The sequence below is a fragment of the Vulpes vulpes genome, chromosome 5 (genome assembly GCF_048418805.1).
Source record: "Vulpes vulpes isolate BD-2025 chromosome 5, VulVul3, whole genome shotgun sequence".
In the NCBI taxonomy this organism is placed as follows: domain Eukaryota; kingdom Metazoa; phylum Chordata; class Mammalia; order Carnivora; family Canidae; genus Vulpes; species Vulpes vulpes.
The window spans coordinates 126,573,100-126,816,892 of NC_132784.1; the positions used below are offsets into that span (position 1 = coordinate 126,573,100).

The 243,793-nt window shown below is 38.5% G+C and overlaps 1 long non-coding RNA gene and 1 pseudogene across 1 annotated transcript; one reads left to right on the forward strand and one right to left on the reverse strand.

Annotated features, from left to right (window-relative positions):
- Positions 1 to 66,343: 66,343 nt before the first annotated feature.
- LOC140599106 (uncharacterized) lies at positions 66,344 to 238,351 on the reverse strand. Its single transcript, XR_012001844.1, has 3 exons — positions 238,220 to 238,351; positions 73,112 to 73,182; positions 66,344 to 66,451 (listed from the first exon to the last, which is right to left on the reverse strand). It is a non-coding gene; the product is annotated as an uncharacterized lncRNA (long non-coding RNA).
- LOC112908581 (ADP/ATP translocase 2 pseudogene) lies at positions 128,973 to 130,378 on the forward strand (annotated as a pseudogene).
- Positions 238,352 to 243,793: the final 5,442 nt, after the last annotated feature.

Consider the following 243,793-nt stretch of genomic DNA (forward strand, 5'->3'; position numbering starts at 1 on the left):
AGAGCCCAGGTAGTTTGCCTCTCTAGTCCATAGTCTGCCATAATGTTCATCAAAGATCTCCCTTTTTACAGGTGGGCTTCATCCAGATACAATCTTCAATAGATTCTAGGCTAACTCTCTCTGATCTTGGACTCTGCACCGCACAACTTGGAGCTGCATTATGTACTGTTTCATGTCTTCCCTGTTTTATCCTGTGTGAGTTTCTCTCCCTTCTCTCAATAGGTTAATCCCATTGGGAACAAGGACTGTGTTTTAGGCTTTAATAACAGCTAGCATTATTAAATACTTCAAGAACTTTACATGTATCTACCCATTTAATATTCACAACATCACAAGGCAGCTACCTTTATTCTCCCCATTTTACAGATGAGAAGACTAGACCCTGGATACTGATCCACCTACATAGGGCTACAGGATAACCCAGGCAATTTGGTCCCAGACCTTGTGTTCTTAAATCTTCTCTACCATGCTTCCTGTGTCTCTCCCAGTTGGCCCCCACTCTCAGGATCCATCTCAGTGGGTGGCGCACACATAGGCACCTAGGGACTCTCTTTAGGAGTTGGTTTCAGGGAACAAGAGCTCTTTGAGGGTGCTGAATGGCTTTGAAGTTGGCTGACCATGTGTGGGGGGTGGAATCCACTCTGCAGGGTACACCTGGCTTGAAGTTGGGCCAGTGTTGCTCTCTGGGGTTCCCCTGCTCCTCTGCTGGCCTCAGCTAAAGAACATACTTCCTGGGGGGACACCTGGGTGACTCAGCAGTTGAGCGTCTGCCTTTGGCCCAGGGCGTGGTCCTGGAGTCCCAGGATCAAGTTCCACATCGGGCTCCCTGCATGGAGCCTGCTTCTCCCTCTGCCCGTGTCTCTGCTTCTCTCTCTGTCTCTGTGTCTCTCATGAATAAATAAATACAATCTTAAAAAAAAGAACATGCTTCCTGGGAAGCCATGGTTGAGCGTGCCCTGAAACACGTCCTCTAGAGAGGCTCTCAGGCTAGTCTCACCTGCCTGCATCCCGGTGCCAAAACTAGGCCTTGAAAAATTCAATGTCACCCTGCCAGGCATCAGCTGGCTCCTGCTGTAGGAAATTCTGTCCAACCAGGAGCAGTATGAACAGGCTTTTTGCAGAGGAGAATGTACAGGTGCATCCTGAGGCTGGCACAGTGCCTGGGTGCTGGTCACCAGGGGTGGATATACTTAATCCTCTCTCAGGTTGCTGGAACAAATGCTAGCCCAGCACTCCAGGGGGTCAGAGCAGAGGATCCATCCCCCAACTCCTCACACAAGCACAGCACATCCACATTACCTAAACAAGCAGGTGACACTTTCCAACTCCCCTAAAGCTGAATAATTCCTTAAGTATTCCAGGAAGGCTTAAATTACCTGAATAGAGTAAAAATCAGAATGAGTGTATAGTTTTCAAAGGAAAGTACCTCTTCGTGGTGCCTCTAAAGTACCTGGATGTCCTGTCCTAGCTCTTTCATCACTGAGTCATTATCTTCTCTTTCAAAGGCTAGACCAGGAACTCTTTAAGAGAAGAACCATATTTTATGGATCTTTGTGTTCCCAGCACCAAATACAGGGCCTGCAACATAAAGGTCACTTAGGAACATCTTTCTGAATGGTAAGATTTGTAGGATTTCCCCCCGATTACAAGAAGGCAGGAGGTTGTGGTTAGGTCTCAGCTCAGGATAAAAAAGCTGTGTAACCTTAGCAACCTAAGTTTACTTTTGGATCTCGTTTATTTATCTGAATGAACGATAAGGTTAAATCTGAGAAATTCTAAGGTCCCTTCTAGTTTAATCCTAAGACTCTGCATGTGAAATGCTTGGCATAGAGACGGTGTTATAGGAATGTGGTTCCTGCTGTACATGAATTTGTAGCCCAAGAGTGATAACATTGGCACAGACACACTGACCTGCCCCTCCTCCTCCTGCTCTGAAGCTAGCATTTACAGGAAATGATAGGAAAAGGGGCGGATTTTATTTGGGGGTGACAGCTTTCCAGAGCCCTTGAGGAGATGGGCCTGCAGTGGGGACCCTGCTTCATGGTCATGGCACCTGCTGCCAGAATGCCCACATTAGAGACCTTCCCTAAAGCTCCCCATGCCTCTCACATTGCTAATCTCTGTAACCCTGCTGTCAGAATCTGATGCAGGCTCTCCACCTTAGGCCATATGCTTGGGAAAAACATCCTTCTTGCAGAGACTCCTGAGGGAAAGGAAGGACATAACTCTTTGATCTTGATCCCTAACAAAGAATTTGTCTTGGGGGATCTTTGAAATCTTGGGGAAAAAAAAAAGACCTGTACTTTCAAAGCTTTCCTTATTTGATATATTTTAAAACCGAAGTATAAACAGAACCCTGAGGCAAAAAATTCCTTTGTTCTGGGAGACATTACAGTGGATATTTGGTTATGAAAAGGGAAAGCAAGTATTCTAGAATGTTGAAACTTAGACCAGGCCCTTTCAAGGGGCCCTTGTGTCATAACATAAGTTGTTTTCATCATGAGTAGAATTGCACTCTGCAAATTGTTTTCTATAAGGAATTGTTTCATTTTTAAAGATTTAGTCTTCAGAGTCTGTGAAAGCTGTTCCCTGCTCTTGGAAAATACGTGGTCGTTCTTGTGGGAATGAAGGCTGGAATCTTGGGTGCGGATGCAGGTGGGGGCATTGGAAACTTACCCTCACTCAGGCAGATGGAGGGATCACCGACAGCACCAGACTGGGCAGCTCAAGGCCCATCTGGCTCACGTGTTTGAAGCCTAACACTTTGCAATATTCTAGACTAATTAATCCCGACGTTGGAAAAAGACTAATGTTTAATTTATTGCCTTCCAGTTCATTGTCCAGTTAGGGACCCTGAGGCAAGACCAACCATTCTTGAGTTGTAAGGACATTTCGACTGTTAATCATGCTGAGACATGACAGAAGGGGACAGAACATGAGAGAGTCTTTGGTAACACTGAAGCAGGGACTACCGGGTAAGGGCCCCATGGAAAGAAGAACCATCTCTCTGATGGAAGGAAATGCACAGAGTCTAGAGCTGGTAAAGCAGGCCATGATGGGTGGTGGCCAGCAGAGCTTGTCCAGGGAGAGGCTTGACCTGTGAACTTTATGAGTCCTCAATTCTAGTACCAGTTTGAACTCTCTCGGAGCTGTCATTCCTGTCTATTATCTCCAAATGCATATTAATGCCTTGTTACTCACTAAAGCTTGGGATTAGCTGTTGGGAATTGAAGGCCTGACTGATCACAACACTAGCTCACCTGACGGGCCTAGGAGGACTGGCAGCAAAGTGAGTGGGGTCCGTGGAGGAACAGAAGCTAGAGACAGGGTGGGACTGAATGTTGGAGGCACAACTATGGTTTCAGATTAATGAGGCAGCTGCTGTGAGATACCCACTCCTCAAATATACTGGAAGAAAAGGGTCTTCAAAGAGGGAGACCGGGACCTACTATTTATGCTGGTGGCGCTTAGCACTTTGCAAAAAATTGAGTTCTACTTAGTAAGGTTCTCCTTTGCCTAGAATAACAAAGGGCAAAGGCTTTGGCCTTTATTCTGAGGGCAGTGATCAGCACACAGATGGCAAGATGGGACAGCAATAATGATACGAATGAGTGTGTGGAGAGAAGGTTTTGTTTTGGAAGCAGCAAATTGTAGCAGAGAGACCATCAGAGACTGGTGTTGTCCTAATTTTGCCACAAATGAGGTGCAGTCACTTTTCTTTCTCTAGACCCCAATTTCCTCACAGCCAGTGACTTGTTTACTTAGGATGCTTCCGGTGTCTCCTGCTGTGTTCCCTCTCTAAGCAAATCAGCCACCATCATGCAGCAGTTGGAGATCCCTCCTTTGTAGTCTTTTTCCTTTTTAGAGACTTTCAGGGACTGTATCTGGAGCAGCTCTGATTACAGGACCTACCGGTCACAGTAGGAAGTACCTCCATGGAGCTGTGCTCCTCGGTCTGGTTACTCAAATCCAGATATGACGGTTTAGGGAAAAAGTTGTTGTAAGGGCTTCATCAGAATGACATACCTCAACAGTGCTAGTGGTAAGGGTGGACTTTGTCACTTCAGATGCCTGTTTCAATTCTGGAAGAAAGTCATTAGTGTCCTAGAACCTGAGTTAAATACTACAGACATATGAGTAATTACAGAATTACTCCTCTGTGAACTCCAGGCTCTCTTCTGCTTGTATCCTCAGTGACAGCATTATCCTGGCACACGTGGGAACTTAACATATGTGTATTGGATAAATGAGTTAATAACATCTACAAATAGTTATGAGAATCATGTTTCCCAAGCCAACCATTAGGTCATATTGTCTGCAAAGATTTTTTTTTTTTTTCACCTTGGGAATCAGACCCTTTATTTTATTTATTTATTTATTTTTTAATTAATTTTTATTGGTGTTCAATTTACCAACATACAGAAAAACACCCAGTGCTCATCCCGTCAAGTGTCCACCTCAGTGCCCGTCACCCATTCCCCTCCAACACCTGCCCTCCTCCCCTTCCACCACCCCTAGTTCGTTTCCCCGAGTTAGGAGTCTTTATGTTCTGTCTCCCTTCCTGATATTTCCCAACATTTCTTCTCCCTTCCTTTATATTCCCTTTCACTATTATTCATATTCCCCAAATGAATGAGAACATACACTGTTTGTCCTTCTCCGATTGACTTATTTCACTCAGCATAATACCCTCCAGTTCCATCCACGTTGAAGCAAATGGTGGGTATTTGTCGTTTCTAATGGCTGAGTAATATTCCAGTGTATACATAAACCACATCTTCTTTATCCATTCATCTTTCGATGGACACCGAGGCTCCTTCCACAGTTTGGCTATTGTGGCCATTCTGCAAAGATTTTTATGCTGCTTCCAGATGTGGGAAGGAGTTCGAGCGATGTCACTAGATGCTGAAACTGGAATTTGGAGACCTTTTTGGAAATTTCTGGGGACTGGCAAATCATTAGCTCCTAAAAAACCAGGCATATAATTACCATATAGTATTTCAATGTTCTCCTTGCCTGTAAGCAGCTTATTATCATCCTCAAAGCAGGATTCTAGGTAAAAGCCTGACACAAGTCGGGGTTATCCTCATGCAGCCTTTTCAGTTCTCCTTCTGAATTCTCCTTCCCAAGAGGCTGGTGACCTTACTCCCTTCCAGGCCATCTAGGACTCCTCTGCTGGCCACTTTACTTTCCTAACACTGACATCCTTCCTTGCTTTTTTCCCTCAACTGATCTGAAGAGCATTCACCATGTTCTTATTCTGCTTATGGTTCCCTTTAAATTTCTATGGTTTTTGGATGAGAAGGAGGATAGAGAAGCCCTCGTGCCTCATCAAACCAATGTGGAGCCCTATCGATATCCTCTGGAGACCTTAGGACGGCTACATGCTTCGATCCACCCAGGAATTGAAACATGTGCATAAATAACCTAGCATAAATCCCAAGCTTACTTTGTCACTTCATTATTCTTTATTTTGTGGGATGTATGCATTTTTTTCCCCAAAGAAGCCCAGAGAATCTGTTGAAGACAAATATTTGCTTCCTGAATCTAGTAATAAGGGGAGCTTGGGAGAATATTCCAGGTGTGAGTGTAGAGTGGCAAACGTTTGGGCCCTGGTGAATAGAACCTGCAGGTTTGGGGTTGTTTTTGTTCCTACTCTGATCAAAACATCATGTGTCCCACCTTTCCATTACATACCTTGATGGATCAGTTGACATTGGATTGCTACAGTAAGGTTTTTGGGTAAATGTAAGCAGGTCTGGTGGGGCGACAGCTAGAAAGGCAGAGTCATGGTTAAAACTATGACTTGGGAAATGATTGCCTGGCTTCAAATCCTGGCCCAGCCATGCAGAAGCCAAGTGTCCTTAGGCAGGTTTCTTAACCTCCTTAAACTTGCTTTTCTCATTTGTAAATACCTACCTCACACAGCTATAGTTACTGTAAGAAAAAAATACTTAAAATAGTATAGCAGGTATGATATATAAGTACCTGCTATTATCATCCTAGGAAATCCTTGGTCCTGTGTTTTTCCAGAATATTTACATGATTCCAGAACACAAGAACCGCCCCGCCCCCCGCCCCTGGGCTTCCAGTCAATGCCTAAGGCTTGTGAGGAGAAAAGGAAATCAATTGCTATTTATTGGGCATCAGAGAAGTAGGCCTTGTTCTCAAAATCATGTGCCTCACCAAGAAGTTCAGTCAGATAAGCATCTACCAGCATCCAAAGTATTGCTGTGTGGGGCCTGGAGACTGGTGCACAGTAAGTGGGCTTTGGTGTTGCCCCCAACTTGATCTGCTCCATTCCCACCGAGAGTCCTGTATCTGAGTAGTTAGAATCGTGCTTGGAGTCAGGGCCTTTTCCAGATTCAAGGCTACACTTTTCTTGCCTTATGATGAGAATGAACAGCCTATAGACCTTTACACGGTGAAGGCCCTGATCTTAAACAGGTGAGCCCAATGCATGCAGTTTGATGGATGCTTCTAATTATGAAGGTTGAGCTGAACAAAGTCACTAAGAACTCCAAATTGTTTTGATATCATGTCCTCCAAAAGCCCCTGAAATTCTTAGAGAGAGAACAACACTTCTCTTGTAAACTGGGCATCAGAGATGAGTCATGAAAAATTTGAGCTGAAATCCTCTCAAGTCTTACACATTTAAAGACCGAAAAGCAATTTCCTTCAAATAATGATTAGCTCACCCACTTATGGGTCGTATTTCAATATCTTCTTTTATGAGGCTTATTCCATTATCTCAGGGAGGAAAAAAGCAATAGGAACTACTGAAAGTAAAAGGCAAAATTTCCTATTAAATCCATCCCTAATGTAGAAGGTGATGTTTTATCAAAGAATTGTCTAATAATAAGAGTTACTAAGAATGTCTTTGGTTAAGCAAACAAAGCTATACACATCAAAATGCTTGACATCAGGTTAAAAGGGAATGGTAAGTGCTAGAAAAATCAGGTAGCATGGCCTGGGCATGTCTGCGAAGGAGCAGCTCAGGGCACCCTTGTCCACCGGATCACAGCTCTCCACACAGGCAGCCCAACCACCACTGTGGCCAAGAGGGCGGAGGGAAGGGCCCTGAGTTCTGCAAGAGCCTGAGGCAGGGTGAACTAGAAGAGCTTACACTGATTTAGAAATTCTGATTTTCCAAAGAACACTCAGGAAAGACAAAGGCAAATCTCCTTCCTCTGATAGGCTCATTCTGCAACCTTCTACCTCCCACATCTCAGATTACACAAACAGGAACTGAATCATATGACTTTAAAAAATGTGGCATTTGGAAGTGGACAGGCAACCTTCAGCAGATCCAATGTAGTTTTCAGCTATTTTATCCTTCTACCAATGCTAGGGAGTGATGCTGTGAGCAAACCATGTCATTTACTAGTTGGCATGGGCTTGCCTTGCCTTACCCTCGATCTTCACTGATGGAGAAAAATCAGTTCCTTTAACAAACTTTCATTGTTCACCCATTATCTGTTAGGCATGGGGCAAGGCGTGACTAAGTCAGATCTGATCTCTGCCTCATAGTAGTCTCATGGTGAAGGAAGAGAAGCAGCAAAACACATTGTAATGAGTCCCATGATAAATTCATGATGATTGAGACACATAATAGTGTGGGCTGTGAGGATGGGCAGGTAAAGAAGGATGAGGAGCAGGAAGTGGGAGGTGAACTCCAGGCACAGAAAGTAGCACCTGCTCAGGCATTGGAAACAAGAAAGTGGCCCTTTGGAGGAGAGAGGTGACCAGGTGAATGTCACACAGTTGGATAGTTGCGGAGCTGTCCTGTCAAGGCCTGAGGCCCTGATTGTATTTAGACTTAACACTTGTAAAAAAAGCAGTTTTATTTGATTGAGGTTTACTGTAAACTATGATGGCAGGGAGATACAATTAGGAAGTGCCATATAAGCATCTGAAGTTGCAGGAATTTTTTTTTTTTATAATTCGTATAAAATAAATGAATGGAGGAAAGAACTGCCCAACTCTTTAATAAATTATAAAAATTGAAAATTAGTGATAAACCTCTGTGATTTCATTGAAAATTCCTTTGTTTCTGAATTAACAGGTACACCATATGATATTTCACTATCTCCTTCACTTGACTTTTTTACTTTTCACAATGATCTAAAATACATTTCTCAACGTCTTTAAGTCCAGATGGGTGTACGTTTTAGGTAGGTTAAAATACGCTCTATAATAAGACTTTGTAAGAATTTCCTTCTATTTATACTGAATGTCAAGTATTCAACAAGTGTTTTTTGAGTGTGCATTGTGTAGCAGGCAGTGTTCTAGGTACTGGGGACACAGAAATGCCCAAAACATATGCAGTAGCTGCTCTCAAGGAGCCTGCATTCTAGTTGGAGGACACGTTAGACACCAACCAATTGATAACATGGCAGGAGGGACTGACGTTATGAAGCAAAATAAAGGAGGGTGGGGGAATATAGGGAGAAAGTGAGGTATTATTTGTAGGAAGGTCAGGAAACTCTCTGAAAATGGTTCAGATTCGAGTGGGTGGTAGTAGAATACTGTGAGAGGTGGGAGATTCTTGATAGATTTCAAATGTAAAACCAGTAGATTTATGGAGGATGGGAAAAGGGCTGTAACAGAGAAGACTCTTAGATCAGGCAGGAAGGAGAGGATTTGGAGGATTTTGCTAATGATAGACTTAGACCAGGAGTCAAAGGTCTGGTGGGTTGGGGTGGGCTGTGACCATGGGTCATATATGCTGACAGACAGGATGATAGTGAGAGCCCAGATACTTGGGCTTTTGAAGTGATGCAGGTAGGCAGGGATGTAGGACATGCCAGTGTTGCTCCTGGTGAGCTCCAGAGCAGGTTGTGATGATGAGGTAGTGAAGTGATGGAAGAGGATAAGGTGACACTCCCAAGAGTACACAGAGCTTGGTGAGACCTCACCTCATGCCACCAAGGTGGTGTCAACTTTGGCAGAGGGGTGGTGGCTGGAGCAAGTCAAGCTCTGTCGTTGCTTTCTAGTACCAGGGCTACTGCCCCCACGATACGTAGGGCCCCAGGCAAACTTGTTTTGTTGGGCCCCTAATCTATATAAACAGCTTGATTAAAAAATGTTTGACAAAATTCATGGGTCCATGGGAGATACAGGATTATATTATAGATACAAGTATAGGATTCATTCATGAAAATTTAGAATAATCAGCAAGGAAGTGGTAATTAATTATTTTAAAATTTTCTAATGAGAGCTTATGATGATTTGTTATAATATCTCTATGACAGGAGGACCATAGGAGCTATCTCTTCCTATTTAGGTCCAGAAACCATAGTATTCATCTCCTTCCTTATGAAATGTGCTCTTCTTGATGAATTTCATGTCTCCCACCACAAGGAAACAGTGGTAATGCATTAATTACTCATAATGCCATTGTCCTTCAGATCCTCAAAACAATGTGGAACTTCTTGGCCCTGCAGTTCTTTAATATCATCTGTTTAACGCTGGATATGTCATAACTCACGCTGTGGCATCATTTATCATGCCACTCATGAAAGCTGGCTTCCAATGACTCACTATGTTTCATTGATGGTGACCACAAATGTAAGCCTTAACTGGAACATTCAGAAAAATGAATGATACTTTGCTCTTTTGTCATGCCCTTTTGTCTTTTTTTGGATTTTTATAATACAAACATAGGAAAACACATCTTGCATAAATTCTCTTGAACTCTGTAGGCCACGATTACTGCATTCTTAGAATATGATCTCTTTTAATATTGACTGTATTCTGACCTTCATATGGTCATCAGTGAGGGGGACAGGAAAGTGGCTCATGGGCAGAGCCATTACAGTAGTTCCATTAGCCAGTGTGTGGAATCTCTGATCCTTTCCTCTGAGGGTGTAGGTAGATCTGAGAGATCTTGAGGTCATGATATCAATCAGAAGCAAAGGAAGACTTCAATTAGAAATGCCTGTTGGCATTTACTGAGCAGTGGTTTCAAAAGCTCTTGGGAGATAGTTGTGGCCAGCTACAGAGTGTGCAGCCAGATGTGAAGGGTAGAGCCTTGAGACTGTGGGGGTGATCCTGGGTACTAGTGACAGAGGCAGTACAGGTAAAGGATCCTGGTTGCCACCCCTGCTGCCTTCAGATACTGTAGAATGGATGCAGCATCATGGCCTGAACATAAATAGGAAGATTTGACTGGTGGGCTCACATGGAGAGTTAGTAGCCCAGAGTTCTGAGCTTGTCGTCTAACATGAATGAAAATCATTCCAAATCAGTGTGTCAGTACCAGTCAGGTGGTCCAACCTCAAAAGAAATCCTCTCTAGCCAACAGGATTGATCAGCTCACCTGGTTCCTTCCTTGGGGACAGACCCAGGTAATGGGACCCCAGATAGCCCTACAGGCCCAAGTCCTGGAGCTACTCCAGGCATCTCATCAACCCCAAACAGGAAGCACTTTAGAGGGTTGGAGAGCAACTGAAGCAAAACAAAAACCAGGCCTATTCCACATGGTTCTCAAGTGGAGCTCAGCGACTCCACCTGGTTGGCAGCCGTAGGTGGGACACTTGTACTCCCAAGTATGTGCTCCCATCCCTCCTCCTTCCTCCTCTATACTGCCCAGGTCTAGTGGTGATATTGTCTGGCACCACAGAATAGACCCTAGCAAAATCAAGTGTAATTTAGCTTTAGACCTTTGCCTCAAACTTCTTAGCAAATCAGACCTTTGATTTGTCCCTGAGTTATAAATGATCCTTATCTTTCTACAGTTTTATCAGCACATAAAAGGTATTTACAACATTTACCTGGCTAACAAAGTGCTTTTCAAATCCAAGTGATTTACTCCTCAGTTTCCTTTTCATTAAAGCCAATTCCCTTTTAAAGAGAGACTTGTATTACTGAGACTATATTTCTTTCTGAAAATGAGGCCTTACTTACACTATTCTCATCCACAGGCTAGAATGCAGACCTCCTGGTACTAAGGCCAAGGTCACCCAGGACACACAAACACATTTGTGTGTTCTTGTAAGTACTGGAGGCCATGGGCAACACAGTGGGAGTGAACCGAAGCCCCACTTCACCTCTGCCACACGGAACATCAGAAGGCTTTCCCTCGCCATCCTCTCTGCTGGTGAGCCCTTTTGCTGGGAGCCCTGCCTGAGTTTAAAAGTTTTGGTTTATTTCACAGTCATATTTTTCTCTTCTTCTACCTTTACTTTTACTCCAGTTGTTCATACTACTTGGGCAGAGTCCAAATCTATACTTTTAGGGAAATTCACAAAATTTTGTGAAAAATTAATTTTCTAAATTTAAGGATTGCCCCATAAAGTAATGAGGAAACAATTTCTTAATGTTTTATCTTTCATTTAAGATATGAGCAGCAGCTATTCTTCAAAGAGATTTAGGCAGTCCTTGACCTTGACACAACTTTTACAAGGTCTCCCCATTATCGCATGTTGGATCTCCAGAACTCTGCTGAACACTTATACTGCAGGTGACAAATAGATATTAAGCGATTTTATGGTGGTTCTGTATGCCTCCTCACATCCTATTTTTGGCAATCATTATTTTTGGGTACCCATCCAATTATCTGAATATCAATAATATTTTGCTTTTATTTTCTTGTAAATAGGAACGGGAGGTGGTAAAATGAGAATGCCAGTACCAGTGATAACGTAGTTAGGTATGCTTACGGCAGGTAATCTTGACCTTCAGTAGATATTACATGGACCTCAAAAGGTTGACTGCGAGTTTAGTTGTAAAGAAAAATAACCAACTAAAGACTACAGATGGTGAATCAATGGAGAAATTGGATTATCTGCATAAGTGTGATTGAGAATGAGTAGTGACCCAAATGCAGGGAGAAGTGCATGAGGCTGCAGCTGACCTCTTCTCAGAGAGGATGGTGACAGGCATTCCACTTTCTCTTGAAAACCATTTCAAGAAAACTTACCTGATACCACTAAATAGAATCCCCACCAACTAGTCCTTATTCAAGCTTTACTTTTTTATTTAAAAAAATTATTTATTTATTCATGAAAGACAGAGAGAAAAAGAGAGAGGCAGAGACACAAGCAGAAGGAGAAGCAGGCCCCGTGCAGGGAGCCCGACATGCAACTGGATCCCAGGACTCCAGGATCACGCCCTGGGCCGAATGCAGGTGCTAAACTGCTGAGCCACCCAGGGATCCCCCTTACTCAAGCTTTAAATAAGTTTTTTCTCTCAGCTGTGATAACTGGCAGCTGAGGTAAGAAATAATTTCAAAATCCATAATTTATTACCTATATGTGTTTGTTTTTAATGTATTAAATGTGTTAAATAATCTGTACACATTGCATATTCATGCAAAAAATGTCTTTAATCACAAGCATGGATTTTATAATGTGAGCTCTCTAGAAGTAGAACCCTCGTTATGCCTACTGTTTGACTTTCAGATCCTTGACTTTCAAATATGCTTTCAGGAGTTCATTATATACCAATGTAAAGGACTTTAATTATATATGATTTATTGGGGAATGATCTATCTCTCTTGTTAAGAATGCTGTGGTGTTCTTTTGAAAAAGGATGTTCTCTCTTACAATGCAAATGTTGAATCTGTTTTCTGTATGTTTCCATAAATAAATGAAGCAGAAGCGTCCTTCAGTATCAAGGTCAGTCACTTGCTCACTGGCTTTCAGGATAGGGACTCTGCCTGGAGACATTTAAAAGGCAACAAACAAATAACACTCTAAACAAAGCCACTGACAGTAATGGGTCTGACCATGTGCTAAGAACACTGTCACCATGATTCAAATAGAAATGACCATTATATGTTGAAGAAACTAAGAATCAAGAGGATGCTGTTTAATCTTCATAGGAAACATGGAGGTAGACCCTACACCCACCCCCAAAGCTTGCCTTTCCCTGGAATCTCAGGTTTAAACAAAATCAAAACTTTAAAAAAATACTCATTGACCTTCAAAGTAGATAAAGTATAGATTCTGTTGCCAATAGAGCTGTTTTTATTTTTCTCAAATACGTTACAGTGATCTTTCACAGCTCAAGATAGCCCAAAGCTTCCGGTGACCTATTTTTTAAACAGTTCTAAAAACATAAATTTCTAAATACATGTTGCCTTAAGTAGTTTATAATTTGAAGTTATAATCCCTTGTCTGTGATTAAATGTTTAGACGTATCAAAGTAAGGGTTTTTGGTAAAAAGATATATCTTATTTGTATTTTGGAGAAACTTAAAGAATAAATTGTAAAATTTAAATATTTAATAATTGTACCCATAAATTTTAAAATCTAAATGTTTAATAACTGATTTTCTAGGTTAGGCTGTGTTTAAAAGATAGATTCTCAGTGGAAGCTGAAGGTATTCCCCTAGGAGACAATGTAATTGAAACATTTATCTAAGATGATGATAGATGAGGCTTAGGTAAAGGGTCAGAAATTTGAGAAAGTGCAATTGAGTCCATAATATATGAAAATAATTTGGAAATATATATGCACAGGAAAGAAAAGTCTGGAAGGATAAATAAGAAATTGTTAACAGTGCCTATACCTAGTTTATAGGATTAGGTGTTTTATTTCATTCTGTCCTTAAAATTTTTATAATAAAAAGGTATTTTTAAATAAAAATAATATTTTTTAAACATGGAAAAGAAAAATTTTGGAGTAGGGAGTTATTGCTGTTACAGGCCTGCTATTCCTCTGGCTCTCAGTGGTCTCTCAAATGAAATAGTTGTGGGAGAGGCTTAAGGAGCAAAGGATTTCAAATTTTGCATTATTCCATCAACAATGTAATAATCCCACTTTGCATTTCATCTGGGAAGTTTTAATGCTCTCTTTATACCTAATAATAGAGCTTAAAGTCACCAAATAGCTTAAGTTCTAAACCTTGAATAACAACTTTCTAAACCTGAAGGTTTTAAAATTAAAAAAAAAAAAAGACTCTGAGCCAACACTAAGGTGATGGTGCTTCTGTTCAGGCATAATTTGATATTTGTAGATATTTATTACAGACAAAATACATACTGAAGCCAAAGACCTGATCTTGATTAATCTGATCTTAATCAATTAATTGATTAATTCATTGTAAGGACCTAAGAATTTTTTTTATAGCACTTGTTTGGTCATTAGGAAGATGTGAGTTAATGTCAACATTGTTTCTTACTCTCTGTAAATGCAGACTAAGAAGTTTTTAACTTAGGTATTTTAGTTTGTTTTTCTGTAAAGCAAAGTGGCTTTTCCAGGGAAGGCCATGGAAAAGAGCTCCACAGTCAGAGCAAACTCCCCTTGTGTCTGGGGGTACTGGGATTATTTTAAACTGTTATGCTAGCCTACACTAGGCCTTTAAGTTAAATTTTTAGCTGATTGCTTCTTGTTTTTTTTTTTTTTAAGATTTTATTTATTCATTCATGATAGACGGAGAGAGAGACAGAGACAGAGACAGAGAAAGAGAGAGAGAGACAGACAGGCAGATGGGGAAGCAGGCTCCACGCCAGGAGCCCAATGCGGTACTGGATCCCCGGACTCCAGAATCACGCCCGGGGCCAAAGGCAGGCGCTAAACCACTGAGCCACCCAGGGATCCCCTTCTTACTTGTTTTTATTCGGATCACCTCATCCTACCTTGCTCTGCCAAAGGTAAGGCCGTTCATTGTGTCAAGCTGTCACTCTCCAGAATGTAGTTCACCTGGTTGTCTTATGATCTCAGTTTTTGATGGATTCAAGAAAATTTGTGATTTTGTCAACTGCCCAGCTCTGTCTCATCAGTGTGGGAGCAAAGTTCTCTGGAAGCTTTCTATATCCTAAATGGAAGCAAAACCAAAATCATCTCCGTCTCTTATAATTGGGGCCTAGAAAAAAAATGGCTTTTCCATTCTACAAAACTTTGGATTTTTAAACACTATTTACTTTCATTTTTGTCTGCCATTTCTTCCTTGAGCTCCTCTCTTTCTTGTAATACCTAGCCAAAGACAGCCACATACACTATTTACATTTTGTTTTCTAACATGCTCCCGAACTGCTGGCACACTCTGATTATGCTCTGCCTCCCCAAATGATTGCAGGTGGAAGCTGTAGAAAATGTCTTGCTAATGTATGACTTGGATCAGCAGCATTTCAACCTGTAATATCTGTGTCTTCACTGCTTTCCAGTAAAGAAATGCAAGAAAACACCTCAGGTGTTTGTTATGTAGCATCCAAAAGGGACCAACTTCTAGTCAGGATGAGTTATGCTATGCTGTGCAGATCTCTGGCTTAACATAAAGGATTTGTCTCTACTACAGGTTTTATGCACACTGGGGATCCCTTCTTTATATGATAGCATTTAGGACACATCACCTCAAAAGTCGCTATGCCAATAGAAGGATGAAGAAAGCACATTGGCTTTAAATCACCTTGATCTAAAAGTGACCCCTGTACTTCTTCTCATTTTCATTGGTCAGAGTTACTCATTGGAGCCAACCTAAATGCAACAATCTTAAGAAACAGGGGAGGCAGGAAGCCTGGGTGGCTCACTGGTTTAGCACTGTCTTCGGCCCAGGGTGTGATCTTGGAGACCCGGGATCGAGTCCCGCATCGGGCTCCCTGCATGGAGCCTGCTTCTCCCTCTGTCTGTGTCTCTGCCTCTCTCTGTGTGTGTGTCTCTCATGAATGAATAAATAAAATCTTAAAAAAAAAAAAGAAACAGGGGAGGAAATGGATATTACCTTTGTTACCCTATACTCTGTTTTTCCAATATGTGATCAACAAAGGAATAAGACTACCCCTTCTCTTATTACTATGTTGAATCAGAGTTAGTAAATATATGTCAGACGTAGCATCATCTTGTAATGCACAAGGCAGGGCTCAGGCCACCTTAAATTGGTCATTAACTCCTGCTCTCTCCTTCCCTCTATTTTCCCATGAGGCTCAGATGAAACTAACATTGGAGGACATTTGAGCTCATACAGCTCCTCCATGCCCATACATCACTACAAATGATTTTCAGGCCTTGAAAGCACTGATAACCAGAGGTGACGTTAGACTGGTACACACCAATGTGGTACACTGTCCTTTATACCCAAGAGCCAGTCAGGCTGGTTGAGTATCCATCCTGATGGATCAGGGCCCATGCCTTATGATTATTTATTGTTCTGACTTCCTCTTCCTCTTCCTCCTCCTCCTCCTCCTCCTCCTCCTCTTCTTCTTCTTCTTCTTCTTCTTCTTTTTTTTTTTCTGACTACCACTTCTGCTTACTATTCAAATATACCAAATTACTTCTAGATCATACTAGATCCTCCCAGGGCTTAGTGTTTTTTGTTTTTAGACACCAATTCAAACCAAACAACATGAATGATAATGTAAAGATTTATGTTAAGTTTCCTTAAAAAGGCAGTTCAGAAGGCTTGCTCAGAGCGTATCACCTGAACCTTTCCATACATCCTCTCTTTGCCTCATTTAGAACTTTTCACTCATGGCTACAGACAAAATTTCCTTTTTCTCTTTGTGCACACAGTCCTATTTCTATGAAATGGCTTTTTGAGTTCATATTCTTTTCCTATCTTGCCTCCTTTTCCTCTACAAACTGTACACCTGGCCCTCCCTGCTGCACAAGGCCATTTGGTAGGGTAGACTGATCCTACTGTGCTGCTTTACCAGGACTAGGAAATTTGGTGAATATATTCATTAGTCACTATTTTATTTCAGATCATACCAATTCTTTCATCAATGATACTCAGATTTTTGTCACAAGAAAAAATGAGAAGACACCACTCTCAAGATGCTGACTTTTATTTTTTGTGCCATAGGCAGAAGCTGAGTAGCTGGCTCACCATATTGCATTAAGCAGGTTTTCAGAAGAAGAGTGTTTCTATCTCAGTCATTGCTGATGAAACCCTCCATAAGACTGGAATCTGCCAACTTCATCACAAATGTATGTGAACGACAGATTTTCCCTGCCTCAGACATTAACAAACTGCAGATGGTAAATAGTTCTTTGCTTTAAAAGCTAGATTTATTTCACAGTCTGCTAAAATGCAAATACCCAAAAAAGAACACAGCTCCTTGCTGCCACAGGTTTGCCAAAGTCTTTGTTCTCAAATCATCTTAAATATAACTGCCCTTTGAGAAGTTATACTCTTGGAATAAGCAAAATTTAATGCTTGAGTAATCAAACTGTTTTTGTCCATGATATTATTATAATTTTTAAGAGAAAAATAGCATCAATTCTCATAGAAACTGCCCTTCTCTAATAGATAGCTTGAAATCGCAATTATTTTGCTCCCTTCTTCCAAAAAAGATATATAGATGAAAGATAAACAGGCAATTATTTAACAGATAAAGGGACAAATGGATAAGTGAAAAGGGAACAGAAACTAACATCACAGAGAAGCACAGTGCTCGGCTAATTGGGGGCTAATGCACCTATGTGACAATAAAGAATTAATAAGGATCCTTCTGGTCTTAATGGTGATGTAATAAAGACCCTGAACTCACCTCCTAAATGGACACACTAAATCTATACTTATTTATAGAGCAATTCCTCCTAAAGAAGAACTGAAGGCTGATTGAATAGTTTCTGCACAACACATGATAAAGAGATCACAAAGATAACAGCAAAAGAGATGGAGACCTGGTAATGAAGGGAACCCTGGCCTTCTAGTGCTGCAAGCTGTAGCAGAGAATGGTAGTACTGAGGGACTGTGAGCAGATTTGTCTGCCCTGGGGCACAGAAAAAAAAATAGCTGTGACTAAAAAGAGCAACTTGAATATATGGGAACCAATCCTAGGACCCTGCCAAAATGGGGGGTGGTTGCTGGAACTCTCTCCAAGTCAGAGGGGCTGGTGAGTGCCATAGCTTCTATTCCCCTTGCCTTCCACTAATGTAAGCCAACTATGGCTCCTGTACAGACTGAAGCAGGGTCTTGCCTTAGTGAGCCCCAGGCCCCTAGCTCATACCAATCCAACCTATCACACCAGGGCAGTGTGCACACCATGACCCCCTTGCTCAGTGTTCACTACAGTTCCAACCATTTTGTCAAAGTGACACAGGCACAAGGTACCCTGAAATACTCTAGGCCAATCACACCTCAGCACCATGTGGTTGGGTATCTTGATGCAGGGCACTCTGAGACCTGGAAGGCCAGGGTGCCCTGTGTGAGGAGTGCCCTGGAACTCCTAACCAGCACCTACTTTGGGTCCAATTGCCAAGCAAATCTTGTGATGAGTACCCCAGGACACCTCCACCTCCACCTATTTCAATTCCAGCTGTTCTGCCATGATGCTCACTGTATGGAGGGCCCTGGAACCCCACGTTAGCTTCACCAGTCCTGCCTGGGCACCCTCTGCATAAAGAGCCAAGAAACATGCCCACTTCAGCTCTGGTCATAAGAGAGGGCAGCTCCAGCACGGAGTGCTCTGGGATCCCCTAGCCCACACAAGCCACAGCTCTGGCCAGCCAGCCATAGTCACCAGTCACACAAAATCTTTACAGGGGACTACCATACACAGACCATCACTTCAAGCTTAGGAGAAGTAGTTGTTCTACCCACTTCATAGGAACAAACACAGGAATTTAAGAAAATGAGGAGACAGAGGAATATGCTCCAAATGAAAGAAGAAGACAAAACCTCAGAAAAAGAACCAAATGAAATAGACATAATCTACCTGATAAAGAGTTCAAAGTAATGGTCATAAAGATGGTCACCCAGACTGGAGAAAGGAATGGATAGACTCAGTGAGAACTCCAACAAAGAACCAATCAGAGTTGAAGAATACAATAACTGAAATGAAAAATACACTAGAGGGAATCAACAGCAGGTTAAACACGCAGAAGAATGAATCAATGATCTGGAAGACAGGGTAATGGAAAGCACCCAAGTTGAACAGCAAAAATAAAAATGAATTAAAAAAAAAAAGATAGGTTAAGGGATCCCTTGAACAATACCAAGTGAATAAACATTTGCAGTATAGGAGTCTCAGAGGGAGAGGAGAGATAAAAGGGGGCAGAAAACTTCCTTGAAGATACAATAACTGAAAAATTCCATGAAGTAGGAAGGAAACAGATACCCAGGTTTAGGAAACCCAGAGTTCCAAAGATGAACCCAAGGAGGTCCACACCATGACACAAACTAATTAAAGTATAAAAAATTAAAGACAAAGAATTTCAAAGGAATGAGAGAGAAGCTACTAGTAAAATACAAGGGAAACCCTTAAAGATCTCTGTCAATTTTTCAGCAGAAATATTCAAGCCAGAAGTAAGAGGCCTGATATATTCAAATGGAAGGAGAAAACAAACAAACCAAACTATAATGAAGAATACTCTACCTGGCAAGATTTTCATTAAGAATTTGAAGGAGAAATAGAGTTTCCCAGACTAACAAAAGTTAAAGAAGTTTACCACTACTGGGGAGGGAGGAGCAAGATGGCAGAAGAGTAGGGGTCCTCAACTCACCTGGCCCCACAAACTTACCTGGTAACTTTCAAAACATCCTGAACACCTATGAATTTGACCTGAGATTTAAAGAGAGAGCAGCTGGAACACTACAGAGAGAAAAGTTTTTCACTTCTAACAAGGTAGGAAGGTGGAAAAAATAAATAAAAAAGAATAAAGTAGGGGAGGGGAACCATGAGTGGCTGGACAAAAGTGGACCAGAGAAAGCCTTTGGGGCAGGAAAGCCCAGCCCTAGAGAAGCAGGAACTTCAAAAGTCCACACTGGAGTTTCTCTGGATAGAAAAGTGCTTAGCAGGGAAATCAGGTGGAATCGCAGGAAGGGCAGTGAAGCCTCAAAATTCCCAGGATCACTATAGGAGGAGGGGCACCTGGGGAAAAGCTCACCGCAAACTGTGGTCCAATATCAGTAAAGGGCTGGAGCACTGCAGGCCTCTGGGGCATTTGGGAGAAGCCAGTCGGTTAGGTGGGTTGCCCCAGATGGAGGTGGCTAAGCCCTGTTCCCTTCAGGAGAGGCATTCCCTGGGAGCACAGGTCCAGTGACACAGGGCCTCGCATCCCAGTGCACCCAAGTGGACAAAGCTGGGGATCCTGTGTTGCCCCTGGGACAGGCGGAAGCGGGGAAGGCACAGGAAACCAAGAACTCTCCTGCCACTGGGAGCCCCCCAACTGTGCAGATCAGTGCACCTGCGCTGGTCCAGGAACATCTAGGCCAGGGTGGACTGAGAGACTGCGGTTAGTTACTCATGGGGAGCTTGACTCGAGAGCTGGAAATCTGGCATTGCCCTGTTGTTTTTCTTCTTTCTCTCACCTTGTGCCTGGGAGAGGTGGGGCCTCGGGGGAACAAGGTCTCACAGGGTAAACAGCTCCCACTGAGTTCGGCACCTGGCAGGGGGCGGGGCATCTCCACCCAGGCACAGACACTTGAGAAACAGCACAGCAGACCCCTCCCCCTGAAGACCAGCTGGGAGAACAAGAGCAAGTTTACTGACCAAGCAGCACTGGAAAGCTCCAGGACCGAGAGAAAATAGTATATAGAACTAGACGGTTCTTTTTCTTTCTTTCTTTTTCTTTTACCATTATGACTCACTTTTATATCAGACTAAAAATATTGAAAATTTTTATTTTCTCTCTTTTTCTACCTTAACTACAATTTTTTTTACCAGCTCTTCATTTTTAAGTTCTTTTACTTTTGACTTTCATATTTCTACAGTTACATGTCTTAGATATATTTTCACTTCTGGATTCCCTTCAAAGTATTCAATTTAATTTTGGTAGATAGATGAGATATAGGTTTTGTTTTTGTTTTTTTCTGCCTCGTTTTGTATTATAATGGTGGAAGTACCTTCTAAAGGTACCTTTAGTACCCTCTAAAACACAACCAACATACACCCAGAACCAAGTGGAACACTGTGTTAGTTCATTCTGTGAGATTATATTCTCACCTCCTTCCCATTCTGCTCCCCTCTTTTATGTTGTTTATGTTTTGGCAGTCAATGTGGTTAATGTTGGGGTTTTATATAAGTATTGCTGGTTTATATAAATTTGGGATTGAGCATTTTCTAACATACAGAACAAAATACACTCAAAAACAGGAGGATCACCCTGTAGGACCCCCTCAGGTGGATTACATTCTTTGTCCACTACCACTTCTTCACCACCACCATCCCCCCTTTCTTTCTCTTTTTTCCTCTTTACTTTCCTGTTTTCTTTTTCTTTTTCTTTTGTCTTCTTTGTTTTTGGTTTTTGGCTTTTTATTTTTACTACTTTGTTTTAAAATTTGTTTTTCACTTTAGTGGTCCTTTTGTTTTATTTTGTTCTGTTCCTCTTTTTCTTTTATTTTCTGGTCTCTGACATCTTCAAAATCATCTAGGTGTATTTTACTTAGGTTGTGGTTGACATTTTTGACTCAGCCCATTCATACAGCCACTTTGCACTGGACAAAATGACTAGAAGGAAGAATTCACCACAAAAGAAAGAACTGGAAACAGTACTCTCTGCCAGAGAGTTATAGAATTTGGATTTCAATGCAATGTCAGAAATTCAATTCAGAAGTACAATTATAAAGCTACTGGTGGCTCTGAAGAAAAGCATAAAGGACTCTCAGTAACTCTTTGTTACTGCAGAATTGAGGTCTACTCAGGCTGAAATTAAAAATAGATTAAATGAGATGCAATCCAAACTGGATGTCCTAAAGGCTAGGGTTAATGAGGTATAAGAAAGAGTGGGTGACATAGAAGACAAGTTAATGGTAAGGACAGAAGCTGAGGAAAAAGGAGAAAAACAAAATTAAAAATTAAGAGACCATGAGGAAAGCCTTAGGGAAATAAATGATAGGAAGGAAGGAAGACTATACATCTAATTGGGATTCCAGAAGAGTCTGAGAGAGGGGAAAGAGAGAGAGAGAGAGAGAGAACGAACCACAAAGTAAATTTGAAGAAATCATAGTTGAGAACTTCCCAAATCTGGAGAAGGAAATAGGTATTTAGATCCAAGAGATAGAGAGAAACCCCCCCCCCCGCCAAAATCCATAAAAACCATTCAAACCTTGACATTTAATAGTGAAAATTGCAAATTTCAAAGATAAAAAGAAAATCCTTAAAGTAGTGTGAGACAAGAGATTCTTAATTTATATGGAGAGAAATATCAGATTCACAGCAGACCTCTCCACAGAGACCTGGCAGGCCAGAAAGGGCTGGCATGGTATATTCAGGGTACTAAATGAGAAGAACATGTAGCCAAGAATACTTTCTCCAAAAAGACTGTCATTCAGAATAGAAGGAGAGATAAAGAGCTTCCAAGATAGGCAGAAACCAAAAAATATGTGAAATATTTTATTAATAAAATCATGAATGAAAGAGGAGAGATCACAACAAAACTAAAGAAATATAAACTATTTTAAAAACATATTATTGAGCAGCCCCGGTGGTGCAGCAGTTTAATGCCGCCTGCAGCCCAGGGTGTAATTCTGGAGACCCGGGATCGAGTCCCACATTAGGCTCCCTGCATGGAGTCTGCTTCTCCTTTTGCCTGTGTCTCTGTCTCTCTCTCTCTTTCTCTGAATAAATAAATAACATTAAAAAAAAACATATTATAAGCAGCTATATGCCAACAAATTAGGCAATCTAGAAGAAATGGATATATTTCTGGACAACAACAAATTACCAAAACTGGAACAAGAAGAAATATAAAATCTGAACAGGCCAATAACCAGCGAGGAAATTGAAGCAGTCAATTTCAAACTCCCAGACACAAAAGTCCAGGGCCAGATGGCTTCCCAGAGGAATTGTATCAAACGTTTAAAGAAGAAATAATACCTATGCTACTAAAGCTGTTCCGAAGGATAGAAAGGGATGGAATACTTACAAACTCATTTTAAGAGGCCAGTATCACCTTGATTCCAAAACCAGACAAGTCTCCATGAAAAAGGAGAATTATAGACCACTATCCCTGATGAACACCGATGCAAAAATTCTCAACAAGATACTAGCCAATAGGATCCAACAGTACATTAAGAAGATTATTCACTATGACCAAGTGGGATTTGTCCCCAGGATGCAAGGGTGGCTCAACACTTATAAAACAATCAACGTGATAGATCATATCAACAAGAGAAAATACAAGAACCATATGATCCTCTCAATAGATGCAGAGAAAGCATTTGACAAAATACAGCATCCATTCCTGATAAAACTCTTCAGAGTGTAGGGATAGAGGGAACATTCCTCAATATCTTAAAAGCCATTTATGAAAAGCCCACAGTGAATATCATTCTCAATGGGAAAAACAGAGCCTTTCCCTAAGATCAGGAACAGGACAGGGATGTTCACTCTCACCACTGCTATTCAACATAGTACTAGAAGTCCTAGCCTCAGCAATCAGGCAAAAAGAAATAAAAGGCATTCAAATTGGCAAAGAAGAAGTTAAACTCCCTCTTTGCAGATGACATGATACCGTACATAGAAAACTCAAATGACTCCACCCCAAGATTACTAGAACTCATACAGCATTTCGGCAGTGTGGCAGGATACAAAATCAATGCCCAGAAATCAATGGCATTTCTATACACTAACAATGGGACTGAAGAAAGAGAAATTAAGGAGTCAATCCCATTTACAACTGCACCCAAAAGCATAAGATACGTAGGAATAAACGTAACCAAAGAGGCAAAGGATCTATACCCCAAAAACCACAGAACACTTCTGAAAGAAATTGAGGAAGACACAAAGAGATAGAAAAACATTCCATGCTTATGGATTGGAAGAATAAATATTGTGAAAATGTCTATGCTAACCAGGGCAATTTACACGTTTAATGCAATCCCTATCAAAATACCATGGACTTTCTTCAGAGAGTTGAAACAAATAATGTTAAGATTTGTGTGGAATCAGAAAAGACCAGAATAGCCAGGGGAATATTAAGAAAGAAAACCAATGCCAGGGAAATCACAATACTGGATTTCAAGCTATAGTACAAAGCTGTGATCATCAAGACAGTGTGATACTGGCACAAAAACAGATCATAGATCAATGGAACAGAATAGAGAACCCAGAAATAGGCCCTCAACTCTATGGTCAACTAATGTTTGACAAAACAGGAAAGAATATTCACTGGAAAAAGGACAATCTCTTTAATCAATGGTGCTGGGAAAATTGGACAGCCATGTGCAGAAGAATGAAACTGGGCCATTGTCTTACACCATACACAAAAATAAACTCGAAATGGTTGAAATATCTAAATGTGAGAAAAGCAAAAATAAACTATTGGCACTTAAGATTAAAAGCTTCTGCACAGCCAAAGAAACAGTCAACAAAACGATAAGACAACCTACAGAATGGGAGAAGCTATCTGCAAATGATATATCAAATAAAGGGCCAAGATCCAAGGTCTATAAAGACCTTATTAAACTCAACAGCAAAGAAACAAACAATCCAATCATGAGATGGGCAAAAGACATGAACAGAAATCTCACACAGGAAGACATAGACATGGCCAACAAGCACATGAGGAAATGCCCTGCATCACTGGCCATCAGGGAAATACAAATCAAAACCACAATGAGATGCCACCCCACACCAGTGAGAATGGGGAAAATTAACAAGACAGGAAACAACAAATGTTGGAGAGGATATGAAGAAAGGGGAACCCTCTTGCACTGTTGGTGGGAATGTGAACTGGGGTAGCCACTTTGGAAAACTGTATGGAGGTTCCTCAAAGAGTTAAAAATAGAACTGCTGCACGGCCCAGCAATTGCACTGCTGGGGATTTACCCCAAAGATACAAATGCAGTGAAACGCCGGTTCACCTGCACCCAGTGTTTATAGCAGCAATGTCCACAATAGCAAAACTGTAGAAGAATCCTTACTGTCTTTTGACAGATGAATGGATAAAGAAGATATGGTCTCTATATACACTGGAATATTACTCAGCCATTAGAAACGACGAATACCCACCATTTGCTTCGACATCGGTGGAACTGGAGGGTATTATGTTGAGTGAAGTAAGTCAGTCAGAGAAGGACAATCATTATATGGTTTCATTCATGTGGGGAATAGAAGAAATAGTGAAAGGGATTATAGGAAAAAGGAGAGAAAATTAGTAGGAAAAATTACAGAGGGTGACAAAACATGAGAGACTGCTGAGTCTGTGAAACAAACAAGGGGTAGTGTGGAAGGGCAGATGGTCAGGGGGATGAGGTGACTGGGTGATGCGCACTGAGGAGGGCACTTGATGGGATGAACACTGGGTGTTATATGTTGGCAAATCGAACTTCAATACAAACAAATTAAAAATGAAGTTTACCACTACTAAACTAGCTTTACAAGAAATGCTAAAGTAACTTAAGTTGAAAAGAAAAGGTCATAACTAGAAGCAAAAAAAATTATGAGAGGAAAAATGTTCATGTAAACACACTAAAGGTAGTAAAGCAATCACTTATAAAGCTAGTATTAAGGTTAAATGAATAAAGCAGTATAGTCTATAATGTCCAAAAAATTAGTTGACTAGAATCACATAAGAAAAAGATGCAAGATATTTTTTAAAGATGCAAAATATGACTATATATAATATACATTTATTTATTTATCTATAAAACATTGAGGCAGGCAGTAAAAATGAAGTTTCTTTAGAATATGTCTGAACTTAAGTGACTATCAACTTAGTACAGGCTGCTATACATGTTGGAATGTTATACATGAACCTCATGGTAACCACCAACAGAAAACATACAGTAGACATACAAAAAGTATAGAAAAAGGAAAACAAGTATAACATTAAAGAATGTCATAAATCACAAGGAAGAAGAACAAGAGAATAAGAAAGGAACAGAAAACTACAAAAACAATCAGAAAAAATCTAAATGTACATAGCTATTAATAAGTATTTTAAATATAAACAGTGAAATGCTGTAATCAAAAACATAGGGTGACAGAATGGATAAAAAAACAAGATCCATCTATATGCTGCCTATAAAAGACTTGCTTTAGACTTAAAGACATTTACAGATTGAAAGTGAAGGAATGGAAACAGATATATCATGCAAATGGAAGCAAAAACAATGTAGGGGTAGCAATATTTATATCAGACAGACTCTATAAAAAGGCCTAACAAGAGACAAAGGAGGGCAATGTCATAATGATAAAGAGATCAATTCAACAAGAGGATGTGATAATTGTAAATACCTTTGCACCCAACACTGGAGCACCTAAATACATATAGCAAATGTTAACAGACTTAAAGGGAAAAATCAATGATAAAAGAATAATAATAAGGGATAGATCATCCAGTCATAAAATCAACTTGCATAATTGGATAGATCATCCAGTCATAAATCAACTAGGAAACAGTAGCTTTGAATGACACATTAGACCAGATGAACCTAACAGATATATACAGAATATTCCATGCAAAAACAACAAAATACATGTCCTGTTCAAGTGCACATGGAATATTCTCCAGGATAAGTCACATATTAGACCACAAAACAAGCCTCAATAAATTTAGGAAGATTAAATCATATCATATATCTTTTCCAACCAAATGGTATCAAACTAGAAATCAATTGCAAGAAAGAAACTGGAAAACCACAATAATGTGAAGGTTAAATAATATGGTGCTAACCAACCAATGGGTCAACAACGAAATCAAAAAGAAAATTAAGAAAATACAGAGACAAGTGAAAATGAAAATATAATGCGCCAATATCTTGGAATGCCATGAAAGCAATTCAAAGAAGGAAATTTAGAGTGATGCATACCTACGTCAAGAAACAAAAAAAAAATTTCAAATAAAAAAAATCTCACCTTGTATCAAAAGGAACTGAAAAGGAAGAAAATAAGTAGAAGGAAGAAAATAATAAAGATCAATAGAAATAAGTGAAACAAAGACAAAAAATAGAAAAGATCAAAGAAACCAAGGGCTGGTTCTTTGAAAAGATGCATAAAATTGAAAAATCGTTAGAGTTATCACGAAAACGAGAGAGAGGACCCAAATAAATAACATCAGAAATGAAAGCGATCACTCACAATGATCAAGTGGAATTTATTCTGAAGATGCAAGGATGGTTTAATATATGCAAAGCAAGCAATGCGATACACCATATTAACAAATGAAAGATAAAAATCTTATCTTTCCAATAAATGCAGGAAAAACATTTCACAAAATTCAACATCCATTCATGATAAAAAAAAATCGTAACAAAGGGAGTTTAGAGGAAACATACCTCAATGTAATAAAGGTCATGTATGACAATCTCACAGCTAACATCATACTTGAAAGTAGAAATGGAGAGCTTTTCCCTTAAGATCAGAAACAAGACAAGGATGTCCATTCTTGCCACTTTTATTCAACATAGTATTAGAGATCCTAGCCAAGCTTTCTTTTTTGGATAAGAAGAAGAAATAAAAGGCATCAAAATTGGTAAAGAAGAAGTAAAATTGTCACTATTTGCAGATGACATGACACTACATAGAAAATCCTACAGACTTCACCAAAAAGCTATTAGAAGTAATAAATGAATTAAGTTGTAAGATACAAAATACACAAAAATCTATTGTACTTTTATACACTGATAATGAAGGAGCATAAAGAGAAATTAAGAAAACAATTCCATTTACAATTTCACTGAAAAGAATAAAATACCAAAAGTTCATTCTTTTTTTCACCAAAAAGAATAAACTTAACTAAGGAGATTAAAGATCTATCCTCTGAAAAATATAAAACATTTATGAAAGAAACTAAAAACAACAAAAACAAATGGAAAGATATACCATGCTCATGGATTAGAAGAACTAGTATTGTTAACATGTCCATACTATTCAAAGCAATCTATGATTTCAGTGCAATTCCTATCAAAATACTCACAGTATTTTTCAAAGAACTGAAACAACTAATCCTAAAATTTGTATGGAACCACAAAAGACTCTGAATAGCTAAAACCATCTTGAGAAAGAGGAACAAAGCTAGAAGTATCACAGTCCCAGATTTCAAGATATACCATAAGCTATGGTAATCAAAACAGTATGGTACCAGTACAAAACTGGATATATAGATCAATGGAACAGAATAAAGAGCTCAGAAATAAACCCACACTCATATGGTCAACTAATTTATGACAAAAGAGACAAGAATAGGGGCAGCCCAGGTGGCTCAGCAGTTTAGCACTGCCTTCGGCCCAGGTTGTGATCCTGGAGACCCGGGATCAAGTCCCACGTCAGGCTACTTGCATGGAGCCTGCTTCTCCCTCTGCCTGTGTCTCTGCCTCTCTCTCTCTCTCTCTCTCTCTCTCTCTGTCTCTCATAAATAAATAAAATCTTTAGAAAAAAGAGAGAAGAATATACAATTGGGGGGACAAGACAGTCTCTTCAATAAATAGTGCTATGATAAATGAATAGCTATATGCAAAAGAATAAAACTAGACATATACAACATATCTTACAACATATACAAAAATAAACTGGATGAATGAAACGGATGTAAGATCTAAATGTAAGACCTGAAACCATAAAACCCCTAGAAAAAGTCATAAGCAGTAATCTCTTTGATATTGGCAACAGAAATATTTTTCTAGATATGTCTTCATAGGCAAAGGAAACGGAAGCAAAAATAAACTATTCAGACTACATCAAAATAAAGTTTTTTTTCATAGCAAAGGTAACCATTCACAAAACAAAAAGGCAACCTATTGAATGGAGGAAGATATTTGTAAATGATACGTACAATAAGGGGTTAATATCTGAAATATATAAAGAACTTATAATAAGTACCCAAAGCAAAACACAATTTCAAATAAAAAATGGACAAAGGACTGGAATAGACCTATTTCCAAAGAAGACATACAATGGCCAACAGACATACGAAAAAATGTTTAATGTCACTAATTATCACAGAGATGTAAATCAAACCACAATGAGATATTATCTTCTACCTGGCAGAATGGCCAAAGTCAAAGGGACAAGAAATAAAAAATGTTGGACAGAATGTGGAGAAAAAGGAACCCTTGTGCACTGTTGGTGGGAATGTAAATTAGTGTGACCATTTTGGAAAACAGTATGTAGTTTCCTCAAAAAATTTAAAAATAGAAATACTGTATAATCTAGCAACTCCACTACTGAGTATTTACCCAAAGAAAAGGAAAATACTAATCCAAAGCCTTCTATGTATTCTATGTTTGTTGCAGGATTATTTATAATAGCCAAGACAGGAAAGCAACCTACATGTCCATCACTACTAAATGGATAAAGAAGATGTGGTATATATACACAATGAAATATTACTCAGCTATTAAAATGAATGAGATCCTGGGTACCTGGATGGCTCAGTCGGTTAAGCATCTGACTCTTGGTATTGTCTCAGGTCCTAATCTCAAGGTCCTGGGGTCGAGCCTCACATGAGGCTCTGTGCTCAGCATGGAGTCTGTTGGGATTCTCTCCCTCTCCCTCTGCCCCTTCTCCTCTCCTTTCAAATAAATAGATAGATCTTTTTACAAAAGAGAATGAGATTTTACCATTTGTGTCAACATGGATGGACATAGACGGTATTATATTAAGTGAAGAAAGTCAGAGAAGACAAATATATGTGATTTTACTTATATGTAGTTTCTAAAAAACACATGAACAAAGGAACAAAAAACAGAAACAAACCCATAAATACAAAGAACTGATGATTGCCAGGGGGAAGGGGCTGGGCAGATGGGTAAAATGGGTGAAGAGTTATGAGCAGTAGAGGCTTCCAGTTATGGAATTCATAAGTCACAGGGATGAGAGGTACAGCTTAGGGAATACAGTCAGTGGTATTGTAATAGCATTGTATGGTGATAGATGGTAGCTACACTTCTGGTGAGCAACGCATATCCAATAGAATTGTTGAATCACCATGTTGTACACCTGAAATTAATATAACAATTGTGTGTCAATCAAAAGAAAGCACAACAAAAACTTGAATAAGCACTTCACTAAAGATGTTAGACATATGGCAAAGAAATAAATGAAAAGGTTCTCCAACAATTAGCTATCAGGGAGATGCAAATTAGAAGAATAATGACATATCACTACACCCACAAGGCTAAAATTTAAAATACTATTAATGCTAAGTATTGGTAAGGGTGTGGAGTAACTGAAACTGTCAGACATTGCTGGCATAAGTATAAATTGGTATAGCCAACTTGGAAAACAATTTATCATATGAAGGAATGGCATAGGAAGGAATAATTACTATGAATTCCACTTACAAAAAGTTCAAAATTTATGATATTCGAATTCAGGATAGTGGTTACCATTAGGAGGGAAGATGGAGATAATAATTGGGAAGGGATTCAGGGGTCTTTTGGGTGCTGGTAATATTGTTTTTCTCCATCTGGGGGACTGTTTACACAGTTTTACGTTCTTTATGACAATTACACAGCACACAGATTTTCTTTACATCTTTATTATTGTTATACTTGAATAGAGTTTACTTTATTTTAAAGATTTACGAGAGAGAGAGAGAGAGAGAGAGAGAGAGAGGGAGAGAATGTGAACAGAGGAGGGGTAAAAGTAGAGGGAGAGAAATCCTCAAGCAGACTCCCCACTGAGCAGTGAGCCCCAGATGAGGGGCTTGGCTTGATCTTATGACCCTGAGATCATGATGAGAGCTGAAATCAAGAGTCAGAGGCTTAACCAACTGAGTTACCTAGGCACCCTGAATACAGTTTTTTTTTTAAAAGAATTAACTAGAAAAGAAACAGTAGTTAAATTTCTCCCATAAAAGAGCTGAGAATAGCTTGGGGGAAGGTAGATTGCCTGTGTGTTCTGATAAAAGGAAGACCTGAACTGAAGTCAGGATTGAGAAATGAACTAGCCTATAAAGTCTGAGAATTTCAAAGGAAAACTAAGCCTGATCCCAGGGATTGAGCCTGGGAAGAATTCTGTTTTGTTGAGAATCTATTATTGTGAGAGACTGTGTGCCCATAATCACATGGCTGGAAATTGGTAGAGCCAGGACTTGAACTTGGGTCCTTCAGATCTCAGATTTGCTGCCTTTAATCATACCAAATAGCCACATATGAAATAAGGAGGCAAGGACTATAAGAATGAGGAGGAGGAAAAGCAGGGAGAGAAAGAGGAGAAAAAGAGACAGAAGGAGGGGAAGGGAGGGTGGAAAAAGGGAAAAAAGAAGTTAAAATGAATAAAGAGGGGAGCTGGGTGGCTCAGCTGGTTAAGCATCTGCCTTCAGCTCAGGTCGTGGTCCCAGCGTCCTGGGATCAAGCCCCAAGTAGGCTCAGTGGGGAGCCTATTTCTCTTTCCAGAGGCAGAGTGCCTCTGCCACTCTCCCTTCTTGTGCTCTCTTGGCCTCTCTCTCTGTGTTAAATATATATAAAATCTTAAAAAACAATGACATGAATAAAGAGTGGTAGTCATGGGCATCCCAAAATGTAATACAAACAATCAAATCACCAGCATGAAGTCATGACTTTTAATATAGATTTAAGATATAGAAATAGATACAGATAAGTGCTTATACATACATGTACATAGAATCACATACCCTGGGATCCCTGGGTGGCGTAGCAGTTTAGTGCCTGCCTTTGGCCCAGGGCGGGATCCTGGAGACCCGGAATCGAGTCCCACGTCAGGCTCCCAGTGCATGGAGCCTGCTTCTCCCTCTGCCTGTGTCTCTGCCCCTCCCTCCCTCCCTCCCTCCCTCTCTCTCTCTCTCTCTCATCATAAATAAATAAATAAATAATAAAAATTTAAAAAAAAAAGAATCACATACCCCAATACTGATGAACACATCTTGTACCCAAATCTTTATTTCTAAATACCACTTTCCCATAAAGAAACTAGCAATTTTTCGGAATATGGTTGATTCTGGGATAGGCAGGGAAAATATACAAGCCTAGAACAACTTCTGGTTCTAAATAGTAAGAATATGCTAAAAAAAAATGACATATTAGGGAATGTAGAAGCCAGTTCACACAGGCTTCCACTAGCTAAGTGGACAAGTAAAAAAAAATTAATAATAAAAATGGTAGCAATGGATTATAATCCACAGCATAGAATAATTCACAAATTTATGGGGTGAGCACTGGGTGTTATATTATATGTTGGCAAATTGAATTTAAATTATAAAACTGTAAAAAAAAACAAAACAAATTCATGCCTATATAAATAATAATGTTAAAAATAAGTAAATGGCAGAAATAGAAAAATTCTTCCTTCCAGCAGAATTCCAACAGATATAGAAAATGATGGAAACTGGAAATCACTATTTGACTAAATTCCACAATTATTTTAGATAAAATCATTAATGAATGCTAATATTAGTGGGTGAAAGTGTGATGATACACATGACATTTGTAGTCTCAAAGTGTCTCCTAACAACATATCTATTTAATTACAAAGGGAAAAACAATATTGGAGGATTCCACTTTAACTAAGACTTAGGGTTTTCTTTTTAATTTTATTTATTCATTCATGAGAGACATAGAGAGTCAGAGACAGAAGCAGGCTCCTTGCAGGGAGCATGATGTAGGACTTGATCCCTATACCCGGGATCATGCCCTGAGCCAAAGGCAGATGCTCAACTGCTGGGCCACCCAGGCATCCCTAACTGAGACATAGTTAACATCATTGCTAGTGAAATCAATTCAAATTTTGTGCCTCTTGATATGATGCTCTAAGGAGGACACAATATCTCTGTGATATTTTTGCCCCAAATTTATCATATAAATTTAATACTTAGAAACATCAGACAAATCCAAATTGAGGAACATTCTACAGAATAACTGGTCAATACTCTTCAGGTGTTTCAAAATCATGAATCAATATCAAGGTGGTTCTCAACCTTGGCTGCCCATTGGGATTATCTGGGGAGTTAAAAAATTTCCTGAAACCTAAAAACCTAGAGACACTGATATAACTGAAGAAATGGAAACTCAGAGGCTAGAAGGTGTGAGTGAAGAATGAAATACAAGGAAGGTATTTTAAAGGTATCATTTGGAGGGGCACCTGGGTGGCTCAGTCAGGTAAGCATCTACCTTCAGCTCAGGTCATGATCCCAGCCTCCAAGGATCAAGCCCGGCATGGGGCTCCCTGTTCAGTGGAGAGTCTGCTTCTCCTTCCCCTACTCCCGTGCTCTCGCTCACTCTCTTTCTTCCTCTCAAATAAATAAATAAATAAATAAATAAATAAAAACTTAAAAAAAAAAGGTATCATTTGGAGATATCAAATGGAGGGATAGATTTCCCTTTGTTTGCCAACTCTTTTTGAGCACCTATTATGACCAGGTACTCTCAAAATCTTGAGGACACAGTGAGCAAAACAAACTTCTTGGTTTCATGGGCTCACCTTCTAGGTGGGGAGATGGAAGATAAATACATACATTAAATATTTACCATATATGTAATTTAAAACTGTGTTTAGAACCACAAAGAAAAATAAAACCAGGTAATGGAATAGACAATGATGGCAGTAAGGGTGGGGAAGGCCTCTTGAAGATGATCACATCTGGGTGAAGGGAAGGAGGTAAGAATGTTCCAGCCCAAGGGCATAGCAAGTGAGAAAAGAACATATTTGGGCAGCAGGAAGAATGGCACGGCCAATATGCCTCATGTGGAGTGATGAGCTAGCAGAGAATAGTAGAAATTTTCTGAGGTATCATTGCAGGGGTTTGCAGGCTGAGATAAGGAATTTGGATTTTATTTCAAGTACAGTGGGAAACTATTAGAAGGTTTGAATGTGGGAATAAAATTATTTGATATGTATTTTAAACACTTCCCTGGAACCTGGGTGAAAAATTGACTGGAGATACCAGAGCAAGGATTGGGAAGCCAAGCAGAGGCTGTGGTTTAGGTAAGAGATGAAGGTGGAGGTAGAAGAAGTAACTGGTTTGGGGTATATTTTTAAAGCAGAGTGGATAGAAATTGTTGCTACATTAGATTCAGGATATGAGGGAAAGGAAAGTCACATATGACTCTCAGGTTTTAGCCTCAGCAACAGGGTGAATGGTGGTATCAGTGATAAAGATGGGACTATCCAATGTTACTTTTGGTGGAGGGGCTCACTCATCTATGGCAAGAGAACAAACAAAGCTAACACACAGGTGCTGTTGAGTCACTCCTGGCTGAATCTTGACTATTTCCTTCTAATGAATTTCCCATACCTTCTTGCTCTGTTGAGATGCTATCCTCTTACCCAGTCTCCAGTTAAGAGTCTGGACTGAGCTGGCCAGACCTAATGGAGGGAAGACATCTATGAGTAGGAGAGATAAGGGACCAGTTCCTCTTTCCAGAGGATTCAGTGCAGTGACTGACTGGCATTTCCTTTTTTTCCAAGACATCATGACCAACAAATGGTGAAGAATAAGCACATGGGAACTAAGATTAATCCGATGATCAAATAACACTTCCAAATAAAACTTAGACATATTTTGTGCTACGCATAATTACTGTGCAACATGGTAGATTGGCATATATGTTGTAAATTTCTGTAGTTAGGATTTCTTTCATATGGTCAGGCTGACCAATTATAGAATCAGTTCTTGTCTGAGATGCCGAGGAAGACCTCTGAGTCCTAGGAGAAGTTCCCTCACTAGGGAAGCAGACAAGAGGAGCTCTAGGGAGCCTAGTACTCTTTCTTCTCCTTTGTCTTTCTTTTGGGGGTATGGAGTACTTAAAAAGGGGGCAATTTCAGAGAAATCGTGTGGTCTGGAGAGAGAAGAGGGAAGCAGAACAGACTAAAGATAAAAGTGTTGCAACTTGTTAAACACCCCCTAAGTGCCAGGCACTAGACCAGCTGCTTTGTATATATGTTGTTTAATAATGATAATGACCTTTCAAGGAGGATTCCACCATCCTGTATTATGTATAAGGAACTGAGGCTTAGATAAAACCAATATTATTTACGAAAGGCATTTGAATCGCAGATAAAGTACTCATGATCTCATATCAGGTAACTCTGAACCATTCAGAATGGGACAAAGAATCCAGTGGCATTAAAATGATTCTACAGAGGAAGCATGACAGATGGAATTCTCTCTCTCAAAGATGATGTACATACACAACTGATCACATAGGACTTTCATGCTGGGGATCCTGTGCACACAGGATCTGCTAATCTCCTCTCTAGACTCTCCCACTTCTCGAGAGATCAATACTAGTTCTTTCCCCTCTTCAATGGGGTCTGTAGTCTGCTGAATACGCCAGTCCACAACCTGTTTATCCCTTAAGTCCTTCATTCAAAGTTCTGGAAAGACCATCTATACAGAGAAAATACTGATCTTTAAGGAGAGAAAGAGAGTATTTAAGAGTATGCAAGGATAGTCATCCTTTCAGAGTATGTGAAAAATTCCCATGATGCCAAGCACTCATTGGCTTCTGTGTATGGGAGACCATAGCTGAGCCCAACAAAAGGTGCGGGAAATCTCTCTTTCTAGCCTTCAATGTTGATATATCAAGAGCTCGGAGCTTTAAGCACTGAATTTTACGGTGATGTAAAGTAAACACAATGGAGGAGCAGTTTCTATCAGACATGAGGGAGACCAGAATTTTTCCATCATGGAGAAGAGGATTCAAGGATTTAAAGAATGATATTCTGTGGGATGAAACAAGTAGAAGGGATTTTGCACCCTCATCTCCTGGGGTTGAGTAGTGCTAGATGATAAAAACACAAATACAAACCTGAGGCTGATTGGAGGAGAGTCCAAGAACATCTAGGCTGGTCCTCCTTATTGTGTTTTAAATTCTGTCCTCCAAAAAGATGAGTTGGTGTCCTAAATCCCAGTTTCTGTGAATGTGATCTTATTTGGAAATAGAGTCTTCGTAGATGTAATCAACTTAAACTAAAGGCATACTGGATTAGAGTTGGCCCTAATCCAATGATTGATTCTTTTAAGAAAAGGGAAATTTGGCCATAGGGACACTGAAGGAGAATGTCAGAGGCAGGTATAGCTCCAAGTCAAAGAATGCCAAGGGTCTGCCAGCAACCACCAGAGGCTAGAGAGAGACATGGAACAGAGTCTTCCTCCAGGAGGAGCAAACCTTGATGACACTTTGATTTCAGACTGCTAGCTTCCAGAACTGTGAAAGAATAATTTCAGTTGTTTTAAGCCACATGGAATATGGACATTTGCTAGGAAAGCCCTGGGAAACTAATTCATTCTTGCTATATCCATCATGTGGTAGATGTGGTTGGAGACCCCTCGTGGCGAGAATTGTCTGCCCTGGTTTAAAGAGCCTGTGCTTAGGATGGAAGAGATACAGAGATTCCTGTGTGATGCTGTGAGGAACATAACAAGTGATGAGGGGACCTCATAGTTGAAGAGCCTCAAAAGTTAGTAGGGTGCGTGAGAGTTAAGATGTTTTCAAATACTGTTTTCCATTCCATAGGTTGCCTTTTCACTCATTTCCTTTGCTGTGCAGAAGCTTTTTAGTTTGATGCAGTCTGGCTTACCTAGTTTTGCTTTTGTTGCCTATACTTTTGGTATGTTATCCAAGAAATTATTGCCAAGACCAATGTCAAAGAGCTTTCCCCTTAAGTTTTTGTCCTAGGAGTTTTATAGTTTCAGGTTTAACATTTAAGCCTTTAACACATTTTGGGTCGATATTTGTGTATGGTGTGAGATAAGGGTCCAATTTTATTCTTTTGCATGTGCATCTCAGTTTTCCCAACACCATTCTTGGTATCTACCCCAAAAGAATTGAAATCAGGATTTCAAAGAGATATTTGCACTCCCATATTCATTGCAGTATTATTCTCTATCACCAAAATGCAGAAACAACCTAAATGATCATCAATGAATAAATGGATTAAAAAATATGGCATATATATATACAATGGAATATTATTCAGCACTAAAAAGGAAGGAAATCCTGCCATAGATAACAATATTATAAGTCTTGAGGATATTATATTAGGTAACATGAGCCAGTGACAGAAGAACAAATACTGCATAAAATCACCTCCATAAGGTATATACAACAGTCACAGAAAAGCAGAATTAGAGTTATGGTTGTTGGTATTTGGGGAGAGTGAAAAATGGAAAACTCAACAATGGAAAGTGGAAAATTCAACAGGTGTAAAGTTTCAGTTATGCAAGATGATTAAGTTCTAGAGATATTCATACGACATTGTGCCTATGGTTAACCTTACTGCAGTATATACTGCACTGTATATATTTTTGTTAAGAGGGTAGATCTCATGTTGTTTTATTACCCCAATAAAAAGGGAACATTTTTTTAAGAGCTGATGTGGGATATCCAGTGAGCAGGGGAAGAAAGTTGTGTTGCCCAGAGCAATCATTGTCATTGTTAAAACCAAAACAGTAAACCAAAAATTGGACCAGCTATTGAAATTTTAGCAGGGGGTGCAGGGAGGATGGCAACTGAAGTCCAAACACTAGGAAACATGAATTACATATCAGTGTGATCTCAATAGTCCAGAGAAAGATCAAGAGAGAATGAGAAGCTCTTTATCCTTGTCACCCTGAACACCCACAAGTTCCTTCTGGGCCCATGTGCCATCTGGGGGAGGAGACAGAAGTCCTGAGGATCAAGCAATTACCCAAATGTAGTTAAATTTACCTGAAATAGACTCTAAAGCTAGAAAAGTTTGAGGTACCAAAAATGGACAAGCTTTAACCATCCCATCGCCACTGCTTGCCAGCACTGGGCCAAGGATCCAGAGCAAGAAGAGATACATTCATTCTTTTAACTCACATGTATTGATTGGCTACTAGGAGTCTACAGAGTTCTAGATAAGCTACAGAAAATATAGTTACATCATTTTCATATGTGAATTATAATGCATACATATAGACCCTGCTACACTAGTATGCAAATCCAGACTTACTTCCCTCCCATCCTTGTCGGAGGGATTGGCCTAGGCTGGTGGTCAAGAGACCCCAAGTGAGGGAGTAGTCTTTTGGTATATATCTATTGAACACTTGCCCTGTGTAAGACACCATTGTAAGGAGAGTGGAGAGGAAGACAACACAACACCGGCTAACATTTTGAAGGTTCTGAAGAAAAGACCCAAACTAAATCGGTGAAAACTTTCCTCCATGCCTCCTGCTGGAGTCCCCTTGGTCCTTAGGGGATTTCAGGATAGGCTTCGAAGGAGAAAGGAAAGGACAAAGTTAATTCTAAGACACACAATAAAAGAAGAAAACACTCCTTGCGCAACCCTTCCCTGAAAGCATGTTGACAAGCCTCAAACCATCCTCTAGTTGGCAATAATGCAAGAGAGCCTTGCTGAGGCCAAGTAAGCTATCAGAATCACTTGTATAGCTAAGAAAAATAAAACACCGGCAGAAGCCAGCTCAAAATGAGTAAAGATTTACCAAATTCATAATCAAGCAAACATGGCATGGGACAAGAACCAAAATAAAAAAAAAAGTCTTAAATGAGTTTTTACACCTCAAAGTGAACCAGATGACATTCTTTCATAACTATTTTATTCAAATTCTTAATCGAAGATTTTGCTACTTAAAGGGAAATAGTCATTTCATTGTAGGATAGGATCTGATATTTTGACTTGCTTAGAAAAACCTGTTCTTCATCGTATATGATAAATACAGATATTGCCAGATGCTAATATAAGCATTCCATATATATCAAGCAAAAACATGAGACACACATTTTTTTTTACTATACTGATAGCTATATCAGGGAAAATATGAGCTGATATTTAAAAACTTTATTTCATCAACCACAAATCTCATGGGGATTAAAATAAGTCAAATAAGAATTAGCAATGATAACATTAAATATCATGGGAAAGGAAGGGCTAGGTTATGACTGGCCATTTCCTGGATTCCTGCCTTGGCAAACATATAGTATAACCCTGGGATGACTTTGATTTTCATTTCTATGAAACTATAACAAAAGAAACAAAGATTTACTCCAAAAATCTTATTTCAAACAGAGAAATATGTAGTAAGCAATGACAACCACATTGTTAAGAAGATTGGTAATGATGAAAGAAAGCAGACACCTTTAAATTCTGATGGACAGGGCTTAGGTAAAAATAAGATGTTTCAGACCTGTGCATATTCTAGATAGGTACAGGCTTTCTCAGATTAACTGGATTTTTTATTTTATGAAAAATTGGCTCTGATCATTAGTAAGAGGGATTAAATTTATTTGATGTCAACCCAGAGGTCAGAATAGGATGCAAAGTTTCAATAATGAAGGAAATGAGCCAATTAGGCTGTCCCACAATGCCACCTAGAGTAGGTGGCTCTCTCATTTAGTGACCTCCTGGTTCCTTAAAATATTCAGACACCTTGTATAAAATCATGTAAGAATTTGAAGTTGTAATGATGGTCATACAAATCTATGGCAAAGCTTTGATCATTTCTCAAAAATAGCATCTTCCCTCCAGAAGACCGTGGGATCATTAGTGTGAAGTAGGTTGTCAAAGTAACGCGGACATTACTGTCAAGTAAACTGCACAGAATCTGATCATTTAGATGTGTCAGATTTTGCCTTTTCTCCTTAAACAATATATGTTAAGAGTTCCTATAACAGTGGTGGGATTGTGATCCCACCCTTTCTGTTCATGGTGAAAAACAGCTCTGCATGATGCATTTTCCTGGTTTTGAACTCTCCAGCTAATGACCACAGGAGAGGCCAGTTGTCTTGTTAGTGTCTGTGTCAAGTTTTATTCCATGATAAAAGGATTTTGTAAGGTCATTGCTTCCTAGGAAAAAAACTGCAGGATGAGCCATCAAAGAGAACATAAGATATTTGTCGCTAAGCTAACTCCCTCCTTCATTGAACACAGCTCTTCTCTTCCCCATCTCAGCTCCAAGGGCTCTCTCTGAGAAGAAACAGGAACTTTGTAGGTAGACCAGTGGGAGTTTTGTCCTGGGGTCTGGAGGAAATAAAGGCATCGGTTTTTGGAAAAACCAGGTACAATAGAGAAGAGGCCTCTACCATCAGAAGCAGGGGTACTTTAAAGGTTTGATGAAAAGCAAGCAGGAAAATGATTCTTACAGTGTATCTTTTAGTAAATAATAATAATAATACATATTGTCTGCAGATTCATATATTTTTAGTAAATTCAAAGAAACATTTTGTAAAGATTTATGCTGTGTTGATGTTAGGTTACTCACAGTGATTACATTTGGGAAGAGACTGGAATTGGAGAGATGGCCAAAGAGGACCTAAACTACTCTGTATTGCTCTAATTTGTATAAGGAAATAATGTTCATACATTACTTCTATAATTAAAAATCAATTTAAAGAATGTACATACATATATACACACATAGAATATCTCTGAAAATTTTTTTAAGAAGTTGATAATTTGATTCTGGGAAGGAAAACCAATTGGCAGGGAGGGAAGAGTTGAGAGAGACATACTTTTGAGTGCAAGGCATTTTGTACCATATGCATGCGTTCTATAAAACAAATCAGTAAACAATTTGACATAAGTCAATAATTTGAGAAGTTAATTTTAAACATTAACAATAGTGAAATCTGAAATGAACTGAAGTTCTGTTTTAAAGATTTGACACATAGTTCAGAAAAATGAAGGACTGAGCTTTGCAGAAGAGTAGAACTTGGTTAGGGAGGGGGGAGATCCACTGTCAGGTTGTTGGGGCCAGGATAGGTCAGAAGCTAATGGCAATGGAAAGTCAAATCCAGACGCAGAATCCTTGAAGCTAGGTACAAAAAAGACTTAGTATGTTTACCAACCTTGAATTGCTTTAGGTTAAGAAATCAGAATAGTGTAGTTGAAGGTAAAGCCTTTGATAGAACTGAATCAAAAAAGAAAAGAAAAGAAGAAAGAAAAGAAAAGAAAAGAAAAAAGAAAAGAAAGGAAAGGGAAGGGAAGGGAAGAAAAGAAAAGAAAAGAAAAAAGAAAAGAAAAGAAAAGAAAAGGGAAAAGAAAAGAAAAGAAAAGAAAAGAAAAGAAAAGAAAAGAAAGAAAAGAAAAGAAAAGAAAAAGGAAGGAAAGAGGGATATCTGGATGCCTCAGTGGCATGATCCTGGGATCCTGGGACCAAGTCCCACATCAGGCTCCCCAAGCTTCTGCTTCTCCCTCTGCCTATATCTCTGCTTCTCTCTATGTTTCTCATGAATAAATAAATAAAATCTTTAAAAAATGAAAAAGGAAGAAAAGAAAGAAAAGAAAAAAGAAGAAAAGAGAGAGACAGAAAAAGACACTGAGAGGGAGGGAAACATTTTTTTTTTTAAGAATAAAAAAATCCCTGGATGATAAATGCTCTGTTTCTTTGCTTCTATATTTTCTAATTTCAATTTTTAAAAGTTTCCTGTTAATTACTATGAAATATAAGTCATAATAGCTGGAGACTTATAAGCTGGAGACTTATACACCAAAAGACTCCTGGTGTGACAACTCCAAGTGTATAGGCTGGAGAAGCTGATGGACATGAGATAGGCTGAAAGAGAAATAAATAAATGCCAACAGTGGAAGTGGGATGATGATAAAAGGTAGCTACAACTGGAATTCTGCAAGAGATTTGAATTCCCAAATGCTAACCAACCTCTATTAACTTACCTCGGTAGCTGACCATTTTGTCCCAGGGCCATTTTATCCCAGGGCCAGTTAGAAGTAAAGGATGAAGGCAAATGCATTTGGCTTTTCTAAGTAGTGGCTTAATTGCCCTTCCCTTAAACAGCATCCTTCTAAACCTGGCAACAAAAGTAAAAGGGTAGGGTACTTGTAGTTAACCATAGATTTCATTCTCCAGGAGCCTATTTAGTTCCAGGCAAGGAAGTGGATCTCACCACCTACATATGGCAGGAATTTTCAGTAGAGGTTAGCGTTACTCCTCACAGATCTTCAAATCCAAAGTTCTCTACTAGGCTGTACCATCTTGGGATGGCTTGCTAAACCCCTTTGTCAGGTAGATTAAATTGTGGCACGATAACTATGTGACAACTATAAACTTGCACTGACATCCTCAGCTAGGCTAGAAGATGTTGGTGGGAAGATGGTTTCTACCATCCCAAATGCCTAAAGGCACACCATCATCTCTATACTCTCCTGCTTTGATGGATTTCATTTACTATCACAGAGAATTTTCTGTTGGGCATTTTCTTAGCCCCCAACCTTGTATTTAATATTTAATGTTATCTCCTTTTCTGTCATCAACTTAGATGATTTCCACAATTTATGAGTTATTTACATGTAGAACAAGGTAAATCACTCTCTACTTTTTAATATTTTCACACAATATACTCTAATTCATTGTCACCAGAACCAAGAAAAATGTTGTGAGTTGTCAAGAATGAAGAGTTAGGTAACAGAGGATGTTCTCTCAAGCCTCTCTACCTTTCGTTAATATCTGGAATTGTGCATTACAAATGAGTTTCTTATGTTTTGTCAATAAGCTGAGAAACGTTTTCCAATTTTGCAACCTGCTCCAATTTTTCCTAAGATTCACAAAATCCTGAGAGGAGGGATAGAATCTGTTCAAGATAAGAACCATTTACTTAACAAAGGGAAGCTCTAAACTTCACAGATTTAGGAAACAGCAAATAAGCAGGCATACAGCTCTGCAGTCTTCCTTTTACCAGAGACACAGTGGTAATCCCACTCTATGCCTGGAATTCAGAATCCCACTCTATGCCCAAATCATGCAGCTAGATGGCATGTTATCATGTACCCTGAAGATAGAGAATGGATTTCACCAACTTTTAGCCTGTAGAAGCAGGTATGCTGAGGAGCATAAATTTGGCTTGAAGTTCTTTTCATCTAAAATTTTTGATTCATTTACTAAACTTGAAATTTTTAAATAAGAGGCACAGCAAGGATTTGAACTCATGTTGACTTGGCTCCAAACTCTGTAGTCTAACCTGTATCCTATAGCTTCTCAAGCTGCACTATACTCAGGAGGAGCTTTGTAGTATTCCTTTTTAGGCACTTAAAAGTATAAAGCACCTTTAGCATGCTGGAACAAGACACATTCCCTACAAAAGCCCATTAGAGAAGACCAAAGACAAAGGTAGTTGAACCCTAAACACTGTGTGTGTTTTTCAGGATGTAGGGAGGGACAAGTTTAAAAGGGCAGAATCATAGTCTGTTCCGTTTCCTTTTTAATTTTTTGTTTTGTTTTGTTTTGTCAGAAGTTAATCTACTCTTGTTTACATACACCACTTAGATCTGTGGTTTTGCTACTTTTTTCCCTTTTCATCTGGGCATAGAGACAAAAGTGCTTCCGGAAAGAGTGATTAGCCCCCTTGAAGTTTTATTCTTGATATAATTATAGGCTTAATTCCAACTCCAGATCTGCCATGGACAACACCAGCTTTCCAATACACCTGGGAATAAAAGCCTGCTTTCAAAGCAAAACATTTTTCTCTCATCTCAGTTCCAAAAAAGTCATTCAGGGAACATATATCCTAAGGCTAGAAAAGGATGCTCTTTTTTCTTTCTTTTCACAGGGGGCAGAGATGATTAATTCAAGGTCAAGTTGGAGACATTTGGGTTTAATAATTTTTTAAAAATAACTTTTTATTTACCAGGGCTATGTAGACAGGAAGGAAAAAAAGACTAAATATTTTCCTCACATCTCTGCCAACTCTTTGGCATAACAAAGTTGGTGAAGCCAATTTATTATCCTGTAAAAGGAGAGTAAAACAATTAGTTTTTGTATAAGATACCAGGTTGCTGAAAGTATCTGAAGGCTAATAATCATGCAAAATTATGGAGGACAGATGAAAGTGTAACATCTTTAAAGACCAGAAAAAAAAAACCCGCTGAAAATCCAAAATTCTACAGTCAGTGAAAATGGACTCCAAGATTGGAGATAAAGAAATTTTTGAATAAAACAAGAATAAGGGAATTTGTCTTAAACAGAATTGCATTACAAGAAATACTAAAGAGAGTACTTCAGGCTGGAGGAAAATGAGGTCAGATAAAATCTCAGATCCCAAGAAAAGAATGAAAAACATAAAAAATAGTTATTATCTGGATAAATGATTTATCTTCTTCCTCCTAATATCTTTATTATACATATATTTGCTTAAAACAAAAAAATGTGTGGACTTAAAATATGTAGAAGCAGTACATATAATAGCTATGGCATAAAGATCTGGAATGAAAACAGGTAGACCAATACAATTGCAAGATTTCCATATAAGACTTCCATGAAGTAGTACTATAAAAACTATTAGTTGACTATAAAAACTTAAAGATGTATAATTTCTAGAGCAATCACTAAAAATATGTAATGCAGAGAAGTATGACAAAAGCCAGTAGGGAAGTTCAAATGAAGTTCAAAAATCATTCTAATACTCTAAAAAATAAAGGAAAGGGAGAATAGAAGGATAGAAAACAGAAGAGATGGAAAGAAAACAAGTAATAAAATGATAGACCCAAACTCAACCATATTAATAACTGTGTTAAATGATAATGGACTAAACTCTCCAACTGTAAGGTAGGAATTGTCAGAATGAGTAAAAATGTGTGACTCAACTATATGGTATCTATAGGAGATGAATTATAAGTGTAAAGACTTGGGTTGAAATTAAATGAATGAGAAAAATTAAACCATGCAAACAGCAAGCATAAAAATGCCGTATTGGTTATACTAATAGACAAAATAGATTCCTGTACTATAAAAATTACCAGATACAAAGAGGGACATTTCATAATGATAAAAATATCAGCTTATTAGGAAGAAAGAATCATAAATGTGTGGCTAATGTAAGAGCTTCAAGCTACATGAAATGAAAACTTACTAAAGAGAGAAAGAGACATATTTCACAATCATAGTTGGAGATTTTAATATTTCTCAACAAAGACCTGAACAACACTATTGATCACCTTGATTTAATCGGGTATTTATTGAACCGTACACAAAACAATGGAAAGATACATCTCTCAAGTTCACATGGTACATTTGCCAATATAGACCATGAGCTGGGCAATAAAATTCTTAATACATTCATTTATGAAAAAAAGCTCTCGTCTATCTGGGTTTAGAAAAGAACTTTTTTCTTTCTTTCTTTTTTTTTTTTTTTTTTTTTTTTTTTAAGAAAAGAACATTCCTAACATGATTAGGTACACCTACTAAAAAAGTCTATACATAAATTCATATCAGCAATGAATATCTATTTTCTACTTAAAGTCATTAGCTAGGCAAAGATGTTCACTCTCAATACTTCTATTCAAAATTGTTTTGGAGATCCTAGTCAGTGCAGTAAGATAAGAAAAAGGAATAAAATACGTAAAGAGTATAAATAAAGAAGTAAAAAAAAAAATCACTAGTCTCTAATTTGCAGATAATATGATAGTGTATGTTGAAAAATTTAAGGAATCTACCAACAAGCTCCTAGAATTAATAAATTAATTTCATAAGGTCACAGAATACAAATTAAATATATAGGAATCAGTTGTATTTCTATATATTAGCAATGAATAATTAGAAAATAAAATGTGTAAATTTCATTTACGGTAGCATTAAAACAATAAAATACTTAGGAATAAAGTTATCAGAAGATGTACAAATATGCATATTGGCAACTATAAAACACTACAAAGGGTAATCAAGAAAGACCTAAATAGATGGGGAATTATATCATGTTCCTGGATTGGAAAACTCGATATCATTAAGATAATTTCTCCAAATTGACCTACAGTTTGAATGGATTCTGAATAAAAATATTAGCAAATTTAAAAAGTACAAATGAGAAACAGATGCTAAAAAATTAAATGTGAAGAGAAAGGACACGGATTAGCTAAAAGTTTTTGAAAAAGAAGAAGGTAAAAGGACTTATACTACTATGTTTCAAGACTTATTATAAGGCAATAATAACCTGGACAGTGTGGTATTAGTGTAAAGATAAGCATATAGGTCAATGAAACATGATAGAAAGGCTAGAAACAGACCTACACTTATACAGTCATTTAATTTTCAACAAACGAACCACCATAACCCAATGGCAACTGGATATCTGCATGGAAGTGAAAAAACAAAGAAACCTATCCCTTAACTTTTGCTATGCATAAAAAATTAATTAAAAATAGATCATAGCTCTAAATTTTAGAGCTAAAAAAATTAAGTTAGAGAAAAAACGTTAGTGAAAATCTTTGTGACACTGGGCTAAGCATAAATTCTTAAAACGCAAAAAGTACAAATCATAAAAGAAAATAGATTTTGTTAAAATGAAGTGTCTACTCTTCAAAAGACACAGTTAAGAAAATATAAAACAAGAAAATGTAAAAACAGACAAGAAGAAAATATTTTACAACCTGTATCTGACAAGAGCTTATATTCAGAATATATTAAAAAACTTTTACAATTCAATAATAAGAATATAAATAGCCTGATTTTAAAAAATGGGCACAAGATTTGAACATTTACAAAAATATATGCTAATGGCCAAGAATTACATTAAGAGATGCTCATCATCCCTAGTCACCATGAAATTGTAAATTAAAACCATAATGAGATATTATAAGACAATCTCTAGAATGGCTAAATTTTAGAAAGATAAAGGATCAAGTATTGGTGAGGATGTGAAGCAATTGAAATTTTCATATACTGCTTATGGAAATATAAAATGGTAGTCACTTTGGAAAATAATGGAAAATTTGACAGTATCTTAGAAACTTAATATAGTTATGATCTGATCTAGCCTTATCACTTGTAGCTACTTATCCAAGTGGAGTGGATCCATATAAAAACTAGTATGCAACTGTTCATAGCAGCATTACTCATAATAGCTCTCAACTAGAAACAACTGGTGAATTGATAAATTATAGTACAATGGAACACTACTCAGCAACAACAATGAATGAATATTAATACAAACAACAACATGGGGTGTCCGGATGGCTCAGTCAGTTAAGCAGCAGCCTCCTGGTTTCAGCTCAGGTCATGATTTCAGGGCAGGGTCCTGGGATAAAGCCCAGCATGAGGCTCTGCACTCAGTCGGGAGTCTGCTTGTGGATTTTTCTCCGTCTCCCTGCTTGTGTGCTCTCTCTTTCAAATAAATAAATAAATACATCCTTAAAAAATATATACAACATGATGACTCTGAAATACATCATACTAAGTAAAAGAAGTTACACACAAAGCTACATATTGTAGGATTCCATTTATATAAAATTCTAGAATGGGCAAAATTATAATGAGAGAAAGCAGAGTAGAGACTGCTTTGAGCTACAGGTTGGAAAAGGGAATCAGTAAGAGAACTTCCTAAATTGATGGAAATGTTCTGTATGTTGAGTAGAATGGTGGTGGTTACATGGCTATACATATTTGTCAGAAATCAGCTAACTATATACTTACAAAGGGTAAATTTTATTGTATACATATTGTACATTAATAAGAATGAAGAAAATCATCCCTGGCTTTAGACAAACAAATATTTTTTAAAAGAAAGAAAGCCTAATCGCCACATGTAACAAATGAAATTGCTCCTCTAGCTAACACAAAAATCAACTCTCCATGGATTAAAGACTTGATTGTAAGGCCTCAAACTATAAAATTCTTAGAAGAAAATATAGGGGGTTAGCTCCCTTGACATTATCCTTGGCATTTTTTTTTTTTTATTTGACACCAAAAGCAAAGACAACAAAAGCCAAAATGAACAAGTGGGATTACATCAAAGTAAAAAGCTGCTTTACAGCAAGGAAACTGTCATTAAATGAAAAGACCACCTATGGGATAGGAGAAAATATTTGCAAATTATATATCTGATAAGGGGTTAAATCCAAAATATTTAAAGAACACATACATCTCAATAGAAAAAAAACAATCTGAGTAAAAATTGGACTAAGGAACTGAATAGATACCTTTCCAAAGAAGATATGACATTCCAATTGTTCAAAAGTTACACAAAAAGGCTCTTAATATTGCTAATCATCAGGGAAATGCAAATCAAACGCACAATGAGAAATTGCCTCACATCTTAGAAAACTTATTATCCGAAAGACAAATGTAAAGCAAAACTACTATGAAATATCCCCCTTACACCTGTCGGAATGGCTAAAATCAACACAAGAAACAACAGGTATTTGTAAGGATATGGAGAAAAGGGAACATTCATGCACTGTTGGTGGAAATGCAAACTGGTACAGCCACTGTGTAAAAAAGTATGGAGTTTCTCAAAAAGATAAAAATAGAACTACATTATGATCCAGCAATCCCACTACTGATATTACCCAAAGAACACAAGAACACTAATCCAAACATAGGACATGCATGCCTATGTTTATAGCAGCATTATTTACAATAGCCAAGAAAGCAGCCCAAGTGCCTCTCAATTGATGAATGGATAAAGAAGATATTATATATATGTATATATATATAAAATATATAATTATATATAATATGATATTATTCAGCCATAAAAAGAATGAAATCCTGCCATTTGCGATGACATAGATGGAGCTAGAGAGTATAAGGCTAAGTAAAATAAATCAGGGAAAAACAAATACCATATAATTTCACACATTAACTCATATGTGGAATTTAAGAAACAAAACAAGCAAGCAAAGAGACAGAATAAAAGAGAGAAATCAAGAAACAGACTCTTAATATAGAGAACAAACTGATGGCAACCAGAGGGGAAGTAAGTGGGGAGTTGGGTTAAATAGGTAATGGAGATTGAGAAGCACACTTGTCAAGATGACCACTGGGTGATTTTGTTTTTTGTTTTTTGTTTTTTGTTTTTTGTTTTTGTTTTTGTTTTTAGATTTTATTTATTTATTCATGAGAGACACACAGAGAGAGGCAGAGACATAGGCAGAGGCAGAAGTAGGCTCCTTGCAGGGAGCCCCATGTGGGACTCCATCTCAGGACCCTGAGATCATGCCCTGGGAGGAAGGCAGATGCTCAATCCCTGAGCCACCCAGGCATCCCAGCACTGGGTAGTGAATGGAAGTGTTGAATCACTATATTACACACCTAAAACTAATATAACACTGTATGTTAACTAACTGGAATTAAAATAAAAACTTTTTTAAAAAGGTAAGTCATAAATGTTTATGCAATCCTTTTGTATTGTTCATAGGAGTGTAAATTGTTGCAGCCTCTGTGGAAAACAGCCCAGAATTTTCTCAAAAAATTAAAAATAGAACTATCATACAACCTGGAATTTACCTCCGGGTATTTATCTGAAGGAAACAAAATCATTATCTTGAAAAGATATTTGTCCTCCCATGTCCAATGCACCATTATCTACAATACCCAAGACATGGAAAAAACCTAACTACCTGTCAAGGGATGAATGAATACAGAAAACATGGTTTATATATATTTAAAATGGAATATTATTCAGCCATAAAATAATCCTGTCATTTTCACCCACATGGATACCCTGAGCACATTATGCTAAGTGAAATAAGTCAGAGAAAGACAAATACTATATGATCTTACTTATATGTGGAATCTTTTAAAAAAATGAACATATAGATATAGAAAATGGATTGGTAATTGCCAGAGGCAGGGAGTGGGGATTGAAGGGTGAGGGAATTGCATGAAGGTGGTCAAAAGATACAAACTTCCAGTTGTAAGATAAATAAGTCTTGGGGTACCTGGGTGACTCGGTCAGTTAAGTGCCTGTCTTCAGCTCAGGTCATGGTTCCAGGGTCCTGGAATCAAGCCCCACTGGGCTCTTTGCTCAGTGGGGAGTCTGCTTCTCCTTCTCCCTCTGTCCCTTCCCTTGCTTGTGTTCTGTCTCTCTCTCTCTTAAATAAATAAATAAAATATTTTTTAAAAAGATAAATAAATCTTGAGGATATAATGCACAGAATAGTGACTCTTTTTTTTAAGAGAGCAAGAGAAAACAAAATAGTAATGAACTACACTTAAAAAACAGTGTGTCCTGCTCCTGTTCCTCCAATAAAAAGGTGCCATGAGGGGATTAGATGTGCAAGAATTTTATTAGGGGAAATATATGCATGAAAGGAAAGAGGGAGGAAGACAGGAAAGGCAAGGAGAGTCATTAGACCAAGATGCAAGGTACAATCAGATACTTGATAAATAATTATCAAAGAAATTAGAAGCTTCTTGAAGAAATTAAGTCATGGGGCAAAACAAATGAGTTCTAGCCACACAACTTCTTATAAACAATGACACTAAAGAATTCTAGTGAGGAAAAAGATCTTAGATATAAACTATCCTGGGTCATAGTTATGAGAGCAAGGCTTTGATAAGGAACATGAGCTTCCTAGGGCCTGTGTTGGGAACAGCCACGAGTAACTAATTTACTTGAGTGGTCAGAAGCAGACAAGTGCAAAGACGGTGAGCAGGAGGTGTAGATGAGGAGACAAGCCAAGTCAACACAGGGTTGATTTACCAAGTCTGAGGAGTTATAAATAGGAGATGAGTCAAATATTCAGTAGCCCAGAAAATCAGGAAAAAGAGCTAGGTGGACTGAAACAAAACAATTCAAAGCTCACGTGGTAAATAAGGCAAGTGTTTTAGGGATTTTTTTTTTTTAAAGATAGCTTTTATGGTATAGGAAAAAAGCCAGCTTGTTTTACATGTTATTGATAAAGCCCATAAAGATGAAAAGATATGCTTAGTTCCACACAAATAAACACCATTAGAATAGTTGGTGTGATAAGTAGTCATCACAAAGTTTTATTAAAGACTGGCCATGGGGTCCTCCAATCAAGTCTATGAAATGTGTTTAGAATAATACGTGTTCTGTGTGCTGTATTTAAAGACTTTCAAGGATTGCTCTGAGTAATGCATTTCAATGTGAGTGAAAAGATTAAGATGTAAGAAAAGAAGGCAAAAACCTTTAAGGGTTGGCACAAAACACAAGGAGATTAAAAATTAAAGCCTTGAAACCATTTTTATAATATTGATTTGCTGCATTGGAGAGTACAGCATTAATTGTAACTCAATCCAAGTTTAATCAGGGATAATGTGCATCCATCAATTTAAGAATTTAAACATGTTCTGGCAACGTTTTCTCAATACTTGAGGTTTATCCAAAAAGTAAAATGTACCTTCTCCCAAGAATTTTTCCTATTACTGATTGTATTTTTAAAAATACTATGATTCTGTGTCAAATGTACACAATTGATCAGAGCAGGAGAAAACTGGAATTTGAGGAAATCTAGTAGGAAGTTTTTAAGCAACTTGAAGCTGTTGCTTAAAGTCCTGTAAGAGATTATGACAGTCTAAAAAGGACACATTAAAGTGTCAAGGGGATAGAAAGAAACCAGACTTAAAGATATGTAAGTGGAAGGAGGATCAGGACTTGGTGATTGCTTGGGTGAGAAGAGAAAGGATCAGGTGTTACAGGGGTAGGTGGTTTGGGCAGCCATGTAGGTGGTCTATCTCTAGGGCATCCTATATTGGTAGGCAGCTGACTACAGGGCCCAGAGATTCTTCCCCCCATGGAAATTTGCAGATTTATGCTCTCTCAATCTTTTTTTTCTCAAACTCACAGGGGACTCACCACACCTAACATGCTTCTCTACTCCTCCTTATGCTCCATTCATCCCCCCCGCCCCCCAATACTTCTAAAGGATCCAAGGCTCATGCTTATCTTGAAAGTCCTCATAAAATCATCCCTTTCATATTTTCTCCTTCCTCCTCATTCTCAACAGGCCAACTAAAATAGCCACCTACAAACACTGTCTTGCACAGGAAGAAGCCATATACACACAGAGCCCTGTTTCCATTCATGTCTCCTTGGGAGCATTTCTTTCTCCTTCTTTTATTAACCCTATTATCATCTAAAACCACAACACAACAACTCAACACAAAAACAGAAGTTGCAGAGTGGTTCAATTGCATCTGACAAATTTAAATTCCGAATTAGAATGCCACAGTTTCCACACAAACGATGGGTAGGCTCTCATTTTTACTTTGGGCAATTTAAGGAACTTTTTAAGTGATCTTTTTGTAAAACAAAGTAATAATCTTCCACAAAAGTGAATCAAAATCTCAATCTTTAAGGGGAGGTGGGAAGAAACACTGCTTGCAACTTTTAGAAGATAGCTCCCTTTTCTTTCTTTTTTCTTTTTTCTTTTGATAGCTCCTTTTTCTAATTCCCATTTCATTATATAAAATATGTCCCAATGATTTATGATAAATATATTTTAACATATTGTCATCATATTATATACAGTTGACCCCCAAATGATGTGGAGGGTAGGGGCACTGACCCTCATTGCATATGTAATTTATAAATCCACATATAGCACTCGATTCCCCCCAAACTTTACTACTAATAGTCTAATATTGACCAGAAGCTTTATTGACAACATAAACAATCAACACATATTTTGTATGTTATATATATTATATACTATATTCTTACAATAAAGTAGGCTACAGAAAATACAATGTTATTTAAATTCTTAAGGAAGAGAAAATACATTTATAGCACTGTTGTAAAAAATCTGCTTATAAAGAGACTTGTGCAGGTCAATCCTGTGTTGTTCGAGGGTCAACTGTACAGGAAAGTAGAAAAAAAGTTAAAGTCTTAGAAGAGAAATCTCTTGTCTATACCAGTTAGGATTACAGAGATGCTAGTACTGGTTTGAACATGAAGGAAGATTATTTTTCTGTCATCTCCAAGTCTGGAAATGGGTATTCCAAGGTTACCGTGCGGGATCTGCCCTTCAAATTCTAGTGACCCTTGACTCCATATAGCCAGTCACTCTGTGATCTCTAGGCTATGGGCTCTGCTCTCCCGGTCCAAAATAACATCACGAGGTCTAGGTTTCACTTCCATATTCTGGACAGAAGGTTGGAGGAAGAGTCCCCCTAAAAGGAAAGTGTGTAAAACAGGCAATCTTTTAGGAATTGAATTTAGGAATAATTGCAAGACTTTCACTAGTCAGAACCTGGCCATATGTCATGCCAAGGCATAAGAGGGGCTGAAAAAAGTGGTCTCTTTTCTGGATGGCCACCTGCTAGCAAAAATATGCAGTTTCTATTACTAAGGAAAAAGGGGAAAATAGATTTGGGGGAGATAACCAGTAGTTCCACCACAGATTAAACTTCTGAATATTTCCTTAAAATAGATTTCTAGGTTACTGAGTTAAAATGCATATACATATTTAAAGCTTCTAGCTGAAACAGCTAACCACTCATCAAAATTGACATTCTTCTCTTCTCTCTGGGCACACAGACTATATTTCCCAGTCTCCCTTGCAGTAAGATATGGTCATTACTGAATTGTGCCTACTGTGATTTGAGCACAAGCGACGTGTGTCGTTCCCTTGCCTGGTCCTAGAAAACTGCATATTTCCACCTTCCTAGCTTCTCAGAACAGAGATATGCCTCAAACAAACTTGGCAGCCACAAATTAAAGATGGCAGAGTTGACAGCTCCTGTTCTCCCATCTAGTATTTATTACATGACAAGAAATAAAGTTTTTAAGTTATTTTCTTTTTGGGCAATATTTTTGGTATAAGGATTAATTAATCTACATTAACAAGATCATGTAAACAAATACTGTGAGATTATTTCTAGAAAGATTTTTATCAATTTCCATCCCATCAAGAGAGATGTACAGACCTCTCTCTCTCCCTTAACACAGTGAGTATTATAATTAAATAAATGTTTGCCAATTTGATAGAAAAACACCTCACCATCCTGTATACATTTCTTTGTTTTATTGTGAGGCTGAACATTTTGAAATGTTTACTATTTGTGCAACTTTGCTCGCCTCCTTTTGGTTGCAGTCGCAAAGTCAGTATTTTTTAGATGATTTATTTATTTTTGTTAGATTAATAACCCTAGTTGTCAAGATTGACCCTACCCTGGACAAAGCCAGCATATGAACCTTCATCCATCTTAATATAACCAATAAGCTAACGATTTGATCATTTGTTTTGTAAAGCAAAAAGAAATCAGCCTAAAAGGACAGGAATTAAGCTGGAGATTGAGAGACTTGTTTTCAAGTCAAACAGTAAATAGCCAGAAGAGTCCAAACCCATGTACTTCCAGCTGTAAAGATTTTAAAGTCCTTCATTCTTACTTAAGTCTTACTTAAAGTCTTCATTACTTACTTAATTAGTAAGTAATAAGAAAGCTTGTGTTTTTCATCTCATGCTTATAGACTGGGCTTGAAGTTTATCTAACGGTCTGTAACTATTCCTTATCTATCATCTGTTAATGATTCAAAGAATACCTTGTAATAAAATCCTGGTTTCTGGAATTCTTTACATATGCATGAGACAGTTCTTCATAACTCTTCCTATCCCTGATTCTCCTTTTTATCACACACTACAACCTGCTCAACAGCAAATATTATTAGATACTACTTATAGATTTCTGTAGTAATTTATCCCCACCCATAATACTTTTCACTATTGGGCCTTGGTGTATTTTAGAGCCTTTCTGGGGGATGGGATGGGGACATAAACTGATTGTAGAATGAGACAGAGACATAACTTAAATACCATGTTGTAGGTTGTATTTGTTTCTGTTTGCCATATATCTACAGTCTGCCCCTCTGGGTTCTCTTTTCACTCTTCTCCAGCCAGCTCTCTGCTTCTCAGCTGTGGTGGTTGACGGTAACACAGTCTTTGTGTTGAGGTCAGCTCTGTCAGTGGGAGTTCCAGGGGGAGAGAAAAGAGCTAGGTTGGGGTGCTTATTCTCCTGGTTCTTTCCCTGTGTCCTACAACAGATCCACTTATAGTAATCTCTCTCCTTCCCATCCCTTCTCCATCCCTCCATCTCATCAGGTCTAGAGATGTAAAAACTGTGCTATGACTAGTCTTGTGTTTCTGAAATAATCTCTTGGTCTCCTCTATTTTGCCCACATTTTTGAATTAGATATAAATAAACCCTTCTCAAATTTTGAATGTGTCATCTATTTTCTGTTGAGATGCTGATTTATACTTACCTTGATGAAATATGTGTCATTGTTGCCCTGTTGCATAATAGTCACAAATTTCATTTTTCATTTTCATTCTAGTGAATTCATTTTAAGGAACTTTTTAACATTTGATAGTCATTAAGTGATAAGTAGCTTTCAGGAATGCAAAACCATATAGCTGTGTGTGTTCATACACACATTTAAAATATTTGTTGACTATATATTTATCATAGGTACAAATCAGAATCACCTGAGGAGCTTTCTTTAAATCACGATACTTAGGCCTTACCTCAGATTTACTGGCTAAGAATTTCTAGAGTAAGACTAAAACAAACATAGCTTTCAAAATCTTCATGAGCACTCCTATTTAAGATCTACTATATATGATATAGTCACAGAAACAAAGCTTCTACAAGAGTAACCACATGTTCAGCATCATATAGATGGCATTTAATAAACTATCTGTGTATGCTGAATAATAGCAATACATTTCACTTATAAAATAACGCCCATTCTAGGACATTTTTTAGATATCAATGATAAGGTAAAATCGATATCCTATCATTCCATAGGACAAGGCTCATTTCACTTAGTAGGAGGCCTTGATTTCACTTAGGCATCAATTTTGCAATAAAGATAAGGTAGCCATTTCAAGAACATTAGTGGGGGACTTTGAACTTAATGGCATGACATGTTCTCATTTTTGGGGAAAAGAGTCAAAATTACTAAATACCTAAGTAATCTGTCTTTAAGCATTTTCATGAATATTAGTAAGAGCTGTATACATCAATAGCAAATTAGAAGTTGAAGAAGAATGGATCAGTGATCTAGAGGACAGGTAATGGAAAGCAACCAAGTTGAACAGCAAAAAACCAAAAAATAATAAAAAATTAGAATAGGTTAAGAGATCTCTCTGAAATCATCAAGTGTAATAATATCCATATTACAGAATAAAGGCTATACATTACAAACCCACAGATTGAGGAAGGAAAAGGGAGAGAAAAGGGGGTAAAAAACTTATTTGAAGGAATAATATGTTAAAATCTCCCAAATCTTCAAAAGGATACAGCCATCTATGTCTAGAAAGCACAGAAAGCTCCAAACAAGATGAACTCAAGGAGGTCCACACAAGACACATACTAATTAAAATGGCAAATATTAAAGATAAAGAAACAGTCTTAAAAGCATAAAAAAAATCAGTCACATACAAGGGAAAGCCCATTAGGCTATAAATTGATTTTCAGCAGAAGCTTTACATGGCCAGAAACTTTGCATGATGCATTCACAGTGAAGACAGGAAAAGACCTACAACTATGCTATCCAGCAAGGTTGTCATTATTAGTTGAAGAAGAAAAAGCATTTGACAAAACTTAACATCTGTCATGATACAAATTCGACAAAGTGGATTTAGAGGAAAGACATCTCAACATAATAAAGGCCATACATTACAAACCCACAGCTAACATTATACTCAATGGTGAATAACTAAAAATTTTTCCTATAAGATCAGGAATGAGACAAGAATATTCACTTTCCCTACTTTATTTGAAATAATACTGGACGTGCTAGCCACAGCAATAAGACAGGAAAAAGGAATAAAAGACATCCAAATTGGTAAGGAAGAAGTAAAACTGTCACTATTTGCAGGTGAAATGGAATCATATCTGGAAAACCCTAAAGATTCCAGGAAAAAACTATTAGAATAAATGTATTCTGTATAGCTACAGGATCCACAATTTTTGTTATCTCTTAAATTTACATACAACTAAATAATGAAGTAGCAGAAAAAGAAATAGAGAAAACAATCTCATTTAAAATTGTATCAAAAATATACCACATCAGGGCATGTGGGTGGCTCAGTGGTTGAGCGTCTGTCTGCCTTTGGCTCAGGTCATGATCCCCAGGTCCTGGCATCAAGTCCCACATCAGTCTCCCTGTGAGGACCCTCCTTCTCCCTCTGCCTGTGTCTCTGCCTCTCTCTGTGTGTGTCTCTCATGAATAAATAAATAAAATCTTTAAAAATATATATACATCATCCTTAATGGATAATTTAATTATACACATACACACATATACATGCACTGGAATATTACTCAGCCATAAAAAGAATGAAATTTTGCCATTTGCAATGTCATGGACAGAGCTAGAGAATATTATGCTAAGTAAAATAAGTAAGAGAAAGACAATACTACATGATTTTGCTCTTATGTGGAATTTAAGAAACAAAACAAATGAGTTAAGGGACAAAAAAAGAGAGCAGTAAACCAAGAAACACTCTTAACTACAGAGAACAAACTGATGGTTACCAGAGGAGAGGTGGGTGGAGAGATGAGTTAAATAGGTGATGGGGCATAGGAAGTGCACCTTTCATGATCAGCACTGGGTGTTGTATGCAAGTGTTGAATCACTATATTGTACACCTGAAATAAATATTACACTATATGTTAACTGATTGGAATTTTAATAAAAACTAAAAAAGCTAAACTAAAATAAAATTGCATCAAAAATAATAAAATACCTTGGAATAAATTTAACCCAGGAGGTGAAAGACCTACACTCTGAAAACTATAAGACACTGACGAAAGAAACTGAAGATGACACAAACAAATGGAAAGACATGCCATGATCATGGATTGGTAGAATTAATACTGTTAGAAAGTCCATACTACCCAAAGTAATCTACATATTCAATGCAATCTTTGTCAAAATACCAATTGTGTTTTTCACAAAACTGTAACAAATAATTCTAAGATTTGTATCTAGTCACAAATGATCCTGAATAGCCAAAACAATCTTGAGAAAGAGGAACAAAGCCGGAAGTACCACAATTCCAGATTTTAAGCCTCTACTACAAAGCTATAGTAATCAACACACTAAGGTACTGCTACAAAAATAAACACAGATCAATAAACCAGATATAAACCCAAGCTTGTATGGTCAATTCTTCTACAACAAAGGAGGCAAAAATATACAATGGGGAGAAGATGGTCTATTCAATGAATGGTGTTGAGAAAACCAGAAAGCTATATGCAGTAGAAGCTGGGAAGGTGAGTCAGATTTTTGGCTCAGTACTTTACCAATTTGGGGTGAATTTCTTGGCTTTTACGTGCCTCATTTTTTCATCTATAAGATGGGGATAAAAATATATAACTTGTGCTCTTGTGGTGAAGACTAAATGCATAGTAGTCACTCGATCTTTTCCAAAAACTTACTCTTAATTTCATTGATTTTTTTCTATTGTTTGACTGTTTTCTATTTCACTGATTTTCATTTTTTTTAAGATTTTATTTATTTATTCAAGAGAGAGAGAGAGAGTATAAGAACAAATGGGGGTAGAGGCAGAGGGAGAGAGAGGGAAAGAATCTCAAGAAGACTTTGTGCGGGGCAGCCCGGGTGGCTCAGCAGTTTGGTGCCGCCTTCAGCCCAGGGCGTTATCCTGGAGACCTGGGATCGAGTCCCCCCGTCCGGCTCCCTGCATAGATCCTGCTTCTCCCTCTGCCTGTGTCTCTGCTTCTCTCTCTCTCCCTGTATCTCTCATGAATAAATAAATAAAATCTTAAAAAAAAAAAAGAAGACTTTGTGCTGAGTGGGGAGCCCAACTCTAATCGAGGTTCAGTCTCACCACCCTGAGATCATGATCTGAGCCAAAATCAAGAGTTGGACACTTAACCAACTGAACCACCCAGGTGCCTCAATTTTCATTCTTATTTTTATAATTTATTTCTACTTTGAACTTAATTTGCATTTTAAGCTGAAGTTTAAATTATTTCTTTTAGACTTTCTTCTTTCCTAATATAAGTTTTTAGAGCTATAATTTTCCCTCAGCAACTACTTTCTCTAAACCTTCTGACATTTGCAATAAACTTTTTCCCCCGTGCCCAGCACCAGGCTGCAAGATACAAATTCACCTCCCTCTCTCTTCTTTTCTTCCAGTCCAGGGGAGCAGAAAGGGGTAGAAGCAATGACACAAGGAGAGTTCCACAGGCCTGTGTCTGATTTTTAGCTTTATCCCGAGTAGCTCCTAGGTAAGAGCAAATTGCTACTGAGAAGTTTAGAAAATACAGATGAGCAGATTTAAATTCCATTCAGATATTCCTAACCAGGTGTGCTTTATGCACAATAGCTCAGAGGCCTGTGTGCTGTTGCAGAGGTTGCGGAGTGCAGGATTACTGAGCTGTTCAGTTTTGTGAGTCTCCTCCTGATGTGTCTTTTTTGGCTAAATCACAATCTGACCAACATGAAGCATCTGCCAGTTCTCCCAGCCTCTCGACCAAACAGCATCTAATATGTACCACATGAACCTGGGCCTCTGCGGAGGTCATTAGAGGAGGCTGAGCTCACGGCAGCTCTGATAGCCTGCAGCTTGAAATCTGAGTGTCTTTATTACTCAGGGGTGAACACCAGCCCATCAATGGAGAAGGGAACAGAACCTGGATATCCTGGGGCCTAATCTCATTCCTGTGCAGTGGTTGCTTGGTTTATTCCCTGGGTGTGACTAATTAAAATTCTCCTGCTGTGATTTTCTTTTCTAGGAGGCTGAGTCTGAATCTCAACTATAATTCTGACATCTTGCAGTGATTGCGCACTCAAAAATGCTCTATTTAAATTATTCAGGCAGCTATAAACTTCGAGTGGTTGCTTGTTCCTGCAGAAGCAGAAATTTATCTTTCTAAAAAAAGAAGTAACAAATAATTCCCTTATTTTACATTTTTGGTTAAATATTTATATTAGAGCTATTTTTTGCCATCATATTACTGAGAAAGTCTTCTAATACAGCTTCTTTTGTTAGCAAACTTATATGTGCATCCTACTCCCTTGACCTTACTGTATTGTGCCTTACAGGTATTTTTTAATATAAATAAGCATTTGTTTTAGTCCCTGAGACATTCTAAGATAATTAAGTGACAAAATTTTTAAAAATGGTCCAATTAGTTGGTTCACACAATAAACACTGAATAAGCTATTAGCCTAAATTTTCCATCTTCCAACTGGTGACTATTGCAGCATATAGACAAAACTTAAGCTTCCTGATTTATCAACTTATGGTATTTATTCAGCAAAACTGAGTGCCTGCTAGGCTATTATTAGCCCTGGGACATTGTTTCACACAAATGCGAAGTCACTGCTTTCATGGACACCTGACCAGTAGTAGATAAGTAAACAAGCAAATTAAAGAAGAAAATATCAATTAATGGTAAGTGCTTCTGGGTAACTGAAGTAATGGGATGCAGTGGAGAGTTCCTGGTAGGCTAGTTTAGGAATCCAGCCAGGTGAAGACCTGGGCCTGTAGGAGAATTCCAGATGAGTGAACAGGTACAGCAATGTTCTTGAGGCAGGAATGCATGTGGCTGAACCAAGTCCAGTGGCTCATTCACTCATTCACTCAACCAAAGAGTGCAGTCAAGGGTATCCCAGCTTCTGTCCTGGAGTCTGATTTATCTACAAATTTAGGGAAGTCCCTCTTAGTTCTAACTGTCAGCCTTTAGCCCTCAAACGCCTAGGGTCATACTCACCCACTTCTCCATCTGTGGTTCTTTTGGCTCCTCAGTGGGAAATCTCTACATAATCAGGGCTTGCTTGGCTCAGCCACTATGCATCTCCCTCCTTGCTTTTCCAAGAAGGTCTCTGTTTACACACTTCAATGCCTGGCACCCGTTGGTTGTCAGGTTCATTCACTGGACCCTCAGCCAAGCTTCTCCATTTAGCTTTCTCTCTCTTTCTTCACAAATCTATTACTGCCAGTCCCATTCCATTTACTTTGACATGGATTGTGCTAAAATACTGAGGATAGAAGAGATTAAAAGCACAGAGCTTCAGAGTTGAAGGAGAAGTCGGCATTGTCCTTTGTGAGACATGTTGTGGTTTCTGTGGCCAAGGCCCCTGATGCTTTGCTCTAAAGAGCCTGCACAGGGAAGGATCTGGAAGCTGTTGAGATTCTCAGTATTTCCAGCCTAATTCTTTTCTAAGTGTTTCAAGTTGTGCCATACTCTGGTTGCTCAATGCCTAGACTATGTTTCTGAAACGTTTATAATAAAGCACCAAGCCTTTTCTGAAAATTCCTGGGGAGCTTCTAGATTTGTTCCTTGGTCAGCACAGCACCTAAGGTTTCTTCCTTTGTCTTGACTATGTGGCTTTTGAAGGTTTCTTCTCTGGAAAACTTGATGAAAAGGAGATATGATTGTTAGCCACAGACCTTTTACAGGCAAGCAGGCCTTTGTTTTTAAAATATCTCTGGAATCCATCCACTTCATTCCCTTCACCACTACTCCAGTCTACCATCTCTTCTCACCAGGACTATAGCACTAGACTCAAAACTGGTCTCCCTTCATTCAATCTATTCTCCACTCAGCAGCCAGAGTGTCTGCTTCAAAATGCAAGTCTGATTTTGCCCTGTCCATACTTAAAACCTTCTAGTGGTGTGCCTTTGCTCTAAGAAAAAGATAAGATGGATAAATTCCTCCATGTTCTGGCCTCGTCATCTCCGTGGTCATCCTTCCAGACCTGTTTCCTTGCTGTGCCATCTTGGGCAATTTACTCGACATCTCTGGGCTATATAGTTCCTTTCCCTATAAAATAAAGAGAACAGCACCTATTGGCAATTGGGGTCATGTGTGCAAAAGGTCGGCACATGTGTGGGAGGCATAGGCAAAGAGGAGACAATTATGGTAACTCCATGTGGCTCCATGTGGTTCCTCATCTCAGCAGATCCAGAGCTAAGCAGTCATTTCTCTCGGGGCCAAGGACCCATTTCGTTTGGAATTGCTCTGGAAGCCCATAGCTTCTGACCCTACCAAGTGAATCCTCAGGGCTTCAGAGTTTCCAAAATGGAGGAGGTGGTCCAGGCTGGAAAGATGATGGAGGAGAGAGGGCTGCACCTGGTTACAGTCATGGTACATCAGCCCACTGCTTAGTGGCCTTGTTCTCCTTGGGTCTACTGCCTCCAGATTGCCAGAGAGGGCCCCTCAAGTGCAGTCCTTGGCCTTCAGGGTAAGCAGTCATCTTGGTACTGCAAAGTCATTTGTTATTTTAGACCATGTCAAATAGCCTTGAAAAGTTGATTAATCGCCACTCGAGTTTCAAGGATGGTAGTCTATGCTACTTATCAAGGATAAGCTCTTTGGTCCTAGGTGGACAAATTTCCTCTAGCATTTTATGGCCTCCTAGTTTACCCATTTCAGCTTATTTCTTGAATTGGAGCTAATGAACTCTAGCTTAAAATAGCAGTGGGTGGCCAGTGTTCTGGTGACGCCTGACCTGCCAAAGGAGAGCACCCATAAGCAGCCAGTCCTAAAGCTGGTAGGGACTCTGCAGGAGGTAGAAGTCATGGTTGTAGTACTGTGTAGATACTTACTCATGAGAGCCAGGTGCAGAATTTCACTAGGACACCGTCACATCCTCATGCATTAAGTGCAAGGTCCTCTGTTTGCCTTTTTTAAAAATTCAAATTTATTTAACATATAGTGTTATATTAGTTCCAGGTATATAGGATGGTGATTTAACAACTCCATGCATTACTCAGTGTTCATCATGATAAATGTACTCTTAATCCCCATCACCTATTTCACCATCCACCCACCCACCCACCCACCTGTCCTCTGTATTTAAGACTTTGTCAGTGCTTGCCTTTAAAAAAAAAAACTCCAGCACTGTCTACTTGCCAGACACTGTCTAAGCACTTTATGCATAATAACTCAATTAATCTTTACCACATATCTATGAAGTAGAAACAATCAGGACTCTTACTGTACAGATGAGGAAAGAGCCACTGAGCAATTAAATGATTTACCCAAGATCACTTAACTAATAAATGACAGGAACTGATTCCAGAGCCCACACTTATAATCTAGCCACCATCTAGACTGCCTGACCACGTGGACTGAACAAGTTGGTAAGTTTATAAAACACTCACAACAGTACCAACAGTGCCTGTCCCAGAGTGAATACTCAACAAATGCGCTTTCATTTGTGTAGCAGCACCACGGAGTAATGATGAGAAGGATGGGCTCTGAGCCAGGCAGGCAGCTCTGCCACCAGATATGGGATCTTGGCAGGCCACGCAACCTTGTTTTCTTTCAGATACCTCATCTCTGAGCTGGGAATAATAATGGCACCTATTTCCCAGAGTCATTGTTATTATTAAATGAGTTAATATTTGTCAAGCACTTAGGACAGAGCCTGGAGCTTACTAGATGCTGCATTTGCTAGACCACACAGAAGTACACATGTGCAAGTATGCAACAGGGCGGGTCTGTGTCCTTAAAGACTTGGATTTCAAGTCTTGGTTCTTTTATACTGTCTGGGTCACCTTGGATAAATAACCTGCCTATCTAACCCTCAGTTTTTTTACCTATAGAATAGAACCGAAAATACCTTCTATACAGCTATTTGAGAATGAAACAAGATAAGGTACACATGAAAGCACAGAATTAGGCACATGTTGGGTGCTTAGTAAATGCTTTTTCTTTCTCTTTCCCCTAGTAGGCCTCTTCTTGTATTTAATAAACACATAAGCTAATTTCTACTCTCAAAACAGTGCTCCTGTCTCATCAGAAATACTCTTTTTTTTAAGATTTTATTTTTAAGTAACCTCTACACCCAATGTGGGGTTCAAGCTTACAACCCAAAGATCAAGAGGCACATGCTCCACTGAGTGAGCCAGCCAGGTGCCCCAGCCATGCTCTCCTGTTCCCTGCTTTCCGCCTCACTCTCTCATCAGCCACCCTGGGAACACTTCCAGCTTGAACTTTCTATAATACTTACTCTGGCGTCCTTGGAAATTCTTAGAGATGTCTAATTACAGCAGTCTTGAATTTCTAAGGGGCCAAAGTAGACCACAGGTCAGTTGCCATTTTCCCAGACCTTTCCACACTGAGAGGACAGGACAAGTGCGTGTGTGTGTGTGTGTTTGTGTGTGTGTGTCCCTTCCAGACAGGTGTGGGCCCTATCCTGACCCTTCTGGACATGCAAATTCTGACTCCAGTTGTCAGTGGAACCCACGTGGGATCCTTCTAGTGCCAGTCTCTCCTCTGATTCTGTCTATAGGAATGATTTACTTTGGACATATAAAAACATCTAAAAGAATTAAGTAAGGAGAACTGCTGTTTCTTTGATACCCGTTTCAATTTGCCAACATGCTGTATGCTCCTCATTCAAGGACCATATCATCTTCTTATCCACCAATCACATTCAGCAGTTAGATCCCTACAATTATCAACCCCATTTAACCTGAGATGATTCACTTATTGAGACTTTAGGCTGAGACATACAAGGAGTAAGGTTCCCAAACCTAGATGAGCGTTGGAATCTTCTGGAATACTGGAAAAATCAGGGTGAGTTATCATTCCACACCTATATTCCATACCTGGAACATAGAGGTGGAAACTATATTCAAATGCTGGCCCTAGAGAGGCCATGGCCCTCTCTGCCTTGTGATTTTACCTGTACATTGATCATTGCACTTGCCCTCCTGTTTACTGGTATCATTGTGAGGATGACAGGTGGCTGAGAGGTACAAGCACTTGCCACAAATACGGGCATTTCCAGCTCCCTCAGTCATGTGTGTACCCCCTAGCTTGGCTCTCAGTTTGTTAAATTTTAGGGTTGTTTGTGACATTGGAGCAGGGACGTAATCACCAGCGTTTCCCAGCAATCTATTGAAATTAAGTTCAATGACTCCAGGTAGCTCTCTAAACACATAGAACTATGGAAACTTTGGTCACAGTAACACATTTTGGGGGGAAAAGCATCTGCCTGAATAACTGAATTTCACCTTTGTTTTCATCTTGACTGGGCACAGAGTTTGCATTCTCAAGAATGAAGCCCGAAAGAGGGGGGTTTCAAGTCAAGTAAGAACATTTGCTTGACTAGTTTTTTTTTTTAAGATTTTATTTATTTATTCATGAGAGACAGAGAGAGAGAAAGAGAGAGAGAGAGAGAAAGAGGGGCAGAGACACAGGCAGAGGGAGAAGCAGGCTCCATGCAGGGAGCATGGCGTGGGACTCGATTCCAGGTCTCCAGGATCATGCCCTGGGCTGAAGGCGGCGCTAAACCGCTGAGGCACCCAGGCTGCCCTTGACTAGGTTTTCTAATGCAACACCTCTTTTCTTCCCTTGCTTCCAGTCTTTATTTCTTGACTGTGGTTCTTTTACTTTCTTTTTGAAAAATTAGCCCTTTTATATCTGAGGCTTTCAGGTAAGGCTCCTGCAAATCCTGTTTGGAACTAAGTTGCTTTAAGAAATGTGTAACAAGCTGTGTCCCCCAAACTCAGCTCCTACTGGAGCTGGATCTTAATTACAAGAGACATAAAACAGTGTTATCAGATTTATTCAAATGTACTCTATGGATGCTCCAACCATACATCCCTACATCAAGCTTATTGCCAAAGTCTGGGATTCTTCAGTGATTTTCTTACAGATATTGGGCATGATAGCCCTGTCACTAATGTGGCACCTGGCACTTTTCCCCTTACCTGCTGCTGTTTACTGGGTTCTCCATTGCTGCTGACACCAAAAGTGGCCTTTTGAGGCATCAGCTCCATGATGGGGTTTACCACTACACCAGCTGTGCCTGTGCAGAGTGAAGTACACTAACATCTGCCTGGCTCTGGGCTGCTGCTGTGGCTGCTGCTGCTTTTTTTGTAAACTAGGGATATTTGAGTGAAGATCTATTTTAGTTTTTACTTGCCTTTTTATTCCAATGTCCTCACCTTAGGACTTAGGCACAAGTTCCTGGGTACTAGGTCAGAACACATCTGAGTGATAGTCACTATGCTGTTTCCAAAATCCTACAAGGACCATGCCAAAGCACACCCTAATCCTAGTCCATTGCAAATGAACCTTATGTAGGTATCTTCCCTTTTGTCTCCCTGTGGGCTGAGGGACTGCTACCCCTCAGGAACATAGGCCCACAGTAGGCACACCCCACAAATCATTTAGGCATCCTCAGACTTCAATCTAGATCCTAATGACGAATGGGCCCAGACCCCAGATGCATTGTAATAAACGAATAATTGGACAAATTAATGAACAGAAGAGTGATAAAGGAAGAAAAGGGAAAAAAATAGAAAGTAAAAAAAAAATAGTTAAAGATTTGGGAAAGCTGATCTTAATCCCAGTTCTAAACTCCTCTCTCTCAGTCAGTCATAGCAGGGTGGGGAAGGCAAAGGAAGAGAAGAGAGGAGATCCCACCACTCTGGTATCAGTAGCTAGGTGTAGAATAAAGAAATCATAAGCAAATTGGAGGGCTAAAGCTCCCTAAGACTGAATAAGGCCCTTTGCTCAGGCTTGGTTCTCAGGAAATTAGGAGCCTCTGGGGGAGGCAGGCAAACAGGAGCAAACTTTGACCCCTTGTCAATTTATCACTCAGATAAGAAATCTTTGATACTTGTTCTGGGATTTCCCCAGATCATCAAATGATAGTGATTTTTTTTTTTCCAAAGCATGAAAAAAATATATATGCTGCTTGGAAGTTCTGTAACTTCCTGGAATAAGGATTCAGATATCCAAGCAATTAATTTGAGTTGCAAGAGCCTCTTCAACACTGCCCCACAGCTTAGCAACCCCAAATTGGCACAGTGCCACCCACCAAAAGCTTGGAAAGAGTCAAAGAAGAGGAGGACCCAATGAGGCCCTCTTTGTCAACTTTTGTGGGGAGATGAGTCATCTTGTTCCCGAGAACAGAAAAGCCTGAGGAACAAGCCACTTACCTCCTTTGACCTTTTGCTTCATGTTCAGAAGATCTCAGGCTTCCATACACAGCTGGGTCAAGTATCTGGAAACAGGCCTCCATCATGGCCCATTCCACATTTGCAGAGCTGTCGGTATAAAATCATAAGTGACCATGAACATGGAGTGAGAACACACACCTGTGCATGGTCATCTTCACAGCCCGGCCTCAGCCTGGCTGCCATGAGGGGAAGGGTCAGAAGCGGGCCCCACCTTGGCCCCACCTTGCCACTCCTCCATCTGCCTGTTACTCATTTACTCATTCTGGCTTTGCACTCACTGGTCCTGCTGTAGCCTTTGCATGCCTCATCCTCCTTCCCTTACCAAGAGGTTACAGGGCCACTGAAGAAGAGATCCAGTGATCCAGTGTTAGGTGGTGTTTGATAGCTACTGGTGAATGAATAAATAATTATTTCTAAATATGCATGTTAAAAAAGAAACATTTTATAAATAATAATTTCTCTACCTCTATTTGCATTAAGGGGATGAAGATCAATAACTTTCCCAATAACTTGTTAAACTGAAGAGTTTAAGGAAGATAGTTTCTCATATTTGATTCCAGCATTAAAGAAAATTAAGAAGAGTTTTTATTTGGCCGGAGTGGGGGAGAGGGATGGTTGGGTAGGAAAGGGAGAGGCTTGGAGAAGGGGAGGAGTTCTCCTTGGTAGAGTGGGGGTTGACATCTACTGTTCTAACTTCACCCAAATAATTCCAAATGGCCAACTCCCAATTCTCAAGGCAGGCTTGATGGACGAATGTTGATACCTGACACCGACAACATGTGCTTCTCCCCAGGGTCTGCTGACTCTGAGCATGTTCTTCTTCCCCACTTCTAGGCTCTTAATGTTTGTGTCCCGCCCCCCCCAGAATTCATATGTTGAAACCCTAACCCTTAAAGATGACGGTACTCGGAGGTGGGGCATTCAGGAGGTACTTAGGTCTGAGGGCAAAGCTCTCACAAATGGGTTGAATTTCCTTATAAAAGAGGCCCCACAGAGATCCCAGACCCCTTCTACCATGTGAGTATGCAGGAGGCTCTGTCTATGAACCAGGAAGAGGGTTCCTACCAAACCCCAACCTGCTGACACCTTGATCTTGGGTTTCCAGCCTCCAGAACCATGAGAAATAAGTTTCTGTTGTGTATAAGCCACGTGGTCTCTGGCACTTTGTTGTGGCAGCCCCTGGATGGACTCTGACAACTATTACCTTTCTGTCTTCCTTTCCAACTCAAACTTTTTGTCAGACTGAAAAGCTAGTCTAGACCTACTTTCCTGATAGATTAAAGCTATCTTTGTTTCAGAACCTATAGGTACCTCCTTGCTAATACAGCTCCTTTGTTTAGAATTAGAAACAGGGGCTCCTATGACTGTCACAGCTCCACAGGTACATGGATAAGTGAATGAAGATGTTGCTTTGTGTTAATCAGAAAAATATTCTGAATCAGTTCTGGTTCTGAGAAGAAACCAAAGACAACTTAGAACTGAAGAATTCAGGAGAGTGTAAGGAACACACCATTTATGAAGATGTGGGCAGGATTTAGGGAAATCCATAAGACATGGCACAGCACCCTGGGGCTAGCAATGGTGGGAAGTCATTACCACCCCATCCTTGAGGAGCAAGAGGAGAGAATCCTGTGCTCAAAACCTGACAAGAGCTGTAGTTATGGGACTGTGACCCTCTGTAAAGGGAGAGAGACCATCAATGGCCACCCAGGAGAGAGGGAACTGAGAGAAATTAAAACTCTTCCCTTTCATCTTCTGCCAGTGTCTCCTATTGGTAGAACTAGACAGAAGGTGGGGTCGAGGAATGCAGTCCATGCAGGCCAGCCACCCAGGGAACAGAGGAGGGTGAAGGATGGGAACTGGATCCAGAGAGGCAAATGGAAAGCATCCAACATAGGGCCCCTTATTCTAGACCGATGTGGCCCTGGCCAGACACACCTTAGGAATATGCAACCACACTTCAGCCCCACTTACTCTCCTTGGGCAGACACCCTTTTGCAGGACATAGACTGCACAGCCATATGTGGAAGTCCCTAGAGCCTTTGAGGACCATACTCCTTTTCATGTGCAAAAATTTTATAAAAGGATCCCATGTCCCAAAGGTAAATCAAGAAAAATAAAACATTCCAAGTAGATGTCTCCTCCAATCATACTTCTACTCTTCTTCCAATTCTGTTCTGCTTTCTCCAAGAACTTCTTTCTTTTCTTCACCAAGTGACACAATCATCTACCCAGTCCATCTCCTCCCTTGTCTTCCACATTCAAACAAATGGTCACCAGCACATTGGTTCCCCTTTGGAAATCCATCACCTCTTCTCTATCCCTCTCATACTGCCACAGATCATTATTCTCTATCCTCACCACTGCAGTCATTTCCAACTTGAGCTCCCTGCACTCACATGTATCGAATCCCACTTTATGTTCCACTCTCACACCATGGTCAGAGGTATCCTTCTAGAAGGCACTGATAGGGTTGCATCATCCCACTGCTTAAAATCCTTCTGTGACTTACCTTTTTATCCTTAGGCAAGTTCAAAATGCATCAGTCTGACACAGAAGGCTCCATATGACCCTGCCCCACTAATTCCTGCAGCCTCATTGCTCACTACATCCTGCACGTTCTCTTTGCTCCTGCATGCTGATCCTCTTGCGATTCCTCCAAGGCACCATGTTCTCTTCCATCCCTAAGGCTTTGCTCAGGCCATTCTCTCTGCCTAACATGACTTCTCCCTTTCACACCATCTAACTAATGTCTATTCCTCTATCGAGGCATAGGTAAAGTAGCTCTTCTTTTTGGAAAACAGTCTTGGCCTTTTTCTCCTACCCTGCAAGATGACTTAGGTGTCCTTTACTCAGACTCATTTTCTGCACTCTGTTAACACCTCTGTGCAGCTCTCTTGATGGCATTTATGACACTTACTCTCACTGCTAATTTTCTGGTCTGTCACCCTCACTACCCTTGCAGTCCCATTGCTTACCACTGACTGGCTCTACCTATCATAGGGTCTGCAAGTGCTATTTGAAATGAAGTAGGTTGTAATGAAAGGAAACTTTCCCTGGTTGGTGTTGCCTGACTTCAATCCAGTTAATCTGTTATCATGTGTGACTATTGACTCTGTCAACCTGCCATGCCTCCTTTATGGTTTATGACTAAATGTAATTTGCTTTTCCCTGCTTTCCTTGTGGTTTATAAGGTTTTAAGACAGAGAGGACCCTTCTCACTCAAATTGTTTGAGTATTTTGTCAGCCACTGGACAAAACCAAAGGAAATTAAGCTCATTAATGAGGTCACATTCCATAGGCAAATAAACCTTTTCCCAGATATCTTCTCTTAAGGGCAAAAGTACCTCTTCTGCTACCATTTACTTCATTCACATTTATTATTATTATTATTATTATTATTATTATTTATAATAATAATAAATTTATTTTTTATTGGTGTTCAATTTGCCAACATACAGAATAACACCCAGTGTTCACCCCGTCAAGTGCCCCCTCAGTGCCCATCACCCATTTACCCCCACCCCCCGCCCTCCTCCCCTTCCATCACCCCTAGTTCGTTTCCCAGAGTTAGGAGTCTTTATGTTCTGTCTCCCTTTCTGATATTTCCTAACCCATTTCTTCTCCCTTCCCTTCTATTCCCTTTCACTATTATTTACATTCATTCACATTTAATTGAATGTGAAAGGAACCTGGAATGAGTGAGTGAAATATATTTTTTTAATCTTACATGGGTAGGAACCTTGTCTTGAGACAAGAACCTGGGATACCTCTGTATTCACTCCCTCAATCCTCTTACTTATTCATGTAATTCACATTTTTTAAAGATATTTTATTTAGTTATTCATGGGAGACAGAGAGAGAGAGAGAGAGAGAGAGAGAGAGGCGGAGACACAGGCAGAGGGAGAAGCAGGCTCCATGCAGGGAGCCCGATGTGGGACTTGATCCCGGGTCTCCAAGGTCAAGCCCTGGGCGTGAAGGCAGGTGTTAAACCGCTGAGCCACCCAGGGATCCCCTCACATTTGTTTTTTAATTGTGTGCCAAGTGTCTTCCTAGGGTTATAAACCAAAGATTGCCAAGACAGCAAAAGTGGCTAGTACTTGCACAAATGTTTGCCAGGTATAGAACACTTCCATGCAAGGCATCTGTCATTTAACTTTCACAGGCCCAAGAGGCAGGCATTGCTACTGCATTTGTTTTCCAGATGAGGGTATCAGATTCCTCAACTTTAAAAACTCTCTCATTATACCCTTCATTCCAGTCACTGCCTCATCAGCCAGCTCTATGAGGGACTGCCCAGCTTCACTCAGATACAACTCGACAGCATCTGTCCTTGGGTGTGCACTCCTGCTTCCTGCACTGGGGAGTTCCTGACATCTCAAATGGGCAGCCTGTTACATCTACTGGAAACTTAAATATTGTCAAACTTAGGAATGGCGGTGGGGGGGCTGTGCTTATATGGGCTCCCTCAGTCATCAGAGACCCATTTTATGGGGCTCCTCCCAAGGCTTAGGGGCCCATTGCTTGCAGCAGTGACCAACTCATAACTTATCATTGTGTTGGCTCTTCCTTATTCTCTGTTTCACATTTCCACTCCTTATACTTTCATCTCAAATAAACTACCTGTACATAGCCTTTATACCTCCAGCTCTGCTTCTAAGGAGCCTGGACTAAAATCATGGGCTTGGATAACTTTCCAAGTATCCCAGTTTTCACATGGAAGACTGTAATCCATAGTCAGGTCTTCTGACTCTCAAATACCATGTGTTTTCCCCTCTACCCTCCTCAGATTGAGATAACTATTAGTTTATGTAGAGGCTTAGATACAGAAATAACTAAGTACAAAAGAGAGATGTTAAGTCAAAAGTAGAAGCAAATGACTTTGGAGTACAGAAAAGAGCGATTGCTTGAATGAGGGTGAGTGTGTGGGCTGGTGAGGAAATGCTTCACAGGGCAGGTGGCCAGAGGCCTTTCCTTTTTTTTTTTTTAATTTATTTATGATAGTCACACAGAGATAGAGAGAGAGAGAGGCAGAGACATAGGCAGAGGGAGAAGCAGGCTCCATGCACCAGGAGCCCATCGTGGGATTCGATCCCGGGTCTCCAGGATCGCGCCCTGGGCCAAAGGCAGGCGCCAAACCGCTGCGCCACCCAGGGATCCCCCTAGAGGCCTTTCCTAATCACTCTCCACAGTAAGTCTCATCTGGTATTTTCTCTGCTAGCAAAGTCATTTCCTTCTTAGCACTTATCACAATGTGTATGTAATATTTGTTTCTATTTATTTATTTATTGTCTCTTTCCCTCAATAAGGCAGGTATCACGTGTTTATCACAATATCCTTCGCGTTGAGCACAGTGACTAGAACATATTTGGCAATCAATAAATTAACTGGAAATTTTTAAAAATCCATCTTAATTGATGAACAAACAAATCACCATTCATGAACAAATCAGTCAGTTAATGAATGGTATCACAGGCAAGGTGAAAATTTAAAGAAAGTCATGGAAGGGTATGAGAATACGACCTATCCAGAGAAAGGTCTGCAGTTGGTTATATAGGATGTATTTGTTTGGAAGCGTAGAGAGGCCAGAAATGGCTAAAGAAAGTATTTCTTACAGTGACATTGAGGCCATATAAGTATTTTAGCTGCGTTCTTTGTATGGGAAGATAATATCGTATTGGATGTATTGGAAGATAATATCGCCCAATAACTAGTTGTACAACTTGGGTTACACAGTGTAGTAAATGTGCTTTCTGCTCTGTCAGACAGTTGGGGTAGGTATTGGCAGGGCTTATTTGCAGGTGTGGGCTCTGGCATTGCAGGTATGCCTTGGGTTATCTGCTGCTGTTGTTGCCCATTGCATTTTTCGCATTTATGGATTGGCAGATCATGTCCTGTGCCCCACCTGCTGGCTGTACTTCTAGTTCTGCCTACCTCGGCCCTCTGAGGTAGCATATAATACCGGCCTCCAGACCCTTTGGAGGCAGCAGAAGGCAGAAGGCAGTATACAGATGCCTACAACAGGAGACAGTATAGGATACCTTCTAATACATTTATTCAAACATATATTACTGGCGTACTATGGGACAGACACTACGCTGGGCACATGTCTCTCCTGGTTGACTCATGGTTCTACGTACTCTGCACTGTTCAACTGCCTTGTTTCTCACCTAAGGATTTAGAGAGTTACCGTTGCATTCTCTCCACCCTGGTTCGCTATAGTGGGCTCACCAAACCTCAATTCCTTTCCCGTGGACAATGTGTGCTAAGGACTCAGCTACAAAATATGATGGAATAATTATTTCCCTGCTACCCTGCCTTCAATACAACTCAAGAAAAAATCAAAATATTCCAGCCACCCTCAGACAGTTTCTCTTCTCACTCCCAGAAGTCCAGTTAGAAGTGGACAGCCAAAAAAAAAAAAAAAAAAGTGGACAGCCAGCCACCTGTTCCTTTCTGGCTCCTTGACAGCTAAGATTATACCCTTGGTGTACTGGCATTTCAGAAACAAATGAAGCTCACCTTTACCATGACTTGTTTTTTAGTGTCTCTGCATTTATATTTAGAAAAGAGGTTCTGACAGGCCTCCAAGAGCAACATTCCTGCGATTTTTGTGGGAGCATGGGGAAGCCACAAGGAGGGAAAATAAGTCATGCATATAATCCACTATTTATTTCCTGGACCTGGTGACATTGCACAGGCACATGTACTAAAAGAGGCAAAGCGAGAGCAAGAATCATAGCTCACCTTCGGTTGCTCACACCTGGTCATTTAGCCAGACTCCTAGTAAGTACATGTTGGCTTCACTTGCAGAGTTCCTAAAAGAAAGGGCAAGTCAAAATTATGAGAGCTAGAAGAGGTGCTCAGTAACAACTAAAGTAAAAATCACTCCCAACCTACAACTTGGTACATTTTTTCTTATTTTCAGTTTATACAAAACATGTTCCTGGGATTTTAAAAAATCTCTAAAGTAAGTACTATATTCATGTAGCATAAAATTCGAAAGGAAGCTTTTGTAACATCTGTCATAGACAAAGGCTTAAAATATCTAATATTTAAAAACCTCTTGGATATTAAGGGAAAAAAGACCAAAAACTTGAGAGAAAAATGAGGAAAAGACATATACAAACAAGGATAGGAACATGTTAAAAGGACACACTGGCCAAATGCAAGTGGCACTTGTGAATGATCACATCTGGGCTAACGTGAGCAACGAAATACACGTCGATAGTAGATTATAATATAGAGAATAAAATAAATATCTATGAACCCAATCTGACCAAATAGTTAAGTAAATAAGCAATTTAAGTGGGGGAGGGAAAGCTCTTTCTAACAGCAGAATTCTGATCCCTAAGTAGAAAAGAAATGACAAAAATATAAATTCCTGGGGCACCTGGGTGGCTCAGTGGCTTAAGTGACCTACTCTTGATTTCAGCTCAGGCCATGGTCTCAGGATCATGAGACTGAGCCCAAGCCCAGCCCAAGCCCAGCCCTGCACTGGACTTTGGGCTCTGCCAGGAGTCTCCTTGAGATTCTATCCCTCTTCGTCTACCCTTTCCTGGTTCACCCCCACTTGCACTTGCTCTACCCCCTTCCGAAATAAATAAATCTTTTTTTTTAAAGGCTATAAATTACTAATCTGCAAACACTACAGTATTTAACCCATAGATAAGAATCACCAATAGGTGCTGAAGTTACTGGGGTAACTGGAGGGTATTACACTGAGTGAAGTAAGTCAGTTGGAGAAGGACAAACATTATATGGTCTCATTCATTCGGGGAATATAAAAAATAGTGAAAGGGAATAAAGGGGAAGGGAGAGAAAATGAGTGGGAAATATCAGTGAGGGTGACAGAACATGAGAGACTCCTAACTCTGGGAAACGAACAAGGGGTAGTGGAAGGGGAAGTGGGGGGGATGGGGTGACTGGGTGATGGGCACTGAGGGGGGCACTTGATGGGATGAGCACTGGGTGATATGCTGTATGTTGGTAAATCGAACTCCAATAAAAAATATACCAAAAAAAGGCAAAAACATTTGCATAGCTTCAAAGTATATCCCCGTGAAATTGGGAAAAGGAATAACTTTTTAATTATGGAAGCTCACTTAACTATGTGATCAGAGTCAAGCTCATGAGACAGTGATATCATGGGGCTCCTGAAACAATGCACTGAGGAGGTCACAGCACTGATTCTGTGATATGCTTGCCAAAAATGCATTCCCTGAATTTCATCAGGACAACACATTAACCAAACGCAAACTGAATACTTTTTGTACAATAACTGGCCATTATTCAGCAAGTCACAAAAAAAATCCAGAAAAATTGAGGAACTATCCTAGATTGGGGAAGAGCAGGACAATGTGAACAGGTGACCCTGGAGTAGAAAAAAGACATTAGTGTGACAACTGGTGAAATCTGAAAAAGATCTCTAAATAGCTAATAGTATTACAGTAAGACTAATTTCCTATATGGTGGTTGTATAAGGTAGTTAACATTTGAAAAGTAAGATACAAATATTTTCTCTTTTTTTTTGCAAATTTTTCTTAGGCCTGAAAATTTTTCAAAATAAAGAGTTAAAAAGTAAAAATAAGTTAACTTTAAAAGGAAGAAAATGGTATATAATGTTCCCATCAACCTAATCTCCAGGAATAAATTTTCTTTCCAACAGATAGCTACTATTATAACAGCTTCTCTTATAGCTTTCCAGAGATATTCCATTTAATAAATACATGGATATTCATTATATGTGTTTATGCATATATTTATTAAGAGATCCTTCTATATATGTCATCTATTTAATAACTTTAATATTATATAGATTATATGTATTACATATATTAATTTAATTACTGACAATCATTTATGATTCTAATATTTTGATATTAGAAACAATACTACAATAAAGGTTTCACTTCCTATATATAGTACCTGTAGAATAAACTTCTAGAAGTGTAATTGCTGGTTCCAAGTGTATAAAGATCTTAATTTTTATTGATATGCCAAAATTGGTCTCCACAGGTGATGTGCTAGTTTATATTCTTGTCGTCAGGGTTGGCAAGCGCCTATAATTTCTGGTTTGTAAACACAGTGTATGAAATGATCTTTGCCAATACGATAGGTAAAAAACATACCTGATTGTAGTTTTATTTATTTATTTATTTATTTACTTATTTATTTATTTAAATAATAAATTTATTTTTTATTGGTGTTCAATTTGCCAACATACACAATAACACCCAGTGCTCATCCCGTCAAGTGCCCCCCTCAGTGCCCATCACCCATTCACCCCCCCCCCCCCCGCCCTCCTCCCCTTCCACCACCCCTAGTTCGTTTCCCAGAGTTAGGAGTCTTCCATGTTCTGTCTCCCTTTCTGATATTTCCTACCCAATTCTTCTCCCTTCCCCTCTATTCCCTTTCACTATTATTTATATTCCCCAAATGAATGAGAACATATAATATTTGTCCTTCTCCGATTGACTTATTTCACTCAGCATAATACCCTCCAGTTCCATCCACGTCGAAGCAAATGGTGGGTATTTGTCATCTCCAATGGCTGAGTAATATTCCATTATATACATAAACCACAGCTTCTTTATCCATTCATCTTTCAATGGACACCGAGGCTCCTTCCACAGTTTGGCTATTGTGGACATTGCTGCTAGAAACATCGGGGTGCAGGTGTCCCGGCGTTTCATTGCATCTGTATCTTTGGGGTAAATCCCCAGCAGTGCAATTGCTGGGTCGTAGGGCAGGTCTATCTTTAACTCTTTGAGGAACCTCCACACAGTTTTCCAGAGTGGCTGCACCAGTTCACATTCCCACCAACAGTGTAAGAGGGTTCCCCCTTCTCCGCATCCTCTCCAACATTTGTGGTTTCCTGCCTTGTTAATTTTCCCCATTCTCACTGGTGTGAGGTGGTATCTCATTGTGGTTTTGATTGGTATTTCCCTGATGGCAAGTGATGCAGAGCATTTTCTCACGTGCATGTTGGCCATGTCTATGTCTTCCTCTGTGAGATTTCTGTTCATGTCTTTTGCCCATTTCATGATTGGATTGTTTGTTTCTTTGGTGTTGAGTTTAATAAGGTCTTTATAGATTTGGAAACTAGCCCTTTATCTGATACGTCATTTGCAAATATCTGCTCCCATTCTGTAGGTTGTCTTTGAGTTTTGTTGACTGTATCCTTTGCCGTGCAAAAGCTTATCTTGATGAAGTCCCAATAGTTCATTTTTGCTTTTGTTTCTTTTGCCTTCGTGGTTGTATCTTGCAAGAAGTTACTGTGGCCAAGTTCAAAAAGGGTGTTGCCTGTGTTCTCCTCTAGGATTTTGATGGAATCTTGTCTCACATTTAGATCTTTCATCCGTTTTGAGTTTATCTTTGTGTATGGTGAAAGAGAGTGGTCTAGTTTCATTCTTCTGCATGTGGATGTCCAATTTTCCCAGCACCATTGATTGAAGAGACTGTCTTTCTTCCACCTGACTGTAGTTTTAATACACATTTCTTTTGCTGTGAATCAAGGTAAGGCTTACTTCACATATGTAAAATTCATTTGTTTTCTGTGAACTGTATATTCTTTTACTTTGCTTATGGAAGGGGGTGACTCATCAGTTTTCTTTTGCATTATTTTCCATGCAAAATAGGTATATTATCCCCATTTAGTAAAAGAATAGAGGCTCAAAGAGTACATTTTCCCAAAGTTAGAATGCTATTTGTATAAATAAGAAACCCCGTTTGCCTGCTTCAACTTGAGCTCTTTCTACAGACTTCTTGTACAGATTAAAGTGAGAAAAGGAAGAAGGAGCCCTTTCTCAATTGTTACCTGAAGCACAACAAATTCCTTATAATTATAGGTGGACCTGTCCCTAGGTGTTAAATTACCTCCCTATTTGCTGATACAGTGACCTCTGGACTTTTACCAACTCAATGATCTCCAATTCTATCTATTTTATGTAAACAAAAGACAAAGAATAAAAATAGAAGAAAGACTTTGGAATAATTCAAATTATTTCTGGAAATTTTGTGCAAATTATTGAATACATTAGAGAACATGGCCAGGTTGGCTTGCAAACTCTTGATTAATGTGTTCCTGTGTCTGGTAATGGAATATCAGAGCATCAGAACCTTTGAGGGTCTTGTGAAAAGTGCACTTCCAGGCTCTACTACATGCCTGTAGAATCCTATGTCTGTGCACAAAGTATTGGCAAGTTCCAAAAGCTCCCCAGGTAATTCCATCTAAAATTAATGAACTGCACTGCCATTCAAACTGTGACCCACAGACCAGCAATTACACCACCTGGGTACTTATTAGAAATATAGAATCTCCGGTTGCCTCCTAATTAGTGGCTCAGAATCTGCATTTTAACATGATCCTTAGGGGAATTCATAGGTACATTAAAGTTTGAGAAGCACTGCCCTAGAATGAAAATGGATAAAGAGCATTAGGCATAGACATTTTATTGAGGTAAAATGAGCATAAACTGCATATATTTAAACTTGACAACTGGAAACTGTGCCATATGTTTTCTCCCAGGCAACTATCACCACAGTCAAGAGAGTAAACTTATCTACCATTCCCCATGATGACCCCTTATAATCTCTCTTTTCTGCCTCTCCCCCAAATTCTTTCATCCCCAGATCACCATGGATCAGCTGTCATTATAAATTGCTTTGCATATTTGAATATTTTATATAGATATGCTGATTGTATCTGGCTTTTTTCACTGAGTATAATCATTTAGAGATTCAGACATATTATGCATATATTAATAGTTCATTCCTTTTTACCACTGAATCATTTCATTGTTGAGCTATATGAAATTTATTTACCCATTTTTCTATTGACAGACATTTTGAGTTGTTTTAGTTTTTGGCTGTTAAAAATAAAGGTGTTGTGAACACTTGCATATAAGTCTTTGTATAAACATATGATTACATTTCCCTTGGGTAAATACCTGAGTAGAATGGCTGGGTCATAAAGTATGCTTAACCTAAGTGTCAAGTTACCTAAGTGACTTTGGAAATGAGTGGAGTATTCAAGACTAAAGGCAAAAAAAACCACAAAAAACCCAAAAAACAAAACAAAACACCCCGCACATATCTGTATACAAGCACTGTATTCTAGTGGGTAAAGATGTTTCTTTGTGTTAATAATTCTGATATTACTGCACATGTATGCTGGAACTAAACAATTAAGTAAATGGGCAGTGGGTGGTAAGAGGCAGGTTTCTCACTGTTGAAGTGAGAATTTACTGATAAGCAAGGGAAGGTGGCCAGAATGATCCTTGTGTCAATGGATTGAAGTTGAAGATATCAGTATGAACTCATGTCTAGTATAATGCAGATACAGTTACAGGTAAGTATATACACATATATGCTCTTGCTCTGTCAGCTGAGAAGGCCTAGAACAATGAGCACTCCTAGACTCCAAATTTTGATCTCTAAAACCCTTCTCCAATAAAAGGAAACAGGGATCCTTAGAGAAATGGCTATTCCTAGGACTGGGTAGGAAATGTAAGAATGAACTTGGAATATCTTGCAGTCCCACAGAACAAGGGAATACTCAAAAACAATCCACCATAATGATGGGGCATATAATAGCACGCTGAAGCAAATTGGAAAATTTTCCAATAGCCAAAGCTGGAGCAATTTGAGCAATGAAATAAACTATAACTGAAAATTAAATGAATATTTAACCGAAAAATTAAAATGAATATTTAGGAGTCCACATGGATATGTGAATGATTGAATAAATAAATAAACTGGGGAGAAGAAATAAATCTCCCTTAAAAGAGTTCCAAATAACATATGTAAATATTTCACCCTCAAGGAGATGGCTCATAACCGTCCACTCCTTAAGTGTGAGCTGTGTGCAGTGACATCCTTCCAAACAGTACAGTAGACGAAAAGTGAAGAAAGAAGTAACTTTACTGTGGATAAACTTGACAAACATTATCTCAGCCTAGTAATCAAGGTCAACATCAACCATGTTAAGGCATGTTAACAGCATGAACCTGTGATATGATATTATGAGAATTATACATTGTGCCTGTGGTGTTCTCCCCCAAACCCACATCCCTAAGATAAGCATGAGAAAAACAGACAAATCTCAATTTATAAAATATCTGACCAATACTTCAAAACTCTTATGATTATCAGAGACAAGGAATGTCTGAGAAACTGCCACAGCCAAGAGGAAACATTAAATGTAAAAAGGTAGCCGAGGTCGGATTGTGGAACAGAATAAGGACATTAGGTAAAAACTAAGAAAATCTAAATGAAGTATGGACTTTAGTTGACTTTAATTAGTAGTAATATATCTAAATTGGTTCGTTCATCATAATAAATGTACCATGCTAATGCAAGATGTTAATTATTGGGAAACAAGGTAGAGTTTCCCCATTCTCACATATGAGAATGTTCTATATCATCTTCTCAACTTTTCTATAAGCCTAAAACTGTTCTAAAAAATAAAGTTCATAAAAAGAAAAAGAAATTGAGAAAAAACCAATAGATTAAAGAGGCACAAGAAACGTAACAACCAAATTACATGGTATGAACCTTGTTTGGAACCTGAGTCAAGCAAACATTTAAACACACTTATGTGAACAAAATCTAAAAAACCCATTTATGGCATTTATGAGATAAGTAGAAATTTGAGCACTAAACTTAATAGTACCAAAGAATTTATTACATTTCTTAAGATGTAGTAATAGAAGTATGGTTATTTTTAAATACAATCTTTATATTTTACAGATAAACACATACTGAGATATCGACAGAAGAAGTATCTCTGGAATTTGCTGCCAAATAACCTAAGGTGAGGGATGGGTAGGAGTATAGGTGAAACAAGGTTGGTCATAAATTGATAGTTTTTGAAGCTGAATGATGGTTTTGTGGAAGTCAAACTATTCTGTCTACTTTTGTAAATGTTTGAAAATGTCCTTTGAAAAAGGATGAGAGAGAGAGAAATTTTTCAGCAACTAGAGTTCCAAGAGAAACACACAGTGCCCTCCAAGGATGTCAAACTTGTATCTTCTTCATTGATCTGCCTATGGTAGGCTTTTCTGATTTTAACCCCTATTAGCCAAGATTGCAGTTGCACAACCATGTCTTGGATGCCCAGTTTTGCCAGAGGAAACAGGGCGGTCTTTGGCAGCATACTTGGAAAGATCTGGAAGCCTCTGTGTGAAATTATGGAATCTCCAGAAACTGATACTTGAGCAATTAAAGGTTACTCTAGAGTTTCCAACATAATGTGGCCTTGCAGCTCCATAGAATCAGGTTCACAAAGTCCATCTTTTTGATGGTGACATAAATCTGTCTCCAGACATACTGTGAACAACATAGGAGGTATACTTTTACTAAAGAAAGAGGGAGAGATAAAGAGAGGAAAAGAAGAAAACAAGGGAGGAGATGATACTTTCTGAATTATTTTTTTGCAAACTAGAGTCAAATGAGTATCAACAAAGTAACCATTAGAAAATGGGTACCTCCAAAGAGTTCAAAGGAATTTTGAAAATTAATAAAGGGTTGAAGTGCAGTACTCACGGAATCACTGAGGTCTTAACAGTACTAAAAACTCTTAAATTTTCTTAAATTCTTTTAAGATTTTATTTATTTATTTGAGAAAGACAGTACGAGAGCACAAGCAAGGGGAGCAGCAGAGGGAGAGGGAGAAGCAGGCTTCCTGCTGAGCAAGGAGCCCAAAGGTGGGGGGGTTCCTATCCCAGGACCCTGAGATCATGACCTGAGCTGAAGGTAGATGTTAACTAACTAATCCACCCAGGCACCCCAAATTTTCTTAAATTCTTTTTTAAAAAAATATTGAGACATAATTTACATACAGTAAAATCCAACCTTTTAATGCATGGTTCTATTTTGACAAATGTATTCAGTAGTATAAGCATCATAGCAATGAAGATATGTAACAGCTCCATCATTTTCCCCAATTCCTCTGTGTTTCTCTCTGATTAGCTCCTTATCTCTACTAGTTACTGTTAACCACTGATCTATTTTGTTTGTTTGTTTGTTTATTTGGTTTTGCCTTTACCAGTACGCCAAAAGGTAAGTAGACTTTTGAGTCTGGTTTTATTCACTTAGCCACAATCTGTTTGGAATTCAGTCATGTTGTGATATGTACCAGGATTTAATTCCTTTTTACAGTAGCGTAGTATACTACAAGTTCATCTATTCACCAGTTGAGGTTCATTTGGGGTATTTCCAGTTTTTGATGATAATGAATAAAACTGCTATAAACTTTTATGAACAGGTTTTTATTTGAACATAAGTTTTTATTTATCTTAGATAAACACCTAAGAATCAGTTTGTTGGGTCTTAGGGTAAGTATATAATTTTGTAAGAAACTGCCAATGTGTTTTCAAAAGTGACTACCATTTTGTGTTCTCAATAGCAATTTACAAGAGATCCAGTTGCTCAGTATTCTCAACTGACATTTGGTATCCTGTTTTTCCCTCCATTCTAACAGGTATACTGTTGTATTTCATTATGGTTTTAATCTGCAGTTCTCTGGTGACTGATGATATTGGACATATTCATGGTTTTTTTCTATATATAAATCTCCTTTGGTAAAGTGTCTGTTCAAACCTTTTGCCTAATTTTTAATTGGATTGTTTATTTACCTTCTGAGAGCTCTTTATGTATTGTGGACATAAGTCCTTTACCAGATGTTTGCTCTGCAAATATTTTCACTCAGATTACGACTTCTCCTTTCACTTTCTTAACAGTGCCTGGATGGTTAATTTTATGTGTCAACTTATTGGCCAATGGATATTAAGATTAAATATTATTTCTGGGTATGTCTGTAAGAACATTTCCAGATGAGATTAACTTCTGAGTTGGTGGATTCAGTAGAATAAATTGCTCTCTGCAATGTGGGTGGGCATCATCCAATCTATTGAGGGCCTAACAGAAGAAAAGGCGGACAAAGGAGGGATTCACCCTTTTTTCTTTCTGTCTAATTGCTTGAGCAGAGGCACTGATCTTCTTCTGCCTTGGTGCTCTTGGCTGTGAGGCCTTCAAGCTGGACTGGAATCTATACCTTCAGCTCTCCTAGTTACCAGGCTTTTGGACTTGGTATTGAATTATACCACTACTAGCTTTTCTAAATCTTCAGATTTCAGAATATAGATGGAACTTCTCAGCCTCCGTAATTGTGTGAGAGCCAACTCCCTATTATCTATCTATCTATCCATCTATCATCTATCTATCTCTTATTGATTGTTTCTCTGAAGAACTTTGAGATACAATGGCTTTTGAATAGAACATTTTAATTTTGATAAAGTTTAGCAATTTAAAAAAAATTTCATGGTTTGTGCTTCTTGTATTCTCTTTAAGACGTTTTTTTTTTTGCCCAACACAGACTCTGAAAGATATTCTTCTGTTTTCTCTTTTAGAAGTTGTATAGTTTTACATTTAGGTCTATGATCCAATTTGAGTTAATTTATGGTGCGAATAAAGGTAGAGTGTCATTTTACTTATTTTTTTACATTTGGATGTCCAATAGTTCCAGCATAATTCACTGAAAAGACTATTGTTCCCCTTTGAATTATCTTGTCACATGTCAGAATCAATTGACTGTATATGTGAAGGCCTATTTCTGGGCCCTCAATTCTGCTCCATTGAATTATACGTCTATTCTTAGGCCCAAGCCACACTGTCCTCATTACTATAGCTTTCCAGTAAGTCTTAAAATCAGTTAGTGTGAGCCTTCTAACTTTGTACTTCTTTTTCAAAATTGTTTGGTTATTCTATAACTATTGATTTTCCATATATACTTTAGGATCAGTTTGTCAAGACACAGAAGAAAGCCTGCTGGGATTTTGACTGAATTGCAATCTATAGCTCAATTTGGGAGAAATACATTTTAACAATATTGGGTCTTTTAATCCATGACCATAGGATCTTTCCGCATTTATTTAGGTTTTTTTTCCTTATCAGTTTTATAGTTACTAACATGTAAGACTTGCATATACACTTGATCCTTGAGCAATGTAGGGGATAGGGGTGCCAACCTCCTACACAGTAAAAAATCCATGTATAACTTTTGAATCCCCCCAAACTTAGCTATTAATAGCCTACTGTTGACTGGAAACCTTAGTAATAATATAAGCAGCCAATTTCCACATGTTTAGTATGCCAAATGTATTAAATACTGTATTCTTATAGTAAACTAGAGAAAAGAAAATGTTAAGAAAATCCTCAGGAAGATAAAATACATTTATAGTAGTTACTTATTGCAAAAGTTCCGCATATAAGTGGACCTGTGCAGCTTAAAACCATGCTGCCCAAGGGCCAATTGTATTTTGCTAAGTTTATTGCAATGCAGTTTATGTTTTCTTGATGCTATTATAAATAATTCTGTTGTACTTAATTCAATTTTCACTTATTCGTCACTCATTTATATACAACTCATTCTTGTACATTACTCTTATATCTTGAGAAACTGTTGTAGGATATGTAAAGGCTGGTTACATGGGGTTGGGTGAATGAGAAGAAGAAGGAATATCTGATGCAAAGGTACTGAGACATGAACAAGATAAGGCAGGCAGGACAGCAACCCTAAAACATTTTGTATTAATCCAAGTGTCAGTAGCAAAGCAGGAGGTGGCAGGAGGTGACAATGAAAAGGGTGAATTATAGAGGGCATTTAAGCTAAGGAGTTAAGAGGTTTGGAGTTCATTCTATAAAGAGTGGGTAAGCCACTGACATGTTTTAAACCATCAAGTTTCATAACAGGTTGTCTTTTAAGAGAGAATGCAATGATAACTATGAAGAGAATAGATTTGCCTGGGGGAGACAGGGGAGTGATGAGAAAGTATGTGAGGCAGGGGGATTGGTTAGGGCGCTGTTAAAATAATTCAGGACATAAGATGATAAGCCAGAAACTAAGAGGACAAGGGCTGTGAAATAGGAGATTGCTGATACATTTGAGATTGAATCTGGTTTTGGTATCTCGGCATTCAGCTGTCAATCTCTCCTTATTGCCCAAGAAGACCCCATCCACAATGCACCATAATGCCAAGTCTCTCTAAGCCTAGACATTTTCATAATTCTCTGTGCTATGCTGTCTGTAATTTACTTTTAAATATTTTAGCATATGCACATATGGTGGGTACATTTGTTCTAATTCAAATCTGAGGGATAGTTAATTATCATTTAAAGAGCCCTAATCAGAAATAAACTTTGCAAGGGGGTTAGCATTTGAGGTCAGCTTTCAATTATATCTGTGTAAATATGCACTGGGGGAGAGGTGGTTAACATCAAGGAATCAGAAATATAGTTTCACTGGTGAAATTTAGACTAGACATCCTCACACTAGCTTGATTTAGGAACAGCAATCTAATGAGTTGGTCGCCTAACTTTCTTTGAAGAACATTCAAGGCCTAGGCTTCCCTTTGGATTTGTATTCCATCACTTAACAAGGGATTCTGATCCAAAAGAAGCCTAGTGGATTCTCCTGCTACTAACATGCTGTTACATCTGTTTTAAGTGAATCTTTCATGCAAAGCACTTGTCAAGTACTTAAAGATTAGAGAGTAAGGAGTGGCTTTAACAAAAAAGGTATGACTATTGTCCTGTCTGCTAAGACAGACTTGCCTGAAAGGCTGAATTCCACCTGCTTTCATCATACACCAACTCCAGCAGTGAGGTTGGAGAAAAGGGTCCTAGGGTTCTCACTCACTTCCTCATTTGGTGTCTGTAATCTAAATCCAATTGCTTTTGATCAGCATTTTGGCAACACTTCCATTCCTTTCAGAAACTTCCAAACTCCCAATGTTGTCCCCACTAAACTCTGCTCACATAGTTTGTTACCCTGGATGGTTATTCCTGGGGCAGAGCTTTCTGGTCCCCTCAGTCCCCAGGCAATCCCCTCTCCAACTTGTGTCTTATCTCCTCAGGGCACCTTGTGCTCTCCAAATATTACAGCTGTCAGTGTAGCTGCTTTCGGTTCTCAGATTATTCCATATGTGATCTCCCTAACTGGGAGACAAACTCTTAGAGGATAAGGATCCCCTGTCCCTTCCTCCTTTTCATATTTATATACTTTGGTTAGGCACTACCTTTGGCACTGGTGAACAAGGCAAACAGCTTCTGGCCTAAGACAACATTTGGTTTAGTCAGTGAGACAAACAAGAAAATGGGTAATTTCGAGAGACCATGATAAGGGCTAGGAATTCACTTATTAACTTATTCATTTGCTTGCTCTGCTCATTTCACAAATGTAAATTGAGCTAATCCAACATTGACCACTGGAGAACACTGCTCAAGAAAGAGCCTGACTTCATTGACTCATAGTCTATGAAAGAGGAGGTACCAGACAGGATTGCTAAAGGTGGGTCAACTAACCCACACTCAGAAGGGGAGAAGGAAGTTGAATCCAGAAGGAAAGGCAATTCTAAGGTAAGGCTGATAACCACTGGCTAGTTGGTGCTGAGTGGTGCTTTAAATTGCTGGGAATCATCTGCTCCCTTTTCCCACCACAAATCTCTAATCCAGATTTTCTTCCTGGAGAAAAATAAAATCAAGAAATACTACACAATATTTGCACATGTGTCATGTGTGCACTGCGGTGCATCTCAATTTAGACCAAGCTAAATTTCTCCCAAGAAGCAACTCCTGAGGTGGAAATCCCCAGAGAATCAACCAGCTTGTGGAAGGGGAAATCCACATTTTCCCTTCAATAGCTGGGTGTTGTTTTTCTCCTGGACCCTGCTAAGAAGCCCTAAATTAAATTTGTATTTAACTCACAGGGATCTCTTTCTTTTTGAAGTAAATAATAGCCTACTTGATGAAATAGGTTTCTCAATGGGAACAAATACAGCAAAATGTAGTAAAACCAGTGGATTCACCCCTTAATTCTTTATCTCTATTTCAGAGCTAAATGGCACCAGGCTCCCTCACTGAACAAAGCCTGCATTTAGGCCACAGTTCTGGAGCTCTGCTTGGCCAAGCTTCTTCTCTGTGTCACAAGGTCTAGGGTGTTCCCAGCTACCCCAATTCCCTCCTCCATAAGAACTCCACTGCGTGAGGATGAATCAGCAGAATTCTGTCAGCGTTTGAGGTGGAAGGGACCTCCCATGGTCCCTCTGTATTATGGTTGAGGAAGTGTGAACTCATTTTTTCCAGTTGGCAGACTCTCCAGTTTGCCCAAAAATTGCCTTTCTGTGGTGTGCAAAAGCTCAGTCCCAACATGACTTGATCTGAGTGTTAAAAAAAAAAATTCAACTGAGTAAATTTGAAGACCTAATTGGCTTTATTGAATGATCCATAAATTGGGCAGCATCCTATAGAAAGGAAAAGTTTTTAAAGGCAGAAAGGAGGCAGGAAGGATTTATTGGAGTGCATGGTTTCAGGCATCTTCCTGAGGGGGTTGAAAAGAGTGTATTTGGTCAATTTCCTGTCTAATGCTAACCAGATAATTCTGGATTAATTGGTTAAAGATTACATTCCTGGAGAGGCCGAACCTGCAATTTGCTTTGTAAAGCTTAGCATAAGTAACTCCATTTGGGGCCTGTAGTCTCTTTTTAAACAACTCCCCCTCTTGACTAGATTCTCGGCTAAACTGAAAGATATGAAAAAATTTAAGGCATTAATAGCACTCCCTGAACAGATGTTCTCAGTATTTTTAAAAAATATTTTGTGTGGTACACACAGGTCATCACTTTTTGCTATTATTATTTTGTTTTGTTTTCCTTAATCCCTGTGATATTCACAGGTCATGACTTCAGGTTCACATTTTTTTAGGTTGATCATTCTTTTCATTCCTTTTCTGATGTTCCAGTCTTAGGGAGATCATTTGCTTGGTGGTTAGTAACTGTGAACATGTATTGAAAACCTTTGAGAGAATACAACGTCCTAAGGAGACTACCGTGATTATTATAAGTAGAATAATTTCCAATGTTTGCACTACCCTTTGGAGACATGGTCCACATTACCCAAAACAATCAAAATCAAATAAGTAAAAAAGAGATCACCCTGAAGGAGTCACCTTTTTAAACCAAATGGCTTGCTCAGTAATCTCATGTAACTGAGTTTCAACTTCTGCACAAGTGTTAAACCAGGTGCAGTAAGTGGTGTTAACCACACCACAGACATTTCCTTGCTCAGCTAAGAGATAACTAAGGACTGCTATTGCCAACAACTTTGGCCAGAGTCTATGAATTTTTGTTGGGCAGCTATTGTTTTAGCAATGGATTCCCAACACTTTCAAGAGTTAGAAAAGGAAAGGTCCTGGATGGTGACATAGAAAGACCATGAACTTACATTCTTCACAGACATATCAAATCTATAGCTATTTCTAGAGCCATTCTTCCTGAAGAACTGAGGGCTGACTGAACAGCATCTGTACAACAAAAGAATAGAGATCACATAAAGAATGGCAAAAGAGACAGAGACACAGTAACAAACACCACACTCAGGTCTCTTACCCCATGTGGCAAACTGCAGTGGGCACGGATAGACCTGAGGGACTGTGAGCAGATTCCTCTGCTCTGAGACACAGAAAAATTGCCACGGGTTAAAATATCAACTAGAATATGAATAAAACTGTGCCAAACAGCAGGGAGCTCTCTCTGGGTTGGAGGGGCTGGCAAGCATCCTGGTTTATGGTCCCCCTCTATCTTGAAAGTGAAGATAAGATGAGGGTCCTGGCATCCTAGCCAGTCTACCATCTGAGCAAACCCCAGGCCCTTAGCCCACATCAATCCCATTGATCCCATCCCAGTGGCCCCAGAGCAGCACACACCAAGACACCTATGATCAGCCCCTACTACAGCTCTAGCCTTCTTGCTGAAGTGACACAGGCAGAAAGAGCCCTGAAACACTCCAGGCCTGTACCACTTTGACTCTATACAACTTGTTAGGATACTTTACTTTTGGCTCCAGATGACTTGTCAGATGACTTGTCAGATGACCCCATGAACAGAGCATCCCAGGATTCCCCAGGCCCATGACCACCTTGGCTCTTTGGGCACCCCTGCATGGAGTGCCCCAGGACACCCTGGCTTATGCCCACCTCAGCTTCAGGTGTCCTACCAAAGTGCCCTCTGCACAGACAGCCCCCGTACTACTCCCAGCCCATGCTGGCCACAGCTCCAGTTAGCCAGTCAAAATCACCAGGCATACACAGTCTATACAGGGGACAGATGAATATGATCCAAATGAAAGAACAAGACAAAGCCTCAGAAAAAGAATGAAATAAAATGGAATTAAGTAATGTACCTGATATAGAGATCAAAGTAATGGTCATAACGATGCAACTGGACTAGAGAAAGGAGTGGAAGAACTCAGTGAGAATTTCAACAAAGAGATAGAAAACATAAAAAAGAATCAATTAGAGTTGCAGAATACAATACCGAAATGAAAAATACACTAGAGGGAATCAACAATAGATTAGAGAATGCAGAAAAACAGATCAGTGATCTGGAAGATAGGAAAATGGAATGCTAAACAGCAAAAATAAAGATGAATTTAAAAATGCGGATAGGCTAAGATTTATCTTGGACAACATCAAGCAAACATTTGAATGATAGGGCTTCCAGGCGGAAAAGAGAGAAAGGAGTAGAGAATTTATTTTAAGAAATAATAGTTGAAATGTCCTAAACTGGGGAAAGAAGCAGACATCTAGGTTTAGAAAGTACAGAGAGTTCCACATAAGATGAACTAAAGGAAGGCCATACTACAACACAATATAATTAAAATGTCACAGATTAAAGATAAACAGAACATTTTAACACAAGCAAGACAAAGGAACTACTTATGTACAACCCCATAAGGCTATTAGCTTATTTTCAGGAGAAACATTACAGGCCAGAAGGGAGTGTCATCATGCATTCAAAGTGCTGAAAGAAAAAGAAAAACCTACATTGAGGAATACTCTATCTGGCAAGTTTATCAATCAGAATAGAAGGAAAGGTAAAGTGTTACCTAGACAAACAAAACATAAAGCAGTTTGTCACCACTAAACCAGTCTTACAAGCAATGTTAAAGGGACTTCTTTAAGTGGAAAAGAAAATAATTAGAAGTGAGAAAATTATAAAAGGAAAAAAAATCACGAATAAAAGCAAACATACAGTAAAGGCAGTAGAGCAATCACTTATGAAGCAACTTAGAAGGTTAAAAGACAAAAATAATTAAAAAATTGTATCTAAAAATTTACTTAAGAGAACTCATACAATAAAATGATCTAAAATATGACAACATATAATGAAGTGTGGAGGGGGTAAAAATGAAGTTCTTTTAGAATGTGTTTAAATCTAAGTGACCATTGGGATGTCTGGGTGGCTCAGCGGTTGAGCATCTGCCTTTGGCTCAGGGTGTGATCCTGGAGTCCCAGGATCAAGTCCCACATCAGGCTTCCTGCATGGAGCCTGCTTCTTCCTCTGCCTATGTCTCGATCTCTCTCTGTGTGTCTGTCATGAATAAGTAAATAAAATCTTTAAAAAAACAATTTAAGTGACCATTAACTTAATATAGGCTGCTATTAATTTAGTATGTTATAAATGAACCTCATGGTAAGCACAAATCAAAAACCTATATTACATATACAAAAAATAAAGAGAAAGAAAATCAAGTATAACACTAAAGAAAGTCACAAGGAAAAAGAACAAGAAGAGAAGAAAGGTACAGAGAACTATGAAAAATAACCAGAAAACAATTAGCAAAATGGCAATATTACTATCAATGATTACTTTAAATGTAAATGGTCTGAATGCTCCAATCAAAAGACTTAGGGTAACAGAATGGATATAAAAACCAGACCCATCTTTATGTTGCCTATAAGAAACTCACTTTAGACCTAAAGACACACACAGATAGTGAAGAGATAGAAAAATATATTCCATGCAAACAGAAAAATATATTCCATGCAAATAGAACAAAAAAATATATTCCATGCAAATAGAACAGAAAGCCAGAGAAGCAATACTTACATCAAACAAAGTAGACAAAGATAACAAGTGACAAAAAAGGGCATTACATAATGATAAATGGATCAATCCAACAAGAAGATATAATAATTGTAACTGTATGTCCAACATCAAAGCACCCAAATGCATTAGCAAATATTAGCAGACATACAGAAATTAAAAATACAATAATAATAGACTTTAATACCCTACTTACATCAATGGATAGATTATCCAGTCAGAACATCAACAAGGAAACAGTGGCTTTAAATGGCATATTAGACTGGATGGATTTAACAGATATATATACATTCCACCCAAAAAAAACAGAATACACATTATTTTCAAGGGCACACAGAACATTCTCCAGTATCAATCACATGTTAGGTCACAAAACAAATCTCAATACATTTAAGAATACTGAAATAAAATTAAGTATCTTTACCAACAACAATGGTATGAAACTAGAAATCAATTACAAGAAAAAACTGGAAGAAACACAAACATGTGGAGGCCAAACAGCATGCAACTAAACAACTAATGGTCAATGAAGAAATTAAAGAGGAAAAAAAATACATGGAGATAAAAGAAAATAGAACACAATGACCTAAAATCTTTGGGACACAACAAAAACAGTTCTAAGAGGGAAATTTATAGTGATACAGGCCTACCTCAAGAAATAAGAAAAACTCAAATAATCTAAACTTACACTTAAAAGAACTAGAAGAACAAACCCCAAAGTTAATAGGAAAAAAAGGAAATAATAAAGATGAGAGTGGAAATAAGTAAAATAGACACTAAAAAAAAAAAATAGAAAAGATCAACAAAATCGGGCAGCCCCGGTGGCGCAGCGGTTTAGCGCCGCCTGCAGCCCGGGGCGTGATCCTGGAGACCCTGGATCGAGTCCCACGTCAGGCTCTCGCTTGGAGCCTGCTTCTCCCTCTGCTTGTGTCTCTGCCTCTCTCTCTCATTCTGTGTGTGTCTCTATGAATAAATAAATAAAATCTTAAAAAAAAAAAAAGATCAACAAAATCAAGAGCTGGCTTTTTAAAAGATAAACAAAATGAGTACGCCTTTGGCTAGACTTACCAAGAAAAAGAGAGGACACAAATAAAACCAGAAATGAAAGAGAAGTCACAACCAACACCACATAAACACAAAGGATTTTAAGAGAATATTAGGAAAAATTATAAACCAAAAAAGCAGACAATCTAGAAGAAGGGATAAATTCCTAGAAACATACAATCTTCCATAACTGAATCAGGAGGAAATAGAAAATTTGAAAAGACTGATTACTAGTAACAAAATTGGATCAGCAATCAAAAAACTCCCAACAGGGATGCCTGGGTGGCTCAGTGGTTGAACCTTTGCCTTTGGCTCAGGTCATGATCCCAGGGTCCTGGGATTGAGTCCTGCATCAGGCTCCCTGCAGGGAGCCTGTTTCTCCCTCTGCCTATGTCTCTGCCTCTCTCTCTGTTTATCTCTCATGAATAAATAAAATCTTTAAAAAAAAAAAACTCCCAACAAACAAAAGTCTAGGACCAGATGGACTCACAGATAAACTCTACCAAAAAAAGAGTTAATACCTTTTTTCCTTCAAACAATTCCAAAAAATAGAAGAGAAAGTTTCCAAACACATTCTACAAGGCTACCATCATCTTGATACCAAAACCAGACAGAAACATTACAAAAAAAGAGAACAGGCCAAAAGATGAACATAATTGCAAAAATGCTCAACAAAATATTAGCAAACTGTGTCTAACAATACATTGAAAGAGTCATTCATCATCATCAAATAGAATTTATCCTGGGTTGTAAAGATGGATCAGTGTTTGCAAATCAATCAATATGATATACCATGTTAACAAAATGAAGGCTAAATGGAAGGCTCATTTTATCATCTCAGTAGATGCAGGAAAAGCATTTGACAAAACTCAACATTTTTTCATGACAACAATTCTCAAAAAAAGTGAGTTTAGAGAGAACATACTACAAAATAATAAAGGCGATATATAACAAAATCACGGCTAACATCATACACAATGATGAAAAACTGAAAGCTCTTCCTATAAGGTTAGAAACAACAAAGACTTCCGTGCTCACCACTTCTATTCAACATAGCACTGGAAATCCTAGCCTCAGCAATCAGACAAGATAAAGATATTGGAGGCAACCATATTGGTAAAGAAGAAGTTAAACTGTCACTTTTAGCAGATGACATACTATACCTGAAAACCCTAAAGATTCCACCAAAAAATATTAGAATGAAAAATGAATAAATTCAGTAAAGTTGCATGTTCTAAAATCAATATACAAAACTTTGTTATATTTATATTTTTATTTTTTTATACACTATTAATGAAGTAGCAGAAAGAGGAATTAAGAAAAACAATCCCACTTACAATTGCAGTAAAAAATAATAAAATTCCTAGGAATGGACTTAACCAAGAAAGGTGAAAGATATATTTTGTAAACAATAAAAGAATTATGAAAAAAATTGAAGATGACACAGATGGAAAGAGATACATGCTCATCTGAATTGAAAGACTATTGATCTGGGTTGAAAGAATATTGATAAAATGTCATACTATCCAAAGCAATCTACAGATTGAATGTAATTCTTATCAAAATACCTATAGCATTTTTCACAGAACTAGAACAAATAATCCTACCATTTGTATGAAACCACAGAAGACCCTGAATACACTAAACAATCTTGAGAAAGAAGAAAAAAGCCTGGAGGTAACACAATCCCAGATTTCAAGCTATACCACAAAGCTGTAATAATCAAAACGGCATGGTACCGGCACAAAAATAGACACATAGATCAGTGGAACATGATAGAGAGTCCAGAAATAAACCCACAATTATTTGGTCAATTAACTTATGACAAAGAAGGCAAGAATACATAACAGGGAAAAGACAGTCTCTTTAATAAATGGTGTTAGAAAAACTGGACAGCAACATGCAAAAGAATGAAACTAGACCACTTTTTAATACCATACACAAAATAAACTTAAAGTGGATTCAAGACCTAAATCTGAGACCCGAAGCCATAAAACTGCCAACAAGAAAACACAGGCAGTAATCTCTTGGCTATCAGTATTAGCAATATTTTTTCTGGATCTATATCCTCAGGCCTGGGAAACAAAAGCAAATTAAACTTTTGGGACCATATCAAAATAAAAAGTTTTTGCCCAATGAAAGAAACCACCAACAAAATAAAATGGCAATATACTGAATGGGAGAATATATTTGCAAATTATATATTCCATAAGGAGTTAGTTTTCAAAATATATGAAGAACTTACTCAGTAGCAAAAAAAAAAAAAGAAATATAGCAGAGGACTCTAATAGACATTTTTCCAAAGAAGACATACAGAGACATACAGATAGCCAATAGACATATGATCAGATGTTGAACATCCCTAATTATCAAGAAAATAGAAATCAAACCCACAATTAGGTATCACCTTACACTAATCAGAATGGCTAGAATCAAAAAGAGAAGAAATAACAAATATTGGTGAGGATATGGAGGAAAGGGAACCCTTGTGCATTGTCGGTAGGAATGTAAATTAGCACAGGCACTATAGAAAACAGTATAGAGGATCTTCAAAAAATTAAAAATAAAAATACCATCTCACCCACTAGTTCCACTACTGGGCATTTACCCAAAGAAAACAAAATACTAAATTGAAACGATATATGCTCCCTTATGTTTATTGCAGCATTATTTACAACAGCCAAGGTATGGAAGCAACCTAGTGTCCATCTATAGATAAACATATAAAGGATGAGTGGATGAAGATATATATAAACACAATGTGGTATATATAAACACAATGGAATATTACTAGCCCTAAAAAATGGAAATCTTGCCATTTGCAACATGGATGGACCTAGAGGGTATTATTCTAAGTGGAATAAGTCTAGCTGAGAAAGATAAATACCGTATGATTTCACTTCTATGTGGAATATAAAAAACAAAACAGGGCACTTGGGTGGCTCAGTCGGTTAAACATCTGCCTTCAGTTCAGGTCATGATATCAGGGTCCTGGGGTTGAGCCTGCTCAGTGGAAAGCCTGCTTCTCTGCCTCTGCCTGCCACTCCCCCTGCTTGAGCTTTGTCTCTTTCTCTCTGTCAAATAAAGAAAAATCTTTTTAAAAAATGGTAAAACAAACCAAAAAAAGCAGAAATCGACTCATAAATACAGAGAATAAATTGGTGGTTGCTAAAAGATAGAGGCATGGGGGAGGGATGGGCAAAATGGGTAATCATAAGTGGGGCATACAGCCCTCCAGTAGGGAATACATAAGTCACAGGGATGAAAGGTACAACATAGGGAATATAGTCACTCGTGTCGTAGTCTTGTTTGTGATGACAGATGGTAGCAGATTTCTGGTATAGAGTTGCCCAGTCACTGTATTTATTACATACTGCTTTGTCCTTCGAAAACCAAATTCTAATTTTGTACCAGCTTGCTTTTGATATTGAAACTCATTTGCTTAATTAATTCTAATTTTAGCCAGCTTGACCACACGTTAAAATTTCTTTCCCAAGATTCCTTTTCCACAAACTCTTTCTACAAATTTCTTTTTGACAATCAGATTTTTGTCCTTTGTTTTTCTTTGTATTCTGAAATAACCAGGCTCAGTTTAGAACAAAATTACTTTCTTTTACCTTGATGAAAATGCATTTCCATTTCTCATACTTTCTTTTACCAAAAACATGTCCTACTTTTATTGCATACAGTGATGTTTCCCATATTTCTAGTAGTTTTAATGACATGCATTGGAATTTTTAACACTTAGAAACCTTTAATTTCTAATGAAAACTAAGAAGTAAGTAATTCTGAACCATCTTTTCTGTGGCTTGGCAAATTTATAAGTACATTTTATAACTTATTAAAAATATATGCTTTCTCACAGTAAAAATTTTAGTGTGGCACAAAACATGTTTTACTAATAGACCAAATATCTTAATTCTTCTGTAAAAGGAAGACAAAGTGGATAAATCTATGTTCAGTCATTAATATTTTAGTGATTTTTTGTTTTGAAATGACCCAGGGGAACACCTTGGGTGATTCAGTGATTGAGCATCTACCTTTGGCTCAGGTCGTGATCCCAGAGTCCTGGGATCCAGTCTTGCATCGGGCTCCCCACATGGAGCCTGCTTCTCCCTCTGTGTCTCTGCCTCTGTCTGTGTGTGTCTCTTATGAATAAATAAATAAAATCTTAAAAAAAAAAAGAAATGACCCATATATGTAATGATTGTCCAGCATTTAATTTAGCAAAACTTTAAATTTATTTATTTGGAAAATATCCTACCCATCACTCATTTCATTCCCTGAACAAAGAGGGACAGACAGATGTAAAATTCTATATCTATATATCAATGGCATGAGATCAGTAAGAGGAGGCTTAGCACAGAATGCTAAGTCCAGACAGGCAGGAAGAGCACAGGTCCACCTAAAAGAATCAGGTAAGGCACATACCACTAGATGTGCGCTGGACACAGGCGGGGAAGAGCATTCTAGGTAGAGGGAACAGTATATGCAAACTCAGATGCGTGTGAAAAAAGGCATATTTGGCAGACAACAAAAATGTCTATACTGAATTAGTGTGTGTGTGTGTGTGTGTGTGTGTGTGTGTGTGTGTATAAGGCTGCTTGAAGGCCAGTTTGGAAGGGTGGCCTCCTGTGCTATGCACCTTGGAGTTTGCATTTGACCCCACACCAGTGAGGTAGGCTTTTAAGTAGGAGAATGGGTTAGAAGGGGAAGAAATTGGAGGCAGGAAAACTAGGTACAATCAGCTGTAGAAGCCCCAGAAATTACAGAAGACACCAAGCCCAGCCAAAATGGGCAGTGAATCAACAATGACATGACTTATGGACACTACAAAGGAAGACTCACTATAAATAATCCAATTGATTAACAAGGACAGAAGACTAAAATTTCCTGAGTGCCCGGAGTCATTTTTGGTGTTTCTGTGAGAAATCTTTGCCATGGAGAAAGCAAACAAACTGTGTTCAGAAAGGTTGTTAGGAAGTGGGCAGAGGGTTTTGTGTTTTGTTTTCTTTTAAAGGAGTAGTAAAATGCTCCTTTAAAAGGCTTTAAAAACCACTGGGTTTTTGTTTTTTTGTTTTATCAAGTTTGGATTCCCATCATAGAGGTCTATCACACAGGGACAGATAAGGTGGGGGCAAGATATTTCTTTATTTCACTTCAGTTGAAGAAATTTCTTTATTGCTTTTGGACGATTTTTTTTTTCTCCTGCAATTAATCTGCCACCTTGTGGCCTAATTGAGAAATTTCACATCCCATAGACCGGAGAGAGGATTGATGAAGTAGGAATCAATATTCTTTGATTAAAACAAGCATCAACACAGTACTGACTGTCACAAATAATAAATCAGTAGAAGGACATCTTCCTCTAACTATATAATAACCCTCTTAACTTCCATGCAAAAGACATTTTGTAATTTTCCAAGAATTCATGGAATAATAAAGTAGTGCTTAAATCATAAACACCTTTTACATTTGTATGCTTTTGACTCCATAAAAGGAAAACTAGAGTATGGTCCTTGTATTTTAATGGGAAGAGAAATTGCCCTAAAAGTTATAGAGTCACATAAGGCTAATTTCAATTCATAAAATATCCTTTAAAAATAATGAGGTGAATTTACAAACATAGATGAAACCTGGATACTGAACACATCCACTAGACTAGAATAAACAGTAAACACAAACAGATAAATGGAATCTCTTTTCTCTAGTCAAGTCATGAGGCCAGTACATAATGATCTTGAGAGACAGAGTCAGCTACTTCTATGTGAGATGGATTGTCCTTGAATTAGATCCTGCACAAAACAAAAATAAGCATCGACTATATCCTGCTTTTGTGTACACTTTTATTTTTTTAGTTGCTGGATAATAGGGTGGCCGGGAGAGGAGTCCCAGAGAAAGGATGTGTGGGAGCACTGGAGAGCCAGGCTAGGGACGCCTGGGTGGCTCAGTGGTTGAGCATCTGCCTTTGGCTCAGGGTATGATCCTGGTCCCGGGATCGAGTCCCACATCGGGCTCCCTGTGAGGAGCCTGCCTCTCCCTCTATGTCTCTGCCTTTCTCTCTGTGTCTTTCATGAATAAATAAATAAATAAATAAATAAATAAATAAATAAATAAAATCTTAAAAAAAAAAAAAAAGAGAGAGAGAGAGTGAGCCAGGCTAGTGCAGACTTCAGCCTTGCCCTTAGTTCAACCTATTTTCAACCTCAGAAATGCTGCCTACAGACAGACATCTTCTTTTAAAATTGAGATGTATTTGACACATAACATTAGGAGCTCAGTTCTTATCAGCTAGTGAGAGAGCTACTGATGCAGTGTTGAGGCAGCAGTGGGAGCCACCCTTCCGACTGGCCCACTGCTGTCTCAATACTGAAGCCAAATGTCAGAGCCCAGTTCTTATCAGCTGGTGGGAGAGCTAGAATTAATTTTGCTACCTGAACATCTAACTTATCCAGCACACTCCCATTCCTGGAGAGCTACATTTTTCCCTTCTCCCCATATTCTCCCAGTTGATGTTCCTGGGTATCATTCCAGTACCTGTCAGAATTAAAATTGTCAATATACCATCCCACTTTACTGGGACTCCCTTCTCCCCAGAGCTGAATTGTGACATCTTGTCACCGGCTGCTAACTAAGAACCTGGTGAAGCTTGACAGATTTCACCATTGGCTCACCACATTGGGCACCTCTGGTATCAATCCTAGCATGGAAAGAGTTAAGGTTCCAGAATCCTCTAGGACAATGGGTTTTGCATTGCTAGCACTTCCTGTTGGGGCCATCCCATGCCTGGGTAATGTTTTGAAGACTGACTGCCTCCCCTTTCCCACTGGCCCACTGCTGCCTCAACACTGAAGCCAAATGTAAGCTCAAAATCATGCTACTCTGCTGGTGGGAGGGTAAAGCCTGAGCACTCCTCAGGAGGTTCAGATGTTTTGAGACATCTGTGGGAAGGCCCTTGAAGAACACACACCGGTCCTTCATGAACTCAATACTTGGAGTCGCAATAAAGTCTTCTGAAAGAAAGAAAGAAATCAGGGCACAAAAGATATAAGCTTTGAAGGTAATGTAACTGGAAAGGAGACAGGTGCTTTGCTTCAAGAACTTGTCTAAAGCATATGTATGGCAACTGAGTCCCTAATGGATATTCCCAGATCCACAGCAGACATCGCTCTCTGATTTCAGGATTCCTGTCTCTTTTACCCAGACTTGGACTTAAAATCTATCTTGATATGGCATTTCCAGTACTCAACTATGAGTCAATCAGTTGTCATGCAAGTTGAAAACTATCGGCCACCCTGGATTTAAGGGAAGGCGCACCTTTCTTCTTCCTAAATCACCAACACAATAATGGGCATACATGGAGGAGGGAGAGTCAGGACTGGAAACCAAAGAGGAAGCCTGTGCTAGGGAGAAGCAAACTAACTTTTCAAGGTCTTGTGGCATTAAAATTTAATACTTTTTCTATTTAATTATGTGCATTTCATGCAATTCTTTCTTCTCTTCTAATTGCCTTCTTATGCCCAATACCATTTTCCCTCAACTCAGTCTTTCCCACAGTCCCTCCGCCTAACTTTGCTCCACCACCACCATCACCCCAAGATTGATTTGTGTACTGTGGAACTGAAAAAGGAATGTGGATGCCTGGAAGTCCTTCCCGACGTGCAGGCAGCCCGCCAAGTTAAGGCTGTGGACAGGAAAGATGCCTCGGGAGCAATCATGAGATTCAGGGGTACCTCTCCATGCTGAGTGGCCATTCGTGCCTACTGGAATCTAATTTGTGATCCTGCCCAAAACCCTGCAAAAGTTGAGGTTCTGCAGGTACCAAATGTTCCCTGAACATGTCCTTTTGCTCAAAGTCAAACAAGAAAAACAAGAACAGAACAGGAGGTTGTTTAACCTAGCCCCAAGGAAAAGAAAGGGAAAATACTAGAAGGTGAAAGACTGTTTTCAGTGCATCTCCAGGTGGGGGTGGGGGTGGGATTGAGGGGTTAAATTAAATTAAATATTCAAACCATTTCTTTAGAATCTAGGGAGCACAGCTTGGCAGCTATTCCTGGTTAAAGCTGGTGTCAGATCTCCAACTGTCAGCAAAATGTATCTACTTAGACTCCTGTCACCTATGAATGTTACTACCCTCCTACCACCCAAAATTAAGGCCTCAGAGTCATCATTGATGCCCCTTTTTTCTTAATAATCAGCATCTAACTGTTCAATGTCCAACAGATTCTCCTCTCACGAGGTCTCTGGATTCACTTCTTTCCCTCTTTGTTCAAGACTGTCCCCTTGTCTTTATCCTCATCACTACATCATCCTTTTGATCTCACTCACTCATTTATTCTCCAGTTTCAATCCCCTCCACTACCAGACTAATAGTCCTAAACTCAAATTTCATCTTTTCACTCCCTGACTCAATAAACCTCTAACGGATCCTCACGCTGACATTCAAAGCCTAAAACCCTCTGGGCTGCTATGCAAATCCCCAATAAGTCACCATATTTTCTATCTACATTACTATTAACTATTTCCTATTGGTATGCATGTGCTCCAAAAACCATGTTTCTACCCACAGAGTATGTATGGCTTGCCCTTTAGCATTAAGCAGGGGTTCATGTGAGATCCTACAGCTTTGTGTGTTCCTAGCAAGACCTCCCCATCCTCACTTTGTCATTACCATCAAAACTCTTTCACTGTGTCTTGTAGAACTGTGTGTGTTCAAATTCCAGGTCTCCTGTTCTATCACTTCTTCCTTTCTCTAATACTCACATGACCATACACATCCCCTTTCTGACCCCATCTCCCACTGTTCCCCACCTTCTGAAACAACTTCAGTGTGCTGTTTGGAACTTGCAGTTCAGTAGCAGCAAAACTACATATATGCTCAACTTCTCTGAATATTTCCATTTTCTTTCCCTCGCTGAAAGTTGACTCTCCCCTAAAGGTAAAGTTTGATAAAGCGAGCTGCTCATGTAGCTTTCTCAAATAGGGATTGCTTACTCTTCTACATCTACCTGGCCAGTAGGAGGGAGAGGGCCTTTGGTGTCCTCCTTTTTTCTCTTCGCTGGTTCTAGACTATTCCTCTCCCTCTTCTCTAAAAGCATACAGCTTTGATGTTATGTCATTACATTACACCGTCTACTGCTCTGCCTTGTGACAGTTACCTATCAATCCACTGCTTATAGTCCATCATTCTTTGAAGATTTTACCCCATTGTCACCCCCTCCATTATACTCTTGTACCCCTGCTATGGTTCTTGATGATATCAGTGGAAGTAATCCTCTCAATTGACTCCTCAATTCCTTGACCTCATCTGTTCCAAAAACCATACCATAAATTTTATTTTTACCAACAGCTAGAACCTTATATATTATCATTTTCCAATCATTACTGCCTATATCTCTAGCTTACTTCCTCTAGTACTTGGCCTCCAAAAATCTTCTACTACACCCAAACCTACAATGTATTGTTTTTTCCACCTTTTCACTGGCCTTTACTCCTCCCTTATCCTCATGTACCTCCTTTCCCAGATTCAGTTCTACTGTCAGTCATTGTATTTGCTCCCTGGCTTACAGCCTCAGCTCCCTTGCCTCTCTCTCATTTTGTTGTGTTTCTTTGTCTTAAAGTATAATAATTTTTTAAACCAGATCCTGATGCAAATATTAATGAATGCAGATCCAAAATTTTATTCAGTTAATTAGTTAAAGAGGGAATCAGAAATAAGTCATAGCCAGTTCAAAGAGCACCTAAGGAGCTGAGAACAGGATTACTAGATGAGGTAAAATCCTGGTTAACATTCAACCAGGGTCATAAACTATGTGTTCTACTAGGCAGTCATTATTTGCATTCCTACTGAACAAAAACCTACAATATGCACCTTCACATATTACCTGGTACTTTAATTAATAGTTAACTGTGAGTTGGATTAAATTTGTTCCCCTAGATATTCTCTTGGTGGCCATATGACAAAGAAGGACATTGGATTCAGTTTTGCCTTATTTCAGAAAATAATTTTTTTTTTTTTCAGAAAAAGAATTTTCTGGGAGCACATAAGTGGCTCAGCCAGTTGAGCAGCCAACTCTTGGTTTCAGTTCAGGTCCTGATCTCAGGATCTTGGGTTCAAGCTCTGCTTTGGGCTCTGTACTCAGTGGGGAGTCTGCTGGAGAATTCTCTCCCTGTCCCTCTCCCTTCCCCCCTTCTTCCCTTCCCCCACTCACACACACTTTCTCACTCTCTCTCTCTCTCAAGTAAGTAAATCTTTAAAAAAAGAGAGAAAATTTTCTGAAACTTGATAAAATCACAAAATGGCTAAACCCAACTATTATGCACTGGTATTGCACAGCTAAACATGTTTAGAGAGAAAAAAAAAAACTCTAAAGCTCTGACATGAAATTCATGATCACCAGTTCAAGAAGACTATGCTATACAGCATCCATATTCCATTATCTCGTTCATTCACTCTTACTCTCCTAAGGTGATTGCATCACACTTTCTCTCCACTAATTCCAGGAATTTTGTAACTTATTTTACTGAAAAAATACAAGCAGTAAAAACAAAAATTCTAAACTGCTGCTGCTACATTTATCTACCTATATGCATCTGTGCCCAAACATTTCACTTTCTCATCTATTACTAGAAATGAACTGTCCTCACTCCTGGAAAAGGTCAAGGAATCAACTTCAGGCTACTAGCCATAATGGGGTAACAGGATTGGACTTAACTTTTTACCTTAAACAACATGAAAATGAAACAAAATGTATGAAAGGGCAAATTTTATACATTTGACAACAGGCAGCACAGAACAATGTTCTACAAAACAGGGGAAACAAATGAAATGAGCCCTGTTATTGTTCCAGCTTATCATCCAGAGGACATTACAGGCTACAATGCTAGGAAGGGAATTTCAACAAGAGCCTAATAGTCTTTCTGGGTTGAGGAGACATATACTGGAGTTTTGGGAGGCCAAGACATCTAAAAAAATAATAGGAGGGAGAAGAGAAAGAACTGTGATGATCTACAGAGAAGTCCCTTGAGTCTTGGACCAAGTACTGTATATTTCATGAGTAAACTATCCAGAGCTTGGGAAGAATGACATAGGTGGAACATATCCCTAGAGTTCACATAGAGTTGATTATAATTTGTGTTAGCACTCGCTAGAGCAAAAAGATTTCCTAATATGTAGAACATCAGGTAATGTCCTCAGAAGGGTATTGCCTTAGTAGTGGGGTTAAATTAGGCCTAAATTAAAGCCTTGAAAGGGTCAAAATTATTCTAAGTAACTCAATATGTTCCAGACAAACCCCAAAGATATTAAAAACAATACTTTAAATCTGGCACCTAATCATGTAAAATTCACAATGCCAGGCATCCAAAAAATAAAATAAAATAAAAAAACACAGGAAAAATAAAGAAGCTGGAAAATATGGCCTATGAACAGGAAAAAGAAAAAGCTGTCAATAGAAAGAGACTCAAAACTGACACAGATGTAGAACCAGCTGACAATGAAACTAAAACACATTTTATAAATACACTCCATATGCTCAAGAACAAAAGCAGAACATTCACATGATGAGGAGAGAAAAAGAAGATATTTTAAAAGACCCATGTTGAAATTATAGAAATAAAAATACCCCAAATTAAAAATACTCTGGATGGTTAGTAATAGCAGATGAGACACTGTGGAAGAAAAATAAGTGAATTTGAAGACATCGCATTAGAAACTACTCAAATTAAACACACGGGGGGGGGGGGGGGGGGGCCGGGGGAACAGAGGAAAAAAATAAACAGAACACCAATGACCTGTGAGAAAAAATTGAGCAGCCTAATAGATACATGTAATTGGAGTCCTGGAAGGAGAGGAGATGGGAAGAAATAAAAAATATTTGAAGAATCAGTAGCCAAAACATTTCCAAACTTGATGTTAACTAAAATGTCACAGTTCTCTGTGAAGCTTAATAAAACCCAAACATGAAGAAAAAGTACACAAGCATGTCATAATCAAATTGCTGAAATCCTAGGAAAAAAATTAATCAACCAGAGGAAAAAGGACACATTATATATATAGGAACAAGGATAAGTTTTCAGCAGACTTGCCTCAGACTTGCAAGTCAGATTCTATCTGTAAAGTACTGAAAGAAAAAAGCTGTCAACCTAAAATTCTGCACTGGCCAAATTAAGGCAAAATCCAAGAGAAATGAAAGCATATTTCCAAATAAAGACATGCACACAAAGGTTCACAGCAGCTTTATTTGTAATAGCTGAAATCTGGAAACAACCTATATGTCCATTAATAGGATAAATAGGTAAACAAGTTGTGGAATAAAATTGTCAATACATGCAACAGTAGTGAAACTCTAATAACTATGCTGAGTGAAATAAGCCAGATTTAAATGAATACAAAATTATGATTCTATTTACATAAATTGTAAAACAAAATGCAAATTAATTGGAAGTTACTTTACTAACAGAAAGTAAATCAGTTCCTGCCTAGGGGAGCAGGGGCTAGGAGGAATGGGAAGAAGTTACAAAAGGAAATGAGAAACCCTTGGGGGTGATGGTTCTGTTCATTATTTTGGTTGTAGTGATAGTGTCACAGGTGTGCACACATTTCAAGGTTTATCAAATTATACACTGTAAATTTGTGGTTTATCATAGGATAATTATACCTCAAAAAAAGCTGCTTTAAAAAATTAAATCAAAAAAAGACATCTCAGATAAAAAAAAGAGAGATAATTCATTGCCAAGAGACTTGTACTATAAGAAATGGTAAAGCAAGTTCTTTAGAGGAAAAATAACACCAGATGGAAATTTGGATCTACGCAAGGAGTAATGAGCAACAAAAATTTTAAGTGTATAAGCAAATATAACAGATTCTTTCTCATTATAAAAATATCTTGAAAAAATTTCATTATCTCGAGTAAAAATTACAAAATATTGAGTTCATATATATGTAGAAGTAAAATGTATGACAATTGCAAAAAGGATGAGAAGGGAATATAAGTTTACTTTTGTAAGATATTTTACCATCTATATGAAGTCATATAATATTTGAAGGTAGACTTTGTTAACATAAAGAAATATACTTTAAAGCCTAGGGAAATGACACAAAACAAAAAACCAAAGAGGCATAATAAAGAAGCCTATAAGTGAAATAATAATAGAAAACCCTGAATCCAAAGGAATACAGGTAAAAAGGGAGAAAAGAAACAAAGAACATATGAAATAAATTGAAAAAACTACCAGATGGAATATTTACACTCAATCACATTGATGATTACATTAAATGTAAAAGGTTACACTTTCCAATTAAAAGAGATGGTCAGAAGAGATAAGAAGGCTAGGTCCAACTTCTGTTTACAAGAAGCACTTTAAATATAATGGCATTTAGAGACTAAAATGATAGAAAACAATATATCATACTAACATTAACCAACAGAAAACAAGTGGCTAGATAATCCTCAGAAGGTAGACTTGAGGACAGGAAAACTATCATAAATAAAGAGAATAGTTTAGAATGATAAAAGAGTAACTTCATCAAGAGGATATAACCATCCTAGTAAATGCCAACCACCTACCTATAAACTAGATCCCATCTCCATTAACTCACTCAAGGTCAACCCTTGAACAAATTATTCTCTCAACAACTAGTTTTTCTTCTTTACTGAGTGTCTCCATTAGCATATAAAGAGGCTGTCATTTATCCTGTTTAAAAACAGATACATTCTCTCTTGACCCCAGATATTCCTCCAGCTAATGTTCAACTCTCTTTATATAAATTTCTTCTTTTTATTTAAAGATTTTATTTGTTCACTCATGAGAGACACACAGAGGCAGAGACACAGGCAGAGGGAGAAGCAGGCTCTCCATGGAGAGCTGATGTAGAATTGGATCCCAGGACCCCGGGATCATGATCTGAGCCAAAGGCAGATGCTCAACCACTGAGCCACCCAGGTGTCCCTTTTCTTTATATAAATTTCTGTTAAAGTTTGTTTATACTTTCTCTTTCTAAATTCTTTTCTCTCATTCACTCTTAAATCCATTCCAATCAGACTGTTGCCTAACAACTCTACTAAAACATTTTTTTGTCAAGGTCACCAGTGATCTTCACCTCATAATATCTAATAGTCAGTTCTCAGCCCTGATTTACTTGATCTAACAATAGAATTTGACACAAGTGATCACTCTCTACTCCCTTACAAGCTTGCTTTTCTTGACTTCCAAGACAGGAACCATACTCTACTGGTTTTCTGCTGCCTCCTTCTCAGTCTTGTTTCCCTTCCTTGTTTATTCCTAACTTCATAATATTACAGTGCTCTAGGGATCAGACTTTAGTCCTCTTTTCTTTTCCATCTACACTCACTTCATTGGTGATTTCACTGAATCTTACAGTTTAAATGCCATCTGTATGCTTGCTAATGACTTCCAAATTTATATCTCCAAGCTAAACTTCTCACTTGTTACAGGGACTTGAATATTTAATTACCTATTCATCATCCATAACCAGATGTTTAATGAGGATCTCAAATTTAACATGTCAAAAACTGAACTGGCTCTACTTGGTCATGATGTGGAGGAACCTGGTGAACACTGACTTAAGACAATCACTCACAGATTGTGCCTGATTTTCAGAGAAGTTCTAGCACTCCCTTAGAGCCAAGAAAAAAAGATTATGAGTTCAGATGCACTGGAGAGGGCAAGAAGGACAGTTTGACTTAACCTACATCACCCTTCAAGGTAGCACAGTCAAGAAAGATTTTTCCTGGATTTTGATTTAACCTGCAGGTAAAAGGGAGAGCATGTGAGTGAGCCCCTGTTTCCCCAGCTATATAGGACAAAACTGAAGGGGCTCATTTCTCTCTCATTCTACCCAGGATGCTAATCAAAAGCTCTATGATTCGGAGGGTGGGGAGAGGTGAGGAGAGTGACAGAATTCTGTCATTGAATTAAAGGGACATTAAAGGGGACTAAGGAGGACATTAAAGGGACACAGATCCTAACTGTCTTGTGTATTTTGTAAAGAAGCCTGTCCATAAGCTGCTGGGAGTGACTCACCTGTAGAGGCTGAGAAAAATTAAGGCCATCCCACCTAAAGTTTAGCATTAGCACAAGTACAGCCATCTTAGGCCCCTGTGAATAAGAGCTGAACTTTATGGGAAAAACTGCAGAATGTCCTCAATGTCTTCAGCAGGTAATCCCATATCAGAAAGACAACAGAGCCCACGCCCATGGTAGAAAGTCTCATATTAGAATGAGAACAGAGCTCAATGCCCTTGAAAGCCCCACATCAGAATGCAAACAGAATTTGGAGAAATTTCTCCACCCCTTCTGAAAATCCCCTAGACCAGCCTTTAAAAGCCAGCCATAACCCACTTCGAGGTCCAAGTCTCTGCTCCGCTGTGTCGGGTACACTTGGACCCAAGCTCGCGCTTGCTAATAAACCCTCGTGAGCTTGCATCGGTGTCGGCTCCTTGGTGGTTTCTCGGATTCGCAATCTTGGGCACGACACACCCACAGGTCAATCCTAACTGGCTCAAAGGAAAACACAGTGCTCTGCAAGCCTAACCCTACACACCCCTACTCTGCGGCCAGCTCCTTGTGTGTGCTCCTGACAGTAGCACAAATGGGTTTTGGTAGACTGCCAGAGAGCACACACAGAAAATTGGCTAGTCTGCAGGCTAAAGAGAGACCACAAAATTGAGCTTTAGGGCCACGTGTGGGCAAACAAAAAAGAGTCTGTGAGTACAGAGCCTGATATGTTGCAAGATCCAGAAAAGACATACCAGTTTAAGAATTGTGCCACAAAATAGAGCAAGAAGCAGGAACAGGAGTACTCACAGAGGGCCTGAGATAGCCTCAAACTCTCTAGCAGGGCTGAAGAAAGGTATCTTTCTCCCAAATGCAATTAGCAAAATTGTAGGAAGTGATTGCTCCTGCCACTTCAAATAAAATGATAGCAATGCAAAACTTCAAGGAACATGTAAAATCAAGATAACAAGACCTCACCAACGAATCACAACAATCTTCTTGTAAATGGAGCTCAAAGACATGGAGATCAATGATTTACCTGATAAATAATTCCAAAGAGCTGTCCTAAAGAAACTCAGTGAGCTATAAGAAAACACAGACAATTCAACAGGAAATAATACATAAACTACATGAGAAATTTAACAAAGAGATAGAAATAATAGAAAAGAATTGAGCAAATATTGAAGAGCTGAAGAATTTTCTCAAACTCTTCCAGAAAACTCAAAAGGGGAGAATACTCATGAACTCATTTGATGAGGCCAGCATGACTTTCATACCAAAGCCAGATAAGAACAATTCAAGCAAAGAAAACTAAAGACAAATACCCCTGGTAGATATAGACAAATATTCTCAACAAATATTAGCAAACCAGATTTAATAGTGCATTGAAGGGATCATACATCATGTCAAGCAGGATTTATTCTAGGGAGGCAAAGATGGTTAAACATATGCAAATAAATGATATAGCACATTAATGATATGATATTAATGATAAGAATGAAAGGTAAAAATCTTTTTTTTAAGACTTTATTTATTTGGGATAGAGACCAAGCATACATAAGGAGGAGGAGGGGCAGTGCGAGAAGGAGAAGCACACTCCGCACTGAGCAGGAAGGCCAATGTGAGGTTTGATTCCAGGACCCTGAGATTACCACCTGAGCTGAAGGCAGCTACTTAACCAATTGAGCCACCGAGATGCCCCTGAAAGGTAAAAATCTTACAATCATCGCAATACATGCAGAAGAAGCATTTTTAAAAAGCATCCTAAAAAAATAAAAATAAAAAAAATAAAGCATCCTTTCATAATAAAAATTATCAATGAATTGGGTACAGTAGGGAAATACCTCAATATAATAAAGGCCATATATGATAAGCCCATTGCTAATGTCATACTCAATAGGAAAAGGTTGGAAGCTTTTTCTCTAAAGTCAGAAGCAAGACAAAGGTGCCCACTCTCACCACTTTTAATTTGACATAGACCTGGAAGTTCTATCCAGAGCAACCAGGGAGGAAAAGGAAGAAATTTTCATTTCAAATTTTCATCCAGATTGGAAGAAAGAAGTAAAATTGTCTTTGTTTGTAGATGATTTTATATATAGACAATCCTTGATTCCATGAAAAAAAAAACTATTAGAACTAATCAACAAAGTTGCAGGATAGAAAGTCATCATACAGAAATCAGTTGCATTTCTTTATATTAACAGCGAGATACCTAAGAAATAAAGAAAACAATTCAATAATACTGTTTATACACATGAAAGTTGCTAACTAAGTAAATCTAAGTGTTCTCACCACAAGAAAGTAATAGTAATTATGTGATGTGATGGAGGTACTAGCTATACAATGTGGTAATCACTTTGCAATATACAAGCGTGTCAAATCAATATGCTACACATCTTACACAATGTTGTATGTCAGTTATATCAATAAAGTTGAGGAAAAAAAGAAGAGTCAAGTAGATATCAAGATTATACGAGTCTCATAAATGAATACTTACATCATCTATGTTCAGTATTTGTTCATCTAAAGTATAAGCATTTAGTTACATGCATTTCTCTCCAAATAATATTTTAGCTATATCCAAGAGTTTTGAAATAAGGTATATGCATTATCATTTGATCTAATTTCCCCCCTTAATTTTCAGTGTATTTCTTCATAGACCTATAAGTTTTCTTGAAGAACATTTATGTACTTTGGAACTCTGTTTTCAGATTCACAAATATTTATGATTGTTATATATCCCTGATTTATTGACATTTTTTTATTATCATGAAATAGCCCACTTCACTTCTAATATTTCCTGCCTTAAAATTTATTTTATATATATCTATGGCCACCCAGGTTCTTATGGTTACTATTTGCATGATACATCTTTTTCCATCTTTCTGCTTTCAATCTATTTGTGTCTTTGAATCTAAAGTGTGTTTCTTATAGAAAACACACTATGGGATCATCCTTAAAAAAATATCCAGCCTGACCATCTGTGCCTATAGATTGAGGTATAATCCATTTACATTTAATATAATTATTGATACTCCTGGATTTGTGTCTACCTTTTCTATTTGTTTTCCATATGTCTCATGTCATCTCCTTTACTGATTTCTTTTGTGTTAAATACTTGTTTTTGAGGGTACCATTTTAACTAATCTGTTGATTTTTAACTATATATTTTTTAGTCATTTTCTTAGTGTTTGGGATTATAATAAGTATCCTCATACTACATACATCAGGTTAATAGTGAATTGATTCTTGTAAAAATTTCTCTGATTCACTTCCTCCCCTCTCCTTTCTACTGTTGTCATATACACACATACACACACACACATGCTATAAACCCATAATATTGTATTATAATTACTGTCATATGCAAATTTATTTTTTAAAAGAAAGTAAGATTTGTCTCAGAATGTCTTTATTTTGCCATTTTTTTGAAGGATATATTTGCTTACTATAGAAACTGTCTTGGTTGATGGTGTTTGTGTTAGCTTTTTGAATGTCATTCCATTGCCTTCTGGTCTCCATGGTGTCTCATGAGAAATCACTGAAAACTCATATTATTGTCCCCTTTTACATAAGCCATTTTCTCTTACTGCTTTTAGGATTTCTTTTTGTCTTTCAGCAGTTAGATTATGATGTATGTAGACACAGATCTTTTGTCTTTATTCTGACAAGAGTTCATTGAAGCTATCTAGATCTCTATATAAATGTTTTTCACTAAATTTGGTAACCTTTAGCCATTCTTCTTTTTAACATTTTTTTCTGCCTCTTTTTCTCTTTCTTCTCCTGGGATTCCAAGTACACAGGAAAGATGTTATCAAAGAGTCTCTCTGAATCTCTTTTTTCTTTAATCTTTTTCCCTCTGTTCTTCAGATTGGATAATTCTATTGGTCTGTGTTCAAGTTTAGTTTCTTACTTCCACAATCTCAAGTGACTTTTAAGACCATCTAGTGACTATTTAATTTTGGTTATTATTTGGTCCTCTTCTTATAGTCTCTGTTTCTTTATTGATATTGCTTGTGATTATCATATTTCCCTTAAAATTATTTAAGCATGGCTTCATTTAACTCTTTTAACATAATTGTAAGAGGAACTTTGAAGTCTTTGCTTCTAAGTCCAACATCAGAGTCAGTGTCTGACTGCCTTTTCCCCCATGAGACACGTTTCCTGTTTCCTTTGCATGTCTCAGAATTTTGTGTTGGAAATTAGACATTTTAAATATTACAGCAACTCTGAATTCTGCTACATATATACATTTTTTAACTCCTGAAAGTTGCTATTATTTTAGTGAACTTGCCTATATTTAACCTGAAGAGCCTTTCTCCTCTGCAATATGTAGCTGTTAATATCTCTACTTGTTATTTTGTTTGTTTTATCCTTTGGCTTATAATTTTATTCTGGCTCCCTGGGATCACACCTGTTTGTGCATGGCTTAGTGGTCAGCCAACAGTTGGTCAGAAGTTTGTGTTCAAACAACTCTAGCTTATAAGCCTTCCATGCTATGTCAATGGAGCTGTGTGTGGGTTAAACAGCACATTTAAATTCAGGCATTTTCAAGTCTGCTTCAACTTTTACTTTCTAATGGACTCTTCTGAGCTTCCTGAATGCAGGCACCAGCATCCTGGTTGGCCAAGGATATATATAGTTTGTCTAGTACTTTTATGATACTTTCATTGCCAGTATCTCTATACATTTCTGGCTGGTTTTCCACTCACTCTAATCAGACCAGACCCTAGTGTAACAGGGCTTTGGGTTTTTCCTGGTTATTTACTACTAAGTTTGCTACTTCTACTGACAATGACTGTAGGCATGGATTTTTGCTCTCTACTTCCAGTCCCCTCTGGCTATGAAGCTTTAGCTTTTCACAGCCAGCTCTACTATGGAAGAATGACATTTCTCATCAGTTGAGCTGGAGGGGAGGGAACAGCCCCAGACAAGAAGGCTGGAAACTTAGTGATTTATTCTTACTCAAAGTGCTTGAGATTTTCATGAGTACATGCTTCTTAATTTTTTATTTGTTTTTGTTTAACCTCCAGAGCCCTTAATGATTTTTTTGACAGTTTTGTTCAGTATCATACTTGTTTTTTGGCAGGGAGACTTTTCTTTTTTTAAAGACTATTTATTTATTTACTCATTCATTCATTCATTCACTCATTCATGAGAGACACAGAGAGAGATAGGCAGAGACACAAGCAGGCTCCATGCAGAGAGCCTGGAGTGGGACTCGATCCTGGGTCTCCAGGATCACGTCCCAGGCTGAAGGTGGCACTAAACCGCTAAGCCACCAGGGTGGCCCAACAGGGAGACTTTTCTAATCTCTTCATCATGGTTTGAAGTCCTGCCTCCAAATATATTTTTACAATTTTTGGTTAAATCAATATTTGGTAAGTATTATAAATACATAAATAATCTTGTATCTCAAGTAGATAGCAAACCATGCTTATTCTGCACTTTAGTTCTTCCTGTAATTAAAAAGTACTTTATATAAATCTTCCAAGGTAAAACTCAAAGTTTTACTGTGATCAAACATTTCAGATAAAATATCCACTTTTTCCCCTGTGGAAATATTTCTTTTACAGTCCTTAATTCCGCGCACACACACACACACACACACACCCCGCCATGTGTTCTTCAGATCTCATGTACAGTTATTTTGATAGCTTTCTATCTCTATTGCTGTGAAAATAGTGACAAAAAACATGGGCTCTGGAGTTAGACTGCCTGAGTTCAGATTCCAGATCTATATTATTATTTGTGCTACCTTGGAGACATTGTTTATCTATGTCTCTATTTTCCCATCTGTAAAATGGTGGTGAAAACACAGACTTATCTTATTCAGTTGCCCTAAAGATGAAATGAGCTAATATACAAGCTTGGAGAGTAGGGATGGGTGGAGCACATGTAGTTAGTTCTTTTTTAAAAAAAGATGTTATTTGAGAAAGTGAGTGAGTGAGAGCGAGCACAAGCAGGGGAAGAGGCACAGTCAGAGGGAGGAGCTGACTCCCCACTGAGTGGGGATCCCCATGTGGGGCTTGATCCCAGGACCCTAGGACCATGACCTGAGCCAAAGGCAGACGCTTAACCAACTAAACCACTCAGGTACCCCAGAGCACATGTAGTTCTTTGAGAAATGTGCAGAAGTATAATTTTTGAGACTTGTATACTAAAAATTCTAACAGTTATCTGATTGGGTGTAGAATTATGAGCTGAAAATATTTTGTCCTCAGAATTTTAAAGGTATTGTGCTGTGTCTTGAGGCTTCCAGGATTGTTATTGATAAGTCTGATGACATTCTGATTGCCATCCTTTCTTATAAATGTTAATTTTTTTTCTTTTTGGAAGGTTTTAGGATGTCTTATTCCTAGTGCTTTGAAATTTCATCTGATGTATCTTTGAGTATGTATTCCTTTATTTATTGTGCTGGTTACTCCATTGATCCATTACTCTAAGAATTTTTCATGTGTTATTTCTTCGATAATTTCCTTTCCCTGTTCTCTCTGTTCAGGCTTTCCGGAACTCATATTCATTAGAGATTGGATCTTAGAGATTGAGCTTCTAATCAGATTATCCTTTTACTCCTATTGTCTCTATTTTAAAAATTTAAAAATTCATTGTGTTAGAGTTTTTCCCCAATCTTTCTATTATTGTAAATTTCTGCTATCATATCTTTCATTTACAAGAACTCTTAACAATTTTTATTTTTTATTTTATACATCTTTCTGTTTTCTTTCATGGATAGAATATCTCCTATCTCTCTGATGATATAAATGACACTTTCTCTTGCTCCATGACTGTGTTTTTTCAGAGGTTATTATTATTATTATTATTATTATTATTATTATTATTTGGCTTTGTACTTAGCCTCTCAAATTGGAGACTTTTTCAAATATTTAGTGATCTTTAGTTCTCCTTTGTTATATAAGAGTGATGCATTAAAATTTCAGAGAGAACAAGACTTGCTGACTGAGGGGATCCCTGGGTGGCGCAGCAGTTTAGTGCCTGCCTTTGGCTGGGGGCATGATCCTGGAGACCCAGGATCGAATCCTACGTCGGGCTCCTGGTGCATGGAGCCTGCTTCTCCCTCCGTCTGTGTCTCTGCCTCTCTCTCTCTCTGTGTGTGTGACTATCATAAATAAATAAATAAAATTAAAAAAAAAAAAGAGAGACTTGCTGACTGAATAACCAGAAGACTTTTTGATTATGTGATCCCTAAAAATCAATATTGAACTTTTCTTTGGGGCTGATCAGTGTCACAATAGCAGAGCTAGGATGGGCTTAGGTCACCTACAGGAATAAGTTAAAATTTAAAAGCTAAAATTTCAATGGCTTAACACAGTTAACTACTGACCATTCCCACCATATGTCCAATATTGGTGGTGGTGAATTTGGCTCCAGATACAGAATTACTCCAAACTATCTTATGGTGCCACTATTACTTCATGATACTCAAATGTTTGTCATAGCAGGGAAAAAGAGAGTTACACATTGCCTCTTGAATGCTTCCACCTGGAAATAATAGGCAGGACTTCTCATACATCATTGACTAAAGCAAATCACATCCCTGCTAACTACAAAGAGTAGGAATTGCAGTCTTTTCTAGGACTCAGAGGTAGAGAAGAACCAGCCATACCAGAGAGCAGCACTAATATTCACCACATGGACTGGGTCACTCCCTTAAAATTCTTGTTCCTGGTTTCCTCATTGGCCCTTAGTGGATTATTTAGACACTAAGCATCCACTTGTCAAATATTGAGAAATTGCTCTTTTCTTCCCTGATGAATATAGTATGTTGATTAAAATCAAGAAAAGCTAGATGTAAACAAAAAGATTCCTTTGCCTACTAAACTTCCTGCAGAGGTTAGAAAAACAACAGTCTTTAATTTTCCTTTCTCCATCATTTTGCATCTTTTTAAAGTCATACTTGATCTCATCACAGCACCAGTTAGGAGACAAAATGAGGTAGAGATAAAGGTAGCAGCAAATAGAGTTGCAGTTTGGATCTGGCTGTGGCCAGCTTCCCAGAGACTAGTTTTATAATTTACAATTACCTTTATGTGACTACACCCGAGAAGGAGTGAAGCTGATAAAAGAGCCCATGCTAATAATAGAAAAGTGTTTCAGGATCCAGAGCCATGAACAACAAGACACTTTATCTGCAGTGCCCAGGCAGTGACGGTGGTCAGGTTTCCTGGGCAGATGCAATTTAGATTCTTCAGTGATAAAGAAGAGTTTGAATTTGAAGTCAACTCCCTCTTAACACAAGCAACACCCAGAAGAATGCACAGGTCCAGGGCATTACTGTTTTGGAATACTGGATACAAAAGTGATGGTAACCCAGACAAAATTGTCTATACAAGTTCTTCAGAAGACTTTAAAACCCACCTGTTTTTCTATGTCTGGTTCCAAAGGAACTGATTACTTAGATTGCAGGTAAATGGTGCCTGGCTCACTGTTGTTTTTTTTTTTTTTTTCCCTTATGCTACAGGATATTAAATTGATAATAAATTGTATTAAATATATTTTTATTGAATATATGAAGGTAAAATTATCATCCTTGTCATAAAACATAGATTTGTGCCAAAATTTGAAGTTAGACTGGCTGGCAAATAAACGAATGCTGTAGCCTAGCCATGTTGACCTAAATCAGCTCTTTGAGCTCTATGAGCACAGGCCAACCCACACTCATTCTCCACTGTGAGTAGAGAGACTTGCTAAAAGAGTTACTAGCCCACTACTGGGCCTCCAGAAGTGGTCTTCTGGTGTACATCCTCCTTAGCTACAAACAACCCACACCTATTGCTCTTTGTACTCACCAACGTACAGAGTTCCTCAACCACCTCTGGAATACAGTATGAAAGATGCCATTTATACCTTTAAGGCCCTAAAAAATGTACCAGCTTATTTGCTGAGGTCCCCATGATGATCAGTCACTAGCTGCAGGCCACTTTGGGGCAGGGCATAACCTTGCAGGAAGTGGCTCTTTGAAGATGAGACAATCCCTGAAGGAGCTGACAACTGAGGTCTGCTGTCCCAAAGCATTCCCAGGAGCTGGGACATGAATCTTCATTGAAGGGGATCTGAGTAATGCATCCCATTGCCCACCACACTGCTATATCAAGTCATTTCTCCTTGCAGACTCTCTAACCAGATTTTTTTTCAAAGATTTTACTTATTTATTAAAATTCAATTTGCCAACATATAGTATAACACCCATGCTCATCCCATCAAGTGCCCTCTTCAGTGCCCACCACTCAGTCACTCACCCCCACCCCCCACCTTCCTCCCCTTCTGCAACCCTTTGTTTGTTTCCCAGAGTTAAGAGTCTCTCATGGTTTGTCTTTCTGTCTAATTTTTCCCCACTCAGTTTCCCTCCTTTCCCTTATAGTCCCTTTCACTATTTCTTATATTCCACGAGTGAAACTATATGATGATTGTCCTTCTCCGACTGACTTATTTCACTCCATGTAATAGCCTCCAGTTCCACCCACGTTAAAGCAAATGGTAGGTATTTATCCTTTCTGATGTCTGAGTAATATTCCATTGTATATATAAACCACATCATCTTTATACATCCATCTGTTGAAGGGCACCGTGGCTCCTTCCACAGTTTGGCTATTGTGGACATTGCTGCTATAAACTTTGCGGTGCAAGTGTCCCGTGGTTTCACTGCATCTGTATCTTTGGGGTAAATACCCAGTAGTGCAATTGCTGGGTGATAGGGTAGCTCTATTTTTAACTTTTTGACGAAACTCCACACTGTTTTCCAGAGTGGCTGTACCAGTTTACATTCCCACTAGCAGTGCAAGAGGGTTCCCCTTTCTCCACATCCTCTCCAACATTTGTTGTTTCTTGTCTTGTTAATTTTAGTCATTCTCACTGATGTGAGGTGGTATCTCATTATGGTTTTGATTTGTATTTCTCTGATGGCAACTGATGCAGAGCATTTTTTCATGTGCTTGTTGGCCATGTGTAGGTCTTCTTTGGAGAAATGTCTGTTCATGTCTTCTGCCCATTTCTTGATTGGATTGTTTGTTTCTTGGGTGTTGAGTTTGGTAAGTTCTTCATAGATCTTGGATACTATAGCCCTTTATCTGATATGTCATTTGCAAATATCTTCTCCCATTTTGTAGGTTATCTTTTAGTTTTGTTGGTTGTTTCCTTTGCTCTGCAGAAGCTTTTTATCCTGATTAAGTTCCAATAGTTCATTTTTGCTTTTGTGTTCCTTGCCTTCATAGATATGTCTTGCAAGAAGTTGCTCTAAGCAGATTTCAAAATTCCTCAAATTTCTACCTCAGATTCACTTTGTCCACATTTATCAAACCACTATGACTTTCCCCTAAACTTTCAACTCGTTCCTTTCCACCTCATTATTTTCCCACTTTATCTCTGATTTGTCACACTATCTCATGTATGTCTGTCCCTATAAGTAAGCTTAGTTCCACATTTATGTTTATGTTCACTTAGTAACTTTCCTCTCTTGTTCTAATAACCAGCTCTCTGTCTATAAAAACAAAGAATTAGGCTCCAAATAAGAAAATACTTGCCTAATACATTTTCACCTTTTAAAATGCTTTCGTTGTATAACTAGGGTGCAGACGGTGAAAGTAATTGACTTTCACTCAACTTGTTTGCTCCTGTAGAACTGGCTTCTTTTGTGTTTTCCATGAACCAAACTCCATCTAATTTAATGAAAAAAGTATATTCCTATCGGTAACAGGAGAAATCTACTTGTCTTTCCAAGGGAGAAGAGGACTCATTTTCTCAAAATGACAAGAGAAACTAGGCCAGCCAGAGTTAGAAAATCTCCTCTGGCCATTAACTTGGGGAGATGGGTTGATAACTTGCTCCCCACCATCCACACAGTAGCCTTAGTCCTATTAAGCTTCACTAGGATAAACAGCTTCTGAGTTTCAGTTTTTACCTAATAACACCTGGGTGCATTCTTTTAAGTTCAGTGATAAATCATTTCAGCATTCTATGGCTGCATCCATTGGCACTCCATGTACAATAGGATAAATTAGGACATACATTTTCTGGCATGGATTCCATTCAATTCAATACCTCTTCATATTTAGCTATAATCTCTAAGTATTGTACAGCATAAGTGGTCTGTGTAAGAACTGTGAATTTCTCCCCAACATGGTCTCTTTTCCAAGCATAATTACATCCTAGGCTTAAAGGCTCACACACCCCTTACCAGGGCACTAGGCAAGACACCAACCCTGATTTTCTGACCTAAAGTTAAGACCATCTCTTCTATCACCTCCAATTCCTGATAAAATCTTCCTGCTATTTCTAAGCAAGTGCAAGTACTGTCTAAGTACCCATGAACCAAAAATGCTCAGAGAGACTGCAGAACAAAGTGAGATCCAAAGTAACTGTCAAGCAATATTTGGGAGGATGGGGTAGGACAGGCAGATATATTTGGAGATATTTGAAAAGCTAAATGAGACAGAAGATGTATGTATACTACCCAAATTATCTCTGTTTCCATGTGCTCTATAAGGAGAGAAAATTGGACGGACATTTTTGCACTTTGCATCCTTAAGAAGATATCATCACTTATAATCATCAAAGGACAATCCATTTGATTTTTTTTTTTTTTTGTTAAAGTAAACTCTAACCTAATGTGAGGCTCAAACTCACAACCCTGAGACAAAGAATCATATGCTCTACTGGCTGAGCCAGCCAGGCACCCCCTAAGGGGAATCCTTGTGAAACTCCAGTTGTAGGGATTGGTTAACAGGAAAAATACGAGGATACTTCCTTTAGTCTGTAATCAGAAGCACACTTGATCTGCTTAGTTAGGTATGGTTAAAGATGTAGAGTTGAACAGGAAAGCAGTTTCTCTCTGGGATGCTATTTCACACATGGAACCTAAAATTGAGTACCTGGTACCATTTTCTCATCAGCTATTTGTCTTAGGAGAAGTGAATAATGGAAGTTATAGCTGTTTGTGTATTACATAAGGCCTTCAAATTTGTTGAGAATCTACAGACAATAGAAAAGACACTAATAATGTAAATCAGGAAAAACATGTTCCCTGTCCTTCAGAAACACAGCATCTATTTGGAGAAGCTTTAGAATGAAAGATTTAATTCCTTTTTGGGACTATAAGGGACTTTAAAGATCTTAGTTCAGGTCCCTCATTTCAGGAAAGGAGAATGCAGTACTGAGAGCTGACGTGATTTGTGATTTATTTAGAATCACATGGTCTGTAATGGTTCAAGATTAATCTATGAGTCAGTTCAACCTAAAACAACTTTTTCTTCCACATTTATTTTGTAAGAAGAATATTGCAGGCATACAAAAAAGTACCAAGAATAATATATTGAGGCTCCTGTACCCAGCTTAAGAAATAAAATATTATCTATATATATTATAGTCATTATAGAATCTCTATCTCTCTTTAATCTCTTTCCTATAAATCCCTCCCAAGAGGTAACCAGCATCCTGAGTTTCCTGTTTATCATTTCCATGCATATTTTAAACTTGACTACATATATATATTCATAAATAATATATAGTATTATTTTCCATTTTTTAAAGCTTTATAAATGGTGCCATACTGTATATGTTATTCTGAACCCTGCTTTTTTTGCTCAACATATATTTGAGATTCGTGGATATTAGATATTAATAAATGTAATTCTCACTCAGTTTTGCTGCTATATATCACCACTTATTTATTCATGTTTACTTTTCTTATCCATAAATAAGTAGATGGGTTCCAATTTTTTGCCATTTCATTAATACTTGCATACTCTTACCTTGGGCACATTGAGGATATATAGAAGGAGTCAAATTGCTAGGACACATAGTATGCACATCTTTAAATTTGCTGTATTCTAATTTAAGCTCTAGACTGCTCAGCTTCACTGGGTTTGACTTTGTAAATCTATGTGCTTACTTCCGTACTGCTGACTTCTGAGCTGAGTGCTAGTTTGAGACTTCAGTGATGAAGGAGCTTAACAGAAATAGCTACCTAGTGAAGAATGAAGACCAAGGTTGGTTTACATCTTGGGAACACTCCTGGAAATGCAAACAGATAGATGTTGCTGATTGAGCTGGTGAATTTATCAGGGCTTATGGTGAACTCCAAAGGGAGAATTAACATATGTGTCTTCAAATGAAGAGATTGTTCCCTTGTGTCATCCTGGGGACATAGTAGAGAAGTACAGTCTTACCCAGTATGAGTAGACTTAGCCTTTCTATAAGGGTAGTAAAGAGTGATTATGTGATATAAGTTGCTTGACGCTATGAGGTCTTCTTCCCAAAGCACTTTCCCTGTGGTTGTTCCTGAAATTCAATGATTCATTTATCTAATACAGTCTTCCTAAAATGCAAAGAACGGGACAGGAGGGTTCAAGTCAATTACTAAGACATAATATTTATTTACATCTAAATTAGAAGGACGTTGGTAGGGGAGGGGATGAGGTAAGGTATGAAATCTGAGGTATATTGATGCCTAGAGGTTAATAGTAATGAAGGCATAGCTGGGCTAAGTCTTTTTTTTTTTTTTATTCATTTATGATAATCACAGAGAGAGAGAGAGAGAGAGAGAGAGAGAGAGAGAGGCAGAGGGAGAAGCAGGCTCCATGCACCGTGGGATTCGATCCTGGGTCTCCAGGATCGCGCCCTGGGCCAAAGGCAGGCGCCAAACCGCTGCGCCACCCAGGGATCCCCTGGGCTAAGTCTTTAAAACACATTTTGTTTACATCTCCAGGAAGCACTCCCTGTTACCTCTGTCTGCAAGTAACCACTCTGCTCTGATCTCCTATTTCGTATCTCTTTCATAACAATTACCACACACTGAATTTTCCTATAAATGTATAGGATCAGGGGCCCATGCATAGTGGATCACATACCTGTTGTTGAACAAGAAACCATTCCTCAACTTAGTGGCTTAAAGCAATAATTTATTTGCTTATAGTTCTGCAATTTGGTCAGGACTCAACTAGGTTAGTTCATTTAGCTTCATATAGTACCAGCTGGAGGCTCTTGTGTGGCTACACCTAGCTAGGGTTGCAATGGCTGAGGTTTCCTGCCATTTTCCTGGATTTCTCTTCATGTCATCTCTTTAACAGGATAGCAGAGATCTCTTTACCTGGTGGCTTGCTTCCAAAAAAGCACCAGTGAGGCTACTAGGCCTGGGAAGGATTAGGCCCAAACTGGCAATGTCACTTCTGCAACATTGCACTGGTTAAAGTAAGCCACAAAAACCAGCTTGGTTTTAAGGAAAGGAGAAATATACTCCATGTCTTGGTGAGAAGAACATTAATATACAGAAATGGAAGGACTTGCTGGAGGATATCTTTCAAGATAATATACCAGGCATAGTATCATATATAAAATATTTGATGGCTAAGTGAACAAAAGTGCTGTTTCCAAACTGGCAAGGGTGCTGAAGAAAAGCATTTGAGAAAAACCTTTGAGGCCATCAGTGAATAAGAAAGTTAGTCTGCACCACTGCTGGTAGCATGAAACCCAGAAATGGAACCACCAATGGACTTGCCTTCAAAGCAGTGCTTACCCAATTGGTTTGGTTGGAGCATAGTGTGGTAGTAATTAACTATTCACAAAAATTCCCATTCTCTCTCTTGCCAAATGCACACTCCTCTACTCACTCTGAAATTAGATGTGGTCATGTGATTTGCTATGGCCAATAAAATATGAGCAGACATAAAATCTGTCACATCTAGACAAAAACTTATGTACCAATATGCAACATTTCTCATTTTCCTTTTCCTGCTCTGGGGAGATGGAGCATCTGTCAATCTGGGTTCCTGAGAAAGTACAATGAGATTCTCACATTCTACATATTAATACTATAGTCTTTCTTAGAACCAACTTAAAAATCTGCATCAATAAGCTTTAAAATGTTCATTATCCTAAACTTAGTAAACTCAATTCCTAATATAGTCAAAATAAATGATTACTTTTATGCACAAAAGGAAGGATTGCAAGGTTACTTATCAAATGAAAATATTGATGTACTGATGTAGCAAATGAAAATACATCAATATTTAACCTTCAGAGGACTAGGTAAATTAAACCAGGTCTGTATGATGGCTGTTACATAGCCATTAAAAATTATATTTTTGAGATAAATTTATTATTTAAAAAAATAAAATAAAAATTATATTTTTGAGAAATATTTAAAGACATGATATTATGATTATTAACTATGTTAATATTACGAAATAGGATATAAAGTATATATAATGAATCATTTCATTTAAAAATAAGTATACACATGGAAGTAGATAATAAAAATATGACAATTTCAATTGTTTATATCAAAGTGAGAGAATTGTTACTTTTTTGTTGTTTATTTTCCAAATTCAAGCAATGAAATTATATTGCTTATAAAACCAGAAAAATAAATGTTATTATTTTAGAGCTTATAATAAATTTCTTGTACTTCTAGCACTTTCAAGGCAGCCATTCATAAGCTATTAATAGTACACAATAAAAATGTTCTTGTTTATTTGTGAAACAAGGCAATAATTTGTTGGCTCAGTTGGCATATCTGAAAGTACCTGAAAGTTGCAGAATTATAAATGATTTAATTATCCAGACATTGAGGCCAACTTTGACCAATTGTAAAGTAGTCTGCATTTTCTGAATCATCGGGATTATGTGTGATTGGATAATCTAGAAGAAATAGATAAATTCCTGGACATATAAAATCTTCCAAGACCAAATCATGAAAACACAGGAAATATGATTAGATTGATTATTAGAAAGGCGGTTGAATCAGTAATCAAAAGCCTCTCAACAAACAATAAGAGTCAAGGACCAGATGTCTTCACTGGTGAATTCTACCAAACATACAAAGAAGAGGAGGGAATACTTCCAAACTCATTTTTCAAGGCCAGCTACTAAAATCAGACAAGAACTCTAAGAAAAAAAATTACCGGAAAATATCCTTGATGAACATAGATGCAAAAATTCTCAAAAAAAAATTAGCAAACTCCATTCAACAATGCATTAAAAAAATCATATACCAAGATCAAGTAGGATTTGTTCCAGGAAGGCAAGAATGCTTTAGTATCTACAAATCAAGCAATGTGATACACCACATTAACAAAATAAAGCTTAAAAATTACATAATCACTTTAATAGATATGGAAAATGCATCCAACAAACTTTAATATACATTTATGATAAAAATTCTCAATAAAGTTAATATACAGGGAATATACCTCAACATAATAAAGACCATATATGACAAACCCACAGCTACCAGCTTTTCAGGAACAATATAAGGATGCCTATTCTTACCACATTTTTTCAATATAGTATTGTAAGTCCTAGCTAGCAATTAGGCAAGACAAAGAAATAAAGGGTATTCAAATTGAAAAGGAAGAAGTAAAACTATCACTATTTGCAAATGCCAGGATACTAAATAAGGAAAACCCTAAAGATTCCATCAAAAAACTCTTATAACTAATGAATGAATTCAGTAAAGTTGCAGGATACAAAATTAGCATACAAAATCACTTGTGTTTCTATATAATAATAATGAGCTACCAGAAAGATAAATTAAGAAAACAATCTCCTTTATAATCACATCAAGAAGAATAAAATACCTAGGAATAAAGTTAAGGTGGTGAAAGATGTGTATATTGAAAACTATGGCAAATGAAAACTAGGCAATGATTAAAGGAGCTGAAGAAGACACAAATAAATGGAAAGATATGCCAGGCTCAGAGATTGGAAGAATATTGTTAAAATAACCATACAATCCAAAGGTATCTGCAGGTTCAGTGTATCTCTTACAAAAATCCTAATGGCATTTTTCACAGAACTGGAACAGATCATTCTAAAATTTGTGTGGAAGCACAAAGACTCCCAAAGAGCCAAAGGAATCTTGAGGAAAAAAACAAAGCTGGAGGCAACATACTGTCATGTCTCAAACTATATTACAAAGCTACAGGAATCAAAACAGTATAGTGCTGTCATTAAAATAGATACATAGATCAATGAAACAGAACAGAGATCCCAGAAATAAACTCACACATACATGAGTCAATTAACTTATAACAAAAGAGCCAAGAATATGTACAGGGAAAGGCAAATCTCTTCAGTAAATGGTGTTGGGTGGACAGCCACATGCAGAAGACTGAAAACTACAATGTGTATCCTACATCATACACAAAAACTACTCAGATTAAGGACTTACATTCAAGTCCAAGTCTTGAAACCATGAAATCCCTAGAAGAAAACATGGCCAACAGCCTCCTTGACATCATCATGTCTTCATGATGTTTTTTTGGATCTGACTAAAAGCAAAGACAACAAAAGCAAAAATAAACAAGTGGAATTACATCAAACTAAAAAGTTTCTGCATGGCAAAGGAAACCGTCAACAAAACAGAAAGGCAATATACTGAATGGGAGAAAATATTTGCAAATGGTACATCCAAAATACATAAATAACTCATACAACTCAATAGCAATAAAAACATACAACCTGATTTAAAAATGGGCAGAGAGTCTGAATAAACATTTTTCTGAAAAAGTCATATAGATGGCCAACAGGCACATGAAAATATCACTAACCATCAGAGAAATGCAAATCAAAACCACAATGGGATATTACCTCATACCTGTTAGAATGACTATTATAAAAAAGACAAGAAATATCAAGTGTTGGCAAGTATGGGGAGAAAAATAAACTTTTGGTGCACTGTTGGTGGGAGTGAAAATTGATGCAGCCATTATGGAAAACAGTGTGGAATTTCCTTTAAAAATTAAAAATAGAACTACTGTATGTACCATTAATCCATTTCTGAGTTCCTGAAGAAAACAAAAATACTAATTTACAAGCATACATGCATCTCCATGTTCGTTGCAGCATTCTTTCAACAGCCGAGATATGGAAACAACCGATGTGTCTACTGATAGATGAATGGATAAATAAGATATGGTGTACACACACACACACACACACACACACACACACACTGGAATATTACTCAGCCGTAAAAAATAAAATCTTGCCATTAGTGACAACATGAATCACCTTGAAGGCATATGTTCAGTGAGATAAGTCTGACAAAGAAAGACAAATCCTGCATGAGCTCAGTTACATGTACAATTCATACAACGATAACAACAACCAGCACCCAAGTTCATAGATACAGAGAAAGATTGGTGATTGCCAAAGTGAGGGGTGAGGGGTGATGGGAGTCAAAAGTTACAAACTTCCAGTTGTAAAATAATTAAGTCACGGGGATGGAATATAGAGCATAGTGACTGTAGCTGATATGATATGGTGCCGCATATTTGAAAGTTGCTAAGAGAATAGAACTAAAATCTCTCATTACAAAAAAATTTTTTTACTAATTTTATGATAGATGTTAACTACACTTATTGTAGTGATCATTTCACAATATATTCAAATATTGAATCATGCTGTATACCTACAACTCATATAATGTTATATGTCAGTGATACTTCAATTAAAAAAAAGAAATTTTAAAAAGTTTGCATGTACTTTGGGTCCTGATTCAATTAAAATAGCCATGAATGAACTTTTGAGGCAATTAATGAAATATTCACTGGGTAATATGTGATGTTAAGGAATTATTATTTTGTTAAACATGAAAGTGGCATTTTTGGTAGTTTGTTTACTTAAGGAGAGACTTCTGAAAAATTCATAGGTGATATGACGTGATGTAAGGTGGAAGACAAAATGTGATTGACAGATGTTGATGTTTGTTATGTTAGTATGTGCAATTCATTCTACACTTGCTTGACTTCTATGCATGATTAAAATTTTCCATATAAAACTTTAAAAAGAAAATCTTACAAAACTTTACCAGCAAGAAAACTAAAAATAGCTTCACTGAGTTTGAATTTCAAACAATCTGGTGCACTGAAGGTGGACAGAAGAGCAGAGGCCTGCATAGAGAGGAGGGGAATGAGAGGTAGGGAAACCAGTTGGGGGCACACTGTCCATGTGTCCCGGATATACATCCTCTCAGCCCCCGACCCATTTATTCCAGAGCTCATTTATTTTAGGTAACGGTTAAGAATCCCCAATGGGCTGACTCAAATTTGGGATCAGGAAGGACAATGATCCCCATGCGTGTAGAAAGTAATTTCTATTCTTGGTATGTGGCTTTTACCCCCCCACGATCAAAGTTACCTCTGCCTAAGCCCATGGCCCCTGGAGTTCTTGCCTTATTTTCTTGTGAAGCAAGCAGATGAATAGAAAGAGACTAATTAAACCTATAATCATTGAGAAGTCAGCAAAATCTAGAGGAGGCTCGAAAAATGGGACTCCCTATGGTTCAGCTACATGGACCAGCAGACTTTTGAAGTCCAATGTATAGATGTATAATATAACAAAGGCAGAATTTGGGGGAAAAGCAAGGGATCTCGCTAATGGATATAGTCTGCTTTCCTGTTACAACAAGGAAAGTCTCCCTACAATTGGTTATTTGCAGGTTTGTGTATTTGTTTCTTGGCTTTGAAAAAAGACTGAGTGGAGAAATCAGTAAGTTAAAATACAGAAAGTGCTATAATTACTTTTTTAAAAAGCCTGTTCTTTGCAAAAATCAACAAAATAAGCCAACTATTAACTAGTTATTCAAAAAAAAATAAAAGGAAAAAGCATTGTTATACAAAATAAGAAATGATAAAAGGGAAATCATTATTGGAAGAAGGAAACTTTAAAAGCCATGGTAGATTATTTTTGAACAATTTTAAAGAAATAAATTTGAAAACCTAGATGAGATGGGTAATTTTCTAGGAAAACAGGGCTCATCAAAACTGAATGCAATAAAGGTCAAAGAGAAAAAATTCCTAGAAAAGAAATAGAGAAAATTATCAAGGGGCTACAACCCTCAAAGAGTACCTGCCAGGGGCATCTGGGTGGCTCAGTCAGTTAAATGTCCAACTCTTGATTTTGGCTCAGGTCATGAGTTCAAGGTCATGAGATTGAGGCTCTCGCTGCAAAAAATCAAACCACACAAGTACTTCAAGAAAACATGTGTGAATTTATCTGTTACCAGGGCATGGGGGACAATTCAGAAACAATAAAGGAAAATAGTTTTAAGCTCCAATATATTAAAACTTAAAATACTTTGCATAGCAAAGAACAGCATAATCAAATGAAAAAGAAAAATGTCCAACGAGGAGTAAATATTTCTACTTATATTACAAAAAGGGATTGATCTCCCTAACATATAAAGAGCTCTTAAAAATGTAGAGGAAAGGGACCAAAAATCTATTAAAAATGTTAAGCAAGGGATGCCTGGGTGGCTCAACAGTTGAGCATCTGCCTTTGGCTTAGGGCGTGATTCCAGAGTCCCGGGATCGAGTCCCACATCAGGCTCCCCACAGGGAGCCTGCCTCTCTCTGAGTGTGTGTGTCTCTCATGAATAAGTAAATAAAATCTTTAAAAAATGTTAGGCAAAAAACCAGAACAAACAGATCAGAGAAAATTAAATGTAAATAGCAGTTGAATGCACAAGAAGATCCATAAATCTCATTCACATGAGAAATATAAGATTTCACTGATTTGACATTTCTTATATGGGCAAAAATCCAGAAGTTTGAAAATACATAGTGGGTAAGGGCACAAAGAGGCATACACTGCTGTTAGGGAAAATAGTACGACTCCACATGATCAGGGATTTGGCAATCCCTAACAGTGTTTTACATGAATTAACAGAGTAATCCCACTTTCAGACTGTACCAGGAAGATATACCATCATAAAGGAAATAATACATGCACAATGTTATTCATGATGGCACCACGTATACTATCAAAATATTATAAACAACTCAAACACCTACTAAAATAAAGATCTTGTTGAATAAACTATAGTTGCTCCCACACAATGCTGTGCAACGTAGCTGTAAAAAAAAATAAAAAGATCTCTATGTGCTAATACAAAGTGTTTCTGCTGAAAACAGCAAAATGCAGAATGAGATGAGTATGCTTCTTTTGAGCTAGAAAGGAAGGGGACAGGGAGGCAGACAGATGATAAGTAGTAGAAAGAGAGAGATCTGCTCATTTGCTTATTTTTTTTCAAAATGAGACACTAGAAAAACAAGTCAGAATCTAAGAAAATAGGCTTATCCATGTGAGAGATAGAGTAGAAGGGAGAAAAATGGAAAAACAATACTCCAAGGATTCCATTTTATATGGTTTCGAGCTTGAGTCACATAAATGTTTTACTGCAGTCTAAGACTTAAATTAAGGCTTGATGTGATGTGCGGCCTTGACATCTGGTAAAATCAGGACTGTCTTGAACTGAGGTTTCCTCCCTGCTCTGCTCCTGGGGATATCAGGGCCTCTAGCCTCACAACCTTCTTTTTCAAAGGGACCGGACACTGTTTTAATGTATCCTGAGCACAGGGTTTCTGTTTTCTGCTGGCTCACAGAATGATTCCATGGAGCCAATCGCATCCTCCCGCAGGAGTCAGTCACATCCTCTGCAGGAATCAGGGGGCAGCCCATCCTCTTGATACTACAGAAGCCTGCCTCCCACAGCTCTTCTGTTCACTCTGTTCTTGAAAACAGCCCTGGTGTGACCCTGCATGAAGTAGGATCTCCTCCTCCCTTCTCCCCCATGCTGGGAGCATAAGTGACTAATAAACTGCTATCTATCTTATTGGTCCAGTGTCAGGTATTACGTGTCCGGTTATTGCCCTAATCCTAGGGCGAGAACCTCTCCCTCATCAATGGGATGAATCGGAGGCAATTAAAACATTTACATGATCAAAAGCAAAATAAAACGTTTTTTTTTTTAAAAAAAAAAAAAGTCAAACCAAAAAATTGAAAACAAACCAAATAGAAAATACATTCTTATATCAGAAAAATACTTCAAAAAAAGACTTCATAGGACTGTTTATTTTTAGACTATATTCCGATATTTAATAATAGTGGTACTGTAATTTTGAAATTTTTTATGTATTTGTAGTACAGAGAAAACTAGGAAATAAATGACTAGGGACCCAGATTTTCAGTGGAAATAAAAGGGGACACAAATAGAACATCAACAAAGAAAAATTGTAATGTTAAATGTTAATTTGAAATATCAATGAAAATTAATGGGTTTTTTTTTTTAAAGGTATGTAGGTAGATCGCTGTCCATTACCCTTGATGCAGTATCATCCTTTAGTAATGAGCATCACTAGTCCAATCATTTTGATTTCCATATGCTATTTCCCAGCTAAAGAAACCAGGACTTTCTGGAGAAATGGCTTACGTACAAGGTGAGAGCAGAGTATCTTCTTGCATAGAAAACACCGGAGTGCTCAAATATGACGCACAAACCAACTGAGAGGAGCCATTACTGGTAATATCTGGCCTAATTTAAATATCAAGAAGAATAAGGACTGTAATTCATTGGACAGATTGAATAAGTAAAAATCCACAAGTCTGGGATCCCTGGGTGGCTCAGCGGTTTGGCACCTGCCTTTGGCACAGGATGTGATCCTGGGCCCGGGACCGAGTCCCACATCGGGTTCCTGCAGGGAGCCTGCTTCTCCCTCTGCCTGTGTCTCTGCCTCTCTCCTTTCTGTGTCTTCCATGAATAAATAAATAAAATCTTAAAAAAGAAAGGTTCCTTCGACAGCAACATGGAGCACAGAAAAGACTTGAGAAATTGCAAGACGACAAGCTGTGGTGGTTCAGGTAAGGAACTCTGCAGTGAGGTGGAGAGGAGGCAACAGCTGCAGAATTTATTTGAGAGGCAGAGTCAACGTGACTTAGGAAGAGTAGAAGGAATGCAGAGATATCCAAGCCCTTTACTTAATGCATGAGGAGTAGACAGATTGAGTTACTTGTTTAAGAATCAAAATTTAAGGGATGCCTGGGTGGCTCAGTGGTTGAGCGCCTCCCTTCAGCCCAGGGTGTGATCCTGGGGTCCTGGGATCGAGTCCCACATCCGGCTCCCTGCAGGGAGCCTGCTTCTCCCTCTGCCTATGTCTCTGCCTCTCTCTCTCTGTGTGTGTGTCTCTCTCATGAGTAAATAAAATCTTTTAAAAAAATCCACAAGTCTGTGCTTATATTAAAAAACAAAAGACTCCAGAGCCCCAGAGTCACAGCCAATTCCTACTGCTGTCCCACATTTGCCCACCTCCTCTTTCCTTTCAACCTGACAGATGCCACTGTGCCTTTCCCCAAGGACTTCCCGGCTAATGGAGTGGCCACTGCCACCTCCAAGACTGTGGTAGTGCTGGTGGAGTGGGTCAAGCTGCTGCTGCAGATGTAGCATGCCAGCAAGCAACTCACCACAGAGAAGCAATACAAGGGCATGTAGACTACCTGGTTCATAACCCCACAGAGCACCAAGTCCTGTCCTGCCTGGTAAGTTGGCTAATGTCAATGTATACTTCCCTGCTCAGGCTCTCAATTTTGCCTTCAGGGATAGATACAAGCAAATCTTCCTGGGTGTGGACAAGAGACCCCAGTTCTGGCACTATGCAAGGAATCTGGCATCAGGTTGGTGCCACTGGGGCCACATCTTTGTGTTCTGTGTATCCTCTTGATTTTGCCCTTACCAGGCTAGCAGTGGATGTGGGCAAAGCTGGAGCTGAAAGGAAATGCAGAGGCCTCGGTGACTGCCTGATTAAGATCTACGAATCTGGTGGAATTAAGGGCCTATAGCAAATTTAACATATCTATGCAGGATATTCTCATCTACCGAGCTGCCAATTCCAGATCTGTGACACTGCAAAGGGAATGCTTCTAGATCCCAAGGATACTTCCATCTCCATCAGCTGGATGATCGCACAAGCTGTCACAGTGGTTGCTGGGTTGACTTCCTCTCCATTCAACACTGTGGCCTTACGATGTGATGGTGCAGTCAGGGCACAAAAGGAACTGACATCATGTATATACAGGCACGCTTGACTGCTGCTGGAGGAAGATTGCTCTTGAAGGAGCCAAAGCTTTTTTCATGGGTGCCTTGACCAAGGTTCTGAGAGGCATGAGTGGTACTTTTGTGGTTGCCTTGTATGATGAAATCAAGAAGTTTGAGTAAGTTATTTCCTAGTTTTTGCCCCTCGTGAACAGGTATGTTGTATCATATATCTTAAACATTCTTGACAGACTGTTGGCTATTTATCAATGGCAACTATTTACTGGCTGAAAATGAATAATAGTATTCACCTGACCAGTTTTCTCTTAAAGCCATTTCCATGATGATGGGACTCAATTATATTTTTTATTTAAGTCACTCCTGATAAGTAAGTTTGAAGAAATAAAAAAAAATCTGAAATCAAAAAATAAATAAGTAAAAATTTAAAAAACCTGAAATTAACCTATTTGCCAGCATTAAAGATGATAGGTCATCTTCTTATTCAGAAAATCAGTAATTTAAGGGTAACTAGAATTTATCCTCCATCCCTGGAAGGAAGTATAGTGCATCGTCAATTGACAGAGGGAGGTTTTTAAAAATGTCTTGAAACAGACATGACTAATAATGAATGAAGGAGAAATGTCAGAAGCAGAAAATTATCCATATGACAAACTTCAATGAGATCTATTTAGGCAAGAATCATCAATAAATACTAAATCCATTAAGCAAGAGTTTGGGGGTGGGGAATAGGATATCTGCAGTGTGAGATGACCTGGCAATGACAAAGGGAAAACATAAGTGTTCAAGGGAAGAATCTGTCACCACCTTATTCTAATAATCAAATTAGTATCATTAATGGTGAAGCTGTGAGAGAGCACAAGCCTGTTGAAACGATACAGTATGAATTATGCAGATCACCTAGGTCATGTCCTTACCAAAAATATTTACTCTGACTCTACTGGTCTAGCATCTTCACATGGTTAATATCATGAGTAAAAGAATCTAGATTAAAAGAAACATCATAAGTCATGCATGGTTTTATCATAGTCAGAAGAAACTGCTATAGTTGGTCTTTTGGAGACAATGGAAAGTTGTATTTTAGACTAGTTAGCAAATGATATATTTATCTTTTTATATATTGTTTATATTTTGGGGTACAATACAGTATCATAAGGAAATACTGTTATTTTTAGAAGATATTTGCTGAATTGTTGGTAATGGAAATGTCAAGACTGCAAATTACTTTAAAATCGTTCTGCAAAAGTTTGATAGGTGATAGAGCATATATAGTAAAAGGGCAATGGGTTTTCAATGTGAGTGATAGAGTAGGATTTACCATTCTTTCAAGTTTTCTGTGCAACTAAAAACATTTATAATAAAAATTTATAAGATTATCATTTTATAGCATCTACTTTTTAAAATCCCAACAGTCACTTGTTTCTAAGGCATGGCCAAGCTTGCAGCTGGCCAATGATCCCACCGAGAAAAAAACCAAATGGGGTAAACTTCAAAAATCCTCTAACGAGTCAAGGCATCAAAGAGCTGCTGATACAGCATGATAGCTGACTTTTGCAGCCGCTTTTGCTCTGGGAGATATTTGCCAAATCTGGGCTCAGGGCAGGAGGCTGTGCACCTGGACTTTGCTTAAGCACAGGAGCACTGCTGGGGGACAGAAAAACCAGAGACCTTTGGTGGTCTCATGGAGAGACAAAACCAAAGACTTGAAGGGCTGATGGCCAGGTAGTAACAGAAAGGCAGAGAACCAAGCCTAATGCATAGACTAGCCTCTCCCCGAGACATTTGTCAAATTCTGGTTCTGTAGAGGGCATTAGGCTAAAAGCCAAGAAGAAACCTGCTAACAGCTGAATGGGGTGTTCTGCAGTCTCCCTGCGATGTGTGTGGGGACTCAAGTTCAAGCCCACCAGGGGACAGTGCCCCAGTGAACACACTAGGCTCTTGGTTCAAAGATCTTAAAAATTATCCTTTGTATACAGAAGAAAATTAGAGGTGGACAGAACCTTTGAGAAACTGCAACCAGTCTTAACTCTGCCTAATTCCTGGCTGGATCAGAGGAATCAGCTATTACTTTATCTGCTGATAGAGATAGAATGATAAAGCCTCTGAGAGCAATTAATGTCATCTGGATCCTTTACAATGACAACCACAGGTCTCAGTGCCACATAAAGATGACAATGCCCAGAAGCAGAAAAAGAAATGTCCCTTTATGTGCCTCTTTTTAAGAGCAAGGGGAGGGGTGCCTGGGTGGCTCAGTTGGTTAAGCAGCAGCAGATTCTTGGTTTTGGCTCAGGTCATGATCTCAGTGTCATGGGATTGAACCCCTTGTCAGGCTCTGCACAGAGCGCAGAGTGTGCTTGAGATTTTCTTTCTCTCTCTGCCTGCCTTTCCCCTGACTCACACTCCCTAAATGAATAAATGAATGAAAGAATTAATGAATGAATAAATAAATACTCTTTTTAAAAAAAAGAGCAAGGAGATATTTCCCTAAACCTAATCCCTGACTTCTCCTCACATCTTCTTGCCAGGGCCTACCTTAATCATAGGGCAAGGATGATGAGATGCTTAAACTGATCAGGGCTCATCATTCCCCTTACTCCCAATGGCTCTGGAGAGGGACTCAGCCTCCTTAGAAAGACATGGTCTCTTAGAGGAGGATGAACTTAATCAGACTCTGTTAGCAAGAAAAGAGGGAACACTAAATAGGCAACCAACCATGTTGCCCCAACATCTAGCAGCCATTAGTATGGGACCTCAGGTAAGCTATTCAATCTCTTTGAGCTACAATTTTCTCATCTGTAAAATTTAGATAATACCTCAAAAAGGCTGCTACATATATTCAATAAAAATATATAAAATATATCATTTTATTTATTTTTAAAGATTTTATTTATGTATTCATGAGAGAGAGGCAGAGACACAGGCAGAGGGAGAAGCAGGCTCCATACAGGGAGCCTGATGTGAGACTCCAAACTTGGACTCCAGGATCACACCCTGGGCTGAAGGGAGGCGCTCAACCACTGAGCCACCCAGGGTTCCCAAATAGATCATTTTAAATATATTTTAAGCATATTTTAAATTATGAAATGTCTAGCTTATTTTTAGTGATTCAATAGTGTTGGCTAATATTGTTTGCCATGGTTTTGAGTCCCTTCTTTAGACATCTTTCACCTGTCAGTAGTCTTTTTTTTTTTTTTAATTTGTTTATTTATTCATGCGAGACAGAGAGAGAGAGAGACATAGACACAGAGGGAGAAGCAGGCTCCCTGCGAGGAGCCCGATGTGGGACTTGATCCCGGGACTCCAGAATCATGCCCTGGGCCAAAGGCAGACGCCCAACCGATGAGCCACCCAGGTGTCCCTCAGTGGTCTTTTTAAGCATGACTACCCAATTCCAATCCATGTGTCAGTGTGTGCTGAATGGCCCAGACAGTAGGACTAGTATCTATCTCGCTCTTCCTTCTCAACATGCTATTCTGACACCTGGAGAGGCATCTCCAGGAAAACAGGCCTCAGACTGTGAACTAAGGCCCACAGGGAAGACAATTCTTTCCCCGCCATCACTCATGCTCTCTCTCTCTCTCTCTGGTGCCCCAATTCTGCCTTTAACCGAGTGTATTAATTTCTTATTAATTTCTTTCTTTTCAATTAATAAAAGTACAGGATTCAGTGGTAAGTAATATACGAACCACAGGACAAATGGCACATGTTCTAAGAGTTCCATTTTTTACTGAGATATTTGGGAGGGGTGGGGATGGAGAGTTAAATAATTTAATAAGATTTATTCTGAAATCAAATTCAATGAAAGTAATTATTACTTCATTTTAACACCAAAGTAGACGCAATATGGAAAACACAAAACTTCCATGGATCTTACAAACACAATGCAAGGTTTGAGGAAAATTTCCCTTTGGAGTGACTGTCCATTTTCCTCTGTCACTACTATAGGAAAGGTTTTATGCTTTGTGCTTCTGATTAAAAGCATGTTCTGAACTTTCTCTTTTTAAGGAAATACGAGGAGTCCCTACTGAGTTTGGCATAGAATTTTTTCTTTGAATAACAGGAGTGATGGGAAAGCATGCCAGCAAAGGATACCCGTGGAGGTGTTCGTCCCTGAAGTGCTTCGGGATAAAGGTCTCAAAGCAAGGACAGAAGGAGCAGTAGACACTGTTTTGCCAGGTTTAGCCACTCTCACAGGTTTAGCGAAATCTGATGAAGCAATAAGGAGTAGATGCTAAGCGTGTGGACGATGGCTTGTGGTTGTGCCATCTGCTGTTTTTATCACCCTGGCCAATGTGCTCTGTGCTCCAGGCCTTGGTCCTTTCTACTGCCCCCAGGGCACAAGGCGCCTCCCTTCTGTGCTCACAATGAGATCAGGTGAAGGAAGCTGACATAGGCAAAGTACTGAGTACAGATCCTGGCACAAAGCGAAGTGTTTAATAAACATGATATAACCTATAAAGCTTACTTTACCAATCAAAGGCCCCAGAAGCTTCTTTTTGTAACTATTGAACTTGTATCTATGAGCAAGGATTCTGTGATCACAAGGAATGCTATTCCTCCCTTACTGGGGAGACATGCCTAGCTGTGGTAAGTCTAACACCAGGGGGATATTTTGTGCAAGGAATTATCCCAAGATAATCCAGCCTCATCTTTGGTTCTATAATTCATTACTCCTGGTAACCTGCTTTGAAACAGGAGAGAAGATGATCTCTTTGCTAGTTAGTATAACCAAGTGAGCTGGATATAAGCAGGTTGGAAGTAACAAAGATAAATCAGACATAGACCCACTTTTTAAATAACTTACCCTCAAAAAAACAACAACAACCCAGAAAAACCAAAAAACAAGCAAACAAAAAAAACCTAACTCATTCTTCAGAGATAAGGCATACCAATATCTATCATAGCAGGAGAGAAAGTGCTAAGTGTCCCAAGGTTACAAATAAAATACCATGAAAGTTACAGAGAAACCACATGTTGTCTCCACTTCAAATCCAGATTAGTTACAAATGAAGGGGAACAAGATTTAAAGGAGAAATATTTTCTTTTTTTTAAAAAAAAAAAAATTATTTATTAGAGAGAGAGGGAGTGAGAGAGCGCAAAAGCCAGGCAGGGGCAGAGAGAGAGGGTGAAGCAGACCCCCCTGCTGAGCAAGGAGCATGACTTGAGGCTTGATCCCAGGACCATGCGATCATGACCTGAGCTGAAGGCAGATGTTTAACTGCCTGAGCCACCCAGGCGCCACTAAAGGAGGAATATATTCGTCAAATTATATTTGCAAGAAATAGACACTCATTTGCTTTAATACAGGACGGCTGCTGTCTTGAAATTCTTTAAAAATTTTTGACTAAGGAATCTCACATTTTCACTTTTCACTGGGCCCTGCAAATTATGTAGTTGGCCCTCAGTGGAACCCAGGGGGTCAGGAAAGTAGGTTGGGAAGCAGACAGCATCCAGGATCCACCAGAGCGCAGGTGACAAGTGAGTTGCTTGCAGGGCCCTGGGTTCCTCCATGCAGGCCTACTATTTCTGCTACTATCAATGAATTACCTCACATTTTACTGCATTTATCTTTTGGATTTTGCTTAATTGTGGCTTTTGTTCGCTGGTAACCTCTCAAGGACCTGTTGCCTCATGGCCTGTTCCCTGCATTCTACTAACTGCAGCTATTTCTTTAGCTTACAGGAACCTGCCTCAGAGAGAACGTGATACAGCATTCGTGCACTCAGTCCTTCCCACAGCCCTCTGAAGAAAATACTGCCATTACTTCCATTTTCCACACGAGGACCCTTGAATTATTATACGATAGTGGTAAAAGTGACATCATACATAGGAATCAAGTGCTCTCAGAACAAATAAAAATACTTGAACAACTACAAATTTGCTGGCTATATTTATGATTTCCAGGAGGAACTAACAACTGAGCTGAGGCTTTAAAGATCAAAAGCATTTTTTTTTTCGACTAAGAAAGACAGGGGATTATTCCAGGCAAAGGGAACAACATTAGCAAAGGCATAGAGAAAGAGAATATGTTCCTTCTGGACCAGACACATTGATTGGGGCTGAACCTGGAGTTCCCAGGGGCTAGTCTCTGAGACAGAAGTGGTGTGGGAAAAGAGATTGGGAATATAACTTGAGGTCATGTGTAAGAATGTGGATTATCCCATAGAAGACCACAGGGTATTAGATATTGGGTGGATGAGTGGCATGAGCAGTTGTTTTTAAAAGAAAACTTTAGCATAAGAGCGGAGCATCAGGAGGAAGCAGGGTTGAGGCAAGGAAGCAACGGATGAGAGAGGCAGTGATGGTTTCAATGGTTTGAACTGGTGCCATGAGGAAACTACTGCAACATGCACGCCAAGGGGAACCCTGACAGAAGTTACTGAGCCCATGCAAAGGTGTCAGGACAGGATTCAATGTGCTCAGAACTGATGGGGAGGCTCCGTGATGACACAGGGATGGGCAAGGGTCAATGGTGACCACTGGAAAAGAGAGTGATTAAAATCAATGTTTTTTTTTTCATCTTAATGACAATCAAAGAATCCTAGTCAAAATGCTCCGCTTTGGCTGATGGGACAGGGGATCAGGAGTAGTGAAAGGCCTGGGAGAAGTTGAAAAAGAATTTAATTCTTCCAGTTTTGTCAGAGCTAGGGAAGCGGCAGGGTAGGCGACGGACCAGTATGGTTGCCAACAACTTCTTGGCATTTTCTCTGGCTTCCCCACTGTCTGGAGACTAGACTCTCTCACAACATCCATTTTCCAGGTACACTGCACTTCTTCACCAGCATGATAAATTAAATTCCTTTTTAGCTTTGATTTTCTTCATAGCCACAGGAGACTACAGTGTGCAAAGTACAAAGTCAGCCGGTCTGACTTACAAGAGGCTGGGACATCCTGTTCCATAAACATCTGTCATGAGACCAAAATAACCCATGTCTTTAGTGGCCAAATTTTAACAGCTATAAACTGCTTCCTGCTTTTAGTATAGAATCACTGACAAAATTCTTATTTTTGGGGCCCTGCCGCTTAAAAACATTTTAAAAAATACAAATAATATAAATGTATTATACAAAATACAAATGTGTATGGAGAAATTAAAATTCACCCAAAATATCATCACACAATGAAAGTCACCAATAGCACATTACAACCAGCCTTCTTCAAATATGTGTTTTTCAGTTGTACAATCTATACTATTTTGCAACTTTTTTCTTACCAATATTTTTATCTCCATTAACAAGACAATGAAAATGATTTTACATCTTACAATGATTCTTAATTGTAGAACATCTTCACGTGTAAATGTTAAATGTGATTTTTTAAAAATGTAATCTCTACCTCCAATGTGGGGCTCAAATTCATAACCCCAAAATCAAGAATGGCACACCTAAATGTTTTAATTTGGTTGTATTTACATTTTTCTACCTTACATTTGATTTTCTCTATTCTCACCCTCTTAAGTCCTCTGTGTCAGCCAGCCTTGTGCTTTTATCTGCCTAGGTCAACAGGATCTTTATGTTTCACACATTGACCAGTGCTTCCTACTCATTAACAAAGTCCAGTCTCCCCTCGACCTAGCCTATGATGCTCCCCTCTCCACACTTGCTGCCCTCTGGCTCCCTTCCCAAGACTCTCCTAGCAGAACATGTTCACATTCAGTCACCTAGCATTTTTAAAAAGGGTAACTTGCTATGGAGATCATGGTGTTCTGTTCACATAAAGCCCAACACAGAGGAAAACCTTCCTTTCCCAGGCCGTACCTCTAAGTGCAATCTTTCCCAACCATCTTGCAGACACCTGCTTCTGGAGAAAGAGAGGAGAGAAAAGGAGGGGGGTGGGAGGAGGAGGAAGACAGAAGGAATGGCTGGCTAATTCATTGCAAATTCATTGCCGCTGTGAAACAGAACATAAACACCAAGGCCTCCTGGTGCTCAATCTGTAATAGCAGCCCTATTTTATATCAAACACAGCTCTATTTGTCTTTCGTTTCAAGTCTTTAATCTTGAGGAAATGAGAGCATAAAAGCCTATGATATTAAAAGTTAGAGACTAACTGGCAATTCGCTGATAACTCAGGATTGATGTCACTGGGTAAAGAGAGGCACTAAAGAGAGGGAGGCTATCTGACATCACTAAGCTGTGGAAGGAACAGCTAAGGAAAGTTATATAATCTCGGTTGACTTACATAACTCCTCTACACGTAAATTGCTGGATCTGTAAAATTGAGTAGTATATATAGTAAGTGCTCAATAAATGGTACTTTTTTTTTTAGTACCTTATACAGTGCTAGACTTAAAACACCTACTTGATAAGTTTCATGGAATAGATTTTTTTTTTTATGGAATAGATATTAATGGAATGTAATCATTGCTGCTATAGCAGAGGTATGTATTTCAGACTGTTCCATAGTCTGATAAAACAAAGAAAAACATATGACAATCATTGTTCTGATTCTTCATTGTCCAAGCAATCTTCTGACAAATTTGGGTTGTCTCAGGGAAGGCATGCCCAAGCATTCTAATGATTAGAAAAGACTGCTCTCTTTTCTTTTTTAAAAGATTTTATTATTTATTCACGAGAGACACAGAGAAAGAGAGGCAGAGACAGAGGCAGAGGGAGAAGCAGGCTCCATGCAGGGAGCCCGATGTGGGACTCGACCCCGGGACCCCAGGATCACACCCTGAGCCAAAGACAGACTCTCAACTGCTGAGCCGCCTAGGTGTCCCAGACTACTCCTCTCTTAAAATGAATGAGTGTTGGGGCACCTGGGTGGCGTCTGCCTTCGGCTCAGGTCATGATCTCAGGTCCATGGATTGAGCCCCGAGTCCAGCTCCCTGCTCAGTGGGGAGCTTGCTGCTCCTCCTCCCTCTGCTCCTCCCCTGCTTGTGTTCTTTCCCTCTCTCTCATTCTCAAATAAAAATGAATGAGCATTATCTTGCTTGATTTGTGTAAGTCAGTCCTTTAGAACCTGGTCAATTCTTGGTGGATCAAAGTGTGTGCTCCACCAATATTTGTTGGAGGGAGGAATGGATGTATAAATGAATAAATAAATAAGTAAATTCATTTATTTGAGTTCTAATCTCTTGGAAGATAAACCATTATGTACCATTGATCCCATATTACTGTGACTTTCTCTACTTAAACCAGGGATAAAGTGTGTGGCTCCACTAACCAATTCTTTTGGATACAAGAAGCATAAAGAAATCAATCATCAACATCATCCAGTTACAGAATTGAAAGGAAAAGCGGAGTAGTTCTGCACTATAATTTAGCCCTAACCTCATGAAATTTAAAATTTGAAGTCACTTTCCAGGCGTTTTTCAGTATCATTCCCTTCTCCCCACACACATACACATCTCTGCTTCCAAGCTTTGAAATGAGCTTCTTCCATAACCTTAGCAAGGAGCTCCCATAACAGAGCTTTACAGCTCTGGAGTAACTTTGGACATTGTTACAACCTGAACAAGACTCAGAATCTATAGGAATAGTGAGTCACCTAAGTTTTAGAACAACTGATACTAGAAAAATGTTGCTGCTTTTAACCCATCTTACCTGGAAATTTTCTATAATATGGAACTCCACAACCAGGGGAATCAACACTCTTACTGTTACTTCTTTTAGAGCAATAACTAGGCTAACATTTCTAAATGTAGATAGTTGTTGATGGAACTGGTGGAGACAAAATTACTGGCTATTCAAAGGGTTAAAAAAAATTGCATGTGGGATAACTTATGCTGCCATGCTGGGATGATGCTGGTTATTACTTTTATTGGAGAGGCTATATGCTTTTACCTTAATGCAGCTCCAATGCTGAAAAATATGGCTTAAGACTTCATAAGCACTGTGTTTATAGAGGTGTTTGGATGATATTTGGCAATAAAGATAAACAGTTTAATGGAAACCCTGAGACAGATTCCAGAGGACTGTAGATATAAAAATAATAAAATGATGAGGAGCACCTGGGTGGCTCAGTGGGTTAAGCATCTGGCTCTTAATTTCAGCACAGGTCATGATCTCAGAGTCATGAGACTGAGTTCAGCATCACGCTCCGTGTTCAGCATGGGATCTGCTTGGGATTCTCTCTCCTCCTCTGTCCCTCCTCCTGCTTGTGCTCTCTCTTACTCTCTCTTTTACTAAATCAATCAATCAATCAATCAGTCTTCAAAAAATAATACAATGATGATAATAAAAATGATAGATACTCTTTACCAAGCCTTCACTAAGTGCCAGGCACTATGCTAAGACATATATAATTTCACCTAATCTTTACAACCATCCCATCTCACCCTCTTTTACAGATGAAGGATTTGAGGCTTGAGTGATATAGTAAACTGCCAAACATCTCATAGCTGCTAAGTGCTGATGCAAGAATTGCAACAATTTTATCTTCCTCAGAAACCCCAGGACTTTCTCCACCATTTGAAGTATTTGAGTCTTTGCTTAGCTACTTCCTGGCTTTTACCAGAAGCAAGTCACACAAACTCCTCTTATCTGTAAAATAATCAAGATACCAGTATCTACTTCATAAGATTGTTGAAAGGATTAAGTTACCTAACGTTTTTTAAAGTATTTAGTGTATGATCTTGTTGCAACAAGTGTTAGCTGTTTACCCATGGTGATGCCCCTCGCTTCCTGTGTGGGCAGGGATAACCACCAAATTTTAGAAGCGTTACTTTTTTCTCCTGGATAAAATGAAGAAGTTGGGCTATGTGATCTTACAAGTTTTTCCAGTTCTAGCCTTCTTACCTCATCTTTCCTTTCTGATAAAGCGAATGTAGGTAGCCAGGAATAACCCTAGCAGCAGGTGAAATGAGAGATGAAGAACAAGTAGGAAAGCATGACTGCCAAAAAAAAAAAAAAAAAAAAACCAAAAAAAACCTCCTGCTCTGGGAGAGTGGGTCGGAACCAAACAGTAAGACAAACTCAAATCTGTAAAGGTTACATTAGGCCCCGGGGCAAATTCCATAAGCAGCAAAGGAGATCTTTATCATAATTTCTACTTAATCTTATTTTCACACTGGTTTGAGAGCTGTTCCTTATTTCCTTTCTAGAATTATAAACCACAAGTTTCTTTGCTTAATTCTTTATCTCTTTGATCTTGAAGAAAAAAATAGACACATTTATGGTAGCCAACCCCACAAGAATATATAGCCGGCACGTAGACAGACTTGTCCTATCTGAATGTCAGCTCTGGATTTGTGGAGTTGAACTGTTTCCATGGTTTGCTTTACTGCATGTGGCTTATATTTTTTTTGCCTGCCATGAAGACTACATTTGGCAATGCTGCTATTCCGTCACCATGACAATTTAATGTCAAAGAAAATCCATGGGAAGAAAAAGGAAGCCATTTAATGTGTTGAGAGTTGACCCACCAGCTTTGAAGTTCACGACTTATTATTACAGCAAGTTATGCTGACATATTTTGACAACTCAGGACAACTGTTTACTCAGTAGCCATCACACTTATGTCAACAAGGCTTTTGGAAAACCACTTTTAATCAGCAACATCAGAAATTTATAAATTCCTGTAGAGCCCAAGAATCATTTAGGAAAGAAGGGAGCCACAGAGAAAAGCTGAAAGACATTTAGCTAAGGGTCACAGGTGGAACCACCATCAATTATATATTTGACTCTTATTGCTTCATTAAAAATTTTAGAAAATTCCTTCCAAGGTATTTATCAGGGTTAATAACTTTAGCTTTAATATGGGTGTTGATTTCACTGTCAAGCATGTATGTTTTCTGTCCCTGATGGCTGTTTACCTGAGTTTCTCTGTCAGTTGTCCTTTCATGGTGATATTCCTTGAAGATAAAGATGTATTTTCCTGATGTTTCCATAGTAATTATACACCAAGAGCTTGGAGTGATTTAAGATAAAACAGAAGCTGACCAACTGGCTGTAATCATTGTCCTCATCACCATGCCTCACGCTTCCCTGGCCACCATGCCAACCAAACCCAAGTCCAGTGTCTGCACATGACCTGTCCCTTTGGGCAGCACCCCACCTGGATCCCAAACCATCCCTTGTCACTGAAACATGAGTGTGTTTTCCCAAAATCTGAAGAATTATATGGGATCATGGACTCTCTTGGATATAGCTTCCAGCTCCACTAATTTATTCATCTATTCAATAGATATATTTGTGTGTCTGTTTTAACAGGCACCTTCCATATGCTTACTCTCTACAGCTTATGAATCAATCATTTATCTACAACATATCTATCACTTATCAAGTATATATTTAGCCATGTTGACCACATCCAAGATTGAGAAACCCATTATTCCTTGCAGTGTGTTACAACTTTAAAAGGCTTTGTTAGAAATTACTTATTTGTATTCAAAGTGTACCTTCTTGAAGTTTCCATCATTAGTATTCCTTTTCTTGTTTTTATCCTTAATTACCTCCATAATTTTTCATATAATAAAATTATGAATTCATATTCTAAGCCCCTTCATTGCTCTCAGCCCTTCTTAAAGTGCAGTACCAAAGAACTAAAAAAAAATAAAATAAAAAAATCCCTCAGATATAGTCAAGTTGCCCATCCAGAAGAGCATCTCAGAACTATGTGTGCCTCCATCTTCTCAGTTGTGAGGTTACAATAATAAATATAATAGCTACTATCATTGTATGATAGACATTGTGCCAGAAGAGAAAAATACTTTTGGGATGTGTTACCAAGAGGGATTTTTTCCTGATCATCCCACCACTGGAGTTAAGACCTCAAAGATGAATCACACTATACCAAATTAAAGCAGCAGCATGGTGCACCATACAAAGAAGACTGAGTATGCTGAGAGATGCGAATGTTTCAATCCTTACTCTTAAAAGTCTGACAGTGGAGATGGGGGTCCTCTAAGAAAATCACTAGCAAAGCCTGGGGTATCTGCAGGAAGAGGGACCAGGACTGGTAGTCCATACTCCAGGACGTTTGTTCACATTTCTCCCATGCTACCATTCACTTCACCTCAGTGGGATTCAGCCCATGTCAGGTCCACCACTTTGTCTATATTTTCTACCAATCTGAACTCACTTGATTCTATTTGTCAAACCCATATTCATTTAGTTATGAAGACTGAAGATGCAAGACACCAGAGTTTATAAGTCCAGCTCAACCACTATTTATCTAGATGACTTTGGGCAATTCACTCAAACTCTCCATATCCTAATTCTTTTTATCTTCAGAATGAGAATAACTCCTAGGCCTGTGATTACTGAATGAGTTATTATATTTAAAGTGCTTTACCAAGTGTTTCACACGTAATAGGAGTATCCTAAGAGTTCTCTCATATACTGATCTTTTTATTACTATCCGTAGACATATCTTTGTAAACCCCTTTCAATCTTTCTCTTTTTCTTGTAACTCTTGTCCAGTCTCAAAGGGAAATTTTTTATATTTTGTTCTAGCTTTTTAAAACTTTTAATTATTGTCTTTGCAAGCCTAATGGTGGGCTGATAAAAATAGAAGTACCACTACTGAAACCTCAAAGGAAGACAACACACTTTCAACAGAAACAGGGCAACAAATGAGCAAACAAAAACTAATCCTACGAATTGTTAGAGAGCCTGGTAAGAGTTCATAAGACGGTTCCATTTTCACATCTCTACTCACTTCCCAAGACATACTAGAGTGACTTCTATTCCCATCAATACCACAAAAACAGCTCCTGTGAGGTCCACCAATAGCATCCACTTTCATCTATCAGGGAATCTCTTTTTCATTCCTTGTTTTCCTAGACCCACAGTAGCATTTAGCAGCAAAGACTACTACTTCTTTCTTAAAACTCTTCCTCCTTCTCACATCTTCCATGACACCACAATCTCCTGGGTTATTTTTGTTGTTTTGGCTTTTTTATACCTATCTGGCCACTCTTTTGCAGATTTACCAGGCTTTTCCTCCTCTACTTGCCATAAATATTGAAGATTCCAGAGGATTTATCCCAGAATCTCTTCTGCTTTCACTCAAAATTCTCATCCCACAATATTACCTATGCCTAAAGCTTTGGTAATAATCTTGACACTGATAACCTTAATTTGTACCTTCCGTTCAAACTACTCCAGTAAACAAATCTTCTGGATTTATTTTTCCATCTTCATGCCTAAATATCTCCATTTTGATAGAAAATTCAACATGTCTAAGGACAAACTCATGATCTTTTCCCCAGTACCTGGTCCTTTCCACTATTTTTTTAAATTATAGGCCTAACTATTATCCAATGCACAAGACAGAAGACCAAGATATTTCTGTGATACCCACTCCTCACAACCAATCCACAACAACCTCCAAAGGATCTCTGGAATCTGTTTTCTTTTCACCTGTTCCACTTTTCTACCCTAGTCCAAGGGCCCATTAAGTCTCATTCACAGCACAGCAAAAACTTCCAAACATTATCTACATCTACTCTGGCCACCTTGCAATCTGCTCACATTGCTACTAGTCATTACACACACACACACGAGAGAGAGAGAGAGAGAGAGAGAATTACTCTACTTATGATTTTAAGCTGAAGATCAACATCATTACACAAGGGTCTGCAAGGGCCCTGATTCCCTTTCTAGTCTTTTCTGCCATTTGCCACTTCGACTTCTGTGCTCCAGCCATACTGGCCTTCTTCCCATTTCTCAGCCTGAGAGGTGCCTCCTCCTCTTTAGACCTTTGTGCACACACTCCCCTTAGAATGCCCTCAGCCCCAGACAGCTGCACCAGTCCACAAATCACACATCACTGAAACAACGTCATTCAGAGATCTCAGCCCAAGTATCACCTCCTCAGGAAAGTTTTCCCCCAAAACCCACCCCCAACCTTAGTCATACACTTTTAGGGAGTGATATATTTTTTTCTTCAGAGACCTTACCTTGATTTGGGATTATTTATTCATTTAGTGTGATAATTTAATTAACATCTGCCTCCTCCAATGACTATAAACTTTGAGAGGAATTCTGTCAAACCACTGTGTCCTCCCACCTAAATGAGTGCCTGTCTCAAGGTAGGACCTCAAATGATACCTGTGGAGAGGACAAATGAATCAGTACCTCTTTATCCTACTCTAAATAAATTTGCTTTTAATTATACAACATTCTAGATATGTTTTGTAAATCTACTGTACTAAATATTTTCTCTCAGCTAGGAAATTTTATTTTACTATTTTCATCTAAAATCTCTAGTATTTCAGTCCATTGTGGGTTCAACTGCCTTTATAGCATGCTTCTTGATGCCTCTGTATCACCTGGGGATTGTGTTTGCAAATGCAGATCCACAGACCCCTTACAGAGCTTCTGAACCCAAACATCTCTAAGTGGGGTTGAATAATTCTTTTTTTTTAAAATAATTCTTTTTTAACAGGTACCACTGCATGATTTTTCTACACATCAAAATTTGAACAGAAATGCTTTTCTGGCTCAAACTAGAAATCAAAGAGAAATGTATTCTTAGACCTAAACAACTTTTATATAGACTTCTAGAATGAATCCTGCTTCTAAGTGGGAGAATGACTTTACTATGTTCTACAAAAGGGCCACACTTTTTTTGCTTCAGGAAATAAGTAGAAACAAAAGTGATGAAACCCAAAATATTGATGGCTTTCCATAGGCTTGACCCAAAAACCATATGGAACAGTAAGCCAAAAGAATTCCAACATGACTTGTGAGACAATGAGCAATGGGTTTGGCCAGAAGTAACTCCTGAATATAAATTTGCATTAAAGACAAGCTAATTCCATTTAGTATTGCAACTTGGTGTTTAAATTTTACTTTTCGGTTAGCTTAAAAAGACTGACAAGTTTGGTCTCCAGCAATTAGAAAGGTAAGTTTCTATTCATTCTCTTTCACATCTTTCCAAGCTCTTTGTTTAAAAAAAAAAAAAAGACTCATATTTTGAACATTGTCCCTAGTAGAGCCAGACATACTGTTTGACGCCTTGTCATGGAATGCAGCTGGCACACACTTCCTAATTGTATGATCAGAAAGAGAAACCAAGAAAAGTATTTGCTTCCTACTGTCAGCAGTTGAGGGTCTCTCTGCTTGGTGGGCCCATGTGACTCAATGGCAAACATCTGGGAGAATAAATGGAAAGCAGCAAATCACTTAAGGAGAGCTTCAAGATGATATGAAGTGGGGTCCTTTTCTCCTTCATTTTGAAGATGCTTATGGGAAATCAAATGGGTAGGAGGGCAGTGGTCTTTTGACATTCCAAACCACTAACCCTTCCTACCTGTTCTCCAGGATCATCTGTAACTTACTTATTTATTTGTTTGCTCCTGAACCCAAGCTAGAAACCAAGGCAAGGCCATGTGGAGAGGAATCAAGGGCTTGGGGTCATAGTCAGAATGGAGACCTAAGCTAGAAGCAGAGGTAATGTCCTGGCAAAGTGTGCAGGTTACTAGGTTCTGGCTTGTGACTCACAGCTAAAAGATTAGGAATTGTAGGGGAAATGTCCTTGAATAAACATTCAAGACTAATGATTTCCAATTTATAATCCTTATTGGGAAAAGAGTTTTGAAAAGTTGCCCATAATCTACAAATATTTACTTATTTATAAACTATATGCATGTACTACCCTAGTTTAACATTATGAACATTATAAGACAAAAATAGACACTGAATTCATCTACTAGAAAATTGAAACAGTAATTCTAATGTTTTTTCATATCCCTAAATATCGTTTTATTGCACTCAACTTCAGAGACCACTGGTTTAGACAAAGAGTTGCCTCTATACATATGCTAAGGAACTAGACTGAGGATAGTTTTTATTACTTGTATTTCTCAGGCGTTTGGGTCATTAAGTTTTAGTTGGAATGCCACAGTGGACCCATTCATGTTGAGATGGGAGGGATCTCATTATGAATCACCAAAAGATTCACAGCAGCATTGAGTAAATAGGAAAACAAAAGCAGTAAGTCAAATGTTAAACAAAGAGGATTGGTGAAATTAATGTTGCTGTATTTGTACAATGAAATATTTTATTGTCAATAAAAATGAAAGTTTCAAGGATGCTTTAATGCTACATGATGCTATATGGGTTGAACTGTATTCCTCTCAAATTCATATGTTGAAGTCCAAATCCCCAGTACCACAGAATGTGACATTATTTGGAAATAAGGTTGTTGTAAATGCAATCGGTTAATATGTGGCTATGTGGAGTAGGGTGGATCCCCAATCCAACAGGACTGGTGTCCATATTAAAGGGATAACTTGGCACACAGGGAGATCGCTATGGGATTATTGGAGTTAGGCTAAGGAATAGCAAATGTTGCTGGCAAACCACTAAAAGGTAGGAGAGAGCCATGGAACAATTTCTCTCTCACAGCTTTCAGAAAGAATCAACTTCACTGAAAACTTGATCCTGGACCTCTAGCCTTCACAACCTTGAGAAAATAGATTTCTGTTTAAGCCACCCAGTCTGTGGTACCTCAACAAGGCAGCCCTGCCAGATAAAAACAGGTGACATGCTCGGACATCATGTTAAGTTAAAAAGACCTGACATAAAAGGCCTATGTAGTATGATCCCAACTGCGAATACATACACATACGTATGTAGATAAAACCCTGGAAAAGTTATTGTTTACCTTTATGCTGTGGGTACCTTTTTATGTCTCTTTCATCATTTTTCCTCTATATTTTCTAAGTTTTCTGCAAAAGGATTAAAGCTTTACAAATATCTATATTCCCTAAGGTTTTATTTTTATAATAAAAATTTTATAAGCTTTAAAGTTTTTTGTTTTGTTTTGTTTTATTAAAAGGGGAGTTGGCATGGCCCAAAGAACAAAAGTGATTTGGGAGTCCTCAGGAAGCCTGTGTTGTAATACAAATCACAACTGTAGGACCCTGAAGCCCAGCAGTGAAGGCGTTAGTGGGCAATGCCAAACAAATTAACAAGATGCAGGATTTGGTGATGCAGGCAGGGTGATATGTGGGGTGGTGCTGTGCCAAGCATGACACAGCACCCTGTCATGTGAGTCCAACTGTGGCACCATCAGGGATTGAAACTGGCAGAGCCAGGAGGCCTTCCCAGAGTTCAAGGAAATATTATCAGCCCAGAAGTTCCCTCAGCAACTGTATCTGGCCAAGCAGGACTTCTCTGCAGCACTTGCTACTTGTCTTTTTTTTTTTTTTTTACCTCTACTTCCACCTGAGAATCCACAAAATGTTTTTATGTGTTTGTTTTTGCCTCCCACAGGAAAATGACTTCATTTTTGATTGAATATAAAAATTATACTTGTTTTCTGTAACATGTTCAAGCAACACAAATGAGTATGCAGATGATGAACAAATCACTGTCCTGATTTCATCCAAGTACCCCCAGGACATACAAGTGCCTGGGCAGGCCATGATTAGGCCTCCTATGTCCTGACACTCTGTAACAATTAGCCCCCATTTCTTGACAAGGGTGGTTTGGTAAAAGTGACAACTGCTTATGACATTCATTGTTTTATCCCAAGGATTCTATTCCCATCTGATGGGATGAACATCGGCCATCATGGTACATCCCCCTGGTGGGATGGAAAATGGTCCTTCTCTACTCAATGAGTTCTATGTAAAGAACTGAGTTACCTGTTTCTGGTTGATTCCAATGATATATCAGTGGCCCTATCTGATTTGATCTTTATTCCACCTCTGACCCCAAGGCACAGAAATATCCTTTTTAAAATGTTTGGTATCTGTTCTTTCAGATTTTTATTCTATGTATATATAAATTTATATATAGAAGTGAACCACAAAAGGGGGTAATACTCTATATACTGATCTGGCTTTTCCTCTCCCCAGCTCCTCTAAGAGAAGGGAATGCCAATTGAGTATCTGAGCCTAAGTCTGTGACACTGATGGGGTCAAGGTCAAAATCAAAGGTCATGCACATGGTTGTGTCCCCCTGGATACCCTCTTTCTGCTGCTTTCCTTTGTGTGGTGACCCTAAGGCTGGACTTTGGAGTGCATCCAGAGTCTTTCTTTCTTTTATTCCTTTGCTCCAGTGTTTGTCATTTGGATCATGGCTGGTAAGGCTTATGTTTCTGAGGAGAGACTCCACCTAACCTTGAATATAAACCTCATATCTAGGCCAGTTTACCAGAAAGCTCTTCTGGTAGGAGACGGCTCATGAGCAGTGATAACTGAGTGGAACTTCATGTGATATTTATGTTTGTTCTTTGAGGTTTTCACTCCTTCATGAACTTGAAAGTGAGAATGAGGGGCAGGGATAAAACAGGAAGGATTTAGCCTTCCTGGGTCCCAGGCCTGTCATCTCACTCAGTGTTGCAAAACCTCACATCCTTCACTGTTTTATTTCCATCATGCTACCTGTGGACAGTTTTCCACAGCAATACGTAGAGGCCTACCTCAGCTTATAAACCATGACTGCAGTGAACACCATGACACACTGTCCAGGATCCCCCTTCAAGGACAGATTTCTTGGCCCAGACCTGGGAATGCTGTCTGCAGACTACCTCCAGCTAGCTGTCAGTTATTTCAGGATGTGTCAAAGCGGTGGAGCACTGCTTTGCCCAAGGTCACACACTTCCTGGGGTAACAGGAAGTCCACAGGCAGTCAAGTGGGAATATAATGGTCAGGTCATTGTGGCCAAATTCAAAGCAGTTCTGACCCGGCTCCCCTTGGAGTCAACCATCCAAACTGTCATTGAAGAGCAGCCACACAATCTAGCTTTGAACAACAACATAGCAGCACATGTCTGATGGCAATTTCTGGGAATTTTCAGTTTTCTTGATAGAAATATTATGTATTCCAACTGGTTTCCGTTAATGGCAGAATAATGTCCTCTGTCAAGATATTCACATCCTAATCCCTGGAATCTATGACCATGTTACCTTACAAGAAAAGGGGATTTTGCAGATGTGATCAAGAAGTGATTAAGCTTCTTGAGATGGGGAGATTGCCCTGCATGATCCAGGAAGGTCTAACATAATCACAAAAATTCTTGTAAGAGGGAGACAGGAATGCCTGAGTCAGGGATGATGTGAAGACGGAAGCAAGGGTTGTAGTCAGAGAGAAAGATTTGAAGAGTGATGTCACTGGCTTGAAGATGGAGGAAGAGGCTATGAGTCAAGGAATGCAGAAGCCCCTAGAAACTAGAAAAGGCAAGGAACGGATTCTCCTGAGAGCCTCCAGAAGGAACAGAGCCTTAGTATTAGTGCAGTGAAACTGATTTCAGATTCCTGACTTCCAAGACTGTAGGAACATAAATTTGTTTTAAGTTTCTAAGTCTGTGGTAATTTGTTAAAGCAACAATAAAAAACCAATCTAGTTTCTTTTCCCCTTTTTCCTTCCTCCAATCTAGACTGTGGCTAAAATGGATGGAGCTACAGCAGCTACTTTAAGATTAGAGGAGAAAAGGTCAAAAGACAGGCAGAGAACTTGCCTTGAAATCCTTGAGCCACTGAACTAATGCCAGTAATTTCCTACCTCTAGATGTCCTTGTTTATAGAGAAACAAAACAAAAATAAAAAAAGAACCTCCTTACATCCTTTTATCAGTTCAGTTACATGATACATAGTTTAGTATGATCCCATTAGACATATATATATAGTATTATATGTATTATGTTATTTATAAAAACAATTTCTAAGGCTATATTCCAAAATGCTAATTGAAGTTTGCCATATTTTTGTGCATGTTGTGTTTTCTGTATGTTATTGTGTATGCGTAGCTTCTCTACCACATTTTGTTCTTGTAATGAAATTACATTAAGAGTTTTTAACTTTTTTTTTAAGGAAAGGAGATGAGGGCAGGAAAGATTTACCAAAAGTAGTTACAGGATGAATAAGAAATTAACAAGCACCAATGTTTAGTTGTGGGTTGAAGGAAAAAAAATCAGACAAAGAATAGTTGACAAGGAGGGGTTGTGTCACAAGAAGGGGATGTTGCAAAGGCCAGGCCAGACAGGCAACTGTCCCCTGCTAAATATATTGTAATGGGGTCTCAGGAAAGTAAGTGAGAACACCACCCAAAGACTCAGAAAACTGCTTAGGTTGTATCAACAAATAATGTAAAACACTTAGTCAAAGTTATATATTGTAATATTTTCTAAATCATAGCCATACTTTCAATGTCATCTGATTTTGGTCTTCCTTGTTTTTTGTCCCCCCCCCCCCACTTTATTTTTCCTCATCGTACTGATCTGCCATGCCCTACTCTTTACCTCTATTATCAGTCTCCTTCTGCTAGAATTTAAGCTCCATGAAAGGAGGGTGTTGTACCTCTTTAGTTCATTGCTCTATTTCCACCTAGACTAGCACCTGGTACACAACAGGTGTCAGTATTTATCCAATGAGCGAAAGAACCACATAAATATTTTCTGCAGGGTCAGATAATATTTCAGCTTTTGCAGGCCAAGAGGCAGAATCAAGAATATTATGGAAGGCCTTGTGTAACAACTATTAAAAATATAAACATCATTCTCAGCTCACAGTCCTGTAAAAACAAGTCACAGGCAGGGTTTGCCCTGCATGTCATGGTTTGTCAGCTTCTGAAATGGAGGGTTAAGAACTCAACAAAAATAAAAAATATCCTTCAACTATTCCTGAATCTCACCCATCATTTCTGGTAACTTTCAGGAACTCAGCCAATCACGCAAACGTGGAAGCCGCACAACAGTTAGCCAAATGTGTCTTTATAGCATGAAAAATAGCACTCATTCTGGTCTAAACATTAGGAGGTGATAATTTAGGGTTGAACCAGCTCCTGGTTGTCTTGATTACTAAAGGCCTGTTCTGTGCAATGCCCTATGCCAACTATTAGTGGTACACTTCGCGTTTAAAATCCAGCAGTGAGATTTATTCTCAACACTTTGACAAAAGTAGGCAATTGTATTCAGATTGCTCAGGTACCTGAGTGAATTCCATATTTAAAATTTCCATAAGGGTGCATATTTAAAAAAAAGTCATCAGCTGGATTCGATAAGGGCATTGTGCTAGATCATATTCTGTTGTATTTTTCACTCATCAGATTATTTTTAAGTTTTATCCATGTTCCCATATATACATTTATCTCATTGCTTTGAACCACAGTTTAATTCTCAGGATATACCCACCACATTTTCCTTATTCTCTAGTCCAGTGGTGGACCATTGCCTGTGTCTACTCCCCATGACCACTGACACACTGTGATGAAGACACCCTCCTAAGGTTCTATCAAAGATGCATTCCCAAGTGGGTCTCCTATTCATTAAACTTAAATCTTGAATTGTGAAGTAGTTGAATTTTGTGCTTTTAGGTTTTTTAAAAGAAAACCTCCCTTATTCAGAGGACATAAAGATTCTCTCACATTTTTTCTCTGGCTTTGTCCTTTACCATTTTTCTCTTTTATATTTAGGTCTTTAATCCCACTGAAGATTATTTCTGAACATGATGTAAGACCCCATACTGTCTCCACTATTTTAGAAAGCCTCCACTATCCTATGCCAAGTTTATGTATGTTAATACTGATATGTTAAATATGTATACTGTAGTGTTTTGGGAGGGAGTGGTAGAGAATGCCAGGGACCTGATAAACTGTTTCCAAATATGTAAGAATAAAGGTTCACAAAGGCAATTCTACAAAGGAAAGACTTAAAAAGGCGAAGCCCTACTACCAGATGTTAAAACGTTTTATGGCACTTGATGGGAAGAGTACTGGGTGTTATACTATATGTTGGCAAATCGAACTTCAAAAAAATAAATAAATACAAAATTTAAAAAATAAACGTTTTATGAAGTCAAAGTGAAAAGTGATACTTGCAAACAAATAAAATAGCACAATTTATAGATACACAGTTATAGAGATACATTTATACGTGTGTATTTGTATATGTGTATATTCATATATAGATATATCTCTATATCTATGTACTTCAGCTATTTTCTTATCCAATAACACCTCTCCTGGAATTTTGACTGGAATTTCAAGGAAATCAATTAATATCTCTAAAATGTTGAATCATTTTTCTCAAGAAACACAGAGAATCTCTCAATGAGTCCAGACCTCCCTTTGTCTTTTCGGACACCTTCCCAGAACCTGTCTACCAGTCAGGGCCCAGTTAAGAAAAGGGAAACCTCAGGAGACATTTCAAGTAGAGGGGATTTAATTCAGGGAATTAGAAACCTACATGACATTTGGAAGGGTAGGAAGGATGAAGAACAGGCAGAATGTTCAGCAGGGCTTTCGGGAAATCCAGAGGAACGAGAAGGTAAGGAACTGCAGGCATTCCAGGAATAGCAGGGAAGCTGCTACTGTCCACTCGCAGCCACCTGCAGCCCCCAAAGCAGTAGTTTACCCAGAAGCCGTGACAACCTCATGCCTGCCAACAGTTCCCACTTCTGTCCATAGCTGTTACCAGGGAATGTTGGCTTTTCCTATTATTTCCCCTTCCAACCGCCAAACAAATTCTTTTCTTTGGCAGAACGTGAACCAGAACTACCCTGGCAAGAGATAGGGATGATACCAAGTTGACAAACAGCCACCCTGCACAAAAGAAAAACAAAGAGCTTCAGAAACATGAAGTGATTTGTGACAAGTTAACATTTAAAACCCACAATAACAAAATTATTTTAAGTATGATTCAAAGGAAGCACATTTTAACTGATTCAATGTTGTGGCATATTGTTTCCCTTGGAAGTAATACAAAGATAACATTTGCAGAGTTTTAAAATATAGTGAATTCTTCACGAGCAGTTTGGTCTCTGCAAAGATCAGGTAGGCAGTGTGATACAGTGACCCCTCACTCTTCAGCCCTGGCCGTACCTTCATTAGCCTGTGTCTAGTTGGAACTCCACAGTTGGAGGGGCATGGAGAATTTGATGACTGTAGGCAGTAGTAGTAGCAATAAAAAGGATTCAGTAAGGGGGGATGGACAGGATTTATTTTACAAAACACACACACACACACACACACATATGGGTTTGTATATGACAGTAATAGTCCTAAAGTGTAAGTAGGATTGTTATCCAGCAGTGGTCTTCAAACTCTTCTGATAACACAACCCTGTCTTAAAAGATGCTTTGATACACACAAATACAGAAATTAAAAGAATGAAATAGAATTAGAAAGAGAAGTTCTAACATTTTTTTTTTCCAGCATCTCAATGGATCATTTTAAGCAACCTGTGAGGTTCACACACTCCACTGGAGAAAGTGCTGACTTGCCTGCTCACCCCACTTTTTTTCTGTATCCTCCATTAAGCTTCTCAAAGCCAGAAACAGCAAAAATGTTACCTGTTACATACAACACAACACCCCAGAGATCTAGAGTCAGTATCTACATCAAGTTCATGCAAATGACATCATAGCTGCCAGGAGAGGGCAGTGTGAGCAGGGTATAAGGAACTGCCTACCCAGAGGTCTATCATATGAAAGAAGAAAGCAGCTAGAGCAAGTGGGGCATAGGCTCTAGAAAAAAAAGAAAGAAAAAAAAAAAAAAAACACTGAAGAGAGCCCGATAGACTATAAATAGAAAGAGAAATGAAGTCTAAGAAATATTGAGCCACAACTAGGCCACAGAAAACAGCTGCCAAAGGCCACAGTAAGAAAAATGCTGGGGATTTAGGGGTGTGTGGTTCATCTTAGGGATAAAAAGGAGAGAGAGAGAGAGAGAGGGATTGAGAGAGAGACAGACAGAAAGAGAATGAGTAAGCAAGAGAGCTCTAGTCCAGAAGCCAAAAGGCCCAAAGCCAGAATCAAGGATCTGAATTCAGTGTCAGATCAAATTTCAGGAGCTGGGCAGGAACTGTCAGAGCTTCCAGGGCTCAGAAGTTTCTAAGGCAATCATCATGAAAATATGCCTATGAGTTAAGACTTTTGAGACAACAAACCATTATTCTCAGTCTTGTGATTTCTGATCTTGAAGATTTTTTCATCCTTTCCAGCCTAAGGAGGCATGGAAGGTTTTTTAAAATGGTACAGCTCAAAACATGAGTAGTTCTAGTGCATGGCCTGGCAGAGAGCACACGTTCACTGGTGTGCCGAACACTGATTTATCCTAGATGAATAGTGCTCCATGGAAGGACACCATACAGAAAGTAAACTGCAGGAATGAGACTCCCTGGGTTGCCCTCTTGAGACTAGGTGCTGTTCCAGGCCACAGGGACAGAGCATGAGACAACAGCCCTGCCTTATATTCGAGTGGGATGTTAACAAGTAAGCAAACAGATAATAAACTCTAGGCAGTGATAGTCCACTGAGGAAAACAAAGCAGGAGATGCAACAGAGTGTGCAGGAGGAGGAGCAGATTGACTCTTTCACAGAGTAGTCAGAGACTTGTTTGAATAACATGAGCAACCCCCATGAACCTCTGAAGGAAAATTATTTCAGGTAAAGGTATCCTTAAGGAAGAACCAAGATCTTGGTGTGCTTGGAGGACACAGCAGGAGGGCCAATGTGGTTGGTGACGATTCAGTAAAGGGAAGAGTGTTTAGGAAGTGAGATTGGAAAGACAGGTAGAGCTAGACCTTGAAGGGCCTTGAAGGTCATGGTGAAAAGTCTAGATTTTAGTTTCAGCATTGGGGGAGGGACGAGCAAATTTATGCTCTTCAAAGAGACCATTCTGGCTGCAGCAGGGGTGGGGTAGGGGGAGTGGGGGAGAGGTTACCACTGGCTGCAGGAGCCTGAGAGAGGAAGTCATGGTGTGCTGGAGCCAAAGAGCTGTCAAATAGTTAGCAGTTCTGTGAACCTCTTGTTAAACACAACCATTATTAAAGTAATTGTATAAACTCACAATTAACATGATGCTGAAAGCAAAGCTCATAAATAATGAAAAGTCACCGCTTCCTAACTCTTTTACTCAATTTAACCATTATCTATGGTTACCTTGAAGGTATGTGTATCTTTTTATCTGTAGCAGGGAAATACTATACAATGGGGTGCTACTGTGTCTCTCTTCCCAACTCCATGCTCAATGGGGCTCACGTAGGTAGCTTGACATGGGCCACGGTGGGAGTGTTTACACTGCAGGATGGCAAAGTCTACAAGCAGAGCTTCCCCACCTCCACACCCAGAGAGGTGGCTGTTAAACATTTACCAGTACACTGATGACCATGGAAAAATGACAGGGATCTGAATGAGGTGGTAGCAGCAGTAGAGTTCCACAGGGCTCTGAGGTACAGTCAACAGACCTTGTGGACATCCCGGATGTATAAAGTGAAGTAAAGAGAGGCCTACGTGATAAGCTAGGCTCTTGAACGTGAGTTCGGAGGTGGGCTTCTGAATGTGAAAACAAGGAAGAAATCAACTCTTGTTGTAATATACTAATTAGAGTTTCCTGAGACAGTCTCTTCTCTAGGGCTTTCTGTTGAGGCTTTCAAGATAGGCATCCTTTCCACAAGCCAGCAATAATCATGCACTTGATGCGGAGAGAAACTCTGGATGTGGTAACTGCAAACTCAGGAGTGGTCTCTATCCTCCCATCGTTTAGCACAGTGCCTGGAACTTAGCAGGTGGTCAATGTCCAAAGTGATCACCCCCATAGTGTCCAATGCATCCTTATGTATTTTGGGAATCTACCAGGGAAGCCATAGCGATCTCATCTGGATCTAGATATTATCAGCTTACTTGAAAGCAGTAGGTGAAAAGAACCGAGTCACTTACTGAGGCACAGGTTTCTCTAACTAGTTCTGTGTACCTGTTGGGCTATATTCGTTGGTACTAAAAGACTGTGGTCTTTGGGAGGTTATATCCTGTAGTAAGAACACCTCATGTGGTTTTTTTTGTTGTTGTTGTTCTTTTTAAAAAACTTTTATTTAAATTCAAGTTAGTTAACATACAGCAATTATTAGTTTCTGGGGTAGAGTTTAGCGATTCATCAATTGCATATAACACCCACTGCTCATTATCTCAAGTGCCCTCCTTAATGCCCATCACCCACTAACCCCATCCCCTAACCCCCCTCCCCTCCAGCAACCTTCAGTTTGTTTCCTATGGTTAAGAGTTTCTTAAGGTTTGCTTTCCTGCTTTTATTTTTTCCTTCCCTTCCCCTATGTTCATTTGTTTCTTAAACTCCATGTGAGCGAAGTTATATGGTATTTGTCTTTATCTAACTCATTTTGTTTAGCCTAATACCCTGTTTCATCCACATCATTGCAAATGGCAAGATTTCATTCTTTTTGATGGCTGAATAGTATTCCATTGTGTGTATATACATCTTCTTTAGCCATTTATCTGTTGATGGACATATGGACATATGGGATCTTTCCATATTTTGGCTATTGAGGGTGCATGTGCCCCTTCAAATCACTATTTTTGTATCCTTTGGATAAATACCTAGTATTGCAATTGCTGGGTCATAGGGTAGTTCTACTTTTCACTCTTTGAGGAACCTCCATAATATTTCCACAGTGGCTACACCATTTTGCATTGCCACCACATTGCATTTTTCCCCTTTCTCTGCATCCTTGCCAACATCCATTGTATCTTGAGTTGTTAATTTTAGACATTCTGACTGGCATGAGTTGGTATCTCATTGTGGTCTTGATTTGTATTTCCCTGATGATGAGTTATGTTGAGTATCTTTCCATGTGTCTGTTAGCCATTTGTATGTCTTCTTTGCAGAAATGTCTAAGAATACCTTGTGTTTTTTTTTAAAATAGACCAAGATTCATTGAAGAGAATGAGAAAAACAGAATTTATTAATGTAAAATTCAAGCTTAACTTTGAATGTCCATTAGCTACCTTCTATGACAACCCTTCCAAAGTTGATGTCTCATTCATCTGCAGTTTTATGCTATTGCATCACTCAGTTTATTTTCTTTAAAACATTTATCACATTTTTAATCAGCTTCATTATTTACTGGCTTACTTATTAACCGCTTGCCTCCCTCATCTGATTCTCAACTGTCATACAGAGAGACCTTGTCTGTATTAGGCACTGCTGTAGTTACAGCATCTATTACAGTGATTAGCACATAGTAGAATCTCAATAAGTATTTAGTGAATCGAAGGATTAACTATTAAGTAATAAGCATAGAAAGGCACAAGAGTCCTGAAAGGTACAAAAGGCATTTAACAATTTAGCAATTAACAAAACTTCACACTGTATCAAATAAACAATTACTCTACTGAGGTCTAGTGAACAAAGTTTCATGAGTGAAACACATAAACTGTTCCTATTTGACATGTCGAAGAACATCTTTTTTGAGAGGTAAGGAACAGGGTGCCTCTGTAAAAAGTGTTATTTGTTGCAAACAGAATCCACTCCGGCTAGTTTTGCAAAGAGTGAATTTATTAACAGATATTAGCTCATAGAATCTCTAGTGGAGCTATTATAGAATCAGGCTTGGATCCAAGGACAGCTCCCTAAAATGTATGTTCCCTGTGGCCAAACATAAAGCAAGCAGGGGTCACCCTACAACAGAATACAAGCATAGCTACTACCTCCAAAGCATGGAGTCTAGATGGCGACTGATCCTTTACACTTATTTTCTTCTACAACCACATCTTATTTGGGTATACCTGTAGATCCCAGGTAGAAGCAGAAATTCTCCTCTGGAGAGGTTGGACTCATAATCTGAAAATTACCAAAACAGGACAGGCAAATAAGTTGGGTAGACAAAAACATGACACATGCCCAGTAGGTCCACTTTTTCTTCCATATCCAGACTTCCAGATTATAACTACATTATCACCACCAACAACAAAATGGCCAAGTCAGCATAATCCAACTCTCCATTGTACAAACAAAAGCACATCACCCTTTCCTCAAAAGCAAAGGAACAAAAGTTCTATCAATCACTGCATTTGCTTGAAGTCCAGGATCTCCTGGAAATAGACCTTCCTCTTCTAACTCTGTCATTATTGTATTTTCTGAATCCAGTAAGCTAAACTATAGATTTAACCAAAACATTCCATGTAACAACAAAAATAAAGAATAGGAGAGGGAGAAAATGGACAATTATTTAAAATATATCTTTATATGATAGTAAGAAAGAAAATACGGGTAGGCATCATAATCCCCATTTCTGCATCTGTGCACATGTCCATGGTTGGTCTTTATGCTTTCTACCCCTCACTATTCATTCCAAGTTCTTTGTCCTCAGTGAGCACCTCAGGTGATTCGGGTTCTGCTCTCAGTAGCTTCAATCACACCATCTTTCCTAAAGGATTGAACTCTGGATAGTCCTGCCTATGTTAGATTGCTCATATCTTCTAACTTTCGTTACAAGATATACTTTACCAAAGAGTACCACAGAAGATTCAACATAAAACTCCCCCCCCATGAGTATCAAGTGCACTATTTTTCCTTAGTAATCAAGAGCAATTACCCTAGCCAATTCCTGTTTATTTTTTGCCTGCTTATCCAACGGCATCTGCCTGCTTATCCAAAACATCTGGGCAGCTGTCTCAGCTCCAAGTGGAGCTGTTTTTGGATGTCCTGGTGGAAGCATTCCTTCCTTGGGTACTCAGGCCTCTAAACCAACAGAGGCCAGTGTCATGGGGCTCAAAAGTAAATATTCTGTGAGTTGACCATTAGGAATAATAGTGAAATGTGCCATTTTCATCTCCATCCTTGGTTGCCCGACACACGCTTGGCCAGGGGAGGAACTGTTTTGAATATTGTATAGGGGTAGAAGAGACCCTTGTCAAATTTGTTTTTGCAAAAGTCTTACCAACAGCTTGTTGTTTGTAAAGCCACTGTAAATACTCAAACATCATTAATTATCAAAGCTAAATACTTTCCCTCATGCATCTGTGTCACCTTTGGGATCTTTCAATAAGCAGTTCTTTAGACTTCCAAATCATCATGTTTTAATGAATTCCTAATTATGAAATCAACACAGGATGAATCCATGGAAATAATAAGAGTTCTAGAATTCTTAAAGAAATCAGGTATCTAAGAGAAGAAATGACAATGGGACATAAGAAATTTTATTTCTACCATTTCAGAATAATGCCCTGTATCAGTCTGCTTATCTTAGATTAATAATGCACAGCCTTCAAATCTCAAAGGTTTAGAACAATAAATAATTATTTTTTGGCCACATTATATATTCGCTTCAGTTTGGCTATGACGCTGCTTCACATCTTCAATCAAGCACCAAGTAAGAACAACGGAGTTTACATATCTTGGTACATGCAACTCAGTGGCAAAGAGAAAAAATAAATGACAAATGGAGGAACCTCACAGAAGGTCTTAATATTTTGCTCAAAAACTGCCATGTGTCAGTTTCACTTACATTGGCCAAAGCAAACCAAATGGCCTGGAGTGTGGTGGGAGCATCTTCAAGTCAGTGGGGGTGGGGAAATACATACCTCAAAAATAACTGGGAACAGTACTGTCACATACCCTAACATTAGTATTTACTCCATTCAAGGCAGAGTAATGCAATTTAAACTACAATGTCTTTTTATTTTACTTTATTTAAACTACAATGTCTTTTTAAAATACAGAATATTATTGCATTAATGTTCGGACAGGTTAAATAAATTTCCTGAGGTCATGGTCACATTAAACAGTATATTCTGGGTTCAAGTCAAAGATTCATATATTTAACACATAATTCTTCCCATTTCAGAGAGAAAAGGCAACCCTTATTATTTCCTTGTTACTGTGTGAGCTGAGAATTTCTAGGATTTCTTGGTACCTTTGATGATTTTAAACCTCCTTGGGGACTTTAACTTAAGGATAAGCCTATGTCCTTAATTGTGTCACCATAGATGCTGCCCTGGGCATATTGTGCTTCATGGTTATGATTACGTGTTTGACTATAAGCTTGAAAGAGAAAGACCTAAATAATGCTCAAACAAGATGCTGCTAGAAATACCAAAATATATATTGTTCCCATCAGAAAATTCAATATATTTCATTGATTTACTCTCTGAGTTGATCAAAGAATACTCAAATTCCATGACAGATCTAGGTGTATTGAATGTGTGTCAATGGGATGATCAGCAAGGAAAATGCTCAAAGAAATCAAGTTGTTCTCCAGCTATCAACATGATTATCTCCTATAAAGGAAACACATTGTAAGGGAATTTTTTCTTTTAAGTTTCAGCAGGCAGTTGATAACCTACCTTAATCATATTACATAAAGCACATTGGGGAGTTGTTGCATGAAGGCATTGACTAGAAACTGCAGCTGGAATTGATTTTTATATTTTAAAGTACTCTAAAGGGATATCTTTTATAGGCTTTACTACTCAACATAATCCACCAGAGGAATTTTTTTTTTCTGCATGAGGAATAGTGAGGAATCCTAGTTTAATATACATATTGAATTTCTAAAATCATGAGTTAAAATTTTTTACAAGGTAATATCCTTTTTCTGTGTTTGACATTAAGATATATGTTTTATCAGGACAAGGACTATCTTTACATTAATCCCCATTTTATCCCTAATACCTAGCACAGTATTGGGCATACCCAGAGAACAGTTATTAAATAAATGAAATTATTTATTGTTTACTACTTAGAATTATTAGACACTACTGTTTCATACAGTGGGACTGCATATCTATTTGTCCTGTTTGAAACAATTATGTCTAGGAGGAAATATAAGGGTGGACTCTCACCACTTGTAGGTAAAAGATCAATGAAAAAGACTAACCATGCTCCAATGTAGACTGTCAGGGCAAATAAGACTTGAGTAGATTTCTCATAGTTATTCTGCAAACTTCAATAAGAGTCAATTCTGAATTACTGAAGTGTTGACAACTGAGAATTTGCCATTTCTATCCCCATCATATTTATGGACAACTTATAAAACAAACCAGAATAGATACTGATTTATCTACATCTGAGCATCATTCTCTTGTTTTAACCACAAACATCAGTCTTTACAAGGTAGTATGATCTAAAATTCCCACCACTTTTCAAGTCCAAGAACATCTACTCTGTATGTCTTAGAAGACCTATAATAAGATTGTCCAATATAGCATTCACTTGTTGATGATCAACCACAATGGAGTTCATTCAAAATGGTAGAGCACAACATATTGTTATTATTGTTACTATTGTTATTATTGACTAAACTTCCTGAAGACTCCTCATAGTGACAAATGGAGAGAGTGACAGTTCCTTTCACACCATGACTGCTAAAACAGTCATCTAGCACTTTAACACTGCCAGTTGTAGTGAGTAGAGCATAGGCATGATCAAAGCATACCCAGTTCCAAATCTTGATTTAGACACACACTGGGGCCACCGAAGGTTTTTTTTTGTTTTTTTGTTTTCTTTTTTTTTTTTTTTCCTATTTGAGAGAGTCAGTTGAAGATTTGTCCCTCCCTGGCTAGTTCACTGCTGATGCTGGACACCACAAATCACAGACACTGTAAGTTCACTTCCTAGTTTGGTCCCCACTCATTTGTGCAGAGCTATTGTCCCTTGATGCCAGGCTTAGGGAGAGGAGAACAATGTTAAAAGTTGTGAACATAAAATGATAAACTCTCTCTAACCCATCAGGGAAAAGCCAGATAATCTAAAGAAGGAGTCATACAGGAAGGCAAGTTAATACAATTAACCAGAGTGAAGGCATGAACTAGAGAATTGGTAGAAAAGAGAGGAAAAAACATAAGCACAAGTTGAATGGTCAAGTGGTCCAAGGCCAACATCCTTCAGTTAGTGTTGGAATTAAGTGGATGAACATGTAAACCCAAGGGGAAAAAATGAAGTAATATGGTTAAAGTGACTGGGAAAAAGCAATTCAGTCAGTTTCTGCAATGAAACAAGGAGGAAAAAAATCTCCAGAATGGAGAGAGGCAAAAGGAAGAGAATATTGAGAATTCAGTATCAAAGAGAGTAAAGGGAAGAGTGAATGCAATGGGAAATAAGTCAGAGAAAGACACTATTATGATTCTATTTGTAGGTGAAACCGAAAGCAAACAAACAAACAAAAAAAACCTTCATAAAACACCAAATACATAGAAAGAGAGATTGAACATGTGGTTACCAGATGCAGGGGGTGTGGGAAGTGGAGGTGGTCAAAAGATACGGGCTTCCAATTCTAAGGAAAATCAGAACTAGGGATGCAATGTACAACATAGTGACTCCAGTTAACACCGCTGTGTGGTATATTTGAAAATTGTCAAGAGAGTAGATATTAAGAGAAAAATCACAAGAAAATCAACATTAAAACATTTTTTTTGAATCTATATTTTGATTAACCAAAATTATTATGGTTATAATTTATTTTTTAAGATTTTATTTATTTGTTCACAAGAGACATAGAGAGGCAGAGACATAACCAGGGGGAGGAGCAAGCTTCCCACGGGGAGTCTGATGTGGGACTTGATTCCAGGACCCCTCCCCCAGGATCACACCGAGCTGAAGGCAGATGCTCAACCGCTGAGCCACCCAGACATCCCGTAGTTATCATTTCATAATACGTGTACAGCAAGTCATTATGCTTTACATTTATACCATGCTGTGTACCAATTATATCTCAATAAACCTGAGGAAAAGGGAAGAGTAGAAGAGGAAAATTAGGTATGAAGACATTTTGAAAAAAGATATAAGTTATTTTAAGATTTTTCCTTTGCATAAGGTCTTAGTGGGAAGTTGCCAGAGAGATGGGTGTTTTACCTGCCTCACAAGTGCCCTGCACAGTGTCCCAGGCACAGAACCACTTATAAAGCGCATTTCCCACTCTTGGCTGATCCCTTCACTATGAGTTCCCCAGACTCAGACACTTCACCCTGAGTTCTAGTGAAGGCCACATAATGACATTCTTTCAAGACCTGTGAGGGTCTCAAGATACAACTAAATGTTTGGCAGTTATTGGTAGACTACAAAGCCAGCCATACCCTTCTTCACTTCATTCATTCCATCAGCCTGTCATTCAGTATGTCCTGAGCCCCCTTGCCTTCAAGAGGCATGGCACAGAAGAGGGGAATGTCTACCCTCAAGAAGCCTGCCTTCTAGTACTCAACTGCTTTCCCACCTGGAGGGAAGAGAATACACCCTCACCCTTTTGAGCAGATGGTTCCCCAGCTCCTTCTCTTTACCCTTCCCTCTCTAGAACATTTCCCATCCAGTGTCCCTCCTCTCCCATTCAAACTTGCTGAGAAAATAATTTTATATCATAGGGGAGTGTTTTGGGAGCAGTAAAGATTTTCTGTGCCCTCAAGTCATTCCAAATAACCTCCTCCCCTCTTTACCTCTAGGTCAGTCTCATTCTTAGTTCTTACATCTGCTGCTTTTAAGGTGGTAGCATCAACATGAACTGTGACATCCTCAGTATCAGTCAAAATCATATCTTCAGTGGAAAGGAACACTTGGCCTACTTTACTGAATCTCCAAGTTCAACATTACCTAAGAACATTAGCTACTCATTCACGACTGCAATCACCAAATCATCTGCTTCGCAGAGAGTAGGGCTCTGAAGGAATGAGCAAAGTACAGGTATTTTATAAGAGACATGGAATTTGACAGAATGGGTGGGATAGGGTAAGTAAGACACTTTAGAAATTACTCTTTAGGGGATCCCTGTGTGGCTCAGTGGTTTGGTGCCTGCCTTTGGCCCAGGGCCCAATCCTGGAGTCCTGGGATCAAGTCTCGTATTGGGCTCCAGGCATGGAGCCTGCTTCTCCCTCCTCCTGTGTCTCTGCCTCTCGATAGATAGATGATAGATAGATAGATAGATAGATAGATAGATAGATAGATAGATAGATCTGATAGATAGATAGATAGATAGATAGATAGATAGATAGATAGATAGATAGATCTTTAAAAAAAAAAAAAAGAAATGACTCTTTAGTAGCCAGAGTGCTGGGCTCACTGAAAGAGAATGAGACGGAGACAAAAAAATTAAATAAACAAAAACTTTAGAATCAAGATGAACCTTGCCTACCTCTGAACCTCTGTGAGGTCCTACTCAGTATATAGTTTGGAAAAGTTCAGTCAAATCAGGTAGCTAGTGTCAAAACTGAATTGAGTCAATGGATGCCATGCCTAGCTGGTATCCAAAGAGTTGGAGGATTGGTTGATTTTGCAGGGAGGGGAAACTACACATTTCATGTCAGAAGTGTTCTGTTGTTAAAAACATTCTTAGGGACACCTGGGTGGCTCACTGGGTCCTGGGATCAATCCTGCATCAGGCTACCCCCATGGGGAGCCTGCTTCTCCCTCTGCAAATGTCTCTGCCTCTGTGTCTTTCATGAATCAATCAATCAGTCAATCAATCAATCAATCTTTAAAAAGAAAAAGGAAACAGATCTTAGGCTCATCGCAAACTCGAATTCAGGGACATTCTACGAAATAACTGGCCAGTACTTTTGAAAGTATCAAGGTCATAAGATACAGAGAAAGGTTGAGGGTTTCTCTCAGATTGGAAGACATGAAGGAGGATATTAGGAGACATGAAACTAAATGCTCTTAGGATACTAGTTGGATCCTTAGAACAATCAAAAGAATATTAGTTGAAAGATCTGGTGAAATTCAAATAAAGCACTTGGGTTGGCTAAGGGTGTGATGGCCATGTTAACTTTCTCAGTTTAATGCTTGTACCACAGTTATGTACAATGAATATTAGGGAAGACAGGTGAAGGGTATGTAGGAACTCTACTATTTTCTTTTGTAGCCTTTCTGAAAGTCTAAAATTATTTCAAAATAAAAAGTTAACAAAATTTCTCTTTAAACATTCCAAATCATAGCAGTGGCACACTGTGAGTACCATGTGGGTTTTTTAAAAATTTTTATTTATTTATGATAGTCACAGAGAGAGAGAGTGAGGGGGGTGGGGCAGAGACATAGGCAGAGGGAGAAGCAGGCTCCATGCACCAGGAGCCTGACGTGGGATTCGATCCCGGGTCTCCAGGATCACGCCCTCGGCCAAAGGCAGGCGCTAAACCGCTGCACCACCCAGGGATCCCCCATGTGGGTTTTAAAGACAGACAAATCTGGCTTTGAATTCAGGCTCTATCACATCCCAGCTCCATGAGTCCAGCAGGCCACTTAGTCTTTCTGAGCCTCAATTTCCTCATCCATCAAATGGGGAAAATAATTCCCATTTTGTAGCACTGCTCTGAGAATTAGGGATGTGTATTACTATGAAGCATAGTGGCCAGCACAGAATTTTTGGTGCTCAGGGGATGTTAAATTGTCCATTCTTAATAAATAAATAAATAAATATCTTTTACTTGTTTATGGCTACCTGATATTTCTCAAATAAAGTTCCTATTTCTAAACACATTTCCAGATCCTTGCTAGCCAGCTGCTCACACCTCCACATAACATGTGTTCATTCCTTTATATTCTCATGCCATTCCCCTTAGATGCATTTGCCCCCCAAAGGGCCAAAGGTATTAAATAAGCAATGTGGTCAGCCAACGACCTAGGTTTGAGTCTGGCATTATCAAGGACTCAGTGATCTTCAAGAGATCCTTACCTTTCTGTGTCTCCATATCAAAATTGAAGATGAAAGATTGAAGGTCCCTCCATAAACAGGATAGCAATAATAATAGCAATAAAAATACCTTAAAGCACAGGGGGGAGTCAGAGGAGCTTGAGAAAGTACCTTATAAAATGCAACATGAACCTAAATACCTAGAAGTTCTCAACCCTGGGTGCCTATGAAAATAACACAGGAGTTGTTTTCTTTTCATACCAATTACTTTAGTGTCCTCCTGAGAGTCTTTTTTTTTTTTTTAAGTTGCCCAGAGGATTCTAAAATGAAGTAAAACCAGGGTGAACTACAGATCTTAATTTAGTGCTTCTCAAAGTATGTTCCTTGGACCAGAACCATCAGGATCACTTGGGAAAGTGTTAGGCATACAAGTTTTCAAGCCCCACCCCAGACACACTGAATCGGAATCTTGTGGGTGAATCCCACATTTTAGCATGTCCCCAGATGGTTCTGAGGTACTGCTAAAGACTGAGACTGTGTACCTTAGAGCAATTTTTCACCTTCAACTGACAAAATATGACTCATACTTCATGGTACAACCCACATATCACTTCCTCTCTGCAAGGCCTTCCTACTCTTCCAGTCAGAATCTTTTGCCTAGCCTCTAGGAGCCTGTCTTACTGTGGTACTATTTCTCTTAAAATGCCTATCACAGTGTGACTTCTTGTTGAATGTTTGCATCATAGTCTTTCCTAAGATCTTGGGAGCAGTTTAGGGGCAAAGTCTGTATTTGTATCCTATTCCACAAAGAGCAGGTCACAACCCACTAAGTGTGAAAGCTGCTTAACAAATGTTGATTTGAAGAGATCTCTTTAAATCTTACTGAGGAAAGACTAAAGAGTTGTGTGAGGATTAGCTGATACTGAGAAAAAGAAAAAGAAGAAAGTTAAGTATATAAGAGAAAAAATTAAAGGTCTAAAATACTCTTCTTCATATAATAGCTACTATGGAAGCACATGCTTTACCCCAAGGCCTGATCTAAGTGCCTTAAATGGATTACTTCATTTAAGTCTCACAATAGCTATATGAGCCTATTATTATTTTCATTATCATCATTACTGACATGGCAAGTGAAGCACGAAGAAAAGTAAAGTGCCTGGCCCATGGTCACATAGTTCATCATAAGTAGTAGTTGAATTTGAACTCAGGTAATCTGGCTTCCTACCTAGGCTCCTAAATATTCCACACTACTACTGCTATACACAAAATATCATCAATTCATATTATTGTCAATACCTTTGTCTTCTGTTTTACTTATAGAAACTATGGATGATATGCAACTATCAACCTTTCTTTACACAATTCTCCCTAAGATAATGACTATATTAAGGCAGACATTTAGATAATGCTTTCTATGTGCTGTCTGTGTTCTAAGTGCTTTATAAATAAATTTATTTAATTCTTCAATGATCCTATGAGGTAAGTACTGTTATCATCTCCCCATTCATATATAGGATAAAGAAGTCAAGTAACCTGCTCCAGTCATACTAATAGTGAATAATGAAACTAGATGTGAACCCAGGCAACATGGCTTCAAGAGTCTAACTTTTTACTATTCTCCGAAGGAGTCCTTCTTTGTAAGGGTGTTTGGGAATCAAGGTCATGGAACTAAATTATATTGTTGTTTTGTTATATTAACATGTCCCTTGTAGGGTTGGTGTGAGAAATATATTATCAATAAATAGAAAACACTCCAACAGACCCTGACAAATAGTAAGGATTGTGCTGATAGTTATTATTGTTTTGAAATTTTTAGATAGCCCATCTGGCTTATCGGATCACAAGCCTGGCCTCAAAGCCCCATTTGAAAATCAGGATTTTGTGACCTTTTTCCTGGGATCCTAAGCAACGATGATTGACTCTAATGGGGGAGGAAGGCAAACCCACTTTTGGTTTTCTTCCTAAGTTTCCTGTTGGGAATAACATGGAGTCATATGTTTAGTAAAGAACCTTGAGCTGAGACTTATATAATGACAAAGTATGGTTATGGGAAGTAGATGTGTACCTCTGGCACAATGTAAACAGCAATTTGAGCAAGTGACATATATCAAGGTATACCAATCCATGTATGCTCAACTGCCTTTTAAGCGAAATAGCCCATTACAATCCACGGCTGTAACACTCTGTCTCACTGCTGATTAAGGCCAAGAAGTCAAAACGACCATCTGAGCATCACCAATTCCAGAGTGGGAAGTTCTCTACAGAGCATCCATCTGCCTTCAGACTCAAAGCTTTAGGGAGGGAGACCAACCTGCCCAATTTTATTCATATGGAATATGACTACCAAACCTCAGCACTCAATCCTTTCTTAAATTTGTCACCTTTGTGATGGTTCTGCTGAACTAATAAACAAAACTTCCTGGCCCTCAATCACCATGCCTCTCAACCAACAATATTTGATGTTCACTAGCCAAGGAGAAAGAGTCCCAACTTATGTCATTCCACTGGTGCCAACTGAAACTCCTAGCTCCTCAGGTTGGTCCTTAGTCTTCTCTAGGCTGAGAAAATCCTCTCAGCCATTTGTCTCTTGCCCATCTATTCTTCTTTCCAATTTGCACACCTGTCTATATAATATTTCACTCAAGGGAATGGGGCCTTTTTTTTAAGATTTATTAAGAAGAAGATTTTATTTATTTATTCATGAGAGACACACAGAGAGAGAAAGAGAGGCAGAGACACAGGCAGAGGGAGGAGCAGGCTCCATGTAGGGAGCCTGACATGGGACTCAATCCCGGGTCTCCAGGATCACACCCTGGGCCAAAGTCGCTGCTAAACCACTGAGCCACCCGGGCTGCCCAGGAATGGGGCCTTTTAAATGGAAAGATGAACCTTCCTTTCTTCAATCCATTGTAAAGACTCCAAGGAAACACTATGAAAATTTCCACCCCAGTTCTTTAGATAAGAATTAGAGTAATGATTCTCAACCATGGAAGCAAGTTAAGAATTATCAGGGGAAGATTTTTAAAAATATGTTCCAGGGTTCCAGTTCAAGAAGGCAACATAGCAGGCTCTTCCTCCCATAGACACATCAAACCCACAGCTACATAAGGAACAAGTCCCTTTGAAAGAAAGCCAGAAACCAGCTGAGCAACTCCTATACATTAGGCAAACTAGGAAAAAATTTTCACACTAAAATGGGTAGGAGAGATGGGGATACAATCTCGCCATAAACTCAACCCCTAGCAAAGTTACATATATTTGGGAAAGAAACCACAACTCCCAGCTTCTCCCTGAGGAATGAAGGGTTTGGACACGCCCAACATCTAGCACCCTAAATTTCAGGACTTCCATCCAAGGAATGTGTCCCAAAACACCCAGTTCTGAAGCCAGTGGGGTTTACAACCATGAGATCCACAAGCCTACAGGAAATAAATAGGCTCCCAAGGACTCACAGTGGTTATCTGCCCAGAGCTCAGGATAGAGGCAACAGATGGAAATGCTCATTTTGCATTCATTCCCTGAAAAACAAAACAAAAAAACCAAACCTTTTTGCTTATCTTAAAAGCACAGACTGAGGGTTAAGCTCCCAATTTAACACAAATCTAGTACAGACTACAGTCATCTCTAGAAACTAGCAAGATTGTTGGGTACCATCTTTACGCTCTCCCCCTGCCCAGCTTTTGCACACATCCAGTTGATGCTCAGAGGATGCACCCCCTTGATCATCTGGCTTTGTTTGCCAGTGGGCTTATGTTTACAGGTTCAATAGGAGTGTAGCCAATAGTACTTAACTGTCTATTCTCTCAAGGATAAGCACAAAGGTAGCAGTCAGAAATGGCCAATTCTTAGTTTTTCCATGTAACAAGCCTCTTTGCATATCATAAGAGCTGCACCCTGAAGGTCAGGTTTCAAATATGTCTGCAAGTGGTGGTACCACTTGCTGGCAGGTACCACTTTTGGGCTATCTCCTTACCTTGTATCATACTGTTGGTCTTTCCCTAAAAGAAGCTTCAGCACATGTCTGGTGGTCCAGCTTTTACATCTGCCACCCATGGGACACACGCCTTGATTTCTTGGCTCCAGTAGCCAGGGGAACTTACAGTCACCAGTACCATAGGGTTGTAACAAAGGACCAATTCTTCTGGAGTCTGAAGAGTTTGGCACAGAGGAAAAAGAGAAATACCCATATCCTAGTCTTCTAAAAGAGGTCTAATTGCATACTTTATTTTTTTCTTTCTTTCTTTCTTTCTTTCTTTCTTTCTTTCTTTCTTTCTTTCTTTCTTTCTTATAGTCACAGAGAGGGGGGGGGGCAGAGACACAGGCAGAGGGAGAAGCAGGCTCCATGCACCAGGAGCCCGACGTGGGATTCGATCCTGGGTCTCCAGGATCGCGCCCTGGGCCAAAGGCAGGCGCTAAACCGCTGTGCCACCCAGGGATCCCTAATTGCATACTTTAAAAGATGCTGCCTGAGAGTCTGGCTTCCAGACAGCCTGCATCCAGGTGCTAAGATCCTCCCATTTGGGACACTGTCAGATCTTGACATAGATCAATTCCTGGAAGCCACTAAGAACAAAGAGAGTTGCTTGGATAATCACAAAGGTTTGAGAGACAGTCACAAAGGTTTGAGAACTAGGGACAGGCTGAATGATAAGGTTCATTTTCTATGGAAGACCATGTGAGAGGTGGCTATTTTATCTAATGCACAGGAAACAACACAGGGAGTCAAGTAAAATGAAGGACCAGAGAAATATGTTCCAAACAAAAGAACAAGATAAGAATTCATAAATAGACCTTAAAGAAATGAATATAAGTGAATTACAGGATAAAAGAGCTAAAATAATGGCCATGAAGATGTTCATTGAGGTTAGAACAGTGTATGGACAGGGTGATAATTTCAACAAAGAGACAAAATATAAGAACGTACAAACAAAAGCTGAAGAATAACTGAATTTTAAAATTCAATAGAGGGGTGCCTGGGTGGCTCAGTCAGTTCAGTGTCCAACTTTCAATTTAGGTTTAGATCATGATCTCATAGGTTGTATAATCAAGCCCTGTGTTGGGCTCCCCACTGAGCAGGGAGTCTGCTTGAGGATACTCTCCCTCCCCCCCTCTCACTGTTCATGCTCTCTCTCTCTAAAATAAATGAATAAATCTTAAAAAAAAAAAAAGTTCAATAGAGTGATTCACATCAGATTAAGCAGAGAAAGAATCAGTGAACTGGAAGATAGGGCAGAGAAATTCATTCAAAAGGAGGAGAAAAGAGACAAAAGGAATGAAGATAGCTTAAGAGATCTATGGAATACCACCAAGAAGACCAATATTTGCATTACAAGGGTCTGAAGAGGAGAAAAGAGAAAGAAAGGGGAAAGAAAGCTTGCTCAAAGAAATAATAGCTAAAAACTTCCCTAACCTGAAAAAGAAACACACACCCAGATCCAAGAAGCCCAGAAAGTTTCGAGTAAAATGAATCTAAAGAGATACATGCCAAGACACATTATAATTAAAAATCAAAAGTTAAAATAAGGAGCAAATCTTAAAAATAGCAAGAAAAAACCTCACCTTTCTACATACAAGGAAACCCTCATAAGACTATCAGCAGAATTTTCAGCAGAAACTTGGCAGGCCAGAAGAGAATAGCATAATATGTTCAAATTTGTTCTTCAGAATTGAAAAAGTGAGAAGGATTTTTCTTTTTTTTTTTTTTTTTTTTTAATTAATTTTTATTGGTGTTCAATTTACCAACATACAGAAAAACACCCAGTGCTCATCCCGTCAAGTGTCCACCTCGGTGCCCGTCACCCATTCCCCTCCAACACCCGCCCTCCTCCCCCCTTCCACCACCCCTAGTTCGTTTCCCCGAGTTAGGAGTCTTTATGTTCTGTCTCCCTTCCTGATATTTCCCAACATTTCTTCTCCCTTCCTTTATATTCCCTTTCACTATTATTTATATTCCCCAAATGAATGAGAACATACACTGCTTGTCCTTCTCCGATTGACTTATTTCACTCAGCATAATACCCTCCAGTTCCATCCACGTTGAAGCAAATGTCTAGGAGGCAAAAGCTGAAGGAGTTCATCACAAGACTGGTCTTTCAAGTAATGTTAAAAGGATATCTTCAAGTTCAAAGGAAAGGATGATAAGAGGTAACAGGAAAACATGAAAGTTGAAGTCTCACCAGTAAAAGTAAATATATAGTTAAATTCAGAATACTCTAATGTTGTAATTATGATGGATAAATCACATATAAAGTTGGTATGACAGTTATAAGACAAAAGTGTTAAAAATAACTATAACTATGTAATTTGCTAAGGGAAACACACAATTAAAAGGCGTAAATTGTGACATCAAAAAGATAAAATGTTGGAAGTAAAAATGCAGAGTTTTTGTATAAGTTCAAACTTGTTATTATTAAAAATAGACAATTATTAAGTTGTTTTATATAAGCCTCATGGTAACCACAAAGCAGAAAACTACAGTAAATTCACAAAAGAGAAAGAGAAGGGAATCTAAACAAACTACTACAGGAAGTCATCAAATCACAAAGAAAAACAGTGAGAGAAGAACAAAGGAATTGCAGCACAGCCAGAAACCAATTAATCAAATGGCAACAGCAAGTTCATACCTATTAATAATTATTTTAAATCTAAGTGGAATAAATTCTCCAATTAAAAGACACTGAGTAGCTGAATAGATAAAAAACAAACCCAAATATCTGCTGCCCACAAAAAACTCACTTGAGTCTTAAAGATATAAACAGGCATAAAGTGATGGCTGGAAAAGATATTTGTGCAAATGGAAACCAAAAGAGGGCAGGAGTAGCTATACCTATAACAGATGAAATAGAATTTAATAGAAAAACTATAATGAAACAAAGATGGTAATTATATAATAATAAATGAGTCAATTCAACAAGAGGATATAACACCTGTAAATATATATATACATCCAACATGGGAGCACCAAAATATATGAAGAAAATATTAACAGACCTAAAGGGAGAAATAGACACTGATACAAGTATAGTGGGCACTTCAATAGCCTCTTTTCAACAATGGATAGATCATCCGGAAAGAAAATCAAGAAAGAAATATTGGACTTAACACATTAGACCAGATGGATATTACAGACATTTATATAACATTACATTCAAAAGCAGAATACATATTCTTCTCAAATGGAATATTGCACCATTCTCCAGGAAAGCTCAAATATTAGATCACAAAGCAAGTCGCAACGAATTCAGAAGCAGGGCAAGGCGGCCGAAGACTGGAGGACCTTATTTCTTCTGGTCTCTCCCCTGAATTTAGTTAGATAAAAATCAAATCATTCCAAACACCTAAGAATTCAACCTGAGATTATAAGAAAAGAATGGCTGGAATTCTACAAATAGAAAAGCAACCACTTACTGCAAGGTAGGAGGTACAGAAAAGTGAATCTCAGGGGATATATGGGAAGATAAATGGCAGAGGCAGGGAGGCCATAAGCCAGCACCAGAAAATGATAGAGCCCTAGAGGGCAAAATTAGAACCTTTCAGAATATGCTCCAGTGAGAGATGTCCCTGCTCAGTGAAGCAGGGCAAGATCTTAGGTGGGACAGTGTGGTCTCAAGACCCCTGGAGTCACAGAAAGAACAGGGGTCCCTGAGTTAGCAGAGTTTCCAAACATTGGAGCAGGGAAACCAGTTATAGTCAATGAGCCCAGGAGGGGGCTCTCAGCTCTGTTCTCCATGAACTGCAAACTGGGGCATGATCAGGCAATCGCTCTCGCTCCAAGGACCCTTCAAAGGACAAAAACAGAGGACCCTCTGCCTTCACCTGGGAGGATCCATGCTGACACACACCACAGAAGTCTGCAGAGTTTGGCACACACAGAAGTGAAGACCGCTTATCCCTGAGGCTTTACTTAAGAAAGGAGATGACGATCTTTCAGCTCCAGGGTTAGAGATCCAGGGAGGCCATTTTTACTTTCATCCTCTAAAGAGCTGAAGAAAGCCTTCAGGGAACAAAAGCAACATAGACCAACCAGAAGAAGCTTATCCTGAGCCCAGCACCCTGGCAAGGGGCAGTACAACTCCATCCAAAGACACTTGAGAATCAACACAGTAGGCCCCTCCCCCAGCTGGAAGAACAGGGAACACCAAGTTTACAGAGCACACAGGACTGCAAAACTCTATTGCCAGGGGGGAAATAGTATACAGAATTTGAGATTTTTTTTCATGATGCATTTATCCATCAGTTAAAATTTTTCCTTTTTTCTTTTCTCCTTTTTCAACTAGTTTCCTATTTTATCAACTTTTCTTTTTTTTCAACTAGTTTCTTATTTTATCAATTCCTTGCTTTTAAGTCTTTTTTAGCTTTCACTTTTTACATTTACATTTTATAGATATATTCCTCATTGTGGGCTTCCTTTCACTGTTCACTATTCAAATTTATTTTTGTATATATACAATTTTTGCTTTCTTTACAATTTTTGGATTTAGTGTCTTCTAACATACTGACCAAAATACATTCAGGACCAAGTAGACCACCTTGTTTTGTTCACTTGAGAGATTATATTCTCTCTCCTTACCCCCTCCTTTTTTTCTTTTCTTTTTTGGTTTCTGGCCTCTTCAGATTTGTCTAGTGTGTGTTTCACTTGGGTCATGCTGATATTAATGATTTCTTTTCTCTCATTCATCCATTCTTTTTGGGCAAAATGACTAGAAGGAGGGATTCACAACAAAAGAAGGAGCCAGAAGTAATACACTGCCACAGACCTAATCAATATGTATGTAAGTATAATGTCAAAGTTGAAATTCAGATAAGGACTACAAAGTTATTAGCTGGGCTTGAAAAAGGCATAACAGACACTGGAGGATCTCTTAGTGTAGAAATAAAATCTAACCAGGCAGAAATTAAAAATGCTTTAACTTCGATGCAGTCTAAATTGGATGCTCTAACAGCTAGGGTAAATGAGACATAAGACAGAGTAACTGACATAGAAGACAAGTTGATGGAAAGAAAGGAAACTGAGGAAAAGAGAAAAACAATAATGGACCACAAGGTGAGGCATTGAGAAATCACCAATGCTATATAACATTAAAACTACTGGGGCTCCAGGAAGGAGGGGGAGTAACAGAAGGTATATTTGAGCAAATCATAGCTGAGAACTTCCCTAATCTGGGGAAGGAAACAGACATTCAAGTCCAAGAGGTAGAGAGGACCCATCCCAAAATCAATAAAAATAGGTCAACACCCCAACATATAATAGTGAAGCCTGCAAATTTCAGAGATAAAGAGAGAGTCCTGAAAGCAGCTCAAGAAAAGAGGTTGTCAGCCTACAGGGGTAGAAACATTAGGCTGGCAATAGACCTATTCACAGAGACCTGGCAGGCTAGAAAGGGCCGGCATGTTATATTCAGGCTATTAAATAAGAAAAATATGCAGCTAAGAATACTTTATCCAGCAAGGGTGTCATTCAGAATGGAAGGAGAAATAAAGAAGTCCCAGGAAAAATAAAAACTAAAAGAATATGTGACCACTAAGCCAGCCCCGCAAGAAATATTAAAGATCCTCCAAGAGAAGAGAGAGCCCAAAAATAACATAGATCAGAAAGAAATAGAGACAATCTATAGTAACAGACTTCACAGGTAATACATAGCACTAAATCTTTCAATAGTTACTCTTAATGTAAATGGGCTAAATGCTCCAATCAAAAGATACATGGTACCAGACTGGACAAAAAAGCAAGACCTATCCTTATGCTGTCTACAAGAGACTCATTTTAGACCTAAAGACATCTCCAGATTGAAAGTGAGGGGATGGAGAGCCATTTATCATGTTAATTCACCTCAAAAGAAAGCAGGGGTAGCAATCGTCATGTCAGACAAATTAGATTTTAAACCAAAGACTGTAGTAGGGGATGAAGAGGGACATTGCATCATACTTAAGGGATCTTTCCAACAAGAACATCTAACAATTATAAATATTTATGCTCCTAACTTGGGAGCAGCACATTATATAAACCAATTAAGAAACACACTGATTATAATAGGGGACTTTAACACCCCACTCACAGCAATGGACAGATTATCTACGCAGAAGATCAATAAGGAGAAAAGGTGTTTTTTTTTTAAAGATTTTATTTATTTATTCATGAGAGACACAGAGAGAGAGAGGCAGCGACGCAGGCAGAGGGAGAAGCAGGCTCCATGCAGGGAGCCCGATGTGGGACTCGATCCCAAATCCCAGGATCATGCACTGGGCTGAAGGCGGGCACTCAACCACTGAGCCCACCCAGGCATCCCAGAAAAGGGTTTTTGAAAGACACGCTGGACCAGATGGACTTCACAGATATATACAGACCATTCCATCCTAAAGCAACAGAATACAAGTGCATTTGGAACATTCTCCAGATAGATCACACACTGGGTCACAAATCAGGTCTCAGTCAATATCAAAAGCTTGGGATTATTCTCTGCATATTTTCAGACCATAGTGCTTTGAAACTTGAACTCAATCACAAGAGGAAAGTTGGAAGGAATGTGAACAGTTGGAGGTTAAAGAGTATCCTACTAAAGAATGAATGGGTTATCCAGGAAACTAAAAAAGAATCTTAAAAATACATGGAAATGAATGAATATGAAAACACAACTGTTCAAAAACTTTGTGACATAGCAAAGGCAGTCCTAAGAGGGAAGTTCATTGCAAAACAAGCGTTTCTCAAAAAAAATTAGAAATATCTCAAATATACAAACTAACCTTACACCTAAAGGAGACAGAGAAAGAACAGCAAATAAAGCCCAAACTAAGCAGGAGATGAGAAATAATAAAGATTCAAGCAGAAATCAATGAAATATAAACCATAACAGTAGAATAGATCAAGGAAACTAGAAGCTGTTTCTTTGAATTAACAGATCAATAAACCTCTAGCCAGACTTATCAAAAAGGGAATTAATAAAATCATGAATGAAAGGAGAGATCACAACTGACACTGAAGAAATACAAATAGTTATAAGAACGTTATTATTAGCAACTATATGCTAACAAATTAAGCTATCTGAAAGAAATGGATGCATTCCTAGAAACATATAAACTATCAAAACTGAAACAGGGAGAAATAGAAAACCTGAACAGGCCTATAACCAGCAAGGAAATTGACGCAGTACTCAAAAATCTCCCAACAAACAAGAGTCCAGGGTCAGATGGCTTCTCAGGTGGATTCTATCAAACATTTAAGGAAGAATTAATATCTATTTTTGAAGGTGTTTTTAAAAATAGAAATGGAAGAAAATCTTCCAAAATCTCTGAGGCCAGTATTACCTTGATTCCCAAAAACAAAGACTCCACCAAAAAGGAGAATTACAGATCAACATCCCTGATGAACATGGATGCCAAAATTCTCACCAAGACACTAGCCAACAGGATGCAACAGTACACTGAAAAGATTATTAACCATGACCAAGTGGGAAAGAACTTGAGCTGCACGTTATTCTGGGCTGCAAGGGTGGTTGAACAATCAAATCAATCAGTTTGATACATCACACTAATAAAAGAAAGTACAAGAGTCATATGAACCTCTGAATTGATGCAGAGAAAGCATTTGACAAATTCAGCATCCTTTCTCAATGAAAACTCTCCATGGTGTAGGGATAGAGAGAACATATCTCAATATCGTAAAAGCCATCTATAAAAATCCCACAGAGAATATCATTCTCAATGGGGAAAAACTGAGAGCTTTTCTCCTAAGGTCAGGAACATGCCAAGATGCCCATTCTCACCACTGTTGTTCAACATAGTACTAGAAGCCATCAGACAATGAAAAGAAATAAAAGACATTCAAATAGGCAAAGAAGAAGTCAAATTCTCACTCTTCACAGATGACATGATAATTTATGTGGAAAACCCAAAAGACTCCACCCTAAAATTGTTAGAACTCATTCAGGAATTCAGCAATGTGGCAGGATACAAAATCAATGCACAGAAACCAGTTGCATTTCTATACACTAACGATGAGACAGAAGAAAGAGAAATTAAGGAATTGATTCCTCTTATAATTGTGCCAAAACCTGTAAGATACCTAAGAATAAACCTAGCCAAAGAGGTAAAGGATCTATACTCTAAAAACTACCTAACACTTATGGAAAAACATTCCATGTTCATGGACTGAAAGAATAATTATTGTTAAAATGACTATGCTACCCAGAGCAATCTATACATTCAATGCAGTCCCTATCAAAATATCATAGACATTTTTCAAGGAGCTGGAACAAATAATCCTAAACTTTGTATGTAACTAGAAGGACCCCGGATAGCCCAAGGAATGTTGAAAGAGAAAACCAAAGCTGGTGACATCACAATGCCTGACTTCAAGCTCTATTACAAAGCTGTGATCATCAAGACAGTATGGTACTGGCACAAAAACAAACACATAGATCAGTGGAACAGAATAAAGAACTCAGAAATGGACCCTCAACTCTATGGTCAACTATTCTACAACAAAGCAGGAAAGAATATCCAATGGGAAAAGTCTCTTCAATAAACAGTGGTAGGAAAATGGGACAGCCACATGTAGAAGAATGAAACTGGACCATTTACCTACACCATACACAAAGATAAACTCAAAATGGATGAAAGACCTAAATGTGAGATAAGAATCCACCAAAATGCTAGAGGAGAACACAGGCAGCAACCTCTTCAACCTCGGCCGCAGCAACTTCTTGCTAGACATGTCTCCAAAGGCAAGGGAAACAAAAACAAATTTTATCTTGGAACTTCATTAAGATAAAAAGCTTCTATACAGCGAAGAAAACAATCGACAAAACTAAAAGGCAACTCTAGAATGGTAGAAGATATTTGCAAATGATATATCAGATAAAGGGCTAGTATCCAAGATCTATAAAGAACTTACCAAACTCAACACTCAAGAAACAAACAAGCCAGTCAAGAAATGGGCAGAAGATATGAACAGACATTTCTCCAAAGAAGGTATACAAGTGGCCAACAGACACATGGAAAAACGCTCCATATCACTTGGCATCAGGGAAACACAAATCAAGGCCACAATGAGATACCACCTTACACCAGTCAGAATGGCTGAAAGTAACAAGACAGGAAACAACAAATGTTGGCAAGGATGAGGAGAAAGGGGAACCCTCTTGCACTGTTGGTGGGAATGCAAGATGGTATAGCCACTCTGGAAAATGGTATGGAGGTTCCTTAAGAAGTTAAAAATAGAGCTACTCTATGACCCAGCAATTGCACTACTTGGTATTTACCCCCAATATACAGACATAGTGATCTGAAGAAGCACTTACACCCTAATGTTTATAGCAGCCATGTCCACAATACCCAAACTGTGGAAAGAGCTGAGATATCCATCAACAGATGAATGAATAAAGATGTGGTGTATTACTCAGTCATCAGAAAAGATGAATACTTACCATTTACATTGTTGTGGATGGACCTGGAGGGTATCATGCTAAGTGGAATAAGTCAGAGAAAGACAATTTAAGTATGGTTTCACTCATATGTGGAGTATAAGAAACAGTGTAGAGGATCAAAGGGGAAGGGAGAGAAAACTGAATGGGAGTCATCAGAGAGAGAGAGAAACCATAAAAGACTCTTACATATAGGAAATAAACTAAGGGATGCTGGAGGGGTGGTGGGTAGAGGATATAGTAATTGGGTGATTGGGCATTAGGAGGGAATGTGATGTAATGGCCACTGAGTGTTATATGCAACTGATAGATTATTTGAGCACTACACCTGAAATTAAGGATGTACTATATGCTGGTTAATTGAATTAAAAAAAGTTTAAATCTGAATGAATTCAATAAAATGAAAATCATATCAAGAACCTTTTCTGATCACAATAATATGAAACTAGAAGTAACAAGAAGTAAACTAGAAAAATGAAAATGTAGAGACTAAAAAACAAAAAATGCTACTCGACAACCAATGGGTCATCAAAGAAATCAAAGGATAAGTAAAAAATATCTATGAATGAAAACAGACAAATCACATGGCAAAATTTATGAATGTAGGAAAGCAATTCTAAAAGGGACATTCATAGCAATACAGACCTACCTCAAGAAACAAGAAATTCTTTAAAAGTCTAACTTTACACCTTAAAGAAACAAGAAAAAGATGAACAAAGTCCAAAGTTAGTAAATGGATAGGAGTAATAAAATCAGCACGGAAATAAAGGCCAAAAAGATAATAGAAAAGATCAATGAAACTAAGAGCTAATTCTTTGAAAAGAAAAAAAATTGACAAAGCTACACCTACATTAACACACACACAAAAAGAGGACTCAGAAAAATCAGAAATGAAAGAGAAGTTACAACTGACAACATAGAAATACAAAGGATCTTCGGAGATTACTGCAAAAATTATACGACACAAATTAGGCAACTTGGAAGAGATGGATAAATTCCTAGGAAAACATAATCTTTCAAAATTAAATAATGAAGAAACCGAAAATCTGCATAGACCAATTCCTAGTAAGGAAATTGAATTAGTAATCAAAAACCTTCCAACAAACAAAAGTCCAGAACCAGATGGCTTCACTGGTGACTTCTAACTAATGCTTAAAGAATTAATAACAATCCTACTCAAACTCTTCCAAAAAACAGAAGAGGAGAGAACACTTCCAAATTCATTTTACAAGGCCAGCATTACCTTGACACCAACCCAAACAAAGGCACTCTTAAAAAGAGATAATTACAGGCCAATATCTGTAATGAACATAAATGAAAAAATACTCAACAAAATATTGTCAAATTGAATTGAACAATACGTTAAAAAGATCATATATCATGATCAGGTGAGATTTATCTCGGGATGCAAAGATGGTTCAGCATCTGCGAATCAATCATTGCAATATACCACAAAACAAAATGAAGGGTAAATTATAGGATCATTTCATCAGATGCAGAAAAAGCATTTGACAAAATCAACATCTATTCATGATAAAACTTCTCGATGAACTATCATAGAAGAACACAATAAAGACCAGCATATGACAGGTCTACAGCTAACATCATTCTCAACACTGAAAACCTAAAAGCTTTTCCTCTATGATCAGGAACAAGAACAGGATACGTACTCTCCCTCACTTTTATTCAACATAGTATGGAAAGTTCTAGCCAGAACAGTTAGGCAAAAGTAAGTAATAAATAAGTAAATGAATGAATGAATAAAATGAAAGGCATCCAGGTGGAAAGGAGGAAGTAAAATGTTACTATTTGCAGATGACATATTATATAAATAAAAGCTTAAAGACTTTACCAAAGGAACCTTGTTAGAATAAATGAATTCAGTAAAGTTACAGGATATAAAAATAAACATATGAAAACTTGTTGCATTTCTATACACTAATAACAAACACTTGGAAAGAGAAATTAAGGACACAATCATATTGTCAACTGCATCAAAAATAATAAAATACATATGGTAAATTTAACCAAGAAAGTGACAGATCTATACAATTAAAACTACAAGATATTGATGAAAGAAATGGAAGACAACACAAGTAAATAGATTCCATGTTCGTGGATTGAAAGAACATTGTTAAAATGTACATGCTACCCAAAGCAATCTATAGATTCAGTGCAATCCCTAACCAAATTCCAATGCCATTTTTCACAATAACAGAAAAAAAATCTTAAAATTTTATGGAACCACAAAAGACCCCAAATAGCCAAAGCAATTATAAGAAAGAAGAACAAAGATAGATATATCACATTTCTTGATTTTGAACTATATTACAAAGTCATAGTAATCAAAACAATGTGATATTAGCATAAAAACAGAGATAAATTAATGAAATGGCCTAGAAATAAACCCATGCTTACATGGTAAGTTAATTTACAATGGATAAAGGATAGTCTTTTCAATAAATGGTGTTGGGAACCTGGATAGCAACAGATAAAAAAATGAAATTGAAAAAAAAAAAAGAATGAAATTGGACCTTTGTCTTACAAAGTGAACAAATGGATTAAAGACTTGAACACAAGACCTGAAGCCATAAAACTCCTAGAAAAAAAATTGGAGTTAGGATCTTTGACACTGGTCCTGTCAATGAGTTTTTTAGAACTGATATCAAAAGCAAAGGAAAAAAAAAAAAACCACAAGAATAAACAAGTGGGACTACATCAAACTTAAAAGCTCTACACAGCAAATCATCAACAAAGTGAAAAAGTAACCTACTGAAGGGGAGAAAATGTTTGCAAATGATAAGGCATTAATAGTTAAACTATACAAAGAACCCATAGCAAAAACTTGGTAGTGATAATAAGATTAAAAATAGGCAGAGGAATTGAGTAGGCATTTTACTAAAGATGACATACAAATGGCCAACAGTACTTGAAAATGTGCTCAACATCCCTAGTCATCAGAGAAATTCAAATAAAACTACAATAAGCTATCAGCTCTCATCTATTAGAATATCATCAAAAATACAGGAAATAACAAGTGTTGGTGAGAATGTAGAGAAAAAGGAACGCTTGCACACTTTTGATGGAAATGTAAATTAGTGCAGCCACTGTGGAAGGGTATGGCAGTTCCTCAAATAACTAAAAAGAGAATATCTTATGATCTAGCTATGCCACTTCTGGGCATATAACCAAAGGAAACAAAATATCTCAAAAAGATATCTACCTCTCCATGTTCATTGCAGCATTATTTACCATAGCCTATTTTGGAATTATCCCCAGTGTTCATCAATGAATAAATGGAAAGAGAAAATGTGATACACACATACACACACACACACACACACACACACACACACACACGAGGACTATTATTCAGCCATAAAAAGAAGGAAATCGCCATTTTCAACAACCTGGATGGCCCCTGAGGGCGTTATGCTAAGTAAAATAAATTGGACAGAGAAAGACAAATACTGTATGGTCTCACTTTTAAAAACTGGAATCTAAAAAATTGAACTCTTAGAATGGATTGGTGGTTGTCAGAGGTGGGGGATGGGGGAAGTGGGTAAGTGTGGTTAGAAGGTATAAATTTTCAGTTGTAAAATAAGTAAATCCTGGGGATATACTGTAGAGTATGGTGTCTAACAATAATGCCTTGTATATTTGAAAGTTGCTAAGAAAATAAATCTTAACAGTTCTCATTATAAGAAACATTTTGTAACTATGTGAGCTGACTGATATTAAATTTATCGTAGTGATCATTTCATGATATATATGTGATCAAAGCATTTTATTGTACACCATGGACTAATACAATGTTTTGTGTCAATTGTATCTCAGTAAAACTTGTAAAATAATACAGATGTTTCTCAATTCCCAAACCGATTGAAACAGAATCTCTGAGATCAGAGATTCTTTGGCATAGCCAGGGCTGAGAACCACTGATAAAGGACCGCTATCCTTCAGAGACAGAAGGAACCTTAAAGATCATGAGTCTACAAAGACTTAGACTGTAACATAGGCCAGGCTAGTAATCTGCTTAGTTTCTGGAGTGTCAATAGCTTTTAAGGGACAGGGCATCCCCACAGATAGAATACTATGGACTAGACCCCACCTAGTATCTATGGCCTTATTTATCTAGAAAGTTTTCTCCCATAACACTGTGGTTAATCAATAGGTCTTGATGAGCCAAGTTTTGAGATATGTCTATTAAAACATGTTAGTCTGTTGGTTTGGTTTGTGGCTGGTGATTTAAGGATAGAAATATCAAAATTACAAAAAGAAGAAAAATTAGAGATCTAAAACAGAAGTCTCACAATACCAAAACAAATACAAAATATCAAAAAACAAAGTAAGTTTTATCTAATTTACTCAATAAAATTAAAGAAAACTTGAATAAATGGAGAAAGTTATGTTCCTAGATGGTAAAGCAAAATAGATAAGGGCAGTTTCTTTAAAATCAATTGGTAAGGGTGAAATTTTTCCTGTCGAAATCACAATGAGATATAAAATTATGTAGCTAAGTGATTGTAAAGTTCATTTGGAAAAATGAATGGAAAAGAATATGTAAGAAAACACAGAAAAAGGGAGAAGAACAAGGAAAGTGAGTTTGTGCTACCAACTTTTAATGTGTATTCTAAGTCCACAACAGGTAAAATTACGCTGTAACAGTGAAAGAATGGGCATTATAATATAAAGAATAGTTGTGAAACAAGCCCAGTGTATCTGATAGTGTAATAAAGATAGCATTTCACATCAGTGAAAATATAAAGGATAATTTTGAAAATATATTGGGGCAATATATTGGAAAGTTCAATATTTGGAAACAGTTTTTATTTCAAACCATCTACTAAAAAACCAATGAGATACAAATCAAGTTAATACTTAAAACTATAAAAAAAAAACAGTAAAACTGAGCATAGGATTTAAACATACACTCACAAAGAAAGATATGAATGACTAATATGTACATGAAAAAATGCCCAATGCTAGTCATCAGCGAAATGCAAACTAAAACCACAAATGGCACACCCACAGAAATGGCCAAAATTAAAGACACTGACAACATCAAATGTTGCCAGGGATTTAGAGCAACTGGAACTCTTACATATTGTTGGTGAAATTGTAAAATAATACAAGTTGTTTTTTTTTTTAACAGTTTCTTCTAAAACTAAATATATACTTTCTCAATAGTTCATTAATTCTACTTCTGGATATTTGCTCAAGAGGAATAAAAACATGTGCCCACAGAAGACTTGTGCAAGAATTCATTTATAGAGCCAAGAACTGAAATCTGGTATGCATCAATTGGGCAATAGTATATTCAGCACAATGAAATATTAACAATAAAAAGGAATGAACTATTGATACTAAAAATAGTAATTTTTTAAAAGCTGAGTGAAAGAAGTCTTACATAAAAGTACATGCTGAATAACTCCATTTAAAAAAAGATTTAGAATAGGAAAAACTGAGGAGCGCACTTGATGGGATGAGCACTGGGTGTTATGCTATATGTTGACAAATTGAATTTCAATAAAACTAAATTAAAAAAATAGAATAGGCAAAACTTATCGATAATACCAAAAACAAGACAAAACAAAACAAAACCTTAGAACAGTGGTTGGGAATGGACATGACAGGCAATGTTAACATTTCATTTCTTGATTGGATTTTGGGTTACACAAGTGTATGCATTTGTTCAATTCAGAAAATGCATATTTTAAATTTGTGCATTTTCTTGTATATAAAAATTACCACAATTTTTTTTAAACTGAGGACTTCCATATGGTTTTGCTGTAACTTGCTCATCCCAGATTCCAATTCTCTGCTCTTCCTGGGAAATTCAGTTTTGTGGTTTAAAAAAAAAAAAACTTTTTAAAAGGTGTAAATAAATAATAAATGTCCACTTTATGAAACTTATGCTGAAGTGTTTAGGGTGAAGTATACTGACCTCTGCAATGTACTTGAAATACATTTAAAAAAAGATAAATTGATAAAGATGTAATTCCTATGTGAATATTAACTGCAGATGGAACTAAGTGAGCTAATCAGTTGATCAGGAGGCCCAGCACAACGACAAGGATCATTAGGAGTGGGGGGGGGGGGGAGAAGGAGTAGAAGGGGGGGCAGAAGAGGAGAATCAGAGAGAGAGAATTTAACTATGGAAGAACGTTCAGACAGATGCCAGTGGCTGCTGGCTTTGAAACTGGAGGAGGGCAGGCATGAGCCAAGGAACACAGCAGTCTTTAACTTACACAACTGCCTCTGTATCCAATATATGATTATCAATTAAAGAGAAAGTGACAAGAAATTTTACAAATCAGTTTGAGGAAAAAAGCACTAATAGAAAAACGTGAGGAAAGCAAGCAAAATCACCAAAAAAAGATACACAGATAGTCAATAATCTTGTGAAAAAAAATATTTGCCTTTATCAGGGTTTGAATATATTCCAACTGAAATGGGAATTAAAGTGTTGACAAAGATTCATTTTTTTATTATAATAGTATGAATAAAGACACAGTGAAGGTGTATCCTCATATGGTCCTGGTGAGAATGAAAAAATATTCAGCCTTCCTGCGGTGTAATTTTTTTATATTAAAGGTCTTAAACATGTTTATTATCTATAAGCTGAAAACCTGAGCTTCAGAAATTTTATAAAGGGCTTTAGGTATATTCATTGAAGCATTGTTTGTAATTCAAAACACTGAAAACAATCTGAACATTTCACAACAGAAGGAAGATTGAATTATGTTTGAATTATGAATTCAAAACATATTTTGAATTATGATTGAATTATGTTTCACACACAAAATGGAAAACTATGCTACCATTAACAGTATAATTTTTTACCATATTGAATGATGGCAAGTGGTACTGCTGGGGGAAAACCAGGATATAAAGCCATCAGCAATGCAATCCCATTCATGCTTAAAATTATATGTTTATATAATAAATATTAGAAAGATTATACACCTAACTGTAAGTGGTGGTTATCTCTTGGCGGGGGGCTAAGGGGTTCTTTTTCTTTCTTAACATTTTTGTGATATTCATCTACTACACCAGAATGTAAGCTCCTTGAAGGAAAAAAACAGCTCTTGTTCACCATCATACCTTCAGCTTCTTACAGCGCAGCATAGGAAGGATGCCCAGCAATCCTTGATGGACTTATAAACTGAATAGTTTTCTCTTTATTTACAAATTTGCTGTTATCAGATTTTTTTTGTAATCAAATAGTCTTAACACAGTATCTTTTTTTTTAAAAAAGAAAAAAACGAAAACACATATAGATTTATGAGTAAAAACGTAGCACAATTCAAATGTCTAGTAGTTATTTTAAAACTTTGTTTTAAAAAGTGGTGAAAATAAAAAGTGTTTGGTGGACACTGGAAAATGCTTATTATATGTCATTAAGGAAAAATTAGGAAATGAAATTATTCCTGTAATATAATCTCCATACATGGACAAATATCTCCTAGAGAAAAGACTAAAAATATGAGAATGTTAACCATAGTTTTTGGAGGTCAGAGTTATTGGAGTTATCTTTTCCTTCTTTATCCTTTATCTCCTTTCCTAATTTCTGACAGTAAAAATTTATTATTCACATAGTCATAAAGTGTTTAGGTTAAATTCTTAAAAACTAAAATACCAGAAAGAAGAGGCAGCAGAATGAAGTGGATAAGAGAAGGAGCCAGAAACAAACTGTCTGGGTTGGAAGCTGGCTCTTCCTAGCCGTGACCTTGAGCATTTGGCTCAACTCTGCTTCCTTTCCTATAAAATGAGAAAATAACAGAATCTACCTCACAAAGTATATCATCACTGTTGTTTTTACTTTGCCTTAAAAAGTTAACTCACAACTAGGGGTGGTAGAAAGGGAGGTGGGTGGGGGGTGGGGGTGACTAGGTGATGGGCACTGAGGGGGGCACTTGATGGGATGAGCACTGGGAGTTATTCTATATGTTGGCAAATTGAACACCAATAAAAAATAAATTTATAAAAAAATTAAATTAACTCACAGCACTTAAAAATAGCATCTAGCACATAATAAAGGTTATAAAAATGTTTGTTAAAGTCCGTAATTAATGAACCAAGTTTCTGGAGAATAGAAAGAGCCACGTGGTAACCATATTTCTTTTCATCCTTTCCCCCGTTCCTTCCTTCCCTCTTCCCTTTTTCACAGGTTCCCTTCTCTTTGGAGAAGGACATGTGTGCAGGGAAGATGGGGCAATGGATTATCTAAGTCAAGGTACTGGGCCAGCAGCAAACAAGGACTCAATAACTGGAGAGAATATTGGAAATCAAGAAACAACGTGCCAGTGTTTCTGTATGTGGTGATAAGAAGAATCTGGGGTGGAGGGAGGTGGGAGATTGAAGACAAGATGAGCTAGGAGAAGGTCAGGAATTGGGGGCTTCACACCTCAATCGTATCACATACCCAGCAGCCAACCCAGCTTGGATCATTCCACCTGAGGCTGTGAGGGAGTTCCTAGAAACAGGATGTGCCCACCCCCACCCCCCCACAAGGCAGCATTTTTACCAAGGGCGAGTTGTATGTGGGCAGGTGAGGCCCTAACTAGTCCCTTCCAGCCCTACCCTATTTAGCCAGTGTCCTGAGACATTTCTCCACCTGATTGTGGCTTCTTGATACCAAGGTTATACCTGGTCTGAGTCAGTTCAGGGAACCCCAGTGTGTTTCCCATCAGGATGTCCGCTCCATTGTTTTCTCTGCAGAATGACACCAGCACTTGGAAAAAAGGAAAACCTGTATTCTGCTTCTTTTTTAGAGAACTACCATTTCTTCTTCCTGTAATAATGTGCCTGCCAGCATTACTCTCAATGGTTGTACTTGCTCTATTTTTAACATGCCCTTTCCAAGGGTTAACCATGAAATTAAAACAAACCAAAAAGACGATGTAAGTGAAATCCGCAGTCACATCACCTCTCTAGACAAATCTCAGAAAGTTGAGAATAAACAAACAGTTTAACCTGCAAATCAGTTGTCCAGGGAACACTAGGGCGCCCACTCTTTAATCTTTTCATATTACATCAAAACCCTGGCTTTGGATCAGAATTGCAGAATGCTTGCATCTAGTCAGCCTGGAACCTATTGCCAGTCAGGCACATTACTCTTCCTTAAATGTCAAAACAGCGAGCACAGCATCTCCTGAGAACCATAAACAGCCTAAGGAGACTTAATACCAAGATGAAGCCTTTCCAGACATTGGTTTCAACTATTCCTCTCTTTTTACCATTTAATGAAAATTACAGTTTGGCTCTAATTTGAACAGTTGCCAGACCATTTCCACCAGAGCTCTTAAAACTCGCCTTTCTCTGGGTCCTTTGAGGAAGGTCCTTTGTGGTCTAACACATTTGGATTCAAAGGATGGCAGTTGCTGCCCCACAGTCCCTAAAGAGAAACAGAAAATCCACCTAAGTAAGCAGAGAGCCCAGAATTAGAAAATATACGATTTAACTTTACCACAGAGAAATTTCTAAAAAGAGGAGAGTGACCTCTCAGCTCAGTGACCTCCCCAAGTCAGTTCCCAAAAGAAACAAACTGCTATAAAAAGGAAAAGCTGGACCACATCTGGGTTGGCATAACCCTAACTCAAGAGTGGACTGGGAAGACCCAGGGAAAGATATTCAGAGCTAAAGTTGTCCAAGAACAGGTTGAATTTGGATGTTGAATGGGATCAAGAGTTGTGGGGCTGAGAACAGTTGGATGTCTGTGCCAAGCAGGTCATACTCAGCCTGCAGTAAGTGATCACTGCTTTTGGCACACAAGTAAACCATTTAAGCTTAATTAGCTAATTAAACTATAATCCGGGCTTCTGACTTTGTAGCAGTGGTTATGGTTCAGGATATCTGGGGTTTATCTATTTAGGAGAACTTACAAACCAAAGAGTAACCTGATTCTTAGCCAGTAAGGAGGGTGTTGGTCTGGGGAAAAAATTTTATTTTGTTGACCTTGATCTATCCCATTTTAGCCAAAAGGCAAAATTTAAATGCAGAGTTTTGTTTGGCGACTCATGTCATTTATTAGGTTTGTGGGAAAGCAGTACTAAGATTGATGACCAGAACTCACGCAGAATTTTGTCTCCTTCCCCCAATATGGTTCCCAGTTAGTCAACCCAACATCAGAGCACATGTCCATAAACACACATACTCCAAGCCAACACTGCCTGGATTTGGCATCAAGATAACCGCGTCTTCCTTTGGGTACTTACAATCAAACGCTCATCTGCTAGATGATACAGCTAATAAAACAAGAATGCCTTGGAGCTGTTATCTAGAGAGCTCGCCAGAAACCGTGTTTTCAATTTACCTGCACAAGTGGCTCAGGGGACTTATTCAACAGAGGCTGACATAAAGTGGCCCATCATTTATTCCTTTTCAGAGAAGATACAATTTCCCAGTGGGCAATATCCCTGTGAAAGCTTGTAAAAACTCAAAATATCCTCCCCACAGAGAAGTCTACTTGCAGAGAAGACTTACAATCAGAAGGTTGTTGGATAAGCATCGAGTCTAAGCAAGAGGGTTTTTCTTGATGGTATTAATGCTAGGTACCGTCAAGTATTACCAGTCAGAATGCTGCCTCCCTTTCCACTATGGGCACATCCCAAAACCAAGTGAGTGGCCTGTACAGTTGGGGTTCCGCCCTCCCCTGGGTATTAAAGGGACACCGATACATTCTATCTTCCCATCCTCTTTCCCAAATTCCATGGGACACCAGCCTTCTACTGAGATATTCTTCCTCATGCAATTTGCCCTCAGCTACCTGAATTCCTACATCTTTTCATTAAATAATTTCTTTAGTGGGGAGTAAGGGAATACTGCGGATCACTGATTCCATCTCTTATATGTTGGTTCTTCCTAATTTCAGTCTCTGAGAATTTGTTTTTAAGTTCTTACATACGACTTTGCTGTCTTTAAATTATCTTTACATCAAAAGATCAAAATTGCAGTTACGGAATTTGGACCCACTATGCAACTGTCAATGGTAGTGTGCACTGATTGAGGATAGGAGGGACTCCATCCTTGGACCACACAACTGAATACTTGAATTCAGAATTCCACATGGAACCATTTGTCCTTTGGCCACCGTGAACTTGCTGTGGTTCTTAACTTTGGTCCCAAAAATCCAGACATCCACCCAAATTAGCTTAAGGAACAAGGTCAGGAGTGGTTCTCAAATGATAAAGGGCTATGTGGTCTCCTCATCCCACATCTTTATCTCCTCTCACCTTGGTCAGTTTCCTTTAGTGTGTATGGCTCAACTAGGTCATCAAACCCAAGGCTATAGGTCCGACATAAATCCACAGCTCCATGTTCCAAAAGTAATTTCACATGGACATCAAGATGTTTGTATAAATGAATAGAACTAGACTAGGACTAGACTGTAGAATAGGACTAAAATCAGTATGGTAATGCTACTTAAGGGATTGAGATATAAATATGGCTCTGAACTTACAGGGTTTCCTTACTGCCTTACAGGAGTTTAAAAATCTGCTATTTCATTTTCTTTTATACATATACACATTGTATTCATTTCTTAGATCTGCCATAACAAAGTACCACAAACTAGGCGGCTTAAAACAAGATTGTGTCAACTCACAGTTCTGGAGGCTAGTACTGTGAAATCAAGGGGTTGTTAGGGTCCTGCTCCTTCTGAAACATCTAGGGGACTCCTTGATAGCCTCTCCCTGTGGTTAGTCAGCAACCTTTGCCATTCCATGGCTTGCGGGTAAATCACTCCAATCCTCTCCCTTCACACGGTGTTCTCCTTGTGTGTCTTCATATCATCTTCCCTGTATGTGTGTCTGACTTTGTGTCAAAATTTATCCTTTTTATAATGACACCAAATTCAATCAGGACCCACCCTAATGACCCCATGTGGATTTGAGTACCTTGGTAAAGACTTTCCAAATAAAGTCACATTCTGAGGTGCTGGGGGTTGGAACTTTCTACCTTTTTTTTTTTTTTAAGATTTTATTTATTTATGAGAAAGAGAGAGAGAGAGAGGCAGAGACACACGCAGAGAGAGAAGCAGGCTCCATGCAGGGAGCCCAATGTGGGACTCGATCCCGGGTCTCCAGGACCACGCCCTGGGCCAAAGACAGGCACTAAACCACTGAGCCATCCGGGGATCCCCCCTATCTTCTTTTAGGGAAACAATTCAACCCTTAAACCACATACATAGAACTTTATATAAAAGCATAAATATGATCACATGCATGGAGTCTCATTTTTAGTGAAGTATTTTATTTTTTTCCCCTAAATTTGGCTCTACCTCCCTTGTCCCTTTTCAACTTTTATTCTTCTTTATCACATCACCTTCCTTTCCCTTCACCAAGGTAACCAGTTTTTACAACCTAACATGAATCCTTCCTTAATGCTCTCTGTAATTGTCATCTCATTCAGATACACGTACACACTTCTGTCGATTCTTTTCCCTCAAAAATAGAATCGTTTTATGTACTTTGCTCAATATTATCTTATGAGAATTTCCACCACGTTGTCTGGTGTAGTTTTAATTCCTTTCTTGATTGACTGCAAACCTATTCCTTTGTGTGAGACATATCATAAATTATTAAGCTACTCCTCTGTTGACGAGCGCGCCCTGTTTTTTTCCCTCTAACACAATGCTGGAGTAAACCTCCTTAGACATGAGCCTTAGAACTGCTTGTATTTCTTGGGCTACACTCTTAGGTATTCAACTGCTAAGTCAAGGGATACGTATAATTTTTATTTATATAATTTTTATTTTAATTGTCAAATGTTTGTTGTCAAATTTCTTTCTCAGAATATTTTAGCAACATCACATTTCAGCAGCGAAGTATCAGAGTACATCCCCCCATCCTCTCCTGCCACCAACATATGGTATTATGGCTCTTTCTGCCAGTCTAAGTATAAAATGATATTTATCATTAACTTTAATTTGTGTCTCTCTGACAACTAGTGAATCTAAGCATCCTCTCATAGGTTTATTGGCACGTTAGCCATTTGAATTTATTTTCAGTGAACTGTTCATGTGTATCTTGAGTATCTTTCATCATCTAGTTTTCTCCTCAAATTTAAGAGTTTATATTAGAGATAGAAACCTTCTATATATTGCAAACGTACTTTATCTATTGATTTTACAATTTAAAAAATTAACTATAATGATGCTATCTTTTAGAGCTTCTGAAAGGGTCTTTCCCACCCTCAGAGTATTCACATAGCCTACCAGATTTTTAAACAATACCTTTATTGCTATATTATTTTATATTTAGATATTTAACCTATTTGAAGTGGATTTTTCCATGTAGTATGAGGTAGGAATCCATTTTTATTTTCTTCCAAATTGAGAGCCAGTACCATTTATTATATCCTACATCTTCTCTCTACAGTTATATATTAAATCCTCATTTCTATTGGGATTTGTATCTGAATCTTTCTAAAAGCTAATTCAAAGAGAAAGCATGAGGGGCATCTGGGGGGCTCAGTCGGTTAAGCATCTGCCTTTGGCTCAGGTCGTGATCTCAGGGTTCTGGGATTGAGCCTTGCATTGGGCTCTCTGCTCAGCGGGGAGCTTGCTTTTCCTTCTCTCTGCTTGCCAATCTCCCTGCTTGTGCTCTCTAATAAATAAATAATATCTTAAGACAAAAAACAAAGTACAAAAGACTAGAAGGGTAACTGACATTTTGGCTATGATAGCATTGGTGTGGTGATTATTTTATTTATTCTTCATTTTGCATAGCTCTGTATTCTGATTTTTCCTAGAATGAGCATGCATACTGGTATAACAAAAAGAAATAAAAAATAAAGGGGAGAAAACAGTAAACACAACCAGTTTCATCATCCATAGTGTCCTAGGACAAAAACAAACTTCAGCTAGAGAGTAGCACAACTATTCCTGGAACAGAGACCTGAGACGATTTTCTCCCTGGGGGAAGGGGTGAGGAGAGACATGCAATAGATCTGTTCCCACAAGACCCTGGAAAATCTCTTTCAAGGCCAATTTGCCCCAAGGAAGGTACTGATTAAGTTTTGGGAGGTCATTTCATTTTGGCAGTTCATTGTGAAATGGCTGCTGAGGTGGTGATTTTAAGTGTGACTGGCAGGCAACTTGTGTTCAAGCGCAGTGAGTTTAATTGATTGGAAGAGCAGGTTGTTCTGAGCTGATGCAATAACCACTAGGGCTGAGCGTTGGGTTTCAATGTGTGAAATGATGCAATAATTGCCTGTGTTAAACAGCAGCTGAATTACTAGCAGCAACGTAGGCGCTAAAGACAGATCTTTGAATTGGCCATTAGACAGCACTGTCAAATTATGTGAAAGTGACCCTCTCACTGTAACCTCAGGGTGCAGCATCTGTCCCTAAAGTGTTAAGGGTCAGTTAAAGCTCTGAAGTCTCATTAACAGTCTCATGATGCTAATAAAACCCCTGCAGTAAACCTGCAGAGTCATGGTTGTTGACTACCTAAACTAGGAAAGTGGTGGGGTCCCCCTTTCGGTGCAAAAGAACCACGATCAGCACAGCCCACTTAACCTGAAGAAACTCCTCCAGGCTTCTCCATCTGGTACATCACCCTAGAGAAGGTTAAGGCCAAAAGCTCCTCTACCTCCCTGCAAGTCCTGGGACTTGGGGCCTCAGGGACTGGGGTGGGGGAGTGGTGGGAGGGAGCGTGCAAATAAATATGCATTCTGGAATTCTAGTTAATGCAGGAGGAATCCTAAAACAACCGTGAATAGTTTCTCTAAAACCACTTGAATTAGTGCATCATCAAGTATCTTGATGCTGCTTCCTACACTACTCCTTAGAGTGGTATATACATGGGGGCTCAAACTAGCCAGGTGGGAAGCCATAGCTTCGTGGTCCAGGTCAGCTGTTCCCTGAGGGTCTGTTAACCCAAGGATAAAGTTCACAGTGTGAAGAGTGCATTTCCTTCAGGTAATCCTCCTTAAAACACTACTTCTTGGGCAGCCCAGGTGGCTCAGCGGTTTAGCACCTTCAGCCCAGGGCATGACTCTGGAGACCCGGGATCAATGGAGTCCCAGGTCGGGCTCCCTGCATGGAGCCTGCTTCTCCCTCTGCCTGTGTCTCTGCCTCTCTCTCTCTCTCTCTGAATAAATAAAATCTTAAAAAAAACCACTACTTCTCACAACTACACCCTTGACAATTATTGATCTTCCATAAGTTTGAGATAACATTAATGATGTATCCTTGGAATAGGGCTAGCCAATGATGGTAACATACAAAACTGAATGTTTTGGCAATCAGCCAAGTTGGGGGATGGGGGACAGGGACACTCTTACAGCTGGAGGGAAGGTCTGCACGGAAGGCCAGTCCACCTGCTTCCCAAGGTAGCATAGGGATGGAACAATTTTGGGCTTCTCCATTACCAGACAGATACTATGGCTCTAGAGTTTTACTTTATCATAATCATAATAATTTCCATCGCAAACATTTTGGAGCAGGTGTTTTCACATATCCACCTGGACCATTAAACAAACAAACAATAAAAAAAATCTCAAAGCTCCTGTAGCTGTTTTAGCTTAGAGAAATAAAATAGAGTTTCCTGGTGTACCTTCCAAGACAAACTGGCTGGGAGATAAGTGCCTAGTTAAATATTGGGGGATGTCTTCCAAAAATTATTACTTTGTTTTAGAACTATTTGCATTAATTCCGTTGTTTATCTCAGAAATGGATAAAACCAAAAGGGCCTTAAGTTCCCTTCTAGGTGATTGCTTTATATTATTTTTATTTCTCATCACTTAATGAAACTGGCCAGGATTTTTTTTATTATTTGAATACAGTTGACACACAATGTTATATTAGCTTCAGGTGTACCACAAAGTATTCAACAACTCTATACAATGTACTGTGCTCACCACAAGCATAGCTACCATCCCTCACCCTACAACAGGCTTACAATAGCATTGACTACATTCCCTGTGCTGTACCATTTATTCCCAAGACTTAATCATTTTATAACTGGAAGCCTGTACCTCTAACCACCCCACCTTCAGCCATTTGCCCATTCCTCTATTCTGGCCATGTTTTTGCACTTATTTTTGAGGAGTTTTTGTTTGGTTTTTGCCCTTTACTAGTTTGTCTCCCTCTTTCATAGTTATTTATTTGCTAGTGGAGAGCCTATCAAATCTGGCCATTGAAGCTGCAGTCCCAGATGTGCCAGACCATTATGCAAACTGAATTAGGTTTAAATTATTAGCAACACCCTTGATAGCAGGTAAGAAGAGAAATTCCCTCTTCAAGAAACATGAAGTAGACTTGTATAAAGTTCCAATATGGCAGCAGGGTATTGAGTCTGTAAACCTCCACGTCCCTAATATCCTAGGAGCATGGCCTGTCCTCCAGGACTGGGAATTCAGTATTTTTCCAACTTGGAAGAATTCAGATTTTCTTGACGTGATGAGATAAAGCAATGACGTTGCTAGTGTTCTAAACTTCCCCACACTCACCACACACACACAAACACACACACATACACAGTTGCCCTGTCCCCTCCTCCATCCTACCTGTCAGACCGGTTTTCCCATTTTGTGTAAGACAATCAGGTGGAAGAGCTGAGGAGGAGGGGAATCTCTAAGTTGGAGAGAATGGTGTTGAGGGCTGTTGTGGTAGGTGAAAGGGTAGAATTGGATAATTAACAGGGAATGTTAAAGAGCTGAAGACCCCTGCACCGCCCTCATGTGGAATTAAAAAAACAAAAAACAAAAAACAAGCCAACCAACCCCACAACAAGTATACAGCTTCAATTCTTCTGATCAGTGTCAGAGATACAGTGTCTTCTCTTTCTACCTGTCCATGACCAACTCCTCCTTCTTCAGTCCAGCAGCCTCACTTCTTTTGGTGAGGGGTGGTCACTCCCCTCAGACTCTGGGGTTTGGGAGGGAGCTCCACAGGCCCTCTTCTTCTGCATCTCTGGTTTAAGGCCAGCATAGGACTCCAGCAGCCAATCAACTCTCCCAGGTCCCTGGAGTGCGCTCAAGTCCCTGTGAATGAGAAGGCTCTCACCCAAGTAGATGGCTCAGCTACTGTCTGTGACCTGAGGCACCAACACTCACATCACCACATGGCCCTCAGAGCTCTCCCACTGGGAAGATCAGCCATATTGGCAGAAAAAACAAGGATGGAGATATTTAACAATATAATGGGAATCTAGGGGTGACCAAAGGCATTCCATCACTGGCTCCTTTCACCCTCATTACATTCCTCCTTTGTATTTTTTTTTTAAGATTTTAAAAATTTATTTATCCATGAGAGACACAGAGAGAGAGGCAGAGACATAGGCAGAGGGAGAAATAGGCTCCCTGCAGGGAGCCTGATGCAGGACTTGATCCCAGCACCCCAGGAACACAACCTGAGCCAAAGGCAGATGCTGAGCCACGCAGACATCCCTCTTTTCTAGGATTTTTATGGTTTCAAGTATCACATTTATCTTTAATCCATTTTTAATTTACATTTGTGTAAATATAAATTTACAACCACTGAGCCATTCAGGCATCCCCCTCCTTTGTCTTGATCATCTTGTTTCTGTTGGAGTTTTTTTTAAAGATTATTTTATTTATTTATTCATGAAAGACACACAGAGAGAGGCAGAGACACAGGCAGAGGGAGAAGCAGGCTCCCTGTGGGGAGCCCAGTGTGGAGCTCCATCCCAGGACCCCACGATCATACCCTGAGCTGAAGGCAGATGCTCAACCATTGAGCCACTCAGGCATCCTCCTGTTGGGGTTCTTTCTCCTGCAGCAGAGAGTTTCCTATTTCAGTGCTGACCACACTGCTTTGGGGAACAAATCATGTGGGTGTGAAATATACCTCTTGTAGCTTTCTCATTGGTGCTATTCTCCTGGAACCAAGAAAATAAACCTCTCCTCTCCTGTCATAGTTTCTCTTTCTAACACTCTCTTCTTCTGGCCAATATTCCCAGTTCCTTTATATTTTATGGTATCTACTCAACACAAAGGTAAGAAGTCAGATGTCAAATCCTCTTCTCAAAAGGGTGAGAGGCTCCTCATTTGGGAGTTGCTTTTCTTGGGAACATGAGAACTAGTTGAAGCCCTGAGTATTCATTTAAATAAAACAGAAAAGGGCATTTCAAGCAAGCAGTGCCACATGAGCCTCTAAATTTCATATTATTGCCTGCAAGTCACATCAGCATGACCCACGTCATTCACTACTTACACATAAGTTAGGTAACAACATACCTTAAAAATAATTTTCTGTAAATTAGGATAAAAGTTCTCTCTCAAATAATAGTCCTCTCATCCATTGGCCTTCTGTTGTCTCTTAAGAGGGAAAGGAAGAAGAGGATGCATCCAGGATTATAACTGGTAGGCTGACAAATGAATGAACAATCATTCATCATTTGTGCACAGGATTACAAGGGTGGAGAACACTATCTTGGATAAGAAGCCCTTGGAGGAGGTGGTTGAGTCTCACTTGCCCTTGTGTTTGCAGAGCCTTGTTTGGAGCCTGACAATGCTCTATATGAGGAATGACTGATTGGCAAACACAAAAATGAACAAGCATGTGCATTCCTGGAGCAAGAAGAAGAGTAACTTGGTAAGAGCTAGGTCACCTTCTATCAGATTTCTCAGCAGAAACTTTTCAGGCCAGAAGAGAGCAGCAGGATATATTTAAAGTGCTGAAAGGAAAGGGGAAAAAAAACATAACCAAGAATAGTCTTCTAAGCAAAGTTATCAGAGTTGAAGGAGAGATAAAAAGTTTCCCAGACAAGCCAAAACTAAAGGAGTTCATCACCACTAAAGCAGCCTTATAAGAAATGCTAAAGGGTCTTCATTAAGTAGAAAAGACCTTAACTAAAAATATACAAAAGAAAGTATCACACTGGTAAAACCAAACATACAATAAAGGCAGTGGATCAGCCACTTTTAAAAAGCTAGCATAAAGGTTAAAAGGCAAAAATAGTGAAAATCAACTGTAACCACAGCAAGTACTCAAGGGATATAGAAAATGAAAAGATGTAAAATATGATGTTAAAACATAAAACAATGGGGCACCCAGGTGGCTCAGTGGTTGAGCATTTGCCTTTGGCTCAGGTCATGATCCTAGGGTCCTGGGATCAAGTCCTGCATCAGGCTTCCCAGATGGAAGCTGCTTCTCCCTCTATGTCTGCCTCTCTTTGTGGGTGTCTTGTGAATTTAAAAAAACAAAAACAAAAACAAAAAAACCATAAACCATTGTAGAGGTAGGGGAGTAAAAATGTAACGCTTGAGTCACTCAAGCTGATAAAATGTAACATGTATTTTAAATACATTTTATCAGCTTGAAACAGATATACATCAATAATAGAAATACATCAATATATATGAACTTCATGATAACCAAAAAGCAAAAAACAAACGCAATAGATACATAAAAAAATTAACAGAGAGGAACCCAAACATTACACTAAAGAAAACCATCAAGTCACAAATGAAAAGAGAGAAGAGAGAACTACAAAAATAACAAGAAAATAATAAACAAATAGCAATAGGTACATACCTATCAATAATTACTTTAAATGTAAATGCTCTAATCAAAAGACACAGAGTGGGTAACTGAATGCATAAAAACAGGGGTCATCTATACACTGCCCACAAGAGACTTACTTCAGACCTAAGGACATATGCAAACTGAAAGTGAAGGGATGGTTTTCCCAACAAGGGGTAATGAAAAGAAAGGTGTAGTATCAATTCTCATATCAGACAAAATAGACTTTAAAACAAGGATAACAAGAGACAAAAAAGGGTGTTCCATAAAGATAAAGGCATCAATCCAAGAAGATACACCATTTGTAAATATGCACTCAACACAGGGTCACCTAAATATATAAAACAAGTATTAATTGACAAAGGTAGAAAAGGACAGTAACAATAACAGGAGGGGATTTTAATACCCCCCTTACACCAGTAGATCACCCAGACAGAAAATCATTAAGGAAACAATGTCCTTCCTTAAACAATACATTAGACCAGGTGGACTTAACAGATAAATACAGAATATTTCATCCCAAACCTACTCAATGTGCATTCTTCTAGAGTGCACATGACACATTCTCCAGGACAGATCACATGTTAGACTACAAAACAAGCCTCAAATTCAAGACAACTGAAATCATATCAAGCATCTTTTCTAACCACAATGGTATGAAACTAGAAGTCAATTAAAAGTAGACAAATGGAAAAAAATTACAACAGATGGACCCTAAGCAACATGCTACTGAAGAACCAATGTGTCAAAGGATAAAAAAAAAAATACCTAAGTGAAAATGGAAACTCAATTTTCCAAAATCTATGGAATGTAGCAAACACTGTTCTAAGAGGAAAGTCCACAGCAATACAGGCCAACCTCAACAGACAAGAAAAATCTGAAACAATCTTTCACCTAAAGAAACTAGAAAAAAGAAACAAGCCCAAAGTTAGTAGAATAAAGGGAGCAAGATCAGAGCAGAAATAAATAAAATAGAGACTGAAAAAAATGAGATCAATGAAACTGAAAGCTGCCGGTTCTTGGAAAAGACAAACAAAAGTAGGTAAACCTCTAGCCACACTCAAGAAAAGAGAAGATCCAAATAATAAAATTAGAAATGAAAGAGTAATTACAACTGATATCACAGAAGTAAAAGGGATCATACAAGACTACTATGACAATTACACACCAAATTGGACAACCTAGAAGAAATGGGTATATTCCTAAAAACATAATCTTTCAATACTGAATCATGAAGAAATAGGAAATCTAAATAGGCTAATTAGTAGAAAGGAGATTGAAAGTAATCAAAAATTTCCCAAACAGAAGTCCAGGGCAAGACAGCTTCATTGGTGAATTCTACCAAACATTTATTTTTTTTTATTTTTTAAAATTTTTTTTTAATTTTTATTTATTTATGACAGTCAGAGAGAGAGAGAGAGAGAGGCAGAGACACAGGCAGAGGGAGAAGCAGGCTCCATGCACCGGGAGCCCAATGTGGGATTCGATCCCAGGTCTCCAGGATCGCGCCCTGGGCCAAAAGCAGGCGCCAAACCGCTGCGCCACCCAGGGATCCCTCTACCAAACATTTAAAGCATATTTAATAACTATCCTCAAAATCTTCCAAAAAAGAGGAAGTGTTCTTCCTCTTAAACTCATTTAACAAGGCCAGCGTTACCCTGATACCAAAACTAGATGAAGACACTACAGAAACAAGAAGAGTACAGGCCAATATGCCTGATGAAAGTAGATGCGAAAATCCTCAACAAAATATTAGCAAACCAAATTCAACAATGTATTAAAAGGTTCATATACTATGACCAAGTGGAATTTATTGCAGGGATGCAAGAATAGTTTAATACCCACAAATCAATATGACACACATTAACAGATTAAGGACTGCATGATCACCTCAACAGATGCAGAAAAAGCATTTGACAAAATTTAACATCCATCTGTCATAACAACTCTCAACTAAGTGGGTACAGAAGACATGTATATCAACATAATAAAGGCCATATATGACAAAGCCACACTCATCATCACACTCAACTGTAGAACCCAAAAGCATTTCTTTTAAAATCAGGAACAAGACAAGGATGCCGACTTTCCCCACTTTTATTCAATATAGTATTGGAAGTCCTAGCCACAGCAATTAGACAAGAAATAAAAGGCATCCAAATTGGAAAGGAAAATGTAAAATGGTCACCATTTGTAGTTGACATGATATTGCAGATAGCCAGAAAGACCAAAACTGTTACAACTAATAATTCAGTAAACTTGTAGGATACAAAATTAATACAAAATTAATATACAGAAATTGGTTGCATTCCCATACCCTTATAATAACCTATCAGAAAGAAATTAAGAAAATACCATTTACAGTTGCATCAAAAACAATAAAATACCTAGGAATAAATTTAACTAAGGGATGAAAGACTTCTACAATGAAAACTCTTAGACACTGATTAAAGAAACTGAAAAAAATAAATAGAAAGATATTCCATGTTCATGGATTGAAGAATATTGTTAAAATGTCCATACTACCCAAAGCAACCTATAGATTCAGTGCAATTCCTACCAAATTCCAACAGCATTTTTCAGAGAACTGGGACAATTATAGAATTTGTATGAAACCACAATAGATCCCAAGTAGCCAAAGCAATCTGAGAAAGAAAAAACAAAGCTGGAGGTTTCACAATCTCTGATTTCAAGCTATACTATAAAACTATAGTAATCAAAACAGTATGGTACCTGCACAAAAACAGACATATACATATCAGTAGAACAAAACAGAGCACCTAAAATTAATCTCACACACATATGGTTAATTTATGACAAAGAAGTCAAGAATATACAATGGGTAAGAGACAGTCTTTTCAATAAATGGTGTTGGGAAAATTAGCTATCTATATCTAAAAGAATAAAACTAGACCACTAACTTATTCTATATACAAAGATTAACTCAAAATGGATTAAAGATTTGAATGCTAAGACCTGAAACAATTAAAATTATGGAAGAAAACATAGGCGATAAGCTTCTTGGTGTTGAAATATTTTCTTAGCAATTTTTTTTTTTGCATCTGACTCCCAAAGCAAGGTTAACAAAGCAAAAATAAACAAATAGAACTCTCTCAAGCTAAGTAGCTTTTGCTCAGCAAAGGAAACCATCAACAAAATGAAAAGTTGACCTACTGAACAGAGATCTGCAAATCATACATCCAAAAGGGGTTAATATCCAAAATATAGAAATAACTCATATAACCCCATAACAATAAAAAATAAAAAACCCCAAATAATACAATAAAAAAAATGAGCTAAGGATCTCAATAGACTTTTTCCAAAGAGGATATAAAGATGGCCAACAGGAACATGAAAAGATTCTCTCCATTTATCAGGGAAGTGCAAATAAAAAATATAGTAAGATATCACCTCACAAACGTCAGAATGGCTAGCATCAAAAAAAAAAAAATGTGTTGGTCAGGATGTAGAGAACCCTCATTCACCACTGGAGTAAACATAAACTAGTGTAAACCCTATGGAAGAGAGTAGAAGTTTCCTCAATAAACTAAAACTAGAACTACCATATGGTCTAGCAATTTCACTACTGGGTATTCATCTGAAAAAAAAAGGAAAACACCAATTAGAAAAGATACATGCATCCTTATGTTCATTGCAGATTTACAAGAGCCAAGATATGGAAGCACCCTAAGTGTTCATCAATAGATGAATGGATAAAGAAGATGTACACACAAACACACACACACACAATGGAATACATTTCAGCCTTAGAAAATGAAACTTTCCATTTGTGATAACATGGATAGAACTTGAGGGTATTATGTAAGTGGAAAAAAGACAGAGAAAGGCAAATACTACATTTTTTTTCATTTAGAAGTATAATCTAAAATAAAAAACAAAACAAATAAATAATACAAAACAAAACCTAGACTCATAGATACAGAGAATAGAGTGGTGGTGATAGCCAGAGGTAAAGGATGTTAGGGGAGGGGTGGTACAAAATGGGTAAAGGAGGTCAAGAGATACAAACTACCAATTATAAAATAACTAAGTAAAAAAAAAACACAACTCAGTCATGGGAATGTAATGTACAGTATGAAATTATAATAAATAATGCATTCATTTTTAATGATGACATATTGTGATAAGTTCACAATATATAAAAATGTGTAATCACTGTATTGTCATAGCTGAGACTAATAGAATGCTGTCAATTATGTTTCCAAAAAATGTGGTACATACACACACAGTGGATTATTCTGCCATTAAAAAAGGAAATCCTGCCATTTGCAACATGAAATATGCCAGAGAAAGACAAATACCATATAATATCACTGATATGCAGAACGGCAACAAAATCCTGAGTATATAGATACAGACAACAGATTGGTGATTGGCAGATGGATGTCAGGAGTGGGGGTGGGAGAAACAAGTGAAACCAATCAAAATGTACAATTTTCAGTTATAAAATAAGTCGTGGGGATGTAACATACAGCATGGTGGGTGTAGCTATACTACCGTCTTGTATATTTGAAAGTTTGAAATTTTGATGGGGGAGAAAAGTTAATAAAATGATAGCTTCAGTTCTCTTGTTTAGTTTTATTTGAGATCTGAAGAAATAGATTGGATTTTTCAAAGGTTTTAGACATTTAAGGAATCTGTATTATTTCCATTTTCACTTCCTTCTTAATGTTATAGTTTTATCCCTAGTAATCTGAGAGGTAATCAGCCACAATTGGCCAATGGGGATAGGGCTCTAAACCAGAGGAAATAGATAAATTTTTGAAAGAGGTAACTTGTCAGGAAATTAAGGAAAAATGGACAAGAGAAAAGGAGCAAAAGTTGGGGTGTGTTGTGATAAAGAAGTTGCTTGAGGAATAGCTAGTAGAGATCTGAGAGGAGGAAGATGTACAAAATTACCCTGGAAAGAAGGTAGGATAGAAGTGGGCAGAAATCCAAATCCAAATGCCTTCAGGGGTCAAACAGATGAATAAAAGAAGTAGCCTGGGTGTGAAAGAATTGAAACAGTGGGGACTATAGCAAACTCAATTTTCAGAAACTCAGATTTAATATTTCACACAAAGATGGGAATCAAAGCAAATACATCTCCAGGCTGAGTTTTGTCTGAATCTGAACCTTTGAGTTTTGTCAGAATCTGTGACATTAAAAGCAGGAGATCTGGAGTCAGACTGCCTGGGTTCACAACCCTGTTTCATTCTTCAGTGGTTCTATGGTCGGAGTTTTCTTATCTATGTAAAGATAAACTTCACGTCAATCCTATGAAGTAAGAACTAAGTAAGATAACATAGGTCAGGTGCTTTGCCAGCAGGCCCCAGTAAGTGCTCCAGAAACATCCACTAGAATATAATCCCTAAGTCTGTTTGTTGCCCTATCTCCAGTGCCTACCATAGTGTCTGGCACATAGTAAGTAGGTACTCACTAAATATTTACTAAATGACCGATATAGAAGGATGAAGAGAAGAGAAATAAGCATAGGGAGGAGACCCTAGGTCACCAAGCCCCCATCAATGACTCTGAGTCAGCTCAGGCTAGAGCGATTAGCTAGGCTATGTTATAGACAGTATGAAGCAGGAGGGTTTCATGAACTCGAAAACTCTGAGAACTAGAATGTAATGAGTCTTGCTTCTGGTCTGTGATGGTTAATTTTATGTGTCAGCTTGACCAGGCCATGTGATGCCCAGATGGCTGATTTAAGATTATTTCTGGGTATTTTTGAGGGTGTTTCTGGAGGGATTAGCAATTGAATGAGTGGACTGAGTTACATAGATGGTCCTTCCCTGTGTGGGTGGACATCAGTTAATCTGTTGAGGGCCTAAAAAGAATAAAAAGGTTACTTGTTTGACCGTACATGCTGGGACATCAGTCTTCTGCCCTCAGTGTTCCCAGTTCTCAGGCCTTCAGACTCAGACTGGAATCTAGAGCATCAGCTGTCAAGCTTTCGGGCTTCCCGGGTTTCCAGCTTGCAGATGGCAGATCATGGAACTTCTAAGCACCCATATAAGTGGATACCTTATAATACATCTCTCTAAGAATGTGTGTACACATACACACATATATACACACACACATACATACAGAGCAAAAGAAGTGGTTGCCAGCAGGTGGGGATTGGAGGAAAGAGGGAGAAGTTGGTAAATGGTATAAGCTTTCAGATCAAAGATGACTAATTTCTAAAAATCTAATGCAAAGCATGTGACTATTTGGTTGGTAACACCACATTATATAATTGAAATTTGCTAAGGAAGTAGAATTTAAATATTCCCACCAAAAGACAAAGCTAGAGGAAAGATTGAGTCTGTTAAGTGGAGGCATGCACTGTATTTTTAAAAAGATTCAGATTGAATTTCTGAAGAAAACTACAACATGTAAGATTAAAAAAATACACTTAGTCCTAGGATCAAGCCCACATCAAGCTCTCTGCAGGAAGCCTACTTCTTCCTCTGCCTATGTCTCTGCCTCTATGTGTCTCTCATGAATAAATAAATAAAATATTTTAAAAATTAATTTTCAGATGTCAAATCAGACTTTTATACCTGGGATAAATCCCACTAATCATAATATTTTCAGTTTTTTCTCTCTTTTATCTTAGGTAATTTCTTTTGCTGTGTCTTCAAGTTCATTTCTTTCTTCTGCAACGTCTAAGCTTCCATCAATCCCACCTTACCACTTCTTTTCAACATCATACTGGAATGTCTAGCTAATGCAATTTAAAACTAGAAAAAGAAAATATATGCAGATTGAGAAGGAAAAAAAATAAAACTGTCATTGTTTGCAGATGATATGATTACCTATGCAGACAATTTGGAAGAATTGATTTAAAAAAAAAACTAGAAGTAATAAGTAATTATGGCAAGGTTGCAGGATACAAGGTTAATACATAAAAGTCAATCACTGGGGCACCTGGGTGGTTCAGTTGGTTGAGCATGACTTCGGCTCAGGTCATGATCTCAGGGTCCTGGTATCAAGCCCTACGTTGGGCTCTCTGCTTAGCAGGGAATCTGCTTCTCCCTCTCCCTCTCTGTCTTCCCCTCCCATTTATGCTCTATCTCTCAAATCAGTAAAATCTTTTTAAAAAGTCAGTTGCTTTCCTATACACTAGCAATGAACAAGTGGAATTTGAAATTAAAAACAGCAAATTATATACTTAGGTATAAATATAACAAATTATAATATTTATATGATAAAATCTACAAAACTCAGATGAAAATCAAAGAATTAAATAAGTGGAGAGATATTCCATGTTCAGGGATAGGAAGACCCAATATTGTCAAAATGTGCATTCTTCCTATCGTAATCTATAGATTCAATGCAATCCTCATCAAAATTCCAGCAAGTTATAATGGGAATATCAACAAACTGATTTTTTTTAAAGATTTTATTTATTCATGAGAGACACAGAGAAAGAGAGAGAGAGGCAGAGACACAGGCAGAGAGAGAAGCAGGCTCCATGCAGGGAGCCCGACATGGGACTCAATCCCGGGTCTCCAGGATCACACCCTGGGCACCGTTGAGCCACCCTGACTGCCCCAACAAACTGGTTCTAAAGCTTATAGGGAAAAGCAAAAGATCTGGAATAGCAGTATAATAACAATATTGTAGAACAAAGTTGTAAGTCTGGTACTAACTGACTTCAAGACTTTTGATAAAGCTATGGTAATTAAGAGAGTAGTACTGGTGAAAGAATAGACAAATAGGTCAACAAAATGGAATACAGAGCCCAGAAACAGGCCTCATATAAATAGAGTCAACTGATCTTGACAATGGAGTAGAAGCAATATGAAGGAGCAAAGACAGTCTTCTCAAAAAAAATGGTACTAGAACTGGATATCCACATACAAAATAATGAATCTAGACACAGATCTTACATCCTTCACAAGAATTAGCTCAAAATGGATCATAGACCCAAACGTAAATTACAAAACTATAAAGTTCCTAGAGGGTAACATAGGAGATCATTATAGATGAATCTTTGGGAATGGCAAAGACCTTTAAACACACCACCAAAGGCACCATCCTTGAAAGAAGTAAATGATAATTGCTTGAACACAAAAGAGTGAAGAGCACCAAAAATGGGTTGAATTCCTTCTCTGTAATTTAGCTTTGGCAGTTGTGGGTTTGTAGGCTTTCGTTATTCCTTATCACAAGGACCAACATCTTTGTTTATATAAGTTATACACTGTATAAATATATGACTCAATCCTATGAATCATTCCAGACTTCAAAGACTTTTTCTTTTAGGGGGGTGCTGCTAAGGAAAGTCCCTGAGAAGTTTGGGCAGTCTGGAGGGTGAACTTTGATATTTTGATCTAGCAGAAATAGTGCACTCACTGAACCAATTCCTAAGCTGAGGTATTCAAACAGAGGTAGGCTTGAACAGGTTTGGTAAGATTTATTTCACCTTGGAAAAACATGAGCCTGACCAGCCATAGAATCACATCAATATATTATGTTTTATTACATTCATGGCACCATGCCCAGTATCGTGAATGTGGTCATCCTTTATTCACACTGTAACACAGTGGACAGGCAACCAAAAACCCTTGTACTACAATTTTCTTCTCTCTCAAATAAGGGTAATGTTCTAGTTTACAGAGTCGTAACCAGAATTAAACAAGATAGGGAAGAGAAAGTCCTTGGCACAGTTCCTGACAAAGAGCAGGTATTTTGCAAATAATTGCTCTTTCTACTATCAACTCACTGGTTTCTACTATCAACTCACTGGTTTCCCATTGGGCTAGACTCTTCTCCAGGGGAATGGCGGGTGAAGGGGAGACAGATTATAATCCAGAATCTTGCTGTATATTGTGGTGCTAAGACCAGCAGCAGCATTGCCAGGGAGATTTTTAGAAACGCTGCATTTCAAGACACAACCCAGACCTACTGCATCAGAATTTAGTGATTTGTATGTACATTCAAGTTTGAACATTTTTCTAGAAAAAAAAATTACCCTTTCTGGCCTGGACAATATCTCTTAACTCCCAAGCAATTCTTCCTAGATAATCTGCCAACCCCTTTCACCCTGCTTCTCAAGTGTCTGTGCTCTTTCCATTTATTTAGTCCAGCAGACAAGAGGAGGAAACATTTGCTTAAGTTTTCAGCTGCTGTGTTAGACTGGTTACAAAATGAAAATCTTTATTCAACTATATAGACCACACGGGGAAGAGAAATAAAGGTTTCCAAGAACAAGTTTTAGATGGGTATAATATTTTTAAGGCCTAGTCTTTAGAAATTTGCTTTACTAACTGGCCGAAGGACATGTCTAATATTAACACAGCCTCCTTTTAACTCACTTTTCAACAGAGAAAGGCTGGATGCCCTTGTTTACAAAAAAAATAAAGAGGAAAAAAAGACAAAGTTTCTTTTGGAAGGTTAAGTTTTGACTCAACTTCAATCCCAAGAAAAGTCCCAGTACTTTCCTTTTGGTATGTACAGAATTACTTTTTTTATTGTATTTCACTATATTGGTAGTCAGTGGGACAAATCTGTCTATAACTCTCTTGCCACTTGCTGCAGGGAGGCTGTCATACCATACACATGATCACAAGATTCCAACAATGGGAACAATTTGCACCAGTACACAAGGTGACATAAGGCTAAAAGCAAATGAGATGGACAGTTTGAGGTCCAGGCTGGTTCCAGAAGAGCTATACCTGCCTTCTCTTCCAATAACCACTAAATAAACCAATAAACACTACCACCCTGCCCAAAGTGTTTCTCAACTTTCCTCTTTTTCTGTGGGCATTCAATACCTTGAGTAAATCTTATCCTTCTGTGATTATGGGGTCTCAACTTCCTTTAATCTCAAGGATTGAGAGATGTTCAAAAACCTATTTTCTAATGAGTAACTAAGGAAACAGAACATAAGTATCTTGCATAGTGTTCTCACACCAATAAAATAGATAAGTTGGCTTGTCCATTAGTAAAACAGTAGGAGTGATCAAAATGTCTGACAACACATGAAACATAGTCATCAATCCAAATGGATCTTGGCCAATACATTAGGTCAGTATATATCATAGGATGTTGGTCTTGTCACAAGTGGGGAGACGTCCTTCATGGCTGATCTCCAGGTTGCAAGATTCCTCCCTTGTTACTGTCTTTCTTAAAGAGGAATAATTCTTTGTGGCCTGGAGCTCTTTATTGTAGAGGTTTCATTCTTCCTTCTTCTGGAAGTTTATAACTGGTTAGGGCTGAGAATCTATGTGTAAATTCCAAACACATTTGTCATTTGTAGATTGCTCCCTGCTTCCAAATTGGTCACCAAGCCTTGTCAATACTACTTACTAAATAGTCTCAAGTCACTCCTGCATTTTTTTCCCTGCAACTTAGGCCAGATGTTTATCATGTCCTGTCTGGATTTCACTTAACCAGTCCTCTGGGTGAGCACACCGTTCTAATCCAGCCTGCATGCACATACAGGGAGGGTCTTCTTCTTGGTCATCTTCATCATCTTATTCTCCTTCAAGATTTTATTTGAGAGAATGAGTGAGAGAAAAAGAGCATAAGCCAGAAGGAGAGGCAGAGGGAAAAGCAGACTCCTCGCTGAACAAGGAACCTGACTCAGGGCTCCATCCCAGAACCTGATGATCATGACCTGAGCCAAAGGCAGCAACTTAGCCAGCTGAACCACCCAGGTGCCCCCAGTGAGGCTCCTCTAAATACAGATGTGACTATGTCACTTCACTGCTTAAAATAACTAAACGCTGCTCTGAAGGACAAAAGCTTCCAACATTATCAGGCACTTTGTGATATTCCCCCCCAACCCGCCCCCCCAACTCTCCAGTCAAAGGCTAATGGTATAACCAAGTACAACTAGGGATACCCAGGTGGCTCAGCGGTTTAGCGCCTGCTTCAGCCCAGGGCCTGATCCTGGAGACCCGGGATCGAGTCCCATGTTGGGCTCCCTGCATGGAGCCTGCTTCTCCCTCTACCTGTCTCTCTCTCTGTCTTTTATATATAGATATATTTATATATCTCTAAAAAAAAAAAAAAAGTACAACTATGTAAAGTTCCCTGAAGGCACAGCATTTTCCCTCCCTCTGCATGAGCTGCTCCCCCTGTAGGGAACGTGGGCTATTTAGGACTTTGCCCTCCCATCTCAGAGCCTCATCACAAGGCTTCTATTGAGGTATGCTTTACAATCAGCACTCCTGTATCTTTGTCCCAACCCCTTACCCCACAAAGTGACAAGACCCCAAGAGTGGCAACCTTTAGGTATTTGGGAGTAAATTAGACACTGACTTTTGGATTGAGCAGATTGGTACAAAGAACTTGGGTTTAGGGTCTTAGGAGAATACTTACTACCTAGGTAAAATTGGTTAATTCACTTAGTCTCTATTAGTTTGGAGCATATGACATTGTCATTTTTATAAGTCATAAATGATAAAATATCAACAATTTCACATAGTTCAACCTAATATAAACCAAAATATTCTGTCCTGAAATGCCGCTCTTAGCCCTTACCTCCTAGGTCTGCTGTGAGATAGTTTCACATTGTGGTTAAAAACTTGGGTGATAAACTCAGAACTGGATTAGAGTTCCTGCTTGAACCACCAGCTGAGTATGACTCTGGACAAGTTATTTGCCCTTCTGGGGCTTCAGTTACCTCAACTATTTTTTTTTTAAAAATGCTGAAAAAAGCAATGTCTTTTCCATAGAGAGGTGGTAAGAATAATTTGCACAAAGAGTTGAATTCACAGTAAACTTTCTAAACGGCAGTTATGGTGAGCAAATACAATATCATCTATGGCTTACTTTGCAAAGTGCTCCAATGGTAATTGCTCTGTGTATAGCTTAACAATATAACTCATCTGCAATGACCATTTTGTTGATGAACATGATCTTTAGATCCCAAATACTATCCTCATCATTTAAAAGCCTCTATTCCCACTCAGTATTATCAGGATCCTGGGTGGATGTGTCTATATGTTGTTCCCTTCTCTCCTTCCCTCCTGCAGTTAATGTTCTACCCATTATGACCTCAGATGGTTGGAGCAGAATCACTGGAGACCCCAGCCCCTGCCCCACTCCCTTTCTCAGATTCCCATTAACTCCTGAAAAAAGCCAAAGAAGTAATCAAACAGCAGTATTTGGACATATATGTTAAGAGCCTCTTTAATTTGCCTCTTCACTCAAGTTTACCCAAGACAGAAGTTAAACCATCCCTGGTGCCCACAGTAAGTCATAAGGTAGTCATGCTACTTTGAGGGGAGGGGTGTGTCCTGATTTGGTCTCCATGGTTACAAGGTCACATGGAGCCCCAAACTTGGGTCCCCTAATTGATTTACCCGCTGGCTCTGCTCAGTACTCCACAGAAAAAGATACCCACAAAGTAACCTGGGCAGCCCAGGCTGGGTCCAGCATCTTAAAGCACATCATCTCATCCATCCTTTTACCATTTGTCTTTCCTGACCCTTTAGCAAAGGCCCATTGGAATTGGAGCACGTGGTTCTCTTCTTGCCTACTTCAGAAACAGCCTGGTGATATCTAGGTCCTCTCTGATTTTGAGGAAAATGTCTTATCTTTCTGAAAGGCTTCACTCTGAAGTTGAATGTGTGGGAAACAAAGACATACATTCTCCAAGGTGATTCAAAGCCTAAGTGCAGGGAAACCACAGTGCCAGCTATCCTGAGCTTGTCCTGCCCTGGGATTCCTTTGGTTCTGACTTTGAGCCCCTGTCATGATAATTGGCCTCCACATGGTTGAGGTAAAGAGGCCCCACCTGTTCTCAGGTCCACTAGCACTGTCTTGATCATTGCCTGATACCTCAGGTCTAAAGGTGAACACCTGCCTCGCTCCCACCAGCCCTCCCAAGGGCCACAGCCTCCATCTTGAATCCCAACCAGATTCTGGGTCTATTCTGGAAAAAAAAACTGTCTGCTGTGTGACACGGTACAGTGTGGGAAGCAGCTGATGTTCACTGCTGGAGACAAGAGAATAAGCCATCCCAAGACAGGCGACAAGAGGTTAATTCTTCTGCCTCAAATAGTTTTGAGGGATGGAATACAGCTTGTTTTAACCCACATGATCATTGGAGGAATCCAAAGGCTGAGAGAGAGAGACAGAGAGAGAGAGAGAGAGAGAGAGAGAATGCAATGTCAGGAGGAAACAAAGTTACACTAAGCATTCCTTCTCAGCTATTATTTATTTTTTAACACAGGATGTGCAGCTGTGAGGCAGCAGAGCCACTCCCAGTTACTGCCTTTAAAAAATGTCTAGCTTGTTTCTACATCCTTGCTTCCTTTATAACTTTGCCAAGATGCATACCTTGGAGGTTTGGGTCTTCAGTCTGATCTCAACTGCTGTGACATCTCCATCTACAACTGGTGCCTCTGGGGTTGTGCCTGTAGAGCACCAGCAGGTGTATGTGGTAGCCCTGCATTTGACTCCAGGATTTCTCCCTTCTGAGAGAACCTTCTATGAGAACCTTCTCTTGATTGGGTCAGTTTTCTAGGTCTATTCAGGAAGCATAAAATGTAGATCCTCAATCCTTTATCAAAATCTTATTAAATTATGAACTTACCACAATCTCTTATGCTTCTGTCACTATTTCTCCTGGCAGGATTTGCTTCCTGTAGCATTCCATTCCTTACCTCTGCCACAAGTAATCCACTGAGATGCAGGTATGCTAATAATAAGGGTGCTAAGGGCTTTATAGGTATTATCAAATTCTCACAATCTGCAGTGCTGCTAACTCTGGACTTCTATTTCTAGCAATATGATAGAAAAGAGATCTCAAAAAGCCTCTTTCTGCAAAACTCCTAGAAATGATTTATGAAATATAACAAGTAGACTTGTAAACACAAATCTGAGAAGGAAGTACCCAGGAGTGAAAACAAAAACAAAGTAGCTGAAGGCCAGGGTGGTCAGCAAGCCCTAACAGCTTTGGCTGCCCTGGCATTGGCTGCTCTCCCCAAACAACAGGTGTGGGTTTTAACAGCCATTTTGGGAAAGGAAGACTGAGTCTTGAGCTTACTCCAGGTGGAAAGTTAGAACTTAAATGTCTATATTAGAAAAGAAGGCAAAAAAAAAAAATCTAAGCACTATATTGAGAAATTGTAGTCACAGAACTACAAATGAAATCCAAAGAAAGTGGAATAAAAGATGTCATAAAAAGCAGAAACTAACCATATAACACACAGGTATGCCGCCTAAAGCTAGAGCCCTTGAAGATGCATATCAGTGGAACAAGTGGATTAGAAAAAATGCTGTCCACTGGCAAAGGAAGACTGCAAAGAAACTTGCCTATCTTGGCCTAGTTCTGGATTAAGGACCGAAAGGCTCTTGGAAGTCATAAACACTGGCCTCCCCTGGCTCAGGTCAGATCAAGTAAACAACAAACGAATGAATAAGCATAGACTAATTTCCTGGTTGGCAAGGCCCCTAGAGCAACCAGCAGAAGCAAAGGCAAGGCCTCTGACACAGGACATGATCCAAACATGCTGCATCTACTCGCCAGCAGGGGAAAGAGAGCCAGAAAAGCGATCACTTTCAGTCAGTCCTCCGGCCCACCTCCATCCTTGAAGGCACTGATTCTAGGACCAAAGGTGTCAGCATCACCTGGAACTTTTTAGAAATGCAAATCATCGCCCCAGCTCTGACCCACTGACTCAGGAGCTCAGAGGATGGAGCCCAGAAGCTCCTTGTTTAACAAGGTTTCCAGGTGATTTTGATGCACTCAGTTTGAGAAATTTATACCCATTCTTCCTCTCCAAGACTGCCATATTCAAAGACAAACATATTCAAGAAGTTCTGGTAAGATTGGGAATTCTTGCTCTAGATCTTAAGTATATCATATACCTACCAAACCTTAGCAAATAGGATTTTTAGAACAACAAAGAGCATTTTTATTTTTAAATCATTGAAACACATGAATCATTCTTTTCATGGTTTTTGTTCATTTTTTAATTTTAAATCCAGTGTAGTTAACGTAAAGTGTTAGTCTTTCCATGTTTTCTATACAATAAGACAATAGACCCTTTAAATAGGTAGGGTTTCAGCTTAAAAAATGAAATTTCCCATGATTATTTATAATCTATTTATGTAATAATTAGCATATGACTGAAAGATACCAATTACTTTAACATGAATAGAGCAGGCATTTACATAAATTATAATGCTAATAATCTTCTATTTTCAGTCCAGAATTTGGGTGGATGTTAGAACCACTACCTCTTAAATAAAATGAACATTTATTCCGTTGCTCCGAAGACATGAATAATTTTGAAATTAGGACATTTAGCTTGGGACACAACTAACTCATCTGGTCACCTCTGATTCTTCACACTCTGAGTTGTTAGTTCTCACTTATAAGCTGTTCATAGTGTTTATTTCAACCTTATGTGGGTCCAAAATGGTGACTGTCCTGGAAAAAAAATAAGAATTTTATTTCATAGAATCTATGACATGTTTTCTGTTCCATATTGTTATTTCCTCAGGAAATGTGTTCCATAAATTCTACTGTGTTATATTGTAACAAAGACAGAGATGACTTGCTGCTTTAAGCAGGATCTTAAGCTACTAGGGGGTACTTTGTATTGGTGGGGCTACTACAAATAAACCAGAGTTTATTTGCTCAGTTCTAGAAATATAGAATTGAAGCAGGTAGAAAAAAAAAAGAATTGAAGCAGATAGTTTATTGTAAAATCATAAGGCCCCAAATATCTTGCTTAATTTGAGGATTTCTGACTAATACAGTCAGTGATCAGAATGGTCTTTTATACCATTTGCTTCCATTCCTTCCACTATGCACAGGGACAGGATCTATTGGCACATGTGCAATAGATGCAAGAGCAGAGTAATTTTGAGAACTGCCAGAGGTGGTATAAATGTTGCTAGGCATGTTTCCTGCTCTGCCCAAGCAGTCCTTGCTAGGGACTGAGTTTCAACTTGAGTCTCCTCCCCCAACATCTCCTGTTCTTTAAAACCACTCCCTTGGTTGCCCTGCCCCAAATGTGTTATCTATTCTCTAGACCCAATAGTCAGGCCTTCTCTTCTTGTCAGAAGGTATTTGACACAGGGCATCCAGGCAAATTCTGGCCCCTGTCATTCCATCTCAACTGGCAGAAGAATGAGTCATCACAGAGAACAGCTCCACCTCTACTATCAAAATGATATGCATCCCATATATATCTCACCAGTATCAACATCTCCTTCATTTCCTATTCCTTATTCCCACATCAACAACCTCATCAAAATGCCAATGGGTCATGAACATCATCAACACTATCATTGTCATGATCTCCAATGCCATCACTGTTTTCCACATTATTTGAGAGAGTAAATGGCAAAAGAGAGAGACAACATGAGCAGGAGGAGGGGGAGAGGGAGAAGGAGAAGCAGAGTCCCCACTGAGCAGGGAGCCCCACATGACGTTCCATCTCAGGACTCCAGGATCATACCTGAACTGAAGTCAGACACTTAACTCACTAAGCCATCTGGGTGCCCCAGACCTGGGTGTTCTTAAAGAACACTTCATCGAGGCCAGAGGCTGTCAAACATTTAGTTGTTATGAATGGCAAAACTCTTGTTTCGAATAAAATCTAATGCAGAAACTCAACGTTGAAAACAAGAAAAGTTGAGCTGCTTCAATTAAAGCAGGAGTAGGGGTCCTATGGTCCTTTTACTCAGACCCCTTGTCCTCTTCATTGCACACCAGGTCAACTTTGCCCTGAGACTCCAAAAAGTACAATGTGAAAACCATAGGTCTAGGCTATATTCTCTAAACTAAATTTTATTATATCCTCTATCTACATTCCACAAAATTTTTGTTCTGTTTGTTCTGAATGACAGAATAGTTCTGTTTTCTCTTTGCTAATAATCTAAATGAAATATTTATCATTACATCTTCTAATTTGTATTGTTGTTGATACACAGGAAAGTTGCCTTTATAGGTAAGTAAATTCTCTTAAAAATTCCTCAAATATTTCAATTTATTCTCCTGGGGGTTTCCAAGTACATAATCATATTGCTTACGAATGATGATTTTAATCTCCACCTGGCCAATATTTTTATTTCTTACTTGTTTCTTGTTTTAAAACAAGTATGCACCAGAACTCCCAAAATAATGTTATATAAAAATGGTTATGATATGCATCCTACTTTAGTTCTAATTAGCTTTCTTATGTACCAATTGCTAGAGTCCCAACCTTCTGAGATTCTGATTTTATTGGTCAGGGGAAGGTCTCAGGCATCAGAAGGTCCTAAAACTTCCCCAAGCGATTCTTAAGTTCAGAGAATTGAGACCTTCAGTCAGGTAATTTACCATGTTGTATGATGTTGGCTGCTTATTTAACATAGAATATCCTTGTCATGTTTAGGAAGAATTTACTCTTCCCAAATGTCTAGGGTTTGTTTATGTTTTTGTTCATTTATTTGTTTTTTAGTTTAGAAATAAAGTTGCAATGATCTATTGAGATTATTACATTATATATATATTCTTATTGGATATGTTAAAGTGATGAATAAAACATCCCTGTATTCCTAGGTTAAACTCAACTTGGACAAGGTGGATAATTCCATTATTATTCTGAGTTCAGTCTGCATTTATATTTCTAATTTAGAATGATGGTTTTTTCTCTATGTGAACATGCATATTCATTATTTTGGGTAGAGTTCAAGGAGCAGAGTTGCTGGGTCATATGATAAGTCTGTGTTTCATTCTTAAAGGTGTTTCCATATTGTTTTCCAAGCAAACTTGTTTTAAGAGAGAAACTCAATTTGTGCATCATACATGTGATCTTGTTTTGTATTTATTTTTCTACAAAATGAAAGTCTTTCAAAAAATTGTTTAATCAAAAGATTAGATCTCTTGTTTTTTCCACAATTTAATTTTGAAACTTTATTGGCAAAATTTTTATAATACCTTGAGCCATGATTTTTAAAAAACCACCTCAAAACTGTCATTTGATATTAGATAATGTAAAACCTCTTAAATATTGATTTGTATAAAATTCGATGACAAGTTTTGAAGTCAATATCTAAAAGGTTTTCAAATTCATTGCACCTGAAAATATTGCAAACATTGCTGAAATTTTCAGCAGCTTTTCTTCATGAATGATTTATCCATTAGGAACCCTTTCTGACTTCAAATACTGCTTAGAACATTAAAAGAAAAAACCAAAGGCTCTACTTATATTGGATAAAATAGACTTTAAATCAAGACTAACAAGAGACAAAGAAGAACACCATATAATAATAAAGGGAACAATCCAACAAGAAGACATAACAACTGTAAATATTTATGCACCCAATGTGGGAGCACCCAAAAACACAAAAGAGTCAATAACAAAAAAAAGGAACTAATCAATAATAATACAAATCATACGGGCCATTAACACACCACTTACGTCAATGGACAGATCATCTAAACAGAAAATCAACAAGGAAACAATGATTTTGAATGATAGAATACATGTTCGTTTAAAGTGCACACAGAACATTCTCCAGAATAGATCACATATTAGCCCACAAAACAAACCTCAACAAATTCAAGAAGACTGAAGTCATACACAAGAAAAAAATCTGGAAAGACCAAAGATACATGGAAATTAAATAACATGTTACTAAACACTGAATGGATCAACTAGGAAATAAAAGAAGGAATTAAAAAATACATGGAAACAAATGAAAATGAAAACACAATAGTCCAAAACCTTTGGGATGTAGTAAAAATGGTCCTAAGAGGGAAGGATACAGCAATACAGGTGTACCTCAAGAAGCAAGAAAAATCTCAAATAAACAACCTGACCATACATCTACATCTACAGAACTAGAAAAAGAACAACAAATGAAATCTAAAGCCTGCAGAAGGAAAGAAATAATAAAGATTAGAGTAGAAATAGATGATATAGAAACTAAAAATCAGTTGAATAGATCAATGAAACCAGGAGCTGATTCTTTGAAAAAGTCAATAAAATTGATAAATCTCTAGTCAGGCTGATCAAGAAAAAAAGAGAAAGGACTCAAATAAAATAACAAATGAGAAGGGAGAAATAACAATCAACACCTCAAAAATAAAGACAATTTTAAGAGAATATTATGAAAAACTATATGCCAACAAATTGGACAACTTAGAAGAAATTAGTAAATTCCTAGAAACATATAAGCTACCAAACAGGAAGAAATAGAAAATTTGAACAGATTGATGGTTACCAGCAAAAAAAAAAAAAAAATCAGTTATCAAAAAACTCGCAACAAATAAAAGTCCAGGACCAGATGGCATCACAGGTGAATTCTACCAAACCAAACATTTAAAGAAGAGTTAATACCTACTCTTCTCAAACTATTCCAAAAAACAGAAAATGAAGGAAAACTTCCAAATTTATTCCAGAAGGCCAACATTACCCTGAAACCAAAACCAGATAAAGACACCACTAAAAAAGAGAACTACAAGCCAATATCCCTGATGGACATACATGCAAAAATCCTCAACAAAATACTAGCACACTGAATCTGACAACACATTTAAAAAATTGTTTGTGATCAAATGGGATTATTCCTGTGTTGCAAGGATGGTTCAATACTCACAAATCAATCAATGTGACATGAGAAAGGACAAGAACCATTAATAAAAGAAAAGAACCATATGAATTTCAATAGATGCAGAAAAAGCATTTGACAAAGTACAACATCCATTCATGATAGAAAACCTCAATAAAATAGGGTTAGAGAAAACATACCTCAACATAATAAAGGCCATCTATGAACAAGCCATAGCTAAAATCATCCTGAATGGGGTAAAACTGAGAGCTTTTCCCCTAAAGTCAGGAACAAGACAAAAATGTCCACTCTCACCATTTTTATTTAATATAGTATTGAAAGTCCTAGCCACAGAAATCAGACAGCAAAAAGAAATAAAAGGCACCCAAATCAGCAAGGAAGAAGTAAAACTTCTACTATTTGCAGGTGATATGGTACCCTGTATAGAAAACTTGAAAGACCACCAAAAAACTGTTGAACTGATACATGAATTCAGTAAAATCACAGGATACAAAATCAATATGCAGAAATCTGTTATATTTCTATATACTAATAATGAAGCACCAGAAAGACAAATTAATAAAACAATCCCATTTACAATTGCGCCAAAAATAATAAAAGATTTAGAGATAAACTTAATCAAAAAGGCAGACCTATACTCTGAAAACTATAAAGCACTGATGAAAGAAATTGATGATGACACAAAGAAATGGAAAGACATCCCATGCTTATGTATTTAAAGAGCAAATGTTAAAACATCTATACTACCCAAAGCAATCTACACATTTAATGCAATTCCTATCAAAACACCAACAGCATTTCACAGAACTAGAACAAACAATCCTAAAATTTCTATGGAACCACAAAAGATCCTGAATAGCCAAAGCAATCTTGAAAAAGAAAAGTTGGAAACATCATAATTACAGACTTCAAGTTATACTACAAAGCTATAGTAATCAAAACTGCACAGTACTAGCACAAAATAGGCACATAGATCAATGGGACAAAATGGAAAAAAAATAAATAAACCCATAAATATATGGTCAACTAATCTTTGGCAAAGCAGGAAAAAATATCCAATGGGAAAGGACAGTCTCTTCAACAAATGGTATTGGGAAAACGGGACAACCACATGCAAAAGAATGAAACTGGACCATTTTCTTACACCATACACAAAAATAAGTTCAAAATAGATTAAAGACCTAAATGTGAGCTCTGAAACCATAAAAAGTCAAGGAGTGAACATAGGCAGTAACTTCTTTGACATTGGTCGAAGCAACTTTTTTCTAGTTGTCTCCTGAGCCAAGGGAAACAAAAGCAAAAATAAATTACTGAAACTACATCAAAACAAAAAGCACTTGCACAGAGAAGGAAACAATCAACAAAACTAAAAGGCAACCTATAGAATAGTAGAAGATATTTGCAAATGCATATCCAGTAAGAGATTAGCATCCAAAATATATCAAGAACTTATAAAACTCAAAACCCCAAAAATAAATAATCCAATTAAAAATAGGCAGAAGACATAAACAGGTATTTCTCCAAAGAAGATATCCAGATGGCCAACGGACACATGCAAAGATGATCACCACTTCCATCAGGGAAATGCAAATTAAAACTACAATATCACCTCACATCAGTCAGAATGGCTAGGATCCACAGCATAAGAAACAACAGGTGTTGGAGAGGATGGGGAGAAAAAGGAACACATGCACTGTTGGTGGGAATGCAACTCCGTAGTTCACTGCGGAAAATGGTATGGATGTTTCTCAAAAAGCTAAAAATTGAATGGATAAAGAAGATGTGGTTTATGTATACAATGGAATATTACTCAGCCATTAGAAATGACAAATACCCACCATTTGCTTCGACGTGGATGGAACTGGAGGTATTATGCTGAGTGAAATAAGTCAATCGGAGAAGGACAAACATTATATGGTCTCATTCATTTGGGGAATATGAAAAATAGTGAAAGGGAATAAAGGGGAAAGGAGAAAAAATGAGTGGGAAATATCAGAAAGGGAGACAGAACACGAAGACTCCTAACTCTGGGAAACGAACTAGGGGTAGTGGGAGGGGAGGTGGGTGGGGGGTGGGGGTGACTGGGTGACGGGCACTGAGGTGGGCACTTGACGGGATGAGCACTGGGTGTTATTCTATATGTTGGCAAATTGAACACCAATAAAAAATAAATTTATATTTTAAAAAAAGCTAAAAATTGAACCACCTTACGATCTGCAATCACATTTATAGGTATTTACCCAAAGAATACAAAAACACTAATTCAGAGGGATACATGCACCCTTATGTTTATAGCAGAATTATGTGCAATAGTCAAGATCTGGAAGCAGCCCAAATGTCCATGGATTGATGAGTGGAAAGATGAGGTATAAATCTGCAGTGGAATATTACTTGGCCATAAAAAAGAATGAAATCTTGCCATTTGCAAGGACATGGAGCTAGAGAGTATAATACTAAGTGAAATAAGCCAGTCAGAGAAAGACAAATACTATATGATTTCACTCCTATGCAGAATTAAGAAACAGAACAAATGAGCAAGGGGATAAAAGAGACCGAGAGAGAAATCCAGAAACAGACTTGACTATAGAGAACAAACTGATGATACCCAGTGGAGGGGGAAGCGAAGGGTGGGGTGGGTTAAATAGGTGATGGGGATGAAGGAGTGCACTTGTGATGACCACTAGGTGAATATGGAATTGTTGAATCACTATATCATATACCTGAAAATAGTATAACACTATGTGAAAAAAAATGTTTAATTAATTAATTAAATTTCAAAAAAGGAAAAAAAAAGTACACATTAGTATACTTAATGAAATTCCTGGATTTTCTGATATTTTAGGTATCAAGAAATTAAATTTTGTACATATATGTGAATGACATATTTTTATGTATTCTGTGTCCTGTTTCAGTACAATCGTAATAGCATTATGTTTAGCATTAAGGGTGTTTGCTATGTTTCAGGGACCATTCTAAACTCTTTATATGATTCCTGTATTCACTTCTAAGTCTCACACATTTGAGAACTGAAGCACAAAAGGATTTTAAAAATTGTCTTCATGCAGCTAGAACATGATGAGACAGGATGTGAAATCAGGTAAATTGACACTAGAGGACATGACAGAGGACGCTATTTTGTGCCACCTCCCTGCCATGACATGTCACCTGTATCACGTTGGGAGCAGAAAAGCTCCTTAATCTCTGAATTTCTTCAGATGGCTCTTCTGTAAAATGAGGATAATGGTAATCCCTCCCTCATCAGGCCCTTCAGGACCTGAACTGAAGGCAGACTCAACCACTAAGCCATCCAGGTGCCCCTGCTCCTTTTTCTTAAATCAGGTTTAGATACTTATATTTTCTCCCAAACCATTCATTTTCTGTTTTATTGGCATAGGTACATAAGATTTTGTTTTTAAATAATAAAGGCTCTGTAGTGTTACCATGTTTCACGTTTCTAATTTTGTTTGCTTGAATTTTCTGTTTACCAAAAACAAAAAACAAAAAAAAAACCCACTAATCTTAATTTTACTGGTTTTGTTTACATTATTTTTTTCAAGAAAAAGTCCACGTATATATAGACAGCATTTAACACCTTAAATCTGCCTTGTACAACATATCAAACAAGTTTTTATTGGTGCTATCCCTAATCAGCCTTCTCTTTGGGTGTTACCTCAATCACTTTGTTTACACTGTGCTCCTTTCTGGGTCACATTTGTTCTCTTCCCAATTGTTCTCAGGCTATTGTCACTTCAGGAGTTTCTCTTCTAAGACTCTTGACTCAGTTTATCTCCTTCCAACATATGGGGATTGTATATAACTGCAACAAGGGAAGGGAAATTAGATTTTCATGAGTTTTCTTGATCCAGCTACATGATCCAGGCTTACAAAGCGACAATTGGTAGTTCTTCCATACAGACAAGAAGTAATTACAAATATAACTACAAATATAATAAAAGAATTGGTGCCATTTGCCCTATGAGAAGAAAAGGGAGTGGGAGGAGAAGGGAAGGAAGGAGGGAGGGAGGGGAGATGGAAGGAAGGAAGGAAGGAATAAACTTATCAAAGAACATGCAAGAAATATACAAAGAAGACATTCAGAAAACTTTAAAACTCTTCTGAGAGATAATTTTTAAAAACAGCTTTAGGGGGACACCTGGGTGGCTCAGTGGTTGAGCGTCTGCCTTTGGCTCAGGTCATAATCCGGGCCCTGGGATGGAGTCCCACATCAGGCTCCCCACAGGGAGCCTGCTTCTCCCTCTCCGTGTGTCTCTGCCTCTCTCTGTGTGTGTCTCTAATGAATAAATAAATAAAATCTTTAAAAAAAAAAAACAGCTTTAGGGGCACCTACGTGGCTCAATTGGTTAAGCATCTGCCTTTGGGTCAGGTCATGATCCTGGGGTCCCTTGTCTGGCTCCCTGCCCCCTGCTACTTCTCCCTCTCCCTCTGCCCCACTTTCACTCTCTCTCTCTCAAATAAAATATATTTTTAAATACCAGCTTGAATAATAAATATAGGGCTATTCTTTGTATTGGAATCAGAAAATTTAACATTCTACGAATGTTAATTATCTCTGTTAATATGTTAATTTGTTGCAACCCCAATAAAATACTGATTCTTTTTTAATCAGAGCAGCTGATTCTAAGATTTTTGTATAAATATCAAAATTTGAGGTTAATCAGAAAAAATTTTCTGAAAAGGAAGCATAAGAATTAAGCAAATTCTACTAGATAATAAAGTATGTTATAAAGTAAATGTGGTTGAGCTAAATGAATGAATCATGACAGGGAATCCAGACCTTGACTCAAATGCATATGCAAATCTAGTATAAAACCAAGGCAACATTTCAAAGCAAATGCAAGGTTCAATTAATAGTAATAATATTATTCATAAAGTTATAATACGCTTCTTACAAATGCTTTAATTTTTATTATGGCTTATAGTTATTGTAGGTTACAATATTTTTTATCAATGTTAATCATTTTTTTAAATAAAAACAGATCTGTAAAATCCTAGGGGAATAAAACAGGGAAGTTATTTTTATATTCTGGATGAGGAAAGGCTTTTTTAATATTTGCTGATCATTTGTTACTAAGAAATTTTTAAGCACTCTAAATGTATTTATTTATTTAATCCCCACACTATGTCATAATGTCCATTTGGCAGAAGAGAAAGCAAAGCACAAAAAAGTGATAGAAACTTGGCTTTTGTCCCCACAGCTCAAGACTGGAAGTACATAGTCAAATAGTTCTACTCTAGGGCTTGTGTTCTCAACTATTATGATAACAACTGACAAACACCCTCCCCCCATCCCCCCCACCTTCCCAACCCTGCCAGGAAAAAAAAGAACTAAGATGGAGCCCAAGAGCAGGTCCTGGGCTCAATCCCTCCTTGGCCTTAAAAATGTCCACAGATGGGTCGTTGTTAGCACAGGCATAAAAATATCTTGGCATTATTATCTAACCTGTGAACAGGTAGTGGGATGGTCCTGGTGGGCAGAGAAAGAAATTGTGCCCACCACCAGGAAGTGAGAAGCAGGTGATGTGATGTGTGAAAGGCAGTCTTGTAGGCTACTAAATAATTATGCTGGACGTGGCAGGACATTGCCCTGGAAACACCAAATGCTATTGTAAACAACCTATGTGCTTCTCCTCAAGGAGAGGAAGCTGAGGAGGCAGCCTACCCAGTATCTGCAAGTGGGAAGGCTCCTGGCATGCTTGGTTTAAAATGTATCTAATGTATGGATCAAAGTAAACTACAACTTACTTATGTAGGATTTCTGTGTCAGAGGGTTCATTTGTGTCAACCCTCCAATACAGAATAATAGTCTACAGAATAACTTCAAATCTTACCTCACTGCCTACCCCAAGTTATATTCCAAATGGAGAAAATATTTTTTATATAAATCAATCTATAGGGGCATCTAGGTGGCTCAGTTGGTTAAGCGTCTGCCTTTGGCTCAGGTCATGATCTCAAGGGTCCTGGGATCAAGACTCTTGTTGGGCTCCCTGCTCAGTGGGGAGTCTGCTTCTCTCTCTCCTTTTGCACTCCGCGCCCCCCCCGCCCCCAGCTTGTGCTTGTGTTCTCTCTCTCCTTCGCTCTCTCTCTCTCTCCCCAAAATAAATATATAAATCTTTTTTTAAAAAAAATCAATCTACAAAGGGGCACCTGGGTGGCTCAGTCAGTTAAGTGTCTGCTTTCCACTCTGGTCATGATCTCAGGGTCTTGGGATTGAGTCCTCAGTCAGGCTCCACACTCGGCTAGGTGTCTGCTCAAGGATTTTCTCTCTCCTTCTGCCCCTCCCCCCTCTCTCTAAAATAAACAAATCTTTTTATTTAAAAATAAATTTTATCTGTTATCTATTTAAAAATAGATCTATTTAAATGTATCTATCTATTTAAAAATAATAAAATAGGGACTTTAAGCTCAGATATTATGATGGTAGAGGATCGTTTTTACCATATTGAATTTTTAAAATTTTGTGTAGAAAAAAAATAAAGTCAAAAGCAAACGAAAATCAGGGAAAATATTTGCATCACCCCTAGCAAACAAAAGGTGAATTTCCATAATACTTGAGTTGCTTTTTTAAAAAAAGATACACTATGCTTCTCCCTCTGCCTATGTCTCTGCCTCTCTCTGTGTGTCTCTCATGAATAAAAAAAAAAAAAAAGAAAGGAAGGAAGGAAGGAAGGAAGGAAGGAAGGAAGGAAGGAAGGAAGGAAGAAAAAAATCTTTAACAAAAAAAAGTCTGGTAGGGCAACTATATTTTATGAAGTGCTCAGAAATCTAGCTCCTTCCAGCTCCCCCTCTACTGGCCATCCAAAGGGTGTGGCCCTAGAGCTGCAGGTAGGAAGCAGCATGTAAATTACCCCAACCAATAAACAACAAAAGACAAAGGCATGCGCATCAGCTGTTTCTCAAGTTTCTCAGAAGCTGCCACATGACACTTCCTCTTATAGCGCTTTGGCTGCAAGGGAAGCTGGGAAATGTAGTCCTAATTCTGAGTAGCCCTGGGCACAGCTAAGCACTGGTAATAACAATGAAAGGAAGAAGGTCTGAAAGGCTGTGGAGGAGGTTATTTTCTTCCTGCTGATAATGCAGTTCCAGTTCTAAGAAATTTCCCAACATTTGTGCAAAAATGTATTACAGATCTTCCTCAATTAACTATGGAGTTAATTGTAAATTGAAAGTATTCTGTCAAAAGTGCATTTAATACACCTAACCTATTGAACATCCTAACTTAGCCTAGCCCATCTTGCGGCTGTTCAGAACATTTGCATTAGCTGATACTTGAGAGATGTCGCCTAACATAAAACCTGGTTACATTAAAGTGTTAACAGTCCAGTCGTGGGGCACCTGGCTCAGTGGTTGAGTGTCTGCCTTGGGCTCAGGTCATGATCCCCAGGTCCTGGGATTGAGTCCCACATCAGGCTCCCCACGGGAGCCTGCTTCTCCCTCTATGTCTCTGCCTTTCTGTGTGTGTGTCTCTCATGAATAAATAAATAAAATCCTAAAAAAAAAATGTTAACAGTCTCATGTATATCATTGACTATTGTGCTAAAAGTGAAACACAGATGGTTGTATGGGTACGGAATGGTTCTAAGTGTATAGGTTGCTCACACTCATGATCATGTGGCTGACTGGGAGCTGTGGCTGGCCGTGCTGCCCAGCATCGTGGGAGAGTATCCTACTGCCTATTGCTAGCACTTGGACAGATCAAAATTCAAAATTTGAAGTAGGTTTCTTCTCAGTGCTATCATTTTCACATCATTGTAAAGTCTAATAACGGTAAGTCAAGGAAGCTTAAGTCAGGGCCTGGTTATCTTCCATCTATCCTTCCAGATGTACCATTGACACTACTCTGCCTGCCTGTACCCTGTGATCTGACCTCCTTGGACTGCACCACTTGGGGCTTCCTTGTCCTGTCGCTTCCACTTGTTGTTGGCAGAGTTGCCAGTAGGTAACCAGAAAGCAAGAGGAGAGACAGCAGTCAGGATATTTTCTCTGAAGGCTGCAGTTTTGGTAGTGGCTCCAGTCCTCAGTCTATGGCCGCATCTGCTGTGGGGTGATCTCTCTCACAGCTGTGGGCCCACTGGCTTCTAACTAACACTGCTCCTTCTCCTTATCCCTCTGCTGAGGAGAGGTGAAGGCTTCTCTTGCTAGTCCCCAAGTACTCGATCATTTATTGTTGGGCTTGTTAATCCTGCCAGCACCTGTGTTCATAGTTCCTCCATTAAACTCTCTTCAGGTAAGCTTTTAGAGACACCATCTGCTTTCTGCTGGACTCTGGCAGACACACATATATACAAGTATTTTCACTGCCGCTTTGCTCGAAATAGCAATAGACTAGAAAAAATTAAATATTCATCAACAGTGGACCAATTAAATACCCCTAATGCAGAGTAGGAATATCATGAAGTATATTTTTTAAAGAGTTTCACACTATACTATACGCTTAAATTTTTAAAAAGGTAGATCTCATGTTGTGTGTTCTTATAACCACAAAAAAAAAAAAACATGTCTCTATAAACTAAAATGGAGAGCTCTTAGTGCTAGGATGCTACCAACTATGTTGAAAATACAGATATAAATATATATTTAGATTTGCATTAGGTAGATAGATTTGCATGTGAGATATATATGTTAATATATATTATATATAAAACATGCATTTATATACTTAGAGGTTCTGGGAAAAAAACGAGAAAATCTTAATAGTGGTTACCTCTGGGGAAGAAGAATAGAGGCCTAGAGTAAGACACAGATTTACTTTCAATGAATAACTTTTGATACTACTATATGAGTTTTTACCATATATATATTACCTTTAAAAAAACTAATTAGGGAAAAAAATATTGTTTTTCTCGGGATTCATATAGGGAAGCGTATGAATGGGACAACAGCATTCCTTTGATATTCCAATAATATAATTTGGATTCCAACTTCCTGTCCTCCCCACTCTGTCCTCCCTTTATCCTCTACCCCCACACAGGGCCACTAAACCCCCCTTTCTCCGAAAAGGCAGCACTTCATCCCCCTGGGGCTACCTGTCATCTTTACTGTGGCTCTCCCCCATGCGGTCACTGCTTTCACTGTGCTTGAGTTTCACCGTGACCTAAAATCTTACATATTTCAAGTTCTAAGCTAACCTTTAAAGTCTGGCCTCTTAGGAAATTAAACTACCTTTCACGTTTCTGTAAAAAGATCTTACTCTGTCAGCCTACAACTCTTGGAACATGGTGAATTCTCCCAGAGTTGATGAAAAAGACCATCTAGTTGAATTCAAATGCTCTAGTTTTACTCTGGGTTGAATTGAAAAGTACCAAGGTCCTTACTGGGTCTTTTGCCTTTGGGTCCCATTCCTTCCTTCATTTATCAATTCAGCATCAATTTATGAAGTTTCTACTTTGTTCCAAAACTGTAGGAGGTGCTAGAAATTAAGAAATGAATGAGCCCCGTCCTCAGAAATATTAAGTCTTATGGTGGGGACATGAAAGTATCAACTGGAGTGAATATAGAGATTAGAGTCAGGACATAGAGAGTGGTAGATTTTAACTGGGGCATCAGGATGGGTGACTGAAGGGAATTTCTAAAAGTATGAGAGATGGGGGTGGTGGTAATGAAAGGTGAGTAGGAGTGTCCTAGGAAGACAAGTGAAAGGGAAGGACATGTAAAGCACTAGAAGCAATGTAACTTGAAGCAGGACACTTAAGGTAACTTACAACTGTTGATGGAAGATTAAAATAGGTAGTTAATCTGTCAGAGGTCATTGGTGTCATCATCACCCTGAAAAGAATCAAAAGGGAATGAATTGAGGGTCTACTACATCAACAGACACACTGAAGATGCTCAACATCACTAATCATCAGAGAAATCTGAATCAAAACGATATTGAGATATTACCTCACACCTGTCAGAATGGCTTCTTGTCAAAAAGACAAGAAGGGGATCCCTGGGTGGCTCAGTGGTTTAGTGTCTGCCTTCAGCCCAAGGCGTGATCCTGGAGCCTGAGGATCGAGTCCCACATCAGGCTCCCTACATGAAGCCTGCTTCTCCCTCTGTCTGTGTCTCTGCCTCTCTCTCTGTATATGTCTCTCATGAATAAATAAATAAAAATCTTTAAAAAAAAGACAAGAAATAACACATGTTGGAAAGGATGTAGAGAAAAAAATACTCATGCACTGTTGGTGGGAATGTAAATTGGTGCAGCCACTCTGGAAAACAGTATGGAGGTTCCCCCCAAATTAAAAAACAAATACCATATAATCCAGTAATTCCACTAATGTGTCTACCCAAAGAAAAGGAAAACACTAATTTGAAAAGATATATGCACCCCTGTGTTTATTGCAGCATTATTTAACAATAGCCAAGGCATGCAAGCAACTAAGTGTCCATTGGTAGATGAATAAAGAAGTGTGGTATACATAAACAATGGAATATTACTTAGCCATAAAAAGAAAAAAATCTTGCCATTTATGACAACACGGATGGACCTAGAGGGTTTTATGATAAGCAAAATAGGTCAGAGAAAGATAAACACCATATAATTTCATTTGTATGTAGAATCTAAAAAACAAGACAAATAAATAAAGAAGCAAACAGGCTCTTAAATACAGAGAACAAACTAGTGGTTGCCAGAGGGGAGGTGGATGGGAGGTGTACAAAACAGGGAAAGCATATTAAGAGGTACAAATTTCAGTTATAAAATAAATAGCTCACAGAGGTGAAAAGTACAGCACAGGGAAGATGGTCAATATCGTAATAACATGGTATGGTGACAGATGGGGACTACGCTCATCATGGTGATGCTGAGTAATGTATAGAATTGTCAAACTGCTATGTTGTATACCTGAAACTAATATAACACTACATTACTCTTCAGTAATAAACTTAAAATTTTCAAAGTATCTATTACAGTCATAATTCAGGAAAGAGAAAAAAGAATAGGTTAAATGTTTGCTGGTTGTTTTAGACTACATTAAAGTGAGTTCATATTAAGATGCTGAATCAAGGGCAGCCCCGGTAGCTCAGTCCGGGGTGAGCACCGCCTTTAGTCCAGGGTGTGGTCCTGGAGACCTGGGATCAAGTCCCATGTCAGGCTTCCTGCATGGAATGGAGCCTGCTTCTCCCTCTGCCGTGTCTGTGCCTCTCTCTCTCTCTCTCTCTCTCTCTCTGTCTCTCATGAATAAATAAATTAAATCTTTAAAAAAAAATAGATGCTGCATCAAAATGTTCCTATACTTATGGGGAAGGGGAAGACATCTAGATATAAAACAAAAACAATAGGGCCAATTAAGGAAATTGCTGATAGTTGCTCATGTGAGAGCCTAGGAGCATGAACAAAAGGCCAGGGACCAGTAAGGATGCATAGGTGGGGGCAAGGGCTGGGGGGGAAAAGCCTTTCCTATAATGTTGTACCCCTTTAAGACTGGCAAGGAACCCTAAGGGTCATCTGACATGGGCAACCATAACGTTATAGTGAGTGATGTCAATGACCGTGGTTCCCTTTCAAAGCTCAGTAAACTGAGTGTGAGAGAGGAGAGGCTGCGAGAGGAAGGGACTCATCCAAGTTTCAGTGTGGGGGAGCCACAGCTTGGCCAGGTGGTGATGTAGGAAGGTGTGTACGTTAGAAAGATCACTCTCTCTAAGAGGAGTACAGATGTGAGGTCAGTTATGAGACTACTGCACTGATGCTAAGCAAAGGTGAAGACAGGATAGGCATACTAGAAATGTCGATGCTGTAGAATCAGCAGAAGTTAGTTACTAGTTGAATTACAGAGGTGAGGAAACAAGAGGAATTATGGTAGGATAAAGAATTTTTTAAAAGAGAAGGAAATTAAAAAAAAATAAAATAAAATAAAAGAGAAGGAAATTTGTGGAAAATATGTTAATTTGAAGTTATTTGTGGGATGGCCACATAACCAAGCCTAGGACACAGTCAAGAATAAGAATAATTCAATTTCCTATTTTTACTTATACCCTATTCCTATATTCAATGTTGCTTTTCTCTGCCTTCTAATCCTTGACCCTCCTGTCTCCTGCTCACTCCAACTTTGCCTTATTAAAACCTACTCACTCTTTAAAGATTAGCTCAAGCCACCACCCCATCTGAAAAATTCCTCATGACACTTCATCTCCTTCTCATGAAGGCTGAGTTAGGTGGCTTTTCTCCTCACACTCTTATAATGCTCCATGTATATTTCAATCATTACCCATAATATCTGTCTCCTATATATGATTTTAAGCTCCTTGTGGGTATGGTTTACATCTTCTTCATCTCTAACATCCTCAGCATATAGCACAGTGCTTGTTAGGATGCATTTGGCTCTCAGTGATCATTGAACAAATGAATGAATCAAGAATAAGAAAAGGACTTTTTTTTTCTCAGACTGGGGTTGAGGTATTGAAGAATGTTAAAGGTTGTGGTTATAGGGGCTGAGGGAGAGTTTGCAGGTGTCTGGAATCTAAGTTTTGCCTATGAAATAAGAGCCATTTCCCAAGCAAAGGTGGAAAAGATGGGTTGCAGAAAATGATGGAGGTGGAGAGTGGAAATGGAAGGTGACCAGACCCCTTTGAGACTGGCAAGGAACCCTAAGGGTCAGCTGACATGGGCAACCATAACGTTACAGTGAGTGATGCCAATGACTGTGTTTCCCTTTCAAAGCTCAGTAAACTGAGTGTGAGAGAGAGAGGCTGCGAGAGGAAGGGACTCATCCAAGTTTCAAGGCCAGCAAGACAGATGCACCAGAGGACAAGGAGGCTCTGACACAAACTGACACACTGTGGGGTGTATACTAGATTAGGAAGGGAAGTGGAGCCACAAGAGACAACAGACAGGGAAATGAGAGTGAGGGAGTAGGGATCACAAGTGTCCATCAGACTGAAGAAGAGAAGTTGTGGGGGGAAGTGGTAGGACACCTGGTCAGGGGAGGCTCCTTTGAGAGGTCAGCATGTTACGTTGACGATTCTAGCATGAGTCATCTGGGTGACAGTAGAGCCCTGAGCACAGCCACGGAAGTGAGCTGCTAAAAAGGAAGCTGGTGGTTAAGGTTGTGGGAGCCAGAAAATTTAAAGAATACTGAAGCTACCCTGTTGGGTCAATTATACTAGGATTCTGAAATTGTCCACAACAGAATCATGAGTGAGGTGAGAAGAAGAGTAGAAAGGGGGTTCCAGAGAGTTCAATGAGTTTTTTCATTGAATAGGTGGGATGAGGTGGATGGAGCAGGAATTTCAGGGGAACAGAAACATACTGGCCCAGAGGTGGTAACAAGAGGCCTGTTGAACACTCACCAGTCTCTCCCCTACCTCTAAGGGAGTGTTCTCCCCACTGGAGCAAACTCTCCAATCTCTAGAGATTAGGTAGCCTTTATCTTTGCTCTTCATTCTGGCATCTTGATCCTGCTTTCTGAGACATCTCTTAATTTGAGTCCCCAGTCTGATATCTTATTTTGCTTTTCCATGGGCATCACTCCATGTCCCAGACTGTTGTGAGCATCAAAACTAATCCGTCCTGTTTTTCATTCCTTCATATGACTAATATGACCAATTCTACTGAAAGTAAGCTGGGTTTCACGCTCCGTGACAATGGACTAACACGCTGCTCTACCCAAGAAATATATTTACATATTAGAAGATCCTCCCAGAAATAAAAGTGTTGCCCAACCCACTGTACAAACTCAGCAAGTAAGGCAGCCTTCTTGGTATACATCAAATCGCAACAGCTATGTGTTTCCGGGGCTGCTGCTTTTAGCATATAAGCAGGTAAACCAGAGGCAATACTGTAAATTATTTTAAGTTAGGGAATGAAAGGAAGGTAAACTGCCATGAAGGCATTTAAATTGTTGGGAAGAAGGGGTAGGATAACAGTGTCCTCAACTCACATGCAGAACACCCAATGTTCCCAGGATTTCAGGTTAAGCAACATGTGGTTTATGTAGTCGAAAAAGCTCTATCTTTGTCTTTCTCATTATTCTCTGTCAATACCTGGTCACCATGAAAGCTGTCTGATATCTACTAAAAAAAAAAAAACAATCAATAACAGATGGTCATTGCGAACCCATAAAATACTGTGGTAGGCATGTGTGGACAAGGGTATGACATATAGGACATGGTCCCTGCCCTTAAGAAATTTGCAATCTAAGGGAAACTGAAGCCAGGTAGACATGAACAATTAACTAACAATAAAAGTCAGAACCTGTGTTAAAAAAAAAAATACTGCTTCTAGTCAGCATCAAGAATCAAACACTTTATTGCTTTGGAATTGTTACCACTGCCAATGTGTTAGAAAGTTCTCCTGAGTTTTAGAATGCTGTGGAAGGTTGGTCTTCTCTGAGCACAGGCATTTCCCAACCTGTGCATTGTGGTACTAGCCAGTCAGATCAGCAGGCTCCTTACTCTCTGCTTCCTGCAGAATGAGCTGGCACTTTTGTCTATGACACCACCTGGCTTAGCAAAGTAGGTCACATTAGGGCTCTTGGCTCAGAGACAATGAGAGGCAGTGGAACATGCTGTAACTGAAAGAGACTGTGATCATATCTTCCAAAGAGACTTTTAAGAGTAGAAAATCCAATAAGAAGATTATAGCTATAATCATTTTTTTTAATTTTTAACCCATCCTTCTCTTCCTTTGTTTTACAGTCTATACTCTAGTAAAACATACAAATTCAACACATTTCTATTCTCTTGGTGCAGAGTGCTGTTAAGAAATAGTATCTTACATTACGTGGTGCATTTTCATTTACAAAATCCTTCTGCATGTAGGAGCTCTTTTGATCCTCAAAGCAAACCCTGTAGAAGTGAGTATTATTGATCCAATATATATAAGTTCATTTGGGGTTCGGGCCCACCACTAGACGTGAGTCAGCAATTACCTTACCCACCCTTAGCAGCAGGGGCTCCCCTCCTTATAGAGCAGCTGGGTCTGGTTCTAAGTGTCACCACTCTTTCTTTCTCTAGACCTTACCTCTTATACCCGCCAACACTTCCTGCTCATTCTCTCCATGGAATTCAATTCAATTCAACAGGCAATCGATGAATGCCAACCATAAGCCAAACACTATGCTAGGAATCGCAATAACCAAATTGACACCCTCAAGGAGTGCCCAAACTAACTAGGGAGAGAGGAAGGCAAATACTATAATATGGCAACAATTACAATAGATGGATGCACCGTGGTACCACACTAGGACCGAGAAGGGAGTAATTAACTCTGCTTCAGTAAGAGTGGTTGAGACAAAGGCTGAAAGATGAGTAAATAGGGTAGATGCAATTTAACTCACGTCCTATCCATATCAACACCCAATGTAATTGGAGAAAAACACAAAACAGTTACTTAAGGCCACTGACCTCAAGTGAGGTCATGGGCTGCTCACTCACACCCCGAGACTATGACTTCACCACTTCTTTTTCTGCAAACCTCCACCTGTTCCCAACCCCTTCTTCACTCCCATCTTAGAACTTAGCCTGCTACTAAAAAAAAAAAAAAAAAAAAATGAACTTAGCCTGCTACTAAAAAAAAAAAAGAAAGAACTTAGCCTGCTACTGCACTGAGAACATCGAATCAGTGAGAAAAGACCTTGTAAAACCACCTGCTACCGCATCTACTATTCCATCTGCATCTATTTCCATGTGCTCTGCTTTCACCAACATAAGTGTGAATGATCTGTTTATCTTTCTCTGAGCCAACTCTTCTCTGGACACTAGACTCAAGGCACTCTGACCTTCTCAAGGACATTGCTGCAAGTAATTCCCCCACCCCCACTCTCCTGCATTACTTCCATCAACAAAATGAAAGATACAAAAATGCTGCCATTTCTCAAATTTTAAAAAGAAAAAAAAAGCCCTCTCTTGACCCTGCTTCCTTCCCTTCCCACTATAGTCTCATTCTTCTCCATGACTTTGTTACAAAACTCCTTGAAAGAATTGCCTGACCGACCATCTAAGTCCCTCTCCTCCAAATCCCTGTTGAAGCCACTCCGATTCAGCTTTCCCTAGTGCTACTGAAATGTCTCTTGTCATGTGTCAATGATCTCCACATTGCAAAATCCAATGATCATTTTCTGACCTCATCCTCTTTGACCTGCCATCAGCAGTTGACCCTTTTGAGCCATCCCTCCTCGAAACACATTCCTCACTAGGCTTCCAGGACTTGACACCCTCCTGATGTCTCTCCTCCTCCTTCGGTAGCCACTCCCTCCAGTTTCCTTTACATCTTCCAGAACTTTAAGAGCTAGAGACCCCAGGGCTCAGTCCTTGCATGACTTCTCTTTCTCATCTACTCTCACTCCCGAGGTGATCTCATGCAATGTCATAGCTTCAAAAACCAAGTAAACCACCCATGAGTCCTGCCAGAACTTCTCTTCTAACACCAGATGCTTATAACTAACCACAGGCTCAAAATGCAGCTTGGGTGTCTGACAGGCTTTCAAAATCACCGTGTTAAAAAAAAAAGTGACTCCTGGGGTGCCTGAGTGGCACAATCAGTTAAGTGTCCAACTCTTGGTTCTGGCTCAGGTCATGATCTCATGGGTCATGAGACTGAGCCCCACGTCAGCCACCCAGGGAGTCTGCTTGAAGATTCTTTCCTTCTGCCCCTCCTCTGTCTCTAAAATAAATAAATAAGTCTTTAAAGCAAAAACAAAAACAAAAAACTATCTCCATCCTGTGGCCCAGCCCAAACCTTGGTGTCATCTTTGATGCCTTGTTTTTCTCATACCCTACATTCAATCCACTAGCAATGTTATCATATCCACCTTTAAAATATATACAAGATCATAATACTTCTATCCAGACCCACACTACAGCTATCTCTGGATTAATACAATAACTCCTTTTTCATCTCATTGTTTATATACTTGTCTCCCACCCCATTTTACTCCCAGGATAGTAGCCAGTGATTCTTTTAAGATGCAAATTAAATCATATCACTCAACTGATGTTCCAATTCATCTAGAATAAAAGCCAAAGTCCTTATAATGACCTTCACATGCTATATGATATGCACCCCCCCATACCTCTCTGAATAAATGAATGAATAACTAAGTGAATAGGTGGTAGGGAAGAGGAAAATTGGATGAGAGTAATCCTAGAGACTTAGTCAGATGATGCACAACCTTTCAACCATGCCAGGAAGTAGCTTCAGATTTATTTGAATATAATGGGTAGTCATCAAAAGTCAAGAATTCTAGTATAACTATCTCTTGTAAGCTCTTGTTTCTAGAATCCAATTCATGTGTCACCTCTATACAAATCCCGACTCTACCAATCTTCCATCCCCCACCGAAAACCAGCCACAGAAAACTTTTTGTTACTCCTTTTATGTGTCACATATTCAAACTTTCATGTCTTTGCCCTGTTTCTTCTGCCTGGAATGCCCTTCCTTACTTTGTCTGTTTGAGACATGTCTACTCTAGAAGACCATCAAGTGCCATCCATTTTGTAAAGCACTTCCTGGCTACCCCCGAGAGTCATGTGTTTTCTTCACTGGGCTTCCAGAGTACATTTATCCACTTCTATTACAGATGTTATCAATTCACTATGGTTAATTTGTTTACATATTGGCAAATCCCTGAAGGACAAGGCCCATGATCAGTTCTTGGTAAGGCCTCTGCCCCTTGCATAGTGTCTACAACCTAGTACATGCTCAATATATGTTTGATGAAGGAAAATGAGCCAGCAAAAGAGAATAAAAATTAGTATAGGAAATATATGAGAAGCCAAGAGAGCAAAATGTCATAAAAAATAAGAAGGAGTTGGGATACCTGGGTGGCTCAGTGATTGAGCATCTACCTTTGGTTCAGGGTGAGATCCTGGGTCCTGGGATTGAGTCCTGCATCGGTCTCCCCACAAGGAGCCTGCTTCTCCCTCTGCCTATGTCTCTGCCTCTCTCTGTGTGTCTCTCATGAATACATAAATAAAATATTTTTAAAAAGAGGGATTTTCAAGAAATAAGAGGTAGTTCTTCAAAATTTTAAATAAGCTGACATGTCATTATACTTAAAAAGTAGGAGAGATTTGAAAATAAAATAGTCAAGATTAAGTAGGAAATAACAGAATTTATCTGATATCTAAGCAATAATTTAACATGAGCATTGGGGTGCTCAAAGCATCATTAAAAGGGCTGGATAAATGGGGTGTAGACTGTGCTCCCAGAATCCTTAGAAGGACACTGAAGAACTATTTTGCTGGAGTAACCTCAGCCTCTGCCACAATGGGAAAGCTAGAAACAAGGAGGCCACCACAGGAACTATTGGCTCCAGAGCCATTACTCCTGCTAGGTCTGCACCAGACGAAACAGGTGTCCTACACCCTGTCCCCTGATACCAATGACTGACCCCTAAATCTCTGCTAATGCTTCCCTGGGAAAACACATCTCCATGACCAAGTGCATTAGTTTTCGATTGCTGTGTAACAGATTACTACAAATTCTTAAAACAACACCCATTTATTATCCTAATTCTGTAAGTCCAAAGTCTAGGCAGACTCAGCTGGGTTCTCTGCTTAGGGTTTCTCCAGGTAGAAGTCAAAGTGTCAGCAGCTTGGTTTCTTATCTGAAATCCCTAGAGAGGAATCTACTTCTAAGCTCATTTGGGTTTGGCAGAGTTCAGTTCCTTGTTTTTTTGACTGTGGGCCAGGGGTCACTTTTAACTTCTGGTGGCCATTGACAGTTCCTGACAGGGGCTTTCTTACAGGCCTTCCCACAGCATCACAGCTCGGACAAGATCCTTCTTATGGAACCTGCCTCCCCTCTGATTTCCATTACTGCCTCCAGCCAGAGAAAACTCTCTGCTTTTACACGAATTTGTGTGATAAAATTGGCCCACCCAGGTAATCTCTCTATATAACACAACACAATCACAGAAATAGTGTCTCTTCATATTCACAGGTTCCCAGGATTATTAGGGTATGTAATCTTGGGAGCTATTTTTTAGAATTCTGACTACCACATCATATTTGGGGAAAAAAAAACAGTAGAACCAATTTCACCTTTTTTTTTTTAAATTTTTATTTATTTATGATAGTCACAGAGAGAGAGAGAGAGAGGCAGAGACATAGGCAGAGGGAGAAGCAGGCTCCATGCACCGGGAGCCCAACGTGGGATTTGATCCCGGGTCTCCAGGATCGCGCCCTGGGCCAAAGGCAGGCGCTAAACCACTGCACCACCCAGGGATCCCCCAATTTCACCTTCTGAATTAGTCTAGATTCTCCAGAGAAACAACCAATAAGATAGATATATATTAATATATTAATATATTATTTATACATTTTTAAATATATGTGGGTGTGTATATACACACACACTAAGAGATTTATTATAAGGAATTGGCTCACATGACTGTAGAGGCTGACAAGTCCCAAGATCTGCAGGATAAGCTGGCAAGCTGGAGACCCAGGTGAGCTGATGGTATAGTTCTGATCCAAAGGCTAGCAGGCTCAAATTCCAGGAAGAACCCATGTTTCATTTTGAGCCTGCAGAAGAAACCAATGTCTCAGTTAAAGGCATCCAGACAGTAGGAATTCCCTATTATCTATGGAAGGGTCAACCTTTTTATTCTAGTCAGGCCTTCAATTCATTGCATGAGGCCTATCTACATTATGGAAAATAATATGCCTCCTCAGTCTACAAATTCAGATATTAATCTCATCTAAAATACCATCAGAGAACACCCAGAATAATGTTTAATAAAATATCTAGACTCTTGTGGTCCAGTCAAGTTGACACATAAAATTAACCATCACATCTTCCAAATTTCATGCAAGTACATCCAACTGGATGGCTTAAGTCTTATCCAGAACCCCAGCTACAGAGGTATCACATTCACATGCACACACTTACACACACACATATAAATAAATGAAACAAAATTTCATGAAACGTTACCTTTACAAAGTATAATGTACTTTTATATTTTCTTTATGGTTCCATTTCATGTTAAACCATTCTGATTTTGGTCCACTAAACAGTTTCATGACCTTCCAAAGAACAAGGCATCATTAGGAAGGTGGACTGATTTTGAGGGTCAATCTTTGAGAAGTAGTATTCCTTCAGTTATATGCTTCAGTTATATGTAATGCCGTATTTGCAAAGTTGAACTGAATATAGAGAATAGGCTTTCAATTCAATCCTAAAACAGACTAAGAAAATTCTGGATCCTTTTACAGGGGTATATCCATACTATCCAATAAAATCAAACAATGGATATTAATGGATGCCCTTTTGCCATCTCCCACCCCATTCAGAAAGACTAAATTTGCAAGTCCACTGAAATACATGGGACCTATTTTTCAGGGGAAAATGACCAACAAGGGGGTGTTCATGTGCAAAGTGCACACACAACATATCTAAGTGTTGAAGCTTATAGAAATTGTTCACTCCTGTGCTTATAACAAGTGCTTGGGACGCCTGGGTGGCTCAGCAGTTAAGCATGTGGCTTTGACACAGGGCTTGATCCTGGAGTTCCAGGATCGAGTCCCACATCGGGCTTCCTGCATGGTGCCTGTTTCTCCCTCTGCCTATGTCTCTGCCAATCTCTCTCTGTGTATCTCTCATGAATAAATAAATAAAATCCTAAAAAAAAAAAAAACAACAGTGCTTGATTCCCTTTGATTATTGTGTCAGTGCATAAGACACAGCTTAGAGAATGTTGTTACTCAACAATGGCAGCTCTCGGTTTCATGATTCTTTTACACTCTCCACCTCCAAAGGGTGAACCGTGTCTCTGCAATAGAAAAGGCCCAAAATAATTCATCCACTTCCCACCATTCGGTCTCCCTTACTAAGCTGTTCTCCAGGGAAATGACTTACTTGTTTAGATGCTTGGTTTTTGTACCTTGGATAACTAGTAAGCATATTTCTGAGGGTAGCACTTCCATTTAACCGGACTCATGCCCTAGTCAGCTTATTAAGATCAGCCCAGGGAGTCAACTTGAACTGATCCTCTTCACTCTGTTGCTATATCACTAGCAGAATTTCACATAGTCAGATTTAGTTCTTTCTGAGTGAGAACAAAATGAGGAATTTGGCCTTTTTAAAGAAAGATCATATGGAGACTTCTTCATTCAGCTGCACAGGACTGAATGAGAAGACAGGGGCATTGTATGATCTAGGAAGTGAGCTGTAGGGCTAGCTTGTGGTGGTTGTCACAAAACTTCAAAAGTACCAAAAGACTGGAAATGTTGATCCTCTGGGGACTCTTACTATAAGGATTGTCAAAAATCTGGATATATGTTCCATATAGAAGCAATAAAACTCAATCATTCATTTAATATAGATTTAATGGGCACCTATTATGTGATATTTAGAGCTCTACTCTAAACACAGAAGTGATCAAGACAGACCAAGTCCCTTCTTATATAGTAGAGGGAGGCAGGGGACCACTAATTGGTCAAGTAATTAAGAAATGGGCAAGGTAATTGGGGTACTGGGATTTAGCATCTGGGACCTACCACCAGCTCCAAGTTACCTAAAGTAAACATATACTATGTCACCCATCTCATCTATGGGCTGCAGTTTAAGAATTGTGACACATTTATAAATGCTACACATTATAACTGCCAGGGTATCTTCCCTTTCTCCCAATTACATTTATTTTTAAGAAATGATGTGAGTTATTGAAAGATACTGAGGATTCAGAGAATCAGTGAATGCTGGAGGGTTAGATTTGAAATAGCAGCTCTGAAGGTCAAAAGGCACAATATCTAATCATGTTTTCCTTATCAATAGCTTAATTAAAGTATAACTGATATACAATAAACTGCACATATTTAAAGTACATAATTTGGAAGTTTTGACATATGTATACACCCATATACACATTACATCAAGGAAAAGAACGTGTCTGTCACCTCTAAAAATTTCTTTGTGTCCCTTAGTTCCTCATTCCCCACACCTCCCCAATTCCCATTCCTTAGGCAGTCATTGTTCTGCTTCCTGTCACAATATATTATTTTGTATTTTCTAAAATATTATACAAATAAAATTACATAAGACATCTTTTTTTGAGGGGGTGGCTTCTTTCACTCAGCATTTTGAAATTTATTCATTCTGTCGTGTGTATCAGTAGTCCATTACTATTTTGTTTATCCATTAACATGTCAGTGGACATTTGGGTTGTTTCCACAGTTGGCCTATTATAAACAAAACTTCTATAAACAATCATGTAAAAGTTTTTGTTTGACCATATACTTTGATCTCTTTGAGGAAAATACCTGAAAGTATATTTGACTAAGTCATATTCTAGGCTGCATATTTAACTTTTTAAGACACTATAAAACTGTTTTCCAAAATGGTTGTATCACTTTTATATTCCCATCAACAGCATAAGAGAGTTCCAGTTACTCCATATCCTAGCTAACTCTTGGCAGTCTAGTCTTTTAATTCTAGACATACTAGTAATTCTGTAGTGTTATCTGATTGTAATTATTTGTATTTTCCCTTGTGATGTTAAACACCTTTTCATGTGTTTATCTGCCATATATATATATATATATATATATATATATATATATATATACCTTTTTCCATAAGGTGTCTTTTCAAATCTTTTGCCCATTTTTTATCAAATTATTTATCTTCACAATATTGAGTCTTGAGAATCATGTATATATTATAGATACAAGTCCAGTGTCTCACATATATGATTTGCAAATATTTTCTCCCAGTCTCTGTTTTGTCATCTCAAACTCTTAACAGTTCTTTGAAAAGTAGAAGTTCTTAGTGTGATAAAGTCTCATCATATTTTGTTTTGTAATGAATGATGTGCTTGGTGTTATAGCTAAGAAATCTTTCTCTACTCCAAGATCATAACAATTCTTCTTTAGATACTTTAAAAATATTGTTCTACTATGTTCTAGATTACCTTGGTCCTGATGAGACATCTGCTTTCAGTTTTATTTTTTTTTTCCTCTGTATCTCTAGATTGAAGCAATTTGACTATAGTGTGCCTCCATGTAGTTCTTTTCATGTTTCCTGTGCTTGAGGTTCACTGACCTTATCGGATCTATGTTTTTATAGTTTTCATCAACTTTGAAAATTTTTGTCTATTATTTATTCAATTAGTTTTCTTGCCTGTCCTCTTCCTTGGAGATCCAATTACATGTGTATTAGGCCATTTGAGGTCTTATTTTCTCTGTTTCATTTTAGGTGGTTTCTATTGCTATGTCTTTAAGTTCACTAGTCTTTTCTTCTGCAGTGTTTATATGGCATTAATCCCATTCAGTAATCTATAGGCCAGATTTCTCATAGTAGTAATTGAAATTTTTGTCTTAGAAATTTGATTTAGCTCTTATTTATTACTTGCATGTCTCTAACATGCTCAATCTGTCCTCTAATTTCTTAAATATATTGAATATGGTTATAATAACTATTTTAATATTCTTATCTACTAATTCTATTTGTGTAATTTCTGAATCAGTTTCAATTGATTGATTTCTCACTTCCTTATTGGTTTTATTTTCCTGCTTTCTTGCATGCCCAATAATTTTTCATTGGTTGCCAAATAGTGTGAATTTTACCTTTTCGAGTGCTGGATATTTTTAGATCCCTATAAATATGCTTAGTCATTGTTTTGGAATATAGTTTAGTTACTTAGAAATAGTTCAATCCTTTCAGGTCTTGCTTTTAAGCTATTTTAGGCAAGACAAGAGCAGAAGTTAGTTGAGGGATGATTTTTTTCCCAGCACTGACACAGATGCAAGTATTTTCCAAGTGGCATGTAAATTACGAGGTCTTCCACACTTGGTGCCATGTGACAGTGAGTCTTCCCTCTGATCCTTTTGGGTGTTTCTTCCCTTCACCTCCGATAGTATCCTCACATATAAGAGCTGAGCAATACTCAGGTGAATACTCAAGGCACTCTGTTGATCTCTGGAGTTCCCTCTCTGAGCAACTTTCTCCTCTCTGATACTCTGCCCTGTGAAATCTAGGAGCCTCCCTGAACTATGGACTTCCTCTCCACAATTAAGGGAAATTGCTGGGCTCTTCCAGTTTTCTCCTCCTCATACCACAGCCTCAAAACTCTGCCAGTCAGTAAGCTAAGGTCCTGTAAGGATCACTTCATTTATTTCCCAATTTCAGGGATCACTGTCCTTCATTGCCTGATGTCTGATGTCTTGAGAACAGTTTTTTCATATATTTTGTCTACTCTTTTATTTGTTTCTAGAAGGAGTACAAATCCAGTCCCTCTTATTATATTTGGCTGGAAGTAGAAGTGTTAACTCCAAATTATGTTTCAGTATTGAGTCTTACTTCTCTGGTTTTATTTTTTAATTTTTTTCTTCTTAGTAGATTTAACGTGGACATATGGAGAATGGCAATTGCTAGACACGGGGAAAAACTAGAGGGGATGTGCTGGCAGATGGAAAGCAGAGTTTTAAAAGGGAAAAAAAGAATGAGAAGAAGCAAATCATAAAGAAAGGAATGGATAGGGATTATCAAAGCCACTTGAAATCCCAGTTCTCACCTTTAACACACCTAATATGTGGCTGCAGGACGATTCAAGCTATTTTCTTCAAGTTGGAATCTTTAATCTTCCAGTAAGCTTTACTAATCTTTACTGGTCTTCATAACACAGAAACAGAAGCAAAGCTTAGGAATTTGTCATCTGTTTCCCAGAGAGAAAAAAACAAAACAAAACTATTGAGTAAGCAACAAACTCAAAGTCACCCAGAGTACAGTGCCTAGGTGAAAACTAGAAGTCTTAAACATATCTTTTTACTATTTCTGGAATATTCTAGATTGTTCAGGAATCTGTTTCCTGATTATTCAGGAATTGTTTCTGATTATTCAGGATTGTCCAGGATTGTTTCATTATTCAGGATTGTTCACCTTGGGAGAGAGTGAACTCCCAGAGGAAAATACGCTGGACATGGATGGAGCAGACGCCTAGAGTTTTGGCCCAACACGGT